Source organism: Camelus dromedarius, chromosome X (genome assembly GCF_036321535.1).
Source record: "Camelus dromedarius isolate mCamDro1 chromosome X, mCamDro1.pat, whole genome shotgun sequence".
In the NCBI taxonomy this organism is placed as follows: Eukaryota; Metazoa; Chordata; class Mammalia; order Artiodactyla; family Camelidae; genus Camelus; species Camelus dromedarius.
In genome coordinates, this window is record NC_087472.1 from 38,759,846 (window position 1) to 39,048,203 (window position 288,358).

Here is a 288,358-nt window from a genome sequence, read left to right on the forward strand (position 1 = left end):
CTAGATACAAATTTCTTCTTAGGCATATGATTTGTAAATACTTTCTACCATTCTATGGGTGGCCTTATTATTTATTGATAATGTCCTTTGATGCACAAAAGTTTTAATTTTGATGAATTCCAACTTATATTTTTGTTGTTGCTGATGCTTTTTGTGTCATATCTAAGACTCCATTGCCAAATCCAAGGTCATGAAGATTTATCCCTATGTTTTTTTCTAAAAGTTTTATAGTTTTAGCTCTTGCATTTAGGCCTTTGATCCATTTTGAGTTAATTTTTTTATGTGGTATGAGGTTGAGATCTAAATTCATTCTTTTGCATGTGGATATCCAATTTTTACAGTATCATTTGTTTAAAAGGCTATCCTTTCCCATTGAATGGTCTTGCACCCTTGTCAAAAACCAATTGATCATAGAGGTTTGGGTTTGTTGCTGGACTCCCAATTCTATTCCATTGATCTATATGTCTATCCTTATGCCAGTATCACATTGTTTTGATTACTGTAGTTTTTGTAATAAGTTTTTAAATCAGAAAGTGTGACTCCTTCAACTTTGTTCTTGTTTTTCAAGATTGTTTTGGCTATTATGTGTCTCTCACATTTCAATATAAATTTTAAGATAAGCCTTTCAATTCCTGCAAAAGAGGAAGTTGGAACTTTGATGGGGATTTCTTTGACTCTGTAGAACAATGTGGGGAGTATTGCCTTCTTAGCAATATCATGTCTTCGAATCCATGAACGTAGGATGATGTCTTTTCATTTATTTAGGTCTTCTTTAATGTCTTTAAATTATGTTTTTGGGTTTTCAGTGTACAAGTCTTACACTTCTTGGGTTAAATGTTATCCTAAGATTTTATTCTTTTTGATACTATTGTAAGTGGAATTGTTTTCTTAATTTCACTTTGGGTCAGTCATTGCTAGTGTATAAGCATACAAGTAGCTTTTGTATATTGATCTTGTATCCTGAAACCTTGCTGAACTTGTTTATTGGCTCCAATAGTTTTTCAGTGGATTATGTAGTTTATTCCATTATAGGATCATGTCATTTGAAATAGATAGTTTTAATTCTTTCTTTCCAATTCTGATGATTTTTATTTCTTTTCTTTACCTGATTTTCATGGCTAGATCCTCTAGTAGATCTATTGGATTTTGCAAATTCAGTTTTGGACACACCAAGGTAGAGGTGTTTGGGCATCATTCTAGTGGAGAAGTCAAGGAGATGATTGACTATTCAGGTCAGGAGAGAGATGTGGTCTAGAGATTCAGATTTAGTAGATGTTAACTTAGAGATGTTAGTTGAAGCTCCTTGAAAAGATAACCCTGCCCAAGAAGAATGCTTAAAATGAGAAGAGGGTCTGAAACAGAGATCACTATCCCATAGGAATGGGGATAGGAGGAAGATACCACAAAGGAAACTAAGTAGTCATGACCAGAAAATTAACAGTTAAATCTTGAGAACCTGGTGTCATGGAAGTCAAGGGAAGAAAGAGTTTCAAAACAGTGGGAATGGTCATTACTTTAGGGAATATGAAGTGTTTCAAATACTGCTGAAGAATTTAGTAAAATAATGTCCAGGGTAGATCAGAGCATGTTAAAATGCTTAAGGAACAAAATTGATAAAGATGATAGTGAAGATACTAAAGACGGGGGGATAATCACAGCCTATATTTATTTCAGTCAGAAATACTATCGTTGAATTTGGATTATACCTGAATTTTCTACGTATTGCTTATGTCTTTTTGGTGTGATAGAAAACTCACTGTAGGGAACTCTTTGCTTGAAGACCTTATTCTAATGGACCATATAGGAACAGGTGCCTTGTAGAAGAGGCCTGATTTGGTCTCTCTACCCCAGAGTTTCTCAAAGTACACTCCAACTTGCATTAGAATCACCAGCAATACTTTTTAAAGATACAGATTGGTGCATATAATTACAGTCTGCTGATTCACAATCCCAGGAGTCATACTCTGGAATCTGCAGTTTAACAACTTTCCTCAGATAATTTTCATGCATACCTAAATTTGAGAAGCATGGTTCTGGAAGAATCACTTTCTTCCAGTTAGTTAAGCTGACTCATTTACTCCAGTGTAACAGGGAAGAAATCTACCTGCCCCAAAGAGACACTGATTATAGCAACAGGAGTTTATTTGGCTGCCTTCATGTACATGGGTGCGCAGCCTCATAGAATGTTTGCCAAGTGTCAAACATTCTGTTATGTTACCAATGATGCCATCAGTGCTTGGTTAAAATAGTGGTGTCCATTCTCTGTAGATGATTGAAACTTGCATTGGTCAGATTCTATCCTTCTATATTTTTCACCTCTGAAGGTCTTTGCTTTTAGCCCATTCTATATCCCCTTTGATGGGTAACTACATCAACCAACAAGAAAGGACAGCTTGAGGGTTGGAACTGATCATCTAATCCAAGTCTTCGTATTCTCTGTAACATGCCAGACCTATATTAAATGATATCTAAATCCATTTCTAGGTTGCTAAAAGCATCTTACACTTTTCAGCTTCATACCTCTTTGGATTTTCCTTTGTGCATTGTCTTCTGTGCTGAACAACCAGTTAGTCTCTTTTCTTACTTCTGTATTTACCTCATGTGCTCACTCACAAAGTGTTTTCTTTTATTGATTCTAGCTAGCATCGGACAAAATTGGGACTGAAATGATCTTAGCAATTTTCTGCTCCAACCTTTATTTTTACAGATAGGAAAACTGAAGGCCAGAACCATGAAACAACTTGCCCAAAGTAACACAGCTAGTTAGTGATCCACTGAGGACCAGCCCCTGGGTCTCCTGATTCCTTTTCCAGGGCTTTTCTCACTATAGCAGGGATAGTTAGCCCCAGAGAAGACAAATTAATAATTTTTCATATGTTCTTCAAGCAGGACCAAGCCTGGGGCGCAAGAGGAAGAACTGAAGGAAAATAGTGAGTATCTTTTTGAGCTTAGTCTGTTAAAGAGATTTAACTTTCAACCACTATATTAGTTTTCATTTTTCCCCCTTCTCTGCCAGAAACAATAAAATGCTGTGGCACTGAGACCAAGGCAAGGTATTATACTTAAATCTGAGTTTAAATGATTTACAATTGAGTGGGAAGACTGTCTGGTGTACTGAGTTTACCAGGCTATTTCTGAATGCCACAGACAAACCATGTGACCTTCATCAAATCACAACCAGGCTTTGTCCCTCAGTTTCCTCACTTTACAGGTAGGATTCTACTCAGAGTGCTTTGGCAGAGACCAGTGAGAAAGCAGTGACAGAAAAAAGAAAGAAGTTACTTATATTCAAGAGGTATCAGCTTTGGGTAACTTAGTGACTGCCTTTTACAAAGGCTAAGATTGAGGCATAGAAAAGTAAATGGACTCCTCACTGCCTCATGCTGTGGCTTGATTAATATTCACTTCTGAAAACTTAAAAAAATCTCCAAGATGAATAGAATATCATATTTTAAAATGGGAGAAAAATCTGGAGTAAGAGAAGATGTTTTTCTTCCTGCTGATCGTTTTTTTTTTTCTTCCTAAATAAGCCTTTTGGATATTACCAAAAGAGTCATTAGAAGGTGAGCATGAAATAGAGAGACAGGGAAAGGAAGAGATTGTTCAAAGAGAATTTGACAAAAGAGCAATGACCAGAAGGAGAAAAAAAATCTCAGAGAGACATGGTAAAACCAAGCAATTTGGGTGAAAAGAACGCGTGGTGCTGTGCAGTAGTAGGTGCCAAGGAAGAGAGGTGGAAAATAGCACACACCTGACCAAAGAGCAAAATTTTTTATTTTTATTTATTTATTTATTTTTTTACTGAGAACAGTAAGAGATAAACGGGCAGTCTCCAAGGTGCTCTGGAAAATCAATCACAAACCTCATCTAGAAGCAGCTGACTTAATTCATTCTATTCCTATTACAATAAATCTGACTGGCATATAAAATTCGTGTGCCTGGAAATACTAGCCTGAAAAATTACTTCTGGGCTCTTGCTTGAATTTTTACGTGAAGAAAGAAAACTAGGAAACCACCAAAAAACACAGAGAACCCAACTATTTCCTTCTCCAGAGAATAGTTCAAGGCCCAGAGCCAGTGCAGTGTGTGGATAGTAATCGAATATATTAAATAATTAGTACATCTTGGTTATCCAAACTGAGGAGTCTAACTGTTATACATGAACAGGCAGCACTTCCACTAGGACAGGTACTTGGAGTGTTTTTTCTCATACTGGGGATGGTTTCGAATCGACTCATCTGTACTTTTTAACCCTCTTAACCCTGCCTCCCTCATGTTCCATGCTAAGAGGCTGGCCACAGAACAGAATACAATGAATGGCCCACCCAGGGGTTACGCCCATGACTGGGGCCTCATTAGCACCTTGGCTCAGCCAACTGATTCTAATGAAAACTCCACTGAAGTGACTGTAATGGATTCACAAGCCTTAAATTAGAGCTACTGAAAAAGAACAGTACCTTTTATAACATAAGCTTACTACAAACCAGCTCCCCTTCGTGATAAGTGAATCACTTCAGGTTTTTTTTTGGTGCATGTTGCTGATCACTTGGTGGGCTCACCAAGTACTCACCAAGTACTCTAGGGACTTGGTTCCCTCAATTCTGGAAAATTTTCTTGCACTATTAGATAATTTCATCCCTTTCATTCTGTCTCTTTCTGAACTCTAATTAGGTGGCTATTAGACCCCCCCAGATTGGCCCTCAAATTTTATTATCTTTTCTCTCCCATTTTTTATACCTTTACCTTCTGGTTTTGATTTTAAAAAATACATTTTATTTTTTAGAGCAGTTTTAGGTTCACTGCATAAGTGAATGGAAGGTACAGAGATTACCCATATACCTCCATCCCTCACATACCCATGGCCATTCCCACTCTCAAAATCTCCCACTAGAGTAGTACATTTGCTACAATTAATGAACATACATGAACACATCATAATCACCCGAAATCTGTGCTTTACATTAAGGTTCATGTTTGGTGTTGTGCATACTATGCGTTTTGACAAATGTAAAGTAACGTAACCATTATAGTATCGTATAGAGTAGTGTTACAGCCCTAAAAATTCTCTCTACTGTGCCTATTCATCGCTCCCTCCTTGCTAACTCCTGGCAACCACGTTTTACTGACTCTGTAGTTTTGCTTTTTCCAGAATGCTGTATAGTTGGAATCATACAATATGTAGAATTTTCAGATTGGCTTATTTTACTTAATAATATGCATTTAAGATTTCTCCAGGTCTTTTCATGGCTTAATGGCTCATTTCTATTTAGTGCTGAATAATATTCCTTGTCTGGATGTACCACAGTTTATACATTCACCTACTGAAGGACATCTTAGTTGCTTCCAAGCTTTGACAATTTTGAATAAAGCTGCTATAAACATCTGTTTGCAGGTTTTGTGTGGACATAAGTTTTCAACTTCTTTGAGTAAATACCAAGGAGTGCAATTGCTGGATTATATGGCAAGAGTATGTTCAGTTTTGTAAGAAACTCAAAAGCTGTCTTCCAAAGTTGGCTGTGCCATTTTGCATTCCAACCAGCAATGGCTGAGAGTTCCTGTCTGGTCAGCATTTGGTGTTATCAGTGCTCTGGATTTTGGCCATTCTAATAGGTGTGTAATGGTATTTCATTGCTGTTTCAATTATCATTTCCCTGGTATGCAATGATGTGGAGCATCTTTTCATATGCTTACTTCCCATCTGTATATCTTCTTTGGTGAGGTCTGTTAAGGTCTTTGGCCCATTTAAAAATCTTATTTGTTTTCTTATTGTTGTGTTTCAAGAGTCTTTGTGTGTTTTGAATGTCAGAACTTTATCATATATGTATTTTGCAAATATTTAGTCATAGTCTGTGTTTTATCATATTCTCTTGACAATGTCTTTAGTGGAGCAGAAGTTTTTCATTTTAATGAAGTCCAGATTATCAATTATTTCTTTTATGGATTGTGCCTTTGGGGTTGTATCTAAAAAGGCATCCGGGGTGGGGTGTATAGCTCAGTGGTAGAGCACGTGCTTAGCATGCATGACATCCTAGGTTTAATCTCCAGTACCTCCATTAAAAATAAATAAATAAAAAGGCATCACCATACCAAATGTAATTTAAGTTTCTTCCTGTGTTATCTTCTAAGAGTTTTATAGTTTTGCATTTTACAGTTAGGTCTATGATCCATTTTGAGTTACTTTTTGTGAAGAGTGTAAGATCTGTGTCTAGGCTTATTGTAATTATAATTATTACTATTATTATTTTGTATGTGGATGTAGGGGTTATTCTAGCACCATTTGTTAAAGAGACTCTCTCTGCTCTGTTGTATTGCCTTTGCTCCTTTGTCAAAGACCAGTTGACTGTATTTATGTAGGTCTATTTATGGGTTCTCTGTTTTTTTCCATTGATCTATTTGTCTGTTCTTTTGCCAATACCATACTGTCTTGATTACTGCAGCTTTATAGTAATTCTTGAAGTTGGATAATGCCAGTCCTCCAACTTTGTTCTCCTTCAATATTGTGTTGGACATTCCAAGTCTTTGCCCCTCTGTAAAAAATTTAGAGTCAGTTTGTCAATATCCACTAAATAACCTCCTGGGATTTTGATTGGGATTGCATTAAATCTATAAATCAAGTTGAGAAGAACTGATATCTTGACAATATTGAGTCTTCCTATGCATAAACTTGGAGTATTTCTCCATTTATTTAGTTCTTAGTCGATTTCTTTTATCAGAATTTTGTGGTTTTCTTCATATATCCTGTACATATTTTGTTAGATTTATATCTAAGTATTTCATTTTTTTGATTGTCAATGTAAATGGTATTGTATTTTTAATTTCAAATTTCACTTGTTCATTGATCGTATATAGGAAAGTGATTGACTTTTGTATATTACTCTTATGTCTTAAATTCTTCCAATCATTGCTTGTTAAATCCAGGAATTTTTTTGGTCAATTTTTTGCATTTCCTACATAGACAGTCATGTCATCTGCAAACAATGACAGTTTTACTTCTTTCTTCCCAGTCCATCTACTTTTAATATCCTTCTCTTGAAAAGGAATGGTGAGGGGCCATCCTTGCCTTGTTCCTGATTTAGCAGAAAAGGTTCAAGTTTCTCCCCATTAAATATGATATTAACTGTAGTTTTTTTGTAGATGTTCTTTACTGAGTTACTCTCTAGTCCTTTTTTTGCTGAGAGTTTTCATTATGAATGGTTGTTGGAGTTTGTCAGATGCTTTTTTTGCATCTATTGATATGATTTGATTTTTCTTTTTTTTTAGCCTGTTGATGTGATGGATTACATTAATTGATTTTCAAATGTTGAAACGGTCTTGCACATGTGGGATAAATCCCTCTTGGACATTGTGTAAAATCCTTTTTATACATTGTAGATTCAATTTGATGCCATTTTGTTGAGGATTTTTACACCTATGTTTGTAAGAAATATTGGTCTGTAGTTCTCTTTCTTGTAATGTTTTTGGTATTTGTATTGGTGTTTTACTGTCTTCATAGAATGAGCTAAGATGTTTTCTTCTGCTTCTATCTTCTGGAAGATATCATAGAGAACTGGTATAATTTCTTCCTTTAATGTTTGGTAGAATTCAACAGTGAACTCTGGGCCTAGTGTTTGATTGGGAAGGTTATTAATTATTGATTCAATTTCTTTAATAGATATATGGCTATTCAAATTGATTATTTTTTCTTTTGGCTGTTTAGTTTTTTAAATGGAAGATTTCCTCTATCTTATAATGTTTTGATTAAACTTCTTATTTGGTCTTTTTAAATTTCAAAAATATCTTCTTGTTCTTTATTCTTTTCCCATAGAATCCTGCTCTTGAACTATGGATATAATAATTTCTTAATTCTCTGGGGATATTAATTTTAGCTTTTAAAAAGAATTTTTTAATGGAAGAGAATCATTTGGAAAGCAGTCCAAATATGGAGAGAGAGAAAGAGAGAGAGAGAGAGATAGAATGAGAATTCAGTAGAATGGTAGAATATGAAGCTAATTTATAGGAATCAATCAATATCTTTATTACATACAAGCAATCCATTAGAAGATGCAATGAAATAGAAGAACCTTTTTGCAACAGCAACAACAACAAAAAAAACTCTTAGCAAAAAAGTGTGTAAGACATATGAGGAAAACACGACTGAAAGACAAAAGTATATCTGAGGAAATGAAAAGACATGCTCTATTTGTGGACAGGGAAGAGTCGTACTGTAAAGATATTGATTCTCTGAAAGGTAATTTATAAACTTAATGCAATCCCAATAAACTGTCAGTAGTTTTTCTTGAAGAGAATTCAAAAGTTCATATGGAAAATAAATAAACAAAAATAATTAGGATTCTTTGAAATAGAAAAATCAAATATTGAAACATATTATAAAGCCTCAAGTATTAAAGTGTGTAGTATTGGTGAATGAATAGACAGATAAGACAGAAATAGTCCAGAAACAGACCCCAATACATATATAAGAATTTAGTATAGGGCATCTAAGATAGATGTGGTAAAGGTGGAATTTGGAGGAAAGTAAGATGGCACCAAGATGGCAATGTAAATTGTTTTTTTACTTCACTCCCTCTCACAAAAAGAAAAACTTACAACTATTCAAGAACAAATCACCACTGAGAGAATCATAGAACACCGAGGTGAGACTGAAGCATCTCACTGCACCACAGAAGCCAAGACAGACTACATCAGAAGAATAAGAGAAGCAGCTAGACGTTTGCTGCATTGCGTTCCCCCATGCCAGTGCAGCATCATGCAGAGAGGTCTCTTCTGACCGCCGGTTCCTCAAGTGGGGGAAATAAATGCTGACAACTAGCCCACTCCCACAGCAACGTGGGTCATTTTGTGGGAGTCCCTACTCTGATCTCACACCTTGGGGACTGCAGGGGGATCTGTGGGGCTCAAGCTCTGGGAATCTAGTTGTGATAGAGAAGGAGGGAGGGGCTTACAACAAGCAGCACCTGGATCTTGGCATCCCGAGGTGACACCGGTAGTGTAAAGCAGTGATCCCAGCCAGCAGCATGGCTCGTCTGCAGAACCAGGTTCATGGTGCATTCTGACCAGAGAACTTGGCAGGGTGCAGATCTGCCTGATTCACTCCTCAAACAAGAAGTTTTGCTGGCCCTAGAACCTGGTTTGCCCTCGCTCAGGCAAGGAACTGAATCACATCCCCACTTGCCGTGGAGAGTGTCTTCCGGCCCCATCTGACCAGAAAGGCTGATGACAATTCCTGGAAGTTGTGCAGTCCAGTGGCACTTGAGCCTAGATGTGGGTGGGCAGAGGCAGTAGTTTGCAGATCGAAGCCAGTGGCCCTGTTCATTCAGAGAACTTGGGGTGCACGTCATCTGAGTTAAGACAACAAAGGGCTTTATTGGCTTTAGAGCCGCTTCTCTCACCGTGCCCAGGCAGGGAATCTAATTTGTAGCACCTCTCAATTGCTGAATACATCCTTCAGCATGCCTGCCCAGGGAACCTGACCAGAGCACATGGGAAACTGCACAGCCTATTCAACAACACTATATGCAGTGACACTTGTACAGACAGCCCAGCCCATGGACTGGGAGAAAATATTTGCAAACGATGCCACTGACAAGAGATTAATTTCCAAAATATACAAACAGCTCATGTAGCTTAATAACAAAAAACAAATACCCTAATCAAAAAATGGGCAGAAGACCTGAATAGATGTTGTCCAAAGAAGATATATGAAAGGCCAATAGGTACATGAAAAGATGCTCAACATCACTAGTCATTAGGGAAATGCAATTTAAAACCACAGTGAGATATCATCTCATGCCTGTTAGATTGGCTGTCTCAAAAAGACAAAGAATAACAAATACCGCTGTGTATGTGGAGAAAAGAGAACCTTTGTGCACTATTAGTGGGATTGGAAATTAGTATAGTCATTATGGAAAACAATATGGTGGATTCTTAAAAAATTAAAATAGAATTACCATATGATCCAGCAATTCTAATACTGGGAATATATCCAAAGGAAACAAAAACTCTAACTTGAAAGATATCTGTACCCCCATGTTCATAGCAGCATTATGTACAATAGCCAAGATATAAAAACAACCTAAATGTCCATTGATGGATGATATATTTACATATATGTGTAAATATTATTCAACCATAAAAAATGAGGATTTCCTACCATTTGCGGCAATGTGGATGGAACTAAAAGGCATTATGCTAAGTGAAATAAGTCAGATAGTCAAAGACAAATACTGTATGATCTCACTTATATGTAGAATCTAAAAAATAAAACAAGCTAACTAACAAACTCATAGTGAAGAAGATCAGACTTGTGATTATCAAAGACAGAGGGTGACGGGGGCGGAACTGGAGGAAGGTGATCAAAAGGTACAAACTTCCAGTTATAAGGTAAATAAGTACTAGGGATGTAATGTAAAACCTGATGACTACAGCTAACACTGTTGTATGATATATAGGGAAGTTTTTAAGAGAGTAAATCCTAAGAGTTCTTATCACAAGGATTTTTTTGGTGTTGTTTTCTTTCTTTTCTTTTTATTGTGTCTATATGAAAAGGTAGATGTTAGCTGAACCTAATGTGGTAGTCATTTCACAATATATGTAAGTCAAACCATCCTACTGTACACTTTAAATTTATACAGTGTTGTATGCCAATTTTTTCTCAATAAACCTGGAAAAAACATTTAAAAATATAGAATTTTTAATAAATGGTGCTGGAAAAAGATAAAATTTGATTCATATCTCATGCTATTTACCAGGCTAAACTCCAAGTGGATCAATGACTTAAATTTAAAGGGAAATAAAACCACCGAAGTACTAGAGGAAAACATTGATGAATTCCTTTATAATCTTGGAGTAAGAGAAGGCCTTTTTACCTATGACTCAAAATTAAGACACTGTTAAGAAAAAAGATTGACAAATTTGACTATACTAAAAAAGAAAAAGCTTCTTTATGGGAAAAAACATCATAAGCAAAGTGAAAGAAAATAAGACAAACTAAGAAAATATTTGCAATTTATATCACAGGAAAAAGTAGTCTCTCATAGAAGCTGAGGAAGAAAGACCAAGAACATTATAAAAAATCAGCATAGTATGTAAACAAACATTTCAAAGAAATGCAAAGATGCCTTAAAATATAGAAATACACCAAACTTCATTCATAATCAGAGAAAGTCAAATTAAACTTTTCTGAAATACCAAATCTGACCTACTGGTTTGTCAACAATCCAAAAATTTGACAATAATGTCTGTTGATGAGCCTTTGAGGAAGAAGGGCACAAACCCTTGGTGGAGAATCTGGCAATTTATACCATAATTACAGATCTATTTTTTCTTTGACCTAACAATACCACTTTTGGGAATCTATCTTATAGATATCCCATAGATTCATACATAAAACTACGTATGTACAATGACATGCGTACAAAATTTTGCCTTTCAGGCAAAAAACCCCCCACAAATAAACAAACAACAAAAAAACCCCAAATACAGAAATGTCAAAAACAACACTATAACAAAAATGAAGATCTCATGTGCTCATATGAAGAGATCTCCAGAATACATTTTTAGTGAAAACTAAATTTAAATATAAAAAAATTAACATTAAAAAATTTAATATTGCAAGAATCAATATACAGTATACTATGTTTTGTGAAATAAATAGGAAAAATAAAAATATTCATATTTGCTTACATTATCTAAAGAAATATTAAAAAGACAAACAAGAAGCTAATAAAATGATTTCCTGTTGGAGACTAGGAGTGGGAAGGAGGTGGATGGAGGCAAGGTTGAGAGTGAGACCTCTCAGAGAATCCCTATTTATATTGTTTTGACCTTTAAACAGTGTAAATATATTGTTGGTTGAAAAATAAAAATCTTTTACTTGCATTATCTCACTTTCCTCCTGTTTCCTTTTATTGTTTGCTTGTTTGGTCTTTTGGCATGCTGCTTTGATTATACTGAGCAATGTCAAGATTCAGAATCTGAAGAGTATTTTATAGGTCTTTCCATTTCTTAAGAGAAAAATTCATCTTCTTGGGAGCCAGGTGCTTGGCTGCTGGCATTTTTGGGAGCAGGGGAGAGGGGACAGGAATTGAGGGCTCCCTCATTTAGTGTGCAGACTTTCACCTCATCCACGTGTTTTTCAGCTCCACATCCACTCCTGCCCTCCACTAGGTCTTCTTTAGTTCAGTTTCTTCATAAAATGATTCTTTGGTGGTGGGTGTAATTGCCTGGAATCTCAGGTGGTGAGTCAATCACTTCATATATAGCTGTTCAACTAATTACCTTGTATTAGCCCCATGTCTCACCCTAGTTTTCTGAGGTATTTGGAATCTGTAAGCTCTGGTCCTTAATGGTTTTTCAGGATAAGTAAGCTTCTTCCTCCTCCTTCTTCTTATGGCAAATATACATAATATAAAAGTTACTATTTAAACCATCTTTAGGTAGCCACTAAGTGGCATTTTAAGTATATTCACATTGTTACACAACCATCATCACCATTCATCTCCAGAACTTTTTCATCTTCACAAAATGAAACTTTGTACCCACTAAAAAATAACTCACCATTGACCTTTTCCCCCAGATTCTGGCAACCATCATCCTATTTTCTGTTTCTGAATTTGACTACTCTAGCTACCTCATGTAAGTAGAATCATACAATATTTATCCCTTGGTGTTTAATTTATTTCTCTTAACATAATGTCTTCATTCATGCTATAGCATGTACCAGAATTTCCTCCCTCTTTAAGGCTGAATACTATTGCATTGTATGTACAGAGGACATTTTGTTTATCCGTTCATCTGTCGATGGGCATTTGAGTTGTCTCCACCTTTTGGCTATTGTGAATTATGCTACTATAAACATTGGTGTATGTTCAAGTCCCTGTTTTCAATACTTTTGGGTATATTCCCAGTAGTGGAATTGCTGGATCATGAGGTAATTGTATGTTTATTTCTTTGCGTAAATGCCATACTGATTTCTGCAGCAGCTGCACCATTTTACATTCCCACCAACAGTGCACAAGGGATCTGATTTCTTCACATCCTTGCCAACATCTGATATTTTATGTGTTTTTTTTTAATAGTACACATCCTAATGGGTGTAAAGTGGTATCTAACTGTTGTTTTGATTTGCATTTCCTTGATGATTAGTGATGTTGACCTTCTTTTCTTTTGCTTGTTGGCCATGTGTATAACTTCTTTGGAGAAATGTCTAAGCCCTTTGCCTATGTTTAATTGGATGGCTCCTTTATTTTGTTCTTCAGTTGTTGTTTATATATTTAGAATATAAATCACTTACCAGATATATGATTTACAAATATTTTCTCCCATTCTGGATGTTACTTTTCTACTCTGGGATAGTGTTCTTTGATGCACAGAACTTTTAAATTTTGATGTAGTCTAATTTATCTATTTATCTTTTGTGGCTTTGCCTTTAGTGTCATATGTAAGAAATCATTGCCAAATATAAAGTTATGAAGCTTTCCCCCTGTTTTCTTTTAACACTTTTATAGTTTTAGCTCGTATGTTTAGGTCTTTGATCTATTTTGAGTTAATTTTTACATATGATGTAAGATAAGGGTACAACTTCATTCTTTTATATGTGGATATCCAGTTTTCCCAACACCATTTGTTGAAAAGATTGTCCTTTCCCCACTGAATCATCTTGGTATCCTTGTCAAGATCATTTGACTTTGTATGTGAGGATTTATTTCTGGGTTCTTTCTTCTATTCATTTGTCTATATGTTTGTCTTTATGCCAGTATCACATTGTTTTGATTACTGTAGCCTTGTAGTAATTTTTTAAAATCAGGAAGTATGAGACCTCCACCTTCAGGCTTTTTCAAGATTTTTTTTTTAGCTATTTAGGATTACTTGAGATATTATATGAATTTTAGGATGCATTTGCTATTTTTGGAAAATATACCATTGAGATTTTGATAGGGATTGCACTATATCTGTAGATCACTTTGGATAGTATGGACATTTTAACAATATTAAGTCTTCCAACCTATGAAAAGAGATGTCTTTCAATTAACTTGTATATTCTTTAATTTCTTTCAGAATCATTTTGTAGTTTTTAGTATACAAGTCTTTCACTTCCTTGGTTAAGCTTATTCCAAAGATTTTTATTCTTTTTTTTTTTTGCTGTTGTAAATGGAATTGTTTTCCTAAATTACTTTTCAGATTGTTCATTGTTAGTGTATAGAAAAGCAACGGATTTTTTTCTGTGTTGATTTTATATCCCACAACTTTGTTGAATTTATCAGTTCTTACAGAATTCCAGCTATGTGGCTTTGAGCATGTTACTTAATCTTCTGTACCTCAGTTTTCTCATCTCTAAAATGAGAATAAAGATAGTGTCTAATTCATGGGCTTGATGTGAGGATTATATGAAGTAATTTATATAAGCATTTGGAATAGTATCTGTCTCAAAGTACTCATTTGGTAAATGGTGGATATTATATATTTTAAATTGTATACAAAAAATGTAACAAGGACAAAAAACCCTATAATTTCACAAGTATCATTGCTTAAGATGAGGCAAAGTAAGAAAACTGAATTGATTTAAATAAAAATATTAAGTGAACTAGAATACAGATAATTGGACATAGCAAAAGTTGGGAAGGTTGGGTTGGTGAACACGTGGAGGTTCTGGGACAGTGGTGCACCAGAGGAGGGTGTGGAAGCTCTGAGTCCATTCCCTATACATTGCCCTATGCACCTCTTCCATCTAGATGTTTCTGAGTTATATCCTTCTTATAATAAACCAATGATTTAGTAAATTAAAAAAACTAGAAAGGCAGTAGATGACTGAAATTTGGAAAACCAGAGCCCATACCAAAGATCTCTACCCCTTGAAAGCAGTATATTGTAAAGCTTTAAAATTAAGTTTTTTTTTTCCTACCTTTCTTATCAATGCTCGAAGGTCTTAGTGCTTAGTTTTCATCAGAACTTTCCTTTCCTTCATCAATTGATGTAATAACTAACTTACTGGAAAAAACATTTGAACTGAAAAATGAAGATAGAAACTCATGACATGACTGCCTCTGTACTACCTCCCACAACACACACACACACACACACACACACACACACACACTTGCCTGCACTGAGAGGGAGAGGCATTTTGCTTCCCTGATGTTTGGGATGGTCAACTTTGCGGCTTTTAAAGTACTCTGAGCCTCCAGACTGGACTGCTATAAGAAAGTGGGATCAGGCCAAGCCTTCTGTTTAGAAGGGTAAGAATGGGGCAGGAGTGTTCAAACAGTAGAGAAAGATGCAGTGACATACAGAGAGAGGGGATATGAGAGATGAAAAAAAATTATCCTTAATTATTTTTTATTCAACTTTTCTGAACTTGTTTATTAGTTCTTTAAAAAATTTTTTTATTGAAGTATAGTCAGTTTAAAATGTGTTAATTTCTGGTGTGCAGCGTAATGTTTCAGTCATACGTATACATACATATATTCATTTTCATATTCTTTTTCATTATAGGTTATTAAAAGGTATTGAATATAGTTCCATATACTATACAGCAGGACCTTGTACTATTTGTTTCTGGAGAGTTTTACATGTATCTGAATAGTTGGGAGCTGTTCCACAATTATGATGTGAAAGAGCCTGTCCAATCACTAATGGGAGGCTATGCTGTCCTACTCAACACACCCTTGGTCACTGGATGTCATCTTTTTAAGGTGCCTGAAATTTGTGCCTGGTACCTAAAGGCCAGAGCTATGCTTCCTAAAACTGAGTCATTTATGGGCCACAGTTGTAACTTTTGCCATATATGCCTACCATTTACACAAAAATAATACTTAACACTTTCTTTAAGTTAATTTTAAACAATTCACGTTTTAAAATTTAGCTTTGTCTTAAGCCACAACTGTCTATGAAAACTTGGGTTTAATTAATTGGTTATATATTTTCTATTCCATGTTAAAACTAATGCATAAGTATCATTCACAAATCACTTAAAATTATCAGTACTATCAGTAGTATGGGTCCCACTCTTAAGAAATACTGTGCCAGTGGAATATGTACTCCAGGATCAAATGAAGCCTGATACAGTGGTTTGCTAACTAATCACAAAAAGCCCTGATCATCTAGGACTAACTGGCACTGGAAAAAGCCACTTAAAGAGAATGTATGTGAAACAGGAAATGTTCCACGATAAGTAGTGGAAAAATAAAAGATTTGATTGGAATTTTAGTTCTAAAGTGAAACTATTATAAAAAGAAGCTTATCTTACATTTAACTGAATTCAGTTTCAACTTCAATTATTTTCTAATTCTTAGAAACAAATAATGAATTGTTGCTTTTTGGGGGTGTAATTTTATTCAAACTTATGTGACAGCATGATCATAATACCCTTTACTTCACTTTTGACCTTCACTTTTGCAAAGATGTTTGAGAGCTGCATCATTTTTCCCAAGGACCTCTCTTAAGGTTTTACCATTCAAATAATTCTCTATTGAAATGTCAGTGCTATCATCAGCCTTATCCACCGTCTCCTCTTCAGTTGTTAACTGATCTAACTTTGCCAGGTCATCATTTGCCAATGACTTTATGAGTTATTTGGGCAATTTTCCAACATCTTTTATCTGTCTCATATTTCTATATATTTTGCAAATTTTTCAATTTCACTTTGCAGATTTATACTGTGCCTTGTTGAATATTCATAGGAAAGAAAGACCATTGCTACAATGGCCAATGATATACACTAGCATTAGTCAAAGAAGGATGTTTAAATGGGGCCCAATTGTACTGTGGTTAGTTCATTGATGAAGATTTTTTGTGTTATGGCAAAAACATTTTTTTGTTCCCTGCAGGAAATTGCTATTAGATTCCAATAATGAATAGTTGGATAATAAGAACCTCTGCACATCCAATGAATTCCACCTTTATTTAATTAGGATTATTTTACCGTAGGCGTCAATCAATGATTTCAGTGATTTATTCTTTAGTGTTCCAGTGGTAGCAATGACATTTTAAAACCAGTAGAAGTCAATATTATAGGTCTTAATAATCTACGAGAAAGAAAACTTGTAATATCAGTGAACCAGATTGGCCAAAGGCTTTAATTTGAACTGTACAAGACCACGTCCCACTCAGAGCCAGTGCAAAATGAGCTGTGAGTATGTGCCTTACAGGGCATATAAGGTTGCACACAGAATCAGAGTTAACAACCAGGGGCTGTGGGAGGCAAGCTTTGCAGTATCAAGAGGGTGAGGTGCCCCCTGTTATCTGTGGGAAGATGTGATTTGCTTGTTTGAATAATTCTGTAAGGTGGCAAGGAACTGAAACCCACTACTCAGGGATAAGCAGAAACTGTGCCTTGTCCCCTTGATAAAGAGGATTGTTTGGCTAGGGGGCCTTATCTGTAGGCGCAAGAAGGGGAGGAAAAGTTACCGGACTATAAACAAATCTGTACTTTACTGCAGAGGGGGATACTATCTTTATCTTTCATGGATATTTGCTATATAAACATCCTTGAAAATATAGTCAGTGTCTCTGCTTGCAAAATATGCAGAAATGTCAGAGACCCATGCACAACTTTCTGCCAATACAAAGATAAAAGGATTGAAGAACAAACATATTTTGATTATGACAGTAAAGAGACCATAAGATTATGATAGCAATGAGTTTAAAAAATAACTTACCTCGTCAATAAGAGTCAACAATTCTGACAGTCCCTTTTATGGTGGATGAGGTCAAACTATACAAATACATTTACTCATAATGACCTCAATGTAACCCATAATAGACCTAAATGTAAAAACTAAAAATACAAAACTCTTACATGAAGACATAAGAGTAAATCTTCATGACCTTGGGTTAGGCAGTGTTTTCTTAGACATGACATCGAGAGCACCAGCCATAAAAGAAAAAGAAAACCCACAGATTGGAAGAAAATATTTGCAAAGTCATATGCAGCTGACCTTTGAACAAAGTGAGGGTTAGGGGTGCCAACCCTCTCTGTAGTCAGAAATCCACGTATAACTTATCCTTGGTCCTCCTTTTATGTGATTCCTCAGTATCCACAATTCCACATCGGTGGATTCAACCAACTGCATTCATGTAGTTCTGTACTATTTACTATTGAAAAATCCACATGTAAGTGGACCTGCGCAGTTCAAATCTGTGTTGTTCAAGGGTCAACTATATATGACAAGGAAATTGTATCCAGAACATACAAAGAATTCTTAAAACTCAATGATAAAAAACCCCACGATTTTTAAAAAAATGTGCAAAGAATTTAAATAAACATTTCTCCAGAGAAGATATACAAATGGCTAATGAGGACATGAAAGATGCTAAACATCATCAGGCATAAAAGAAATGCAAATCAAAACAATAAAGTAATGTCATTTCATATACCCAGTAGAATGGCTATTGGGTATGAAAATAAAAAAGACAAATAACAACAAGTATTGGTGAGGATGTGGAGAAATCAGAACTCTCTTAAACTGCTGATATGTATATAGAATGGCACAACCTCTATTTAAATTTGGTTCAACAGTTTCTCAAAAATTTAAACATAGTTTAACCATAGGACCCAGCAATTCCACTCCTACTTAGCTACTCAAGAGAAATGAAAACATGTCCACACATAAACGTGCACATGACTATTTATAGCAGCTTTATTTATAATAGCCAAGAAATGGAAAGAAGCCGAATGTCTATCAACTGATGAATGAATAAACAAAATGTGATATATCCATGCAATTGAATATTATTTATAAAAGGAATAAATTACTGATGAAAAAAAAGTACCACAATTAGATTATGGTGATGGTTGCACCACTCTGTAAATATACCAAAAAGCATGAAACTGTACACTTTGAATGGGTGAATTTTATGGTATGTAAATTATATCTCATTAAAGCTGTTAACAATAGCATCATGCAATACATGTTTTCTATAAATGACTTTTTGATTATCAATTTAGTGTTAATATATTTCATGCTAATAAATATATTTCTACAACATTTAAAAATCTTTATTCCCTACTAATTATGGAAGTAATGCACATTCATTGGGGGAAAAAAATCTCAAAGAATATAGAAATATCTAACATGGAGTATTAAAGTTTTCACATAATCTTGTTATTTCCTCAGAATTCTACTAATAGTAAATACAATGATAAATTTAGTGGCAGCTTAGTATTCTGTTGTATGGCTATACCATAATTTACTGAGTTAATTCCATATTATTTTCTATTTAGCAATAAATTGAAAACAATCTTTAATAAATCCTCCTACTATGGACATCTTTGTGCATACATTGTGGTGCAATTGCTCAATTATCTTGTTAGAATAAATTCCTATAAGTACATTTGCTGGTTAAAACGTATGTATATTTTTACATTCAAAATTATGTATTACTAAATTTTATCAAAAAATACTAATTTATACTCTAATTAACAGCATTTGTGGAGTATCTGTTCTCCTTTATCTTTTTCCAGCCTGGTTATAACTTTTCTAATTAAAACATCTTTGCTAGTTTGGTAGGTGAAAATGGTGTCTTATTTTAATTTAAATTTATTTTTGATTATTAGTTAAGTTGAACACTTTTTCATGAACTTTTGGCTGTTTGTATCTATTTATGAATTGCTTGTTTAAACCCTTCTCACTTTCAAAATTAAAGTATTATCTTTTTCTTCAAGACTGTATTCAGTAGAATAATATACAGCCAATAAAAATGTCTTATGAAGAATTTCTAATTCTTATTTTCAATGCTAAATTAAAAAAAAAACAGGATAGAATTCTGTATCTTTTCTACCAGAATACTGTGTCGAGTGTATATTTTCTACCATCTCTTTATGATGGTAGGAAATACTAAAAAAAATGTAATCATCTCTAGATGGTAGGTTTAGATACTTTTATGTTCTTTTTTTTGCATTTAAAAAATTTTTATTGAAGTGTAGTTGATTTACAATGTTAGTTTCAGGTGTACGGCAAAGTAATTCAGTTATACATATACATACGTATATATTTTTTCTTTTCAGATTTTTTTCCATTATATGTTATTACAAGAAATTTAATATAGTTCCCTGTGCTATACAGTAGGTCCTTGTTTTTTATCTTTTTTTTTTTTTGCATTTTATTTGCAGCTTTTCTCTAGATTTAAGATTTATTTTCTTTTTTTATTGAAATATACTCGGTTACAATGTGTCAATTTCTGGTATACAGCATGATAGTTCAGTCATATATATATGCATATATTCATTTTCATGTTCTTTTTCATGATAGGTTACTAGAAGATATTGTATATAGTTCCCTGTGTTATACAGAAACTTCTGTTCTTTAAACTTTGCATTTTCCCTGTTTTCTACAATGAGCTTATATTATAGGGAAAAAGTTTTTTTTCTTTCAAAGCACAGAGCTAGTATGTGACTGAACCAGTACTCTGCTCTTCATGCCCTACTGCCTCTCTGCCTTGCACGTCTGGAAAGGTGTAGTCAGAGGCAGAAGGAGAACCAAGGGAGGGCAAGGACAGCAAAGGATATCAAGAAGAGTGTGTAGCGGGATGATCTTATTCTTAGGAGACACATGCTCAAGAACTTAGGATTCAAGTGTAATGACATCTGCAATTTAGGAAATGTGTGTTGAAGTATTTTGAGTGTTAGGAAGTCTGGAGAGAGAGAAGGGAGCTGGGGGAGGTTGAAAGGGGAGGACGGAAAGGGAGGGTGAGGGCAGGAGAATGGAAGAAGTGTGGTGAAATGTTAACTGGTGAAGCTAAGTGAATGGTATGTGGCTGCTAATTGTAATATTCTTTCAACTTTTGATAGGCTTGAAAATTTTCAAAATAAAGGAGTTGGGAAAATTGTGGAAAAAAAAAGAAGGGGGTAATCAACTTGTAGTTGTTTCGGAGCAATGAATTAGGATGAGCCCTAAGAAGAGGCATTTGGGTCTAGCGATCAGGAGACCACTGGAAATCTTTCAAATAATGTTGATTTCAGAAGGGTCAGGGAGGGAGAGGGGCAAAGTCAGATTGCGAAGGGTTGGCGAGTGAGTGAGTGGTGAGGCCTTCCAGTCAGTGGCATAGACTGTAATTCTGAGAATGTGAACAACGGGGAAAAGAGAGATGGGAAACTGGCTTGAGAAGCAATAGAATTTTGGAAACTTTATATTGTTATTATTTTCACCTCATTATCGAGTCTTATTAATATATAATTTATATTTGACCTTCTCTATCTCCCTTCCACACATGGCTTTCCTGATGTATAAAATGATGAATTAGGAAACCAATATAAAGAAGTAAAAGAATAATATGCACAATGCTACCATCTAGAGCATCCACTGAAAATTACATCTAGTGTTTGCCATCAGTTCAGGTGACTTTTAGGGCCTCCGGCTTTCTGTGTTTGTGTGTTTGTTGCTTTGTATAAGTCATGTAGGAGGGTGAGCAGTATTTTTGGTGAAGTCCAGTGTTTGGGGACCAATACTTTTATCTCTACGTGGAATATTTAAAATTTCCATGAAGTCCTAAAATTTGATTTCAAACTAGGAAAGCCATTTTGGCAATGCTTTACCTCAATAGCGCTTTGGAAATGAAAGAGAAATATTTAGAATGAGAACACGAGGTCAGAGACACCCCTAAGTACAAGAATAAATGGGGTTATTGTGCTTAGCTGGGAGAGAGGTGAAATTACACTTGAAGTTTATTTTTTGTTTCAGAAAGCTTCATCAATCTTTTTTGTTAGTCCAAAGGCAAGTGTTACTGGGTAATGGTGAAGGTGCACATATGTGAATGCACTCTCAGGGAAGGGTAGACAGAGTCATTTAGGGTAGGCAGGAGCTGGCTTTTGATGGGTGAGTAGAATTTCAATGGTCATAGATGTGGGTGGACAGCAAAAGTTCCAGGCACAGGGAACATTAAGAACAAAGGGAGAAAAGCACAAGGCCCATTTGGAGAACATGGATCTGTCCCCATATGGATAGAGTATGAAATTCATTAGAAGAAAGAGTGGGAGAGAAGGTAGGAAAAGGGGATTGGCGCCTACATGCTTCTCTCTTCCCACAAGCAGAAGATTCACTCTTTTGTTTTTAGCATAATGTCCCAGTCATGCATATATATATATACATATATTCATTTTCATAGGATTCACTCTTGGGAATAGAGGGGGCTTGTCTTTTGTTCATCTCTAAGGGCCTGACACTTGACTGGGTGTACAGTAGTGGCTTTATAAATTTTGGTCAATTAGACCATTAGCTAATACCATTGTGCACTTACATCTCCTAGAGTTTGGACATCAAAACTAGGGATGAGAGTGGATGCAGGGATTTAGCTACTAGAGGCATGATTCTGGTGCTTGAAATCAGGCAAGTCCAACTCCCAGCTAACACCCAGAGCAGCACTTCTCAAGCTTTAGTACAAATCACCTAGGGATCTTGGTAACATGAAGATCTTGATCCCATAAGGCTAGCTGGAATAGGGCCTGTGAGTCTGCATTTTAATAACCTTCCAAATGATGCCTGTGTTACTAGTCTGGGGACCAAACATTGAGTAGCAAAGATTTAAAGGCCCCCCACCCCCTACTCCTTGAACTTTGCAGATTCCAGATTCCTAAACGATTGGGCACAGCTAATGGTTCTTCACTTAGTATAGCTGATGAAAAAGCTCAAATTTAAAGCATCTCGTGAAGATGTCCTGCCACTAGAATTGTTGAGGTACATTTGAACTGATGGCATCCAATCTGTGCCATCTTTTTTTTTTTAACTTTTCTTTCTTAGATGAATATGATTCTAGCTGGTGGGACTCAGAGTGTGATCTAGTCTATTTTGAAAGAGGATAAGCCTTTACTCTCCAGATATAGACTTATCCATTGATTGAACATCCTGTTTCTTCAATAATTATAAGCCTGTGTTTTTCAAGCTAATATTTCACACAAGGAACAAACTCCCATCACTGATATTCTGAAAATGACTATTGTTACATGGCTGTGAGGGTCTAGACTGGTGGGAGTAGTCTCCATAATGAAAATGAAAGTGACGGTATATCGTTGCATATATTAGTTGGCTTCTGAGTAATTTCACAATGCCACCTGGCCACATTTTGGCTGCCCTACAGGGAGAAAGAATGGGGTGCTGATGATTATAGTCTTATCAGGGAAGATGCCAGTACTGGCGGTGGCGGGCATGGCTCAGTGGTAAATCCCAGCTTAGCGTGCATGAGGTCCTGGGTTCAATCCCTAGCACCTCCATTAAAGAAAAGGAAAGAAAAAAAGAAAGGAAGATGCCAGTCTTTAGGACAAATTCAGAGGGTTTTTTTTGTTTTTGTTTTTCCAGATATATTTATGGAAACATGGGCCTAACAATGAGATATTCACACAATCTGGAGTCTGGAGGCAAAGAGAGGCTGCCTACTTGACCCTCCATCTGAACCCTTGTCTTTTTTCTCAAGTTTGGGACACCCAAATCTGCTCAGATTCTCAGTTTGAGTCTGTGAGGTCCCTCATCCGCCTAATTTTATAGCCACTGGTAACAGCAAGTTCTGTTCAGCAATTTCTGACCAGCTCGGACTGGAGGAGGGGGCACTTTCATGTGTAGCTGAGAGAAAAGATTTTCTGCTGATATATACAAATATGTAATGTATATCTTAAAATCAAGAATGCAGGAAGAAATGAGGGAATTTTGCCTTTGCATTTAAACCAAGTTTTCTTTCAAAGGCTAGAGCAATTGTCATACTTTCTTTTCTACCTGAAGGGTGTCGGCTATATTAACCACTGCATGGCAACTTAAAAACACACCCGTTTTTTGCAAGGAGGGACTGGATTCTTTATAAGAAGCTTCCCCTTCAATGGTTTGGAGTGCTTTCCCTATAAGCTCAAGTCTAGAAGAGGTCAAATAAAACAAGCCTTCTGATTCTTGGCTATTTTTCAAATGCAATTCTATTTGATTTGAGCAAGGACTCCAAGTGAGTGTTAACCCTCCTTCCTTCTTCTCATCCTTCTTTTTTTCTTTCATTGTTTCCAGATATACATGTTTAAAAATTACAGAAGAGCTACTATGTTGAAAAGAAGTTTAAATATTACAGAAGTGAAGGTTCGCAATCCTGCCCCTTTATTTGGATTACCAATTAGTTTAGTTGGTATCCATCACTTCACAGTTACAATTTTTTCTTGAACTGAGAACTTCTAAGGTCTACTCTCTCAGCAACTTTCAAGTATACAATCCAATATTGTTAACTGTAGTCACCATGCTGTACATGACATCCCCAGAACTTATAACTGAAAGTTTGTATTTTTGACCACCTTCACCCAATTCCCCCACCTCCCACTCCCTACCTCTGGCAACCACCAGTCTGCTTTCTGTTTAATCCCACTCTGCAGAAGTAACCATTATGAACAGATTGGTATAAAATCAAACTTTTAGTATGCATATATAAATACATACATTCAGACATATAAATTATTTTGGTTTACAAAAATTGGATTATACTTATGTACTTTTCTGTATTCTTCATTTACCAATATAAGAAGGACCCTTTCCATGTAAATATGAATAGATTCCCTTTATTACACTGCTCCATAGTAGTCCATTGTCATAATCTATTTAACCATTCCCCCATTAACAGAAATTTCATTCATTCTGGGTTATTTTTTTCTATATGAATTATGCTCCAACAAATGTGCTTGCACAATGCAAGCTGCTTTTTCTGTAGCATAAATTCTTAGAAATTGAAATCCTGGATCAAAATGTCTACATATTTAAATGTTGATAGCTTTTGTCAAATTTCCTTTTTAAAGGCTGTGTCAGTTTAAACTCCTACTACCAATGTATAAGAGAACCTGTTTCCTAGAACCCTTACTAATACTGAGTATTTCCATCCTTTAATTTTTTTTGCCAGTTTGAAAAATGGCATTTTGGTGTTGTTTTAATATATATTTCATTCACAGCTGGTAAGGCTGAGCATCTTTCCATATGTTTGGTGGCCATTTCTGTTCTTTCTTTTGAAGGATCTACTTCCACCAGGAATTTGCAGAGGGCAAACAAGCCAGCTTTCATGTCGAAGCTCTGGTAATGAGAAAGGTGTTTCACCTATACTTACTTAGAAAAATCAAAAGACAAGTGTTTCTTTTTATTAGAAGTACAAGTTTGCTTCTATAAATGGTAAAGGCTGAAAGTAAAGTAGAATGTGTCTTCTCTGTAATGTCTTCATAGTATATTTCAGAGACACTAAGGCAATCAAACAGAAGAAATCACGGAGGAATAAGACTGCTAGGGAAGCTGGCAGTGTAATTCTAACCATCCATCCATTTGTTAATTGCTCGACAAATATTCAACAAATATTTTTGAGCACCTACAATGTGTTAATCACGGAGTATCCAGTGATGAGCAAAGATCTTAGTCTCTGAAATAAGACCGGTTTGAATTTTGACTTCTCTTCAATATGCGTGACCTTGTGCACATGGCTTCATGTCTTTGTGCTGCCGTTTCCTTCTCTGTAAAATGGGCATAATAATAGTATGTACTGCATAGGGTTGTTGAGAGAATTAAATGAGATAATTCAAGCAAGGTTCTATGCACAAGGTAAGCACCTAACAAGAGTTATGTTTGCAATTCTTGACAAATGAGTTGCTGCTTCCTTCCCCAAGTCAACTTAGGAGAAATTATAGAAGACAGAGGGAAACAGATTCCAGGAACAACCACAGCAACCACAGCAACAGCAACACTGTGAGAAAGCCCTGGGGATACTGAAAGCTGCCTTGAACTGGTGTGTGCAGAAGGTGGATGGCTGCAGGGGATGGCCAGAGGCATCAGTGATAGGATAGACGGGCAGAAGAAAACTTACAGAGCTCTACTTGGTACCCTTAGTATAATTACTGCTTGTCTTAGGCATTGCAGAAATCAGCAGCAATTGCCCAAACTGGCTATGTTGGCAGGCTCTTGAGTAGATGGGCAATGCAAAAATTCTGCTGGAGGGAGGAGTAGATGTGCATAGGGGTGGGCCAACCAGCTGCCCTCTGACATTCATTGCTCTGCCTCCCCCCTCCCCCGAAACTCTCAAGATCTGTTGAATTGCAACACGAGGCAACAGACCAGAATAGTTGCCACATGAGGTGCCAAGATAGAGAAGTAACAGTAGTTTTGTGGTGTCTGGGGCTCTTCACTAGGACTAAACTAGGACCTTGCCTTTGACCCCTTCTTGACAGACATTTATTTGATGCAGTAGCTGATACCTGCAGGAAGCAGGAGTTGGCATACCCAGACTTCTGAGAAGGATGGATGACTACTGTAGGAAAAGACAACAAATTGGACAACATGTACCATCCAAGGCAAAATTATTGGAACAGATGGGCGAATAATTTAAAATATGCCAGGTAGAATTATGGTAATACATTAGTAATATGAAATAAAGTAAGGTAATTTTAAAAGGATCAAATGGAAAATATTAGCCATAAAATATATATTTACCTACATATTTGCCATTTCTGACACTCTGCATTCCTTTGTGTAGATCTCAGTTTTCATCTCATATCCTTTTACTTCAGCCTGAAAAAATACCTTTATCATTTCTTTTTAAATTTATTTTTGTTTTAGAATAGATTTAGATTTACCAAAAAACTACAAAGATAGTACAGAGTTTCTATATACCCTGTACTCTATTTCCCTTATTGTTAACCTCTTGTTAGTATGATAAATTTGTCACAACTAACGAACCAATATTGATATATTATTATTAGCTAAAGTCCATACTTTATTTTGATGGCCTTAGTTCTTTTTTTTGTGTGTATATGTATATCTTATTGAAGTATAGTCAGTTTACAATGTTGTGTCAATTTCTGGTGTACAGGGCTATGCCCCAGTCATACATGAAAATATATATATTTATTTTCATATTCTTTTTCACCATAAGTTACTACAAGATACTGAATATAGTTCCCTGTGCTATACAGTATAAACTTGTTGTTTATCTACTTTACATATAGTAGTTAGTATCTGCAAATCTTGTACTCCCAATTTATCCCTTCTCACCCCTCTCTTCCCCTGGTAACCATAAGTTTGCTTTCTATGTCTGTGAGTCTGTTTCTGTTTTATAAATAAGTTCATTTGTCTCATTTTTTTTAGATTCCACATATAAGTGCTATCATATGGTATTTTTCATTCTCTTTCTGGCTTACTTCACTTAGAATGACAATCTCCAGATCCATCCATGTTGCTGCAAATGGCATTATTTTATTCTCTTTTATGGCTGAGTAGTATTCCATTGTATAAATATACCACAACTTCTTTATCCAGTCATCTGTTGATGGACATTTAGGTTGTTTCCATGTCTTGGCTATTGTAAATAATGATGTCCTTAGTTCTTACCTAATGTCTTTTTTCATTCCCAGAAATCTACCCAAGATACCACATAACATTTAGTAATCATGTCTCCTTAGGCTCCTCTTGACTGTGGCAGTTTCTTAGACTTTCTCTGGTTTTGATAACCTTGACAGTGTTGAGGAGTATTGGTCAGGTATTTTGTAGATTATCCACCTATTGGGTTCATGAAATTTTTTTTCTCATGTCGGTCTGGTTTATGTGTTCTTGGGAGAACGATCACAGAGGTAGAGTGCCCTTCTCACCCCATCATACAGATACATACTATCCTCATGCTTTATCAGTGATATGTTAACCTTGATCATCTGGCTGAGGCAGTATTTGTAAGTTTCTCCACCATAGAGTTACTCTTTCTCCTCCTTTTTCACACTATGCTCTTTGGAAGGAAGAGATTACATGCAGCCCACATTTGAGGAGTAGGGAGTTATGCTCCACCTCCTTGAGGGGAGACTGTCTACATAAACTATTTGAAATTATTTTACATAGAAGGTTTGTGTATTATTCTCCATTTATTTATTTACTAAATCATTCATTTATACCAGTATGGACCTATGGATACTTATTTTATACTTTGGGTTATAACCCAACACTATTTTCTTTTTCAAAGCATTCCAACTTTGGCCATCGGAGCTCTTTTGGGTGGTTGCTGTGTCCCTTTGACATGACCCCATCATTTTTTTTTCCTAGAACTTCCTCACTTTATGGTGCTACAAGATGCTCCAGGCTCAGCTTGTGTATTCCCAGCTTCAGCCCTAGAGTCAGCCATTTCTCCAAGGAGCCCTGGTTTCTTTTATTGCAGAATTATATTAGAAACCAAGATCTGTGCACTGGGTATGACATTTCTTTTTATGCAAGCTCGCTGGTGACAAATTCTCTCACTGTTTGTTTGCCTGACAAAGCATTTATTTAGCCTTTATTTTTGAAGTCCCCCCCCTCCTTGAATATAGAATTCTTTTCCAGCTTATATTATTTTAACAAGAAGTCAGTATTCACCCTGATCTTTATTCTCTTATATTTAAGGTTGACTTTTTCTTCCTCTGGCTGCATTTAGGATTTTTTTTTTCTGTATCATTAGTTTTCAGCACTTTGATTATGATATGCCTATTTTGGTTTTCTTTGTGTTTATACTGCTTGGGCTTGTGGAGATTTTTGGTTTGTGAATTCATAGTTCTTATCAAATTGGAAATCTTTCAGCCATTATTTCTTCAAATATTTTCTCTGAACCTCCTTTCCGAGACTCCAGTTACATATAGGTGAGATCACTTTTATTAACCCACATGTCATTGAGGCTCTGCTCAACTTTTTTCACACTCTTCCCCCTCTTTGTTTTTCAATTTGTAGAGTTTCCATTGCTATGGCTTCAAATTTACTCATTTTCTGCAGTGTCTAATTTGCTGTCAATATCATCCAGTGAAATTTCCATTTCAAATATTTCAGCTCTAGTACTTTAATTTGGCTCTTTCTTAGAGTTTCTATTTCTTTCCTCATTATGTCAATGTTTTCCTTTAAATCCATGAATATGTTTTTAATAGATATTCTAAAGTTTTTATCTGCTAATTCTGTTCTCTCTGACATTTCTGTGTCTTTGTCTCCTGTTTGATATTTCTCAGTTTCTTCACTTGTCTAGTAGTTTTTTAAAAATATGCTCGATATTGTGAATGTTTTGTTGTTGAATGCCTGGATTTTGCTGTCTTACTTTAAAGAATGTCAAATTTTGGGGGGCAGGCAATTGTCACTTGCAGATCAGCTTGGAACTTTCAAGGCTTGTTTATAAGCTTCATTAAGGTAGGTAGCCTTCACTGCAAGGCTATGTTAGCTCCATAATTAAGGTGTGATCATTCCAGGATCTCTGCTTAAAATCCTGGGTACTCAAGGATGTCTCTCCACTCTGAATGGTTGAAACTTGAACATTTCCTAGCCTTGGATAAGCTCTGGGAATTGTTCACCTTAGAGCTGCACAGACGTTCTCTGCCCATCCTTCGAGTTTCACTCTATGCATGAACAGCTCAGTATGTTTCAAAGACTCAAGGGAACCTCTTTGCCAATTTCTAGATTTCTTCCTTTGCATAACTCTCTCCTCTTCAGTACTCTGCCCCACTAATTATAGCTGCTCAGTCTCTCTGAACTCTGATCTCTGTCTACTCAAACCAGCAAGATATTGTGTTCTGCTTGGGCTTTTCATCCCTGTACTGTGGTCCAGAAATTGCCTCCAGGCAGCAAACTGAGACAAACACAGAGTTTACTTTATCTGTTTCCCTTCCTTCAAAGATCATAGTCCTGTACTGCCTGTTGTCTACTGTCTGAAAACAATTGTTTCCTATATTTTGTCCAGTTTTCTAGTTATTTATGGTAGGAGAGCAAGCCCAGTGCTAGTTACTCTGTCATGGACGGAAGTAGAAATACTACTCATAAAGATATGATAGCTGAAATTAAAAATATGGTTGATGGAATCAAGAGTAGGAGGAATGTAGCTAAAGAACATATTAGTGAGTTAAAGATAAAATTGGGGCACTTTCCCAGAAGGCAGCAGGGAAGGATGAAGAGAAAGAAAATATAAAAGAAAAACTAAGGAATATGGAAGGCGGAAGTAAAAGTTCCAACATCAAATAAAAGGGGTCCAAGAAATAGAGAAAATAAAAAGTGGAGAAAAGCAACTGCTTTGAGAAATAACAGAAATAAGTTTTCTAGAATTGAAAAATAATAAAAACACTTCATGTTTAAAAGTTATAGAGTGCCAAAGAGGAGAGAGAAAGAAAACCAATACTAGATACACTGTAGTGAATATTAAGAGCATCAAAAAGAAAATCCTAAAAGCATCCTTAAAGAACAAGCAGTACACCTACAAAGGAGCAAGAATCAGCTTGATCTCAGACTTCTCAATAGCAATATTAAGATGCAAGAAGAAAACAGAGCATCCTTGAGGGGATTAAATAGGAGAGCTTCACAGTGAAGAAGCCTGGGAGGGAGGAGAACCCAGAAGATGAACTGAATTGGTAATTGAGCAAAAGCCTCCACAGCCATAGTTTAATAACGCAAAAAGTCATGTGCATATCCTCCAGGACAGAATATTAGGCATGATTTTCCCCCACTGGATCATTTTTCTCCTCTGTAGTTAGAAAGAATAATTCCATCTTGCATTTTGTATCACATTTTAAGTTGGTTTAATATTCATGACCACATTTGAACTTCTGTGTTGCTGTGTTTAAGTGGTGGTGTTTGCCCCATTGTATAGATGAGAAAGCTGAGACTGATTAAAGTCATGCCACTGATCATTGACAGAGCCAGATGTAGACCTCTAAGTATATACCACCTATATTTCTGCTGTTTTTTTTAGCATAGTGAAAGATCATGAAAGCTCAGGTGATCTGGGTGGATTGTGAACTGATTTTTCAAATGGGTCTTGGTTGGAAAGGTCCTTTGGCTAGGGATGGGCATTCACAAGCAAAAAAGGTAACTGTGCTGCCCATGAGAGTCCTGTGTTCTGCCATATTTGGCTTATATATTGTGATTGTCCTCAGTTCTGAGATATGATCCAATAATGAAAAAAAAAATCTCTTTTCCCCCTTGGAGTTCTTGTTAGTCATTTATGTGAATAAGCTTTTATTGGGATAATTATTGTAAATGTGGCACACATGAAGAGTGGCTCCAATTGCATTTTTAGAGCATAAATGTATGATAATGAATTTCATGGCAACTCACACAAATCTTCTTGCCCTGAAAGCTACCAGCAGGAGAGACATTACTGTCTGTCAGAGAAATGACAGAGAGGAAGAAACCCCTCCTTTAATTTTTCCATCTCTAAATATGAAGTGTCTCCTTCCCACGGAGCTCATAAAGACCCTCCATGTTGTCAACTATACACGAGCATTCTTTTTATCAACTACCCTAAGGTTCTTAAAGCCCCAGTGAAGGAACAAAAAGAGCATAATAATTCTAAGAAACTGGCTGAATGCTAGAGTGCCAATATCTCTTGATTAGAAGGGAATGGAATCATGAATGCAGCAGCATGTCAGCCCCATGGCTAGTCTCCCCCTTGGCAGGGTGATGAGCTTCAGATAATCTGCCCTATCAATGTAGAATATGGTTTTCTGCTTTGTGACTGTGCTTTCATTTGTGTCTCCATCTGAAAGACATATTCAGAATCTGGAAACCTCTGTCTCTGCTAGACACACACACACACACACACACACACACTCCTTTCTGGCAGAACCTTCATGCTATAAGAGCACAAGCCTTTGCATAGTCCATTGAAAATGAAAAGAAATAAGAATAGATGGCGTTTGAACTGTATGTTAGGAAATTTCAGGGCCTCATGGATCAAAATTGTAAACAAACCAAATATAAAACAGGATCTGATATTGAAGTCCAAACTGGAGCTCCAAATATAAAAGATGATTAAATTGGGCCAGAGAAAATGAACCATATGTAGAGGTGAGTCTGCAAATCTTTTAGGAATAGCTAATTTATATGTTAATACCCTCTGCAGTTTTAAGATTTGAATTTTATTCTGCTTTACACTTGAAGCAGTTTTTTTTGTTTTTTTTTTTAATTTCAATCAGGACCCTTTGGGTATATCATTTATTACGGAGTCAGAAAAGAAAATGTAAAACTTTTGCAGAGTCTGGCTGGCACCAGCTGCATTTGGCATGATCCTTTTTAAACCCTGTAGTTACTTACTTGAGTTACAGGTTGGATTGCTTTTGGTAAGACGGTGTAGCTGGCACAGCTGTTTCTGAAGCCCCCAGCTTCCGCAATCTGTCTGATTTTCTCTGTGTTATTTGCCCCACCCCCAACATTTCCTGCCCCACCTCGTCCCCTCTCCTTCAGGCTTCCAGTACTGCCAATTCTCTTTCTTCCTTCCTGTTAAAATCTGCTCTGAGGAGTCTCTCTAATATCAGTCATTTATGACTCAGTATGGATTTAAACCAACTTCCTTTGCTCTCACAGGGAGTGTCCCTCTAAGCTTTATCTCCAATTACGGAATTAAAGACTTTGTCCCTTATTAAAGGGATTTCAGGCATCAGTGAGCTTGTGGGGAAGGTAGATTTTTGGCCAAGCAAGACCTTAGGCATCTCGGAAATTGACAGATGATTGTACCACTCGCAATACTTAACACAGTGGCTGACGCACGTAGTAGCAGCTCAGTGAGGATCTGCTAATTGGATTAAGTGGTTATCTATTCCTCCTCCCAATAAGACTTTAGCTGTTAGGCTCTTTCTTTGGCTTTCAATGTCTCCTAGATGGAAATTGAGGGGCCTGGACACATTGTGGATCCTTAAATTACACTAAAGTTTGATAATGAAAAGGTTGCAATATTTGAGAAGATTGAATCTTGACGGATAATACAATGAACAGTCGCAGGACAGAATCAGAAAGTTAAAGAGACATATATGAATCTTCCAGAATTGAAAACTGTTGAAATTGCTGGAAGATTAGATCATATTAGTCATTTGCTATAAACCTGCTCCGCTGTATACCTTCAAAGAAGACTTTATTTCCTGACTGTCAGTCAACCGTGGCCTGATTAGAGGGAGCAGGATCTAAGGAGGTCAGAGTCTGGGCTCTGGAGTCATTTCTGATGAGGTTTTCTTTTGCCTAAAACACAGCAGGAAAAATGAGTGCAAGGTGGAGAAGAGATTTACATTTTGTTCCCCTTATTGCTCACATGAAGCTTATATTTCCATTTAAAATCTTTTCACGGAAAGCTCTTGGAAAAATTGACCCCTGAAGCAAGCATTATTTGGAGAGTTTGGGATGTGGCTTTCTGGCAAGGTGTAGGATTGAATGTGATTAGCAGACAAGCGCACTGCTGGGCCTCTTGGCTTCTGCTGGCTGGCTTTTATCCGTACACCACCCGGCCTCTCCTGCTCCTGCTCTTGCTAGAAATGTCCTTGCTACTGTTCTGACATTCTCCAGTACATTCTCGAACCCTCCTTTATTGTCATCTGGGAGTGGCCCACCCTCTCTGCACATAAGTCAATTATTGTAATTTTCCCTGAGAAATCCTGGGAAGAGGAAGTGATGGTTGAGCTCAGATGAGACTACTTCTGCTCTAATCTCCACGCTTATCTGATTGTTACACGGACAACTTCTAGCAGCTTTGGGAGAAGAAATGGGAAAAAAAACGGGCAATTTGCGCTCCCCTTGACAAAGGTATAACTGCCTTAGCCACTATGCAACTTTTCATCTCCCACCTCTCACACTCTCATTCCTAAGAAACCCCATGGTTGCTCTCTTTTTTGGCCTCATATTATTTTTCAATAGGTTAAGGCTACAACTATTAATAAGCAAGGGCTTTTGCTTCAGGGCTGTCAAACTAGCCCTTTTCAAGCCTGCAAAATTTGTTTAGCAATTAAAAGAAAAGAGATATGAAATCTCATATATTCTTGTAAGTGGCTCTTCCTTTCATGTTTTTGCCTGGCTATAACTTGAGATGCTTTTTAACCACAAGCTTTTCATTAAGTAGAAAATATAATTATTCTCTTCGAGAGGAAGGGCAAAACACTCCCAGTGACCTGTCTAAAGAATCCCTTTAACTAATGACAGCTTCTCTCAAATTAGAGCAAGAATTGTCCTGATTCTGAACAATATGGGGGCAGGACAATAAAATCAGGAAAATTCTAAGAATAAAGTCACTGCCCTGATAAGTAGTTTTCTGCTGTGAAAGGCTTGTAATTTATTACAGGCATATTTAGAAATAGAAAAACCATTGCATTCCAGACAGAATAAAGCAAAATGATAATGGTGAGCAATCTTAAAAGAACTTTCAATAAGAAGAAGGCTTACTGGAATGTCTAAGAAGTTTGGAACATCAGTTGAAATAAAATTTTATTTAATGTAGTTCAAATCTCATTTTAGTGAGTCTCAAACAAGTAATACAACTTTTTAAAATCAGGACTCTTAATTAACCAAACTCTTTTCTGAATTGTATTTTTGCACAAAGAAGTGTACATGTCACAGTTTTTTTCTAAACAGCATTTTCAGTGTATTGTGGGTTCATTATGGGTTAAACACAGTCTCTTAAGCCTTTTACAACTACATCACTAGTCTGAGCTGATGCCATCTATGGTTGGAAAGATGACTCCAAGACCCAGCAATATCTTCAATGTTCACTAATGTAACTTACTATACTGTACTCACTAAGGCAGGAAATTAGACTCATAGGATTTCCAGCCATAAATTAAATTTTGAAAAGTAATAGGGTTTCAGGTTAACCCCCAGTTACCCAGACAAAAAACAATTAACCAAAATCTTCTATTCTCAGACCCAATGAAGAAAGGATTGGCCATGCTGATGTGTCATGGTATTGGAAGTAGCCCAACATAATTATCCACAGTTTGGAAATCATTTTTAATTTATAGAACAGCTTTATCTCACCGTTAAAGCACATGGTAGGTTCTTTAAAATGTTTTTTGTCTAAATCGAAGAATAAGTGTGTGCCTTGTATATTTTTAAAATATCAAACCAATTTTTGTCACTAATTGCTCCTGATAATCTGTTTCCTTGTTGTCTTGTACTCCTCCTACTCACTGAATCAACTGGATTTAGTGCTTCAGGGGAAGACAGATATGATCTGAAACAAATGTATCGTTGCTCTAAGTTTGAAACTATAATTTTTTTAGTGCATTGTGAGATAATGGTTTCAAAATCCAGGCTGTGATGAAGGTAGATTCCCTTTACATACCAAGTGCAAAATACAGTGGTCTGAAAATAGTACTTCAGCATCAGCCATTGTGTAGAGAGAATGCTGGATACCAACATAAGGGAAGTTCCTGCCACTCAGAAAACTGAAAGCTGTTTTGGGTTGAAGATGCTGACCCCACATTCTGGGCCACAAAAGGAGATGATAGTTCCCTTCTTGTTTATAATTCTTGGAGGAGATCACATGGTGCCCGTATCAACACAGAGTAGCCACAGTTGAGTAGCAATGGCACCGTGGCATAATAAAGAGAGGGTTGGAGATATCATGTACCTGGTCCTGGAGGGCTGTAAAGGAGATCTAAAATTCTCATGTGACCTGGTGGGATATGCAAGAGTGAGGAAAAGATAGGTGGAGCAGAAGAAGGCTGGGTTCAGGAAGAGGAGGGAGCTGACTGCAGGAACCTTCCCATCAGAGTAATGGCAATGCTCATGGCATTAGCTCATGGCATTGGATCCCAGCATGATTCTCCAAAGGCCAGGTGGCCCTGAGATACTGTGCTGTGGATACCTGTGCAAAACTCATGAAGATCAAGCAGGATTAGGGACATCTCTGCAGAGATCAGAAGGAAACCAGAGGCCGACATGCATCACAGAGATTGCTTCTCAAGTGCAATGAGGCTATATAAGCTTCCCTCTGCACCCTGATACCATCCTGGGGAAGGAAAAAAGAAAATATTTTAAGAAGATAGAGGCAGTCCTAATAGGAAATTTGAACTCTGAATTGACTGAAATTAACCTGAAAGATACTAGGGGAACTGGGGCTCTAGAGCAAGATGAAATCAGATATAGAAAATTAAATTGCTTTTTTTTGTAACTGAGTCAGAGTGTATACATTTGTACTTCCTCTAACAAATATATCCCCCAATATTTTATAGACTAAGTCAAGGCTTCCTTTTTACTAATTTCTTCCAAGTCTTCCTTTTTATTTTATTTTTTTCCTGCCTTAGTGAGGTGTAATTGACAAATAAAATTGTATATATTTAAGGTGTACAATATGATTTGATATTTGTATGCATTGTGAAATGATTACCACAATCAAGCTAATTAACACATCCATCACCTAACATAGTGACATTTTTGTGTGTGTTTGTGTGGTGAGAACACTTAGGATCTACCCTCTTAGCAAATTTCAAGTATACAATATAATATCATTAACCATGCTGTGTGTGTGTGTGTGTGTGTGTGTGTGTGTGTGTGTATAGTCACCATGTTGTACATTAGATCCCCAGAACTTACTCATCTAAACCTGAAATTTTGTACCCTTCAACAAACGTCTCACCATTTCCCACACTCCCCAGCCCTGGCACCCAACATTCTGCCATCTGCTTCTGTGAATTTAAAAGCCTTCCTTTTTACATATTTACTTTGAGAAAGGTGTGAAAGGGAGTGAGATGACAAGAAGTTCTCTTTTAAAAGACAGATTCCTCTGGAAGTAGTTACACCCTAAGATTGTACCAGTTAATGCTAAATTATTAGTTAACAAAAAGGTTTCCATTAACAACATCTCAGTAGGGGTTTACAGAAAGTGGGGTGGGGGTGATAAAGAGAAGATAGTTAAGGAAGAATTAAGTAGTAGATGTAGTTTTCTTAACATATTTGAGATTTCTTGGATAGTATTTATCCCATGGTTCTTTTCCCTTTTTCCTAATTTGCTGAGACATAGGAAAGGACTGCTCTACACTTCTTATTGTTTTCAAGGCAATAATATGAGAGTTAAGAGCCTGGACTTTGGAGTCAGATAAGCCTGGGTTCAAATACTGTGTGACCTTGAACAAGTGACCTCCCCATTTCAGCTTCAGTTTTCTAATCTGTAAAGGAGGGGAAAGAATATGTACAGCAAAGATCTGTTGTGAGGGATAAATGCAATCTGAAAACATCTAACATCTGAGATGTGATAGGTGCTCCAAACATGCTTGTTCCTTTTCCGTTGTCAGCATCTTCCTTTTGTCTCTCCAGATCCATTCCCCACCCTTTTTCGTCCTCCTCGGTCCTCAGAAAGACTGACTTGTCTTAGTCTCCTTCACTGGGCTTCCTTGTCCTCTGACTTCTGGGTGGATTAGACCAGCGGAGAACACTAGTAGGAGAGCCAGAGGGAGAAGCGTGATGTGGGGATATGTATTGGAATATTTAATGCCTCAGCTTCTTTCCTGCAGGATGCCATAAGTTGATTAGTCCGTCAAGGAAAGGTCACAGGAAGCCCTCTCCCGGGAACCCTCTCTCTCCCCTGGGAGCAGCCTCCTCCCTTTACTCTTTCAAGCCTGAGGCGATAACGCCCCTCTCATCCCTCCCAGCACTTCCTCTCTTCTCATGGTTTACCTCACCTTTGTAAGTAGTCCCTTTATTAAACTCTCCTCAAATTACTCAATTTGAGTGTGCCTGCCTATTTCTTGCTGGGACCCTGATTGGTACTTTTCTAAATATCTATGAGAAATAGAAGGAAGATGCATGCACTCAGTCTCTCTGTCAAGGCTTGAATCAGCTGCCCCTCTTCTTTCTTGGAGACGTTGAGTCCCGGCGAGGGCACAATTTGCTTTAATGAACAGAACACCAAACTAAGGGTCAGAAGACTTGGGGCTTTGCTCTGGTTGTGCCATTAACTCCCTGTGAGCTGGAGGAAGTGACACAGCTCTTCTGTGCGTCTTGATCCTTCTGTAAAATGAAAGCATTGAATTAGATGACTTCCACAGTAGCTTCTAGTGCTTACTCCACAGTGACTAAACTTTTCCCTAGTAGAGTTGTAGCGGACATTCCTCTGATGTTAACTCACTTAGCTTTTCCATACAGGAAAGGAGAATGACGCATCTCCCAATCTTTCTTAAGAGAGTAAGAAAGAAAACAACTCTTAAAAATGACAAGTGAAGCTTTTAAACCTTCTAATCAATCTCTCTGCCTTCAGATTGGCTGATTAAGACTCTTGACATCTGAATGATTTATTATGACTTAAAGTCCATACTTACAGCACTTGAACTTGATTTCTTCACAACAAAAGGAGGCAGTGGAAGGAGACAGATGATAGGCAGGAAGCAACAGACCAGGAGCTTAAATGGTGATTCTCCCACATGGCCTTAGCAGGCGTTAGAAGTTTGGGTTGTTGCTATAGCTGATTGGTTTGGACAGTTTGTGAATGCAGGGAGAAGGGACGGAATATTTGCACACAGATGGACAAAAAGATCAATCAATCAAGGCATACAGAGAGGAATATAAAGCAACGGGGTAGTTTGGGAGGACGGAGTGAGACTGTGCATTGAGACCTATGTCTGAAGACCTATGTCCACTGTATGAGGGTTTTAATTACTCTGTAAGATTTAATCATCATGACAACTATGTAAATTAGAGATTATAATAATTTTAAATAAGAGGAAATGGGCTCAGAGAAGCTGAGAAAATTACCCAAGTTCACCCAGCTTTATTAGTAAGGGGAAAACCCAGCATTTGAACCTGGGCTATAGATTTCAAAGTCTGTACTTTCCAGAGGCTGCTAAGGGAGTGATGTCATGAATTACATCTGGTGACTTCAGGGTATAAGATAGTTTAGGACAATTCACTCATGCACTCATTCCAGAAATATTTATTGCATATCTACTATGTGCCAAGCTTTGTCTCATATAATGGGATAAAGTGTTGAACCAGTCAAATGAAATCCCTGCTCTTACCTCCTAGGTAATCAACAAGTACACAGGTAACAAAATGTAATTTTCTAGTAGTCATTGTTTTGAAGAAAATAAAATGGGGAGAAATTGATTGGGAGGCGATCACAGGTGATTTCTCTGACAAAGTGACATTGAAGCTGAGTCTAGAATGCAAAGATCAGGAATAAAGGGCATTTCAGACAGAAGTACAGCCAGGAAAAGGAGAGAAGCCAGTAAAACTGGGGAGGGAGAGAGAATGAGAGAGAGCACGTGCGCGTGCGCGTGCACAAGAACAAGCAGATAATGTAGATCCCTGTAGGTCATAATGAAGGGTTTGGCTTTTATTCTAAGAATGAATGTACACTACCAGTGTCCTCAACTACTTTCTCCATCCAGGTCTTAAGGGAAGGATTTTCTGAGAATAAACTTGATGACTTATGATCCCAAATGTGAATCTTAGCTCTATCTGAGATGGATGGAGTTTAAGTAATCAATATCCTTCATGACAAAAGCACTTATTAAATGCCAATTTGTACATGGCATAAGGTTCTGGTTCAGCAGTCACCACCACATCTGTGTGTGTGTGTGTGTGTGTGTATGTGTGTATGTGTGTGCACACGCGAGGGTGTAAGTGTGTAGAGTATGGACGTAGGGGTGGTATGCATGATTGCAGGATCTGGAAGGTCACAGAGGTGGGTGGCAGTCCTCACCCATCTCCTCTCCAGCTTAAGGTATCTTAATCACTTTTCCTTAGAGCTTGGAGCTATTTCCTGGTCCACCTGCTGGAGTCACTCTTGAATGAACTGTAGCTTCCAATGAAAATGAAGGGAAGACATTTGCATGGCTTTGAATCTTGCAATGGCAATTCCAGTGAATGCACAGGATATATTTACATGATGCTGGAAGCATTTACATGATGCTCAAATTGCATAGCTTGTGGAGAGGAGATTGTTTATTCAAATGAAGATTGAGAGGACTGATTTGATTTCCTAATTCAACCCAAGACTATGTGATGGTAGGACATGTAAATAATTTGCTCACGGATGGGAGGTTTTATCTTTCTATTAAAAAAAAAAGGAAACAAGGGGAGGGTAGTGCCTGGAGGGAGGCATGAGAGGGCTTCTGATATGATGGTTATTGATCTGGATGCTGGTTACATGGTTGTGTTCAGTTTGTGAAAATTCAGTGAGCTGTATACTTGTGATTTGTGTACTTTTATGTCTGTGTTATACCTTGATAAATTCTACCAAATATGAAGTAAGTGAAATTCAGCCCTGAAGGCATTTTCAAAATAGTAAAGCCAGGATAGTTAATAAGTCCTGGAGAAGGAGTTTGCAGACTTAGTTTCCATTAAAGCTCTTCCACGAACTTATATGAATAAACAATCAGAATGGGGAGGAGGAGTTGAGGCAGCTGAATAAATGGCATCCTTTCTTTTCTTCCTCTAGTTCTGAACTGATTGAGAGAGACAAGGAAGTAAAGCAGGTAGAGATCAAAAGAACTTTATTTCTAAAGGAAGTGCTAGAGAAGGTGGCTTAGATGTGCTTGCCAAGTGGGTTTCTTAATTCTGAACTTCAGAATTAGGTAGAGATACCCATCTAGACCCAAGAAATGCAAGAAGACAGTAGGTCTTGCCCACAAGAGGGATTTTATGGCAGTGGTTAGAACAGAGCTCCTTCCTTCCGAAAGCAGATAGGCCACGCGTGCTCTGGGTCTGCTCCCAGATCTATCAATCAGAATTCCCTTCTCTCTCTGTCTCTGTCTCTGACTCTGTCTCTGTCTCTGTCTCTCTCTCTCGGAGGAAATGAAAGGCTGAAGAGAGGTCAATAGTGTTCTGCTAACTGAGGTTTCTCCACTTGAGAACAGGAAGCCAAGAGAAAGGGTGCCCCCAGACTTCCTCAACTGACAACAAAAACAACCTCAGCCATGAGGATGCTAGGAACTGCCAGTTACTGAGAGCTTAAGATGGTGAGGCACAGAGCTAATGGTTTACCCGTATGTGTTTTTACATATGTTTTCTAACTGCGTTTTCACAATAGCCCCAGGAAATAGGTATAATTATGACCTCCACTTTATAGCTGGAGTAACCCACCCAAGGTCACACAGCTGGGAAATGGTGGAGCCAGACACTTAGAGGTCGAGGTAGCAAAGTGAAGTGCAGACTCTAGCACTGGGCTCCATGATTTAAAAGTCAGTACCACTTACTGGTTGTGTGGCCTTGGGCAACTTACCAAACCACTCGTTAGTTTCCATCTCAGTAAAATGGAAATGTTATTTCCTTTCTCTGGGACTCCTTTTCCTTATCTGTGAAATGTGTATAGTAGCTTAGCTCACCAGTTCTTAAAAGTGTGATCCCTGGACCAGAAGCTTCAGCATCATCAGGGAACTTGTCAAAAATGATCATTGTACTGAATCAGAAACTCTAGGGTGGGGCCCAGAAATCTGTATTTTAATGAGTTCTTCAGGTAATTCTGATATGCTGATGTTTAAGATCCACTGATCTGGATGATCTCAAAATTGTCTTCTAGCTCTGCCATTCTGACCTCTAACCTCAAGATTTCCTATTACCCTTTCTTCTTCTCAGGTGTCCACACACTAGAGGAGACATTGTGTCACCCTCAGGAAGCTCCCACTGTCAGACAGGTGGTGGTGGTATTGGGGTGCACAGAACTTCCTTGAGGAATGCCCCTTCTGGTGGAGCAACCAAACTACTTTAGTGTTTTGGGAAGACCCGGAAGTAGGGCTTTAGTTAGGGCTGCCTCTCTAACCCAGATTATGCCAGTGACAGGTGAGGGGCTGGAGGTTAAAGGCAAGCCCCTTAGCCTGTGAGAGGAGTTGGTATGGGCTGCAGGGGCTGCCAGGAGTGGCTGGGCTCACGGCATTGTCTGAAGTTCAGACTCCTGCAGGATTAGACTGTGGGAGACAGTTAGGAGATCATGTTCTCCGCACTTCTGACTTTCCTGGACTTTTTCTTCTTCTCTCTTCTCTTCCCCTCAACCCCTACACAGCCTGGGCATCCTGACTCCCTATGTCAGTGCGGCAGGATTTGTCAGAGCAAGGCCAAGACCTGAGAAGAAACAGCAGGTCAGGGCCACAATTTGGAGCAATTAAGGAGTACCTTAAAACATGCATTTGTGGATAACTTCGTCATTAACACCTCAACACAGCTGAGGGATCATATTTGGTAATTATGTGAAAGGGCTTTTACAAGCTGTAGAAAGAGAGAGTATTATTATTATAAAGAGGATTAAATTAGACCCTTGGGCAAACATAGACTTCCAATATGGCCAATGCAGGGCTTTACAGATGTCTACATAGTGTGCTTTGAAGGGTGTCATTTAACATCTTAGCACTGATTAATTTATCAGAAAACTAGCTGCTACCTTGGCAATTCAAGCAAGGTCCTGACAGCATGGGACAAGGGGTAGGAAAATTTTGCCTGGATGCTGAGGGTGAGGGCAGGAGGCCAAGAGGGAACTTTGGGGATTAAGTGATATACCATGTGCAAATTACCTAGCACGGTGCCTGGCCTGCAGGAAGTGCTTAATAATGACTGGGGGCATGGGGTACTGGTTAGGGAGAGCAGTTTGGAGGAAGGCAGGGGCGCTGAGCCAGTGGTGGCTTGGGGAATGTTGGAAAGGAAGGGGAAAGAGAACGAGGTACAAAGGGGCGGAGAAAGCAAATCGGTTTGGCTGACTTGTTGAAGAGTGTAAGGACGGTTCAGAGGCCCTTGGCATTCTCACGCTGAAAGGCTTAGGAAGGCAATGAAAAAAAAGGATGGGTTTGTTTTGCAGTTCAGGAGGTTAATTTAAATCTTTTGAATTTTACTCTCGGCAGCCTTCAAAATGTCTGAGCCACACAGAAATCATGCAGGTCAGTAACCTGTTGGCGTGAGAAATTACATTCTTTTTCTCTGGCCCCTCCTGACAGAATAATAATAGATTGCAGCAAAATCAAGAGCATTAACTTGAATCGCATAGCTTCTCTCTTTTGAAAACTGTGCTTAGCTGTATTAAAGAACCAACACGCGGGCCAATGCTTCCATCAGGTGGAACAAAACCCAGGTTGAAACTGGATCGGGGCTCTGTCACTCAGTGTGTGACTTTGGGAACTCACGTGCCCAATCCAGGTGTACCTTTCTTCCCTGGAGAGCAGATGGCATCTAAGATCCTGTTCGGGATTTCCAAGTCTTTCGTACTCAGAGAGCTTGTATGCCTACCTCCTTTCTCCCCACCATGGCTCACAACTCCTCTGGCTGCTTCCAGAAGGCGAGGGAATGTTATAAAGTTTGCCTACAGACTGTAATCACAAACACATAAAAAGCAAGGCAGGCTCCAAACACCAGTTATCATCATCATCAAACCCTGCCACATCCCCGGGAAACAGAACAAGGACTCCAGGAAGGAATTATGTCCTGATGCTAGAAACCAAAATGGCACACTGCGTTGGCCAATTCCTGCAGATGTTGTCAAGCAAGAGGTGTCAAGAGACATTAAAAATTCTCCCTCTCAGCTTCGAACACCAAACATCAGGCTTGCCTCTCTTTAAAGTTACAAACTGGGCTGCACGCTGGTCCCTTCCTTCTCTCCTTCAACTCTCTGATGTGAGCTGAAGCCAAGGGCAAGTATCCTTGGACCCCCAGCAGTCTTTCATCTGGCCCATCCACGGGGCTCTTCCAGAAATGTCTCAACATAAGTTACAACCACAACACAGCCTCGGCGGCTTGCTTGTCTCAGCGGGCTGCCTGCCTGGCAAATGGGATTTAAAGGAACTCTCTAAATGATTGCTAGGACTTTGGGAAACTGCAAAAGGCTGGTTTCATCATGAGTGCCTCCTTTGTGGCATTTTAAATTCACTTTCTATCTGTTCCCCTTCCACCTGTCTTTTCTTCACTGGCCCCAACTGTTTTAACTCAGCAGCAGTTCCCCTCCCTGAAGACCCTGGTTGCCCCTCTGGCTCTCTCCCTGGTGGCTCCCCCTCCTGAGCCACCTTCCTGGCTGCAAGTCACTTGGACAGAGACCAGTGTGTACAGACTCTGCTTCATCATGCCCCGCCTTCCCTCCAGGCCCACTAGCTTATCCAGAGCTCCTGCTGCTGCCTCTCTCTCTTCAGCCTCGTTTTCTACATCTTTGGGATTCTGGGAGCGTCACTACAATCACATGATATACATGAAAGCCATTTTAGCTTAAAGAAAGAACAGGGCTCACAGTGCCAGGTTTCTGAATAAGCTGTGATTGGGCTGATTCTGAAATCAGCTGGCAGGAAAAGGGCCTTTGAATGTTTTCCCCTCCCTGGAATGCCATTCCCAGCCTTCCTCAAACCTGGCTGACCACTGTATCTACCATTTCTACAAAGCTCAGCTCAGACATCTTTACTTCTTCTGGGAAGCTTTCAGTGGTCTCGTCCCCCCTCCTCTGCACCTCTAACAACAGCTAACATTTATGGCGTACTTCTTATATGCCAGGCACTTTACCTGTATTAACTCATTTAATCCTCACAATCATTCTGTAAAATAAGCACTCTATCTCTGATTCCCATTTTACAGAGAAAGAAACTGAAGCCTTGATTAAGCCATAGGTTAAACGATTTGCCAAAAGTTACAAAGTTCGAAAGTGCCAGAGCTGGAATTCAAATCCAGGAATCCAGGCTCCAAAGCCTATCCTCTCCTGCCTCTCCCTTCCCTAGGATAGCTAATGTAGCATTTATTTCCACTTGTGTAACTATCTGGTTACTTATTTGTATCCACAACTAGATTGAAAACTCTGTGCAGGGCAGCGGTGGAGTCTTATTCATTTCTCTATCCCCAGGGCCTGGCACAGAGGTGCAAAATAGATGTTCAATAACTGTTGAGTGAATGAATGAATGAATAAATAAATTTCACTGAAGCAGAAACTACAAAGCTTTTGGAATCAGAAGACTTGGATTTGTATCCTGGCTCTGCCTAGCTATGTGATCCTGATGAATTATATAATTTTTTGAGCCTCAGATTCTTCTTTTGTGCAGTGAGAAATAAAAGATATTTCAAAGTCTTATCTTGAGAATTAAATAAGTTGACGTTTGTGAAGCACCTAGGGCAGTAAATGTGCTCAGTACATGGTTTCATTCATTCATTCATTCATCCATCCATTCATTCATTCATTCAGCAAATAATTACTGAGCACCTGATGTGTACCAGGCATGACAGTATTTGTGGGGTATTTACAGAGAACAAAACAGAATTCCTGCCTCGTGGAGTTACATTCTAGTGGGGGAGGGGAACAAGTTAAAAAGAAATATAAAACACTTATAAGGTAAATAAACAGAGAATAACTGGAGGGCTGCTTTATTTAGAAAGGATGGTCAGGAAATGCCTCCAGGGAGTGATGCTGACATTGAGGCTTGAAGAATAAGGAGGCTAGCCACTTGAAGAGCCTGGGAATAACCATTTCACCCAGAAGGAATAGTCAATATAAGAGCCTTGAGTTTAGTAAGAGATAAAAGCATTCAAAGAAGAGAAAGGGGGCCAAGATGGCTGGCACCTGGTCAGTGAGGAGCAGAATGATAGGAAATGAGGTTGGAGAGACAGATCATTCAAGGGGCCTTGCAGTCCAGTTAATACAAGGGCCATAAGAAGCTATGACTAGGTTGTAAGTGAAGAGGTGGCAGAGCATGATTTCTATTTTTAACAGCCCACTTAGGCTGCTGTGTGATGTGAGGATATTAAGGGGGCAAGAAGAAGGGAAGCCAGTTAACAGCCTATTGAAGTGGTCTAGGTGAGACATTCCAGTAGCTGGGACTAGGGTGGAAGCAATGAGAATGGAGATAAATGGTCATATTTGAAATATCTTTTAGAGGTAGGACAATCGTAACTGGTGAATGAATTGGATATTGGGGATGATGAGAATGGAAGAATCAGAATGATTCCTGACTTTGGGTTTGAACAACCGAGTGGATGGTGGTATGTTTTTTAAAATGGGGATGTCTGGGGGAGGAGCAGGCTTGGGAGGGAAAACAAGAGTTACGTTGAAGGCATGTTACTATGGACTGAATGTTTGTGTCCATCCCCACCCTCACCACCAAATTCTTACATCGAAGCCCAAACCTCCAGTGTGAAAGCATTTGGAAGTGGGGGACTTTGGGATGTGGTTAATCCAGCTGAGGTTATCAGAGTAGGGCCTAAGAAGAGGAAGTGCTCTCTCTGTCTCTGTCATGGGAGAACACAGCAAGAAGGCAGCCATCTGTAACCTATGAAGAAGGCACTTGCCAGGAACCGAATCTGGTGGCACCTTAACATTGGACTTCCCAGCCTGTGGATTTCTCCAGAACTGTGAAAAATAAATGTCTGCTGTTTAAGCTACCCAGTCTGTGGTATTTTGTTATAGCAGCCTGAGCTGACTAAGACATTAAACTTGGAATGCCAGTTAGATATCAGAGGATATGTCAAACTGGCAGATTTATGATACTGGTTGTCATGGGAGAGGTCAGAGTTGGGAGATATAAATTTAGGAGTCATTTGACTGCGGCTGGTATTTAGAGTTATGAAAGTAGAGGATATTACTGAAGAAGTGTATAGATAGAGAAGAGAATAATAATAATAATGATAACAGTAATGGTAATAATAGTAATGTAACAATGATAATAATAATAATAATAGCAAACATGTATACAGTGTTTACTATATGCTAAGTACTGTTCTAAGTACCTTATATATATTAACTCATTTAATCTTTACAACAACACTGGAAGGTAGGTGCTATTATCCCTATTTTATAGATGAAGAATCTGAAGCACTTACAGATTGGGTAAATTGCCCAATTTCACACTAAGTAAGTAGCAGATAGGATTCAAAATTGGAAAGTTTGGCTTCCGAGTCCATTCTCTTAACTCCTATGCTGTCATATCCTCTTAAGAGAAGAGCCCCAGAATTCAGCCCCGGGACTCTATCACAGGGAGTGGGTAGAAAAGGAGACTGCTGAGGAATAAGTAGGAGAGTGTGGTGTCACGGAAGCAAAGGGAGTGAAGATTTATCAATAAGAAGGAAATGTTTAACTGTATAAATATTCTTGAGCAGTTAAGTAAGAAGAGGCTAGAGATGTTTCCATTGGATTCATCAATATGGACGTAACCGACAAGAGCAATTAATAGTATTTGCCATTTTCTGAGTCTGCTCTTCAGTCGCTAGCTTCTTTTCTCAACCTTGATGATAAATTTACGTCTTAGGCCGTGAATTTCATCTGCCACTAGGTATATGCAATCAGACCACTTCATTTCCTATGGGATGTATTCTGAGTAGCATTTTATGTTTGGATTTTTATCCCACTGTCCTCTTTTTGGGTGCCACAGTCTAGTTTCCTTGATTTTGGGGGGTCTTGCTTCATCTAGAGGTATTTTCCTATGTCATCAAAGGAAGTACATAAGAGGCTTTTTCCTTAGTCTTACTATTCCCACTTGCTCAGCTGGTTGACTCAGAGTGGAAAGGGGACAAGATTTCTGGCTGTTTCCGAATGGCAAACTCAAGAGCTATATCACTAGACAATTCTAATGTACAGCACTCCCTCCCTACCATTCCTATGCTTGAGAAATTGAGAGATAGTATCTGAAGGCTAAATCTGCCTCCAGCAAGGATAATGAGTCCTGCTTGATGGTTTAGGGTAAGAACATGTCACATGACTAGTGCCTCTAATTAGCCCCTCAGCAAGCTCTAGTCTAGATTCCTTATTTAGGGCACAGTGGTACTCAGATAGGGTGTGATTCATTTCTACCAGGGTGTCTGAACACATCTGAGTACATCAAAAGGAAACTCAGTTCCAGATGGAGTCCTCTAGATCAGCGCTGCCTGGGGTGGGTGAGCAATGCCACAACTCAGCCTCAACAGGACAAAGCACCCGGAGAGGGAGCTTCCCATTGCTCTATGATGAGGGAAAGCAATGCCCTGGATAGGTTGTCATCACTCCTCGATTTCTCCCTTAAGCTCAGGAAAGCAGATGGCAGGAGCACAGCAGGGGACTGACAAATGCTTATCACTACTTTGCACTAACTTTCTCAAAGCATGTCAACATTGGTTTGCCCTGGAGATCTCTGTAAAGGCATTACTTTAAAGGAGAGCATTTATGGAGCTGAGTTCCTCGTTTCCATTTGCCATTCCACATGGATTTGGCACTCTTAGGGGTCAAGAAGTCAAGGCCCTTGACTTCTCTTCACAAAAAATGTCTTCTTCTTGCAGAAATAGTTCAGGCTAAATAGCTACCCCTACACATTGGGGCATTTAATTTGCATTGTACTTTGACTATTGAAATTTCTTTGTACTTTAATCCTTCAGAATCATGGAAACCCCAGAGCATAGACAGAGGAAGGGTCATCATTGGTGTTAAAAACACCAGAGAAAAGGAATGACTTATAAGAGAATGTGATACTCAAATAGTAGAATGGAACTGTAGACTGGTGGCTAAAGAAGTTGGAGAAGGAGAGATCTTGAAGGCAATCAGAAAAAGGGCAATTAGAATGGTAAGAGGAGATGTGGACCAAAAGTACCTTCTAGGAACAGAGATAAGGGAAGAGATGGCCTGTGAGATGATGAAAGACTACATGAGTAAGAACATAAGAACAAGTAAGACCCTCACTCTCCACTGCTATCCCTCCCCTCTCCTCTTATTCTACCCTTGACTAAAAGCGAAGGAGTGCATGAAGGGAACAGAAAGGAAGGCGGAGGGGCTTTGTCAATAGATCAGAAATAGAAACATCTGAAACTTTCCACTGGAAAAACTTGGCAGGATCAGACTGTCGTGGGACCTTAGCGGAATCTCAGTTTAACTCTTATTGGCCTGCCTTAGCACAAGGGTGTGGTGTGCTTGGAAGAGCTTACAGTCCAGGGAGAGAAATGTGACCGTGAAAAGTCTCTTTCATATGTAAGAGTTGAGAATGGAATAATCTTTTTTTTTTTGTAAACTACTTTAGACTTGCTGGAAATTCGTAATCACAGTGAAACCTGTCTCGAGGTCTGCTCTTCACCTCTACCAAGTCCCACCCTGTCAATGATGACTTTACCTTCTTTTGAGTTTCCAGAGAGAGTATCTTTTGAATGCCAAGCAATCAATTTTTATGGGTCTCTGCCTGGAATTTAAGTTTAGAGTTAGATTCTTTACAATAAGGACAGTTTATTGGCCAAAGTTAGACCCAACTCATAACCAACAGATTAGCCAATGTAACAGTTTCAGACTGATGAACATGAAGGGTAATTGACCATGATTTTCCAGAACTTCATCAGTGAGTTGAGCCTCACCCAAAAGTAAGTGGGAGATGAAGCACTGCTGGAACAATTTATCTGGGCCCCAAGGGCTTTGTGCCTGAAGAATTAGCTGGAACCTCAAAATTTGCTCTAGACAGAAAAGTAGAAGCCCAAGGGTAGGATTTCAGGAGTCACATTCCTAAAAACATATCACTTCTCCTACCTACTGGCAGATGACTAAAATTATTTTAAAAGGTGACAGAGCCTTGCATTTCATAATCCTTTGGCTCTCCCAGTCTTCCTAACAGGGGCCATGGCCACAGTGACACAGAGGTGTTAGATCCTTTTTGAGAGTGGATTTTCTTAGCGGAAATGAAGGATCAAGCACAAGAGTGTTTGCCTGCTTGAAAGCAGGAGTGGTGGGCCCTGGGAGGGTGAGAAAGGAAAGATTGGAAATGTGAAAGCCAAATGACTGACTTTACAGTTTTACGAAGGATGACTCACTCTTTTCAAGTAGGAATTTTAGGAAAATTCACCCCAAGGACGATGGTTAAGATTCTTCTTCAAGCAGCCAATGTTCTCAGCCACTCCCCACCTCAGCACTGTGCCTTTGGGAAGTGTTAGAACTGCTGCAGATAGTTTGCCTGCAAGTTAGAGCATTTCTGACTTAGCAGTTCTTTTGACCTTCCCTACCAGCTCGATGAACCCTAGAATAGTCTTCTTCTTTCAAAAATGCCAATTTCTTATCAGCCGGCTTTGATTAGATGTTCCCCTTTTCCAAATTATTGGATTACTTCAAATAATTCATAGATTATTACAATTAAAACAATCTATTTGGGGTAAATTCTCTTGTGCAGAGTGGAGAGGAGACATCGCTAGGGCTATACACAATGTCACTTTCCAATTAAAGAGACATCATTGCTTTTCCTTCAAGGGGGAAAAGGATTGCAGCCAAGGACAACTGGTCTCCAGCTCCAGGGTCCAGCACAGGCTGAATCTCTTGGGGTGCCATCCATCAGAGCTCGTCAGCCTCGGCGGAGAGGATTTACTGCGGCAGCTGGGCAGTGCCCTTGCTCTGCAGCAGAACAGCAGTCACACAATGAAGATGCAAGCAAGAAAGATGTCCGAAGTTTTTCCTTGTTCCAGTAGACACCAAAGACACTTCCATTATTATCTTTTTAGCTCATTTCACACAAAAAGGTTTTGTTGATTTTCATTTCAGCTAAACTGGGAGGGAACAGTCACCAGAGACAGAGAAGTAGCAGATGGCTGGTCAGAGTTCAAATGGGTGCAGGGGAACCTGGGGCGTGTTTGCAGCATTTTTACCCTGTATGGAGTGATTGTGTGGAGGAACAAGAACAAAAAAAGAGTGAGATGTATGTACTCTCCATAAAACATTCTCAGTCTATAGGGCGTCCCGCCAGCTTTAAGGGCTTTAAGCGGCCAGCATTGCAAGGGGCTGTACCAAAGCCAAAAGCCCATCACCAGCTCCCAGACGACACCCAGCAATCCTGCATCATCTCTTTTATTAACTCATAAACAGCTCTGAACTGTTAGCTGAACAGTAGAAGCAATAAGAAAAGGACATGGAGGCAAATAGCCAAGAAAATACTAGGTTAAATACACACTCATCACGAGGGATGATTCTTGTCCTTCGAGCCAGCAACTCTTCCTTTAATCTGGTGGAATGATTCGGTGAAGGATAAATTGAGTTGAGGAATGAACTCAAAACATTCTAGATTAGAGCCCATTAGGTCGTTGATCCAGAAAACTTCACACAAAGCTGAGGTTCAAACTGGAGTGATTAGTTTAATAAACACGAGGAAGTGTAAATATTTAGGGATAAGGAACCAGGTTAAAAATTACATCATCTTTTTATTGGAATAGAACAATGTTATGATTACATTGAAGGAAAAGTTTTCAAACAAACAAATCATCTGCAAGCCTTCTAACACAGCTGCTGTTTCCACTTTTGAATTTCCTTTTCTAGTCTGCAGCCAGATGCATAGGCATTTTAATTAACTATTTTTAACTTTATTTTTAATAAAATTAGATATACTGAAGGTGAACAGCATGATGATTTGATAAATATACGTATATGTGGTAAAATGATTACTACAGTCAAACCTTTTAATATATCATCTCCTCACAGAGTAACCGCTTTTTTCGTGTGATGAGAACAGCTGAAATGTACTCTCTTAGCAAATTTCCAGTATTCAATACAGTATTATTAACTAGAGTCATCATGCAGTACTTAGGTCTCGACAGACTTATTCTCCAAAACTGCTCACTTGCAAACTCTTTTTTTTTTTTGGTACTTAGTTGCAACCCAAATGAACACAGATTTTTCTCATAGCACTGTATCTTAAACTTTTTCAGTGTCTCCCCCTAATCTTCAGTCTTTTTCAAGTTTTCATTTGAATTGTTGGGCTTATAAGAGTAATGCATGATGACTATAGAAAATTTGGAAAGTACAGGGAGGAATGAATCAGGAAAAGAGTACCCACAATTTCACTATCAAAAGGCAAGTACTAAAAACACATTGGCCTATTTCTTTCTAGTCTTTTTACAATCGATGTACTTTACATAATTGAGATTATATTGTGTGTGTGTGTGTGTGTGTATCCTGCTTTCTTTTATTAACATTATGTAACAAGCATTTCCCTATGCCTTACGAGTTTTATAAACATACTTTGTGAGGATTGCATCATTTTCCATTGTTTACAAGTTTCCCAATGTTAGATTGTTTTGATAGTTCTCTAGTATCAATGATGCTACAATGAGCATTGTATTAGTTAAGATAATGCCAACTGCTGCAACAAATAGACTGCCTAATGTGTAAGGGCTCAAATCAGAGTAATTCGTTTCAAGTAATGGAATGAATTCTGAGTCAGGTCATGGGTCTACTTAGTGCAATCATTCAGGAATGCAGATTTCTTCTTTTTCATTAACTCTGTCACTTGAACATTCATGCGCAGACTCACAGAAAGAGGAAATAGAGCAGGGCGGAGGTATGCCTATTACTTCAGCACTCTGGCCCAGAAGTAGCACACACGTTTGCTTGTGCTTCTTAGTCATACAGCCACACACAATCAAGTGAAGCTTGAAAATCCAGCATAGCTGGGCAATTATGTGCCTGGCAATCTGCTACTACAGAGGAAAGAGAAAAGAGATTTTGGGAGACAGCAGTCTGCCACAAATATACTTGTGTACAAGTTTTTATTTGCACTTCAGTATTTTTCATTTGGATATATTCTTAGAGAGAGATTAAATACTATTCCTTTTAAACACAACCACTTCATTCTTGCTTTCTTATTTTTAATTCATTTCCTGGCCAACCCAAATGTCCTAGTTTCTTTCAAGGATCCATGAGTGATGTATTTCCTGGGTCCTTGCATATTTGAGACATTTTATTTTATACTTTTACATATGAAAGGCAAATTCTCTAAGCATAGAATTCTTGGGTCATAAAATTTTCCCTTTAATACTTCATAGCTATGCTTCTATTGTCTTTTAGCATTCATTCATTCAAAATATTTTAAACATTTTTCCAGTTTTATTGATGTACAATTGACATATAACATTGTGTAAGTTTAGAATGTACAACATAATGATTTGCTATATGTATATACAGTGAAGTGATCACCACAAGTTTAGTTAACATCTATCCCTCACACCGTTACAAAATTTTTTTTTCCCTTTTAAGATCTATTCTCTTAGCAACTTTCAAATATATAATCTGGTATTGTTAACTTAGTCACCATGCTGTACATTATATCCCAGAACTTATTTATTTTGTAACTGGAATTTGTATCTTTTGACCACTTTCCCCCTTTTCCCCCACCCCCCATCCCTTAACTCTGGCAACCACAAATCTGATCTCTGTTTTTATGAGTTTGGTTTTTTAGATTCCGCATATAGATGAGATTATACAATATTTGTCTTTCTCTTCCTGACTTATTTTACTTAGCATAATGCTGCCAAGATCCATCTATGTTATACTAAATAGCAGAATTTCTTTCTTTTTTTTTATGGCAGAATAACATTCCATTGTATAATTCAAAATATTTATTGAGTACTTACATATGCCAAAGATTGCTACAGATGCTGAGACTATAGCTGTAGATAACACAGATAAAAGCACTTGCTCTCACAGAGGGACTAGTGGATTATACTGGATTTTACCTATTTGCTCCGGATCCTGAGCCATTCTTATTCTGCTCTGGGCCTTGAAAGACTGACCCCCTTGTGGATCACTTTTCTGAGACTCTTTTTTTGGCTAATTTCTATTTTTTTTTTCTTCGATGGGAGGTGCTGGGAGGAGATTGGAGGGCACGAGGATAGAGAAGCTGGGGCATTTCTTATTTGTTCCCTTCCTGCTTCTACACCTCATATCTGACAATAGCTGCATCCCTCTAGAAATACAACTCTTTCCAGGAGGCCTCTCTTCCACAGTTTCACTTTTCTCGTTGAAATAATCTGAAGCTACTTCTGCTCTTTTCCCTCATCCTGCCACAGGTGTAATGATCAGGGTTACAGCACAAAAGAGATGGAATATTCAAATGGTTTAACTAGGGGTAGTTTAATGATAAGACTATTTACAGAATTATGGACAAGGTGTAGGATAGTGAAATGTCCAAGTGTAGCAACAACAGGGAGCTGTTACTACTGGTAGGCCTGCCTGAACGCACAAGAGAGAGAGTGGTTACTAGGATCAGGTAAGACCTGTAACTGTGAGAGGCGGGGCTGCCAGAGAGGTGCTGTCATCACAGTGAGAGAAACACAAACATTACCCAATCAATAGCCTGGCTGGCGAGAGGAGACACTTGGAGCAGGATAAGTACCCTGACATCACTCTCCTCTTATCCTCAGATGTCCTGCCATTTCTTCCTATTTCACAAACTTAACTGGAAACTAGAAATCAAGGAATCTCAGGTGATGCAGTCTGTATAGGTCATCCTCCCAGGGCACTGGGGGAAGGCAGGAGATGGATCTGGGGGGACCAATGGAGACCATCAAGCAATTTAATGTTGTAGTTAAGTCTGAGATATGTTCCTTTGAAAAGAACCCATTTTTCTGCTTTGAAACTGATGAGATTTCCTTTTTCTTGAAATTAAAAACTTTGCCAAGGCTTTGCTAAATTTTGAAGTGAGGGTCCGTCAAATACAGCAAACTTTTCTTAGACTTGATTTTTTTCTTTGTTTATTTTTAGTTCAGCCTGATGGGCAGTTAGATAGGCATATTCAGATGTGGAGAGTTTTAAGGAGTACTTTTTAGAATTAGAGCGTGAACTGGAGGCTGAGGCCAGGGATCAGGAAAGTGGATAGTCTGTGGTAGCAGACTGTCTCTCTGGTGTCTGGTGTAAGGAGAGCAATTGTGAACATTTTTGAACACTTAAGAGCCAAGGACTTGGGTAACTGCTTTATATGTATTGGCTTATTTAGTGCTCACAAAACCCCCATGAACTAGGCACTATTAGTTTTCTTATTTCAAAGATTGAGAAACTGGTTTTCAGGGAATTTAAGTAATTTACTCAAGGTCCCACGGGTGGGAAGTGATCGTTGAATTGCTGACTTTCTCAGTGTAGTATTTCTGCCACGTAGGGGTGGCCTCAGTCTATAGCAGTTCCCATTCCCAAGCAAAATAGCTTTGAGAAGAATCTGCAAGAGTGGAGGTAAACTGGCTCTTTCTGGGTCAGGATGGTTCTCATTGTGTTGTTGGAAGGCAGTATACTGGCAAGCAGCAGAAGCTTTTCAATCAGACTGATTAGAAAGAGAAATCTGGCTTTGCTACCTACTAGTTCTATAATCTTGGGAAAGTTACTTAATCTCATTGTCCCTAAGTTTTCTTCTCTGTAAAATTTGGGTTTGCTTTGAGGATTAAAGGAGTATCTGATATGTAGTAAGCATTCAAAAATTATTGTTATTAATGCTGTATGGCTGAGGTGGATCAGGATAAACCATGTGGGAGTGGAATTGAAGTTTTTAAGATTTGGAATGTTGCTGCAACAGCAGATAACCAGATATATCCATTTTTCCCCTAAGGAGATTGACTACTGAAATATCCTGGAAGAAAAAACTGGACATAATTTACTGAGACCCTTCAAGTTCAAGACAATTGTTACCTTGTCTGCTGTCATAGGGATCCCTTGGATGGACAAAATATGACTTGGGTATTTTACCTCTGGGCTCAGAAAACACACTTCTCAAGGTTAGTCCAAAGAACTACTTGGGCCAGGGACTTATTTAAAGAAAGAATTTGATATGAAGAAGTTACTCAAGTAAAGAGTGATGATGTATAGGTCAATTTCACTTAGGAACACAGATGCAAAATCCCAAATGAAGTATTAACAAATTAAATTAAATGCAGCTGTGTATTAAAATAAGACAGCACCATTACTAAGTAAATTTTATTCTGGGAAGGCAAGAACAGTTCAACATTGCAATCTCTATAAATGTAATTCACACCATTAACATATTAAAAGAGAAAAAAAGCGTATAATTGCAATAGGTACTAGAAAAGCTTTAGATAAAATTCAATATTTATTCTAGATTAAAAAAATAACTCTTAGACTAAGGAAAGAAGGATATTACCTTAACTTTCTAAAAGGGTTTCTACTAGAAATCTATAGCACATATGATACTTAATGATGAAATATTTGACGCATTTTTATTAAAGTCAAGAGGAAGCCAGAGTTGCTTGCTTTCAACTCATTATTCTGGAGGACCCATGCAATACTGTTTGAAAAAGAAGGAAAAGGAGGAGAAGGAGGAGAAAGAGAAGGAGGAGGAGAGCAAAGAAAGATAATTAGGAAGTACTAACATTAGAAATAATGAAACAAACTTATTAATCACTGATAATAAAATTATATATCTAGAAAATCTGTAAGAATCAACTGGTAAACTATTAGAAATAATAGGAGAGTTTAGCACAGGGCTAGATATAATATCAATGCATAAATGTCAGTATCTTTCCAGTAAAAACCAATTAGAAAATATCATGAATAAAGGGTCTAATTCACATTAGCAACAAGACTATGAAATAACTCAGAATAAACCTAATGAAACATGTAATAATTTTACATGACAGTATCTATTAAAGGTTACCAAATAATTCAATAACATACATAAATGAGGGAAAATGCCATTGGATCAGAAGGCTCAGAATCTTAAAGGTGTAAATATTCTTCAAATTAATCTAGAAATTCAATGCACCGCAAACAAAATTCCAAGAGGATACTACAAGAAATGATTGAAATTCTTTTGGAAAAGAAAATGGGCAGGGATTGCCAAGGACACTTTGGAAAAAGAAAAAAGAAAAATGAGTGATGACTCTCCTTAATATCAAAATATTGCATAAATTTATAATTAAAACAGTGTGAATATAGTTTAGGAATATAATAACAGGCTAATAAAATTCCAAAATAGGCCATTTTTAAAAATTAGAATTTAGCATATGGTAAATGTGACATTTAAAATCAGTGGAACATGATGGACTGTTTAGTAAAAAATTTTGAGGGACAAAATTAAAATTTAGTACAGTTACTTCTCTACCATAATCTAAATTCCAGATGGATTGATGAAATGAACATAAAATTATCTGTATAAGTCATAGACTAAAATACAAGAGAATAAGGCCTTCATAAGCAAGAAACTAAAGTAAACCTAGAAGCCACAGTGGAAAACATTGTGACAAATTCAACAACATAAAATATATTAAAAAGCAAAACAAAAACGAAAACCTCTCAAAATCTCAATAACTACAACTCATTGAAAACTAGGTCTCAAGCTGCTAGCCCACACATGCAAGATACTTTTTCCTATATGGAGCTTTAAATATTTGGGGGGAAAGTTAACAGCCTTAAGTGGGCATTATTGCCTTATTCCTTAGTGTCTTATAATCATAAGCATCATACAATCATATTACATCATACAATCATATTACCTTCCTGGCCCTTGTAATTGTTCGAGTTTGTGATCCATGAAACAAAATAAAAAGACAAAAACCAGACTGGAAAAAATATTTACAACATATGTAAAAGACAAATGATTAACATCTGTAGTATACTAACTGCTCTACAAATCAATAAGAAAGTGATTAACAACATGTTAGATATAAGAGCAAAACTATGAATAGGCAATTCATTGAAGAAATGTTAATGTAATGGCCAGTAAGCATATGAAAAGATACTATTTCTCACTAGTAATCAGGAGAATTAAAAAATGAAACAAGAATCAGATTTTTTTTGCCCATTATGTTGGCAAAAATTTGAAAAGGATTGATAATGTGTAGTGTTGATTAGGGTGAGGGAAACTGGTATTCTCACACACTGTTGGTGGGAATGTAGATCCATATGGCTATTCTGTTGGGTAATCTGGCACAAATTTAAAATGGAAATGTACTTTGATGCAGCATATTCACTTTTAAAAACACTTGCATATCTACACAAGGAGACATATACAAGGATGTTTCTAGTTCTAAAAAATGGTAAACAATCTAAGGGTCCATCTGTATTGGAAAGATTAAATAAATTATTGTACTTCCTTGCTATGAAACACTACTCTGAAGCTGTAAACAAAATGAGATAGACCTATCTATACTGACACAGAGAGATCTCCAAGGCATATTTTTAGATGAAAAGACTAGGTAGCATAAAAATGTATGTAGTATGATCCAATTTTTGTAAAAAAACCAAATACTATGCATGTGTTTGCATAGGAAAAAATTCTGAAAGGATATACACAAAACTGTTAGCACTGGGGTGATCTCTGGAGGAGGGTATAGTGTGGAGAGTGATGGTGAAGAGAGGCTTTCATTTTCACTTTATATACATCTGTATGGTTGATATTTTGAAAATTTTCATTGAGACACACTTGGTTGACATTTTATGATGAGACTGTGTTCTTGTATTACTTAAGTAATTTTTAAAAAATTAAAGAAAAGTAAAGGTAAGGGAATGGATTTGAAAGCTTTTCATGTTCCTTCCCATTGGGAGATGAGAAAATGCAGATGGAAGAGAAAGGAAGCAAAGGAAATGAGACTGAGTCCAGGGGAGGTATTTCTAAGTACCTGGTACCATGTATATTTTTAAAAGCCAATGATACCTCAAGTCAGAAGTTTATTTAGGATCTTGTAACAGTCAGTGTTCAATTGGAGGAGGGCAGTTTTAAGGTATAAGGCATTTATGATAAGAATTAGACTTCTTACAATTGCAAGAGGAGCATATTGCAGGAGGGAAATTAAAGTCTGAAGAGAAGAGTTCAACGATCACCAGAAAGGTAACTGATCAGCCCTGGAGCAGGGGCAAGTATTGAAACTTATAGGGGAATCTGAAGGTAGGCATGTCTGGCTAGGAGAGTTGGGCTGTGAAGGGGGATGATGTAGAAGGCTATGGAAGGTTGTTGTCTTTGTGTGGTTATTATAGCGCCTTTGTGAGGCTGCAGCGAAGCATCTGGTGGTAAGCCTGGGGTAGGGAAGAAAAGCTGGAGATAGAGCAGAAAAATATGAGGACAAACTGGAACCTACCAATCAATACCTATCTCACACTTGTCAACTGAAAAAAAATCCCCAAAACCTCACATCATGAGAGCTATGAGTTTCTGTTTTATTTGAGGACTTATGACTAAAGCCCAGGAGACAGCCTTTCAGGGAGCTCTGAGGAACTGCTCCAAAGAGGTAAGGGAGGAAGTCAGTATATATGTAATTGTGGAGAAAGGGTACGTGCAATCAAGCATACATCTTAGTAGAAGTTTACTGTTTATTAGATAGCTAATGATTTTAGTGCTTTTCTAACTATGAGAAGCTGCAAGAATTTGGGTTCATAAAATTTTCTCCTGAAAATATCTATCTGACAGCTGGTTCTGCCAGTTTTCCCAGAGCACAGAATGCCTCATTCCTAATCTCCACCCTGAATTCTTTCCAGATTGTATTGTAGGTCAGTGACTGCAGTAGCTAATGACTTAATTCTTATAGAAGTTGGGTGACGGGTGGTGAGTGACATTCCTTATCTGACATACTGCTTCTAACCAAAGATGACATTTTTAGTGTAATGGCTACTGCTTTACTTTTTTTTCTCTGAAATCTTGTACAAACTCACTTTTGGCCAACTCTAAGCAAACATCACTCAGGGAAGAGGAATTTTGGGAAATGTAGTTCCCAGTGTACCCGAGTTAACAAGAGAACAAATTAGTACAGATTCTATTCAGTAATCACTAAAACATAATAGGGGCATTATATAAGCTGAAAGATATTACTGTGTTATTCATACTGAGGTTGAATTGGAAAGAAGTCTACCCTTATTTTTAGCCCCCTTTGAAATGGGCCAGGTTATAAAGCCCTTCTGGTGTTACTTTGTGACTATCTGGGCTTCAAAGATGTTTCCAGAGATCAGGGATTAGCAGGAAGTGATCCATACCGGTAATTCACGCGTGCCATTCACTCAGTGAATACTTATCGGAGTCTCTACTATGTGATTGGTGCTGTGCTGGTGCTGGGGATATAGAGTTAGGAAAACTAGACATGGTCTCTCCCCTTGTATAGTTCCCATTTGTGTGGTTGAATCACAAACTCGTGGGTGTACAATTACAAGCAGATGTAAAATTTGTAAATTTGATAAGTGCTATGAATGAATATGTTATGATAGATTAAGGGGACATTTGAGAAGTCAAGGATGATTTGAGCTATGATTGAAGGACAAGCAAGGGTTAACTAGGTGATAGACAGTCCTGGTGGTCATAGTGGAACATAAAGTACAGGGTGTATGTAACTTGTCATGTAAGAGTGAAAGCATGAAACTTCACTCAACAGAGGCTGAGATGGAGGAGAAACTGGGAGTTTGTGATGACTGTTAACTGCAGCTCAGTGGGAGTTTGTACTCAATGGGTCTCTAGGCTGCCCATTAACTGGGCAGCTAGTTTTGGTTGAGTTGGCAATTGGCCTTTTTGGACAAGGAATTAGCTGGGAGTAAGAGCCTCTTACCTACAGGTTTATGAAAACTCAGAATCTCTCCTTCTTCTATGACTATAGGTTGAGATGTAGGTCAAAGCCCAACAATTTCTACCATTTCAAGTAGACCAAGCACTTTTAGTGGGTATGACACATAGCTGTTTCCCTGGTGGAGCACATACAAAGTGTATGCTAGCAAAACTCTTCCAGTATGAACATGGGGAAGTCTCAGGGGGCAGGTGGAGCAGATCCCTAGCTGCATCTTTAACTTCGCACACAAATCTGTGGGTTCTTGACTCTGAATGGGTAACAAGGGGTTCATAGAAACTGTGGACTCTAGGGAAGATACTACCATATCTGGTGGAGAATCTGGATGAAGTATAGATTGGGAGAGCCAGATTAAGAGTGGAGTTACCAAAACCAAAAATGTGAGCAGAACTAAAAATTGTGAAGGAAAGCTCAGTCTTCAAAGGTAGGAGAGGAAGAGTCTGGAAGGTCACATAGTCCTAGAGTCAGGTATGGAGGTCTGGGCACAAATACAGGAACCTGAGACCTATGCAATGATAGTAAATATCAGAAAAAGTGACTAAGGATAGTAGCAGTGATGGTGGTGTGCATGTCCGCGACACTTATCTAGAAAGACAGAGATTGTATGCTACAGGGTCTTTCCTCGTTGGTGGGGAGGTCAAGTGTTTATGGAACATCCAGTTAGACATGTCCTTGCTACTCTGTGTGCGGCTGCAAAATCTTAATTGCTGGTGTGTGACAAGATAAGGAAATTGAGCTGGACTGTACATCAGTGACTTCACTGTGCCTACTGTTTAGTTCAGGTGATTTTTTTGATAGAAAGACTTTCTCAAGGAAGGAAGTGACATGTTGATATGCATCTTTCTGGCCAAACTGTTTATCTCATAGCTGGCCACCACTTTGAATAGCTCTAGAGATAGCTCTGGGCTAGAGTGAAATTTAGGAGTCATCAACATATTTGCAGTATTTGAAACGATGACGTAGATAAGAGTTCCTAGGGAACATACAAAGAATGACAAGAGGAGACAGCTAAGAACAGTAACCAGAAGGACATCAACCTTTTTTTTTTTAGTTCGTTAACTGAGCATTTACTGTGCAAAGCACTTTACAAACATTATCTCATTCAATCTTCACAGTAACCCTAGGAGGTAGGTATGATTATTCCCATTTTACACAAGAGCAAACCAAGGTTTATGGTTACTAATATTCTGCACCCAATTCCAGTGTGTGTATGTTTCTCCACACAGCCAATCAATTCTGTGACACAAGCTGAGTGTCCTACAATTGAACTAAATTTTGACATTATCTACCTGGAGATAGTATCAGATGCCACAAGTTAAGGGCTCAGTCCCAGAATATTGTCCCTCTCCCATTCAGACGCCAAATCAAAAGTCCAGGTTGACATCTGTGCTTCTGACCTACTGGCTGTCAATTGGAGGTTCTAATGGATCCTTCTTTGGGTACAATTAATTTGCTAGAGTGGGTGACAAAACTCAGAGAAACATTTTACTTAATAGATTATTATCAGTTTATTATAAAAGGATATAACTCAGGAACAACCAGATGGAAGAGATGCATAGGGCAAGGTGTGAGGAAAGGGTGCAGAATTTCCATGACCTCTCTAAGCATATCCCCAAACCACTATATGTTCAGGAAGACTTCATTACATAGGTATTATTGGTTAAATCATTAACCATTGGTGGTTGATTCAACTTCCAGCTCACCTCTACCCACAGGTCAGGGAGTTGGGACTAAAAGTTCCAACTTTCTAATAACTTGGTTGGTTCTTCTGGCAAAGAGCCTCCATCCTTAGGTACGGTCCAAAAGTCACCTATTAACATAACAAAAGACACATTGATCACACTTATCAACTTAGAAAATTCCAAGGGTTTTAGGAGCTTTGTGTCAGAAACTGGATGAACACCAAATCTATATTTCTTATTATAAATCACAGTATTACAATTACAAAGCCAGTAAGTGGCAGAACTGGGAATCTAACCCAAGTTCTCTGACTCCAGAACCTATACTCATAATTGCTAAGATCTACCAGGTTGCCTCTTATCTGCAGCTCCTTCTGAGAGAGAGGGTCCTTAGGGGCAGAATCAGATAGAGGTCTAACATAGCTCACTGGATCTATGAGGTCTGACAACAAAGAAAAGGGAGTTGGATTGTAAACTGACTATACTTCAATTAAAAAATATATACAAAAAAAAAACCCAAAGGAGTTGAAATGAGCTCATGGGAGGCAGTATCCAGGCACACACCAGAGATGGTTGCTAATACCCAACGTGGGCTTTTTTGTTTGTTGCTTTGTTTGATAAGGTGGGTTTGTTTGTTGCATGAAGTCTCTTTATTTGTTTTATGGGTATGGTACATGTTGTATGGCAAAGTGCCCTGGCTTAAAATGTCAGATGTGGAACAAATGCTTCCTGGATGTTGAAAATATTTTGATCATGTCAAACTGGCTAGGTTGGCATATTGTGATATCATCCACTTGGGGCAGGACCCAGAAGAGAGCTTCTGGGATATGGGAAGAGCTAAGAACCTGCTCTGGGAGAGACCTCAGCATTCTGTAGCCTCAGGGTATGTTGTAATCTTTGCTCTGCAAATAACAGAGAAGGATTTGACTCCTATGAAACAGGAACAAGGTGGGCAGACCCCTCAGGGGCTTGGGTTTCTGAAAGAGAACCAGCTGCAGCTTTCTGCTAACTCAGCAGGCAAGAGGGCACGAGATGAGGAAGAAACTATCACAGAAGCCAAGTGCCTTCCTGTGAGCTCAGAACAACAGGCAGCAAAACTGACTTTTTCTAAAAAGGAGAAACTTCCCTAATTAGCAGCTAGTGACTGATTCAAAGTGAATGAGACTCACCGCTACGTTATTTTCTTCAAACATATACAACTACATACTATAAATTTATTCATTGTCTCCCACCACCCCTCACCTCCTGCACCCTACTAGACACTTCATGGTGGCAGGGACTTGATCTTGTTCATTGCTATAGGACTATGCCTAGAAGAGTGCCCGGCACATCACAGGTCTTCAATGACTATTTGTTGCATGAATAAAGAAAAAGACAAATAGGTCTTGGAGGAGGAAGGCCAGGGGCCCATAACCATAGAGATACTTGCAAGAAGCAAAGAGTAGTTGTTAAGAACACAGACTCTGGTATCAGACTGCCTGGTTTCAAATCCCATCTCTACCACTTATTAACTACTTGGGCAACTTATTAACTAACTTGGGCGAATTGTTGAACTTATGCATCAATTTCTTCATCGGGAAATACCTATTTTGCAGGGTTGTCATAGGATTGAATGAGGTAATAGCTGTAAGAGACTTAGAAAAGTGCCTGGTACATAGTAAAAGCAATAGAAGTGCTTACTATAATAGGTATTATTAGTTTGGGAACGTTAGTGCTGGAAAACACAGAATACATGGAAGGAGACAGGCTACCGTTCTCTGAGTAGTTGCTCTATTCCATGTGCTCTGCTCTATAAGTTACTTGTACTACTTCATTGAATCTTTACGACAACCTTGTGAGGTAGGTGACATTATTGTTCCATGTTACAGATGAGGACACTGCGTCTTAAGTCATGCAGAGCTGAAACAGAAACCCAGTACTGCGTTCAAGTTCTTCCCACTCTAGAGTACCGACTCTAAACTCCAGATTGTAAGGAAGGGCTGTGTCTGTTTCTACTTATGTCAACTTAAAACACACACACACACACACACACACACACACACAACCTGAGAGTTTCGGATTTCAGTTTTATCTGGGGACTCACTGAGGACTATAGCCCGGGAGAAAGCTTCTTGCATAGCTCTGAGGAACTCTTCAGAAGAGGTAAGGGGGGTGGTCAGTATGCATGTGATTTTGGAGAAGGGATATGTGCAACCAAGCACACATCTTGGTAGAAGGTTGCTGCTAGTCACAAGGAACAGATATCTTAGCTAATGGTTTTAATGCTTTCCTAAGTATGGGACGATGCAAGAATCCACATTTATTAAACACCTTTCCTGAAAATATCTAACTACCTAAAGACCTGTTCTGCCAGTTTCCTCAGAGCACAGAGTCCCTTGTTTCTGATCTTTGCCCTGAATTCCTTTCAAAATATACTATAGGCAGAAATGGATGGTGGGTAACATTCTTTGTTATACACTTATCATTTTATTCTTAGTCTCTAGCAGATAGTGGGGACTCAAAAATAGTTGATGAATTTGAATGAATGATGAGTAAATGAACACTTTTAAGAGCAGCAGAAAGGGAAATTCCAACCAAAGACTAGGGAAAGACCTAGGGAGGCTGTAGGGGCAGCCAGTCTGAAGCAGGACCAGAGCTGAGCAATCTGAGTCTGCGCGCTGGGATGAGGATGGCCCTGGGCTGTTGCAGCACCCATAGGAAGCCATGCTGAGTTCCTGGTCTATGACTGGAGATTACAATTATGTTTTTAATTAAAAAGAAAAATATAAATATATAAAATACATTCTCATTAAAAAATGCACACGATAAAAACAAAGCAAAAATTCTCTTTGACTTACCTTTGACCATCTATTTGATGTGCACCCTCTCAGAAATTTTTCTATGAACTTAACTGGATGTGTACAAAGAGAATTATATTGTTTGGTTTTGTGCTTTTTCACAGAAGTAATATCCTGCTCTATGTGTTGTTCTACAGCTTGCTTTTTTGTACCCAACAACAGGTGTTAGAACTGTTTCTGTCTTAGTACAAACAGCTCTATCTCCTTTTAAATGGTTGCCCAGTATTCTATATGCTATTGATTGTATAAACTATAGTTGATATAAATGCTCCCCCTTTTCTCTCTCTCTTTCTTTCTTTCCCTTTCTTTCTTTCTCTCTCTCTCTCCCCACTCTCTTTCTCCCTCTCTCCTTCCCTCCCTCCATCCCTTTCTCTCCCTTGCCTTTTTTCTTTCTTCATTACAAACTCTACTGAGCATCCTTGCAAATGCCTGTTTCTGCTCATGTGCAAGAATTTCTCTGGATAGAGAACTGGAAGTGGCATTCTTTGGCTGAAGAATATGCTCATTTAAAATTTAGTGGATAACTGCCAAGTAATGTAATTAGAGTTTATGAAAGGAGAGACAAAAAATTAGTGCTCTCGGAACTCATTGGTCTCTCTGCTTTTGAATTGTTTTTTTCCTAGTTCTGTATTGTTTTACTTTAGCGTCTCTGTGAGGTCATGCTTCAAAAATTTTACCCTACCTCACTCAGCAAAGCTAAGAAAGAAAATTGTTCTGGTTACACTAATCTCCAGGAAATTGGGGACACAGAGAGTGCCCCTAGTGGCCACATGACAGCAATGCAGTCAAGGCTGCTTGGGCTCAGTTGGGGAGAGGGATTCAGAGATAAAAGAATGGGATTTGTTGGGTGGAGAGTCAGGATGTCTGCAGTATTCGTCCGTTACAGCTTAGAATGTATCTTCATACACTTCTTTGGGGTCTTGGTGAACCCTTTACCCTAGGTAATCTTTTATCCTCCTCTGGACCCCAAATCAAGAAAAAGGGAAACCATACATTTTACAAAGTAATAAGACATTCCAAAGAACTAGTGCCATCTACAGTCCTAAAACTTGCCCACATGTTTTCGGAATTTTTCCACAGGCTTCTGTTCCTTCTTTTGCTTCAAATTATGCCTGTGTTTGCTAAAACTTTGGCAGTTAAAATAATAGTAATAATAAATGAGTAATACATGATTTATAATTCAGTGATAGTGTTTTCTGTTAAGAATTTTTAAATGAGTCTTGCAGTAATTTTGATTTTTAGTATTTTTCTTTGCATGTATTTGACTACATTAAGATACCCACCATTAGTGTATCCCCTAGTGTTTGCAAAGCACTTCCAAGCCCAACATTTCATTTACTACTTGCAGCAACCACTGTTATCCTTGATTTTATAGAAAATGTGGCTCAGGGAAGGTAAGGTACTTGACTAAGGTCACACAGTCTGTAAGTGACAGAGCTGTGCTTAAACTCAGATCTACTCTGATCTGTTTTCCTTGGCCATTATATGATATCTATGGTACTCTGGCTTTATGATTTAATTTGGATTTTTCAGCCTGAAAATACAAACATGATTTTGGTCATCTCCTTTGGATCCACTGAAGATGAGGAAACTAAGGCTTGCATTTTGAGTTTCTCAAGCTTGATAAACAAGCTTCAGGTGGATAAGAGAAACAAACTGGAGGTAAAGAGTGTCTGATCTTCGCATTTGGATTTTGAAGGGAAGATACCTCAAGGGTGACAGAGAAGACTGAGTTACTGTCCAGTGGTACATTTCACCCCCACCACTGTCATCAGCACACAAACTGTGCTGTTGGGTGTTGACTGCAGCTGTCTTTTGTTGAGGCTGGCTCTGTAGGTGACTGCTGCCTGGACCTCTTGCTCAAGAGGAGGTTTCCCTCTTGAATGGGGGTGCACTTGGTGGGGCTAGTGCTTGTGTATTTTCCTTGCCACTCAGAGTTATCTCAAACTGAAGCTAAACTCTAGAGTGTCCCTCATATCTTCTTCAGCTGTGTAATATGTATAAGTAAAACTTACTGAGAGCTTGTTAGGTTCTAGGTCCTATAGTAAGCTTTGTACAAATATTAACCCATGTAATCTTCACAACAGCCCCTATGAAGTAGAGATTATGATTATCATATCAGTTACAGATGAGGAAATTGATGCTCAACAATGTTAAGTAACTTGTTGAAATTCACAGTGCTAGTGTGTGGCAGAGTTGGGACAGGATTCCAAGTCTATCTAATTTTAAAGCTTGTGCTCCTAGCCATTATAAGCATCTCAAAAAGCTTCCCCCCTTTAAATAACTTCTAAAAGAGCACCGAAACTATAACATGAAAGCTGAAATGGAATAGTGACAATGACTTTTGGGCATGAATGCTATTTTTTTGGCAATGGACAAATGGCTTCCAAACATGGTTTGGAATAGAAACTTTGGAGTCTCCCAAACTTGGGTCAAATCTCAATTCTGCCTCTTCTCTATCTTTTGGTTTCCTAATCTGTAAAATGCAGATAATAATAGTCCCTACCTTGATAGTGTGATTGTGAAATATAAATGACTTAATATATGTAAAGCATTTTCAACTCTCCCTAGCCTATAGACAGAATTATGTGACAAAGCTCTGTTATGAAGACATAAGAGAAATCTGGATACTTTGTTGTTTCCTTGGGTAAAGATGAATCTTATCTAGATCAAAGGGAGCACTAGAAACGGCAAAACCCTTGTCTATTAGAAAAGTCCTATTATTCACTTGCATCTGTTGAAGCACCATGGAATGTATTTGCAGCTATCCCTTGTCAGTTACGGCCTTGGGCAGATTCGTGGACCAATCACATTTGCTTCCTCAGGTACTCTGTACATAATACTCTCTTCCTCCCCGCCACACCTCATTCATATGCCTTAGAGGGAGCCCAGTACCCCTCACTTTCACTGCTGTGTCTCTGACTAGTAAAAGTTCTTCCTTGCAGTTGCTTGCTTTTGGACTCAGCACTAGATATTTAGTCTAAACCCATGGTGGTATTTCAGGCATTAATCTGTGGGCACAAAAGGATGATTTGAACCTCGAGGCCCTCAGGTGCCCCTCAAGCCATAGCAAATTATCAGTAAGCCAAGTCCTTTCCTACCCCAGGACTCAACATGGTTCAGACTGGGCACATTCTATGAAGCTCCCAAGGGCCCTTTTTTTTCCTGGATAGTTAAGAAGGAGAGATTTCCCCCCTTACTTTTGGATGTGGTTCAGGAGTCAGGTTCTGGAAACACAGCCTAAGCCACATTATCAGTCTGTCAAGAGAATGGGATTCCATTTGGCTTAGTAATTGTTTTCTTTTATTAACTTTTCAGTGAAAATTTTCCCTTCATTGTAATTAGGCCTAGTGATTAGAATCTCTAGAGTTTGCTCTTTAAGCACTAGCAAGTGTTAAAGTGCCTGGGACTGTGAAGAAAGCTGCAGTTTGGGTTGCTGGTGGAAAGGAAAGGTTCAGCAGGCCTTCAGCCTCTAGGTCTGTTGATTTAGAACAGACATTAGGTGCCCAGAGAGACTTGGAAGAAAAGGTGTTTATAGGGGCCATTAATGAATCCACAGGGGAGACTGAATTATTTCTCTAATAACTTGGTCCATTTATTTTTAAGATCATTTGTGGGTTTCTTACATCTTCTAGTTTGTGGGGGAAAGAAAGGAAAAGGAATATTTCTGTCCTTTTTCCTCTTTGGATTTTGGAAAACCGCCCTGATGAAGACATAAAGACTCTAGAGAAGTACAACAGTATTGTAGGTATGGAAATGCCCTTTACAGGGTAAGTATATATGATAGACAAACCCCTGATGTTCTTAATATATAAAGAGCTCTTACTGATTCATAAGAAAAATACAAACATCACAACAGACAAAAAGACAAAGGAGATGAACAGATGGTTTGCACACCCACACATACACAGAAAGACAGAAAGAAATGAAATAAAGATGACCAATAGACATAAAGAACAGCAACTTCTCATGTTCTGTTAATGCCTAACACATTGACAGCAATTAAAAAATTAAAAGCAAATTGTCATAGCCAGCGTTGGACAGTTTAAGGGAGAAACAGTACTAGTGGAGGTATAAACTGCTCTGACCTTGCTGCAGGGCAATTTGAGAATATATACCAAAAGCTTTAATATGTGCGTATCTTTTGACCCAGCATTTTCACTGTTAGCTATTTATCACAAGGAAATAATTAAAAATGTGTAAAAATGATTTAGCTACAAAAACTGTAGCGGCAAAAATTGGAAGCAACTAAATATATAAAAATTGGAAACTGGTTAAATAAATTATGCTATAGGCATAGAACAGAAAATTATGCAGCCATTAAAAATCATGCTTTTGAAATGAGAAAATGCTCATGGTATCATAATATTAAAATAAGAAAATAAGATTTGAAGCTATGTGTACAAAGTGTGACCTCAATTTCATAAACAAAAGTATATTAAAAGACTAGAAGAAAATACACTTAAATGTTAACAATGATTATCTCTGGGTGGTGGGATGACAGATAATCTTTACTTTCTTCTTTTTAGGCTTTTATGTCTTTTCCAAATCTCATACAGTGAGTATGTGCTACTTTTATAATTAGAAAAAACAACAACACAGAAACAGTATTAAAAAGAGAAATTTAAGCTTGTCTCTGAAAGCTAATCTTTGATTTAATTTTTTTCTCTTCTAATTTAAACATAGTCATTTCCTTTAGGAAATGAGGAAAAACATTTTAACTGTCTGGTGGGAGGAATTATATAAAGGCAATTTTCTTTCTGGGGTATGTGGGAAATATCCCAAGATAAAAAGTATTCCAGTGGAGTTTATGTATTCCAGACTGACCCTTCTTTGAAAGGCTTTATATTACTTTTTTAAACTGCTTTATCAACATATAACTCATATACCATAAAATTCATCCTTTTAAAATGTGCAACTTAGTGTTTTTTAGTATCCTGACAGGATTGTGTAGCCATCACCATCTAATTCCAAAACATTTTTATCACTCTAAAAAGAAAATTCATACCTTAGCAGACACTCCCCAACCCCCTACCCCCAACCAACTGGCAACCACTAATCTACTTTCTGTCTCTATGGATTTGCCTATTGTGAATATTTTCTGTAAATAAAATTACAAGTATGTGAGCTTTCTCTTTCCCTTAGTATAATATTTTCAGGGTTCATCTATGTTTTAGGATGACTCAGTAGTTTATTCTTTTTAGGGCTGAATAACATTTAATTGTGTCGGTATACCACATTTTGTTTATCCATTTGTTAGTTGATAGACACTTGAATTGTTTCCAGTCTTGGCTATTATTAATAATGTTGCTGTGAACACTTGTCTACAAGGTTTTGCAAAAAAATATGTTTCCATTTCTCTCGGGTATATAACTAGGAGTGGAATTGCTAAGTCATATGGTAACTATGATTAGCATTTTGAGGAAATACCAAATTATTTACCAAAGCAGTTTCAATGTTTTATATTCCCATATGTTACTTTTCTTCCAACAATTCTTACATGTGCCCTAAGAAATATGTACAAAGATGATTATGTTTAATAGCAAAAACTAGACACAACTGAATATCCATACATAGCAGACCAGTTAAGTCAATTATGGCACACTTAGATTGCAGAATACTAAAAAGGATGAGGTACTATATATGTTCTTATTGGAAAGGATATCCAAGACATACCAAGTTGTAAAAGCAAATTGTAAATCAATATGTGTGGTACTATTTGTGTAAAATTCAACTATTACACATATGCCTGTAAATGCATAGAAGATTCCTGGAAATAGACTTAGGAAATTGCTAACAGTGGTTAGTGCTAGGAGTGGACTAGGGTATGTTGATAGTGATCTGAACTGTGGCAAGGGGAGGGAACTTACTTTTCAATTTAAGGCCTGGTGTACATCAAATTTTTAAGGAATGTGCCTTATTTTATAATAATAAGACCTTTAAGAAAGTCTGCTATTTCGTTGGTGTAGACAGTTTGATTTTCATCATTCAAGCAAGCACAGCAGAAAGGAAGTGCTTATCTGGTAGTCTCAATAGCACCCAATTATATGCAGACTCTCCTGTACATCAGAATTCTTTAATGTCTCATAGGATACTGGGCCAACTTTAAGGAACTAACTCCTTTTTTTTTTCTTATTGCATTCAGTTGGGTAAATTTGTGTTATCATGAAACATGTTTCAAAGCAAAATTTGTGGCTTATATACATTTCAGTAAATGCAGAACCCCTAAGATTAAAGTAGGAAAGATTGGAGAGACAACATTGGGATATATTTGTTGGTAACCAATTTTTTGATAAATTGCATTTTCTGAAAAAAGAGTTCCGCAGAACAGCTTGCTGTGTGACAGAAATTTCTAAAGCAATTTCTGGGTTAGAAAAAATTAGTAGAACAATTTTAGACCATGTGACAACACACAGAATTTGATCATTTAAAATGAGTCCGTTGTTGATGGAAAACACAGATTTCTGCTGTCTAAAAAAGCTTGCATTAAGAGCCCTTCGATATGAACCCCTGTGAAGGGGAAAGGGTAGGCTTAGAGTAGTTGCCTTTTCTATTAATGGGAAAATATGGGAGGCCTTGGTTCTCAAATTAGGAGACCCACGTGAGGTCAACAGCTTGGTGCCCTAGGTGTAGTCAGGATGTAACTTCTCAGTTAAATATCTTTAAAATGGGTTGTGTCTATTAGTTCCTCCCAACTTGGTTTCAACACCCCTTTTCAATTCAGTGTTAAGAAACTCAATCAAGTACCTATGTGTGCTAGGCATTATGTTAATCTCTATGGTGGAGACAATTATGAATGAGACTAGGTTCCCATTCCACAGGAACTCATTTGGGGGCTATTTGCAACTAATTTATTAAAGCTTGCCCTTTTAATTTTAATGCATATTTTATATGCACAATACTAGTTATGTTTTTGTTGAGCTTTTCAAGACTTAAGATGTAACTGGAACACTAATTAAGTGGTCTAATTCATCGCAGGGAAACTGTAGAAGTCACCTGGGGAATGGTCCCATGTGGAGCTGAAGCATCTTCTGTTACGCTGTAAGCAAGAGAATTTCAGGCTGTGTTCCTCTGCCTCTCGCTTTTCCTTTCATAAGACTTGGAATCCGCCACATCTTAAAAGAGCTGTGTTTCAGCAAAGTTTTCTTAAAGTAAATTTTGATGCAAGGAATCTTATGTTCCATTGACCTCTTGTAGCAAAAAAGTGAAATACATGCATTTTGACTGAAGAAAATTGGCCTTCATCTCTAATATAGTGAGAGTGAGGTAAACCAGGGCCAAGAATGACTACTCCTCTCACACCATGTTACTGCTTCTACTAGCTGTACCTAAAATCAATTTCATTTTATCAACAGCAACAACAAAGCCACGGGTAGAGGTAATTCACAGCCAAGGATTTTCGTGTTCCTCTACCCTTCTTTGCTTCATACACTGTTCCTGCTGTAGAGCTATCAATCCCTAAGACTTTAAAACACACACGCTGTTTTTCCCCAGACTGGAACATCGTCAGCATTTCTAAATATATACCCAAGATGATTCTGTTCTTATTTCTGGCATCTTTCACGTCACTTGAATTTATAGACCTGTTTCTAGAGAATTTCTGGTGACACCTGTACAGTTAATTACAGTACACTTGATTGAGGGAAACTAACAGCATTCATGGGGAGGACCTGCAATGTCCCTTCTTTATTTGGCAGAGGTTGCTCAGTTGGAGTTTCTGCTAGGAGACATTTTCACGTTCTGCAGCTAGTAATGCTAACTAGCTGCCATATGCAGAGCTGCAAATGTAGCACGTCCAGGCCACGGTTTATTAAATGGTGTAGTTCAAGAGTCTTCAAGATGGATTTAGTCATTGTACTGGGAACTTGGTTTGTGGGTGATGTGACCAGCCTCGATCAAAATGGAAAAATTACATAAGGTGAGCATATTTGACTCGTAACTTTGAGAAAGTAGCAGTGGTAGCAAGTCTCTGGATTTTGTGTATCTTACGGAGGTCATTTTGGGTCAAGAGTCTTGGCCAATGGCAACACGACTTTTGGTAATGGGATGCATGAAGATAGGCTGGGGAAAGGAGAGGCGAATGGGGGAAGAATTTTCCTGCCAAGAATTGCTTTCTCTGGACATGACTCTTCCTAAGTATGTAAACTTGGGTACATTACCTACCCTCTCTAAGTCCCAGTTTCCTCTCTTGTGCAGTGAAGATAACAATCCTTATCTTGTAGGGTTGTTTTGAGGAAAATATGTAAAGAAGTATGTTACATAGTTAAGCAACTGGAGACAGAGTTTGGGGTGCAAGATGCTTATTAAGGCTCAACACTTGTGAAAAGAAGTAGGGTGGGGAATAGAATTAGGCAGAAGTTAAATTAGATGTTGACAAATCACAGCAGGGCAGATGAAACTTCAGCCCACTCTGCAGGGAAATAAGGAAAGACCATTGCCCATCTGAAGGCTCCAGGGTCCCCTGTCAGTCCCAAATGGTCGCACCTTCTAGTCCTACTTTGACCACACTCCCTGTAGCTGGTCAGCAAGGCCTTCTTTGGAGCAGAATGTAGTCAGCACACCTCTGTGTCTACCACAGAAAAATAGCTGTCATCATAAAACTTCATCTGAATAAGTGTTATGATCTATAGTAGCCCTTACATTGACACCTGACCAGGCTCCTCTGTGTATTTTTCCTCATAAACACTTTATAGTAAGTAGTCATATTCTAACCAAGAACAGGAGGCTTGAGGCCTTAACATTTGCTCTTTCTGCTCTTTCCCTAGGGCTTCCCATGACTGTAATAATAATCGTGAAGAAAATAAAACTAGAATGTGTTTCCATTTTAATCCCCATTTCACTTTCTTTATTATTATTGTTGTTGCTGTTGTTGTTATTTTCATTGCTTTTCTTAGGAAAAGTTTCCTTAAATGCCAAGCTTCTTAATCTGCCGCTCAAGGATCTCCATTATCTGGCCATAACTAACCTGTGTACATTTCCAACTTCTGACCCCACCACCCTTCAGCAGACTGAGCTCACCACTGTTTCTGGGACAAGGTATCTTCACTCCTACAGTCACCCTTTCCTGATGTTACCCCAAAAGGGGAAGGAAAAAGACCCCATTCCTGTCTTACCCAAAAGAGAAGAATTCAAATGGGAGGCAGAAGCATTGTGTAGTGAAAGATTTTAAAGGTTTTATTAGCAAAGGAGTAGTACACCTCCAAGAACGGGAGGTGGGCTGATCCAAGGCAGGATAGCAACGGTCTTTGTTTGGTCCTCTTGTCTTATACCCTTGCTTAGAGGTGGGCCCTTGATTGACTGACAGCTCTTGCCCCTGGAGTACTTAGTCACGCTCTTGCCTTTTGCCCATGTCCTTACCTATGATGCACACAGAAAAACCCACAAGGGGGGTGCCTAAATTGCAATGCCAGTTATATTACAATGAGCATTGGGTCATGTCTGGTTAGGTCCTTGTCACTACCAAGCAGTTGCGGCCATTGGGTTCTAACCGGTTTCTTGCTGGCATTTATTTAGAGAAAGTAAGCCTCTTGTGCTGAAAGCGGGCATACTGCCATCTTCCGGACCATCCTCCCTCTCCTCCACCTTATCTGCCCAGTGCACCCACTTATCTAACTACCTAACACTGACACCATCCATTCTGCCCTCCTGGCTGCCCTTCACACATTTAAACGCTCCCCATTCCTCAAGGAGGAACTCAAGTGCGTGTCCATTTGATGTTGTACTGTTCTATCCTAGCTCAGAGTAATTGCTCCCTCTTTTGGATTTCTAGTTCTTAGGCTCAGACCTACTCATATTATAAAACCTTGCCATGCCTCTTTTTTCATTGCCATGTATTGTTATTACATTTATTACACAATATTTATCGAGCACCTTCTACATTCCTGGCCCTGTTCGAGGAACTGGGGATAGAGGAATGCACAGAGACAGGCAAGTTGCTGCTCTCAGGGGGAATATATTCCAGTGGCTGGTGATCAACAGATAATAAACGGAGGAATAAAGGAGATAATTTCGGATAGTGATAAGTACCCTGAAAAATAAAACAGTGAATTAAGGGGTTTCCATTTTCCATGGTTATTATGACAGGCATGGGAGGCTCTAGGGAAAGACTATTTCAGACAGAGGGAACAGCAAATGTTAAGATCCCAAGCTTCCTGTTTTTGATTAGAGTACGGGGTCTTACTACTAAAGGGTTTATAAGGAAAAACACGTAAGGTTGGCCACCAAAGCATCTGGCTGTTGGAATAGCTGGACGTTGCAGTGATTGTTGCAGTGATTATTGCATGCATTCCTTCCTTTGTTTGCTTTATAGATTGCAAAATGCTGTACAAACAGGTTTCTAAAATATTTCACTTGATAATCACAATCACTCTTCAAGTTTGGTAAGTTGAGTATTTTTTAACTGAAATATAGTTGATTTACAATGTTAATTAGTATCTGGTGTACGCATAGTGATTCAGTTATACATATATATATATATATATATATATATGTATAACTGAATATATATATATTCTTTTTCATACTGTTTTTCATTACAGGTTACTATAAGCCATTGACCATAGTTCCCTATACTATACAGTAGGACTTTGTTGTTTATCTATTCTGCACATAGTAGTTTGTATCTGCCAATGCCAAACTCCCAATGTATCCCTTCCTTCCCCCTTCCCCGCCCCTAGTAACCATAAGTTTGTAAGTTGGGTATTATTATCTTCATTTTTTATGAGGAAATTGTCAGATAACTTGACTACAATCCTATATTCTACATAAACTGTTTGTTGGGTGTGTCTCATTTTCCCCACCACAATGGAAACATCTCAAGTCAGGGACCTTGAAGTGAGGATAATGAAAAGAACTCGGGAGGCAGCCGGACAAGAGTTCCAATCCTGACCCTGCCTCTTACTGTGGAGTTTTGGGCAAGTTATTTTACTCTTTGTGCCCCAGCTTCATTCTTTGTAAAATAAGGATAATAATACCTCATGGGGTGGTTGTGCAGAATGAAAAAGATAATGCTTGGAAAGCCACTGGTGGAGCATTTGGCACATTAATAAATGGTCCCGCCTCTTATTATCAATACAATGAATGCAATAACACAATTATAATAAACAATGGTAAAATAATAATGTTCCCTAAGATCGTACTTCTCAGGGAGCTGTTTATCCACTTATGCTGTATATATGGCACTATTAGCTCTTGGGTGGTATTCTTCCTTGTACCTAAATCAACCTCTGTACATTATTACACAGCAGATCATTTGAGTCCCAGTGATTTTGTGAGTGATGCAAAAGAACATGTAAGTTTATCACAGGGCCTGGTATATAGTAGCTCTTTGATTAGAGGTTGCTGTTATTACAGAAGCCATTATTTCTGTATTCCTTGTTGCCTAGCCTTGTGCTGAGTGCACAGGTGTTCAAATAATGTCAAGTGAGTGCATAAATGAATGAATTAAAAACACAAAGTAGCCTTGTTCAGTTGCAGCTGAAACAAAGCCAAATGAATTAATACTGGACTTGGTCTCTGTTTCCTTGTATCCTCAGTGTCATTTGAACCAACCTGAGAGGAGAAACCATGCCTTCCCTTTCCTTTGTGTCCCACCCCACCCCATTCCCATTGGTCACTGTGCTTAGTTCAATTCTTTCTATAAAGGGAGCGATCAATAAATATATATTGAATAAATGACCAGTTTCCATTGTCTAGAGGCTCATTTCTAATAAATCAAATTCCCTGACGCCTCAGTGACTCACACCAGCATTACTGTCATTGTTCAAAGGGGAAACTGAGTCTGGGGGCTCTGGAAATTTGATGATGGGACTTCACAATTGTGGTTTAAATTTGATACCTGGCACATAGCAGGCACTCAATACAGAGTTGTTTAAAAAAATGAAATATGGAATTAATGTATCTTCACTCTTGTCACTAGAGCTTCTCTTTATTACCTTCTGTCAGAGTGGGGAAGTCCACAATATTCATTTTTTTGTTTTTCAAGTGCTTAGAGCCAAAGGCATTGCTTAGAGGCTCCCTTGGGCAATGGCATCCTAGTTGAATGCCATTAGGCAAGTCCCTCAACAGAAGCAATTTGGCCTTTGGGTCATCTGATGTTTCATTTTCCCATGACTGTTCTGCCCAAGGCAGCAAGAAACAGAATCTGCTCAGTCTTGGCTAAGAGGGCTTTTGTGCCTGTAGGTGAAGCCTAGAAAAGATCCAGCAGGGTGTGGGCCAGGCTTCCACCTCCGGAGACAATAGGTGCTCAAAATGTGTTGTGATTGAAATTGAGATCTTCCTTAGACTAGCACTGGAACCCGGTTAACCCCATTAAATCTGCAGCTTGAGAACTATAAATAGAATTTGGGTCCCTCTATTTAAAAAAAAAAAGCGCTATTTGTTGTCAGGATATCTATGTGTTAGTGGCCTGGGTGAGGAGGAGGCAATTCTGTTTAAGGATGTTAGGCATGATTTAAAGGGCTTTCTATTGCTTATAATAGGTTTTCATTTTTCGCTGATTGAATTTATTTACATCTGTGGCTGGTGTTCCTGCTCCGCGTTGGGAGGGGGTATGTGTGTATGACCTTTTTAACTTTGTAGCACTTTAATGCAAATGAAATTTAAGGGGTGGAGGAGCAAGCAAAACCAACCTAACAACAATGAAATCATTTTCTAAATATGTTTACAATCAAATATCTCTCTCAATAATTTGATTTGTAGGAAATGGCAGAGTGCAGCGTTTTATACAGAAGCTTTTCAATAATTCATCCTCATCTCATTGATGTGCAAGCTTTTGGCTAGGTTGGTGAGTAAAATAGGTGCTCTGGCATGAGGGAGAAATTCATTTGAGCCCTGAAATCGATGTACCCTCTGTCTGACCCACCCATCTAATGCTGCTCTGTCCTGGTGACTAGAGCCTTTTCAACCTTACTAGGCTCCTGGAATTCCCCTCTCAGGTACTAGGGGCATTTGGAGACTGTTCTCTTTCCTCATGTAATTTTTTGGGGGGGATTTCTATTTGTACAGTTCCTATTAAGCTACTCAATTGTTTAAACTCTGTAGAAACTTCTGGAAAATCGACACTCCCAAATGTTAGCTTTGGAGGCTACGGGGAAGGAGAAGTGGCAATTCGGGGGCGGGAGTCCTTCTACTAGCTGAAAAGAGACGCCTCTCACAGGGTCATGAGGTCAGGTGAACTTGAATACACAGGGAGTAAAGAGATCAGGAGGCATTTGAAACCCTCCAAACTTGAGTTAGCTTTGGAAGCTGTCTTTTCCCCAGGAATTTAACACTCTTGTGGTGGCTCCTCACAGAGTCTGTAAGATGGACTCTCTCTGGTTCTTGTGTGGGGGTCAGGGAATCCTTATCAAGCTAGTTCCTGTTTTTTCATGGAGGATGGAGCAGGAGGAGGCAAGGTAGAGGGAGGAGGTGGGTGAGAAGAAAATGGCCTGGCGTGCCCAGTCATCTCACTCAGAGTCCCACAGTCTTCAGGCAGTAGTGTGCTGAGGCTTTGGCACTGAGAGAAGCCAGACAGCGATTACCTCCTCGGTAATGATAGGCAGGAGACATGAAGTTTGCTTTTGTGCTGCTGCTGCTGCTCTGAAACTTTGTGAAGCCATTGATCTGACTTCAGTGAACCCAGATGCTATTGATTCAGTGTCAGATCACTGGTAGGCCCTTGAGTGACAGCCTGAGTGGATGTGATGTTACATTTAAATTGTCCTTTTGTTTGCTTTCTAGTTGTCAAAACCTTTTGATAGAATGTGTCCTGCCAAGTGCTTGTACAGTCCTTATTAGAGTCTAAGTGCCAAGAGCACGTGCTGCATCATTAAACAAAATGAGTGGCTCATGGCCAAATTCTGCTGGTCAAAATTTGGCCAAAAATTTGGTTTTCTCCGATTTTCTCTGACTAGCTCTGAAGGGCACAGGGTTGTGTCCTCTTAAGCTGGAGAGGGTAGAAGCAAATCAGCCTTCACAGCCCCCCACCTCCAATCTCATCGGTAGCTGGGATTCCTGCCATCCCAGCCACAATCTTGGCTGTGCCGAGACCTAGAAAAGGTTTTACTAAGCATAAAAACCATGCAGGTCAAAAAGTATCTTGGGTCATCATAAGGGAAGTGGGGAAAGAATCAATGGAATTAGTCTGACACATTCTCTCCAGGTGATAGCTCCAAACCTGGCCATCTATGGGCACAATATGTGAGGTAGTGCCACAGTGAAGATGTAAGGTGAGAAAAATTGAGATGTGTGAACTGGTGGAGAACATTTCTTGATGGATTTCAATTAGTCATTATTGTTATTCAGTGATTCCATATTGATGCCAGGCATGGTGCTTAGTCCTAGGGATACGTTAGTGAACCAGAATGACATGGTGCTAAAACACAGTTTAGTAGGGAAAGAAGGACCAAATAAGCCTAATGAGAAAAGCTAGATGTAATAATAGAAAAAGGACACAGTGTAGTGCGGTGGAAAAGACATAGACTTTGGAGTCTGGTAGATCTGCAATTGAATTTAAATGAACTATTGTTCTTGAACAAATTAGTTTTCTTTGAGCCTTAGTTTCCTCCTCTGTAAATGGTGACTATAGAATGAAATGGGAATATGCATATAGAGGTCTTGCTCAGTTCCTGACACTGGTAGGTACTTGATGGCAGTGGGAAAGAAGAGTGGAATAGTGGTGGTGGAGGAAAGCACAGTGACAAGTACATGAAGCTCATGAACAAAGGTGAGTATTCATGGCCAGTTAGGAGACTGTTACAATAATAAAAGTAAGAAATAATGACATCCAAGGCTATAGTGGTGGCAATGGGGATGGAGAGGATGATTTGCTACAGAGGTAGAAAGGATGGACATGGGAATGAGGGGGATGCTAACCTCCATGTTTCTGACTATGATAGTTGGATGAATAAAAATGGTTCTTTTTATGGATCAGAGAATAAGAAAAGAGGGGATTTAGGGTAAATTAAATGTCTGTGAGACACCTAAGTGTGTATGAGATGTCCAGTAAGTATGTGGTTGGGTACATAAGCACAGAGCTTTGTGGACAGATCAGGCTAAGATATCAGAATTGGAAATTATCAGCACAGGGATTGAAATTTTAGCTATGATGTATTTCATGAAGAGAGAATGGAGTGAGAAAAGAAGGAAGTCAAAGACAGATTCATGGGGCACAATTTGGCAGCCTCATCCTCCAATGTTCAATACTCTTCCTACTTTTCCAGAGAGGGATTTAGGGGGTTCTTTATGCCTTTTGTAGAATTTTTCTTTTGTGTAACCGACTTATGAGTTTCCCTGAAATGCACAGGTAGCTGACATTTCAATTATGTCTGTATTTTTTTTTTAGCAGATGGGAACACAGAATGTAGGAAACTGTCATGAAATTGTCAAGGTCACCCAGCCAGCACCAAACTCAGTGCTCCTTCCAACCCACCTGCCCATGTCTGTTCTTTCTTTATGGTCCTTTTTGAAATGAAGCTGTCCAGTCCTTTGAGTCTGGATATGGCATTGTGAATCCCTCATGCCTTTGATCTTCTCCTCTATGTTGGCATGGGTTGTTATTTAGTGTTGTTCGTGTTGGGAGGGGAGGGCAAAAGTAGGGAATGCGATAGCTCTATTTTTGAGCATGAATTGTCACTGTAGACAGAGGAAACAAAAAGAAATCGGTGGGAGTTGATGACACAGTTGGGCAGCAAAGAAAGAGGAGTTGAAGAGAGTAGAGCTAAAAGAAGTGAACGTGTTGTTGGAGTAAAAAGACACGAAGGAAAATACTGTTCAAAGAACCCAGTGTGAAGTGAGAATCCCGGGAGGCAACAGATGAAAGTGGAGGAGGCTGTGAGTGCATGTGTGCACCACAAGAGGCTTGTTTATTTCCCCTTCAGTTTATTCAGAGTTTGTTAATGAAAGCCCGGCAGCAGGAGATGTGCAGTCCATTTAGGAACGACAAGGACCGCTAATCTAGGATTTACCTACGCTTGCCTGAGGTGAAAGTCCCTGCTACTAAATTATTTCAAGTGACTGCACAGCTCAAGCAGAGATCTAGTTGTCTGGCTGGGCCAAGTCTTTGAGTTAATGCTTCAGCCCACGACAGTGGAAGTAAAATCCTGAACTGGATTTCCATACTTGTCTAATACGGACTCAGGCAAGAGCCCAGGATGAAGATTGAAGCCTCTGTTTGTTTAAGGAGGCGTGCAGAATTTCAAGGAGCTTCATTTCCATGACTGAGCGGCTGAAATGTGACCTCCTAATCACACTGTGAGGCTGAGTGCGCTTTGGACTGACTGGTTTTGGATGGGGAGCTTTCACCTCTTTGGCATGAGCCTAGATAGAAGTCATGCCTTACTGCTCCAGTACTTTTTTCCGTCATCCTCAGTGAATCAAGAAATCGCAACTGTCAGCAACAGGAGGTTAAATACTGGTTGATGGGACACTTTGTTTGCTTGGTTTCTCTCCTAATCTCAATGCTGGGAGCAGGTGCCTGCTTGGCAGCTCTGGAGCCCTGGACCATCTCAGAACAACTACAGTCATGAGTCTCCAACCCACAGGCTCTCCACAGGGTCTTTCTGCTTGGCAGACCTTCTATGGCCTGGTAAACGGGGCTCACCAGCTAGCATCTGCTCTCTGGAAACTAGTCTGAAAGTCTCCTCTCAGGCCTCCAACTAATCTGCTGCAGACAGACAGGAGGCTTCTGGTAGCCTCTTTGGGTACTCTATGGGTAAGGGCCTTTGTTGGTAGAAAGAATCATTCAACTCCAGATCCCCAGATTTTAGAGCTCATACCTTCTTCCTCAAACATCTTTTAACAATGCTCCCATTGTTAACACGGTAAACAATTTCCTTACCATCTGCTTAGTCCTGTCCATGTTAACACCTGGTAGCTCTACATGCTAAAAAGCTTATGATTCCTCCCATATCCAATTCAAAAGTTAAAATACGCTAAACTCTAAAATAAATGTAGAAAGTCCAAAAATCTTTTGATTTTGAAATAATGACCATTTTGCTTTCTAAATAACAAATATAATATTATTTAAAATTTTGTGGTTGATTTAGATAATCTGGTGTTGGCTCCAGGCTGACGCTAATGGAGTTAGGAGAGAGGCTACTTCTGCAGAGACCACTTAAACTCTATATGCAGAGATTCCATATTTCAAAGTTCACAACCTCCTACCTCAGCTCATTTTTGAGACTGTTCCAAACAAATATCTCCTTGCAAGGTGTTTCAGACTGATCCTAGTGAGCCTATGTTCTCACTCAAATTGGCTGCGTTTCTCTTCTGAGAAGTATCAAAGAAATCCCAATTGCATAGTCCAAATCATCTGAGCTAACTGGTTCTCTCTTAATGCTTGATTAGAAAAATCAATCTGGTTAATCAAATAAGAGGATCATTTTAGCATCCTCAAATCTTCAAATTCACATGTTTCCTTGAAGGTGTGGCTTGACATCTAATTGTTGTTTAAGGGGAAATTCTACCAGAATTTTTACCTGTGTGCCTAATTTTCATATGAAACAATTTTCTCTTTCCTTTGAGTAAAACTGTTAACTCAAGTGCAGGTGGTTTGGGCTGAAAGAAAGAATGGATTTTCTCAGTCCCATAGTGTGGCAGAACAATCCATCATTAAGCACAAAGATGGCCCAAGGGAAACTACTAAAGGATCAGCCCAGAGGGGTATTCCTTGATTTGTTCTCTGTGTGGCTTTTTTTTTTTTTTCATTTTAGTAGAGGTATAAGTATTGCTAATGGGAGCTACACCTTTTCCCACATGAGCACATGGGACACCAACAACTGACTTCACTGAATCAGGTACAGAGATATAAAAGCCTTCAGCAGAAGGAAGCTATAACCAAGAACATTCTGTTTATTCAGCTTAACCTTACAGCTTATTGTTGATTAGCTGTAAATAATGATAAACTCATCGGTATACTTCCACCTATGTAGGATTCAGAGAAATTGAACAGGGCTCACTGTACTGTGTATTCAATTGCTAAATGGTTTTCAATACACAGGGAGCTATTTGAAATAGCCAGAGACTGATCTCATTACCCTGGCCTTGGGCTTATGTTTATGCAATGGGGACCTAGGGGAAGTGTTTGGATGAATTCTTATTCTGGGGAAAAAAAAACACTTCAAACACTGTTTTACTGATTGTGGCTCAGTAGGGTTATTTCTATTTAAAGGACAGAACATTTTATATTTCAAAAGTGATTACTTCTGAAACATCTATTATTTATATTAAATAATGTAATGTATAGGTTGTATTGGTTTGTAGAAACCCACGCTGTAATTTTGTAGCATGCAATCTTTTGCTTCTTTGTAACTGTCTCTCCTGCAGCAAGCAGCCAACCATAAATATTATTAGCGAATTTGACTTGCATTTTGAAAGAGGAAACAAACCACTTCTCCATCTTCCAAACTGGTGCTAGAATCACAAAGATGGATACATAATCCACAAGTACCAATGTTCCCCCCAAAGGATTATCTTATAATTGTGTGATACACATGGCCAGAGAAATGATCACTGATTTACTGATATGGAAACTGAGGCATGGGCAGATTAACTGACATTCCCAGGAGTAGTGCCCCCTCTCCCCAATTAATTTCCACCTGGAACCTGTGAATGTGACCTTATTTGGAAATAGGGTATTTTCAGATGTAATCAAGTTAAAATAAAGTCATACTGGATTAAGGTGAGCCTTAAATCCAATGACTGATGTCCTTGTAAGGAGAAGGAGGTTTGGAGACACAGAGACATAGAGACCATAGGGAAGAAGACTGTGTGATGGCCGAGACAGAGGTTGGATTGATGCAGCTACAAGTCAAAGACTCGAAGGATCGCCAACAACTATCAAAAGATAGAAGAGAAGCATGGAATAGATTCTTCCCTAGAGCCTTCAGAAGGAGCATGGCTCTGCCAACACCTTGATTTCAGACTTCTAGCCTCCGGAACTGTGTGAGAGAATAAATTTCTGTTGTTTTAAGCCCCAGCCTGTGGTAATTCATTACCGCATCCCTAGGAAACTAATAAGCCAGGGTTGCATAGATAGTGAGTAGTAAGTCCATGGATGTGGTTAGGCTTTTCTGAACTCTAGTGCAGTTTTTCCAAGATACCTCAATACCTTGCTAAGCGTGCCCCTGCTCCATCCACTCTCACTATCCTCAGCAAAAATGTTAGATAAATCATTATCTTAGGGATTTATGGCATTTTGTGTTTTAGGGTGTTGTAATTTTGTGTTTTAGGGTGTAGGAAGGTAGGTAACAGATTTGAATTTTAAGAGGACAGCAGTATAAAAATCCCATGGATGCTATCCAGAGGCAAAACTTGCTATACTGGGCAATCCACATCATGTGGAGAACATTTTCCTCCTCTGGTTTCCCCCACTGAGACTATCTCAAAACAGCTGTGATGAGCACTCTCTCTCTCTGACGGTAACCTGTGATACAATTATGATAATGATGATGATAAACACTTATTAAGCACCCACAGTGCGAGGTGTTACTTGTTTAAAACTCATAAATGACCTGGTCCCCACTGTCATAGTGTTTACCATAGTATTGGTGTAGTGGGGGAGGTGACACTTTGTGGTCAGTTAATGCTTTGAGCTGATCTGCTTGGACAACAGACCACAATCTTTCACACTTCTGAATTTTTGTGTGAGCTCTTCTGCTGTTTCAGGGCCCCATAAACACACTGTGCTTGGAGACCATAAAAATTATGGATTCTGGAAAATTTGGACTTGTCATCATCATCAAAATACTTTGAGCCCACTTTTCTCACCCATTTACTGATCACCAATTTACTGATGAGGAAACTGAGGTGTAGGCAGATGAAGTGACATTTCCAAGACTAGTGGGATGAATGATACCCTTTCCCTCAAGTTCATGTCTACCTGGAACCTGTGAATGTGACCTTATTTGGAAGTAAGATGAGGTCATACTGGATTAGGCATGTTGCTTTGGTGGTTGTTCTGAACTATTGGACTTTTCATAGGTTTCACTGATTCTAGATTTCCTTGCTATGGCTCATTTAAGTCAACAGCAGTCCTGTTATGAGGAATAGCTGGTGATGGTCTCAGAATCATATATCTTAGAGTTGGAAGGGACCTCAAGATAACATGGTGAGCCATCAGCTTTAGGGTGACTGAGCTATCATTGTTTCCATTTTACAGATGAAATAATCGAAGAGAATTTTGAAGACCTGATAAATATAACACATTTGGTTTTTCAGTACTTTATACGTGTCAGGCACTGTGCTAAGTATTTTATGTGCACAATCTCACACTTAGTTTCCACAACAATCTTTATGATTTATCTCATTTTAAAGAAGAGAAAACTGAGACACATAATGATTAAGAAATTTGACCAGGGAAGTACTGCTAGCTAGTATCAGAATCAGGTAACTGCATCTGCATAGTGTGGATACCACTGTGACCCCAGAAAGTCTGATTCCAGAGCCTAAGCATTTAATCACCATGTTCTACTGTTTAATGGTCAGAGTGAGACTCACGTCCTCTTGCTTTGGTGGTTTAGTGAAGTGGTTCCAACCATTGTGCAGAGTCTATGAATCTCTCTTTACTCCAAGCATTATCTGTAGACCAAAAAAAGGTGATCATTTAATATTTTTAAATTAATATTGATTTTTTTGGATATACTGTACATTCATTTAAAAGCATTATTGAATTAAGAGTGGCTTCTTGTCCTGCTTCATGTTATTAAATCAGTGACTATTAAAAGAAGAAACTTTTTTTTGGTGGGATGTCTGAAATATTTTGATCTGGGAAGGGGTGTTTATATTCATGAAGAAGATAGTGAACCACAGGCATAGCAGAAGGAGAGCTCAATTTGGAGTCAAGCAGACCTGGATTTAGGGAGGAGGGTATAGCTCAAGTGCTGGAGTATATGCTTAGCTTGCATGAGGTCTTGAATTCAATCCCCAATACCTCCTCTAAGAATAAGTAAATAAACCTAATTACCTACCTCTACCAAAAAGAAAGAGAGAGAGAGAGACCTAGGTTTGAGTCTTGCTTTTGTTTGCTTCCTAGCTGAGTGACTTGGGCAAGACCCTTAACTATCTTAGCTTCTGTTTTCCTCATCTGTAAAATGATATTCTATAATTATTTCACAGTGCTATTGGGAATCTCAGCTGTAGCAGTGTATGTGAACGTGTTTTATAAAAAATAGGGTTCTCTAGGTATATAGGAATATAAGGAGATTATTACTATTCCTCTGTGATACTCAAAGGATCAAGTTTGGTCCTGAATACTTCATTATGTTAATTTTTCCTGTGGTCTTTCTGTATATATTTTTAAAAACTTTAGTCACTATTGTGATGACAAGCTGGGGAACAGGTAAATTCACAAGAAAATAATATCCAGCCCTGGCATGTGCTATCTCCACTTTCTAGTTATGCCTGGACTAGTACATCCTTTGTGACATGAAGAGTTTAGATGGCAGAGAGGAAAAGAAGATGGCATTCTAGCTCTTCTGAGGGCTTGACTTCACCCTTCCTCATAAAGTATGCTGGGTTACTCCAGATCATTTTTCCAAGGCTGAGAACCTAGGAGGGATGGAAGAATGGAGGCCAGCCAAAGAGAGGGGGAACTGTTTCTGTCACTTTCCCCTGTCTCTTCTTTCCCAGATTTCTCATCTCTTCTAGGGACACTATTTATTGAATCATAATTCCAAAAGAAGAGACCAGATTCATCTCTGGCCTTTCTGAGTGACATGAAAACATTGTTGGGTCTACTGAGAGCAGACACCATTGTGAAGTGGCCAGCCAAGATACTCCTATCAATGAATCCAAGGGCCCTGGTGAAATTGTGTCTAGACGAGAGCAGAGACAAGCTTGAAGGAACCTCAGTTACAGCCCTGAATCTATTTAAGGCTGATTTGGTCACTGCTGTGACTATCCATTTCCCCTTCAATCCTAGTCATTTGTAACTGCTGAGATGCTCCAAGGCTTAGCATGACAAGGTTTGTCTCAGCTTCTGGAACTAGAGCTGTGCTGCCACCACCTGGAATTGGGGAGGATTTCAGCAGTAATTGTCTAGCTCACTCCTCGCAGCCAGCCATCCACAGACACAGACGTGTTCAATCTGCTCTCTTCTCCGAGAAGAAATCCTTTTCTCTGCAAGCTTCCTGATTCTTTAGGAGGTGCTTGATTATGGAACGGGATTTAGATTCTAGACTATTGAATGAAATGTACAAGGTTGGAAGTAATGAATCTTTAAACAGGATTCTTATACCCTTTACCAGCTACAGTTATCCATTGTGATTAATAAATGCATTAGTAACCTAGTTCTGACCAGTGCTGTGGCCCAACTGCACCTCAACTCTTCTTGTTAACCTCTTGCCTGAGGACATATAGATATCAAGAGAGACTGAGGTCCTCCTTGTCAATTAGACAAGGAGCCCACAGTCAAGAACTTCCCAGTTCTTGCTTTATAAGAACTGGGGAGTATGGAAAAGCTGCTCTTCTTATCATCAACCTATGCTGAGAGCCTTGCTACTTATCTCCTTAGTTCCATCTTCACTGCTATTTGGGTGCCAGCACAGTCCATCCTCACCGCAGAGTTCAGTTGTGAGTCTTGGCAGAAGATAAAGATGAACTTGAGTGCTTTATTTGCTACATTCTTTGTTGTTAAGGAGAGAGGAGGGATTACTCCTTCGTTGATAGATGAAACCTAGCGCAAGATGGGTAGGTCTTAGAGAAAGGAGGAGTCTTCTCAACTTTGGAGTTGGTCTGCATGTCAGGCCTAAAGCAACTGTGTGGGTAGCACCAAGAGAACTATCATTTGCAGGATCCACTCTCAAAGTCAAGCTTGCTTTATGTTCACATGGAAGAGACTGATTGTTAGTGTTGGTCATGGCTGCTCTTAGACACATTTAATTTTCATTTTGCCAAGGCAAGGCTTAAAGAGAGATGTCATGGGCTTGAGCATACTTCTGATGCAGTCATAAGATCTGACAGAGGTGGCAATTGTGGGAATATGTAGGAGAGGTCCAGGACCTTCTTTCCCCAAGAGTATGCAAACCATAGCAATGCATAGTTTTACAGATACACCAGCAGGGTTCCTGGAATTAATCATTTTCATTTCTACCACTAGGTCTTGTACTAACCTGTCTCCTGGTCTTTTTCTTACACTGTGTGACCTTTTGACAAAGCTCTTACTGCTTTTACTGAAACTTTCCTGGTCTAATAGCTAGCAAATATCTTGAAGAAAATCCAGTTTGTTCAACAGGCTGTCTCTTGGCATTTAGTGAATTCTTATCAATGTAGACTGCCTTAGCTGGTCTTTAGATCTCATACTAAATGTGACTTTTGCAGAGAGGCTTTTCCTGACCATCTGTTTTAAAGTTGGTTTCTCTAACCTTGTCTTTGGTACAGTAGGAAAACCCTCTCTAGAGCCAGATAGATCCATTCCCTGGCTCCGCCCACGACTAGCTATATTACCCAAGGCAAGTTACTTGGCCTCTCTGCATCTCCGTTTCCTACTAAAATAGACATAATAATACATACATACTTCATAGGGTTATTGTGAGGATTAGTTATGGCACATAAAGCATTTAGAACAGTGCCTGGCTATCATCATAATCATCATCATTTCAGTCTATGTTTGTGTCTTTTATATCACTTATTATAACTTTAAATTGTTGAAGGTGTCAGTTTGGTTTTTTTTTTTTCAGTCTTTCTGCCACTGTTCTGAAAGTTGTATGAAGGCAGAAACCATATTTGTGTTTGCTTGTTCATTCTCCTTCCCCAAGTGCTTAGCACACAGTAAGAGCTCAATAAATACTTGCCAAGAAAATTAACCATAATTTAAGGAATATTTTCTAAACAACTCAGATATCTCTTTCCTCCAAGCTCTTGTTATAAAATCTCTTTATAACAAAAAGGCTCTCAGATCTCAATCAATGGAACATTTTATTTCAATCAATCGAACATTTAATTTATTTATTTTATTACAAACAAAATGCCAGGGAAACATGTTCCAGTCTTCCGTGTAAGCCTCTTCCTTTTTATTATTGCCTTTGCCTCCTCCAGCTGGTTACAACTAGATCTACTAATAGGATCCTCATCTAGGTCCAGGCCCATAGTCAATGTCAATTATCCAAGCCATAACTAAGGAAGAGTGATTGAGGATTTAGTCTAGAGTATGAAAATTTTGAAGGTACAAACACATTAAAGAATTTAAATGTACTGTGCAAACTGTAAAGACCCCTTACCTTAACATGAAGTGTGTTAGAGATGTACCTTAGATATCTGTGTAGCCTCCGAGTCATAGATCCTACTCACTGTATACTCTGTCACAAACAGCCAGATCTCCTGGAAGCAGCTCAAGTCTCCACCTGTGCTTTTTACCTGGAATCTTTTGCTGATGGATGTATCTCGTACTCTTCTTCCCTGAAATATTTTGGGACTTCATGAATTCCTTGTACATCCAGCTGCCATTGCTGATACCAGCCTCCTCTGACTTCCAATACCTCAGGTCTCAGTGTTGCCACCCATCCTCAGCGTGGATCCTGAGCTCACGCTAGTTATACTGCCTTGGTATATGATATACTGGAATTTGACTCATGTAATAATTAGTGAATTAACCTAAAATGTGGGCAAACTAGAGGCAGCCAACCTGATATTTCCAAGCAAACCACAAGTCATATAAATGATATTTAGTTACTACCCCATTTAAAAGCCATTGATGACTCCACTGGCCTCCACTATAAAGCTCAAATTCTTCATTCTGGCAATCAAGGCCCTGCACAGTAGCCTCTACCTACCTTTCTAACCTCAGCTCCCATTATTCTGCTATACAAAGCTTCTGTGAGATCCCTGAGGCAGAGGCTTTCTCTTCTTTAGCCATAGTCTGGCACTTTAAATTATATCTGGCATACTGTTCTTAGTAAATATAACAGCTACAAGTTATTGAGTTCTTTACTCTGTGCCAGACGTGTAAAACATTAAGTGCTTTACAAATCTCACCTCACTTTACGGGCATCATCTCCTGTAATCCCCCAACTTTATGAAACAGATACTATGCTCATTTGCCCAAGGTCACTCAGCAAGGGAAATGGTAGGACCAGGACTTGAACCCAGATCTGTTTAGCTCCAGAGCTTGTGCCATTAATAATTATACCACATCACTTCAATGGTGGCTGTAGAACAAATACTTGAGCCAAACGATTTTCTTAATTGTTTGCCCAACATGGTGAACTTACTGCAGCTTATGTGCCTTTACAAACACCCCTTCTCTCACCTGAAGGGCTTTCCCACAGCTTCTAGGTCATCAGTCACTCCTTTGACTACCTTATTTCAATGGAGAGTACTGCCATTTGGACACCTTATAAATTCTTCCTTGTATGTGTATTTCTCCTTTTATGAAACCCAGAGCTAGACCCTGCCCTTGGAGGGGAGGACCCATGCCTTACAATGCTGTGTATTCTCAGCCTTAAGCATCAAGTATAGGAACTTAGGTCAACTAAGTAACATTTCCTGACAGTGATGGCTTAAATGGGGTCAAAGATAAATTGAAATTAGGTTCATGATTAATTACAATTGGCAAGAGACCAATTGTTACATAAAGCTGTATCAAAACATAAAAGTCATTCCATGTGCAAATATTAGTTACTAGGATGAGAAAGTGAAGGAACAGGGAAGAAATAGTTAAATAGTCATCATCATAACCATCATCCTTACAAGTAAATCTGCTTTAGAGGATGAATTATCCTGTTATGTTTACCATCTATTTTAGACCAATCTATGAGAACTTCCAGAAATCAGAAATTAGTTGCTTAGGCTGGACATAATTATTTTGCATTTATGGAGTAATTTACATTTATAAAACTGCTTTACAATAATTATAATGTTCACAGGAGATCAAACAAGACTGAACAGGAAATCTGGGAGGGCCTTCAAAGGCTTCCTGATGACCAGGCACTGCCTATGGTAGGAAATCTTTGGTTAAACTCTATGTAGATCTCTTTTTCTCCAGAGACAGTCAAATTTCATCGATCTCCATGTTCCAAAGCCGTTCATGAACCCTGCTGTTCTGGATGTGTGACAGCTATTTATTTCTCAGGGAAAAGGGAACTAAATTAAGCATCTTTATTTTACTCTCCTTGGCTAGAAAAATCTAATGCTAAGATTGGAACAGGTTAATGGTCCACTAAGTAATATTCAGAGCCCTGAGTTATAAAGGAAGGGAGGCCCATGTGTGAGTCTTTTCTGATGTATAAGAAAATATGTGAAATTCAGAGTTGTGAATTTTCTTCTGACTCTAGTAGATGATTATTTCTGCTGGGGTTTAATCTGGTGGTTTCACAGACTATGCTATCAAGTCTGGTATCCATTAAAAATATCTTTACATTAGGAAGAAGGGTCTGTGGTAGACGTCTTCATATACATTGACATTGAAGAGAGACACTATCTAAACGTTTTTTCCCGGATAGCCCTGATCTCTGCTATGGAGCATGCAATTTGATTACCTTGCTAGTGTTCACTTATATTGCATGACTAACAAAATTATTAATAGCTATAAAATTATTCAGGCCCTTAAAGATGCAGTCACTATGCTTCTCTCAGTGGTCTCCCACAGCAGCAAATTCTAGGCTGATTGGAGGTTGCACAGCGATTTTCATTTTAAATGTATTTTCTGTTAATTTAATTAAGCCCCCACTCTTGCTCTTCCGCAATGGCACCAAGAATCAGATGGGATCTCCTGCCTCTCCCAGCACACATCCATGGATGGAAGAAATCAGACCCGGATTTTCCGACTTCTCATCTTCAGGCTGAGTCGGTCTTTTTCACTTTACGGTTTCTTTCTGAATGACCCTGCTCTTGACCCTGGGCGTGCAATCTGAGAGCTGCATGGGGGTGGAGTGTGGAGAGGATGTTCTGGAGCTCAGCAGATGGATCCCAAGAGCACAATGGCTTACCAGCCCTCCTGTGATTGTTACCAAAACGCCTTCCTGTTTTCAAAAGTGTCTCGCCCCACTGCTCCTTTGTTTTGCTCTGCAAGGAGACTGCAGTTCTGATTTTGCTAGGGACCAAAGCCTGCTGTTTCAAGGAAAGGCAGCTGCTTGCTTTGGTGGGTGGCTTGAGAGAAGGAATTTGTCTACCCTCCCTCCCCAACCTCCTTGCTACCCCACCCCAACGTGAACTCCACTGGCTTGCTCATCAGCTCACGAAGCATTGATTTTAGAAGCTGACTATCTGCTTTTGATTGTTTGGCTGGGGCTGCAGCAAAGTCATTGATGGATCTCATTTTGAGCTATCATCCTGTCCACTCTTCTCGGTCAGCCTTCCAGAACTGATTGCCTTTTCCCCCAAATGAAACTGCACAGCCAGACAGCGAGGCTTTCTCAAGTTGCACTGTTTCCCAGGGCAGAGAACATGCAGCGCCTCCTGGGCCTCAAGCTGGGCCAGCTCCCCTCTAAGACTGTTCTCTTACCAACTCGTCATTAGGCGCAAGACTTAATTTGATCACTGCTGCCTAGGCTGCTATCCCTGAGTGGATATTGCCTGATACTGATGTCGCTGCATTTTGTGATCTTTGCTGAAAGAGACCAGCCCAGCTCAGCCCAGCTGGTGTCTCCTGTGACACAGGACACTCTCTTTCTCTACCCCTCCCAACTCCCAGTTTTTGGAAGAAATATCATTGGTTCTCTATGGCCATTCTGGCCCCCACTGCAAGCAACAGACACAAATAAATATGCTTTCCCTCCCCAAGTCCAGTGCACCAGGATGCAAACTCGACCCCAGATCCGGATGCTTTCCCAGCTGGCAATCCATTATTTTCTTCTCCTTCAAAAAAGGTGCATAATTTCTCTGTTGCTAAAATGATCTTTCTGTCACTTCTGCTCTATCTTTGTGGTGCTCTCTCTGCCTCCTTCTGGGATCTCCCTCTTTCAGTTTACTCTCCATTGCCCCAGGGCTTGTCAACCTGAACAGATACTGTGCGTTGTGCTGTTAGTGGCATACGTGACATGCCTTTGGTACTTACACTCCTGGCCCAGGTAATGTAAGTGCAGCTGTCAAACCCATAGTTTGTCATGTTTGTTAGTTCTCTTTCTTTTCTTCTTAAGTTGATATTAAACCAACTAGTAAGTTTCCTAGTTCAGTGAAAAATCCATCAGTGGAGCAGGTGGAACCCCCAGGGAGCTACACAAGGCCACTCCTGAGTTCTGGGAGAAGCTTTGGAGGAACCAAGAGCAAACCTAGGCCCAACCTGGTCACCTAGGACTAAAGATTGTACAGCAAGTGGTGGTGGTGGAGGGGGGTCCTCACTGAAATCATCTTTTGCCCAAGATAGCTAGAGAAGCCCAGGAAGTTGGCTCATCAGATTGACTTTCGTGCTCCTCTTCTCACCAGCTCTTTGGCTGTTATTATGTATTTGAACTGAATGCAAAGGGATGCTCTAGTATGGCGTTCACACAGTTACCCCAGCTCCATCACCATATATCTCCAAGTCTCAAAAGATCAGGTTTGGTTTTTTCCAGTCCTGTGGGCATCTCTAAAAAGAACTCAACCTCTGATAAAACCAGGCCATTGGATAGTTTGTTTTTTTTTAATTTAGAAAGCTGATTTTCAAGGCCCATTGTAGGCCTGATATTTTAATCAAGGGTCTTTCAGCACTATCAACCACTCCTTTCAGTGATATTTCCACCATTTTTTCTGCTCTGCTTGAAACACTCCAGAAATAGTAGAAGAGGCTATGTGAGAAATCTAGGCTGGAAGTCAAGAGCCAGACCTGTGTGTGGAGCTCTAATCCAAGGGAGTTACACATGGTATAGGGGTCCTTGGGATCTACCTACTAGGTTGCAGAACAAAAATTTGGGGGTAACAGCAAAAAAATGGCTTGGCCTAAAACAGGGCATCTCTAGACTGTACATTTTCAATTACCTCCTCTTTTTAGCATTCAGTTTGGCATTTAAGTTGGTTCTTGAAGTAATTGGTAATGGTTTTTATTTCCAAGTTGTCAAGAAGGCATTTCTTCTGGTGGTGGAAGTGTGTGTGGAATGCCACTCTTTACCCTTCTCTTTGGGATTAGAGATGCAGCAGTGGGAAGGCTGGGCATGATCTGATCAGAGTGCCTTTGAACGGAGAGCTTTCTGTTTTCAAAAGTGGTGGTGGTGGAACGATAACAGTTGGTACGAGTTTGCACCTAGGAAAACAGCGTTTGGGATCCACTTGGAGAGAATTCACATGAAAAGATTTAGGCAATAATGCCGCGAGCCCAAATGGTGCTGTCAAAACATCACAGGTAGTCACTGCAGGGTAGGACAGAAGGTGTTAGAGAGCAGTGTCATTTATTGAAATGTATCTGCTGATTTAGCCTTTGCTAATTAAATGGTCCCCCTGATGTGTGTTTATTTAGGGACAGTTATGAGTTTTGTAGCAGCAGGGGTTTGGCCCTGTGGGAAGTGCCACTCCTAATGAGAGGGGAGAAACATGGAAGGGACTTGGGCATAATCTGTTCAGGGATGCTGGCCTTGTCAGAATGGGAAGACTTGGAGTGATTAATAGCTTTCTGTCTCTTTTTTGCCACTGTCCCCTACCTCTCTTGTGTTTCTTGGAAAAGGCAGACATCAGGGCCATGACGAACAATTTTAGCACTTAAGAAACACTTTCTCTACTCTTTGTTTTTCCTGCTACAGCTCCCTGGCTGTCACTGTTACCCTTTGTCACAGGGTGGGAATGGGGGTGGGGCTTGGGAGGAAGAGAGAGGAAAAAATGCAAGGGACCTCAAAGACTTTTTTTGGCCCCCTTCCTTTGTCTTCCTGGTATTTCAGAAGGGCCAGAAACAGCATCCAGGATGGTGGAAACTGCACTCCACCCCTGCCCAGCAGGCCTACATCCTTGGCTGCTGCTCTTAATGCCTTTCCTTGTGATGTCTGGGACTGTGAGTGTGTGTGTGTGTGTGTGTGTGTGTGTGTCTGTGTTGGGAGTGGCTAACTAGAAACTGGGCAATCACTTTGGGCAGAAGGGACAGAATTTCAGGAAGCTGTCAACATGATATACCTCACTGTCATTCCCCCTCTAGCAAAATCTATAGTACATAGAATTACATGCTGCTATTAAGTTAATCAGCTAAATTTAAAACTTCACAAGGGCAAGGACCATCTTTTAAAAAAATTCTCAAAAAAAAATTCTCAAAAAAAAAAAAATTCTCAGTCCCTAACACAATGCTGGGCACACATTTGTTGATTTTACAAAGGAAATGATTGTGTCATGAGGTCATCTTGGCAAGTCATCAAACTGCTCTGGAACTCTGCTTCAATGTCTGCAAAGTCCTTTTATATCCCAGGGATATTGTAAAAATTAAAAAAGGTGATGACTTTAATAATGACACTTTGCGGTTTTGTGCTCTTTCTTCCATTTTCATTGTTTTATTCTCTTTACCCTAGGCACTGTAACCTAGGTAAAAAGATCAGATACGCAGACTGGAAAAGTTTGACTTTGGCTATTTTGTAAATCAAGCTTTTCTTTCTAAGAGAACTTCATTAGGCAGCTGATTGGTTGAGTAGAATGGGATGCCCACGAAATGCAACAGAAGTCAAGCTAGATGATGATCCACTTTTCAGGAACAAAGGCAGAGGGATGGAGTTGGGGGATGGAGGAGAGAGTGAGAATGAAGTTATTTGATTGGCTAACCTCTTCAGAGCTTGAAGCAAACATTAAAAAAAAACACACATCTCATAAATCTCCCTTAAACTTGTCAGTGCTACAGCCCTCATATGCTGCTATCTTAGTTTCTATCATCTATTTTAACCTTTTTGAACAAAACCTTTTACCCTATCCTTATCAATGCTGGGACACCAAGAGTTATTATCCTCATACACTGGCTTGATTTAAATGTAAGGATTCCCCCACTTTGGTCTTCTTCCATTGCCATCCAGCATTATTTCAGTGGCATGGCTGAAATTTTAAAGATAAAAAAAATCTTCTTACCAATTTTGATTCTGGCCTCAGTGACCCAAAGAGTTGCCCTGGCCCAGAGAATTGGCCAGCACTACACAGCACTGTAGTTGGTACCCAGGCCTAGTGTTCCTTAGCAAAGGTTGGATCAAAAATACTGGAGACGGTCACTAGATGTCCCTCTTGTGTCTCTAAAGAGGCTGAGGAGGTGGGGCTCCCTTCAGGATTGAAGTAAAGGGAAGCTAAGACTAAGAGAACTTTCTTTTTGTTTTTCTTTTTACACCCAGAACGGTTTTATTCAGTTAATGTATAAATTCTTGATCATGAAGGTGTTTTCAGTCATTCATTTAGTCAATAGCATTGGTGAAGTATAATGATCAAGTGTGTCTATTTGTGAACCTTGTTGGAGTATAATGGTGAAATGTGTCTATTAAAATACATTCGGAGAGCAAACGGCGGCATTGGGGTTATCTGTAGAAATAGACTGGGGGGATGGAAGAACTATGTTTTGGAGGAGAGTTGTCACTATCTCTTTGAGCTTGGGGCTGACGGGATGGAAGGAAGCCGAGGCACACACCCCTGCCTTCCTCGGCACCTGGCTTCCATAAAAGCGGTTTGGTATTGCTGGAATACTTGGGGTGCTCTACTAGGAGGGGAGGGGTTGCATTGAGTGTGAACAGCGAGCAGGACTCAGGGAACTTGGTGCCACCTCCTTAGCGAAGAACGCATTTGTCTTTGCAAACAGAACATGTCTTTACAATGTGATTGCAATTACAAAGGTAATGACATTGTACATGAATTGAATTCTCCTATTTATCTTTAAAAGACAGCAGAATATAGACATTCTATTAGCACTCCCCAAGGTAAGAGGTCCTCAGCCCTCATATCTTGTTGTGTGCAACTTTTCAGATGCCACGGCAATGTTAATCATTTTACCTGAGTAATTCTTCCATTTCTCGTTACCTGGGGGATTGTTAATGGCCGAGACTACTTCTCAGACTCTTAGCTCCCGCTCAATCAAGCCGTGGAGGCGCCAGTTTACTTTTATTGATCAGCGGGTTCCTGACAGCCTTCGCCACAAGGAAGCAGCATCATCCTTTTTTAACTTAAAGGGGAACAGATCGCCTTAAAGTTTACAGCTAAAAGCTTCTAAGCATAGCATGCAAACATTTTAGCATGCTGCTAATTGTTCTGTTTAAATAGTCCAAGCAATATTTTAGAAGGCTGCCAAACGCCGAACTCACATCCCGTGATCAGATTGCAAACCCATTTCAAATGCCTTTTTAGGCCTTTTTAATTAGACCAAGATGCACTTCATTCCCACTCGCTGACATCAAAGGTAAGTAATTGATAAATCAAATGAAGCCCTTCTCTTTGCGGAGCCCGCGAGGAGCGCCCGCGCTGCCTGCCATGTTGTCACTCTCCTCCAGCAGGGTCTGCAGAAGACTGGGAGGGCCACAGTGCTCCCTCGAGTCACAACTCTGCTGTCCACCCGCACCTCTAAATGACCAAATTAAATGATACTCATTGCACATGCTTCGATTTTCTCCCTGATGTTCTGGGCTGACTGGTTTCCTAATGTGAAAGAGTGAAATGACCCCCATGCGGAAAGCGGATCAGGCTCCCCGTTCCCTCCCCTTGGTCTCAGATGCACGTTCACTCCTGAAATAATTCCTTTCTGTAGGAAGAAGCTGTCTTCTTTCCCCCTGCCAAAGTAAAGACTACTAAACTAGCGTCTCTTAGAAGGAGAAATATTTTTAAAGAGCAGCTGGGTTGCTCTCTGCAAGAAGATGGCAGTTTTGAGAAAATCTATTATGTGTTCAAAAGCTCCTTTTCCTTTTCTTGTTTAATGTTTTTTAAAAGGCAAAAGGGAGTCTCATTTTAAGCACACAGGCTTAGGCCATTGTCGCTGAGCTAATTATGAGTTTGCTCACCCAAGACTCCCAAATATCCGAGACGACTCAGAAGGAAGGTTTACTCTTCTAAGAATTGTGAATTCAGAAGCCAGTCCCCTCCACCCCCAATGCGTGATGAAAAAAAAAAACCAAAAAACAAAAAACACTTGTCCAGTGAATTGCTTTTGATTCTTCCCGCCGGTGACCTTAATTAAGAGACTCAGAACAGGGAGGGGTGGAGTACCCTCTGTCCCCAGGGCGCCTACAGTCCGGAAAGCAAGCCGAGTTTGATATCAGCCCCAGCCACGCCGGCCTTCAGCTTCTCAGCATTGGCACACGCTGCCACCGCCGCCGCCGCCGCCACCGCGCGAGCAAAGCTGGAAGCCCCCTGGGACCGAGGCCCCGCAGGAAGACTGGGACGCCCCGCACACCGGCGCCGGCTCCAGCTGCCAGCGACCTACGTGGACTGCGCGCCAGCCCCACAGCTCCCGCTGGGCTCGGGGCTCTCCCGGCTTGGCGCGGCGCGGCGGCGTCCGCTCCACCCTCTCTTCTCAAACGTACAGTTTATTTATAGGGAGCTAAATTCTCCAACAGGGTGGGGTGAGGGGCAACGAAATGTGTCCAGCCGTCTCCGCGGCTCAGTCCCTGCGCCACAGATCCCACTTGATTAACAAGCAACAGACAAGAGCGAACCGAACCGGCCCAGGGGCCCTCCTCGGGCTATGGGGGCAGGGGGCGGGGGCGTAGTGCCGGGGAAGGAGGGTTGCGGGTGACGGTCAGGGAGGATGGCTGCTGCGGCTCTCAGCTGAAGTGAAGACTCACCGGCCAAGAGCCGGATGAATGACCACCTCTGGGGCGCTTTCTCCTTCCCTTTCTTCCTTGCACTTCCCGAGAAGAAAAGAGGAAAACAGAGAAACAGACAGACAGACAAATTCAGGGCGAAGAGACAAAGAGGGAGGGGGAGGGGAAGAGAGAATATGAATATGAATATTATATTCAAGATATGAAGATATGTGAGGGAGATAAACACCCCGAGAGAATCAAATCTTCTTTCCTGCAATCTCTACAAACACGAGAGGCGTGCAGTTCCCGGAGAGGCTCAGCTGCAGCGCCAGCACGCCCCTCTCCCCGCTCCACCCTGCCCTCTTGCCCTTGCTGGGCCTGCCGCCTGGCCTCCCCTGACTCCTGCCCGGGCTTCGCGGGCCGGGGTACCACTTGGTCCCGCCAGTGTGTAAGTTTCTGGCTCGCCCCGCCCCGCCCCGCCCCGCCCCGCCCCCTCCCGTTCCTTGGCCCCGCCCCAAGCCCGGAGCCCGCTGGGCGGCGCGCTGATTGGCCAGTGCCTGGCGTAGCCGGGCTCGGCAGCTCAGGCTCTCTCCGGCTCTCTCCAGACTCCACGGCCAGTAGTTTGCGGCATCAGGAGGAGCAGCAGCAGCAGTAGCGGCGGCGGGCGCAGTAAGGAGACGGACGAGCGGGCATAGACGGCAGCAAAGCTCCCGAGCACCATGCCCGGCTTGCCCGGGGGGCACGGGCACCCGCGTCCCTAGCCTGGCGCCGGCCTTTGGCGCGTTGCGCTTCGCGGCACTTCGGCTGAGCAGATTCATCGGAGATCGAAACCTCCCACCCTTGCTCGCTCACACTCCCCACTCACACTCCCCACACCACACACTCACTCTTCCTTTCTCTCACACATTCATATACAGCCCGAGACAGAAAGAGAGAGCGAGACAGACCTCCCGAGTGCTCGAGCGCCCGGGAGGGAGAGAGCCCAACGCAGCGCGGCCAGCGCCTCTCCGGGAGGATGGAATCAAGACGCTCCCGCAAGTAAACTTTGGCGGCGACATAACCGTCGACAGTGGCAGCTGCTGAGGCGGACCCCAGCGACATGCGACTTAACTAGGAGGGCTTACCCCCGCGACGGCGGCAGCGGCGGCCCTCGGAGCGACACTCCAGCCCAGACCGAGGGAGGAGGAGAAGCCCCTGGTACCCGCGGCGGCGGCCCCGCCTCTCCTGGCCGGTACTGTTGTCGCTTCCCCTTCCCTCCTCTCCATTCCCCGCCCCCGGGCTATTGGAAAGACCGGGACTTTTATTTTCTTGGACAAATTGCCATCGCCCCGTTTCCACAAACTTGACGTGGAAGCTCGGGCTGCGTTGGTAACTTTGATTTCCCAGACGCAAACGCCCGCAGTCCAACTGCTCTGTGGGGGTGACTCCGTGCCCACCTCTGATCCTGGACAGACGCGCCCCTCAAGCCTTCTGAAGCCAACCACAGTGCAAGGGAGCGCGCTCTCGCCTCGGCAGCCTGTCTCCCCTCCCCCTTCCTCTACTGGCCCGGGGACCGCCATCCCGTTCAGCCGGATACTCAGGCGGCTGCAGCGTTTGACAGCAACTCAAACTCCCTCTTGTGATCCCCCCTTTTCCCCAACAGGCCTCGAAAAGGCCACCGTGGCCCCCCCGGACCCCGGAGGGCGCGTTCCAGGCGGGTCCTCTCTCCGCAGTGAGCCAGGAGCACTGGGGGGAGGTCCTTGCGCATGCCAGGTGCACAGACTACGCGCCCGCCAGCCCCAGTGCCGGTGCGCCGCGGCCGGCCGGGCAGTGCCTGAGAAGCTGTGTCCCCACCGGCCTCCCCGCCTTCGCCCCAAGTGCCGTCCGGACTCAGCGGCGCGTCGACCCGGCCGTTCGGACGCCGTCCGACCCGCAGCCCTGCGTCGCTGCGGCCAGTTGCGCCCGGCTAACTTTGAAGGGGGAAAACTGAGTAGCCGGGCTGGAGGGAGGGGGCTCGGGGCCGCGCGGCGCTCCCTCGGCCCCCCGGAGCCCCCGGGCCCCCCGCGAGCCCCCGCCGGGTCCACCGCAACCTCAGCATTGGAGCCGGCGCGGGTGTCCCCCCCGCGCCGCCGGGCCGCCCTGGGCGGGACTCCTCCCGCGGCCTCCGGGGCCCCGGGGCGCGCGCAACAGGCGGCCCGAGTCGGCGGGAAGCTGGAGCGCCGGCGGCGTCGACCTCGGAGGGGTGTGGAGAGGCGAGGCCAGGCAGAGCCCCGCGCAGCCATGGAGTCGCTCCTGCTGCCGGTGCTGCTGCTGTTGGCTGTACTGTGGACGCAGGCGGCCGCCCTCATTAACCTCAAGTACTCGGTAGAAGAGGAGCAGCGCGCCGGGACGGTGATCGCCAACGTGGCCAAGGACGCGCGCGAGGCGGGCTTCGCACTGGACCCACGGCAGGCCTCTGCCTTCCGTGTGGTGTCCAACTCGGCTCCGCACCTGGTGGACATCAACCCCAGCTCGGGCCTGTTGGTCACCAAGCAGAAGATCGACCGTGATCTGCTGTGCCGCCAGAGTCCCAAGTGCATCATCTCGCTCGAGGTCATGTCCAGCTCAATGGAGATCTGCGTGATTAAGGTGGAGATCAAGGACCTGAATGACAACGCGCCCAGCTTCCCGGCAGCACAGATTGAGCTGGAGATCTCCGAGGCGGCCAGCCCCGGCACGCGCATCCCTCTGGACAGCGCCTATGACCCGGACTCGGGCAGCTTTGGCGTGCAGACGTACGAGCTCACGCCTAATGAGCTATTCGGCCTGGAGATCAAGACCCGCGGCGATGGCTCACGCTTTGCCGAACTCGTGGTGGAAAAGAGTCTGGACCGGGAGACGCAGTCGCACTACAGCTTTCGCATCACTGCACTCGACGGTGGCGACCCGCCGCATCTGGGTACTGTTGGCCTCAGCATCAAGGTGACCGACTCCAATGACAACAACCCGGTGTTTGGCGAGTCCACCTATTCGGTGAGCGTGCCAGAGAACTCACCTCCCAACACGCCCGTCATTCGTCTCAACGCCAGCGACCCAGACGAAGGCACCAATGGCCAGGTGGTCTACTCCTTCTATGGCTACGTCAATGATCGCACTCGAGAGCTCTTCCAGATCGACCCACACAGCGGCCTGGTCACGGTCACTGGTGCCCTAGACTACGAAGAGGGCCACGTGTACGAACTGGACGTGCAAGCCAAGGACCTGGGGCCCAACTCCATCCCGGCACACTGCAAGGTCACCGTCAGCGTTTTGGACACCAATGACAACCCACCGGTCATCAACCTGCTGTCGGTCAACAGCGAGCTGGTGGAAGTGAGCGAGAGCGCCCCCCCGGGCTACGTGATTGCACTGGTGCGGGTGTCTGATCGAGACTCCGGCCTCAATGGGCGCGTGCAGTGCCGTTTACTGGGCAACGTGCCCTTTCGGCTGCAGGAGTACGAGAGCTTCTCCACTATCCTGGTGGACGGACGGCTGGACCGCGAGCAGCACGACCAGTACAACCTCACGATCCAGGCGCGCGACGGTGGCGTGCCCATGCTGCAGAGTGCCAAGTCCTTTACCGTGCGCATCACCGACGAGAACGACAACCACCCACATTTCTCCAAGCCCTACTACCAGGTCATTGTGCAGGAGAACAACACGCCCGGTGCCTATCTGCTCTCTGTGTCTGCTCGAGACCCCGACCTGGGTCTTAATGGCAGTGTTTCCTACCAGATCGTGCCGTCGCAGGTGCGGGACATGCCTGTCTTCACCTATGTCTCCATCAACCCTAACTCCGGGGACATCTACGCGCTGCGATCCTTCAACCACGAGCAGACCAAGGCTTTTGAATTCAAGGTGCTGGCTAAGGACGGCGGCCTGCCCTCGCTGCAGAGCAATGCCACTGTTCGGGTCATCATCCTCGACGTCAATGACAATACCCCAGTCATCACCGCCCCGCCCCTGATCAATGGCACTGCGGAGGTCTACATACCCCGCAACTCCGGCATAGGCTACCTGGTGACCGTTGTCAAAGCAGACGACTACGATGAGGGCGAGAACGGCCGGGTCACCTATGACATGACAGAGGGCGACCGCGGCTTCTTTGAAATAGACCAGGTCAATGGCGAGGTCAGAACCACTCGCACCTTCAGCGAGAGTTCCAAGGCTTCCTACGAGCTTATTGTGGTGGCTCACGACCACGGCAAGACGTCTCTCTCTGCCTCGGCGCTCGTCCTGATTTACCTGTCCCCTGCTCTCGACGCCCAAGAGTCGATGGGCTCGGTGAACTTGTCACTGATTTTCATTATCGCCCTGGGCTCCATTGCCGGCATCCTCTTTGTCACTATGATCTTCGTGGCGATCAAGTGCAAGCGAGACAACAAAGAGATCCGGACCTACAACTGCAGGTAGAGCCAACTTTTCTTTCTTTCCTTCTTTGTCTTGGGTGAATAAGATGTATCTGTCTCTGTGTGAAAAATCCCAGTGCTTTTGTTCCCTACTTCAATGCATGCACCCACTTACAGCGCTTCTTTTTGGAGGCGGGAGGAGGGGTGAGTTTGTGGCAGCCCAAGTTGATCAATTCTTTTGATCTGACAATTTGCTGGAAGACAATCATTTACTGTTTGAATGGATTCTGTCACATAATGATGATGAGCAGAAAAGCAATTATCATTTTAAAATTTGCACAGCTGTCTCTATGAGGTAGTTATGGCAGAAAAAATAAATGAGAGAAAGAGGAGAGGGAGAGAGAGAGAAAGATTGATTTTCAGCAGAGCCATGAAGTACTACAACTTGATTTGGGGGCTGTACTGTTTTGGGGACAGGTACTGAAAGGAAAGGGGGTGCTGACAGCTACCCTGTTCTGTGTAGAGAGAAACTCTGAAGAGAGCCTGTGAGTGGGAGTCTAAGGTAGAAAACAGAGTTGGGGGGAGAGAGAACAGGAGCGGTGAGGGGAAGCAGGTGATTAGTGTTTTTTAGTGTGTTCTTGGCTTGTTTTATATCCAGTCCCCAAACATCTGGCTATGTGAAGTGAAATTCTTCCAGTCATCTATGTGTTTTCAAATATCTGGTTGTTGGGCATAGAGCCCAAACATCCCAACGAGGGACTGGGCTTTTGCATCCACATGTTTCACTAGAAATTGCAATCTTCTGGAGTTGATGGTGCTTTCCTCTAACGTGGGACTCTGCTGTGGCACTAAGAGCTGGTCCCTACCAGTGGATGTCACTATGGGCTATTGTGTTACAGCTTTCCTTGAAATGTGTGCAGGATGTGTGTGTGTGTGTGTGTGTGTGTGTGTATGAGAGAGAGAGAGAGAGAGAGAGAGAGAGAGGTGGAGGGTGAAGAGAGAGGTGAGAGGGGAGAGAGAGGAGGGAGAGAGAGGACAGCAGAATAGAAATGTGGAAACTGGAATGACAGGTAGTAACTTTTTTGAAAAAAGATTTCCTGAGAAGCACTTTGGAGGGTCTTGCTGAAGCCCTTCCTTACAATTAGATAGAACAAATAAGTCTAAGTATTTCTAGAATCCAATATCCAATTTAGGATAATACGTGTAGCGTTTTTATTATTTTTCCAGCAGTGTCTCATCGAAACGGTTGAAAAAAAAGTTTCTTTAATTTGCTGAAAATGAATGATGCTATTTCCAACCAAGGTGTGTGTGTGCTTTCAATACACCTACACACCCAGTGTGTCTTTCATGCCATCTGTGCTTGCATGTTAATCAGTCAAAATATGTTCCTGTAAGTCCGATTTGTATTTGACACCAACTGAAATGCACACTTCTGTGAATCAGAGCCCCCTGAATATGTAACAGCCATGCAATTATTGTTTCCCTTTTACTATTCTCTGCGTTACACAAGTTAGTAGACAAATGCTAACCACACATGAATATCAATCAGGTGCCATAAAAGAGCAGCTGCAATGCCTCATAAATGCTTTAATCCTGTTACTAGTGAAATGGCCATGACTTTTCTTTCCTTCAGCTCCGAGTCATTTCAGATGGGAGAAATGGAAATTAATATTGCTCTTACCTTTGAAACCTGTGACTGCCAGTGGCGATTTTTATAGGAGAAAAATGCGAGGTCTATAAAATTTTATTTATATGGAGATAATGATGGAGGGGACTCTTTTTAGGACATTTCCTCAGCATCAAGTAAATTCGTAAGACCCTTTCCCTGATAAAAAGGAAACCAACTTGAAATAAAGATATTGAAGGCTTTGCCACCTCTTGGTGATGTATGACTGGAAGTGAGAGCTCTTTCCGAGAGCTTGCCAGGGAGATCATTAAACAGGGAGGAGAGCATTCTAATTGGGGGGGAAAAAAAGCAAATCTCAGTGCTCTCCAACTTCACTCGTATGTGTATTTTGTAAAGAGCTCTGTTTCCTGTGCTGGTTTGGGATTAATGAAGTACAGTTTAATTAAATAATTGGTCAATACAGAAAAGGCTGCGCAATGAATGCCTCAGCTGAATAATTGGACGGGGCATCGCCAAACTTACCCTTCATGGGGAAACAAAATGATTAGAACTTCCCATTGATTCTGTAAACAGATTAGAAAAGAAAATCAAGCCCCAGACCTGGGGTCTTTGGGAATTTATCTGCTCCCAAGTCCGATAGGTAGGTAGGTAGCAGCAGCTTGCCCTCACTGCAAGTCTGCCTGGGTACCAAGCCAAGGGTGAGGGGAACACAACTGCTCAGCTGTAGGAAGATCCTGGGGCTGGGGGAAGAATGTGCCTGGGGAGATTGCTCAGACTTTTTAGAAACCTAAAGTTCAGGAGCTTGTCTTTCCATGTATTAAGCAGAGGTGTCTTGTTCTCAGCCTTTGCAGAGCCTCTTCCTCACATGCATTCATTCTGAGACTTGCGAGATGATCTGCACTTGCTGCTTGAATTGGGCTCCCTTTTTGTATTCAGACAATTAGCTTTGTCGAATGAGAATACAGGCACCGTCTTTCCCTCGTAAAGATCAGCCTGTATTATTTATTAACCCTATTGTTTTGCTGATTATTGCTCAGAAATTGAATTTCCAAACAATAAGGTGAATCATTATGTGCGAAGTAATAAATGACTTTGAGAACCTGGCTATGTATTTAAATGTATTTTTTTTTGACAAGTCTCTTAATGCTTGGTCTTTGGTGCACGTTACTGGGTCTGTGTCAGTGTTAATTAAATTGAGCTCTTTATGTTCCAGTTGCAGCACAGCTGCTTATAGGTACACCTGAATGGAGAAGGATGCTGAATGCACTAACCTTTAAATTCCTTTGCAGTAATTGTTTAACCATCACTTGTCTCCTCGGCTGTTTTATAAAAGGACAAAACAGCAAGTGTCTGCATTGCATCTCGGTTTCTCCCATTAGCGAGGAGCAAGACAAAAAGGCAGAGGAGAAAGTGAGCCTAAGGGGAAAGAGGTAAAAAGGCATTTCCCCTCATTCAAATGGGTTTGGCTATCTGATTTCTCGAGGAGAGGCGGGGGTGGGGTGGGGAGGAGAAGGGAGCAGGGCTAGGGCAGGGGGAAGGAGGGTGTGGAGGAGAGGAGCTGAGGATTTGGCAAAGGACGGGGTCTGGTCTACTCCAGCTCAAAAACTGATCAGGTCAGTCACAGAGGAACCTGACTGAGGGTGTTCACCACATGGCAATTGCCTGGAGGAACTGCAAAGGGGCTTACTTTTTTTTATTTCCTTCTATCTCCTCTTCCGTTAAGTTAGGACTTGCTTCTTATTTCACCCAGGAGTTCCTTTGGGTTCCAGGGAAGCTCCAGATTTGAGCATTTTCATGCTTTCTCTCCCATAGGCTCAACTTTCCTCATCCCCACACCCTTGTTAAATGGCCACTCACAATGAGAAATTCCAAATCCAAAGTATAGAAACTTTTTTTGGGTGGGGGGAGTGGGAGGTTACTATGTTTATTATAAAAACTTTATGGCCCTCAGCTTGTTTTCGCATGTGAAAAGAACAGGGAGAAACCCGATGATGTAATGCACCAGAATAAGAAGCTGGAGCGGAGATGGGGTGCAACCCTCTGGGGTGCTTAATGTTGATTAATCAATCGCTGCATGGTTTGGGAGGGCGTTAGCGATACATGCTGCCTTTTCTATCACATAGAATCGCTGAGTACTCCTATGGGCATCAAAAGAAATCAAGCAAGAAGAAAAAAATCAGTAAGAATGACATCCGCCTGGTACCCCGGGATGTGGAGGAGACAGACAAGATGAACGTTGTCAGTTGCTCCTCCCTGACCTCGTCCCTCAACTATTTCGACTACCACCAGCAGACCCTGCCTCTGGGCTGCCGCCGCTCTGAGAGCACTTTCCTGAATGTGGAGAACCAGAATACCCGCAATACCAGCGCCAACCACATCTATCATCACTCTTTCAACAGCCAGGGCCCCCAGCAGCCAGACCTGATCATCAACGGTGTGCCTCTGCCCGAGGTGAGTGCAGCTAAGCAGCTCTGTTAGGTCCTCCCAGACCTTTTTCCCCCCATGCTGCTTGCTGGACCCCATAGGCCTCTATGGTGCCACATTCTGTGGCAGGGGTGGGGAGAACTTCTCTGCCTAAGCCCATTTCCATGATCAGGGTTTGCTACCAGTGGTTCTTGGGGCAAGGGGTAAACCAACATACTGGGCCTTCGTAGGGTGGATGTTGGGAGTGGGAGCTCAAGGTCTGAGCCTTTGGCATACCTGTGTGGTATTCTGGCCTAAGACGGATTTGCTTCACCTGTTGCCAATATGACATGCTTGCCAGCCAGTGGTACCCATACTCCAGTTAAAGTGGCTGAGTAAGAATCAACAAGTAGTCTTAAAGATGGATGAACCCTAGAAGGCTCCAGGGCCAATTTCCTAGTGTGACAGTGATTCAGCCTCCTTAAGCCCCCTGTTTGCTTTTTCTTTGGTCATATACGTGCTTTGCTGAGAATATGGATGGGCTGGTTAAAGGGAAGCAAGGAAAAAAAAAGCCACTTTGCCATTTCTTAGTAGTTCTTATGGGGACATTTGACAAATGAGGAGGTTGAAACTGTCACTATGAAAATTTCAGGAATCAGCTATGCTTTTGAGTTAGCTCTGTTTCTCTTCACTGAGAATGAATGTTTTCAAGTGGAAGCATCTTTTTTTTACACATTATGTGGCCCGATGTTTGCTGGCTATTGAAATATTTCAGGGTAGTAGGGTGATAACATAGATGATGGTGGGTTGGTGGCTGGGTGGAAATAATAGTGCTTAAGTTAATTTCAGTTTTCCTTGAATTACTTAAGTCCCTCTTTGGTTGGAAATTTGATGCTCTGGGAGGCATGTGCCCTCTTTCAGGCCACTAATGAAAGGAATACTGCATACTTGCAGAGCACTTCACAACCATTGTCTCCTTTGATCCTTATAGTGAGGTATCTTGATAGATTGCCCTTCCATAGATGATGAAATGGAGGTCCAGAGATACTAAAGGAATTGTTCACAGACTCACAGAGTGGGGACATCCGGAGCGTACTAGACTACAGGACTCTAACTCTGGCCAGTACTGCTTCAGTGACACCTTCCTGCCTGAGAAATAATTCACCTGACATACCGGGGCTAGAATGCATATAAAATGGCCTCATAGAATTTGTATCAGTTTCATAGGGCAAAGGGTTTTAGGACCACTTTCATTGACTGCTCCTCCTAGTTCCTGAAAAATATGTCTCATCAGAATTAATGGGACCAAATAGCAGAGCTTTTAATGAGAAACTGATGATCTTGCAGCAAGAGAAACACTTCATATTGTCGATCTATAAATCTATAAATAAGGATTTATTGAAAATCCAGTATTATTTGAGGCTGGCTCAGTTATAATGATGAATGTTAGTGAATACTACTAGGAACTAGACCATAGCCTTTTTGGAGGACTACTTGTGGACCGCCAAGAGTTCAGCAATGGAGAGGGAGAGGTAGTGCTATTAGTGGAATCAGATAGACCATGATTTTGAATCTGGGGGATGCATCTTGCTATGGAATCCCTCTGAGACTCTGTTTCCTCATCTACAAAATGGGTACATCTATCAAGCAATGTTGATCCAAGGAATAATATGACATATGTAATGTAAGGGGTCTGACCCATAGGTGCCCCCTGAACTGTAGATCTCTTCACGAGACAGTAATTGAAGAATCACTGTTGCAATGGCCTGCACACCTGAGTGTGACTCCCTAGGCACTTGTAACCAAAGAGGAATTTAAGCTGGTTCTGTATAAACAAGACTTAGAAAGTGGTGTGGTTACAGAATTCATATTGGAATTTTAAACAACGGAGGTAAAAGAGACCAAGGTTGTGGGTTCAGGTGGCGACTGCTGTTGCTTGTGGAGGTGGACAAAAGAATTGAATCCTGAGGGCTTGGTGATTATTTATGCAATGAATTCAAGGCACTGGAGCCCTGGTGTCTATGAGATGCTTGGAGCGGGGAGGAGATATATGAATATGTCTGCATGGTTTACCTAAGATCTTGGTGTTCTTTCTGAGTTTCTCAAAATGGGCAGAATGAAACAAATTATTGCTTCAGTTATTTACAAAAGCCATTGAAAGTCTGAATACTCATCCTATCTCTGACTCACAAAGTTGGATGCTCTCTTTATTTTAACAAAATCACACAGATCTAGTGTCTAGAGTCAGGGCTGAGACAGCATGTATTAGAAACAATGAGGTTAAGTGTGTTATTTCTAATACACAATCCTGGAGAATTCAACTAATAAACCCATTCAGGAAGGGGAGAGACCCACTTACAATAGAGCACAAATCAGGCCATTTAACCTGCATCTGTCACAGAGTCCTGCATGGGGAAAATGACACTTCTCCTTTTCTTCCCATACCAGAGGTCCTTGAACGTGGTCTAGGTAGAATACTTACGTACAGTGAAATATGTCAAAGAGCATGAATGATCGATTTATACATTCACCTAGTATTTGTTGAGTGTCTGTTCTTTGTAAGATTCTGCTCTAAGCTCTGGTGTTAGAGAAGTGAAAAAGATGTTCTCTGATCTCAAGGAATGCACATTCTAATGGAGGAGCTAAGCAAACAGGTGCTTTGCATTATGGAGTGATAAATGCTACTATCAGGTACAATGGCATAGTCTCCATTATTAGGATAGTAATATCCTAATACATTTCCTCCGTTTTCTTTATATTTTCCTGATTAATTAATCCATCCAAGAAATCAACATATATTAAGCAATTATAGCACAGAGTAATAAGTGCTACATCTGATAAATACAAGATTCTGTGGAAATTTCTGTATTAAATCTTATTATGTCATGTACACCTTTCTCTATATTATTTCGCACCAAAGCATACTTTTATTTGTTCATTAATTCAACCCAGGAGCATTTATTGCACAGTTAGAACACGCCAGACATGTTACACCTTGCCGAGGATACAAAAATGAAACACTTGATCCTTGACCCCAGGAAGCTTACAGGGAGACAGACAAGTAAACAGGTCATTTCAATTCAGGCTGACATCTCTTTCCTGAGCAAATGTTACATTCTTACTCTCCAGACTGGGATGGAAGGTCACTCACTATACATTAGGTTCCTCTGCTGGGCTACCTTGTGACAAACTCACTCCTTTCCTTAGCTGCAGAGTCAGTTACAAGGCTTACTGACAGATGCATTATAGAGGAGCCAGAATTGCTTCCCCAGAATTGCTTCCCTCACAGAACCCCGTCAACAATTTGAAGTTTACAACCATGCCCTTAGATCCAATCAGTAAGCATTGTTTGAGTGTCCATTATGTGCTCAGCTGTATGGCAGGTACCACGGGGATCCCAAATAAATGTAAGATGTAACATCTGCCATCAGAGTTCATAGTCTAGTTGGGGAGTTTAGATCACCCAGGTGATTTCCCTGTGAGCAACACAAAGGAGTTTCCAAGCACGGGTCATTTTGTAGCCTCCTTTGTCTTTCCCTGGAAGCCTTGCCATCATTTTATATGTAGATTGACTGTTTGAGCTCTCTCGAGGTTTGGTGCTGATTTGAGGATAACTTTTGTATCAGTGTGCAGACCTAGCCACAGCTGAACATGGTTGGTTCTAGAAACCAAAGGGAACATAACTTTAAATGCAGGTAGGCAGGTAAAGGGCGTGGAGCACTAGTCTAGAGAACTGGAACTCAGCCTTTAGAATTACAGAGACCATCTTGCCTGAAAGTGTATATCATCATTTACCCATCTTCTCATGTTGGTCAGGAAATCAGCTATGTGGATTTTGTGGTTTTGTACACAAATTTGAGGAGGGAACGTGGAGGATGCTTTGCTGTTTACAGAAGACTTTTGTAGAATTAGTGATGTCAGGTATCTCTTAAATATTTTAAATGGAAGGATGAGATTTGTATTCCTTGGCATCTTGGTTTATTTAGTTTACAGACTTAGTGTATGTGTAAGTAAATGTGTATGTATGTGAGTGTGTGTGTGTGTGTGTGTTAGGGTGTGTGTATGGGGTGAAGGGAGAGTGAAGAGAGGGGAAAGGAGCTTAAAAAAGAAATATAGAACTGAGAAGAGAGAAAGATGGTAGTTTTGTCAGTTTGCTAAGATTTTTCTAAAATTATTCTAGTTTCTATAGAGGCTCCTCAGTATGGCAAATAATTTTCTTCCAATCTTATGGAATGGAGGCATGCCTACTGGGTGCCTCTGGATGCTGGAAACTGTTACTCCTTGTCCTTCAGCATCCCTGCGTTACCCTTTTTGTCACCCAGGCCGTGGTCATTGTTGGGAGGAGGAAAATGCAACTCATTTCTTCTGCTGGTAATGAAAACTTGGGTAGGACCTCTTCCTCCTCCTGCATTCAGGAGGGGTGAAATGGCCAAAGATCCAGTCTCTTTGGTGAGGTGTATTTTAATTTTAGTTTTTTAGTATTGAATGTTTTGGAGCTGACAACTCTAAGAGAGCTCCCAGAATTCTCATTGTAGGTACGTAGGGATTTAGATTTAGAGTTCAAACTCAGTCTTGAGTTCTCCCTTTTTATTTTTCCTCCTTTCGCTGGCAAACAGTAGCATCTTTGATATGAGACATCCTCAGGGTATGTGCGTGCTCTGCTAGGGTGGCTCACAGAGCAGTTTCATAAGTAGCAATGGGAGAGTTTGCAGGACGAGGATGTGTGTGGCCGATCAGATTGAATGCTTCCAATTATCCTACCGAAAGTCTCAATGCATTTTATCTTAGTGCAGATAATGAAACTGAAACATCAGTTAGGCTTTGAAGAAAAGTAAGAAAGAAATAGCTCAGCATGCTTTGGTCCCTAAAAAGAGTTTTAAAGTTAGGGATTTGTAGTTATTTGAGTGAAACTCTGAGCTAAGGAGCTGGAAAAGCAGCCACAAACCTATCAGATGTCAGATTCAGAAGTCACTAGAAAATTAATCGGTACGATGAGGCTGGTTTGGACAGCAAGATAATGACACAAATCACCACCTCCAATTAAAACAAACCAACAAACCCTTCAGTGAGCATTTTTTTATTTTACTTTCCTTGTTATGACAGGGTCTTAGAACTATCTAAGTCTTATCCCTAAGGGTCAAAAGTACCCCTCAGGCTGCAGAAGGAAGCAGTGGAAAACAGTGTAGCCTGCATCTTTTCAAGGCTAATGCCAGTTTTCTTAAAAAAAAAAAAAAAAAAAGGCTCCACTTTTACTGAGAGAAACTCTAGGGCCACCTGTTGCCTACACTGCATCTTATTGGCCCGTTTCACACCTAGCCGAGGCAGTGCGTTTCCCAGCGGGGATCCACTTGCAAGATGTGTTCCAGAATAAACTGTTCCTCTGTCGTCTCCATGCAACTGCTGCAGAACTGAGTTAGTTTACATTAGTATTTGCTAATTTATTATTATCATTCCTTATTGGCAATTAACTGGTTATGTTAGAGATCACCGCTCTCCCCATACACCTTCACTAAAGTTGAGCTCAGCCAGAGCGCTTGCTAATGATCCCAAGATTTTTCTCCCTAGGCGACTGGAGGTAAGACATTTTCCATGGAGGGCTCTGAGGCTTTGGAATTCCTCTTATCAGAGGACCACTCGTTTTGGGTCCCAGTAGCCCCACCTGGGTTTTCCCTGGCTGTCAGTCGGATTTATAAGGTGGGAGGAGCTGCAGACCTCTCCCTCCCTAACCTTGCCGTAGTCTTTGCTGTGCCTTTGGTATACTGTGCCCCGGAGGCTGAAGCTAAGAGATTGGGGGATGGCTTGTGAGGAGTTGGAACACTGAAAAAGGATGAAATCACCTCCTGGCAGAGCTGGAGTCTTTCAGTTGTGGCGCTGCAGTGGATCTGAGGCGTCTGCTTGGAGTTTGAGATGTTGACCCCTCTGCATGTGTATCTCAGCTTCCAGGGCTTGGGGGAGGCCAAGCTTGGCTGGCTTGAGCATCTCAGACGTGGGTGAATGAAGGCATTCGTACAAGAGGCCTGTGTGTGAGAGGTGGGAGGCTGGCTCTGGAGCGGCCATTTTCCCCCACTGAGAGGAGGCTTGATTTCTTGATGTGTGACTGGCTGGCCTTTAATGTGAGCCTCATTTACTTCGAACAATTGAGAGGCTTGAAGTGAAAGTCCCAGAGGATCAGTTGTTTATAGAGGGAAATGCTCTTCAAGTTACATTTCCCCTTCGGCTGTTGTGTAGTTACGAGCGGTTTTGTGTGGGCTGTGCAGGGAAGGTCACTCTGCATCTAGTGGGTGTACTCAGGCTGCTCACGCCTCCTCACGTCCCCCAGGGAACCAGGGCAGCAGCCCGGAGCTGCAGAATAGCTCTGTCAGCCCCGGGAACTTGGGCTCCCATGTGGAAACCTCATTTGCTATCATTCAGCATTATTCAGTATTTTGCTTAAAAATACTGGCTAGGACCACACAGCTCCACAGCACTCCTGGAGGAGATGTCAGAAAGGACCAGTATTTCTACTCTATAATCATGAAAAAATGGGGTTGAGGGCAGGCAAATGACTCGCTGAGGCACGCATCATTTGGGACCAGACTGGACTCCATTTTGCTTGATGGCAGTTCCTCTGTTACAGCTTCAAAGTGTTTGCTGTCACAGAACAGACAACCTGATTAGGTTCCACAGGAGGACCTGTGGCCAGTAGTCGTGGTCCTGAAAAGTTGTGCAGCGAGTGTTTCCTTTGTAAATTAAACCCCATGTTAACCACAGCGATGGCACTCCATATACAAACCCTGTGGTGGATTATTTCATAAAGGAAACAGCCCTGGCGTAACATGAGTAATCAACTCCTTACCAATTTCCTTTGTATGGCTGGATTTTTCACGTATTTTGTTTGCTTAAAGTGCAACTCCTCACACTGGCAAGATTTACAAAACCTTTGAAAGGTGGACTAATTCATTATTCCCTTGACTTCTCACAGTTTAGCCTTTCTGGTTGAATCACACTTAATTAAAAAATGTAATTATGTAATATTTAAAATACACGGAGTCCAGAGAAGACATAATATCGCCCAGATTTAACAAATGTTAACATTTCGTATTTGCTCCAGATGTAAAAAAAAAAAAAGTAAAAGCTTACAGCTGCCCTCTTCCCATCCTATTCCTCTCCCTCCATTCTTTGTAAGTCTGTAGCTGGAAGAACAGAAAACCATAGGAGTGCTTTGGTGCTTTTTGTCTTAGCCTCTTGCGTTCACTTCGGAAAGCAGATGACTCTCACTTTGCCACCCCAGGTCTTGAAAGCTCCCCAAGTCAATACGGGTTTGCTGGGTTGAGTAGTGCCTGGCAGTTACTTTGGAAAATGAAAGGGCTCTCTTAGACTTCCTTTAAATCCCGTCTTTTGGGGAGGGAGACAATTACTTTTTGGAAAGAAGAGAAATGAGGGTGAGAGTTAGATTGACAGACAGACAGGTGTTAGGGGCAGCTATCTTGAGTTTTGAGCAGACCATTTGGGATGAAGCAGGCAAGAAGTGGCTGTGAAGCCTGCCTTCTCCTTGAGCTCAGTGTTCATGGACAAGCATCAGGGCTTCTTCATGTCAGATGCTTAAACACTGCCTTGATGTGCATAGTCTTTGGATGCTCCATTAAGTCTCTGAGTGCCAGGGTGGCCAGTTTTCAGCTTCTCCCACCGGGCCCCATCTGGCCACTGTTCTGTGGCAAGCTGCTCTCCCTCACTGCCACCAGCACTGGTCTTGGCAGTCTCTGCTTTCTGGATTATTTTTGCTCCTAAATCTGATTTCCAGAGCATGAAGGGCACCTCGTCTCTGATTGTGTAGTTTGCTCTTCTGAACAAAATGGATTCCCTGTATAAGTTGGCAGGAAGGTAAGTTCAATCCAAAGGCTAGACTTTCCCTGTAGAGATGTGTGTGTGTGGGTGGCGGGGAGAGGGAGAGGGAGATGGGGGGAGAGAGAGAAAACATTATCTGTTTCCCTCATTCACTTATTCTGCCTCTGAGGTGAGGGAGCCTTTGTGAGCTGGCCTGATTGTACACGTATCTGTGAGCTTAGGTTCTCAGAGCCTTCTCCTCACCCCTTGACACTCTGCTGGTTGCCTCCCTGAGGAAATGCTTATAAGCCTAGTCACAGCAGGGTGTGATCCCCCCAAATGTGAGGCCAGGGCACCCCAATTTGATATAGCTCAGAGACGATATCCTGGTGACTATTTTTAATTGAGAACTGGGTAGGCAGCCGCCAAATAGTCATTGCCGTGCAGACAACCTAGCTTAAGAAAACCTTATAGGGAATTGCAATTCCTTGGAAATAATTCTCTGAGGTTCAGTTTCTCTTTTTGTCTTTCTTGGGCATAATTCTGTTTAAAGTCCTCCTCTTCCTCTTTAATTCACTTGGCTCAAGGAAATCTGGTTTGGGCTGCCTATGTGTACAGGTACTTTGCTATAAAACCATATCTTTTCTAAGTGAGATGTATGACTAGGGAGACTGGATCAGACTGCACTCATATGGATTGACTTAACCTTTAAGCAACTTTTTTTTTTTTAATAACTAAACATGCCTGTAATCTAGCATTCATATTTGAAACTTGACATGCTGGAGGGATGCGGGGCTCTGGAAATGTAGGAACAAGCAGAGATGTTGAACAGCTTGTTGGAAGACTGATTTCCTCCTCTGTGCTGCCAGGCACAGAGGCCATGGTGAGGACACAGGCATGCTGCACTCAGAAGACTGGCATTGACTCTGATCTTGCCGTATCGGTCATTTCTTTAATTAGTGCATTTCCATTTTTGCAAGTATAGACTTTCGAGTGATGGAGTATGCTAATGGCAACATTTATTCCTAAGAGCTTAGGGGAGAGAACATGATGGCATTAGTATTAAATAATGGCTTTTTCATAGTGAGATTTTGCCTGATTTTTTAATTGCAAAACAATTTGTGATAGTTATGCTTCTTTAGAAACAAATCTCCAGTGCTATATATGAAACACCAATTTTCTGTGTGGCTTGTGAGCTTGCTAATGGGATGTGTGTCCTTGTACCTCTAGGTCACTCGTTCTAATTTTGCCTCTACTTGTAATTCTTTAGAAACAGAAAAAGGCGTGTGCTTTGTTGCAGTAAGAAATACAATAAGGAAATTCCTGAAATGGAAAGAAAGTTAAAATGCTTTTGCGCAAACTCTACATTGTGTAGTGGCCTGATAAGAGCAAAATTTTATAAAACTGGTAAGCCATACCTACCATGGCACTGAGTGTTGTTGGAATGGCATCGAGGGCTCAGTCTTTGCACATCTGATCATCTGGTGCCCTCAAGAAGCCATCATGGAAGGTGGAGAAAAAAATCTGGAACTGCAAAGGTTTGTGGCTGTGCATGGTGTCATATTTGGAGACATGGGATCAAAAACATGTGTGACACTCGCAGTACCTTCCTTTCCTCACCCTGTGAGCCTACTGAACTCCATTGGGACGGTTATCTCTAATGTCTGTATCACCCTGAATCCCTGTATTCCCAAAGATAATGGTCTAGAAATCTATGATTCTGGAATGGCGAGGGGAGGTCACTTGCAAAACAGACAAAACAGAATTAAAAACTTCATAAAAGAGGAGCTTTAGTTTATTGAAATCTATTATTACAAACGAAACCAGACTCCAAGACACTGAGAATTCTGAAAAATCCAAACAGATGTCTAACAGCACCAATCCAGGAACAGTTACGTGAGACCAGCTCAGGGGATCTCATAGTTCTCTTGCAGCTCTGAGTGTGATTCTGTGAATTCTGCAGCATTAGTTTGAAGGGCCTCATGTAGCTGACCGCGTTAAAGTTTTGGTCCGCGGGATGATGATGGCTGCTCTGTATGTGGTATTGAGAGTAAGGGACTCAGTTATGACAGATGACACAAATAGGTACAGCCTTTTAGTTTTTACATGAGGGTGAGATATTCTGTGTCTAATGTGAATGGTATGTACATCAAAACTCGGTAGCCTCCCTATTCAAATGGGTTTTCTTATCCAATGTGAGTTCTGTCATAAAGGCAGCAAGGAGTACACTAACCTTTCTTCAGTGGGTCTGTTACTTGTTCTAGGGATGAGAAAGAGATGCACTTCTCTGGTCTGGCAAACTAGACCTTTCAGAAGAACACAAATTCACTTAAGTATAACTTATGTTGATTATCACGCTACCTAAAAATTCACTGCGCTGTAAGTCACCAAGACCTCCTTTTTAAGTTAGGTATTCTTGAGAACTGTTTTGTATATCATGATAAATTATCTAACCTTTCATACTGTCGAAGGCCAACATTATGGAAATAAGCAGCTTTTTATTCCATTCTAAGGTCAGTCTAACCAAATTATGCGACTTCTAATGCAATTGCTTGAAGCTTCCACTTTGAAAGTTTTCTCATTTTAATACCTTGCAACAGAGATAAATATTTTAAAGCTACTGTTCATGTTCAACAATATATTTCCACTGATTGTCCTTCTTTCTGCGGCATTTGTTGGCATGAGAGGCAGTTCACCATGGCTTTGCTCATTTTGCTGTTTGCTGTAGATAATCAGCAAAGAGCAGGGATGCAATAAAAACATGTATTTTTGTTGCTGTTGTTCTTTTTAATTTCAGGCCATAGGAGGCTAACTGAGCCCTACAGAATCAATATATACGGGGCACTTGGGGTTTTGCTTGAGGGCCAAAAATGAGGTAGATTTTCTTTTAAAGCAGATTTGATTTCAGAATTATTAAACTCAATGCATGTTGGATGCTGGCGGATTGCATTCAGCAGGATTTGGGGCACTATCTGTAACAAAGCAATCTATTTCTTTCAGGGAGTAAACTGCTGTTTCAGGGGAAGGAGAGGTCAGTTAGGGAGCTTTTGGGAAGCTCTGTTTTACTTTTAAGCCCCCTAAAGAATATTTTTCAGGGGCTCCTTGAAGGCAGGACCAATTCTGTGCAATTCCTTTTGTTCGGTGTCAGGTGTGATTACGTTTTGTTACTGATGAGTTTATACAATTTTTACTGTGGTTATTGTGCCCTGATCTTAAAGGGTGTTTATTCTAGGTAAAGCCTGGTCCTGTACATTGATTGCTTCCAGACTTCAGTGAATGGACTTACTGTTTAGCTAGTTAGACTCCTTTCAAAAAATATTTTGACTTTAAAATGTTCACCCATTCATCCATCCACCAAATATTTGTAGATCATCCTTTATTGACCAGCTCTGTACTCAGTCCTGAGGGATAGAGAGGAAGTATAAGCAGTGCTTACCCTCATAGCTTATATTGTCATTGAGGAGACAAGATGAGAAGTTAAACATATACAAAAAAAATCAATGGGAAAAGTAAGGATTATTCACTAAGTGGTGACATGTAATTTTTAAACAATTGAAAAAAATGTTTTTATTTCTCACTATATGACAAAATAAATTCCATATGGATTAAAGACTGAAAATTTTGAGATGAAAATTTTTATTATTTGAAATAAAATTATTAAAAGAAAATATAAATAAATATCCATCTAATTTTGAAATTGAAAAGGACTTTAGAAGCATACAAGTGATGGAAATGAACACAAAGAAAAATACCAGCAGCTCGTGCTGTGTAAAATTGAGAAATGTCTATGTTCCAAAATGTCAAAAGCTAAATAAAAAAAAAACCATAAGCCAGGAAAATATTTTTAATTTCTATAGTAGACAAATAACCTATATTTATTAGTTCTACAAATATTTATAGAATTCTTACTGTGTGCTAGTCACTATTCAAAGTGCTGGGGATGCAACAGTGAAAAAAACAAAGTCCCTATCTCCACTGAGTTTATATTTTTATGGACACAAACAATAAACAAATAAATATATAATCTATTAGGTGGTGATATGGAAAAAAATAAGGAAGGATAAAGGGCACATGTTTTGCCAGGAATGAGGGTTCTCTAGGGAGGTGAGGAAGACATTTTGGATAAGGGTACATTTAAGCAATGCCCTTAAAATATAAAGAGCTCTTACAAATCAATAAGACAAATAGTGCAATTTAAAAATTATGCAAAGGATGCAAATAGGTAATTCATAAAGGAACTGTACAAGTGACTAGTAGATATAAAAATATTTCAGTCTTGGTAACCAAATAATAGCAATGAAATGCTCATTATTAACTTTAATTATGAACACCATATATACTTATTAGAAAGTCAAGCATTACAAGAGTGTATAAAATAGAAGTCTCCACAACTCTTTTCTCACCAATCTGTTACCTCAGGGGAACCACAGACAATAATTTGATGTGCAAGATGTCATTTTTTACTTATCAAATTAGGAAATATTAAAAAAATATACTCAGCTTTGGCAAGGGTGTGGTTGCATATGGAGTATAATTGATAGGATTGAAATTAATATAATCTTTCTTGGGGTATATTTGTCAATGCACATTAAAAGCCCTAAAATATCTAGTATTCCTTCTTCTGGAAGTTATTCTGAGGAAATAATTTTAGATTTGCTTAGAAATTCATGTTCAAGGGTGTTAATCTCAGTATAATTTATAGAAATAAAATATTGAAAATGTCCTAAATATCATCAATATGTGAATGACTAAATATATTTGGTACCTACATTGCTAGAATACTATGAAGTCGTTAAAATAATATTTTGAGGAATATTTAGCAAATGCTCTTGTTATAACCTACACTAATTGAAAAAAATCAGTAAGCAAAACAGCGTGTATAGATTGATTTCAATTGTTTAAAAATATATACACATAGCAAAAAAGTTGGAATGTAAATTACCAAAGCATTAATAGTTATCTCAGTTTCAGGAAATCAGGTAATTTTTACTTTTTAAATATACTTTTCTAATTTCCCAAATTTTCTACATTGAACGTGTATTATTTTTGAGATCAGAAAGTTAAAAAAGTTAACTACTATACTACACAGTAAATATTAAGGAACAAAGAGATGACATAAACAGGATTGTAAATTATTTTCATTTTTCAATCAGATCATACTTTCTAAATTTTTCTTCCTATTTTCCTTTTTTTGGAAGTCTCTCTGAGATAATAACAGGTATGGAGGTTCACATTTAAAAATAACCCTTTTCTTTACAGTTTACCTTTTAAGTGTGAGAAAAAATGTTATGAAAAATACGTTTTTCCTTCTTCATTCTTCTTGCCCATATGTATACTCTTGCAAAAGTAAATTTATTTCACCAGTGTTAGACATCTGGTTCACAAATTTTATTTTTAGAATGAGCAATTTTAAAATAGTAACATTTAGCTTTAATCTATAGAGATTTTTAATACCATAAAAATGATATAGGCTTTTTCTAAGGGCCAATTTTGGTAAAATGTATTTTTTCAGTGCTCTTTTCAGGACCAAATAGCCAAGTTGATGGAGAATCTTTTTAATATTCCTCAATATTTGATTTCCTGCTTGGACTTCTTGGCTCTGAGGTATAGGGCAGCCCCGACACTTTAGAACAATAAAAAGGAGAGAGTTAATGAGTTGGTGATCATTGAGATACTCAAAATCTCAAACTCAGCCTTGACTAAATGCATTGTTTTTTTTTTTTTTGCCAAAAAAATGGAATGTGTTTGATTCTGTTTAAGAAAGGCACATTTACTTGATTGCCTCCCCATCTATTAGCCTAACTTTAAACAGCATAAATACAACAAAGCCCAGCATCCACTGGGACACTTTTTAAATAATGGCTGGATGAACTTCTCACGTACTAAGTACTGCACTTAAATGTAAAGTGACTATTTGGCGGCCCTGTGTAGATATCAGGACTATTTAGATATTGTAAAGAAAATTCTCACTACAAACAAACAAACAGATGCTTCACCCCCACCCCCATCCCACAGCTAATAGATGAGAATGTCATCTGTACAATGTCATCCTGATTGTAGATGAAGTGTTTGCCTGCTACAGGAAAACATCTGCGGCCTAATTCTGTAGTCTGTCCCTTGGATAAATGGAGACTATGAACCTCAGTAGGACTGTATTTCTTATATGTGTAATCATTTAACTAGATGAGTTTCGATTTGAATTATATGTTTTTCATGTTATAACATGGAGTATTTGATAGAAATAAATAGCAATTTCTTTTTTGTGAGTGTAGACACAGGAAGAAGGGACTAAAAATTAAGGAAAATTAAAGGAAACACCATCACTTTCTTCCCAGCACCCCCCTTTTCTATTTTAGCTCTTTAATATAAAAGTCCTCATTTAAAGAAATATTGAGAATGCTTGAAACTGGATTTTGAAGCGACTTAGGAAAAGATTCACATTTTCCCCTTCATATGGCTTAAAGATGAGATTGTTTGGATTAGAAAGGAATTTCCAGGAAATTGAAATATTTAATTAATTTTAAGCCAGGATTTGAAAGACATTAATGTGATAAAGCAGAGTCTTCTAGCTGAAAAAATAAAATGCAATACTATGTAAATTCATATCACCACTAACGTGAGTCTAAAACTCCAGAAAGGGAAAAGAAGACTGAAAGGAAGGAATTTTGTTTACGGAATTCTGATCCAATTGCATTTGCCTGTTAGTAGGGGTTTGGTCGTGACTCTGAAGAAGGCAGTACTAAACACATGCAGCTGCCTAGTATGTGTGTGAAGGTCTGATTGTGAACTTGTTTATGGGCCTTGGATAGGTCTGAAGACCTTGAAGTTCTCCCTACCCTCCACTCTCCACCGGCTGTAGTTGCCAAGGACCTGAGAAGAGAATTGATTAGACTGTGTGACTGAGAAGTTCTTGTTGACCAGTGCCATTATGAGGGAAATTGAGCCACCTAGGGAGATAGAGACACGCAAAAGCCCCCTGCAACAAATGGTAATCTCATGGGTTAGTATCTTGGACGACACATCTGTTAATGTCTTGAGTGAATATAGTATACTATCTGGCTTTCACTTGACAATTATGAAGAAACCTGTTGCTCTCTGAAGGAAAAGTAGGCTGGGTCTAGTGTCTTATTTTATTATTCACTACAAAATCAATTCATTTTCATTGTAAAAACAATGGAAAAGAACAGAAATACTTAAGGAAGTTGGAAAATCATCCATAATTTCACCAGTTAGGGGAAACCACCATGAACTTTCTGTTGCATGCCAGATACAAAATAAATGCTCAATAAACGTTACCGGATTAGTGAAAAAAAAAACTTACATATTTTTACTGCTTTAAAACTGGAATCACTTTAGTTGAGATCATTCTGATTCTTTTCCCATCTTTATGTTATATCATGAATTTTTTTCTCTATCATTGGAAAACATTTATAAGCAAGATATTTTCCTAGTGGTTGAATTGTATTTTGTTCTATAGATAGGATTTATTTTACTAAAACAAGTTTTAATGTTTTTTTTTAAGTTATTTAAATTTTGTCATATTATAAATAATACTATGTTAGTTATCCTTATATATCCTTACATGGGGATCTCACTGTGATCTCTGATTGTGTCATTAGAATAAATTCCCTAGAAGTGATATTGTTTTATGTGAAGGCTTATGTATTTTTAAGACTTCTGATGTATATTACCCACAGAAAAGTACCAGTGTACAGACCTAACAGTGTGTTAGAGCCCATTTCACTGTACTCACAAAGCATTATTATAATTTTAAATAATATCATCAGTCTGATGAAGGCACAGGGAAACAGGCAGTCTCATACATTGCTATTGGGCGTATAAATTGGTACCAGTCCCATGGAGGACAATTTGACAATGATCTTCAAAATTGTAAATGCATATACCCTTTGACTCAGCAAGTATGTTTTTAGGATATCTTATGGGTATCTTGACCATGTGTAAAATTACTTAAATACAAGGTTATTCATTGATGCATTATTTGATATAACAAAAATTAAAACAATATGTATGTCAAGCAATATAACCTTTTAAAAAATGAATGTTTTCTATATTGATATGGAAAGATTTCTAAATATACTGTTAACTAAACAAAAGGAAGATTCAGGAAAATATGTGGGCATACTACCATTTGTGTGAAAAACGAGAGAAAAATAAAATATAAATTTTATTGTTTTATATGTGCATGAAATTGTGTAGAATGATAAATAGGAAATTAATTAGAATGGGTACAATTGACACAACATTGTCAAATGACTATAACTCAATAAAAATGTAAAAAAAAATAAATTATGAAAGATTTCATACATTCTAAAAAACAAAATTAGAATGGGTACCTGTTGGGAAAATGGCAAATGAGAGGCTAGGGCACAGGGATTGGAGGGAGAATTAGTTCTGTAGATGAAAATGGGTATCTAATTTTAGTTTAAATTTGTATTTCTGTGATTTTTTGGAAAAAAAACTCCCTTGTTTCATTTGTTGAAAAGACTTTTTTGTCAGTGCATAGTACGACTTTTAATTCTGTTTATGCTTATTTTTAATTTACAGAGTCTTGGAATCGCTGTATAGAATATATATCAGTCTTTTAGTCTATGATTTCTTTTGTTGCTTTTAAGCTATGAAACTCTCCCAACCCCGAGATTATATATCTGCACATACATGTATGTATCATCCCTTGGTATCTGTGGGAGATTGTTTCTGTGGATGCTCAAGTCCCTTATATAAAATGTTGTAGTATTTGCATATAACCTACACATCCTCCCATATACTTTTAAGTCATCTCTAGATTACTTACAATACCTAATACAAGAAAATTCTACATAAATAGTTGCCAGCATGTGGCAAATTCAAGGTTTGCTTTTTTTGGACTTTTTGGAAGTTTTTTTGCAAATATTTTTGATCTGTGGTGGGTCAAATCTGCATATATATATATCACATTTTTTCCAGGATTCTTATGAATTCATTTTTTCATTACATCTTCAATTCATGGGAAATTTATTGTGGCATATGGTTGGAGATGACTATAAAAATATTTTTCTAGATGGGTAGTTGGTTCACTTTGTATCATTTATTGTTTATTTCTCCTCCTTCCCCACTGCTTTTTTGGTGCTTCGTAAAAGTATCATATATTAAGTTTTTATATAGACTAGGAACTTTCCTGAGTTATCCATTTTTTTCCCACTGATCTGTTTGTCTACTCTTGTACCAATACTGCACTGATTGAATTACTGATACTTTATAATAAATTTTAATAGATGGTAGTGTTTGTTTCTCCTTAGTCTTTGTCTTTTCAAAAAACTTTTAGTTTTTCTGTATTCTTTCAGATAAATCTTGGAATCACATTGTTTCTCCCACCCCCCCCCCTTTTTAAAATGGAAGTATAGTCAGTTTACAGTGTTGTGTCAATTTCTGATTTACAACATAATGTTTCAGTCATGCATATACATACATATACTCATGCTAAGTTTCAAAATGATTATGTTGGGATTTTGATTGAAAATGTGCAAAATTGATAAATTTAGGAAGAATTAACATGCGTTTAATGTTTAGTATCTTTTTCTGGGAACACGGTTATCTTTATATTTACTCACGTTTCATTCTAACATCATCATTAAATTTACCTAGTTCTCCTTACATTTCTTGTGCACCTTATTTCCAGCTATTTGATAGTTTTGCTGTTATTTTGAGTGGGCTCTTTTTCCATTGCATTTTCTTACTGGATAAAGCTGATGGAGTATATAGGAGAGCTCTTGACATTTGCAGTTGTATTTTGCAGCTAGCGGTTTTTGTTTTCTTAGACATGGTTTTCACATGGATGGCTGGGAGACGAAAAAGGCAGGAGTTGGACTTACGCATCTGGGCATAGAATAGGCAGGACAGTGTGGTAAGACCTTGCATTTTGGATACAGACTATTAGAATTCTAATGCTGCAAGTCTTTAGCCAGTGACTTTAAGGGAAGTTACTCTCTGAGCCTCAGCTTCCTCATCTGAAAATGAAAATAATACTACCTGCCTCATAGATTCTTGTGAGGATTTGATGTGAGTCTTCAAGTACCTGGCACATACTAAGCCTTTCGTAAATATTAAATAGCTATTATTGTTATCATCATCTCTTTATGCCTAAGAAGACATCCAATTTGTACCTCTCAATCTGGAAGGGAGCGATCAGATTCTCATTTCCCCTAACAATGTACTGTAGAGGGCAACACTATCCAATTTTGAAATTAAGGAAGATTCCCATTCGCCTCTATTTAATTATTGCAAATAAATTCCACTTTTTTTTTTGCTTTTAGTTAGAAGTCTCTTTTACATGACAATATTCATTTTTTTCATTAGTGGCTCCTTCAAGGTTTCTCATTGCTCTTGGCTGCGATACTCACCTCTGGTTCAGCTGTGAAGTTGGTGGAGATCCTACATGAATCAGGGTTGGCTAGATGTGCTGGTAGGAGAGCAAAGAGCCCTTCTCTGATGTTATCCCCTTGTATTTTCTTTCCAGAGTGAGTGGATATCAATTTAGGCCTTAATCTGGCATTTTTCAACCTTTCTCCTGCGTGACTCTGTGCTGGGCATCTCCATTAGCTAGGAAGCTCTGGAGATGGCAATTTCATGGACCACTGGCTTGGGGTTGTGACCTGCACTTCAATAAATACTGCCCCAAGCCTTTCTTCTCCTGTGACCTGCTGCTTCCGCAGACCTGGGCTCTCTTTCAGGGCCACTGCTTTTTCTTCTTTCTTTCATGCAAGTGACTTACAAATGAATTTTAAATAGCTGGTTCATGGCGAGGAACTTCTGGGCTCACGTTCCCAGGACTGTGCTCTGTCCCAGACATGCCTTTCTTCCACCCAGGAAACCAGTTCTGGTCTCTCTCATCAGGGGATATTTTATACTCTTTTCTCAATTCGGGGGATGGAATATAGTGGCCTAAGACAGGAGCTCCAATTCCACTTTGGCCACTTGGGGACTAATTTATACTTTGAGGGGTTTTAGGGAAATATCAGGAAGCTGGGTGGGGGGAGTGGTGCAAAGGGAGAACAAAGCTCGATTCTCCATTCTAATATTTAATGTGAACAAAATGTGTGAACCCTGGCAAACATGGTTTTACTGTAAGTGAATATATTTAACCTGAGTGGAGAGTGTGAACCATGGTGAACATGGTCTCACTGTAGGTGAACTGTTGGTGCCAACAAAACAAATGAGTAGCTGGGTGCCACTATTTCCTAATCAGGTCGTATGTAGGACTGATCCACCAGTTTGCTTTTTTAATTGGCTAGATATTGTTCCCCATAATCAGCAGTTGAGTACTAATCACTTTCTGTTCATTTAAGTATAGGCTGATCTTTCTCCCCCCCTTCTTTCTAGCTTATAAAGTTGTAATCCATGCAGGTACAATTAAAATCAGAGCCACACACAGCTCAGGGTTTCCTTTGAATTTGTAGTGGCTTCGGTACGTAAGGAGGGTTGTTGCTTTGCTATAAACCACAGACCCAGAGTAAACCTCAGCTGTGCTGTAGCTATTTTGGACGACAAGTTTCTAGTTGCTTGTGTGTAATTGCCCATATTACATCATCCTAACCATTGTGAAATGTGCAAAAGACAAGGCTTATCTAATGATTCATGTCAGGTGGACAGTTCCCTTTAACGTAATTTTAGAAGCGGTTCCCAGCCCCAAACAGATTCTCCTCCTCTGCTCTTGCTTTCTTGTTCAGGCAAAAGGTAATTTAGTGATTGATAACAATGTAGCAGAGAGAAGTGTATCATATACATTGTGCTCCATAACCCTGACAGTCTACCTAAAGCATTCTATGAGATGTAGTTTCTCTCAGTGCAAGTAAAGAACCAAGGGGAGAAAAATTCCCTCCACATCAAATCAAGCAGGCATTAACCCCAAATGAAATTTAATTTCCCTATCGCTGAGTAGCAGAGGAACAAAAATCTACTTTCAATGACCGCAGAAGCTTGAATACAAATCACTCACTGGTTTTACCGGAGTTTCAGATTGTCAGATTATGCTGTCTTTTGTGATGCTAGATGTATGCTGTACAGAAGACTATAACATGCCTCTGTGGGTGGCTGGCATTAACCCATCTTTAAGTCAGGTATGTGAAATTCCACGAAGCTAAGACCTTCTGGCATTTTCTTACCTATGTTAAACATTTGTAGACTGGGCAATAGGTCATGTTTACTCATCTATTAGTAGGAAGGGGAGTTTTAAAATAATACTTACCTTTGGCCCTGGACTTTATATATTGCATACAGAGTATAGTTTGGTAAAAGGCCTGATAAATAATATTTTGAAGTGGAAAAAAAAGATTTCTTAGAACGTAAAGGTCAGAAATAGATCAAATAATTTTGGGCCTTTTTATTGCTGAATAATGGACTTTGTAAATACCGTATGTATGTGACTATTCGATTAAATGAGAATACGTAGAGTTCAATATTAATTGGTTCAGCATCAGCTGACGGCCTGTTTACAGGATACAATGAAATTATGTTATCAATATAATATTTTATTGATTCCTTGGTTTACAAAATTAAATAAACATAGCATAAGCACTTGGAGTGGGAAGTTGTAGCAGGGAACAGGATTTTGATTTGGAATTTGAAAACAGAATTAAAGGTGATTGAAGCAGAAAGCAGTCTGTGGCATAAGATTTCTGCCAGCATTTTGCGATGTAACTAAGTATATCTGGGTGTTTGGGAGGAATAAGAACCAAAGAACAGAGACTTTGGGGGAAGTGTTCCAAAATGCTTTTTTAAGGCTTATGTCAGTATTAGAAAATCCTTTTCTTGAGTAGTTTAGCTTGTTTTGGTGAGGATATATTCATTTCTTCCCTTCTATACTCCCCCTCCCCATGTTTCCTTGGTATTGTTCTAGATGTTGGTTAAATGGTGGTGAACAAAACTGCCATCGTCCCAGCCTTTGCAGAGCGGGGAGACAAAACCCCAATATAAAATGATAGTGCTGTGAAAGAAAGACCATGTGATTGTGAAAGAAAATGGGAGAAACTGACCTAGTCTGGGGGATAAAAGAAGTCATATTTGAGTAGATCCTTGAAGGGTGGGCAAGAGTTGGTGATGCAAAAAGGTGTAGAGACGGGGCAATTGTTGAAAGCTGAGAAGGAGTGGCTTGTGTGAAGACCCTGAGGTGGGAAAGAGATGGAGTGAGAGAGCCAGGGGAATCAGAGCAGGTGGATGAGTGGGAAAACAGCACATGCTGTGGCTGGTGAGGTGAAATCTGGAATGAAACCTTAGGTCTAATCTCCAGGAGCTGTTCTTCTGCCCAACCCCCCAACCCCAGTGGCTTGAACGTGAGTGCTGAAGTTTTGAATCGCAGACATAGACATTGGTTCAAAAAGTGGAAAGGGGCTGAGACAGGAGGGTGGTGCACAGAGTCTACTGTGAATTCTGCAGGAAGCAAATGCATTTCAGAAAAGCAACCATGGAAAAGATCGATTTTAAAGTAAAGGAAGAAGCAGCCTGCAGCCAGCTTCAGATGGATGGTTTGTGGCTCAAGTGCATTCTGTTTGATGGCCTTTTATGCTCATGCTGCACCCATACGCGTTAGTGAGTGGTGTACTGATGAGCTCTGTGAGATTGTGTCTGTGGTGCACACAAGGCTTATCTAGTCACATTTACTATGTAGTGTCAAGGCATTATTTATGATTTTCTCTTCTTTCTTGGCTGCTCTTGATAGAGAAGACAAGGCATCCCTCCTTTTCATATTCCCTCTGGATAAACAGACAGCAGGTCCCAGATAAGAGAGAACTCTTTACTTCCCTATTTCCTGCTTCCAGGCTCCCTTTCTTTCTCCCCCTTCCCTTTCTGCTCCAACTTTTTTTGTTTTCAGTGAAGTTCGGCTCGATAGTCAGCAGAGGGCGCACAAATGCACTAAAATCCAGCCTTTATTCCTCTGGCCACAGTAATTTCATTGTCTTTATCTCTTCATCTTTACATTCCTCAGAGACAGGGCTGCATCTTGGCCTTTTCGCTTTGTAGTATTTTCATCAAGGGCAACTATTCCCTACCGATTTTGTAAAAGTGGGGAAAAGCTACTGTCTAGATAAAAAAGGGAATGGGAACAGGATTGAGATCTGGGCGCAAATTGTGTGTGTGTGTGTGTGTGTGTGTGTGTGAGTGAGACAGACCTCAGGGTTGCTGGTCCCCTCCACGACTCATTTGAGAAGGACTTATCTTGCTAATAGCAAGGCAGAAAGTCTGCGCTTCTTTTCTTCTTTGCTTTCCCTGGGCTGTTGTCCTAGCAGCTGCCCTGCTTCCTGACATGTCCTAATAATGAGGATGATGTGGCCAGGGGGAGATTCATCTTCTTCCCCAATATGACTTCTTCATTGAATTTGCTCCTTGCTGCAATCCAGAGAGGATTGTCTCCTTTTAACTGTGTGCTCTGTTCACTCTGCCCAAGGTCAGAGAAGCCAGCTGGAGCCTGTCTGCCTCCAACATCACTGGCTGTAGAAAGCCATTCGCATATGTCTGTGATGGTTCTGTGCATGATGTGTGAGAGGCTGAGGAGAGCTAGTTTAAGCTCCTCCAAAGATGTCTTGGCATGGCAGTGCTGACGAAGGTGGAGACTTGTTTGTGTCAATGACATAATCGGAGAAGACATCCAGAGCCCAGCTGCAGGGAGTGAGGAGGTGTGCAGCTTAGTACTGGCTTCTGACAAAAGCCCACACACTTCACATTTCATCTGCCCCTAGTGCCAATCTCCTTCTGATGTCTTAACCTGACTTTTGTTCTGCTTTGCTCAAAGGATTCTGGTGCCACAAAGAAATGCTTGGCTGGGTGTAGTTATCCTGGCTAGCACATTGATGCAAGTGCAGGGCGCTTTATAACTAACTAGTCTCATAGTAACTGCACACGAGGAATGAACAAGGTTTAGTTTAGCATATTCTGCCGATTGGAAGGCATCAGGCACAGTTATAGCTTCTCATAAATAATAGCGATAGCTCCGAAAAGCCATTTTTCATGTAAATTTCCTGACTATTAGTGAGTTTGGAAAACAGCTGTGTTGAAGAGCAGGTTATTTAAAAAGCCGAATGATTTCCCAATAAAATGGTTTTCAGCTTTTCCCTTTGGGGCTCTTGGGGTGCCTCCCCTTGTGTCCAAGATCCACGTGGACAGATTGCATGCTAGCTTGCGAGCCCAGTAGAAGCATTCTTAGTTTCTATGCCAGCAAAACACTAATACTCTAAACACAAAGGATATTTAACACAGTAACTGTTTCCGATGGAGCAAGGGGCGCTGCCAGCTTGCTCTCTCTTCTGTACGATGGGAGCAAGATTGGCAGTTGGGCCCAGGCTCCTCCTTGGTTTGTCGTATAAATGAACAACTTTAAAAAAAAAGTGTTTGTACAGTCAGGGTCATTCCTGCCCTTTCTCAATAGACCTGCAATCCTGCGCTGAATACTTATCCGGCTTGGTTTTGTGTCTTTGGAACGAGGGAAACTTCCAGTGACCAGTCTGGTTAATCACTAATGCTTATTCCTTCTTCCCTACTATCCCGTATTGGGTTTCCTTCCACTCCAGCACATTGGATTTCCAATCACATCAAACCCTATTAGGCTGCCTTCCATTCATAGCAGATTAGATTCCCTTACACCTCACTGCCTAGCAGGATTTTCCTCTCCACAAGGTGTGGAGTATTAGGTTCCCTTACATGGGTTGCTGCTTGTAAAGTTGCGTTTGGCACTGTGTAGTATTAAATTCTCTTTCCTATTGGCAGTCATTGGGTTATGAATTACACACTTGCAGAGTTACTTCTCTTGCACATTTTCTAATGCACAGCTCAGACCTCACTCTTCAGCCCCTCGGGCAGCCGTATCAGCTCACAAGTTCGGTTCCACTCAGCTGTGCCGTATTGAACACCTGTGCATCAGAGTGCACTAGAGACCGCAGGGTTTACGAAAGCAAGTGGGGAATAATCCTTGCCTTCAAGGTGTTTACAGTCTGCTGGGCAGGGACAGGGCAAGGTGGCGCATACGATGAAGAACTATGTGCATGAAGGGCAGGTGTTGGTTTTACTACTTTCCTGGTAACTGTTTATTATTTGGCATAATTAAAGCACCTTGTAAGGCAACTTGTTACGTGTAATGCCATTATTGCCACCACTCTATCCCATAATGAAAAAAAAAAAAAAACCATGGTGAAACACAGTTGAGTGGAAAATGGACATTTTACCGAGTCCCACTGCAGGTATTGGCAGAATTGCAATAAAAGTCTGGGGTCTCATAATATACTCAGTTCTGCTTTCATGTGTACCTAGTTCAAGAGTAGAACTCATGTGATTCTAAGAGATCCCCATCAGGCATAGAGTGATAAACATTCGTATGTACAGGACTTGGATTGCATACAGACTAAGGCCTATGTTGTTTTCTTTTGACACCGAAATCTGTACAATTTTATTCATCCCTGGGAGGGAGGGAACCAAAAGTAATGGGAAATGGAGTCAGTCATGGTTTCCCACAAGCAACAGAAAGGGGATGGTTGCCAATTGTGATCTTAATGCTCAAGAATCTCAACCTGGTGGCAAAATCACAGTCTGTGTCCCATACTAGGGTAAATATTGCCGAATTCCTTCTTCGTCTAGCTCCTCATTCCTTGAACACTCACCACATGCCAGGCACGGTTCCAGGTGCTTCATTGTAGCATCTCAGTAATTGCTCACCAGAAATGAACCTTCTCTGCGTTTGCTGTCGGTAAAAAAATCCAAGTTTACTGGCAACAAAGGGATGTGTTTTGTATCTCTTTCTGCCAACTCAACCAGAGCGCTTCATTAATGCCAAATTTCTAATTTGTTGTGAATAGTGCTTATAGCACAGACTGAAGCTTGAAATGACAAATAATGATCTCAAAAGAAATGTAGTTTAGGATAAGACCTAGCTAATAAAGACAATTCTGTGATATAGGAATGAAATAAAAACCAAAACCTTGGTGTATTTTTTCCCTCTTGACCTGGAAATCTTGTGCCATTTAAAAAACAAAATCTGTGGAAGGGAGGGAACGAAACATATGGCAAAATAGAAAGAGGTGGCAGGACTAATGTTTTTGCAATTGACTCAGTCTTTTCTAACTAGTCAAATTTATTGTACATCTAAAACCCAGAGTATGATATCCGTATTTCCTATTATAATTGTGGAGTGTTAAGAGGTTTTACTAGTATGGAAAAGTGACAATGACATTCAGAACTCATTTTTCAAAGATGTGTTACTCTTCAAACATGTGGACCATAACACTGTTTCATTGGAGTAATAAAACGTTGATCTTTCAACAGAAATGCCCTACCTCCTTACTTGACCAGGGCCATCACCAGATGTCAAGGGGCTTTTGGTCTTCTTTTCAAGGTTTACCCTGACTGCATAGGGCTTAACATGCACACCTGGACACAGATTTTATTATCCCCCAGCACTGTTCCTGAGCCTCAACTGAGCTCTTTCTATGTGTAATGCAGCATCCTCCTACCTTCTCAGATACTCCCACCAGGGTATGTACTTCTCCCTTTTTTTTTTTAAATAAAAGGAATGCAATTTATTTATTTAAAAGGAGGTACTGGGGATTGAACCCAGAACCTCATGCATGCTAATAAGCATGTGCTCTACCACTGAGCTATACCCTTCCTCCCCCACCACCCAGGGTATGTACTTCTATAACTCAACTATTTCATATTTCATCTGCTTTTGAATCCAAAACTTGTGACCATCACGTATGGATTATGGCTTCAGAGAAACCGTCAGTCACAATGTACCCTGCTATTCCTGGGATAGGCCTTCATTCATGATATAGTTGCCACTTTTCCCCATTGCTCATTTTTAGCTACAAAGACCACAGAGTCAGTCACTGCCTCAAATCTGGCCACCCCCTTCCCCATTAATAGCATAATGGTGAACATTCTGTACATTGCCTGTGACTCACATAATCACCATGCAAAATGCATCATTCATAAATTGTTTAGTGCGACCTTTTGCACAGTAGCACTAATTATTATTATCACAGAAGCCCAGTAAACTAGACTGGTAATTATCAGGGATTTATTTGAATGGACAGCTAAGCTATTCTTGGCAAGTTAGTCAAGGCAGTTGTCATGACAGCATACAAATATGTCTTATGAATTGGGTTAATTAGGGTAATTAATAACTGGTATTTGGCCCCCTCTTCCCAAGGTATTGCCTATGCATTATCAAAAGGGGAGAGGTAAAGTTTTTTTTTTTTTTAAGTTTGCATCCCTCTTCTAAGCAAGCTACTTTTTAAATCGATGAAAACCACCCAGCCTCCAAAGGTTGCTCTCCTCGAGAAACCCTTATTTTATAGGATCTTCTCCTACTTTTGGAGGTTTTGGAGCCAGCAAGCACAAGCCACAATGAAAAAAGTTTAGTTGAAAAGAGAAGCTAAAGCGTCAGTTCCCTGAGGCTGCTGTTTTCCTTGTAGTCATCTGTGAGAGCCCCCCGGGGACCATCCCTCTGGCTTCCACTTTTGGCAGAGCCCTACTTTGTTTTTTGTTTTTTTTTCCCTCTCATCTAGAACTTTCTTGCCTTGCTCTCTAGCCTGTTCCTTGTTATCAGTTTTCTTTTCTTATTTTTCCCTCACAAGGAAGTGGTGAATTTTCCTCACCCGAGTTTCTGCCCCTCTGAGGTTTTCCAAGTTTTAATTTTGTTGGAGGCCTTTTTTTTTTATTGAATGCCTTGGGGACTATCTAACATTGCCTGGTGGTGGTTTTGCTCTTTTTTCAAAGAAAGGAAAAGGGGCGAGCTCTGAAGAGCTTTTTCTTTCCCTTCCCTGAAAAAGTAAAGGGGAAAAGTCCTAGTTTTTTCTCCGTGCATCTCGGCATATTAAGTTGCTTTCCTTGTTATAGTGCAAAGAAAAGACAAAGGGGGAGGTTAAAAATGAAACCAGTTTTCCCCAATGAGATTATCCTTTTCGAGATATCATTGTTCACAAAAAGAATTCAAGATTTTTTATAGTGGTTTTGAATAGCAAATCGATTTCCCCGTTTCTTCCATGAAGCCAGGAGATGGGATCCAAGGACAGAAGGGAACTGAGGACATTGATTGGACACCAAATATACATCAGTTCCTGGGCTTGAACCTTTCGTATATTAGCTAACAATGGTCACAACAGCCCTATGAGAGTTAAAGAGTGTTATCCTATTTCTACAGACGAAGAAACTGAAGTACTTAAAGGTTAAGTAATTTTCCCGAGGTCACGTATAAACAGGACTTGAACCCAAGTCTCTCTGAACCAGAGCCCTTTCTTTTTCACCAGCCGGCAGAGTTTTCCAGAGAAGTGAGAGTCTTCTAGTATAAATCCCGATGACTTGTTCACATCCCCAACTCCCCATGACTAGAAATACCTAGGTCAGGGGTCAGCATTCAGGCTGACCCATAAAATTTGAGTTTGGGGACAATTCTAGGAAAAGCTTTTAGTAGAGGGTGTTAGGCTAATACTTTAGAAATGGCCAGAGCACTTTCTTCCCATGTCACACTGGAATCCCATGATCAAAAAAAGGCTGTTTCCTTCTTTATTTTACACACAGTTACCCTGTTAGGCTTTGTGTTGCTTGAAGTGGCTTGGCGATGCTCGGAGGCTACACAGGACAGATGGTACATGGAGGTGGTTGGGATCCTCTGGGTGTCCCTGTCCTAGTAAAATGGGACCAGTTGCTGACATCTGAGGAAGCTGAAAACTGAGAAAAGGGAGCTAGTGTAGGCCCATTCTCTGGTATGCCCTTTTAGCATTTAGAATGAGTATCACACATTTAGGATTTAAATTGTGTGTGTGTGTGTGTGTAGCCATTTGCCTAGTCCAGAAAGAAGATTAATACATTCAACAAATAGCTACTGATTACCTACTTCACGCCAGGCAGTATTTTCAGGGTTCTAGGAAGAGTGGTGAACAAAACAGACAAAAATTCCTAACATCATGGTGTTAACATTCTAGTAGGGGAAGCGAGACAATAAACAAAATAAGTAATTTAAATATATGGTATTTTAGAAGACAAGTGCTACAGAGAAAAGTAAGTCAGAAAAGAAAGATCGTGAGTATTGGAGATATTTTGCAAATTTAAATAGGGTGGTTAGGTAAGGCTTCAGTGAGACTTATTTTTTTATTCCTTCTTCCTTCACACACAGACTTTTCTCCAGCCAGGCTGATAGTCCATTCATTCTTTAGTACCTACCTGACCTACTGCCCTTGTATCCTACCAGGTATGGGATATACACTGAGGAACAAAGCAGACATTTCTCCTACCCTCACGGAGCCCGGAGTATAGTACAGGAGACAGACAGGGAAAAGATGGTTATGCAGACTGTGACTTGCAATCACGACAAGTGAGATGGAAAGCGGTACAGGTTACTAACATGTACCGCACACGGGGACCAGGATGCAGCTACTAACTCTATGGGGCTAAAGGCCACAGACAGACCACTGAACATTTGGTCTCTGTGGATTATAGTAGGAAACACCATGGTGACGTGATTACAAAACAGCAAGTCTCAATTGCTTTCGGTTGTCTAGGGATCCGTGAATTTGTGATTTCAAATGTCTGATTCCTATAATTGCATATAGATACCTTCAGCCTCCACCCCAGCTAATTACTGGCATTTGATTTTAAATGCACACACATATATATGGCTATATTTTTCTGGAAAACAAATTAATGGCTGTGTGATGTGAATTGTGGGGCTGCAAGAAAACTGACTTAAAAGGAAGGAAAGCTTTAATGAAGTAACGGCTGATGTTCAGAGCAGAGTGCCTATTTTTTTTCTTCTCCTTTCATTGTGCCTCCAAAGATTCAAAACCCCCTAAAATGAAAAATTGTAGGATAAAATGTATCCTTTTTATTTTTAAACCATGGAGAGCGAAGTATTTTAATGAGGAAATATATTATATTATTCTCCTATGAACCAAGGGCTAATAGCCTGGAACTGGTACTTTGGCTCTCTAAAAAGTCCAACAAGACAAGCCAATTACGGACTCTGAAACATTTTTATTTTTAGTTCCTTGTAATAGCGATTCATTCTCTGCCATGGTACATTAACTGGGAAACAAGTTGAAATGAGAGTTTGGGCACCTTTAGAATAATTGACCATATTTACCAAATTCTTAATAGCACAGAGAGGCTAGTGGGTGGGGAATAGAGGAACAAAGGGAGAGGTGAGGGGAATAATGTGCATCCAGGGGAGCATGACTTTTAATAAAGTTATGACTTCCAAACTGACATCTGTGGAATATAGTTTAGCTAACTTTTTTTTCTTTCTGTTTATTCTTCAAGTAGACAATAGTTTGGTTATTTACGCTGAGTTCTGCCTTTATGTGCGATGTGGTGTTACTTTGGTGAGCAGGACTAATTAGCTATTTACCCCAAGTGAAGGGTGCAACGGGCACAGCCATGATCTCTGGACCACCATCTCCGGCAGTCTCCAGTTGTCCTCTGTGCCTGGGCGCCTTGCTAGCATCATTAGCTGGCCCTTTTCTCTTTCCTTTTCGGGACCATTTTTTTGGTTTCTTCGGAAGTTCCCTTTCCCTTTTGGTCTACTTTTCCTTTAGTGGCTCTGCTTGGCTATCTGATGGTCTTTTTGGGTGCTCCAACCTGAGGCCAATCTGGAGTGGAGCCGGTAATGCCAGAGTGGAAGGAGTCTTTGGGAAGAATAGACATGTTATGAGGGAAGCAAGTTGAGGTTAAGGAGATTGCTAAAACAAATATGATCTTAGACCTCATTAACGAAGTATAGTTTCCAGATTATAGGAAGGATTAGCCCCCCTGAACTCTGCTGCTCAGATTATATCTGGACTACTTTGTTCAATTCTTTATGCCTTATTTTAAGTAGGACACTGACAGACTAAAGTAAGTTTCAAAGAAGGTTAAGAAACTGGTTAAGGGCCTGGAGACCACATCATTTGTGGAGCAAGATTTATATTGCTTTAATAGAGACAAAAATTCAGTTGCATGAAGCCACCATTATCATTGGTCTGCACCGGGAAAATGGGTCACAGAAGCATAAAACATCCTTCTTCCTAATGTTCGGATTTTGAATTAGTTCCTTTGAGTAAAAATATATACTGTTTGAACCCAGGACCAGCTAATTGTTTGACCAGCACAACAGCTTTCCATACTCAGCCTGGAAAATCAGCTCTCAGGTGTAGGGCCAACACCTGATGGGTCATTGGGTGATCATGGGGATTTCCCTTTCCCTTGTAGCATGCACTGTATTTAATCATCTCATCATTAAACAAACAAACAAAAAAAAAAACCACTGCCAGAGGCAAGATCTTAGAAAGGATGGACTGATGGCTAGTATGCTGTCTTCCATCTTCTTGACACCCTTTGCAGCTTTGTAGTGGTGTGCTTTTAGTGAGGTTAAGAAGGATTTAATATCTTGGAATAGCCTTGGATGTGGCTTGTTTTCCTCCTAGAAATATTGAGAAGGTGAACATGTAGTGGGAAATTTTGAGATTTTCTGGTTTGCAGGCTCTTTTTCTAAAAGGTACTGATCATCATCATCACAAATGACAGAAGAAATATTAACTTGTGAAAATAAGTGTCCAAAAGATGAAATTTATGAAATCATTGACCTCCATAGGCTCTACATTATTTTTAGAACACGTAGGGAGAGGTCATTCCTACTTGTCTTTGTTAATTCTTTATTTCCCATGCCTTATTTATTTATTTTTTAAAGCCCAGGGGAGAAAATTTGTGAGGGAAGAGATAAAAGTCGTCTTTGTTCGCACAGAAACACAATGTGTACATTGCTGGCTTAAGACAACTGTAGTAGACAGTCTGGCCTCAGAGTCATCCAGGCCCTGTTATCCAGGAAGAGAAGACACAGAAATATCATTCTTGGAGCAGAGATGGTCTTTGTGAACAAGCTGAGACTTCCTCTGTTTCTTTTTGTGACCTTCATTTTAAGGTACTGGGTGGGATCCAGCCTGGTGAGTGATGGGGGTGGGGGATGGACTAGGGCTCCAGCAGTACCTGGAACTTTCAGCTTCTTCTGGAGAAAAGGCAGTGTCAGGTGATCAGAAGAGAAAGGGAACATGCATAAAATCCACCTCTTTAGACTCCCTGCTAAGTGTGCAAATTTCATGGTCATCTCTTCTTGTAGGGCTGAGAGCCAGTGGGTCCGCCAGGCTGAGGAAAGTGAAGGGCTCCACCTACAGGCTGTGCAGGAAAGAGCTCTATCTTCTTTCCTACCTCTGACAAGTGGACTTAGGGCATCTTTTAAGAGACTATCCAAGCTAGGGTCGGCTTGTCTCAGGACTCATCTTTATGCAAAGGCTGCAAAAAGAATTTGAAAGTCATGAACATCTGACCACTGGAGAAAACCTTTCCTGGCTCAAAAATAAGTCTCTGTGGTTTAATTAGCTACCACTTCGGACATTGATTTTTTGAGAACTTGTACTGAATGTAACTTGTCTTCCAAACGTTACAGACGAGCCAATCTAAATCCAGCCGGATTTGGGGCTGTAGGGAAGTTGCTTGATTTTATTAAGCATGGCTTATGGTCTTTCTCCCTGACACCTGACACTCACATGGAACTTGCAAAATCAAGAATTCGAGTGAGAGAGAAATAAACTCTTTCCCCCAACAACTTTTTGTCCTAGTCCTGTCCCTCGCTTAGATCACATGTGTCTGTAGGCAGTTCCGATAGCAAGTGTCACCTAGGGGAGCCTTCTTTTCCGTTGCTCTCTTCTCTGTGCTCCCACACATGTAGACTGTTGTCACAGCACTTACAACTCGGCATGATAATTGTCTCTTCGCTTATCTCTTCCTCGCAGTAGAAATGTGAACTCCTTGAGGGCAGGAGTGGAATCTGATTCATCTCCATAGCACTAGCATCTACTCTGGGGCCTGGCACATAGTCTTAATAGTATTTGTTGAATTGAACTGAATGATTTTGAGCCTGAGCTGTGTACTTCTGCCCTTTGTTCTACAACCCACACTCAAGGACAGCCAGGGAGCAGGAAGCAAATCTTTTCAATTGTGGGGAGGGCTCTGAGTGATATCTTTTTGTTTTTCCTTCTACCCTCTTCCCCCACCCCACTGCACCCATCTACCATTTTTCACTGCTGGTTGTGTGTGCAAAGAGGTTTTAAACATAGTGCAGGATTTTCTGTGACTTTTATGTCTTTCGACCCGGGGCTGATGGCTTTGTCATTTTACTCAGTCTTTATATAGTACAGTCAAATCTGATTAATTGAGACTAACTTGGGGGAAGGCCAGTCGGAATTACAGATAGAAAAGAAAGGCAATTTTATTACTTCCAAGTTCATAGAGTAATCAGAAGTAGACTAACAAAGCCCTTGCCAGGAAGTTTTGCCAAGTAGAAGTCCTTGGATCTGCTTTAATGAATAAATAAGAATGATGTGCAGTTAACATATTTATTGTTTGTAAATTGCTTCTAAAGTGCTTAAAAACAATTTATTCTCTTAAGTAGTTTAAACACTTCCCTTATAATCTTGTTTACACCATAATTTGCCCAGCAAACCTTTTAAAAAATAGACACAGCAGCCTAACTCCATCAGAATGATCACCAAATATGAATTCGTGATGTCTGAACCAGGAAGGTATGACCCCAGCACGAGGAAGCTAGTAAGCCTGGGAATGATGTTTTGAGGAAGTGGGCAGAGCAGAGTCCTCCTTTCCTGCTTATTTGTTGCTAGTCACAGAGGCAGAGGCTCAGTCCTATTTAGAGAATAGAAAAGCTCCCTCACCAGGAAGTAACACTTGCCATCAGTCTAGCCCCCCTCAGTGGTCTAATGCCAGTTTCTACTGAGGCAGTAAAAATGAGCAAATTTACCTTTTGGATAATTTCACCATGATCAAACAATCCCCAGTGGGCAAAACTAATAGAAGATACTGTATTTTGATTGCAGTTTATCTCTAGCAATTATAGATGAGCAATTTAAGTGGCAACAAAGCAAGTCATTTGCTAGAATGAGGCTGTATTTCACCAAGCTTTATCATTCGATGTTCTTCGAATCACTCAGCTAAAGACAGTCTGTTTCCTTGGATGGATCATACATCCTCTTTCTACAGTATCCTGAGGAACAATGACTTTTCTTAATGGTAGGATATTGACAAGAAATGATTTACAAACCTCATTTGCACTAAATTTTACTTTTCCGTCCCTCGAGAAATTTTGTTGATGGAATTTACAGCATTAGGTTTTACTCTTTGGGCACTTCTTAGGAGAAATAACAGGAGGGAGTTGGGTAGGTGGAGAGGGATGAGCCCTGGTCTGGATGTCTGATGAGCTGAGTTCTAAACTTACGCCTGGGTTTCTAACAACCAGCTCTGATGCAGTGAGGGTGGTTGTGAGGTTCCCTGGGCCCATTTCCTTGTCTTCAAAATATTGAATGAGTGTGTGTGTGAGAGATAAGAAGAAGAGGGAGAGAGAGGCAGAGAGACAGAGAGAGATTAGATATTCCCTAAGATCTTTTTGAGTCTTATTGCTCTGTGGGTATATGATTCTATGATAGTCATAAGGCCAGAAGGGAATTTTTCAAAGCCTGCGTGGGACAGCATAGCATGATCAGACCGCACTAATGATTTCAAGAACCTTTGCAAATGACCACATTTGGCAGTAAAGCAACTAAATGTGCTATCATGATCTGAAGAGATAATTAATATTGCATAAAAGGATGTATTTAAAAAATTTTTTGAAAGATCTCAGAAGAGACTATAGATTTAAAACAAAAGCATTGTCAGCCAACTGGGCTTCCATTTCTTACTGTCTATAAAGCTGAACTGAGTGGAAGGTCCCCTGGTCTGGGAAGCAAGAGCCTTAGGTTCTTGCTCTGATTCTGCCAATAATTGGCTATTGATCCTGGATTCAAAAATTCTCTGGGTCTCAGTTTTTCCACCTGTTAAAAAGCGAAAATAATACCTTGCCTCTAGATTTTTAAGACTGTTGTGGTTATTGGCAAAGAGTATAGGTCAAAGCTCTGTGAAAAACAAGGTGCCATTTAAGAAAATAATTGTTAAAATTGGGTCATTGGGATACACAGCCCCACGGGTGTTTCTCGCTGTATTAGAGTGTAAAAGCCCTCTTTAAAAGTTTGATTGTATCATGTTCAATATAATGTGTATTATCCACTGGCATCTTAATATTAATAAACATGGGATTCTAATTTTTTACACTCACAAGTGATTTTTTTGATGAATGAAAGACAGGGATTTACAGGAATGGAGAGACAGAAGGGTAGTTTTTGACTTAAGCCAGTCCTTCCTATGGTCTAAATTCTTAGCAATGTTGAAACAAATACAGGTCTAGGAAACACAGTAACCTTTCCTAAAAGAGCTTTGCAAATGTTACATTTTTGACTCAGTTTATAAAAGAGACGAATGAGCTCTTTTGATCTCATGGACGTGTCTAACGTCAGCTGTTAGTCAGTCAACAAACAGTGGGTGAGCACCTGCTCTATGCCAGGAATGATGACAGGCTTTGAAGATACAGACACTAAAGACGTGGTCCTTGCCCTTAAGGAGTTTCCAGCCTAGTGGGGCTGACATATAGGCAATACAGTGCGTTACAGATGTTAGAGGTAAGTTTACTCCTTATATTTCCTTAGGTCACCAAGGGCATTACATCTGAGAATCGGAGAGTCCTAAGTCACAGGCCAACAGTCTTGCTCTGAGGCAGCACTGTCCAATAGAACTTTATGGGATGATGGAAATATTCTACATCCATGCTGTCTAATGTGGTACCAGTAGCCACATTGTCCACTGAGCACTTGAAGGGTGGCTATTGTGACTGAGGAACTAAAAATTTAACTCTATTTTTTGTTAAGTTAAATTTAAATAGCTACATGTGTCTGTGCTATCGGACACAGTATGTATGCTGTTGGACAGCACAGCTCTAAGGAATGGTGGAATGAGCCCACAGTCAGGCTTCAGGGTGGTCCTGAGTTGACATCTCTCATTGCTTGGGCTCTTAGAAGACCCTGGTCAGGCTGCTCGAGTCCTTTAACCGTGTTTTTCTATCCACCCACCGCACTAGGCTTTGAATGGCTCATTTCCAGCTGACGGCTCTGAATTATGCATGCTAATGTGCTTTACTTAACCCTGGGATGAGGTTTTCTTTCTTTCTTCCTTTCTTCCTTTCTTCCTTTCTTTCTTCCCTCCTTCCCTCCTTTCTTTCTTTCTTTCTTTCTTTCTTTCTTTCTTTCTTTCTTTCTTTCTTTCTTTCTTTCTTTCTTTCTTTCTTTCTTTCTTTCTTTTCTTTCCTTTTCTTTCCTTTTCTTTCCTTTTCTTTTCTTTTCTTTTCTTTTTTTCTTCTTTAAGAAAAGAGATTCCGTGACAGTTCAATCATAACAGAGGAAGGAAATGGGGTGAAGGAAAACTAGTTTATAAAGGCTTTTAAAGTGTCTCAAATCTTGCCTTTCACATAATTTCAGATGGTGCGAGGTCATTTCAACTCTCTTTAAACTGAGTTTTCTTCCTCTCTCTACACACACACACACACACACACACACACACTCTAGCTAAGATGTCCAGTCAGCAATTAGAGAAGTTGGGTTCATATATATATGTTTTTTTCTCATGCCAAAAAACATGACTGCCTACCACATTATTTCTTTTTCTGATAGTACAGATAAGGGGAGAACAAGATAAAATATCCTGGTAGGGAACCTCAGAAAGAAAACTGTTCCTAATGTTCAATGGGAATTTAGTTGGAAATAGAAATAAGTATTCAAGAGAAATCACGTTTATGACCTGATAATCAGATGACCTGTCATTTGTCTGACGGTTCAGTTTTAGAATGTACCTGCACATTTATTATTTTATTGGATCCTAATAATAACTCTGTTGGATAAAGACAGATACTATTGCCATTTTCTAGATTGGGAAATTGAGGGTCAGAGAGGTTCAGTGACTTCTGCAAGGTCACACAGCTAGTAAGAACTTTCTCTATTTTTTTCCTTGAGGGCTCTGTGTTTTGAAGGGTTTCTAGGACTTTTCTTTGAATACTCTATGCAGTCTTTTCTAAGCTTAAACCACCTGCAGAAATAATCACCAGGGTGACTTATGGCCCTAACTGAAGCTTGTCTGTCTATCAGGAACAAGAATTTTAAAATATAGAGACACAGGGGTAGGGTGGGGGTGGGAATAGTTTAGTGGCAGAGTGCATGCTTAGCATGCATGAGGTCCTGGATTCAATCCCCAGTAACTCTATCAAAAAACATAGAGACACAAATATACAACCCTTTTTCCTTCATAAAAATTGTATACCATGTGTGTGTGTGTGTGTGTGTGTGTGTGTGTGTGTGTGTATGAATTACGATATGACTTCCCACAACTCTTTGTACTGGTTGAACTGCAAACAAAATCTTTCTTTGTTATCAAGTAGACACAAGTATTGGAGGAGTGAGTGTGCTAGTTTCCTGTGAGAGAAGGATGTGTGTGCACATAAAGTGAATGGAGAAAGAAGTGTCAAAGAATATTTGAAAGACTGACCAGGACAGAGTTGGGGAGGGCAGACACAGAACAATATGGGGAAAAGAAGTTAGAAGTCACTCATACAGGTTGCGGGGTAGGACTGGCAGAGAAAGTACAGTGTTATATTTCTGACAGTGTTCATTTTTTTTTTTAACAGTTAAGTTTGGAATTGTTCCTGGTTTTTGCTGTTGGGAGTCTGATGGCGCGGGGGGCGGTGAGGTGTTCCCCCTCATTATTTCTTAATCTTCCTGCAGGAGGAAATTGCTCTAGTTGTGTTCACCGCCCTTGAACCTGTCAAGTTTAAGCAGGCTAGGGTATTTTTTTTTTTTTCCTCCCAAATAGTACATCCAGTCAGCCAGTCCTAATTACTTCTACTTCATTGCATTTCCCAGAATCCTAATGAGGTGTGGCCTAGTGGTGTGAGCGCAGGACCTGGAGTGAGAAAAGAAAACAAGAAGAAAAGAAATGGCAAGTTTTTGTGTATCATGTCCATTTCCTAAGGTGGATTCTTTCTAGTTGATATTAACAAGAGGCACCTGCTCCATTGCAGTCATTAAGCACCTCCTGGAAGTGTTGCTCGCTGGATGAGGAGGAAAATTCTTCAATTCTGTGCCAGGAGCTCCGTAGAAAATGTAGCTACATCTAGGCCCAGTTGCCAACTTTCGGTGTCTGTTTTCCACCCATCTAAATATTTATCTATCTTCTGGTTTCTCTAAGGTTAAGTAAATTTTTTTCTCCCTCCTGAAACCCTCTTTATATACTGTTACTGGTGCAGAATGCTATTAGACTTCACCTGTGGGGGTAAATGATGCCTTTTCATAACAGCCTGTTAAACATTCTGAAATTCATTGTGATAAAAGGTTCCGTATAAATGCAAGGTGCTTTAGTAATTGGCGTTCTGTTGGTGCATTGCATAACTGCATTACAGATTTCTAATACTTTGACAATTTCAAGCTGCTGAGAATATTAGCCACTTTGCGAGGTGTAATGATGGCTTTACTGTGCATGGTTGCCAGCACTCTGATGTCAGATAGTAGCCTTTTGATTAATCTCTGTTTATAAACTCAGGTCAAATTCCAGCCTGCCTTCACCATCCCTACCCTGGCATAAAATAAGAAAGTCTATTAGGATTTGAGAGGACGGGTAGGGGTTTTTAGAAAACGAGTAAACATTTCCATTACTTCCTTGAGTCAGTCCTCTTCCTATTGCTTCTCATTTACGCCTCATGAAGTGATGCTGAAGTCTGAGCTCTATCTTGCCTCCAACACTGATTTGCTGCCATGCTTGTTTAAGTCACTAGAAACTGGAGGCTACTGTGGACTTCGTTCAGTGCCTAATAATTTCAACTGAACCAAATGCCCTTTATTTAAACTACAGTCATAATTAGAGGGTTGCCAATGTTAAGCAACCATGGAGTCTGATTTTGAGAAATGTTTATTGTGCCTCATTAAATTTGAAATGGGTGCTTAAAAGATCTGAAGTAAATAGTCTGTTTATATTTTGGGGACAGTAAATATAAGTGGATGCTGTGTGTGTGCATCCTTGATTCTGCTTCCCAGTGAACTGAGATACCCCTCAGTCTGCCATGGCAGTAATCAAAAGAGCTACAACAAAAGAGAACTTTGGAGGATTTCATCGACCGCAAACAAGAAAATGATCTATTGTATTGCATCTAATTAGAAAACATCAATATTAGAAGCTAACACATTCACTGTTTCTAAGATGGTATATTTCTCGGTTGTTTTTGGTCGGCGTGATCATATATTACAGGCTTGAGCAACAAGCCGGTACAAGGGAAATGAATTTAGAATGATGTGCCAAAGGCTGTTACTCCTTCCCTCTTAAATAAGCTTGTGGAGGCAACTGGCTTTTAAGTGATGTATAATATAAATAATGAGATTGAGGCTGGAACTGGATTTGGGGGTGTTGTTTTGGCCCACAGGCACAGGGCCACCCACTGCTTTCCCTCCAAATATTTTGAAAGTCTTTTCAGCTGACAAGGCTTGCTCAATGAAATTGCACTCTGCAGGCAGTCAGGGCTCCAAAGCTGCTAAGCAGTAGAAAATTGAGACCAATAAAATAGAATTGAACAGAAATGGACCAGCTCTGGTTCTGAGAGTGCTGGACCTGCTCTAAGCCAGAAAGATGCAAAGGTAGGCTGGATTCAGCAGAGCTCATATTGTGGATCAATCCCTGGGCCATTGCTTGTGGGAGGTCTTATATTGGTTTCTTATTGTCAGTTGGACCAGCTTTACCAAATCATAGCTTCTGAAATGGAAGCTACCCCATAAGTCATCACTAGTCATCTTAGGTCATCTTGTAAAGATGGTTGCCAGTGCCTCTAAAGGACAATTGAAATGGGTACCAAGGTTCCAAGGAAGAAAGTGGCTAATTCCTAGATCCCTTGGGCTGTGTTTCTGGGTCTTCTAGCTAGGTCTGGAGAGCTGTCTCCAGTTAGTGGATGCCAAATTTTCCTTTTGTCTCTCTGCTAGGCTATCCTCTCCTGACCTACTCACTGGAAGTAGCCAAGAAAGTCATTTGGAGAAAAATAGGTATAAAGCAGACTAATCACTTCCCTGATGCTACCATCTTGTGCTTGCTTTCCATCTCAGTAGTAGGTCATGCCAAGAACAGTGTTCCTGGGGATTTTTCTTGTCCTTGTTTTGTGGCTTATTCTAGCTGAGTCAGTATTTAACGTGGCTGTAGCACTTAACCTGTGCGTTTGTTTTCTTGGCTGCTTGAGGGGGGAATCACAGTTGGCAACTACTTGTAAAGTGCTTTGATATTTGGGGATGAAAGGCACTCTGTGCCTGCAATATAGCTTTAATGTGTTATAGTTACATATTTGGGGAAGGTGATTGGACTCCAGGGTTTGTTCCACCGGCAAATGTGGTTGATAGCTATTTACTTCTTAGGTTGAATTTTGTTTATGTGGGATGAGATAGAGTGACTCATGTGATTGGATTAGTCATTTTATTTACTCTTAAACTACTTTTATCCACACTGAAGTCTTGTTGATTTTGCATTCCTCCGTAGAATAGGCATTAATTGTTTCCTCAGAGCTTTTGATAATCAGATATTATTTTAAAGTACACAGTGCCCCACAGAGGACTTAGAAGATGGTCCCAGAACCTTATTCAGAAGCCTGTTCTTATCTATTTTGGTATGATGCTTAGTCTGGGCATTCAGTAGGCTCTTTGCCTCTGAATTGCGTGGATTCCTGCAGAAAGCTGCTAGGTTTCTCAAGGAGACCTTTGTAGTCATATTTTCACTGGGTTGCTCTTCTAAAGGCACACCTCTGACCCAATGAAAGACAAGGGCGGAGAAGAGTGCTTTCCCTAAGCTGCCTTTGTCACCTCTAGGTAGTCTGATCACATCAATGGTGTCAGTGAAATTTTAGGAGTGATGATGAAAGGCCACCAGGAGGGGACCTCTTTCCACTTGACTCTGATGTTAACTACATGACCTGTGTTTCCCACTGATAGCCCTGTCCTGAAAGCTACTGGAATCCAACAGTTCTCTTCCACATGCAGAAAAGTAGCTGCCACACTGTCAGTCTGTGGCTCAGAGGTCTACAGATAAGGCAAAGCCTTATCTTCTTACAGAAATTTTTATCCACCCTAGTTTCCAAACTAGGAACATGTGTCACTACTGCCATTTCCAGAGATATGGCAGGGACAGTGGATGATGGGAAGGAAGCACCTAACTGTGGCATCTTCTCCTTGGCAGTTATATCCAGACTGCGGTGTATTTATAAGGTAATAGTTGGGAGTGGGGACAGAGAACAGATTGTAACTATAGAAGACAGTGTGCAGAATGGATGCTTTCTGAAGAAACAAGACCACTTTGGCCTAATAGAATTGGTCACCTGCTTTAACTGCCATTAGAAGCTTCATTCTTAACCTCTTCGATCTCTTCTCTGGTCATTTGCTGATGGGTTTATTACATGAGTACTTACATGAGTACTTCCTAAATCTCCAGCACTGTGGCAGTGAGTCTTCAAAAGGAAGCTGTCAGTCTAGTTAGAGGAGGAACTGACATGCTACACATGAAATAAACGTAGAGCCCGAGTAAGTGCAAAAGTACATCACACAGTCTGTACACTAAGTGCTGAGAACATGCTAAGCTATGTGGGATGATCAGTGATGTAGCTTTATTAGAAATGAGGGAAATTAGATAAGAGGCAAGTAGAAGACTTGTGTTGGATGACTGCTCCGCTAAAGATTTAATTTAGATTTAATGCTCAATGCGATAGGGAACCACTGTGAGGGTTCTTTGAACCCTTGAAAAGAGAAGTGCTGGGATGAAAATAGTGGGAAAGGAAGATTATGTGTATAGTGTTTTGCAGAATGGGCCAGAGCAAAAGACAGATGGAGATGAAGAAGTAGTGGCACAGGTGACGAAGCCTGTGGAAATGGAGCCAAAGGGATATACACATGTGCTATTTCCAAGAACTTGAAGAATTTTATAACTCATCTGATAGGAGAAAGAGGTTCTCTGAATTTGTGATGTGAGTTTGTACATGTAACACATATAAAGGCTAAATCCTCCTATGTCCATCACCTACTACCATCAAGCCATTAGGGTGCTAATTAGTTTCATCAAGTTGCAGTGTAATTCTCAAAGTTGCACACCATAGCCTGTGCACAAGTACATGCGTGTATCTGCAGGTAAGTATGGGCTTGTGCATGCGTGCGTGTGTTTCATGTTTTTCTGAATGGCAGATAGTTTAACCATCCCTAGTAAGAGGTCTGTCAATTTGTGACCTCCTCACAGGTGCAGCCTATATATATATTTTTTTTCATCTTCAGGCTTTGGTGCATGTTTATTGAATGGATGAATTGATAAGAGCCATTTTGTTTTACGATCCTAGAATTTGGGGCGCTTGAAAGGGAACATTGACATCCTTTGGATTATTCATTTCACAGATAAGTAAATTAAGGCCCCGAGAAGGATAAAATGATTCATTCAAGACCATCAATGAGTCCGTGACAAACATGAAGAGGGAATCCAGGTCCCTCCATTATACCACATTGCTCACCGTGGTCAAACTGTGTGTGTGTGTGCACATGCACATGTGTGCGTGTACATGAGAATTAGTCCTGGTGTGTATATAGGCATGGTTAGTGGAAGCTAACTTAGCTTGTTTTCCAGTTCAGGGTAAATATGAGCTTTCTAGTGATGGCAGCTCTGGGGATGGTGCATTTTATTCCATCTTCACTAATTCTTGCTTCAGCTGCTGCTGTCTGGATGGATGAGTCTTTGAATATACATTCTAGCTGGAGGCATGTTGGCTTTATTTTTATATAGAATTTACATTTTCATTTTTATGTGTCAAGGATAGGAAGGAGGAAAAAGCCATTTGTCAATTCATTTTCTAAAAATGCCTTTGTGAGGAGATACCATTTGAACATCTAAAGCAGCAGTCACTTTCAGAAAAAGGTTATGAGTCTGATCATCTTTGATCAATAGGCACAATTATCACTATTAGACATCAGCAGTGAGAAAAAAGAATCAGCATTTAAAAATCATTCTGCTGCACATCTGATTCGGGATTCCAGTTTTCCTGTTTGCATTGATAAAATGACTAAGAGTGAAAAATTAAAAGGCAATAATTAGCAGATTGCAGTTACAATGCTTTTCAGTTTGATGGGACTTTGAAAGTGTAATTTAAAATGGCTGTTCATTTTCACATGAAAACCTTAAGGTTTGAGGAATCTCTGTTTTCATCTCAGCCTCTGTAACCTTTTGAAATTTTGTATTGTGACCTGGGGATTTATGCTGCTGGGGAAAAATTCTAGCCCTGGATATCTGCATTTACTGGGCTTCCTTTTCTCCTCAGGACTGAAGCCTCTCCTGGTGATAAATGTGCTGAGAGAGTCAGAGTCACTCTTCCAGAGACTAGGGCACAAGTCAGTGAACTGTAAAAGTAATGCAAAATGACAATTAAAGTAGGACATTCTGGTACCTTGGGGGCCTGACAACGTGGAAGTATTTGACTTCTGATGTGCCAGACTTATTAACATAATAACACACCACCCATCCAAAAGTCTCTCTAGAAACCTCCCATATCCAGAAAGGAGCTGGGAATTGAAAGGAGTCAGCAAAGAAGGCTCCTGAGCAGGGGAAAAACCAAACGACAAAACCCAAAACATTACACCGAAGTCCCCATGTTAAAGATCATGTAATTTTCCCCTTAGGAAAACAACATCTCAGCTGTTGACCCAGGACTTAACTCTCATTTTGTAGACTATTCTAACAAATAGAATTATAGTTTCCAAGAACACAGTAGTATCAGTCTTGAAATGGAAGACGAGCTGCTTTTGATGTACTAATAGCACTGAGAAGGAACAATACTGAGTGTTTTATAGCAAGTTGGTGGGAGACATATGTTCAGAATTAAAGGCAAGAACTCAAAAAATATGGTGCTTCGGGGTCAGTGGGTGTGCTGTACAGGTGCATGGTACAGTGATTTATGTTTAGAATGGTGCTCCTAAGTAACCAATAAGCAACTGTGTGATACCTTTTAAAAACAAGGCAGAATGGTTAGGATTTTAAATCAAAGTTTTAGTCCTTAGAGGAGAAAGCCCTAAGCTTTTATTTTATTTTTCTAAATTAAACCTAAACCAAGTGAGAAGTCTGCTCTCAGTGAATCCTAGGATAAAGACTTCTAATTAGAGAAAGGATTTGGGAGAAATATATTAAATGATAGGAAAGTGACTTGTTTTCCATTGAGATTGGAAATAAAAGTTTGCTCTAGACCCATTTTTGAATGTCAAAATTTAGGTTTTTCAGAAACAAATGTTGTTCTTGTCTTTTTGCTGTGTTCCTGTGTTAACTTGGCTGTCTCATTAGAATGGGGACATTTCCTAGTGAAATTAATGTGACATTTAGAGAAAATTTCCCCTCTCAAATGTTTCGTGCTATTTGCCATTTAGAATACTTAGAGAGGGGATTGGAATAATGTCAAGCAAATTTTGATTAAATAAGGCTAACCAGGCGCCAATACATTCATGCAAAACAGAAAAGCTCTTTTATTATTTATTAAAAAGTGTATTTCTGTTGTCATTCGTTAGCCTCTACTGAGATGACCTCAGCAGATAATCTGACAAAAGAGATACCATCTGAGCAGCTGGGCTTGCCTTAGAAAACAGAGCACATCAGATAAAAGCCTGTGGGCAGTCTTTTGCTCAGGAGTTCTCCACTCTGGATGTATGTTAAAATGACCTGGGAAGCTTTTTAAAAAATACCAATGCTTGGGCCCCACTCCAGGCCATTTACCTCAAAATCTCTTGGAGTGGGACCTTCACAACAGTATATATATATTTAAAGTTCCCTAGTTGATTCTAATGTGTAGTTAGGGCTGAGAGTCACTGGCTTAAGACATGCAAACTATTCATTAAGGTTATTTCCTTCTTCAAGGTGGTCTGAGTCTCATTCTTTGCTCTACCTGAAGAGTGAAAATATGTACTCTTTCAGTGCACCGGAGTCGGGTCTGAGCACACACCTTGGATCAGTACGAGTAAGAACACTTGATGTTAGGGTACATGGCCCCATAATAGGTCATCTATGGCCAGTTAGCTCAGTTGTTGGACTGTAACACTGATGAGGCCAGAATAGTGTATCCTATCCAATTAGAATAATTCTGTCAGAGGTTGTTTCCATAACTCCAACCAAACGGCCTCACAGAGAGACCCAAGACTGATTACAAAGGTGAAAGATAATGGATGACTCAGCATAGCTCCATCCACTATGGGAAAGTCAGCTCTAGGAACTTGCCTCATGACTAGTGCTTCTACTTACCTAAGGATGCAGCATGGGTCATCTGCCTGTTACAGTTTGTGCTGGTTTGGGGAACGAAATATTTACATTTGAAGACCAGCACCCACAAGAATGGGGGAAGGTTACTCTGTTAGAGTAAAAAGTGGAGAAGGAAAGATGAGAGGGTGATAAGCTTCAGTGATACTCTCCTACCTACAGCGGCAGGTCATGCCTGGCGTATCTGCCCAGGTTAACCAATCTGTACATCACAGCAAGGGAAAGAGTCTTGTTAAGGTTTCCATAAGCAAGCCTTCTCAACCCGTTTCTTCTTTTAACTCAGTGCCTGTGAGCGGGACTCCTCAAGGTGAGATATATTCTTCCGTTAGAACCAAGAAGTAGTACAGTGACCAGGGATTAAATGTGTCTGGTTTTGCTTATTTGCCCCAGCACAGAGTTCTGGGACCATGCCTGGAGGTCACGTCTCCACAGCGCTTCCATATTTGATGCACAGCGCGCACAGATTGGACACTCTCATATGCAAAGCTATGCCAAATATTCTGCTTGAAAACTGGCTTCTGTAACATGACAGTGTCTTGAGATGTTGCTCATGCTTTCCCTGCAAAGCCAGTATCTTCTTTTCCTTTTTTGCATCTGTGTGTCTATCTTAATTTTCTTGAAAAAATGATTTACTAAGTTTGGAGACTAAGATGGAATATGTGCCCATTACTCTTTTATTGCCTGAATGGGGTCAAATCCCGGATCCTACTCGCAGATCCAGGTTCTGTAGAAAGCAGGGGATAAGGATTTCCACCGTTTTCACCATGAGCCAGGATAAATGCAGTTGAAATCCCCTTTGTATTCATGTTCTATTATGCCTGTTTTACAGAGGAGGAAAGTGAAGCACATAGAAATTAAGTAATTTACCCAAGGTTGCACAAACTAATAATTAGACTCCTGAGTGCTTAATCAATTCCCTGTTTTATCTGGATAGAATGCTTTTGAGGGGGTAGAAGACTTCCACTTATTAAATTATATATTGTACTGAATATCACAGAAGAGCACATTTACCCAACACCATTTTTACCTTTTACGTTGGCATAAGGAATTAATTCAAGAAATGCTTGTTGGTTGACTGACTGATGGATAACCTCTTCTAGTATTGTATTCCCAAGGCAGCTTCAAGTTTGCATCCGCCTCCTCCTGTAATTATGTTTGCAAACATTTTGGCATCCATTTTCTTATGAAAAATTAGAAATGAACTGACCCTTTTGATTTTCACTCTCCCAATCCATTCCTACCAACACCACCAAAACTTACTTATGGTTTTCATCAAAGGGGATTTTACTAGATAAAAGCAGCATGAGTGGATATTACACAGCTTATCTTCAAATGAGGGCCATGTGGAGGGCATGGACATGCCTGAGTAAGTACAGGACAATGGTGGGATTTAGTTTTCTTCTCCGAAGGCTCTCCTTCTTTCTCCCACCTACTCCCCACTCATTCCCACCTACTCTAGATACCTAGGTTCCCTATCCTGACTCTTGGCTGTTTGGTGCTCATGTGGTACTTATGTTACCAAGAGAGCAGGTTCTTGTCTCATCGCAGGAAGAATTCAGAAATGAGACACAGAGGTCAAGAAAGCAAAGCGAGGATTTAGTAAGTGATAGTATGCTTTCAAGGGGAGAGCAGGCAGACTCAGGTGAGTAGTGGTGCTGAGTTTCTTTGGCAAGCTGGTTACATGAGGTGTAAAAATGAATGAGTGGACTATCCGTTGAGGAGGGAGGGGTTTGGGGTCGTATTTCCTGATTTTCATCACAGCTCCACCTTCCTGAAGGGAGGAGGGATTTTTGTCTTTATTTAATCTGGATGGGAAGTGTCATGATGTCACTGCAGTTTAGGTACTTCTAATCTGCAAGGCTGATTTTATTGTAATGAGGGCATAATGAGGAAAAGGTTATATTTGGATGAGAGCATAAAAGGTTACATTTGGACACAGGAGATTCCTGCCTTATCCCACCTTTCTTTATCTGCCTCCAAGACACTTGTCACCACAAAATGTGTGATTTCTTATGAGTCCAGAGGTTCCTGCTTTCCTCTATCGGCCCAAGGACCCCCATTGTTCGCAAGATGTGTGGTTTCCTGCCATTTGGCCCATGCCCCCTTTCTCTGCTCCTAACTAGCTACCTGCCTGCTCTAACAGATCTGCCATCACCTGCCCTGTTCTCTTCTCTACCAAACTCTGATCTTGAAACCAAAAGCTGCATCTAAGAGCCGAGCACAGTTAATGTGTGGCACGTAGTCATCTGAAAGGAATCTGCTATTTTGTTAGCTAGACAGCTATTGTGTTTCCTTTCCCAGGCACTTTCAGTGGATGCGATTTCAGAAGGCCCTAAGGAATGGTGAGAATGGTAAAGATTTCAGGTAGACTGGCAGGAGATGTGTTGGGGCATTTTTTAGTTTATACAATGGTTCATTGAGAGTAGTACTCTAGCGTTGGAGGTAAGATCCCCTTTATTAGGACTTTTGGTTAGTCCAGTGTCGACTTTCCCCTGCGTTCCCACCTTCTAAGTCTGCCCCTCTTCCATCCCCCCAACCACTGGATGCTCCTCAGCTGTTTTCCCATCGCTTTCATCTGGCAGGTATTCTGCACTGGCTTTTGTAAAGCCGTTGCTCAGGCAGTCTGCTGTAACCAGATTACACAGTGGTGTTTTAATGATAGGAGCTGAGACAGGGGGTTGCTTGCAAACTTCATGTTTCACATGAAAGGCTCTGGCACCCCCTGTGGACTGCCCTTCACCCTGTTTTCGGCATCATACTTGTTTGCCTTTACATCTGTGATAAAACGGAGGCCTTTCTGTATAACCAGTGCTGAGCAAAATGTCTTAAAACAAAGGGAAGTGCAGAGTTTAAATCCACAGTGGGGGATTACCTTGCCTGCATTTCCATATCTATGGAATAAACGTTTTAACATGTTAATTATCTACTACTAATAAAAATACCTTTGAACTTCCAGTCAATTTGATGGGCACAGAATTGTGTCCACTGGGGAATGGGAAGCAATTAGTTTCTGTAAAGATTTTGGGTCATGCTGTATCTTCCCTGAGTGGTTGCACGGTCGGTAGCCAGGCATATTCTAGAGGATGTTTGTGTCAAGCTGCCTCCACAGAGCCCCCGGGGCCCCCAGGAGATGGAAGGCACTCCTTAGGCTCTTGCCCTACTATGGCCTCAGTTTCTGATTCATTCATTGCCTCTTGCCCAGTAGAAAAATTCCTCCTAAGTAGGACAGTTTGGCTCTTTTCATGAATCAATTTCGTAACCTTTAAAATTTTTTTCCCCATTGCAGACTGAAAACTACTCTTTTGACTCGAACTACGTGAACAGCCGAGCCCATTTAATCAAAAGGTATGTTGGTTTGCTTCCCTATTTCGACAACTAAGCCTGATTTAATATAAAAAGCAAAAAGATTAATTTTCTCAATGATGTCCTTTTCAGATTATAAAATGAAAATACCTATCTCTTTGTAGTAGAAAATTAGGAAAATTCAGAAAAGCATAAAAAAAAAATCTAAATAAAAATAACTCGTTATTTCACCACCCCAAGACAATCACTGTTGGCATTTTATCATGTTTTTTTAATATAAATGTATACATAAACAATTTAAAAAAATAAAATTGGGATCATTTTAAAATACAGTTGTATGTGATGATTTAGAAATCTAATATTAGAAAACAGATACATTCAAAATCATGTTGATATCAAAATTCTTGTTGCTCTTCACTTAAATAGAGGCCTTAACATTTATCTCACGTGTAACTTCTAGTGAATTTCAAGATTACTGTTATTTTGACAATGTTGAAATCATTTTAAGGATATTTTAATGACAGAGAAGCGAATTCTTTACCTTTAAAAAACTTTGTAGATGAGAGAGGGAAAGAAAAGATATTTGCCTTATTTAATAAATCTTGAAATGTTTAGAAGTGTTTCTTTATTTTTAAATGTTTATTGAAGTATAGTCAGTTTGCAATGTTGTGTCATTCTGGTGTACAGTATAATGTTTCAGTCATACGTATACATACATATATTCCTTTTCATATTCTTTTTCATTATAGGTTACTGTAAGATATTGAATATAGTTCCCTGAGCTATACAGTAGAAACTTGTTTATCTATAGAAGTGTTTCCAATGAAGCATTCAAAGCTGAGATTTGTGTGAATGGTTCGTCATAACTCAGTTATTCATGGAGCCACAATGTATGTGAATACAGAGCAGAATACTGCCAAGGAAGGTTGCATCTGGTGCTGTGGGCACTGACGTGCCCAAGGCAGGCAAGACAAGGGTTTCAGAGAGTCCTCTAAGCAGAGAACTTCTTGCGCAGAAAAACCATTACTGACCATTCAGATGATGCCTTTATTACTTTTCGATGCAAACATCCTCTTGAATGGTCCAGTGGTTATTCTGCAGCTAAAATTGAACTCTGCGTGTGTTTGTTAAAATAATAGAAATGAAATAGAAAGGCAAGCAGGGTATGTTAGAGCTGCAGTAGAGAAGATCAGAAAATTCTATTATTTTGCTGGCTCTAATCCCATAAATTTATATCACCAGAAGGGTAGGATTCAAGGAATAAACAGGTTGGTTGTGCAAACAACTTTAATTCATATCTAATTTAATTCACGATGCTGCAATAACCTCTGAAAACATGTTATATTTATCTGTATTGGTCTGGAACTGCTTGCGACCTTAAGTGATGATTGTTAATTATCTGAAAATGGATAGCTCAGTATTAACAGTCATAGCACTGTTTGCAATTTTTTTGAGGGGTGGGGAGGAATCTATTTTGAATATTTTCTTGGCCCACAGAATAAAAACAAAAAGGTGAGGAATTCAAAATTATCCGACTGATTTGTTTTAGGAGGGAAAAAAAAACCCCTCTTTTTGTGCACTGATTAGAGTAACTTTGCCGCAGAAATCTGCTTTGTTTTCTGCTTCAGAACAGTTATTTCAAAGCTCCTTTGTTTTTTTTTAAACTTCTGCTAAAACAGTGACTTGCCTTATCCTCACAGGTCCCTTGGGCTAGCTCTGGGTACCTGGGAATTCTGTGTCCAGGTTTAACTCAGAGCATGAGCCAGATTTTAATAGCATGGCAGAAAGCTAAGACTCCTGGGGACCCTCACCATCTTGGTCAGACCTGAATATCCCACGCACAAGGCAAACTGATGAGATGAAAACTTACGTTCAAACATTTAGCTTTTGGGATACACGTATTTCCACAGCAGCTTTGGGACTCACTAGAACGTCTGATTTTGATTAATTACTTTATATATTTTTGTCTACACAAACATACACACAAAAGCACAACCTGGATTTAAGAGGCCTTCAGTGGAAAAAAAAAAAGTCCTGATGTTGCCTGAAATCAAAGGGAGTGGCTTTTTACTACCTTGATGAAGAGGAAACATCTGAAAGCTCAGGAACACATGCATTTTTGCCAGGTTCTGTTTTTGGCACCTTGAGGGCTTTGGAAAACCACAAAGGCCTTGGAATTTATGGGATCAATTGAATTTAGACAAAGCACAATACCTGGAAAGACACAGGGAATCTTGTGTGCTATGCTTTTTTTGAGGGGACTAACTGTTTTAAATGTAAAACGTGTGGAAAATGTTAAAAGAGAGTGGTGACTCATGCCAGGTGATAAGACCATGCAAACCGTGTTCAGATAGCTCATAATGATGTTTCAAAGGCATTTTGCTGTATGTGGTTTCTTGCGGATCCATTTACATGCATGGAAGAAGCTCCTGGCCAAAGAATTCTGAATGTAATTATCAGTTTTAATTTTATTATCAAGTCCCTGTTTCTTTAAATGACAAACCAATTTCAGGCCAACTTTGAGAAATTCTTTTCCTATCCATTTTCTCTTTGTCTATTCACTTTCTTCTCATCCAAGGATGCTTCTTGGGCCCTTCTTTTTGGCATTCTCCAGCAATTGTTCACTGTCTTACAGGCAGCCTTTTTTGTTTTTCCCCTCTCTCTCTCACATCTATCTACCTCCAGTAAACCAATGGAAAGCTAGAGGGCAAGGGGGTTCTCCTAGCACAAATCAATGTTGAGAAGGGTGAAGAGTAGATTTGGAAGGCAAACAGGAGATATGTGGCACATTCCTCATAATCTACACTGAGGAATCTAGCGTTATATTTCTGTAGGTTTCTTACATCACCTGTAACCTGCAGGTGCATCCAAGGCTTATGTCAGAGTCCCAGATTAACAAGCCGAGACAGTATGGAATTTTTTCTGGATGGACTTCCTTCCTGCTATGTTTGTTTCCTTGCTATCATCTCAAAGCAAGGAAAGCCAGCAGTGGTACTTGGCCCCTGCTGCAACACTGTCTTTCCTCGTGCCACTTCTCTGTGCTGCTGTCTGATATCCACTCCTGCAGTGCTTTTTGAGCAATATCAAGCAGGGCATGAGGCTGTAGCTCCAAGAAAATAAAACAGGAAATGAATATGATACTGAAGCAGTGTGGGGAAAAAAAATGAGCATTGGCTCCTAAACCATGCATAGCACTTTCCTTTTCCACCCAAATTGTCCTGGGGTTTTTCAGCACCTGGTATGGTGCCTTGTCTATAACAAGTGCTGGCACCTGTTTATTGAATGAATGGATGAAAGATGTTGAAAAAAACCTCAGCATTTTCCCATTGAAAACTAGCATGAACCGCCCCTTTAAGCCAGCAATTTCTGCCCTTTAACATGCATTAGAACACCTGGGAGGCTTGTTAAATGCAGAGTCTCTAGCTCCATCCCTAGAGAATCTCTAGTTTTCACAGGTTCCCAAGGTGACTTGTGATACAGGTGGTCCAAGAACCACTCTGGAATCTTCCTTATGTCTTTAAAATATAGTTACAGTACTCATTTGACTTTCACTCCCTTCCCGTTCTTACTCTCAGAAGGTATTTCCTGGATATGTGGTGTGACCTACTAGCAAATATGACCTTTTGGATAATTCTGTCTTTTGGAAAAGTTTCTGATATTTTAAAGGGTAAAGATGAGTCAGAATGTTATTAACGTTCATTCATCAAGAATTTTCAGAGTAACTATTATGTGCAGAGTTTTGTTCTAAAGTTTTTTCTCTTCAAACAAACTTATCCCTCTGTTGACCACCAGAGCAAGTAATACACAGATCTGTATTTACAATACCACTGAAAAAGAACCCTAATTTACTGTCCCACAAAAGTTGGTTTACAAGTCTTTCATCTCCCAAGAGGTACACAGGTAATAAAGCAAGTGAAATCAGCATTTTTTATGCCTGGCATAAATTGTAATTTGTTTTGGGTGAGTGGCCATTTACCAGGCTGTTTTACAATTTGCAGCATCTTGCTTACTGAGTCTTAAACTGCCTTACAGAAATCCATTCATTAAGCCACTAAATGTCCTTACAAGATGAGAGTAAGTGTACTTAGTTTGTCATATGGGCAAACTGACTTTAAGCAAGTTAACTATTCTAAGGTTTGGGGAAAGGGAGTTAATACCCCTTGCTTTTTCTTTAGAGAATACGTGACTTCTCAAACTCATACTACCAGTCCCTTAAATCCTAGTAGCCAGTTCTTCCCTATTTTATTATTTCTCTTCTTTCTACCTAAAAAATAAAAGCTCTGAGGTGGTTTATAATATTCAGCTGCATATGAAAATGATGATCAAATTTTAAAAAGACAGATCCAAAACCAATTAGAAGAATCTAAAGAGAGATCCCTGGCACTAACTCACTGCAATTAAACATTATATTTACCTTGAAGCATTTGAGTAGCCAAGACAAAATGGTAAGTACACTAGAGCATATTGTTCTCATTTTTCGATAAAGGAAGGATACACATGGGACAGGAGAATTGTTTTCCTGTTCCTGAATTTTACAAGAAATTAACAGTGAACAATGTTTGACTATAGTTTTTCAGAAGATTTAGAAACCTTTATATATGCATTTCCTATATCAATCCTATAAAAAGACTATGGATATAATATTTAATTGTAACTCAAGTAACATATTAACATATATGGGAGAAATGATAAAAAAAGATAAACAATAACCATTTATTGAACATTTGTGTGTACCTGGTACTTCATGGGGAGTGTCTCATTGAGTTTGCAAAATGGCCTTGTGAAGGAGGTTTTAGCAAATACATTTTACAGATGAGGGAATCAAGGCACAAAGACATTAGCCATCAGGCCCAGGGTCCCATAGATGCAGTGGCAGATTATGGATTATCACTTGTACTAATGACTCCCAAGTTCAATGTGCTTTCCATTACAGTCAGGAGATCTAACCTGTTATAGGAATAGAGTTTAAAGAACCTAGAGGAGTGGTTCTCCACTGGGGATGATTTGGCAATGTCTTCAGACCTTTTTGGTTGTAACTTCTGGGAGGGGCTCTACTGGCATCTAGTGTGTAGAGGCCAGGGATGCTGCTAAACACCCTGCAATGCACAGGCCAGCCTCTGACAACAAAGAAGCCCAAAATGTCAGCAGTGCCCAGGTTGAGAAACTTTGCTCTAAGGAATGGTTAATTGCATTGTCCTTATTCGCTACCTCTCACCATCATATATCACAAATAAGTTTTGGCAACTGCTGAACTGCAGTCAATTCAGGGTTGAATTCTCTGGCTTAAGGTAACAATTTTGTATTCTGGATTAAAGAAATATTCATATGCTTCCGATACCAGAAATACACCTTGAATAATTATTCATTATAAAAATGTAGAAGCCAGTAACATCATCTAGGAAGGTCATTTCCTGTCTCCTAAGGTGCCAGGGTGCATGTGGGCAGGACCAAATTTTTTTATAAAAAAACAAGCTTTGAATCTGGTCAAGCTGTGGGATTAGTCTTTACAGGAAGCCTCAAAATCTTTGCCCTCAAGCTAGAGATGGTGACACACTTTAAAGCATGTGTTTCCAATTGGTCTTAATGACCATAAAAGACTCATAGGATGATTGGTGTTTGAATAGAACTGCATCCTGGTGGGTCCCCAGGGCTGAGTAGCTGCATGACATAATTTGGAGGAGCTGAGTGAGTTGGCCTATTGAGTGATTTTAGTTTTAATACAGTTGATGCCCAGTTATTCTTCTTGAAAATAATTAGCAAACAGGTCAGCGCTTCACCCTCTTCTGCCCTTCATTTTCTGATAATTATGGCTTTCCAGTTACTGCCCTTTTGATCTTTTCCTTTTCATATTCAGGGAAGCAAGCGTTCTACATCTAGGTTGGTCATATGTTAAAAATCTGCTGTGATTCCTTTTGACCAAATGTGGAGAATGACAATGTAGCCATTGTGTACACGGCATAGCTCTTCATCATATGTACCGAATGTTCTTATCAAAGCCTCAGAGAGCCAGGCCTGTGGATGTTCAAGGTTGAGCAGATCAAGCGAGTTTGCAGTGTCATCTCCACAGGGCTCCCTTTTCAGAGGTACAGGAGGTCTGTTGGGACTTGTTCTAATTCACAAGTGTGCCATTCTCCCTTGTTGAGACAACAACACATTTTCTTGAGTGTGCCTTTGCTGCTTCCTTGCTGACTAGGGAATGGATTCACCATTCACTAGGTATTTCAGATGCATAATTTATGGTCCATGGTGCAGCACAGCTGCAGACTCTGTCAGGACATACAAAGTATTAGGAAGAGCAGATGGGGCCTCTATGGATGTACCTTATGTATTATTCTCTACCTCATGAGAAATGGTGTGGGGTTCTTGGATCGTGTGCTTACTGGATTGAATGGTGGATTGATTTAATAAGTGCAAGGAAAATTTACCCACAAACTCTTGAGCTGAAAGTGCCACGTTCTTAGCATAACGACACTCACAATTTCGTTCGAGCTTACTCTTTGGTTCTCACTTTTATCCTAGTTTCTATGTGCCAAGGCTCCCCTCTTTTCAGCTCCTGCGTCTCCTCTATTTCTTTGAATCTGGCCCTCAGCCTTTCTCAGTTAAAACAGACTTGAGTACTCTGATCCGGACAACCCTTTCTATTTTAATTGTATTACCTCGATTTCTGCCACTTTCATTTGCATAGCTGATTAGCAGACATAGTGGTTAAGGATCCAGGCTCTGGGGCTAGATGGCCCGGGCTTGGTTTTAGAGCTACAACATTTATACCCACTGTGTGACCTTGGACAAGTTATTTAACTTCCATGTGCCTCTGTTTTTTCATCTGTGAATGTGGATATTCATAGCGCCTTTCTGTTATAGAGTTATGATGAGTAAAAAAGTTAATTCATATCAAGCACTTATTACAGTGCCTCATGCACAGTAATCCCTCAGTGAACATTAGCTATGATTGTTTTACTTTGATTGTGTAAGAAGAGAATAAAAAAAAACCTTCTGAAATGATGATATTTTTTGCAGGTGGTTGTTTCAGAGTTGTAGCTTCTTCCGCCTCGCCTGTAGTGACGCACTGAAGATAAGTGAATGAAAGTATTAGCTGCATCACCATCCAGTAGTGGGAACCTCTCTACAGTGTTGAGTTCCATGGTCTTTAAACAGAAATTTCTCTTCCTTCTACCCTGTTGGACAATCCAGTCACTGTTGGCCTCACCACAGTGCTGACATCATCCCGGCTCTGAAAGGTTTTCGAAAATCAGATCTATCACAGTTACAAATTGTCGTTCTTTTTTCAACCCAGCAGCTCCACCTTCAAGGACTTAGAGGGCAACAGCTTGAAGGATAGCGGCCATGAGGAGAGTGACCAGACCGACAGTGAGCATGATGTCCAGCGGAGCCTGTATTGTGACACTGCCGTCAATGATGTGCTGAACACCAGCGTGACCTCCATGGGATCTCAGATGCCTGACCATGGTAAGGGCTGATTGGATATAAATTGCAACCATAGATTCCAAAGAGCCCAGAGTGCCCGGAGGCTCACTCTACCACTTTAGAATAATGAGTGTACTGTCAAGGTGTGCCTTGTGCTCATGCTTCAGCAGCATCGACACAGTTTTGAGCTGTCCTGACACCTGTCCAGATTCTTCTTCATCCTCCCTGAGTGATCCCCTAGGATTGTATAACATTCAGTCATTAAAAAAACTGACTACCTACACATGTTGCATACAGACTCTTTAATCATAACTGCACTGAGCACATAGGAAATGAGCAGATGCCTTCTCACCAGGAATAAAGGCCTCTTTTTGCTTTAGTACATGAATCCAGCTGATCAGTTGAGTTGCAGAGAACCCAGCGCTAATGACGCCAAAGGGTTCAGTTTTAATTTCCGCATCAGGATGGTTAACTTTACCCAGAAAGAGACTCTGTTCTCTGACCACAGATTGTATACTCTTTACTGAGGAGACAGAATCCAAAACTTCTCTTTTTGTCTATGGGGCTGCAATGCCAAATCCCTTTAGCTACCAGGAAAATGCATGCCATTGGAGACCAGGGTAAGACAAAATGGCTGACTTAATGTCACATTCTGTGCATGTGAAAAATGCCTTAAAGCACCTGTCAGGAGTGGCAGCCTCACGTATGAAGAAGAGTCTATCTTCGTGAATTCAGCCACACATGCTTTGGCAAGAGGAGCGATTTCAAATTGTGCCAGGCGTCAACCAGGGTATAAAAGCATTAGCAGAGTTCAGCTAAGGCAGAATGCTCAGATGGACTTGGGCACAAATGTCATTTTCAATGTTTTACGGATGCAAACATGCTAGGCAAACAGCCTGTCTTTTTCAATTAAGAACTATGAATTCAGCTTGGTGTGTAGGCTCAGTGAAGCTTCAGAATGCTTGGCTATGTCTTGAGAGAAGCTAGACGCAAGCTCAGCTGGAAGCCCCACTGCTAAAAGATTTAAAGATGAGAAAACAAAATCTGGTGATTATGTGCTGGTCTTCAGCTGTTTCATTTCACTGTAAACATCATTAAATGCTTTTGTTTTGGTCTTGTAAATGAATCCAAAGGAAAAAAAAATGCAGGATCCACAAAACAAAATGTTTTCTATGGAAAAAAAAAAGTTAGTCACTGTAGATTATATTAAATTGTTTAATCCATCCCCTCCCCAGCAGACCCAAGTATCAAAGTCTATAATATAGAAGTCACTGCCAGTTGTGCCCTGCTGCCTTCCCTAATTGGTGAGTGGTGACATCCGCAGAGATAATATACTTTCTGGGCAACCTTACTAAGACTAAAGATGAAAAAAATTAAACATTTATATAACTGAAACAGAGACCATTTAGTTCTCAGAGGATTGGCAGCATGTCACAGGATACAGACTGATATGTATCATTTACTAGTCTTGCGTCTCAAAGACATGCTTTTTCATTTATATCAGAAAGGGTTTTAGTTAGATGCTCTCTAAAATGAAATGACTCTAGGAAAAGAAATAGTCATAATTGATTCTCACTTTGTGCCTGGCTAGAACAACATCTGTTTTAGTTTTTTGTCGTATATCTCTAGGAAAACATCGGTGGACTGCAGCTAGTCTTTCTGAGGGAGTGTTTCTTACAAATGGGATGTATTGTGTGTGTGCGTATATATACAATAGATTGTATAATAATGAGATTCTAAAGCAAACGTGTGGCATTATCCTAAGACTCTCCTATGTTTAAGATGAGGATTTCACGTGCACACACACCACACACACACACACACATTTTTTGCTATTCTGTTTTGGCAACATTTTTACATTTTGTTTCTCAATAGTCTGTTTTCATGTATTTATCCTCATTTTTTCCATTATTCTGGAAATGGCTAAACCTTGGACCAACCCTTGGGTTTGTTCTTTACAATTTGGTTGAGCCATTGAAGTTTAGGTACAAAGGGAATTCAGGTCTTGCTTACATCTCTGGCTCCACCTTATGATATGCCAGTACTACTGAGCTTTCCATAGTGGTACTTAATTGTCGTATCCCAAACCAGCTCTAGGCTAGCCCCACAGATGCTGTCGCCCAGTTCACTGGGCTTGAATATTGCTACCTCAAACAACAGCAATGGTTTCAAAAATGAACATTTTATAGCACTTTCCTGTCTCCAACCTGGATTCACATAATAAATGTTTCTCATTTTGTCCTAAGGCGCAGTAGCTGAAAGGCAATCACTGAGTGAATTTATCATGCATGCCTGCCTGATCTTGTAACCATTCTAGTCACATAACTAGTAATCATAACCAGCATGGTTCTAGTTAGATTTGTTCCAAGGCAAGATGGTACTGTCGCTTCTGAGGACTACCGATTTAGGAAGGCAAGGAGGGAAAATGGAATCTCCTCTCAACTTAGACCTGCATTGAAAGTCTCAAAGATTCCTTGAGGGGGAAAAAAAAAAGGTCCCAGGTTTCTTTGGTTCATTGTTACCGTGATAAGCATCTCAAACCCAAGTGCCCTGAAATCCTGAAGGTTCTAGAGCTGAACTATTCTTGAAGTTTGAGTGGATGTCTCTGGAGAAGAGCAAGGGATACAATGACCTTGTCAGATGAACTCTCATCCTGATACGATTTCTTCTGGTCCTGTCAGAATCACTCCAAAGTTGGGCCAGATATACCCAGTAGAGTGCACCTTACACCTTTGCTTTGGGAAGTTTGGGTCACCTTGGATGTGATGTTTCTACTCTGAATATTAGCATCTTTCCTTGCATATGTATGGGCATATGAATGATGGGGAATCTCAGAATTTTCAAAATATACTTTTGTGCATCTGTAAATTTTTTCCTTGAGCAGGAATGAGTTGTTCAGTGAGCTAATATTGTGTTGCCAGTGTTTGAGGAAAAGGTACAAACTGTATTTGCTCCTCGCTTTCTTAGGCACGTCGGGCCCTGGGCGTCTTCACACTGCCAAAAGTTTCTTTGAGCTTTATTCTTGTTAACTATCTGTAGCTGAAGGATGCTCAGCATGATTGTGAAGGGTGCTTTGTGACTCTCAGATCCCTTAATCTTCAGTAACCCTTCTCTGAGAACATTCTAGGAATGGGAACCCAGAATCACCATATTCAACCAAGGAAGGAGACTGTCTGGACGAGTTTTGTACGCAAAGGGCAAAAGCCCAGGTTTAGACAGTTGTCTTTGGATTGTGTTTTGATTGCCCCAACCAGACACATCTGTGAGCTGGGTCAGGGTGGAGGTAAGAGGGACTGGCAGGAATCTCTGCTTTCTGGATTATTATCAATCCTGGTATCACTCTTGACATGCCTAAAACCAGGTCAGTGGGTTGATGGACTGGCTGAGTGGAATTTCCCAGTTGCCAGGTGACTGAATGACATTTATCATCTGCAGTGCCTTTGAATTAATATGTCTCAGCTTGTCCCCAATGCTGTAGCTCTTGTCATGGCTTCCCAGAAAAGAAGGTGATGGAGCATTCTTTATCCTGTACTTTCTACTGGCATATGACACTTAGGGGAGTGCTATCTCTCTATAGCTCTCAGAGGGCCCTGAGAACAAGTAAGTGTTGTCACTCAGCAAATTTTACTACCTGATATGGTTCCTGAGGTGATTCGGTGCTGAGCTTGGGAGTCATGCTCAAATCTTTTAACCAATGCTTTCTCTCCCTGAATTTGAGTGATTTAGTAAAATTACCACCTTCTGGCAGAGACAGAAATTTCACCATAGGCAATTTCTGCAGACAGTCTCTAAGAAGAGGAACCAGAAAGTAGGGTGGTCAGGGGTGTCAGAGGCTCATGGGCTCATGGGTTTGTTGCACAATTGGAGGTCTCTTCTTAGGGTTATTTGTGAGTTGGGTAGTGCTGGGGTTAGTAGGCTTCTGTCCCGTCCTTGCTTCTCTGCATGCCCATTTGTGATGACTTAGGTGTCTCATTATGCATACCTAAATAAGTTGTCCTGATATGAAATTCAAGTTTATTGGTTCATGTCTTAGAACTGTACATACTAGTCCCAAGCCCAAACAATTTGTTTCATATCACACTCGATCTCTCTTACCGTATGATTTTAATTATTGATTATAAATTCATCAGCTGAAAAGATGACTCTAATTACTCTAATATGCACCTAATTTGGAGTTGACTGCAACACTGAATGGGTTTCCCTCCCATGCTAATTGATACCAAACGGAATCAACATGCAGAAATTTGTGATAACATCTATCTGATTTTCACATCTAAAAGCACCCAAATGCAATATAATGATTGCTTTATTTCTGGAAGTGTAGGTTCGTCTGCATTTTACTAAACTTGTTTATTTGCTAGTTTCATCACCCAAATATCACTTAACATATCTGTGGTGTAAACCATGGATTCGAAGAACTTGATCTATGCCTAATGCAACTGCTGTTGCAAATTAGCCATGAAAATATTTTGTAGGCTGCACACTATGCATAGTCTAGTTTCAACCACAGGTGTATTAAGACGTTTATACTTTCAACACTACCAACAATGTGTAATTTCATTTCATTGCCTTTTAATGAAATTATGATTCAGTGACTGAACATCCTTTCCTTATCCTCTTACCTATCCCCCTGACTCACCTCTCACCTCACTAAATTTTCAAACACTCCTTTCAATTAGTCTCTTAGCAAAATAGGGGGTTCTCAATGGAGAATATTTGGTGACATTGCAAAGCAGTGTGCTGCTGGGCTCCAGAAATGGTAGCATGGACCAGATGTTCATAGAGTAATTGAAAATTCCATTTTATCAGAATAGCATTTGCTGTCAAAAAGTTTTATCTTTACTTCAACAAAGAGGTTGATTAGATCCCCCTGGACCCGAATTAGCATCTTTGAGGCTAGATATACTGTTTTGCAATTCATGTGGTTATTTCTCCCCTGGTTTTGCTCATATAGAATCTTTTAAAAATGTCTTCAGCCTCTTGAAAATATACCAGGTAAAATGTTTAATTACTTGAACACAGTAAGGTGTATGTAGGCAGTGTTTCTATATATGTGACTTTCAGGTTATTTTTTTCATCTTGCCTCAGGTATACAGCATTCTAATACTAGGTAGAAATGAACCATGCATGAATATATATTATTCATTCATTCAACAATATTTTTGAGTGCCCACTATTTGTCTCGTTCTGGAGTGTGTCAACTACTTCTGTTATTGACTGTGAAAGTTATCTTTTAGCTTTGATTATCTGGGTTTTACTGGGGTGACCAAGGTCAGCTCAATGATGAAATGAATAATTCTTTTTGATTTTAGAAATCATAAGAATAGAGACTGGGTCTAACAAAAGTTTATTAATATTGTGCCAATAAAGCAAAAGAAACAATAAAAGAAGACTGTAACAGTCAAGATCTTATTTTTAATAAGAGTATCATGAAAGATTCTTCCTTGATGTTCTGATTTGAACATTGTCACAATGGTAAACATTTTCTTTTTAAGTCCATCTGCTCTGAGATTGAACTTCCTCCTTCCTTTTAGTTAATGTCACTGTAAGATTGGTAGGTTTAATCTCTGATGTGCCCAGTTACCTGGCTGGTTTAGAGGTACTCAGTGATGCTCAATGCCCAGTCTGCCTTTTCCTTTGAAAGGTCCAGGACCTTTATGCATTCTCAGTCTCAGCCATGGCTGGGTAGGTGAGCAGATAGGTGATAGGTGGGTGTTTTTGTGTATTTCAACTACATTGCGACATCAGACAATTGGACTCCTTCCAAAAGATTATTTACATTTTATTGGCAAGGTGATCATTAGAATAAAAAGTTGTCCTTAACTGATGGAAACATCCATCCTGTTAGCAGTTGTTTGTTAGCATTATTTTGGCATGGGCCCTTTGCTCAGAGAGTTCATTTAGGACAGATCTGTTCATCTGCTTTGAAACAGAAGCACCATTCCTCGTTTTTAAATAGTGTTTTCCTGATCCACTTGGAACTTTTAGCTGTCTCATAGTCATTGTCTACTTTAAAATTTATTATTATTAATAATTACCTGTAATAAGGGATTCATTATTCATCAAGAGAATAAATGCCAAGGGCTTTCTTGACCGGTTGACACTAAGAATTTCTCTATTTCTGAGCACTTGGAAAGCATTGGAGGATGGAAGCTATATAAAGGGAGCACACTGAACAATTAAGAATTTCATTCTCTAGGAGTTTATGGCCCAATAGCACAAATGGTCCAGTATGGAATAGACTGCATAGGATCAGTGAAGAAATTAATTAAGATTATTTGAGCTGGAAAGCAAAATGCATTTCAAAAGACACTTTGGTGTAATGGGATCCCTTTGGAGGAATAGTGGAAGCCAGGCCCCGACAGAGTATGCAAGATAAAATTGTGCTCTGTTTGGGTGATTTGATAGGTGAATTTTTTTCCAGTTGCTTCATGATAGAGCAAGTTCTGCAGGCCATGATAAGTGGGGACACTGCCAATAGGACAACAGATGAGAAGCAAATCAAGTCGTTTTACAAATGGGTGGTTTCATACACTCAAAAAGTCCATTGAAATATCAAGATCATTGTCTTCTTTGGGTCTTTCAATCTATTTAACATTATTTCTGTCCTATCATAAGATGGTTAAGAACCATAAATAAACTCCATCAGGATGGGAAAACATGAATCTGAACTTTCCATTGAAATGTTTATGAAATATTTTTTTCTGTTCATTTTCCCTTCAACCCTTTTATTATGAAATAAATATGAAGAATTAAGTCTAGTCATAATATAGAAAGAAATTTCAAGCATACCAAAATCAGGTATTATTTCTTTATTGTATGGGCAAAATACTTGTGAGATGGCTTTCCTGTCTTATTATAGATGCTTTTTGTCATCCAGGGCCAGGTCTTTGCCCCAGGTATTTTTGGTCTCTGTCTTCACCAGATGGCTCATTGCCTGTTTGTTCATTTTGAGCCAAGGAAAGCTAATTTGACACATCCACTTTGGAGATGTGGCTTTTTGGCAATAAAATCTTTTAAATTTCTCTTCCTATAAGGCTTACCCCACATAAAACTCCAGACATGGGAAAATCACCAAGCACCAGATTGGAAAAGGTTTGAACTAGCCTTTAGAGCCATCAGCAAAGTTGCTTTTTAGACTTACAGAAGTTGGCAGAATGGAGCCCCCAAAACCGATTATTCTGCCATGTAGTGAGGATATAAAGCCATTCCCTATGGCTTGGGCTAAAGAGATTATCAATGAGCTGCCAGTCTCTAGAGTTGTTTTGGAGCAAATCCTTTGAGGCTGGACATTTGTGTGCAGGTGACAAAGTAAAAGTGGGATTTTAGGTTTTATGGTGAACACTGGACTTCACCTCAAAACATGCAGGTCAAAGATCTACTGTTGTAGTTGGGGGAATAGGTGAGGCGGTAGGTAGCAGAGGTGATTTGAAAGGCACAGAATTCAGAGGGAGCCAAAGGAGTTTATCAGAAAATGAACTCTGGCTGAATTCATTCAAAGTTTTATCTCACTGAGGTGGCCTCGTGAGAGACACTTTGTCTTCTAAGGATTCCTGATAATCAGAAATTATAGTTCTGCTCCATTATTCTTCACAACAGTATAGACAGCAAACTTGTAAGTTGTTAAATCTGAAATAATAGCTGACACCATTTTATGGTTAGTTCCTTTTAATCTTCATAATATTGACTTTATTGAAAAATGAGTCTCTCCAGGTTCTTGTTTTAGTTTAACAAGAAGATTTTCAATTTGGTAGAAGTTAGAACCTTCAAAACACATTCATCTCCCCGGCTCCAGTGAGCTAAGCCTTGGGTTCTAATTCATGGTCTAGTACCTAGACTGTAAGTCATGCAGGAGTGCAACTGTAACCTGCTCTAAACAGAAGCATAACTTATTACACTGCTTCCCTCTTAAATAGATGTAGGTAAACAAACACTGCTGTAATTACCTGGAGAAACCTGGTAACCTTAGTTGATTGCAGCAAGAGAGCTTCCCAGGCATGAGTTTGCAAATTCAAATCCAGTGCAGAGATACATTTTCCCATTTCTGTGTGATTGCTTTCTCCACCTCTAACCTCTCCTTTCTGTCCTTAGCATGGATAATAATAGATGTTCGACCACTTGCTTTCTTCCCTCCTCTTTCACTCTGTGGAGTTTCCAACGTATGTGAACAATGGAATCTTTCCTTTTTAACACATGGAAAAGGGGGAAAAGAGGGATGGTATAGGTTCCAAGATACTCAGACTGGTCAGACCGTTCCAAGACATCACCACCTGCTGTTTTTAATCATTAATGAGGCTGTCAGTTGCTCTAATCTGGGAGGTGAACCAAAAGAATGGTTTTGATTTTAATTTAATTTAAAAATCAGCTTATTGGAAAAAAATGCCTCCAGCTTATAAGTCAGGTTGCCTACTGTTGATAAACTAAAGCAAGTCAGATGCAGACGCTAAACCATTATTCATGTGCAAATGTAAAGTACGTTAAATTTGCAGAACTATTATTATTATCACCACTAGCTAGAAAATTTAGTCCTTTTAATTCAAGGAGCCATTTTATTTCAGAGGCATGCTTCGTATAAAACTCTGTTCCATTGTTTTGTTTTTTTTTTTCTGGAAGAAAACTGATGCACCAAAAATTCAGAACACAAATCAATGTTCAGAGTGAAGCCCAAAGTGCAAATTCTTTTGCTTGACTCCCAGCCCATCAAACTATACATTTTAGAAGTTGAGTGATTATCTGTGAGTAGCCTTTTAAGTTTGGGTTTTCTTACACTGGATGATTTTGCTTAGTGGCAAAATGAGAATTCAGAAGTACAGTGTCTATGCACAAAGTGGATTTTAAAGACCTGGAGCCAGACCTTTGTTTGTGCCAACTGTCAACTTAGAAGGTTTCATTATGCCTCTCAGAGCTTCACCAAACAGATTTATAATAGATGTCAACTGAAGTTGAAGGAAAGAAAACCTGCCTTCTTGGACTGCAGAAAACATTACCTTACTGTTGGGCCCTAGTTAGCTGTAGGGTAGGTGTATCGAATCACACTAGCCTTCTGCTAACACAGCAAGTGAGCACTTCCTGAATTCAGCTGATAATCAATCTATGCAGCTAATGAGTCTGCAAACAGACTGAACTGCTGGAGCTGGCACCAGGAAACCACCATTCCAAACTAACCATCTCTGATTAACCTTTTGGTGTTTCCTTTGTGACGCTAATTAGAGACCTATAAAACTATCTGCTTGGGCTCTTTGGTTTAAAACACAATTTTCAAAGAAACACAGTCTACTCTAAAGCTTCCATTAGTTTGGTGTTTCCCCTCATAGAGGAAAATGACCGACTTGCCATTTAAGTATGGTTTGCTTGATTAATCTGTAATGTTCCAGTAATTAAAATGCCAGAAGAAGTTGCTTCCGTAGTTGGTATAATTTATAATGCTCTCCAGATTCCAGTGGTACTGAAGTGGGCGGCAGATGTTTCTACCAACATTATATGTTGACGGTCTGAAGGTACCCATTCCTGGATTGTAGCGCTGTCTGCCAGACTCCCTGTCTGCATTCTGCTTTGGACAGAATTTCTCTTGATTGCCTAAGGGGGTTAGAGGTGTGTTTTGCTTCCTTTCTGCAGGATGATGAGCCAAGGAATGAGTATTGTACTGTTGCAGGGGGGAGTCTTGTATATTAAAGAGCTGTTTAACTCAAAATGATAGGTTACAAATGGACCTACCCAACATTCAAGCTATTATATTTGCATGATGAAGATGAAGGAGCAGCATTCCTTTCTGCTATTGTCCCCCATCCCACTCCCTCTTTGACAGTTTCCACACCCAGGAGTAAGTGCCATTGAGCAAAGAGCATTGTGAGATAAGTGTTTGAAGCTTGTTGGACTCACGTCTTTACCCTGTGCCTTTGTTTATTCATCTACAGCACCTGTACAGGTCTCATTTCTCTCTCATTTGTCCTAAATAAAAACTATCTAAAATAAATGACTTACATAATCCTAGGGGACAGAATCTCTAGATGAGGAATTGGCTCTCTATTTAAAAAAATGAGATTTGCAAAGTTAGACCTTTTTGAATTTAATTTAGAAAATGGTACTTCTTCCAGAAGCCTAATGTTAATCATCTAGGCTCCTTTAGAGATTAATATACCTATACCAGAAATGTAGACACAGAACCTAACATTCTACTTGCAGCATTACTTAGAGCCCCTTTGGTATCTTGAGTTTCCACTTAATATAGAATGTTTAAAGTCCTGAAAAGTCCCCAGAATCATTGTGAAAGGGCATTCATGTTATATCATTTATCCATCACAGCAACCCTGAGAGGGAGACAGGCACAGAATTTTAAAAAGTTAACAGAGGAGTGACAGCTATTTAAACTGAGACTCAAAGTCAGACTCTTAGCTGACTGAGAAAAGTAGAGAAAGTTAGAATGAGGAGTTGAAGAAATGAAATAAGATACAAACATTGGTGGTTGAAAGTAAGGTAGGCAGGGACAGGAGAGGCATCGTCCATACTATCCAGCTAATCCTCATATGCAAACCTGAGAATTCTAATTGTCCTTAGAGTCTGCCAGACAGACTGTCCCATCAATTCAGGCTCCAACTAATATAAGCAAGTCCTATTGAGTCAGTACAACTGCTTCTACCCTACTTCATTCTCAAGATTGACACCACTAATCTGCCTGTAAATTCAAAGGCAAGCATAGCATCACAGTGACTAAGAGTACAGATTTTGAAACAAGACAGATCTAAGTTCCATGCTTATCTTTGCCACTTAATAGCTATTAACCTTACTCAAATTACTAATTTTTTGAACCCTCAATATTCTCATCTACAAAATGGGAGTAAACGTAGAAATTACTTATCAGAGTGGTTTTGAGCTGTTATCACTTAGAGATTCAGTCAGCGAAATAATCCACTTAGCGTGATTTCAGGGACACCACTGCCCAAAGCTTCTCATCTGCTTGCAGCTGTCTATGATACCTTTAAACAGAGGGTCAGACATTTCATTTTACAATTATAGTTCAAACTTCAAGCAGCCCTTGGGAAGAGGGAATGCATTTATTCAAATTCACACTAAGTTGTAAATGACTGCTATTAGATTGTTTTTAAGTTTGAATTTCATGGCAGTGGGGACATGGTTTCTACAGTATTGAAGACTAAGAGTCTTGGCAGGTGGAGGAAAGCACACACACAAAAAAGGAGTGGCAAAGGTGACAACCTCATGAGTTTGCCCAGAGCTATCAATGTCCAAATGAATGCTGGATAATTATTTGATTTCTCACTGTGAAACATCTGAATGATGAAAAGCTGCCTTTGCTATCAAATCATTTTTTTTCCTGAATTAGAAGAGACTCTGGTTTGAGAAATTATAGGATGTGTATAGGAATTTGGAAGAGAGATCCATGTTAATCTACAGGACAAAATGCACATCTTCTTGAGCCTTGTGGTGAAACAAGCAAAATTCTAGTTCATTTCTGTCGGCGTTGACTCCGCTTTGCTTTCCCAATGCAGAAATGTACATGCCCCGACTCCCAGGGTCCCTGTCCTTGCCTGCTCTCCCTCTCTTGCCTCACTGCTCTTAAAGGGCTAATGGGACACCATTTTGATTATTTTTATTTGTTTGTATCTGCCTCATGCCCAGACTTTCATTAAAAAATAAATGGAAGAGATACATTTTTCATTTCTACTTTTCCTGTAAAGAAGCCACCCTGCAAAGGATCCTTTCTATTCTATTTTTCTGCCAATGGACTGAAAAATGCCCAGCTCCTACCTGAAAGGTCACATCTCCTTGTCATATGAATGAGCTCACAGCAGGTCTATGGGGACAATGTCATCTGAGCAATGATAGGAATTTATGTGCCTTTGGCTTTCTGCCTCTTTTAGTAGTGGAAAAAATGAATTTCTTAATGATAGAAAAAAAAACTCAACCAAAGCCCCTTATAAAATCCTCTCTATAATAAATGCCAGGGGAGAGCCATTTAAATACACAGTTGATAAAGGAATTTTCTTTTCTTTTCTTTTCTTTTTAACTCTTGCCTTACTTAGAGCTCTTTGTCTTATATTCATATGAGTCCGGTGGCTCATCTTCACTGGTTATAGTGTTATAGTGTGTTGAATTTAGCTGGCAGGCTGTGGTTTTGTGGCATAAAATGCTTCGGCTTGTAAGGGACCTTATGACATATTTGTGTTTGCCAATAAATAGAAATGGTGAGAGAGAGGAAGACAGAAAGAATGAGGGAGGGGGAGAGTGAAGACACAGACAGAATAGTGTGGAATTAGGGCTATGCAAAAAGAACTCAGGGGCAAGCACTGTTTTTGTTTTGTTTTGTTTTTTAAAGATTCTGGAAAAGAACTTCCATTGCTTGAACATAACATTCTATGATCAATGTAACTGGAAGGGCCTAATTTTTGCCTTTCTAAAAATCGAAATCCACATGCTACATGCAAAATGCTAAAAAGATCATTATAGCCCTAAAATGATTTAATGCCATGTTGCCCAGGGGAAAGAGAATTGTAGTTTTCGCTCTATTATTTATTTATCATAGAGCCCTGGGTAAGTCACTCACCTCTCAAAATCTTAATTCATATGTTTATAGAGGGTCTGATGAGCAATAATGTTGCTAGGATCAATAATCAAAGTGCTGTTTATGTGTGTATAACACCTTTTCTTGGTACAATAGAATTGTGAGCCAGATAATTATTTTTTCCCTCTGCCCTTCTCCTCCTTGACTTTTTGACCTGAGCACTTTACTATCAGTACAATCTAGTTTAGCAGACAAACACTGACCTGAGAGTCAGGGGCTATCAGTTCTCATCGTAGTCCACGAATTCATAGCTGTGTGACTGTATGAAAGTTACTTGTCCTGTCCAATCTTTGGGTTTCTCGTCTGTAGAACAGAGGATATTGGTAGTACCTGCCTTATGGGGTGGCTGTAAGGATTAAATGAGATACTGCGCATAAAATACTTAGGAAAGTACTCTGGAGTTATCTCCTTCTTGCTTTACTTTCCCTCTTCATTTACCCGTATCTCTTTCTTTCTTTCAAATCTTGGACAAAATTTAAATCCTTTAAGAAGCCTTTCTTGACCAATCTCTCCTTTCCTCGGCACCTCTTCAACAACCATATACATATTTTATATCACACTAATTTGCATTTTGCCTCTTTTTTGAAAATCTGTGAGGGCGTTGATAATTGTTAGGACCTTTCAAGTTCTAAGCTCGTTTATTCTGCATTTTAGGTTCTGAGCACAATCTTCTCAGATTCCTGAGCACACAGCCATTTGCCGGTGGATCTGTAATGAGTGCCCTACTCGGGTTAACAGATGGTATGGTGTGCTTGCTTTGAGGGGTAATTGCTCTTTCATCTTCATTTCCTCCCTTTGGCGTTCTTTTCTTGGAAACTGCTCAATGGCAATGTCATGAAACATGGGGTGAAAATCAAACTGAAGTAGCAGGTCACGTTTCCATTTTAGAAAAAAAAAATTACAGTTCAAAACTGAGGACCAGTGATGGCCTCCCAAGGGAGGAGCTTTTCACCCTAGTATTAGAGGCCAGATAAGTTTAAGGGCACAGTGGACTTAGATTGTCTGTTCATTCCTCTTTTCCTAAACAAATTGGCTATTCCTAGTTGGTAACTGTCTCCATTTTCCTGAAACAAAGTTTAAGACTCCTCCTCCTGCTCGATCAACATGTGACACCTCTCACAGCCAGTCTATTCTTCTTAAAATCTAACACTTTAAGCCAAATCTGGCATCCTTTTTTCTATGGAGTCGGTTGTAAACTGCTAACTTTACTACAGACTTTCCCTCCCCCTCTTCCTCCTCTCCCCTGCCCTTGTCCAGCTTTTTTCCTTAGTGTTTCTTATTTAGTTATCTCTCCAACCCTCCCCCCTTTTAAGCTCAATTGAATTCCGTTCTCTTTTCTTGTAGGGACAACTTCTCTTTCATCATTATATTTTTACAAAAAAAAAAAAAAAAACCACAGATATTTTCAATGACACTGAGGAAGAACTTTTTTTGCAGTGGCTCCAGTGGTTCAGTGTCCCCTTATGGAAGATTTGTATGGCTCCTTTTCATTGGGTACAGTTGCCTTCTTTATTACTTTTCCCCTCCTCCCACACAGCTCATAGTATACTCCCAAGAATGGAGAAGACCCTCAGTGAACAAAAGTGGATCAATTTGTTGCTCTGAATGCTACCAAACAACAGATACCAGCCACCCATGTCTGATCCCCAGGCAGCTCTCATCCACCCCATTCTACCAATGCCAGAGGTGAAATGATTTATTCTAAGATGGGGCAAGGATCAGATGAGACTTTGTATTTCCTGGATTTGTTATGTGACTCCAGGGCATTGTTCTGTTTTTCCATTTGAAATCTCAGAGGCTACTGACCTGGCAGGAAGTTTTCATTCCTGTTAGGAAAGGGCTACCCCTTCCAGTTTATAAGAGATCTTGCTTAGGGAAACTGCAGCACAGTATAGGAGTGAAGCCAGAAAGATTCAGAGAGTCAGAAGCATGACTATGAGATGGAAGGAAAGAACTGGTCTGTCTAACTAGCCCAAGGGGCATGTTTGATAAGTGCCCAGGTCTGTCTACAGTGTTGGCATCTGTAAAGATATTGGCCTTTCACTTTGTTTTTGACTCTTTGAGTTGGCCTGTCGTGCTGTCTGTGTCACTCACAATTCCGTTGACCACAACGCTTCAATTGAATTACAGCTTGTCTTCCTGAAGTTTCCTTTCCTCTAACCGTGATGGTTTCTTGGTTATGTTGGGGCTTAACACTTTTTCTTTCAAAGAATGCCTGATGAAATTCAAGTCTTTGGCTTCTGTTCCCCTCTTCTTTTCCTCTGATCTGGGCTATTTGGGGTCGAATGCTTTCATTAAGATAAATGGCATAAATTTTAAAAGATGGCTCCATTCTTTTTCACTTATTGGACTGCAGGTTTGCTGAAGCCCACTCATTCTAGATGGGCTTGCTCTTTGTGGTACTGTATGGGCATTTTGGTGATAGACATTTCTCAAAAATGACCCGAAAAAAATTTTCCACATTGTTAAAACACCCTGTGATCACTCTTCACTTCCCAGTGTTTATTGAGGTGTTTCCTAATTTTTTTTCTTTTTATTGGGTTTTTTGTTATATAGAGGGGAAAGCCCTGGTTCAGGTATCTGGATTCAAGTCCTGGATCTGTTACTAACTCCATTTGTGATCTTAAGCAACTTACTTCCTCATTTGGGGCCCCAGTTTCCTCATCTGTAAATGAAGAGTTTGGACTGGAATGATTTATAGGGGCTAATTCTTGCTGATACTTTATGACTCTTCATTTTTCATTTAGTATGAAGAGATTATTGAGGAAGCAGAAGGAATTTTGGCTGGGTTTTCCTCTTTATTCCTAAAGACCAAGGCAGGATGGGAAATAGGACTCAATCCTGGGGCTTTGGGTTGTAAAACTCCTTCCATCATGGCAAGTGAAATTAGGGTGAAACTGGTGAAGATAGCTTGTATTAAACATTCTGAGTTTCTTCCTCCTCTTTGACTTTTGTTTGCATATGTTTAGCTTAACTCTGTTTTCAAGTGTGTGTATTTTTGTGAAAATGGTCCTCCTTTCCTTTTACACCCAATTCATGTTCTTGTCTTCCTTCTCCCTTACTGAATCATCGATTTCTGAATAGTTTGCAATTTTCAACTTAATTAGGTCTTTCCCCTAAGTGAAGAACACAGCTGTTCCCTCTCTGATGCTTTGGCAGCTGCCTCTGCCTTTCCCCAAATGGAATGATGAGCTCTTTCTTTCGGTTTCTTAGTTTGTTATTAGTTCAGGACTGCTAGCCCATGTCCTAGTGATGGAACTCCCAAATCCAATGGCCAGAGTTGTGCCCATTGCCTTTGGTGCCTTTCAGTCTTTTGGGGGGCTTAATTCATGTGAAATGGGGGAATTAACAATCTTTCGGAGCTCCATTTGCCTCGTTGTGATTCCATTGTTCAGCCTTTTGAGATGCTGATTCATCTATGGAGAGAACCTCGGCCAATGTCCCTGATGTGGTTTGGATGGAAAAACAGAGGATAAGAAAGATCCTAAATGCACTTTGTCTCTGAATTAAATGGCCCTTATTTGTCCACTTCACAGATTCTCCACTTCAATTCCTAAGAAACCCGTTGCTCTTTTTTGTTTTACTTTTACGTACCTGTGTTTCAGAAGGCGATTGCTGTTTTTCCCTAGGTGCTTTGATGTTATCTGCCCCTCTGGTCTTTAATTTTATGATGACTCACTTCCATTGTTAATTTTTGGGATTTGTGCTTACCATTGCTTGCTCTTACATCTAAGATACCAAGTCAGCTTCTCCGCTCCACTCCATCTTCCCTCTCACATTATGCTCCCTGTTAATCAACCGAAAGCCTTCTGTATTGTCAGTTTAGTACTGTCGTTCCAAATGTGTGTGGTGCAGCCTGTTTTTGCTTCCCTGCCCCAAGTGCCTCATTTAACTTAATTCCTCATACTTAGCATATTAGGCATCTTGTCAATATTTCCTTTCTGAGGTCTATTTTTTAAATTTGAATGCATTCTGCGTGTGTGTGTGTGTGTGTGTGTGTTTTCTTTCTTCTTAAGTGATGAGATTTACTGCAGCAGAGAGTCAGAATTAGCTCTGTGCCTAGGAGGAAAGAAAGCACAGAAGGAAAGAGCATTCCTCACATTCTCAGGAGTATGCAAGGGTGAGCCGTGGCGAAACTGTATCTGTCTGCCTGCTCCTTCCCCTCCATTTGGGAGCATTGGCATCTAAAACTCCCCTTGGGTTTTCTTGGTTTCCGGCACCATTAGCCCTTCTACTCGGGGGCCCCGCATTCTCAGGCTCTCTTTGCTTGTTTCCTACTTCCCACCTATAAACTTACCTGTTTCCTGTTCCATTTCCCCAAGGTCCCAATTATTCCAAGAGATCTGTTAAACTCATTGGTCTCTCTTTCCAAATAGCATTTGATATCCTACTGTGATGGTAATCCAAAGGAATAATTAATAGTGGCATTTGGGTCACCAAGGCAGCCTGATGAGGGTGATGTCTTTAACATGGGGTCTTTCCCAGCATCCCTCTGTTCATATCCCACCAGTAGCTGGCTACATGGCCTAAGGATAAGGCCAGCTTGGTCTCCATCTATCCCAAGGAGCTAGAGCTTCCTGGTCTAACCATGTACTGAGTTCTTCTTTAGTGCCAGGCACTCTTTTGCTTGGTTTATATGCATTTATACTTTTAATCATCCCAACAACCCCAAGAGGTCAGTGCTATTATTCCTAGCTTAGAGATGGAAGAAAAGAAAACCAAGGCACAGAGAATTATTTTAAGTAATTTCCAGATAGGGCTGTTAAGTGGACTTGAACCGGGCAGTCTTGCTCCAGAGCCCACAGTCTTACACCCTGCCTCTGGGAGAGGGGGATGGTGCCTTTTTCGAACGCACACTTTACTAAGAGAAGCTGGCTTCAGATGTGCAGCAGGGGTAGTAAGCTTTCCTTTGGCAAGAAACAGATTAAGTCTTTTTTTTTTTTAAATTTTGGGGGGAGGTAATTAGATTTATTTATTTAATGGAGGTACTGGGGATTGAACCCAGGACCTTGTGCATGCTTAAGCACACACTCTGTCACTGAGTTATACCCTCCCCCTTAAAACAGATTAAGTCTTGAATTGCCCCAGTAGATCTGACTTACGCATGCCTCATTCTTTCTGGAGAGAAGCTTGCTTTTGAACACAGTGCTGTATCAGAAAGGTTTGCCTTTGCTTTTATGCACCCAAAAAGTCAGCAATGTTAAAAATCTTCTTCACCAGTCTCTATGGCTTTAGGCCCTCAGCAGGGATGGTTGTCAGATGCCTAGGACTAAACTTACAGTCTATCTTTTCTCTATTTTTGGAGCAGATGGAGCTGTGGGGAGGAGTCTCCTTGTTGTTGGCCAGCAGGAACATGACAAACGCAGGGCAGGGGCTCTGTGAAGGGAAGAGCAGACTCACCCATCCTCTCAAGGGCCAGAGTGGCTAGAAATCCTCCCTCGCTAAGATCGTGCCAGTCTCTTCACTAGAAGTAGTTTTTCAATGTAGTCATACAAAGAATTGTATGAAAAAAAAACCAACAAAAAGCAAGGTACAGAGAATGATTTTAAGTAACTTCTGGATAGGGCTGTGAAGTGGTAGAGCTGGGACTTGAACCAGGTAACCTTGCTCCAGGGCCCAAAGTCTTACGCCCTGCGCCACACCACCTCTTGGGGGGTGGGGTGGGGAGCTGCTTCCTGTTATGCTGCTTTTCCTTCTGGGCTGCGTGCTTTTATTGTCTGCTGATTACTCACAAGTGGACAGAAAGCGTCACACCTGTGGGCTGCTGCGATCATGATAATTAATACACATTGTGCTCAGGAAGGGGAGCTTTCTCTCCCTTTCCCGGTAGCCGTTATCCCAACGCTGGGAATTTAATATATTCATTGATTCCTCTTTAGGTAAACAGGATTAAATCCCGAATGAAGCAGGGAGCAGTCTTAGGCGGTTTGCGCTTTGCCCGATTTTCGGGGTCTGCATAGTTCCAGCTGTGTAAACATGATCGGAGAACTGAGGTATTGTCTAATGGAGGAGGATTGCAATTTGGGAGAGGCCCACCGTGGCTGGGCTGGAGCCAGACATTCTTCCACCCACTCTAGTCCACACCCTGCGAGGTTGCCTTGCTCAGCTGCTAGAGTCAGAAGCGAAGATGGGGCAGCTGGTGTTAATTATACTGTCATAGCTTCTTATCAGTAGGGGATGAAAACTAGACAAAGGTTAGGAAAATTGAAAGCCACATCCTCAACTATGCCTCAGTATGGCTCTAGGAAACAAAGAAATGGAAGACGCTGGACAAAATAAGGAAGCCCTAAAGATTAAATATGGCAGTAAAAAGAAAATGTCTAGTGAAACTGTAGCTGCATTTATATTCAGTTTGATTCTCTCCATGTTCACTGGAAGCAAGGGCACAGACATATTGCCTTTGAAAAGGGCTGATTTGTTCTGATACCTGGACTCCGTTTTGTTCTTGAGATTTGTGGAAATAACGACTAGCTCAATAATGCTAAAGACTGTTAATATATGAACACTATTATTGTGGAAGGAACTGTGGTTTCTCCATAACAAATACAAATATTATGGATTATCCAATTTTTCCATCCCCACCGTCCACCCACGATTATGTACAAAGTTGGCTCTGCTTAGTTCAGTAGAGTCTGGATCTAGTAATTGTTCTGTCCCTCTAAAGAGGCACATGGGCTTGCATATTCCTGAGATTTTGATGAGATAGCAGGTTTCCATGTCTTGGATTCTCCAGTTTATTCTTGGGGGAGGGTCAGTGATAGTTAACACAAAGGCACTTGGCTTTCCACTGGATGTGAATGTCAGGATATGGTCCTGATCAAGGAAGAAAAGAAAGCATTGCCTTTTAAGTGCTTTGGGTTGCTGTTGCATTTAGGGATAACACAGTCAGTTAGATTCACTCCTGATACAACTAGCTATTGAAAAACACTTTTCCTGAGATGCTCACTTCAAAGTCGTGTTGCTGAGATGGAATATTCTTTTATAGGATGAGAAGCCTCTGGTTTGAGTAGAAAAGCTAGTTCAATAGAGCACTGAGTTTGAATCATATGGGGAGTGTTGAGGAATAGAAAGGAGAGGGAAATTCAATAAATTACCATTTGATGCCATATTGGGATGTTGGAGAAATAAGACTCACTAGAGAGTCCTAGGCTAAAATGTTTACACATGCATCCTTTGTTCACTAGCTGTGGGAGTCCGAAGAGGCAGAAACAGGTCTCCAGACTAGCAGTAGGGCATATGGGAACCCCTACATCTTCCATCATATTTAACTGGGGAGGGGGGCACGCCTGTCAATGCTGTGCATGTGGTGCCCTTGGAACTCGAGACTGGGACGTCTATTAGTGCTATGCTGAATGCTGTAATTGTAGCATGTGCAGAGCATCCCATAACACTAAGCTCCTGGATGCTTGTCTGAATCATTAGGTATGAGCATTATGGGTGCCATAATAGCACTGGGATTCCTGCAACTAAAAAGGAAACACATTTGGCTTGTACTTCACTTACAATCATTTACGCTTAAGCTATTGATAGTTGATCAGGATCTGTAGACTGCTGGGCTTGTGCCATGGGACTTCTAAGCATATTTGATGGGTGGAACAGACAGGGAGGCTGTAGATTTTGGCAAGCTGTAGTTCGCATTAGTCAGGCTGACTGTATCTGACACTAGAGATTCCAATTCACCAAGATGAAGCTTACTACGTCTCTAGGCTTTGGCTGATGGCCCAATGATATTAACATGAAGGACAGGAGAGGACCAGTGTTAGTCTGTGAATTTCCAATGAACAAATAGTTGAGTAGTTTATTGAATACCTTTTTGATTTTCTTTTTGGCAGACATAAAATTCATGGCAACTTTTTCCAAATTTGAGGGGATTGTGAGTTTTAAAATTCTACTTTACAATAAATGTTAACCATTCACTTTCCTAATATGGAAATGTGGGCTGTTTTATAGAGTGTGCAGACTATGTAGCTGTACAGATAATAGTCCTCTCCTCAAGTTTTTCTTGTGAGGGGTGCTGGTAACATACCCGGCTAAGGAAGTTCCAGATGCAACTGTTTCTAATATTCAGAGGGGCCCCCACAGAACCATCAGGCTTCCTCAGAAGATTCCTTGGTGGGAAGGGGGAAGCATCTCAGAGAGTAGGCCTTTTTCATATTGGTAGATTTTCTGTCAGAGTCTTGGCCACTGCTATTGTTCTTGATTGCCTCCCTGTAGCTTCCCTGGTGGTGTGAGTTTCTAGGCAGAAACATTTGATGTGATGAGGGAAGGCTACAAAGCCAAAGGAGGAGAAACAAAGTCTGAACAGAATGGTAAGACAAGAGACTATTTCGGGCAGGGCAGAGATGGATTGAATACTATGGAATGGAGATGAGGGAAATGAGATGCGAAAAGAAGAATGAAAATTAATTCATGAGAGCACTTATTATTTATAGGTGGGCATAAAAGGTCCATTGAACTTCAGGGGAACCTTCCTTTATGCAATACCTGTGAATGTGTTGAAATTTTGTGAAGGCAATTCCATCTCAGATGCATTAGCGGAGCTGACAGCCTGCAGTTTGTGGATTATTCAATCTGGTGCGTAATCAATCTACTCTTCCCCTGCCCTGGACAGTCTTTGGGGTGTGGTCAGGAGAAAGTAAATAGAACAGATGAAGGATTTCCTCCCAGGGGAGTTCAAGAGCTTCCTTAAACAAAGGCGGGATGTCAACATCCCGTTTTATTCTCCGAACATCTTTCTGAGCACTCTCTAGGCAATTCTCTGGCTTCCTCACAGTTCTTTAAGTAATTTTTGAAACATTTAGGTACTCTGGCTAGTTTTGCTTTTGAAAATAAAAGTTGGTTTTTGTTTTAAAAAAAATCATCAGGACAGTCTGTGTCTTGTTGGGTGGTGCAGGAAAAAGGGGAGCTCTTGTATCAATCTTTATTCCCTCTGTAAACACAGATGACCAGAAGGGAAGGCTGTTATTAATGGTAATGCAGACCAGAAAAAAGGCTATTATTTTCAGTCTGTTGAACAGTGCAAAAATGCTTCTCAAGCACTGTGTTCAGATGTTTCTTTTTATTAGCCGTCACACAAGGAATTAGACTCATTTCAAACAGTTCGTTTTCCCACTCTTGTCTCCGTAAAAATCATTCCTCATGAGTGGTTTCTTTGTTGAAATACCGCTGACCTCCCATATTGGAATGGATAACAGGGTGTTAAACATATAAACTTTTCAGCTTGCATAAACTCTGGAAGAAGGGGGACAAAGATTCCCCAGGAGAGTAAAACTATGCATCAATGTCTTTGTTACTGTCCTCTAAGTATCTTATCCAGGAAGCTATGTCAGCATGACAATTCTGTGTTGTGTGTGTATGTGTGTGTGATTAGTAAGAGCAGAGAGCTCGTTGAATGTCAGCAGGAGGTCTTAAAATATAATTCTGCATCTGCCCCCTTCTTTTCTCCTTTCCAACCCTTTTCTACCCCCTACCCCCAATCCAAGACCATTAAGAGAGTTAAAGGAATGGTACCACATCTTAATATGTAAGCAGATGATGATCCTTAGCTCTTCAGTTCATTGCCGTTTGCATTTTGCCAAAGCTGATTATTTTATCTGCAATTTTAATAACAAGCTAAATTATTTGCCATTCACTAACTGATAGAAGCAAATAAAAAAAGATTGCAAAGTGGAATTAAGGGGATAAGGAAGCTCTAGGGCCAAAGAAGGCTTTTTCTTTAATTAATAATTTCAGTTTACTCTTAGAATATTGTTTATGCTAGAGTCCAACATCTTAGATTAAACAAGCCTGCACCCTCCCTCTCTGGAACTGCCAAATTGAAATCTTCGAGAATAGAAATCATGCAGGCTGAATGAAGCGTCAAATTCTCTACTCCCAGTGCTGTCTTGTTTTCTGCACATAGAACTAGATTCCTCAGGGCTTCTCCAGCCACAGCGTGGCATTCCTTCATTAGCCTCATGTTTTACAGACCCAGTCATGAAAGATTGGCATTTTAACCAACAAGGGGCAAATGCAATAAAACTGGAGTTCAGGAGATGCAATGTTTTGGAAAAACAGATTATTCCAAGGGTGTAAAGGTACATGATCTGTACTAAATGGACGGAGCATTTAAATTTACCAGACTGGTTTTTAGTAATCTTTTGATTTGTTCCATGGCTTTTTTTCCAGCTTTATTGAGATGTGATTGATGTCTAATGCTCCATTGTTTCAACTTGTGAATGGAGATAAGTATTCAGGATGATGAGGACTGGTAGTGGTGAGTGTGTGTGTGTGTGTGTACACATGTGTGTATCTGTGATAGTTTTTTTGTGGCCATAATTCAGACTTACTATGCATCAGCTCTTACATAGATTTTTCCAGAGCTGTGTCAGAATATCTTAACTCAGGTCATCTTAACCGAAAAGCCTTCTGCTTCTCCTGTATTCAGAATTCAAGCCAGCTCAGAAAAAGTCCTCACAGCTGTGGCCAAAAGAGATTCCAAGACTTCCTTGATGCTTCAGATGGAGCGGCCATTCTTTCTTTCAAAGTAGACTTGGACAAGCTGAAGGTCAGGGGCTCATCCTGGAACCACCATGTGCTAAAGCTGTAAAGGACTTTAAGCGTATGGTGCATTCAAATTATCAAGCTTCCTCAAAGAACAAATTAATTGGCCTTGCTTCTCGATTTGTCTAATTGCTTTTGAGGCAACACCCAAGAAAATACAGCTGGCTTTCTCCCACTAGTATGATTAAGTGGACAACTGGAAAAAGAATAATTCTAAGTAACTGTAAGGAAAAGAGCAAAAGAATAAAATTGAGCATTGTCCATGAAAGATGGATGATGACAAGTAAACATAGAAGGTGGCGTTTGCTCCCTTCAATTTTGGTATTCATTATTCATAGTTATTATTCATAAATTCCAGCACAAATGTTAGGCCTGCACCCCAGTGGCATATTTGCATTTTATTTTAAGTTGATTTCTACCTGGTTTTGCAAACAAGGATTTAATGGTTTTGGCCTCTGCTGCTATTTTGTCTTTTTCATACAGTGGCTTCTGTCCCTTTCCCACTCGCTATCTCCATCATCCATCTCACACCCCCATCCAAGATTCATTCTCTCTCTCTCTCTCTCTCTCTTTAATGTTTTAGGAAAAAAGATTTCTAACATGGAAAAGTGATATTTGAATAGATTCCCCTAAGGCAATCAATTTACTTTTAATTTGTCTGGAACTAAGCTTTTCTTTGTTGCAATGAGGAAGGATTGAAACGGCTGTAAAATTTATTAGCTTCCAGGAAGATATTTGAAATGAATTTTTTTTAATGATTGTGCTGTTTGCTGTACCCAGAAGCAGTGTCATCGCAATTACAGTATTCCAGATGGTTGCTGAAGTTACACTGAAATATCAAGATAATGCTAGACTTTTCTATGAGGCTTTTGTTAGTAATGAATAGTCCAACCTAGGTAGTTAACAGATATTAATCCCTCTGACACTCCTGTTTGCTTCCAGTGACTATTTCTAGTGATTCCTGCTTAGCCAGCTGATGACATGACACATGGTATCTTTTTTTTGAATCACTGCAAGGAACAGTGATTGGTTTACCAAGCGCTTTATTTTTCAAATGGGAAGGAAGTGATTGGAGTAACAGGAACATTTTGGCAGTCAAGAATCTGTAAAGAATTTAGAAGTTACCATTGCAACATTTTTCATTGACTCATGTATAGCATTGCCTGTTCTACAAAACTGAATGTCCTGGGACTTGATTGAAGGAAGTGTCAGTTCCTGTTAAGAAGAACACCAACTGCTGGATGCCTTTTTTTTTTTCCCACCAACAGTAAATTTTCACTGAAAAAGGGGAGCTTTTTCTCTTTTTGATCATGCCTTGTTCCTCTTGCTTTCTGTACCAGCCTTATTTGTGCCATCCTTGCTACACATTGTGTTCAATACCCAGAAACTTACGACTAGCCTAAAAGTGGCCTTGTTCTCATGCTAATGACACATCAGCAATTTCCTTATTCTCGAGGAAAAAGTGAAACCAAGTTGGTGATAACATTAGGTTCAGTGCTACTTATAAGCACCATCTAAAGGCTCTGTCTTTGCAGCATAACTACCTGTAGAACGTGTGAAACGATCTATCTGTTTTTCAACTACACAAAGTCAAACAACGGGTTCGAACTCTTCACAGAAGTGACTGGGTGTTAGAGGTGTCTGATGGATGTAGGCTAAGGGACTTCATTCTGTGCACATGTTAGAATGAAACTCTCAAAAAATGGTCCCACTTTGCTCCAAGCTGCAGTATCTCAGTGTTCCTCTTTTGGGGGAATAGCTCAGTGGCCTTCTGTGACACCTCATATTTTACTTGTGAAGCTTTTTCAAATGGTTTCTAAGCACCTCGATGAAGTCCAGCACTTTGTCAGATAATTTGCTCCACCATAGAAGCCAAAATACAAAGGTTCCACTCTAGTCAATCTCTGCTTATCTCAGTCACTGTCAGCACCTCTTATTTCTCAGTCTCAATTTTCCAGGCAGCCTTCTGCTTCATTTCCTTGCTCCCCATGCATCAGCACAAATGATTTATACTTATACACATCTTGAAATCTCTTCTTTACGGATCGAATTGAATTCGGCCCCAGTACAAAAATGGAAACTCCAGGAACTATTGTGATTGCCCAAATTGCAACTTAGATTGTATGACTGTACATGCCACACTCTCATCTATCATAAATATTAAATTCTCAAGCACTTATACTTCAGTATGTTTTAACTTTGTCTCTTCGACGAGCTCAGCACTGAAGATTCCGTTGAAGATAATGCAGTTGCTTTGCATTCTGAGAGGGGCATCTTTTTAATCTCTTTTAATGTTGCACCGGGAGTAAGTGAATTTCAGGTGCATAGACTGTGAATGAGGGGAGATGCCAATGTGCCAGTTGGCATCACAGAGGCCAAATACTGGGTGGCACTTGCTAACTGATGCTGATCTGTCTAATGGTCTAGGACAAGGTCGGGGTTCCTCAGTCTTTTCAGCCATCCTCTCCATCCTAAGCTGAAACTAAATGTCACAGAATTCCTGCTGTTTAAATAGCTGTCTTGAAAATGCTAGTCTTTGCTGATCAGAATGGGCTTTTCTCTCTGCCTGTCTTCTCCCTTTTGGCAACATCCCTTTGCTAGTCTCAGAATCTTTGTTCCCATACCCTATCCCCCACCTTACCTTTCCTGAGGTATCTGCCTCCAGACATTTCTAGCTTTTCTTACTCCAGAACTCTCCTATCCTTCCCTTCACCCAGGGCTTTGCTATATGACCAAAGAAAATCTGATGACCTCAGTTTGGTAGTGGATCCTTTATTTCAACAGGGCCTTTAATGCCTCTACCCAGATGAATAAAAAATGTGGGCATTTCTCGCCATGTTACAAGGGCTGGTTTTGGCATAACTCTTCTTTGTCATCTGTCAAATAATACCACGTGGATATTTTGAATGCCAGTCACAGTTCTGGCATCCGCCTGCTGTCCGTCAGGCCATAGTGCTGTAGGAAGGGCTGCTAACTGGCAGGAGGCTAGGGAACAGAAGAACAGAAAGGAAATGTTAGGGAGGAACCAAAATGGCAGCAAAAGCTGAAAGAAAGAGAAGAAAGGAGTGAGTAAGAGACAAGTAGTGGTTTGTAGTGTATGTACTTTGTGAGTTACTTCTTGTCACACTGGAATGGCTGCAGGATAGCTTGATGTCATTGGTTCATGAGCCTCTAAAAATGTCTCTGCTCTCACTGGTGCACCCTTAAATATTTTAGAGATGGAGCTCCATCTTTTCTTGTTGAAACTTTGGGTCCTTTAGGAAGTGAGTGTAAACTCCTCCCAGAATTACAATGTGAGAGGGCTTTGGGAAGTTGTCATTTTGCAAAGTCCTAAGCCCTTATTGGATTTTTGCTATCTGCTCAGCTGGTATCTGTATACCCAAAAGAAGCCTAGCCCTTAAGATGTCAACCAGTTCAAAGCCATGATGGAATGTCTGAAGCCTAGATCGTGTTTCCTGCTCCCCTTCCTTCCTTTCCTCCCCCTCCCTCCCTTTTCCACTGAGCCCATTGCTGAACCCATTTGCCTTGTTAAGTTACAGATAAAGGATAGATGTTCTTTCTCCTGACTCTTTGCAGGCCTTAAGATGCTTTTAAGAATTCTTTCTAGGGTAATTCTTTCCTTTGTGATTCCCAGGCATATTTGACTGGAGCATTAGTTTTTCAATGGGCATTTAAATTAGTTTTGTGAAAAAGAATCAGCATCTGCAGTGGATCTAAAAGGCTCACCATAGGTCCCATTTTTGGTTTTTATTTTTTATAGGAATGAACAATTCTATCTGATGTCAAGAAACAATGCTTGCTATTTGAACAAGTTAATTTCATAAAGCAGATGCTCTACTTGTTGTGCTGTTAACTATTATAGTACAAGACCAATTAAATATTGTTAGGATTAAAAACTCCAAGGCACATGGCAAATGTATTTTCAACTGGACAGCCAAGCATAATAGACCTCTTTAAGATCTGCATATAGTATGCAGCAAACCATTCAGAGACTTGAGATGACACTTGACTTTCTCAAGCTTTCATTCACTTTATTGCCTCTGGCTAAGCTACATAGTTTTCTTTGTAGGTTTCCATAGTGTTTCTACTAAACACAATGTAACAGTTATTTCCACTTTTAGGAGTTGTATTAGTGGCACAATATCTGGTGTGTTGACCAAGATGCTTTGTTCTGTTGCTAACACTCTTTTTTTTGTACCTTTTTCATTCAGTTAAATTAAACTGTTGTTGAGTATCTGGTTTGTACTGGGCCCTTTGCTAGGCTCTGTGGACGTGGGAGGGAACAAAACAGATATAATCTTTGCTCATTTAGAATTTACAAGTTGGCATTAAATATAGATATTAAACAAGTAATTACATGTATGATGAGTGCTATAAAAGGAGGTAGTATGGGACCTACCTTAATCTAAGGAATCAGGGAAGGATTCCCTGAGGAAGTCACATTTAAGTTGAGACTTCAGGGATAATATATCAGTTATGAATAGTGTTCAGCTGCTGGTAATAAAGATCCCTTTCTCCCACTGAAGGAAATAAATCAGTGAATTAAGCAAGAGGAGGGCTTATTTTTCCTTTTATTTGAAAGAAGTTCAGTTCTAGTAAGACAGGTCAACAACATCTTCAATATCCCGAAGTCCTTATATCCTTTTTTTTTTTTTTTAATGGTGGTACTGGGGATTGAACCCAGGACCTCATGCATGCTAAGCTTGTGCTCTACTACTGAGCTATACCCTCCCCCAAAGTCCTTATATCCTTTTACTCTGCTATGCATAGGCACATGGCTTCCATCCTCAGAGTTGCCTCATGGTAGTAAGATGGATGCTGTAGCTCCAGCTATTATGTCTCCATTCCAGACAGGACAAAGCAGGAAGGAATAAAAACTAAAGAGTCTGTCAGCTAAGTCAGCTTCCCTCTTTTAAGGAACTTTCTTGACATCCTGCCTCCATAACATTGGGCCACTCTTAGTCACATGGCCACCCTTATCTACAAAGAAGACTAGGAAATACCGTTTTTTAGCTGGCACACTACCAATCCTAACAGAAGTGGGCTTCTGTTTCTAAATACTAAAAATAGATACGGCTGTTTGGTAGACAGTTTGTTATGTCTGCTTCAGATGAGTAAGAGTTAAGTCAAGAGGGGACACCTCAACATTTATGTTTTCTTGATTAGGTACACGTGATTAATTTTAATAGCACTTACCCTTTTCATAATCAATGCCACAATCCCTTCCATTATATCTCACAAAAAATGGCCGCACTTTGGTCATAGATTATTTTGTTTATGGAGTGATGCAGATTAAGCCAAGTGGATATTATGAGTACAATCCAGGAAGCTTTTCTGATTTACACATCACTTGGTTGTAGGTTATATTACTGTTGCTATTTAGAAGTAGCTAACTACTTGAACTCTTAGGAACTGGAACTCACTTTAACTTTCCCTTTCTGCCTCATTGATTGCAGATCACCTCTGAGGAGGTAACACATTGCTCTTGTAACTCTTACCTTGAACTATTTTAGTGTTGGAGTTTTGTCTCTGATCATTGGGATCTTTGAGTTAATACACCCAAACTCTGAATCATGAGAAAGGACTGCCAGTGTTATTGAACACATCCATTGTGGCTGGACATCTATACAAACCCAATAGAGCCTCTCAGCCCTTCTATTCCACCAGGACTTTGAAAGTTTTAGCAAAGCCTGAGATGGTGTTTTCATCATTTTCCTTTTTTTACTTTGGTTAGGACCCTGGGTAGGCTTTTTCTAGTGTGGAACCGCACTGTTTGCCCACATCTGAAGAGACAGCAGTTTCATGTCCTGAGGAGGGTAGTAATTGCTGTAAAAGGTTTGTTATTATCTACACAAAATAACATATTCTGTTCTTTTTCTGTTGAATTACTTCCTTATCCATCATGACTTAGTCATCACTGCCTCTTATGCCTCCCATGCTCTCACAAGACTGATGCTTTAAGATTTACTTCTTTCTTTCTTTTTTTGCCAGAGGTTTTGGGAGTCTCTCATGAAAGCCCTAATGACAAATTGTAACCAAAATATGTATTTATTACTACTTAAATTTAAGAAACTTTATTCTTCTATTTTTAATTTTTTTTGTCCAAAATAATCTGATCTATTTTGAACTAAGGAATTCTATGGCCTCGAGATTTGAGATTTGTGTCCCTCTTCCAAACTATGCACACTCTTCATTCATTTAAAATATGTGTGTGTGTGTATAAAATATTTTTTGTAAATGCTAAGGACAAGTTCACAAGCAGGGAAGACCAGTTTGCAAGTTCATCATTCACCCCTAATCATGTCTACATCTGCTTTCATTCATCTGTACATGTTAATGTGTTTAAATTTCCACAACTGTGTGTGGATTTTAAAGTCTTACATGTTGCTTTGCCTAAGCTCAGGGTAATACTTTCAGAGAAAGATCTAGCAAGGTATAGAGTCGCAAATAGGCTCATAAGAGGACTCTTAGCTGGAAATTAGTGAATTGTTAGCTTACCTCTGTTTCAGCTGGAGCCAGCATCTTGACAGTTAATTTGTGATGATACAAAATGGTTCCTGTCTATTCTCACATCTCCACCCCTAGCCACAGTACTACATGATGGCAGGCACATAATCTCTACCAGTCTTAGGAATTCCAGAAGTAGTCTCTGCTTTTTTACATCTGATTTGTCATCATTGGTATTTTTAAGGGGCTTTGTATTGTAACTTTCTCACTTCTTAAACACACTTAATTTCCTTACTGACTTGAAGTTTTGATTTTTGAAAGGTAATTCCTTTGCATTACATTTATGAAGGTAGGTTACCTTGGGCTGGTAAGACATTCTTTATGCCAGTCTATATTCTCCATGGTTTCTTTCATATTTCATATGGGTAGAAACACTAAAGCTGGGTTAGATTTTGTTTCAATAGTATTGACACAAATGTCACTAAGTGTGGTTTGGTACTAAAAATGAGAAGCAGCAAGTCACTGCTCTTGGTAAGGATTTAAGCAACTAAAGATATCGGATCTAAGCCAGGAGTGAGACATTGTGAGTAAATGAGTCCTTCAGAGTCAAGTCTTCACTTGCATGAGGTAAGCACAGTGCACATAATACATTCACATACTTAATCCAAGAGAATAACATATTATTCTAGCTGCAATAGGGCTAAGGTGGGCTTGGTGAGATTGGAGGGTAGGACTAGACTGATTGCATTCCTAGGGGCGCTGAGTGAGTTTAACTTTTCCTTTTCCCAAAGTAGTGATTTATTTATTCACTTAGGCACTGGGTAAGCTGAGAGCAAGTACTGTCTTTGCAGAGAAGCTTCTGAGATAACTGAGTTCCCCGCTCTGGTCTTCCTGAGTTCATAAGATCTTAGAGGTGTCTGCCTCTGGAGTCTCTGCCCTCCGGGTATGCTGGGGATCCAGGTCTTCTCATGCTGTTCACTTGAAGCCACCTACTCTAGGGAAGGAGCAGGTACTTAGATCTGGGGTGCCACGTGGATGCCATTCTCACACTGAGTTGTGTTGAAAAGGAACTGCATCTTCAAATTTGAAGACAGCCACTTGAAACTAGAACCTTAAAAGAAACGAGAGCTTTATGTTGAGTGCATTGGGAAGATTCTACTGTATTGTAGTTTACCACTGTTCTGCTTGAGGAATGTGAGCAAATGGCCTATAATATGAGTCTGAAGGTCAGCTGAGATTTCCTCTTCACAGCTGGTCATATGGCTGTGGTTCCAGGGCTCATAGGCTAAGGCCTCTAGGCCTTTGTGTGCTAAACTGTGGACAAAGAGGACAGGGATCCCACAGCCTTCTGGAGATACTATATTTAGACTAGGTCAAGGGCCATTTCCAGAGCTGTGTTGAAATCTGGACTCAGCCTGGATTAGGTCTTGACATTTAGCTGCTTCTAACACCTTTTCTTCAAATTATGAAGTATACAGCCAATTCAACCGGTATTTCTTGAGCCCCCTCCCAAGTGCCCCTTTACCAAAATAACTCTAGATAAATGAGGGAGAGCAGTGCCTCTTTGCTATGTCATTTACAAGTGTATATGGAAGATGTGCTATATATAGATTAATATCAGGCAAGACCTTGAATTGCAGGCTTCTGCTTCCTGCAAAAAAGCAGTCACAGCACATATTTCCAACTTTTTTTGTCATGTATTTTTTGTCTTTACAATCTCTCCTTGTTTCTCCACCTCCTCCGATCCTGCCCCAAGGATTTCTATAAATGTTACGCCGCTCATATTTTGATGCATTGTGCGATGGGATGAAAATTTTCATTAGGTCATCCTCATGCAAGAATGTAATATAAATATAAGTTGACCTGGAAAACTAGGGCTATAAACCAGACATTAACAGTTTTTCAATAGACAGGCAGAAGTTAACCCTGGGCCTGTGCTTTAGAGAAGCCCATGTAGAAAGACTTTCTGAGAGCCAAATTAAAACTTTTAACTCTAAATGAACCTGACCTGAAAAGAAAAACATGTCTTGCCAGTAATTCTAAATTCTGTCTGGTGAGATCTTCTTTGATAGGATTAAAGTAATCCATGAAAGAATTATTTTAATAAATTTGACCCTAATGAAACTTCAGATATGAAAGATAAGGAGGGATGGCTAGTTGGGTATAATTAAACGATGTTTAGCCTATGAGTGATACATGCATAGGGCCAGTTGAAGCTTCTGGGTCAGAAAGAAGGAAGAGATTTCAGTGTATTCCTCCTAATGGGAAATAAAGTCATGTCAATGGTTTAGTGAGGAGATTGGCTGGTGGGACTGGTGGTCAAAAAGAAGTGACATGATTGGGTTTTCAAAGACAGCATGAGACCAATCTAAATATTAAGCACCATAATCACTGACAGGTAAGGTGGGAAAGTGTGACAGTGCTATTACTCGAGAACATGATCAAGACTTCTCAGATATACTGACTGTTGGATTCTCTCCTCTGCCTCCACTCCCTCTTCTGCTGGAACCAGTTTCAAACCCGGTTGATTTTTAGTAGGAGTTGTTGATAAAAATGCTGACTCTCAGTACCTTGACGGTTAGGATAAAGTTTTTTTTTAAATATATTTTTTCATCATAACGTGTTTCCCTTTAGGTTTTTAGTTTTGTCAGCAGTGGGAGCAGCAACAAAAATAATAATAAAAAAGTTGGGGAGAGTATACAGGGGGAGACCTACAGCTTTCAAAAAATCCAGTTCTTCACACTTGTCCCAAAAGGCAATAAAGGACTATCTAGAGGTATCATTTCCCAAAAGGGCTTGTGGGCACCTAAGAAACCAACACTGGAGAGTAACAGTGATTCCTGGGAAAAGCTGATGAAATTGACATTTTATTTTCTCCAAACAGATCAGAATGAAGGATTTCATTGCAGGGAAGAGTGCCGGATTCTTGGCCACTCTGACAGGTGCTGGATGCCTCGGAACCCCATGCCCACCCGCTCCAAGTCTCCCGAGCACGTGAGGAACATCATTGCACTGTCCATTGAAGCTACTGCGGCTGATGTTGAAGCTTATGACGACTGCGGCCCCACCAAGCGGACTTTTGCAACCTTTGGAAAAGATGTCAGCGACCACCCGGCTGAGGAGAGGCCCACCCTGAAAGGCAGGAGGACTGTCGATGTGACCATCTGCAGCCCCAAGGTCAATGGCGCTATTCGGGAGGCGGGCAATGGCTGTGAGGCTATTAGCCCCGTCACCTCCCCTCTGCACCTCAAGAGCCCTCTGCCTACCAAGCCTTCTATGTCTTACACCGTTGCCCTGGCGCCCCCGGCCCGCGATCTGGAGCAGTATGTCAACAATGCCCCTTCTCGTCCCTCTGAAGCTGAGCCCCGTGGAGCTGATGGCGAGAAAGTCGTGCACGAGGTCAACCCCATTCTGAAGGAGGGTCGCGACAAAGAGTCTCCCGGCATGAAGCGTCTGAAGGATATCGTTCTCTAAACCAGGCTTGGGGAAGAAGAGAGAGAAACCACGCTGGCTAGCGAAGAGGCAGGAGCTGATCATTTTAATTGCTCATCAATGGTTGGTTTTTGAGTGGCTGTATTTCAGAGCTTTCCCTAAATGTATTGTTTATAAATGACTATCATTCTGTGACAATCCCTCTCGTTTCAACAGACAGCAGGGGTGTTCCGTTGGAGCAAATTAGCTTTGGCTTTAGTTGTTTATGGGGCCTTGATATTGGGGAAACAGAGACAAATTCAGTTGTGAAAAAGTATTATGTATTAAGTGTTTGAATTTATATATTTTTCTATGTCGAAATTATAATAAAAAGTACCATTGTTTGTGGAGGATTACATTTAAAAAAGCAAAAAAAAAAAAAAAAAAGAAGCTCTGGACACCTTTAATAAGCTCGCCACTGTTTTGTAGTATAGACAAGTTAATGGTCATTTATTGTGTACTCTTCATTGATTCAGTGATGTGAAATTGAGCCCCTAAAAGGTTGTTTCTGAAGCTCGAGTACTTTCCAATGCCACTACTTTGCTGTGGACACCCCTGCTTTAAGAACCCTTTTGCTAGCTGTGCTATTGTTGTATTTGATATTGCAAATTGCTACGTGTGTGGTGATGGCAAAAGGCTTTTAGAGGTTGGTGTTTTTTTTCTTAAAAAAATAAAATAAAACTACAGACAAAAACAAAGCTCAAACAACTGAGACGGCAAGTGAATGAGTAAGACCACACATGAAGATTGAGTACTTGGAGGAGACTCACGTGGAGGAGACCCACGGAGTGGTTGCTCACCACCTTGCAGAATAGTTTTCCTGCCTTTCAGTCTTCTGCCCAGATCCATGATAGATCATTGCAGAAAGTCATTTTTGGATATTCTGCTATCTAATTTGCAGTTGTCAGAAATACTGTGCTGAAAGTTTTATGAGATCAATTTTTCTCATTTTCAGGCCCTGAACAGGAAAGTTGCTCCTGAAGTGATCAGTTTCCAGTCTTAGAAATTCCCCATCTCCAATCATCTCAAACTCAAAAAGACTAAATCTATTTTGAGTTCTAAATTAGCATCTTTTCAGGCATACACTTCCTGATTCAGTGTTTCCCAATCACGATTGGAATTTTAGACTGCAAAGCACGTCATGGGCTGGAATTGAGAACTCCATGTAGGATTATAAATAGGGGTAGAGTAAGCAGTACAAAGTGTACATTTAGGAAAAGACAGGTAACATGTAACAGCATCACTGATCCAATTACCATGCCTTCTAAATGGAGACACTTGGACACTTGAACTTGTCTTTTTATGATTAGTACTTTTTTTAAATTAAAAATGTGAACAAGAAACTATTAAAATAAATATCCATTAGATTTAGCTAACTCTTTGCTGTAGGCTAGGAATACACCTTTTTTTTTTAATTAGCAAGTTTGTTACACACATTCTTCCCACTCCCCCATTACTAATTGTCTATTAAATTCACTAGCCAACATAGTATTCTTGCAGCCTAAGAGTTCATTGTTTAAAAATGAACAAATATGTCACCTTTGCTCTGCCTTGGTCTTAAAAGAGCTGTTTCTGGAGAAACAAGTTTTGTGGTTATGTTCTCATTTGTTTCATTTTTTGAAATTCAAGAGTACCCAGAAAAAAAAGGCTTAAAGGTTAGAGCGCTAGAATGCAAAAGAGGATTTATTTTCTTAAGTTTAGGTAGATAAGTCAGCTCTTTTAAATGTTTTAGTTATTTTTGCCTGAGTTCCTGGCTTTATACATTACTAGGAACATTTTCTTTTGTGGAGGGGGGAGGGCTTTGAGGGAGGGAGTGGGTAAGGCAGTGGGGATGGGGTTAGGTAGGGGAGAATATTTCTGAAAAAGAACTTATAATGAAGCTACAAATTCATCCTTATTCCTTATTCAGTGCTGAATACTACCTCATGCAAAATATTGGTGTGGCTGCAAATTTCCCTCTGAAACTGACACAATTAGAAATCGATTACTGTACCATCTTCATTTTGGTTCATTTAATTCTCTCTCTCTTTTTCCCCTTTGATTCATTTCATTTTAGTAGTAGATTTTGAATTAGGTATTTATTTCTGTTTGCAAGTGAATAAACTATTTGATCAACACATTAAAATTTAATTTTTTTCATTCAATTTATAATGGCTGCCTGTAGAATTTAGACTGTTCCTTGCCTGATCCATCCTGATATTATGTTGTTAGGTGCCACCCCAAGGTCGCTTTCAAGTCAGATTTGACAGTTTTTGTACAGGTGTATTTCTTACCATGCTCAGCAGGAAGGAGGGAGCTGAAAAGATTGTGGCAAGTGGGAACATTCAATGTTAGATGGCTGTTGAGCCAGAGAGGCCACTGGCTGGCATGTCTCTTACCGGCTAAGTTTAAACTGGTTAGAGTAGCAGTGACATTGATGCTGCTTTTCTCTTGTGTTTTTTTCTTCCTTTTTCTTTTTTTCAGAATTCAGTTTCAAGCTATAGACCAATCCTTTTTCCTTCTCAAAATACTTTGTTCGCAGTGGGCAGTCAGACATTTTTTGGCTTCCAAACCCTTTATTGAGCATGTTCAGAGAATTCCCCTCATTAAGAAAATATCTTTTTTTTTTCCTTTCCAGTTGTCTGATGTATACATCCTCCCAGAAGCACAAGTGCATCCTAGGAGGGCTTTGTAAGCTGGTTTTATAGGCAGGCTGTGCCTGCGAATAGGAATTTTGTGCAAGGATCCTAAATTTCCCTTTGGTTCATGTTTCCCCACCCCTTCTTTTCAACATGTCTGATAAAAAGCCACAAAGGCCAGAGGGCCAGATATTCTTCCTTTTCCCTCTCTAAACATGTTATGCATTTAAATATGAGGGAGCAGTTTCAGTTCCTAAATCCTAGGGAGTTCCATTCCATTTATTCTGATGTCCCTTTTAGGGAGGAGTCGGTATTGAGGCATGACTTACTTTACTAACAACTGCTTTGGGCATGTCCCTGAGCAGGTGAACGTCTTCATGCACTAGAAAGGGTTCAGTTTGCATTGATTGATTGCTTTCCCCCAAATATGGGGATATACTACTTACAAGGAATAGGAAGAAGAGAACCATGCCATGTGGAATCTCTTTTTTCTTCTTTTTACTGACTAATCTATGAACCTGTTCAGAAGGAAACTTACCATCCTTTGAGTCTCTAAAAGCCAGTAAAGGAAATTATGGCCCACCTTATTGCCCAAATAGGTAATGGGCCAAGGGACCCTGCAGTTCCTGAATGGCAGTGGTTCTCAAAGTGTGGTCTCTGGACCGACAGCACCAGCAGCCCTTGGATAATGGTAATTCCCTGTCCTCACCCAGACCAACTGAAGCAGAAATTCTGGCTGTGGGACCTGGCAATCCATATGGATCAGATCCCCACTAAAGGTTGAGGACTTGTTAAAGCACAGGTTGAGGGGACCCACACTTAGAGTTTCTGGTTCAGTAGGTCTGGGTTGGGGCCTGAGTCTTTGCTGATTTAAAAATTCCCAGGTGATGCTGATGCTGCTGGCCCAGGAACCACACTTTGAGTATCACTGCTCCAGTGTAAACCTGTCTCATAGAGCTAATTGCACCTAAGATGCCTGTTTAAACTCGTTCATTGACACAGTGTCCCACGGATCACTAAGCAAAAATGTTAATGGAGTACAACTTAAAACTCTGAAAATTGGAACCACCCAGAGTATCATCCCAATAGTGTTACTTCAGCATACAACTGATTGTATGAAGGGAATTCAGTTGAACTTTTCATATAGCTCTGTCATATCAACAGGCAAAACAAAAGCTGTGCACTTGAAGCAGCAAGGACAAAGGGCAGTTTGGGGAGAGGCAGGGTTTTAGAGGATAGCTCAATCGGGCATCCAAGGCGGGAAAAGGATTATTATTGTACATAATAGAAGTTCTGACTGGAATTCCAATTCACTTTATGGGGATCATTTCGATGTTGAATGTTCCCCAAAGCATCCTGACAAGTCTGGTCCACTTGGCTCTTTACCCGGGGTAATAAGACCCTAACTGACTTTGAAAAACTGGCATAAATGAGCTTATGAAGTCCATTGTATACAGTCCTAGTGTTTGCCTTCTCAGTAAAATTACATTTAAGGATGTCATTTCATGAGTCAAATTGTATCTGCTGACACTGAAGTGTATTGAGGTGTTGTTCTTTAGTTTAAGTATGTAACAAAGTAATATTCAAAGGGGATGTGTGGGGGTGGGGCTGGGACCGGGTGGCTTTATATTGATAATGAAATATTCCAGAGCAAAACACATTGTCCTAATGAAGCTGTTGCAGCTCTCTTTGTTTTCTTGTGAGGCTGGAATTGGCCTGTGGGTCACATGTTGTGCAAAAGTGAATTAATTTCCAATAGAACTCATATCGCTTCTGTAACACAAAGAAAATCAAACCACCTTGTCGGAAATATACATTGTAAGGCGCTCTTGGTAAGGAACAACGCACGAAAACCTGATCTTGATTGGAAAGCACTGTAGGTCATTAGGGACAACTGATGATGCTGATTGTTGCTCCAGCTGTGTTGGCAATTAAAGATGACCTTGTTACTAACTGCAAGTTGCTGTCAACCTTAGCAAACAAACCAGCTAACACCATTACAGCACTGGTTAAGTAGATTTTTACTGGCACTGGCTGGCGTTCAGCTGAGGAAGGCTAGGATACAGACTTTAATGACCAAGAGCCAGACTAGCTCGAGCTAGAAATTCAGCAACAAATACCTCCTTGTGCTATTTGAATGCTAAGGTATTAGTTGCAAAAGGCTTTCGCCTTCTCTCCTCTAGTGAGGGGAATGAGCCTGATGACACTATTACTGTTTACCTGTCAAACCAGGGTGGAAATTTAGAGGGATGCAAGTACAGTATGTCTCATTAAGCAGTCTCTGTTGCTGACTATATGAAGATGAAATTGTTGTATATGCTGATCTGTATGTTATGTACATTTTCACAGTGATTGAATCATTGTAAAAAGACAAAAAAAAAAAGACAAAAAAGAATCACCACTCTGTCTATTTTATGAAAATGATAAAGCAGCTTTATTAAATTATTACAGTTATGTTTTAAATGGTGTTATCTGCCACATTGTTTCCTTTTCTCTGGTGGTTCTCTGTTTTCCCCTTAAATGTGTTTTCTCTGCTTCAAAAATTTAATGCATTTTAGTATTAAAGGCTATTATGGAAAAATTATTGAGTGTTTGGTGAACTGTGTCTCGGAGGGTGTCGGTTGGCATGGGGGTGGGGGTGACTATTAGGAGGGAACCAGCCCTCAGTGGGGTCACTGCTGTTCCAACCCAAATGATTTCTCTTGCCATTTTCATTTCACACAATCACCAACTCTTCCAACTAAGAGGGGCCACTTCCTTCAGCCAGGCTCCCATCATTTCCTGAGTACCTCCACTCCTCCCCACCCCAGTCAATACCTTTTTCTGAGAAGGGAGACCCATTCACATCTAGAGTGGTAAAGACTTTCCTGGGTGGCACCTTACACAAGAGCACTAAAACCATTCTTTAAAATAAACCATTTCAGGCAGCCAACTTCACAGTGGGACTTCTCTGAAGAATTAATTTTAAAAAAGGTGAGAAATAGTAGAGGCTGACAGCAGGGGAAAAGAGAATTTAAAACAAAGATGACCTGGCTGCTCCTTTGATGCCTTCAGGTTTGAAAGCAAAGCAACAGGAAAGGCTCTGACTTTGCACGTAACAAGGCTGCAGCGAAAGCCCTGACAAGCTTTCTTTATCCCAACTATTATTCTCTGGGACTTAGCGCTGGCGCTATAAGTATTCATTCTGGCTGCAACTGGCAGAAAAAGAAATCAGAGTAGAGAAGAAAAAGGAGCACGGAAGAACATTTTCAAGTAGTGCCTTTAATGGTTAAAGACTAACTTGCTTCAGCCTGACGTATTCTTTCTGGACAATTAAAAAGAAATGATCTCAAGGAAATCCATGGCTTCTCTGGATTGCCATCTTCCTGTTGTCTCCACCCACCTGTATTAAATGGCGATTGCATCTTATTCCCCAGAATTAGCCCGAAAGCCATAGCAATAGGCAGCTATTTGGTGCTGCAAGTTAGCAGGTGTTACATCGGCAAGCAAACACAGACATGCTGGGACACACAAGTCACATACACGGATACGTGTGCAGATGTTCATACAGACTCACAGATGTTCACAAAGGTGTATCAGAGGGAGGCTGGTCTCTCACTTGTTTGGAGGCCATTAAGTCATAGGAGGCTATTAGGAGTGCTTCTGAGTCTACACCGAAAGTACAAAGAAAAGTTTTTGGCTCTCCTCCATCTACCTTTTTGTTTGAGAGGGGAGGGGAGGACCAAAAAAAAAAAAAAAAAAAAAAAAAAAACCCAAAAACCTTCTCCTTTAAAATAAGATCCTTCAAAGAATAAGAGAAAGTAAATTCTCATGTAATGAAGGGCATTCACATATGCAATATACATACATCCAAGGTCATGGAACATTACTGTGACCTCTACCTAATGCAGGAGAGTGGCCAGGTTGGAGGCAACATCTCAAAGCTATTCAAATTTATGAAACAAAACAAAACAAATCATTAAAATAATCCCCTTCCTCAGTTTGGTATCAAAGTGTTTGTGACTCTTCTCAAATGTGTCACTGATTTGCTGTGTGTGGGGCTCAAGAAACCCTGGTGGGAACTGATGTGAAGAGGGCAGTTTCTGATACGAGGGTGACAGCTGCTCCAGGGTGAAAGACAGGACTAACCATGTTTTATAATTTGAGTTTGGGAGTAGAAACATGCCTGAGAGAAGACCATCTTGGATGCACTGCCACCACTTGTAAAGGGATGGGACCCTTAACCTCCCCCAAACAAAATTCTCCAGGATGGGAGCAGTGAGGTGTTCTCTTAGAGTTTTAGGTCTTAAGCTTCCTTCATGTTGCTAATTACTTAGTTGCACATGTCTGACGCCTCATCCATGTGCTGCTTTTGATGCGGAGCAGAACAGGTAGAAAGTGGCACAAGATTCTCTCAGCTACGTGCAATTCCTGGCTCACTGGCTGTGACCCCACCCCACTCTCCCAAGGATCGGTGTACTGTCTATCTACTTAAATTCATTACCATTCTCAACTACTCTTAAGGGACAAATAATCAACCCAGTAAGTTCTTCCTTACCAGGTTATTAACAATGGATGCTAAAGTCTTAAGGCATTTATTTATCTGAAAAACATATTGACATTTTAGCTGAGATCTTTGAGACCTCAGTGTCATGGTCCAAGGAAGTGTTTGTAGCAGTGAGATTTTTAAGCCAGGGGGCTTTTGATCAGCCTCACAGGCAACTCCCTACTCCTTCTATACCCAGTGCCTGCTTTCAAGTCATATTAGTCATGCACGACAGAACTATGGCTCCTTTTAGAGTCTGTGCACTCTAGCTAGTCAACAGCCCTTGAAATCAAGGTCTGGTAACCCTATATTCATCTGTCCCTCTGGGTTTCAAGTAATCTGTCAAGGATGTATTCATGTGTGTTACAGGTCAGTGCAGCTGGAGTCCATCCCAATACATGTTCACAACAGGCCTTGGTGACTTTTTTAGATCCAGGAAGTTGGTGGAGGGTGAGGGAAGTTGAAGGCTAAAACAGAGTGGTAGTGGGTGGTGGTAGGGAGGGGAGGCACATGTGAAAAAGAAATTGAAATCAAGGCAATTGCAAAGAAAGATATCAGGGAGTCAAAAAAATTAGCTGGGAAAAGGGGCTGAATCAGTGATGAGCACTTGGCCATCAGAGGCCCAGGAACTGGTTCCCATGGCTGCTTCATAGTTCAGGTGGAGTTGAAAAGGCCCCAAAAGGCCCTCTATCTGGTCCTTCTCAGTCAACAGGGGCCCTGACTCGGAGCTAAACAACAAAGTGATGTTAGACAAAGAAAAAGGAGAAGGAAGGAGAGGAATGATCCCAATTACGTGCATAAAGTCTTTGGTAATGAATATACCAGGTTCCCCTAAAGGAGGCCTTGCTATAAAGAATGTAAAGACCAACCCATTTTAAAATTCCTGTCACTGATGTCACCTTGTCCAGTTTGCCTCACTGGTCCAAAATGTTTTCAGTCTGGGATGTAGTTCTTCAGGGTTTGGGATGTCAGAACTGAGTTACAGGAAATGCTAAGCACTGAGATGTTTTACCAACACTATTCTAGCATTCTTTTTTTTTTTTTCTTTTTAGCAGAAAAATACAGAATGTCAGAGACCAACACACAGGCATTTTATGTCCCCAAATTAACATAAAGGAGCTTTCCCCAAACTGTTTGATAAGCTTTCCTCTGCCGGCACTGTGATGCAGGCCACAGCATCCCTCATCTGGATGACTGAACTAGTCTCCTGATTTGCCTGGACTTACCCACCCTGCCTCTATCATTCTTCACACTGCAGCCAGAAGGACCTTGCTAAAATACAATGCTGGTTAAATCACAACTCTGCTTAAAACCTGTCAGTGGTTTCTCTTAAGATGAAGTTCTAACTCCTTAACACGGACTACAAGAGTGCTTTTCAATTTTTGTGAATTGCTCCCTATAGTAAGAAGTGCATTTTGCATCATGACTCAGTAGCCACACATGTACATAACTGAAACAAACAGTTTGCAAGCAACACTTATCCTCATTACCTGCAGTGCACTCTGAGATTTCCTATTCAACTCCGTGTGCCTATGGTCAGCAAACTTTTTCTGGAAAGGACCAGATGGTAAATATTTTAGGCTTTGTGGTCCGGATGATCTCTGTTGTCACGACTAAACTTTACCACTATCACGGTGTACACAAATACTTTGTTTAGAGTTCCCAGGACTTTGTGCGTTCCCCGAAGACCCCCCAGTTTTTACATGCAGAACAACTCACCCCCAACCCTGGGTAGTAAGTGCTCTGACTAGAGACATTTCAGGATCACACAGTGCCTTACTCACAGGCCCAGATCTTGATGGGCACCACACCAACATTACCTTTATATGCCATACTTATTAAACAAAGTAGTTACCTAAACTTAATTAGCAGGCAATGAGCCAAAAAATAATTTTCATGATTACTACAGAGAGAGAGAAAAAAATCCAATCAATCACAAAACAAGTTCTCTTTCTCTGTTATTCTTTCTCAATGTATATAATGCTCACAAGTATGTAAGTAAATAAGTACATGCATATACGTGACAAGTAAAGCACCATTTAACATAAATTCAATCTCCAACCCAGCGTCACAAAATGAATCTTTTCAAAGAACACAACTCAGAGAAAGAAAGAGATACCCTCGTTTCATAGCACATTAGCTTGAATTTTCAGATGGCTTCACCTACAGACTTTACAAATTGTGAAGGAGAATGCTGAAGCTTGTAGTTAGCGGCGTAGTTATTTCTTACTGCATTTTCTCTCTTGATTCTTCTCATTCTAGTGTTTACCCTTGTGTCTGAGAAACTGGGTTCATTATTTACATTTTCAGCCTGTCTCTGTGTTTCTTCTTTCTTGAAGGATTAATGCATGTCGGAACTTCACAAGACATCTAGCTGTAGCCACCCTCCTTCTACTCTGAGCCTCACGTACCATAACCCTACCTCTACAAACCTGGGCCCACTGAGCATGGCACAAGCTTTGAGGGGCCTCAGAAAGCATCACTTGTGAGTGCTGGCTGAGTATCAGACTTTTTGAAGAATGGATTGGCAGTGGGATGAATATTAAGGGAGAATAAGTGGAAAACTCTTGCTGTAATTTAGGCACAAGCTATGAGGACCTGAATGGCATCGGACCACAGTGGCAGTGGTACTAGAAAGAAAACTTGGCAGAGTTTATGTGATTGGGGGTTAAAAGGCAAAAAATGAGAGAAAACAGTTGGTAAACGCAAGAATTTATAATGGTCTGATTGGAGGAAGATGATCATATATTCGTTTAGTCAACAAATACTAATTGAGCACTTACTAGATGATAGTTAGTCTGTTAGGTGCTAGGGATATAGCAGTGAACAACATAGACAGAAAATTTTGCCCTCAAGGAGTTTACATTCTGTAGGGGAAGATAGATGATAAATAAGATTCATGAATATAGTATCTGTTATGTCGGATTGTGCTAAATGCTAAGGAGAGGAAAACAATCAGTCACAGAAAGCAAATAGTTAGGGCAGCCAAGGAAGGCCTCCCTGAGAAGGTAATTTGTGAATAAAGGCCTAAAGAAATTGGATTAGTAGCTGTCTGGGTATCTGGTCCAGAGATAGGAGGCTTGAGCAGAGCAGTAATCTGACTCAGAATTTAGCAGTGTCACTCTGGCAGATGGACTGCAGTGGGACAAAGCCAGAGGAAGAGGGACAAATTAGGAGGCGTGTGCAATAATCCAGGCCAGAGAGGATGGTAGCTTGAACCTGGGTGAAGGCCATGGAGAGGGTGACAAGTGATCCAGCCTGGATATATTCTTACTGTCTCTTTGTAGTTGAAAATGGGGATATTGATATCAATAGAAAGTTAAAGAATGGAAAGTGACAAGAACAACTGTAAAATGCTGGGAAAATATGAGGTCCTGGTAGGTGAGACAAAATAGGCAATAGGGAGGGGAGGAAAGATAATCATGAGAAATGAAAATAGAGCCATGTGGGAGAGAAAAAGGCAATTAGAATGTGTTTGAAATCAGTTTTCAAATCTCAAGTGTTTCTGGTTATACAGACTGCACAGTACCCATGCCTTTCACAGGCACCTTGTAAGGTAACATGATTTGCAGCATTTTGAAATAATGAACTTGTTCTCTTTTATATGTATAGATTAAGAAGATATTTGTTCTCCTCTAAGCTAAATGAGGCAAAAGGAAATTCTAATTGACCCTGGAAAAAGTAATTAATGGGTCAGAACAGCCCTATCTTTTTTTTCTTTTGAGCAGTACTTCCTGAATGAATGGGCTATAGGCAAAATCCGTTCTCTTGTCTGCTCTCCAGTCAGCAAATCTGTGATGCCACTTCTGGGGTTCAGAACCATTGCGACAACTTAGAATTCCTTCCTGTTGGTAGAAGGCTGCAAGCAGAGTAAGTAGTACCTGGAAATTGTTTGGGCCTTGAATTTTTGAACTTCATTATGAAAAATGTCAAACATACATAGTAGTTGAGAAAATAGTGTAATAAATGTGATAGCCCCATCATCCAGCTTTAATAATTGTCAATACACGTAGGCTTTGTATTTCATAGAGAATAAAGGGAAATGAGGACCCTGGGTAGATTCTGTGTTTTGGAATTCTGACATTTTATTTCTTGGCAATCAGAAGACTCAGAGTATAGTCTGGTCCAGAAATAGGAGGCTTCTTCAGGTTTTGTAGATGGAAGAACATCTGGGGGCACAGAGGAGGAGAATGATAACTTTTAGAATTGGGAAAAATCTACGAAGGAAAAGTATAAAACCCTGAGTGGCTGGGGAGCACAACCCTCCAGAAGTTATAGGGTAGGCATATTATGGTTAGCTTTACTCTCCCAAAGTTTTCAGCTCAATTGACTCATTCTACTGGAGCTGTTTCCTCTTTTCTTTTTGATGAGACACTAGTTTACTGTTCTATTTCAGCATTAAAAATCCATGGGAAAAGTAATTTACTTTGCCAATAGTTTTTCACTCACCGGGTTTTTTTCTTCTGTAGCACATTGACTTTTTAAAGTTCAAGGTCTATGTTTCTTGAAAGATGTAAGGTCTTTACAGTTTACTGTAGTGTTTTCTCATAGAATAAATGTCAAGCTTAACTTTGCACCATCTTACTTTTCTTATCCCTGAACCTTGATTGCCTTGGAGACAAAAAAGTGTGTGTGTATTTGTGTGTGTGTGTGTGTGCGTGTGTGTGAGTGTGTATATGTGGGTGTGTGTATGTCTATGGGGAAGGATGCTTAGAAGATTCTCGGACTGGGTGAGTGTGAAGGGGGAGTACCTACAAAGGTTTCCACTCTTTTGATCAGTAATTGTTGCCAATAAGGGAGACAACTGATGGCCACTGGTATAATTTTCCTTAGGAAATAGCTAGTTTGACACAAAGAACTCTCTAGTGAGGTTATATCAGGGAGGGTCATGCTCGTTGGCCATTGACTGACCCCCCAGGGGAGTGGTGTGGAGGACTGGGCTGGGCTCCAGCAACTGCGCCTGGGTGGAGCTTGAGTTGAGCACATGGTAGTTTTTCGCTTACTTATTTTCAGATGACAGTTCAAATATTTGGCCTAGATCAGTCCCTTCTGAGGTCTCCAAAGGCAGCTGAAGATGTTTTAAATCCCTCCCAATACTTTGTCAGGGAGCTGCATCTGGCTTTGATAAACCAAAGAGAAATGTGATTAGAATAGCAGTCAGAAGGCAGTGAACACAAGAAGGCCTTCCTTTCCAGGACACTTTAAGAAAGAGAATCCTCCCATTTGGAAACCTCAAGGACATAAACACACATTTTTGGGTTGCCACTTAATGGTGGTGGCACTTCTCAGGGAGGCCTTCCCTGGCTGCCCTAACTAAAGTTTCAGTGACACCCTAGACATTTACTATTCCCTTTCCCTGTCCGATTTTTCTTTGTTTCTTTAAATTTTTTTTTATTGAAGTATAGTTGATTTACAATGTTGTGTTAATTTCTGGTGCACAGCATAGCGATTCATTTATGCACACACACACATGTATTCCTTTTCATATTCTTTTTCATTATAGGTTATTATAAGGTATTGAATATAGTTCCCTGTGCTATACAGCCAATTCTTCTTATAATTTATCACAATCTGACACTCTATAGAGATGCTACCTAGCAATGTGGCACAGGTAAGAAAGCATTGCAGGGACTGAGGACTTTCATTTTTTCATCTAACAACTTGGGCCAAATCAAAAGGAGATGAAATCCGAAGGCATTTCAGAAAAATAGTTCTGATATGCATATTGGTCCTATTTGACCCAGCTGGCCCATAGGGAGCAGCTTCCCACGTGGGGCCTCAGGGATTGCACATTATAGAACGACAGAGCTTGAATAACGTTAGCCACCATTTGTTGATCATTAAGTATGTGCCAGTCACCATCAAAGTGAAATCTACATATTCTCATTTAGTCCACCCTACGTGATGGCAAGATCATTCCTATTATCATCATTCCCATTTTGCAGATGAGGAAACCGAGGCTTCCTTTACTTGATTCAGGTTCAAACAGCTATCAAGTACCAGAAATGGGGTTCAAATACAAGGAGCTTTATCTGAAAATTCGTGATTTTAACCAGCATGTTACATTTCCTTTCTAAGTTGAAAGGTACCTTAGTGATCATTCAAGTCGCTAATTTGACAGATGAGGAAAATGAGCTGCAGAGAAGGTAAATGATGGGGCTGTAAGAGCCATAGCTCCAATGAGGGCAGAGATCATAACTATTTTGCCTGCCATTGTAGGCCCCACTCCTAATTGCAGGATCAAGCCTATAGTAGTTGCTCAGTAAGAAAACATACAATGAATAGAGAATAAATCAGCAAAATGGAAGTCTTGAATTATGGATCCATGAGATCCCTTACATGTCTGACATTCTATTTCATTTGCTCCTCAGATATATATATTTTTTAAATTACTAAAGGTATTTACACACTATGTGACGTAGGTGAGGGAGGCCATGGGCATGAAAGGTCAAACTTCAATAACTTCATGGTTTTTCATGAGCGAGTGCTGGCCCAGATAACAGGGACAACATTCATTTATTCACTCTGCAAATATTTCTCGAGGTCTTAATCTGTGCTAAGCACTCTACAAGGCTCTGATGGTAGAGATGTAAATCATAGCTAATTCTGTATATCTGTACAGGATCTGTTCTAGGTGACTTTTGTCTAACCCTTTAGCATGTTTGTATTGAGCACTTGTTGTGTGCCAGGTCCGTTCCAGGCACTGGGGTTACATGGTTGAACAAAACAGACAAAAATTCATGTCCTCATGGAGCTTATACTCTAATCCTTCTGACACATTTATGAGGTTTCTGATATCTTTGAGCCCATTTTATAGATGAGGAGACTAAGACACAGAGAGATTAATAAACTGTTCAGGATCTCATTGGCAGGAAGTGGCAAAGTCGGGCTTATGCCCAGGTAGTATGGTGCCCAAGACTGCTTTTAACTATTGCATTCTACTGCCTTTCAAAGAGGAATCAGAGTGTTTGCACTCAAAGGGCTCATGGACTATTTAGGGAGACAGGCAAGAAAATGATCAACTCTTAAACAACATAAATAGCAGGAGCTGACCCCCCCTGTGTGCTTACCCTGCTTCAGCCTTTTGTGTTAAGAACTTGACATATTTTCTTTCATTTCATCCTTCTAACAATCTGAAGGGATAGATTACATTATGAACCCCATTTTCCAGCTGAAACAGCTGTTGGGCTCCACATCACATGTCCTTAACTAATAAATATTTAAAATACATTACCCCAATACATGAACACAGTCTATCTTACAGAATAGCACAGTTGTAGCCTCCCCGCCCCCAGCCTTTGCTTTTACTTACTTTCAAACCACTAGGATTATTTTTTTGATCTTTCGTAGCTTGTTCACACTGTAGGACCTATGTGCTTTGCTTTGATGGTCTCTGAAAGGCCACCTAAGTTAGGCCTGATGTCTCCAGAAGGTCTGCTAAGTTTGTGCTGGTGCTGCAAGCTGCTTTCTTAATAGCATCTTGTAGGGCCTTTCAAAAATGATACTCTCACCTGGCTGAAGAAGCAGCGTGATGAAGTGGCTAAACTTGTCATCTTTAGACTTACACAGTCTGAAGTTCAAGTCCAGTGTGCTGCCTCTCTCCAGCTTGGCAAGTTACTTAACGTTTCTGTACCTCGGTTTCCAAGCACTGAAAGCAAATTCTTCTAGAGGCTTTAAGAGGAGGGGAAAGTCTATATTGAAAAAGGATTAGGAGAAGTACTTATTTTTCAGTGCCCTGTGTATGTGTGTGTGTGCATGTGTGTATGTACCTGTGAGTGTGAAAGTACACTGTCCTCAATCTCGCCAGCCCAACTGACTACAATATAATAATGTATATTTGCCATTCATTCAGACATCCTTTACAATTTTCCCTTTAGGAAGTGCTGTATAATAGAATCACCCATAAAACTGTATTTCATGCCTATCTTATTAATGAGTTCATTTGTGACCACACTTGTTAAAGTGAATTTCAAATAATGACTTGCCACTTATTGTCAAATGTTAGCCAACTTTACATCCACCTCTAGTTGTCATGTAACAGTTGAGCATTAATATTTATTGCTAGATGTTAGCGATTTTACAGAGCTTTGCTTTAAATGTTTGGTGCCTCACAATCTGTTGGCACAAAAAGTGTAACAAAGCAAATGACAGGAGAGCAGATTATAATGGAGTCTGATGGTTCATCTTTAAAAGGGAAACCTATTTCCAGGGAGAACATCTGCTCTTAATGCGGAGTGCGGGGGCCATAGCTGGGGCTGCTTATACTTTCAGCAGATGGAAGTGGCGTGGACTGGAAATTCACAGAGCATCGGAGACTGAAGTTTGTCACCTCACCAGATTGCTTCCTGGATAGTTCCTTGTCTAGCAGCTTTGAACCTGCAAATGCCAAATGGGTACACATTGTCTTCCGAGTAAAAAGACAGTCCCATGTGTCAATTTCAACATCACTCTTTTGTTGAGAGACCCAAGGCTCAGAAAGTTACATGCTTCCATGTACAATACACCTGGAAAGATCACAGTCCATTTGTCTGTGGATGCATTCATAAGAATTACGTGATAAAGTCACGGCTCTCATATATGGAAAGAACCTATCAGGTCAATTAACTCACTTCCTTCTAACCACGGCAGCATTGTTCTCTCAACAATCAGTCTGGCCTTTGTCCAATTTCACTTTAAAGGAAAAGCATTTGCAAAATTCCCTTTAACATAAGGCCATTAGCCTCCTGATTGTAATATGCTTGCTTTCTTCCCTCTCCCCACCTTTTTTTGGTCAATAGTTCTCTTAAGATAATGAAATCCATACTGTGTTAAATTGCTTAAAGATCTAAAAGTAAAACCTTATTATAACAGGGCTGTGCTAAAAGAATATTGTGCGTTAGTAACTTTCCATTATGTTAACTTCTTATCCTGCCCTGGAGTGGAAAAAGCAGAGTCTTTTAACAGTACAACTAGTTTCTTCAACAGCTTCACTTGAAGACTGGTCACGGCATTCTGAGGGTTAAACTTAACACAATATATTTATATCTTGAAAATGACAGTCAAGACTTGATTTGGGGCCTCTTAAACTTTGTGCCAAAGTGTCATTTCTATCTCTAACAGGAAAGGATAATAGATTTGATATATTTAGCTTAGTACCTGTGGCTGATGGGCTAATGGACACTAGAAATATGTAGAGGGATAGACTGAGATAAGAGAGGCTAGTGATTCATGCTCGCTTATCAAATGATGTTTCATTCAGAGTTATGAATAAACCATAATAAATACAGTGCTATGATTTGTAGTTGAGCATCAATAAAAGAAGATGAATATGAGTGGTGGAAAAAATAAGCAATAACCAGAAGAGATCCAAAAATTACTGTAAGTAAAAGACTTTTCATCATTCTCCCTTTCATGTCTCTGGAAAGAAGACATTTTTCACTCTTTTCTTTTTAAGCAGTAAAAATTAAAACAAAGGGACTGACAATAATACTACACATTGCACCTTAAATACATGTCAGCCCTCCTAGAAGTACAGAGCATTTCATGGTAGTCAACAGCCACAAAATCTTGATTGACTACCTACTCTGTGGAAAGCACTGTGCTAGGTGCTAAAAGAAGAAAAAAAAAGGGCTTATCATAAACTCATTCACATGTAAAATGACAGCCCTCAGAGCCCTGTCCAATACACTTTCTTCTTCTTCACATCCTCTTTGTATTTTTGACAATTCATCAACATGTGGCAGTCTGCAATATCCAGGCAGACTAAAGAGACTGCTTAACAGCAACATGCTTGCCAACTAAAGAGCCATGTAATGGTGCATATATTCACGAAGCCCAAAGGACATGTTTCAAGGCAACAGCACTCCGGTAAATCTAACTCATCCTACAGCGCTAAGTAAGACTAGAAGACATCAGAAGTGCAATGCGTGTGTTTCCAGATGCATAATAACCAGAGTTATCATATTTGGGTTTGAATATAAGAAGGGATACTATGATGTTGGCTGTATTTCTCAGGTGCCTTTGTCTACATAACCTCATACTCTAATCATTTGGATGATAGACTCTTTTTTTCTTCCACTTGACACATGATCTTTTAGTAATGTGTATATGGTAAAAAAATAATTAGACTTAAAATTTGGAATATCAAATCATTTTGGCATTGTGTGTATATTAAAATTTTTTGAATGGAGAGCATCAGGTTTCTTCGAAGGGTTCTTTTCACTCATTTTGACATTTCTGATTCTAAGTAAAACAAAAGATGCAATCTGCCTTGCACTGGGTCGACTTTGAAACTGGTTCTGGGCTTCTGGGCTATTCCCTCTCTTCTGTAGAATGTGTGTGTGTGTGTGTGTGTGTATGTGAAACATCTGGGAGTCAGTTAATAGCTGGGGAAAAACTCAGTGGGTAAGAGCAACTTACAGGAGGATAAATTCTAGCTTTCTTACTGGAGGTTAAGGAAAGCGATGCTCATCAGTAAAGGACATAGGCAACATTAACAGGTACTTCCGGTGAACCAGGCTTTGCTTTAATTACTTTACATGAATTCTCTCAGCATAACTCTTTGATTTGGATAATATGATTTGGATAATATTATTACCTCCATTTTGCATTTGAGGCAACTGAGGCCCAGAGACACTAAATAATGTGCCTACCAACTCATCGTCTTAAGTGGCAAAGCTGGGCGTCACACCCAAGCAATGTGGCTGTAGAGCTCAAGAGAGTAACCACTTCCCTAAACTGCCCCACCCCCGTGACAGATCTCAGAGTGGTGTGGCCAGATCATTGGTATTAAAAAAAACAAAAACAAAAACAAACAAACAAACAAAACAAAACCTCTGAGGATTCCGATGAGCTTGCAGGGTTTAGAAACTCTATCTGAGAGAAAGCTGACCTCGCTTCTTTGAAAAAGAAGTGCCCAGGTCTGAGGGGGAAAAGGGAGGCAGACAGCAGTGATGCTCATAAGCCATTGGATGATAAATTCTCACCATATGGTCAAAATGATTCCCACTGCCTCCCAGTGAGGGAAGCAGATACTTTGCGTATGAAATGCACTGTTTATTTTCCTGTGCCATGGTTTCCATTCAAATTAAATGTTTCACATCAGACAAGGAACTAATAACAAATGATCTCCTCCCTCAGTGGTGCAGTAACAAATATGTAGTCATTTGAAAACTAGAAAGAAAATTATTACTCCCAAAGATGCAATAAATATACGATATGTTTAGAAAGTCCTTTGATGAAATGAATGCTGAAGGTGCTGCTAGCAGTACTCCTGCTTAAGAAAAAAAAAAAACCTACTTGAAAAAAAAGAAGCAGCAGCATTTAAAAATGCTGTCTGATCTGTCAACATTTTGTTAACATGTAATACCTTAAGGACACAACTTAGAAGTAGAATCTTCAGTGAAGCAAAAACTCATTCCTTCTTCACATCACAGGAGAGGAAACGAGCAAGCAGAACAACCAGGCATAAAATTTTGCAGTTTAAAAGCAACTCAGGAAGATAGGCTGCTTTCTGCCCCCTTTCTTATTGTGATTGGTCTTTGAAAAGGGCAATGGCCAAACGTTATGCTTCTCTTCAGGAAGGCACCCTGATGCCTGTCCCCAAGATCCATTTTCATTCTCATCTCTTAGCACTCACAGTATTCTGGGGGATCTGCTATTTTTCTTCTCACAGCCAGGCTCCCTGTTTCAAGGACTCCAAGGAAATCAGTCTCAGCCTTCTATATTCAATTGCCTCTGGCCCTGATCTAAAACATTAACAGAGACAAGAAAGAAATCCAAGGCCAGGACTAGCTGCTGATGCTAGAGTCCACCCCTAGGGAGAGGTCAGGGTCAGGTCTCTGCAAAGGGAGTTGCCTGCTTAATGTTTGCCATAGCCAGCCTTCTATTTCCTGGAGCTTAGAAGGCAGGACACCACACTGGAAGGCAGCAGCACCCCATGTTGGAATTGGGGTTTCACCTTACATTTAAAAAAATTGAAATATGTATAGATTCTCAAGAAGCTGCAAAAAATATACAGAGGGGTTCCATGCATTATTCACTCCTCTTTCCCCAGTGTTATCATCTTTCATAATTATAGTATGATATTAACACCATGAAATTGACATTGGTACAGTCCACGGAGCTTTTTTCAGATTTTACCAGTTATAGACGTATTCATTTCTTGTATACTAGTGTGTATGTTTTTGTGTGTGTATATAGTTTTATGCAATTTCATTACCTAGGTAGCCATCGTGATTGTTGTAGCTATGTAGTAGGCCTTAAGAGCAGTAAGAGTGATTTCTCCCTTGCTATTTATTTTAAGAAAAAAAGTCCTCCCTTTGTTTTTTTCCATTCTTTTTCTTATGCCATGCTCATTCCATTCAAAAGTGCACTCAACAGCAACTTTTCCTACCCTCAAATTGGCTAGTTTGAATGGAGCTAGTGCCTTCTGGGAGTGGACAAAGGAACCAATTTACACTAGGGGGTTGCCAGGTGCACAGCTTAGATTTTCCTTGGGGAAGAGAATGAGGCAACCGAAGTATATATTTGGTTTGCTTTACTACTAACATCTCAGCCCACAGGCATCACCAAGAAAAGTTGTCTGATTACTGCCTGTGTGTTTTTTTATTTGTTGTTGTTTTTTTTTTTTCTGTTATGGGGAAGCTGAAGACCACAGGGGTTAAACCATTGGCCTAATTAAAAAGCAAATCAGAGCAAAACAAAAGAAAACCAAAACCACCTCTAACTTTCTAATTGGGTCAAGTGACAATTTGAGGAAAAATGACTTCCTAGTGATGTGGTATGATTTGGGGAGGACACCAAGGTGTCCTCGATCCCCACTGTTTCTCTCCAATAGCCGAGTATCGACACACTGCTCCATCCCTTTTACTGGAAGCTTTCAAGTCCCTATAACATGCAGGCATCTTCAGGAGGGCTGATGCTTTCAACACTTTTTGATAATTTACATCTTAGTATAAGTCTGTGCATTCCATCCTTTCTTGCGACTGGCTTTTTGTAAGGGAAAGCCTGTGAACGTGCTGGGCACTAGAAGCTTGAGAGGGCCAGAGAAGGGCCCAGAATAAAGAGGTCAGTGGTTCGGAGGACAAACTCTGTTCTGATTACAGCACTTTCCAAAGCTGACTTTTCCTTAGACTCTCATCTTTCTGAGCCAACTGTGCAAGTATCCTTCTCTTTTAGTTGGATAGTTATCATTATAAAAACAAAACAAGTCAAAAGGTACAGACTTCCAGTTATAAGATAAATAAATTCTAGGGCTGTAATGTACAACATGATGAATTATAATTAAAACTGTTGTATGTTACATATGGAAGTTGTGAAGAGTAAATCCTAAGAGTTCTCATTACAAGGAGAACAATTTTCTTTCTATTTCCTTGATTTTGTATACATATGAGATGAATGTTCATTAAACTTGCTCTGGTGATCATTTCATGATGCATATAAGTCAAATCATTATGCTGTACACCTTAAACTTATACAGTGCTGTACGTCAATTGTATCACAATGTAACTGGAAGAAAATCAATCAATCAATCAATGAATAAAGCTACAGAATTACCAAAAAAAAAAAAAAAAGACAAAACAAAAACAGAAACTGAGTTCTATCTTTGTTTTTCCTCTGCTGTATATTCTATTGATCATTTGGTTATTCTCAGATTATTTGAGGAAGTTTGAAATAGGACACTTGGAAGGCTGCCATATATGTGAAAAGAAAGACCCCATTTAATATACCCAAACCAATTGAATTCTATTTAATTCAACTTGATTATGTGTGGTTCAGTTCAACTCTCTTCAATTCAACATTTATTGCATGTTAAGCAAATATCAGGCATTGAGCTCTGGTGCCAAATGTGTATGTTAAGCCAATAGAGAATCATTTCCGTGACATAGTACCGACACCCAAGCCGGTCACTCCATTCTCACCAGGACAGAAAGTGGTCTTTAAAAAAAAAGACAAAAGGCAGCTAGATTATCAACTGAGGATAAAAAAGGGATTTCTGAATGTAACTCACATCTCTTTGAGTCAAACGGCAACATGTTCCCTGGAGGCTGAGGTCCATCATTTCCTGGCTTTGCCTCATCTGACATGTCAGCAGTGGATCAGAGGGCTGCTGAGAGAAGTGGGCTGGGACATGACAGTCAGACCAAGATAGTAATGATAACGGTACATTCAGCCTCAGAACAAGCATCTATTATTGGGATTTATTCTTGAAAATGGATGTAGGTTGATGCCTCCGCTACAAGCCTCACACTCTTGATTTCAGTGAGCTGCATAACAGAATGCCCATTATGCTTTAAAAGAGATGCAAGCTTGTGCTGACTTTATGTCAAGCTGGGTAAGTGCAAATGGGTTTGAATCTTAAAACACCTTCAGAGGCTCCTTTTGTCACCTTGATCTATTGTGTTGCCCAGCTAACACAACAGTGGCCTTGCTTCAGAAAATGATGCTAGCTAGTTCTTGGATTCAATTAAACTTTGGAAGCTGAGAAAGGAATCTGGATTAAGCAGAAGCAAATTCCTACATCACATGCCAAACAGCTTTAAGTTTTTTCTCAGGCCGGTTTGCTGAAAACAAACACCCTCAAATGCAGAGGCTTTTGAGGCTAAGTCATCTCCTTCATTCAGGAAAGTCACGTAGCTGGGCCCAGATGGATGACCACTGTGACAATCCTGGCTAGTAGGCGTCAACGACTTGTTAGGCAACTGTGAAGTAGTTCTCATGCTATGCAGGCAGAACTGATGGAGGGGGTGTCCAGGTCCCCGTCCAGACACGGAGACACAGACAGTCACCCGAGAGAAGCACTCATGGTGAAGTTGCACATTTTTCCCTCCCGGCAAACTCTTCTGACATCGAGTGGTGAGCCAGTGAGGTCAGTCTAAATCACACTTCAGGACGTGCCACTGACAACTGCGTAGGTGTGAGAGAGGTAGGGTGAGAGGCAGGTGTGAGAAATATGTCAGATCTTGATGTACAAAGACTTATAGCCTGAATTGCACTCCTTGTAAATTAAGAGGTATCTTAGTGGTAAGGAAAGTTAAAAGCAGGCATGATGACTGATTTAACTGCCTATTAAGCAAGACCTTCTATGTTGAGGTTTCCAAAGCAGGCATTTCTTGCTTGCTCTCTAATAAGCTGCTTACAGGTTAAGTTTATGAACCCCAGAGGCAGTGGGAAAGTGCTTCACTTCTTGCCCACCTCAGATGTAGCTCACTGACTGGAATGTTTGTGGCGGACAGACCTGGAGGCAAGAATCATCGTGGGAAGGAGAACCTCTAGCCAACTATTCGTACAATCAAATCAGATTATTTAGGATCCATCTTGAACTTTTGAGGCTTTTCTAGTTGATTTTTTTTTTCCCTCCTCCTCTTTTCTGAGGATTGCTTCCAGGGTAGGAATAAAGGAAGTGTGGATCAGTAAGATCTGTAACATGGCAGCATCACTGACCAAAAAGGTTTATAGCGGGAACATGTGGGAAAAGAGTGGCTTCACTGGTAATCAAAGAAATGCAAATGAGAACATTAAGATTTTTGTCCTCATCAAAATATGAAGGCAGGAAAGATGAAAATAGTAGAGCCAAAGAAGGTATGGTGAAATAGTTACCCTCAAATGGGGCTGGTAGGAATCGAAATTGGTACAACTCTTTTGGAAAACAATCTGACCGAGTTTATACTTTTGAAGCAATAATTTAACTTTTCGGAATCTTGATCTCCTAAGTGAGTGACATTAAGTAGGTGAAGTTTCAAGCACAGATATGCTCATTGTGACTTACTTATTTTAGCGAATGTAGGATACAACCAAAACATATGAGAGTGTGGGAATAAATTTAAGTACATCATAGCATATCCACATGATGCGCTATTAGGCAGTCATTAAAAAATGTGCTTACAAGGAGCTTTTAATAACATGGGAAAACACTTATGTTGTAATGTTAACTGGAGAAAAAAGAACACAAGCCTTTATATAGAGAGTGAACACAACTGTATTTTAAAATATGCTTATAAATGCACAATAAAAATGATGGAAGGAAATGCAACTAGATGGTAACAATGATTGAATTTGGGTGGTGGTGCTATGACTGATTTTTTCCTGATTTTTCTTTTTAATGATTTTGCATTTTTTCCCAATTTTGTACAAGGAACATGCTGTACTACTATAATTGGGAAAATTTTTATTCAAAAAATATTGAGTGGGGTTGGGGTGGGAATTGAAAATATTGACAAAAATGAACTTGGAAGATTATCCAAGGGTATGATTTAGCTTGTTCTTCCTATTTCTGTTTAGCTCAGAGAGTTGAAAAGTAGTTATACTTAAGTCTCAGGCTACACGACCCTCCCTGCACAGCTCATTTTACACATTCTTCTGACTCTGTAAATGTCTTTGTCCTAGGCCTTATATGGGAGAAAAAATACTGATAGTTATCCTTTATTGGATGCTATGTGCTGGGCATTAGGGTAAGTTCTTGACAACTATTATTTTATTTAATCTTCACAGAAACTCTCTGGGTAGATTATTACTATACCCATTTTATAGACATGAAAACTAAGGTTTAGAGAAGGTGGATAATGATCTAAAACATAGAGTGAGCCAACAGCAGACTAAGAATTCAAACCCATATCTGTCTTAATTATTATATTTGACACAGTTCTTGCTTTCAGAATGTGGATGGATAATAAGAACTATGAAAAACATTTCAGGTTGTGCATTTTTGCCTGGAGTTACAGAAAACTCTACTAACAGTGGTTTAAGCCATAAGGCCACTATATAGTTACTTGCCATCAAGCCTGAAAGTAGGTGGTTCCAGGGGTGTTTCTGAACAATATGATCTGTGGGCACTGGGTGGCCATCCCTGGGATTCTTTTGGCCTCTCCTCAGAGTTTCAAGATGGCTGCAGAACTATTAAAGATCAGGTCCTCAAATGCAAGTGTTCTAGGCAGGGAGAAGTGGAAGGGGCTCTAATTTTTGCAGATTTTTCTTTTTATCATGAAGAAAAATCTTTCATAAAACCTCTACATCAAATTTCTACTTATATCTGTGTTGGGAAACACTTCTCCCACGGTCATTTGCATTTCAGCTCATCTTATGAGCAGAGACAGTGACTGCCAATGAAAAAAATAGTGTTTCAAGGATGTTTGTGTAGTAAACAGCCTTGGAAGGTAGAGATAATGCCTTCTTCCAGGGCAAAGGACAAGCCTGCTTACTGCCTATTATAAATGATTTGTGCTTCCTAAACTCACAGTTCCTTTCCTGTAACCTAACCCACTGAGTCTGCAGTTGTCATGTGACTTTCTTTTGATTGTCCTGTGGGAGCTGGGGATTAGAGAACAAGCTCAAGAGAAAGCTGAAGCACTGATCACTAATGCTCTTGTGATACAGTCCTTGTCTCTCTGGCTCAGGGTTTGTATGCTTCTGGCAGCATCCACAACAGCATGGCAAGTTAAGTTGTTAGCTTGGAAGTAGGGGAAAATCTCAAATCCTTCACAGTTCTTGAAGGTCTCATTGGTCAGAATTTTTTTCATATGGACACCCCTAGTTGTGAGAGCAACAAAGCTAGAGATTATATGGCAAAGGAAAGTGGAATAATAATATTTGGCTTAGCTAAATTAGAGTTCATTCCCTGGGGCTGAGCCCATTGCTCCTCCAACCAAGGTTTCTTTTGGTAAGAAAGTAAGGAAAGTGGTTGTTGAGTAGGCAACAGTGTTTACCATAAAAATGACCATCATAAAGAGAGAATGTGATGTGTGTTTCGGGGCAGTATAAACTGAGGACTCGGTAGCTTCAGAGAAAAGAAGATATTTACTTTGAGAGCTCGGTTTTAGAGAAGGCTTCATAAAGGAGATAATGCTTTATATGTGCCATGAAAGATAGTCATAATTTTGATAGACCGTGATGAGGATGGCTAGGCTGGTAAGAAGATGTTCCAGGCAAAGGAATAGCACGAGTCAAGATATACTGTGAAGAAAACACGGGGTATTCAGGGAACAGTAGAGATGAGTTCATTCTTATCCTAAAGTCCAATCTTCTAAGTGGCCCACAGAGTAAAGATGGAATACTGGGATATATCATGAGCTCTGTGAATTTAGAAAAATCATTTAGTTGTTGTCCATCACTGTTGCCATATGGGTGTTTAATTTGCAGAGTCATGACACATAATAATATGAATCGTGGCTCTGGAGTTCCATGGAGGTAAAATGGCCAAAAAGATATCATTACTATAGTTTATACAGTTAAAATGGCAATTCAGTTGAGATGTGCCATTAAGTAGCCTACCATACAGTGAGCGGACAGATACATACTAGGAATCAGAGGCCCGATCTGAGACCTAATTTGCTCCCTCTCTTGATTCATTTTCCTCATCTATAGAATAAAGGCTTTGAATTAGGGTTTTTTAGGTTTGATATTTTACATATTTCTAGACCAGGATAATTAACCCCAATTATATGCAAAGAGTCTACTCTTGATCATGTGCCCACTTCTACTTAGCACACAGACATATTACATGCTGGCACTATGATGCATAGACATGCTAAGACGTGAAATTTGATCCCACTAAAGAGCTTCATGTCAAACTCATTTTGAAGCTCTGCTGCCTTTGTAGGGTTAATTTTTAGTTTACCCCTGTATATGTCAAACCGTTCTGCAGTGAATGAGGTCAAGATGGAACTAGAAACTGAAAGACACTTAGCTTCAGAAGTGGCATTTCAGTGAACATCTGTTGGGTTGGTTCCTTATTCTATGAGTTCCATTAGAGTGAAAGCTTATTTCTAGAATTTTCCTATCTGCTATTTTTAATACCCTATCAAATGCATTACCAGTTTGTGTGACCTGTGATGGCTCCATAACTCAGCTCACTGAGGAGTTAGGGTGAGATCGACCTCATGCAGAGAAATCTCCAAGTTATCAGCTTTCATTTTGGGACTTCTCTTTGTCATCTCCTTCAAAAACCTGTCACTGTGAAGTGTTCCTTCAGTGAGAAAGAGGGGGAAGAAACTCAGTCTGTTTGGAGCCTGTCATTCTTTATGCACTCCTTTGTGATAGAAAAAGGCAGTAGGCAAGGAATCTTGTTCTGAGAGCATAGGACAGGAAGGCAGTGAGAAATGCCTCTGGTACAGAAGTCAGAGCTGCCGTGGCGATTCTTGTGTCTTGCTGGTCAGTGCGCTCTGGTTCTCATGGGAAATTGACAACCTCAACTAGCAATGCCACTCAAGGCACCATCTGAGCTCCCACTGTGTGCACACCACTCTTCTAGGCACAGCTGAGGGGGAAGGATAGAACACATGATTGCAAGGAGCTGGCTATCCAGCTGACGAAAGAAGGTTCCTATTTTCTGACAGCAAACGATTTATAGTTACATTTGCAAAACAGCATACAAATGAGTGCAAGTCAATACGACCCAACTAGAAGAGGGATGCGCAGAGGAAGCCCAGAATGAAGAGGTGACCACAGTGAAGGAGGATTAAAAAGAAAAGTCTTCCCTGAGGAGGAGAATTTTAAACTGAGTTTTGAGTAAAGGAAGCCCATAACACACACACACACACACACACACACACACACACGCTCCTGGCACCATTCCTTTATGCAGTAAGTATTTATTTGGCATCTGTTGTAGCATGGCACTGTGCAGGGTGCTTTGGGAGATACACGGAGGTACAAAGCTCTAGATCTGACTTCCCCCAGGAGCTTCAAATCTGTTAAGGAGGTTCACTTCTTCCCCAGTCCTGATGTTTCCTTCCATATGGAGTGACATCCCATTAGCAGAACATTGTGGCCTCTCTCTACCCCCTCATCCCCTTCTCTCCTGGGGAGAGGATGTGACCGCTCTGATTGGTGAGTTTGAGAGAAGGTGCTGGGCAGGTGTAGATCAGCTGAGCCCTCCTGTTTTGTTTGAGAGCCCTGTGTTTATGTCTTAGTTTGAGACACTTTCTGGTTTGCTCTTGCCTGCCTTTAAGGTGCAGGTCCCCATGGAGAGAGGCCTATGGAATTCCAGGGCCACTTGGGACGGGATTAACTATCAAGTTCTGGGGTTCAGAATTAGAAAGCCCACCTAAGCTATACCCTTGACTCTAGACTTTAGCAGTACAAAGGTGGCATTTTGATTTCTATCAGTTAGAATTCATGGTCTAGCTGGCAAATGACTCAGAATTCAAAGGAGTGCTGCTTATTTGGGCCTCCATTCCCCACCCTGACCAAATCTGCTCAGTCTAATAGGAGGTATGAGATAAGTCCATATATTATCATAAGAAAAGGCGAATGTGATACGTACCGTAAGTGTGGCTTGGCTCCTTTAAGATTTTTCTCTTGACTCTGCAAAACCTGTCACCAGTACAGAAAAGGAGTACCTTTTGTGATGCTCAAGGTTTACAGAATTGGTTGCAGGCTGGCCAATTTTCACTTACTTTCAACTTTCTTTTCACTTCCCAGTTGGTGACTTTCAACACTTCCTCTCATTTATAGTCCTGGCTTCTTTTCTGAGTCCTTGATTAGTATACCCAGTTGCCGACTTGACAATGCCACTTGGATGTCGTGCAGGTTACACCAAATTTAAAGTGTCCAGAACTGAACTCTTGAGTCCCCAGTGCTCCACCCCAACCTGTACCTCTCCCAGTTTTTCTCATCTCCGAAAATGGTCCCAACATCCATCCAGTTGTTCAAGCAAAAGATCTTTGGGTGATCTATGTTGGCATGTTGGATCGCTAAATGTCTGCCTTTCTTGAGTATCATGTCTCTCCTTTATTTCTGTACTGTTATTACTGTGCCTCTCAGGGTGTCAGGCACATAATGGGTACTCAGTAGACATTTGTTGAATAAGTATATTTTATTAACTGCAATTTTAGCCATTTCAACTTGCTGCAGCACTTTGGCTTTAAATCTTTGTTTTTACCCCCGTGGAATTCTAGCATCATCTTGCCCCTCTCTCAATAAGACTAAGACATGCGTTGGTCCTAGGCTAGTATAGATAGATTACTTTGGGAATTCAGAGGAGGGGGCTAGGATGGGAGAATTATGGCAGTTCCATAGAGGAAGAATAATTTGAGATGGGCCTTGAAAGAAACAGGATTTTGCTATGGGGAAGAATGGAGGCAAGGGAATAAGACATTTTGGGTGGAGAAAGTCACTAAGGGAAATATGTAGATGTGGACAAGCATTGAGTGTTTTCGGAATGTGGCCAATAGAATGACCTGTGAAGGAATAAAATGGAGGCTACCATTGGAAATGTAGGTTACAGCTAGTTCGTGAAGAGAATGTGCCTAAAATCATGTAGGAAACATGAATCTGCTCAGTGAAAGCATGCAATATGAACTCTTTGCTAAAACTGTTAAACTATAAATGAAAGCTGCATAGACAGAGTATGAAATTAAAATCTGTTCCATTAGGTTATGACCAATTTCCTTGTGAGATGAGTGTGGCTGAATTTTAGAGAATTTCACAGAAATATGCTACTTTTGACAATGTTCATATTTCTTGTAAAAGCCTTCACATCCTCAACATTCTCTCGGATTTGCTGTGAAATTCTGCAAGTGCAATCATTCCCCTTGTCATCTCATGAAAACACATGTTTCAGGCTCATCTGTGCTGCAGGCAATCCAGTTCTCTCCTAGATTCCAAGGACAAATAAGACCTGGCCTGAGACAGAGAAAGTGAGGCGGCGAGAGGGAGGGGCTTATTCCTTCTCTGGGACTTTTCAGTTAAAGAGCCTTCACTGGCCTCAGCATCAGGGAATAATTAGTGTGTAATGTAGAACAGTGTGAGAAATTGTTCAATTTCAGGAAGAACAATTGCGGAAGAGAAAGTGGATCCATTTTCCCAGTTTCTCACTCGAATACATTTGTGCTGGCTGCTTGCTTTTGTGAATTGGAGGCTACCCAGCAAGTTGCTGTTTTTAGCAGTGATTATTTCACCAGACTCATTTACATCTCTATTTTATTTTTTTCAGAACTGCTTTCCCCTTTGGGTGGTCTCCACTAGGACTGGGGATATTCCTGAGACTCCTGAGCCTGGGCGTGTTGTATACGAGTGCAAGGAAGGAATGTCTTCCTCACTTTAGCCTGATTTAGGAAGATTGAAGAGCTGCCTTCTAAAATGTGAAACGTTGTCAATGTGGGAAACTGCGTAGACATTCTTTGGAGCTCAGAGGACAAATCTAGGACTAATACGCAGAAGTTATTAAGAGGCAGATTTGGTTTGACACAGGAGCTCTGTCACAATCAGAGCTGCTCAGAAAGGATGGGCTGACTAGTGTAATGACCTTTGTGTTCCTGAAAGTGTTGAAATAGTGGTCAGATGGCAAACTGTTAGGGGTGGGGTAAAAAGAATTCCTACATTGGGTGGTGGGAGGCTGGATAACCTCAAAGATCCCTTTTCAAATTCTGCTCATCTGTGAATCCTACTACCTGAGTATCTAATTCAATCCATGTTTTAAGACCAAGCCCTATTCCCATTTTTCTGCACAAAGCCTTATATAGCATTATCCGTTCTCCACACTTGACATCAACCATTTATGGACTTACGTTATTAGTCTAAGGTGTCAAAACAGATGTATAGAACAGATGTCCCCAGATGTATAGAACACACATACAAACAAAATCTCCATATTTCTTACCGATGATATGTTCAGCAGCCTTCTTTACTTTTAGCCCATTCCTGAATTTTAACCTAACCTAACTCCACATCCCCATTCATTTGGTAATCCAGGATAGAAGAGATACAGAGAAGGGATAAAGACATCTATTTCACACATTATTATTTTGCACTTACCTCGTTCAAGATCTTGTCCTGGGCATCAGTGAACAAAATAGAAAAAGATTCCTTCCCTTGTGGATTTTACATGTATGTAAAGTACCAGTGCATAGGGACCACTCAATATATATTAACTTCCTTTCTTTTCAAATCTCCTCAGCTAGTATGGAATTACAGAAGTCATATTTATTAAACATCTATTATGTTTTGTGTGCTTAAACATGTGATCTTAGTCAATCCTTCAAACAACCCCAAATGTTAATTCTCTCATCTACCTTCTAATCAGAGGGTCACAAAATTAAGCATTTTATCTGAGACCAAATTTTAAGTAGCACAAATGTAATTTGAACATAGGTCTGATTTCAGACTCATGCTCTTTCGTTATGTTGCTTCCAAGAAGAGCACAATGTTTCTTGGTTAGTCTACGGCTGGTAACTTACAACACAGCTGAGGTTCATCGTTTGTAAAATGAAATTGTGGTCTCTAAAGACATGACTCTCTGAAGGCAGACTCTCATACATTAAGCTGCATAAGAATTACATAGGAAGCTTGATAAATATGAAGTTATCAGAATTCAAATGAGCCCAGGAACCTGCATTTTAACAAGTACCTACCCACAAGTAATTTGATGCCCACAGGCTATGCACCATGCTTTGAAGGATTTAATGTCGTTTATAGCTCTAACACTTTATGCTTCTATGAGATTTTGACTAGTCCCGGTTTTATTTATAATGCGTAAGAGCACTTCTCAGATTCATTAGCAGTCAGTGTAGTCATTATCATCAACTCCACCACCACCTCCAGCACCATCAGTTACAGTTGTCTTTCATTTGTAAGCCACGTGATTGACGTATTGTTCTTTCTGGAGAACACCTGTGGAAAGGGTGGCCTTTCCTCCTCTGCTGAGACTTTATGGCTGACTGGCTGGCTGGCTAGTCCATACAAAATCAACAAAATCAAAGAGTTCTAGAGTGGGCTTTTTAAGGCCATTAAGGTACAATTAGTGACTTATTTTAGATCATATACTTTAAGAATAATCAGTGTCGTGGATTTGGACTATTCAGCTCCACTGAAGGTCTGGTTTTTCCCATTCACTGAATTTCCTTTTCTTTTCATGACCATGATGGTACCTCCTGCTATCTTTTGAAAATGTTGCCTCAGTTGGACCCACTATTGACAAGAGAAGCTTTGTGATTTGGGGCTTAACTGATAACCCTGTTCATTTTGAGGGTAAGGTTAATTGGGTACTGGCAATGGGAAATATAGGGTTTCAATAGCTTTATCTTGGAATTTACATGCTCTTCACGTCAACAAACAACATTATAAGAGGTTAGTGTATCTCTCATGTCATCTTAGCATGGTTCTGGGCCCTCAATACATGATTGACTGATTATTCACAATAATCATAGCTAACATTTATGGATTATTTAAGCATGTGCCAGTCACTATACTGTTTCACATGCTAATCACCCTGTTTAATTCTCCTAGCAACCCCTGTGGGCACTTTCATGGTCTCCATTTTACAAATGAGGAAACTGGCTGGAACTCAGAGAGCTTAAACAACTTTCTCAAGTGCACGCAGCTAGGAAGTGGTAGAGTCAGGATCTGGATCCAGTCTGACGACAGAGCTTTCCTCTCTGTGCACTATACACTTTATGAAAATGGAAGGGCAATCTCTTAGGGGAGCTTGAACATTTGGATCTTCTTCAGTTAAGGGCTGACAGGTTAAGCTGGAAGGGAAAGCTTCAATCATGTTTGAATTTCTCAAAACAGAATTCTTGCTGTCAGTCTGTTTTCTTTTCTTCCTTTTTATATTAATAAATCTTTTATATATGTCTGTGCACTTGGTAAATAGCTAATGATAATGGCTGCCACCTGTATTCCTCAAAAAAGGATTGAAAGTTAGAATGCAATTACAATTAATGTGCACGAAAATGAAAATTGTCAAATTAACGCAGAGTATTACAGTGCAGAATGTAATGCGGCAACACTTACAGCATAGAAATAAGCATCCCTGGTCTCCATTGAAGAGCCTGCAGCCTCACAACCACTTGGTCCCTCATCCCTATAAGGACAGTATCTCTAGAAGTAGACAGAAAACACAATAGCTCAGTGCTTGCTTGGATCTCAGCCTTGCCTCCTTCTCTCCTCTTTGCTTCCCTGTACTTATGCTATGGAGCACTCTTCCTTTTGGCGTTCATTAGGCTTGCTGTCATGCTTACTATCATTTTTGTTTTCATTGAAAAAAATAATTCCTGTTCATGTAACAATTCATATTGCAAAGAAAAAGTAAAAGGTGAAAAATAAAATCCTCTTCCTTCCCCACCTCTACTCATTCTGTAGCAGTCAGTAGTCACTTCAGTTTTTCATAAATCTTTTCAGAAACTTTCTGTGCAGATATAATATTTATGCACATATGTAAACCCATATATAGCTTTCAAAATGTTGATATTATAATAGTCTTTGTCAATCTGAATGGGTAGAAAAAATGATGTCTTGTTTTATTTTGTATTTCTTTAATTACAAGTGAGGTTGAATATGTATTTGTATGTTTATTGGTGATTTGTATTTTTAATTTTGTGAACTGCTCGTTTTCTATTTATTTCTTTTTCTCATTGAATTTTAATAGCTCTTTGAATATGACAGAAATTAGCCTTTTTTCCCCTGTTGAATATATACTAAATACTTGTTCTTAGTTTGTCATTGGTCTCTTTTTTTAATGGTAAATTTTTTGTCACACAGAAGGTTTTAATTTTTATATAACCAGATTTATCAAATATTTTCTTTACAGATTCCAGGTCTTATATCTTCACTTAAGAAGTCTTTCTCATTTCATTATTAATTCAAAATGTCCTTCATGATTCCATCTACCACTTAAAAACATTTTTTTTTTAATTTTTAAAATTTTATTTATTTATTTATTTATTTTTTTCACTGTTACCTGGTTACCCTGCTAGCATCCCCAGGATGATTCTTTAAACACCTTTATTGTGGTATGATTCCTGTACAGTAAACTACACATATTTCAGATGTACAATTTGATGAATTTTGATGAATTTTGAGAGACGCACACACCAATGAAACCACCGCTACAATCAAGATAGCTAACATTTCCATCACTCCCCAGGAGGTGCAAATTTTGAATTCCCAGTTTATCCCTTCTCACCTCCTTTACCCCCTAGTAACCATAAGATTGTTCTCTATGTCTGTGAGTCGGTTTCTGTTTTGTAGATAAGTTCATTTGTGTACCATGAGAACCCTCCAGGAGGATTTTGGAAATATTAGATAAATTATAACAAGTGTTCTATTAAGTACATAAATCAGCTATCAAGAAATACAGAATATTGGTAGGATTCAGAAACAGAGGGAAAATCTGAGAGGTAAGCATATATTTTATGTTATGGATGCCCTAAAGGGAGTTGGGGGGGAGTATCATGCTTAGTTGCCTAAAGGCTTGTGTTTTAACACCTATATGGGACATAAGATAAAATCTTCAGTTTGTGCAAAGTGCCTCACACAAAAAATACACACCTGAAGGACTACAACGTCAATGAAAAGGTAGACTAGAAAAAATCGTATGCAATAATACAGAGAAATGACAAGGAAGTCCATCATTGTCTGGGACATGCATGAGGAAAAAGTCTCTCCTGAAAATTTGCAACAGTGGGTGATGTTCCTCAAAAGTTTGGAGTTTTTATTTATACTACCTGCAGGGTTCGGGAACCCCAAACCAAGGATTTAACATAAAATTGTTTCCAGGTAAAACTGGGTCCACTGATAAAATCAGGTTGCAAAATATTTTCACATATAAGGTCCTGCTGAAGAAGCGCTCACAACCCAACTCACATGAAAAAGAACAACAACATATCACTGTGAATGAGAAGTGCAAATACAACAGAAAGCAGAATCAGAATCCCAACATCACCATATAGCAAAATATGATAGAGATCATAGAATTAGAATGTTTAAAATCATTACAAAAATAAGGGAAAAGACTGAAAACATAAAAGAGTAATAAAAAAAAAAACTATGCAAGCAGACAGGTTGTAAGTAATAATTGGGATTTCCAAAAAGAACAGAGACTGAGACAGAGGCAAAATTCAAGGAAATAGTGGCTAAGAATTTTTCAGCATTGATGTGAGTCTTAAATTCACATTCTGGAAGTGAAATGGATCCTTAGCAGGAAAAACAGAAATAAATCTATAGTTAGTTTCATCACAATGAAACTACAGAACTCCAAGGACAAAGGGAAGATCTTAAAAGGTAGCAGAAAGAAAGGACAGTTTGTCTGCAGGGAATGACAATCAATCTGACGGCAGAATTCTCAATAGCAACAATATAAGTCAGAAGAAAGTAGAATAATGGCTTCAAAATGAGGGTGAAATAATGAGCAACACTGAATTCAGAAAAAGGAAGTGAGATGTAAGAAGAGCTGACAAATAAATTAGTAAACATGAATAAATTTAACAATCATTTACTCACTGTAGAAAGTATCAATACCTAAAATGACTAATTTGGGGGATATAAAAAGAAGAATTAAAAATATTGGCATTAGTAACATATAAGATGGGAGGGAGGTATTTGAATTTAAAGGTTTCAGCAAGGTTACAAAGATCAACTGGGAACATTCATTTGTTGTATTATTTTTTAGATTCCACATGTAAGTAATAACACGCTGTATTTGTCTTTCTCTGTCTGACATATTTCGCTAAGCATAATATTACTCAAAAAAAAAAAAATCAACTGGGAACAGCACTGCATTGAGGAGACGGCAATTCCTCCTAAACTAATTGTATTAATCCAATACAATTTGAATCAAACTTGACAGAGGATTTGTGTGTGTGTATGTGTAAATTAGTAAGTTGGTCCTAAAATTTATATGCAAGAGTAAAAGAGTAAGAATTTCCAAGAAAGTTTTAAAGAACAAGATGGTAAAAAAAAATGTGTGAAATTCATCCTATAAGATACCAAATTTTACTATAAAATTCTCTATTAAAGCAATGTACCTATATCACAATAGACAAATCCCAGTAACAACACATACATGGAAACTTGATACACATCCATGGGGAAACAATGGTCTCTTCAATAAATGGTTATGGGACAGTTAACAATTCACATAGCAAAATAAAATTAGTTCCCTGATACCATACCTCCAAGCTAGTTCTAAATAGACTGTAAAGAGCATGAACAATAAAGAAACATAATCATATCTTTTCATTAAACTTGACAACATTTCTACAACAAAAACAGCCACAGTGTATGTAACCAAAAAGAGATTTTTCTCCAGAATATATAAGGAACACCTACTAATCAGTAAGTAGAAGTCAAACAACTCAACAGAAAACTGGTCAAAGGCTAGGAAGAGACAAATCACGGAAGAGGCTACTTGAATAGTCAATAAGCATATGAAAATGTGCACAACTTCACTAATTATCAGTGATATTTAAAATAAAAACTAATCAGATTCCGTTTCGCAGCTATCGAATTGGTAAAAATTTTAAAGTCTCACATTATAAATGCTAGTGAGGATGTAGAGCAATAAGAACTCTCATACATTGCTGGTGGGAATGTAAACTGGTACAAACACTCTGGAAAACAATTTGGCAGTACTTAGGAAAGATTCCCATGCTCCATGACAATAGCAAGCCCACACGTAGGTGTATATCCTAAAGAAACTTCTTTAGATAAACACAAGGAGGTCTGTTTAAGAAGCATTGTTTTAATAGTAAAAGAAACATCCTAAATATACATGAACAAGAGAACAGTTAAATAAATTCTGGTATAGTTTACACAATGGTGGAGTGTGGTCACTGAACCAGAAACTGAAACTTCACTGCAACTGAATACTCTACAACTATATGTACAACATCAATAAATCTAGAAAAAGACAAGTTTGAATTTAAAAAATAGCAGGGATGATGTCAACATAAGGCAAAATAAAAAGCCCTGGACCCTCTTTCCTTCTACAAATACACCGAATCAACAATCAAATTCCTTTAGGAGAAATCCGGAAACTAGTTGAGAGGCTCCTATACTCCCAGATAAGTACAAAACCAGCCACATTGAAGCTGGTAGGTAAATTCAAAACACCTTCTCACCATAATCCTACCCTTGGCACAGAACCGTATGAGTGGAAGGAAATCCACAGCCTCTAGCCTCTCCTTGGGGAGGGAAAGAGTTGGACCACATGTCTAACATTCCGATTTTTCCAAGGGTACCTGTGGGACTAGCTTCTGTCTCATCTGTCTCAGGGCACTGACAGGACCTGGCGTACTCTAAACACGTGGGAGTCAGTGAGAACAAAGTTGGGGAATGGTGATCTGTTTAATGAGTATAAGTTTTCAATTATGCTAAATGAATAAGTCCTAGAGATCTGTTGTACAACATAATCTCTATAGTTAACAATATGGAATTGTGCACCTAAAAATTTTAAGAGGGAACATCTCATGTTCAGTGCTATTACACAAACTCACATACACCCACAACAAAAACAAAAGGACAGAAGGAAACTTTGGGAAGTGTGAGTATGTCTATTACTTTGATTGTTTTGATGACATCACTGTGTTTATGTCTAAACAAATTATACAGCTTAAATATATGCAGTTCTTTGTTTATCAACTATATCTCCATAAAGCTATTAAAAACTGAATTAAATACTTAAATGTAAGATTTGGTACTGTCAAACTCTTAGAAGAAAACATAAGGGAAAATCTTCATGGCATTTTTCTTGGTAATGATTTTTTGAATCTGGCATCAAAAGCAAAAACTACAAAAGAAAAAAAATAGACAAATGGGACTACCAAGCTAAAAAGCTTCTGAACAGTAAAGGAAACAATCAACAGAATGAAAATGCAATTTACAGAATGAGAGAAAATATTTGCAAACCATATATTTTATGTGGGATTTATATCCAAAATATATAAGGAACATACATCTCACTAGCAAAAACTCAAATAACTTGATTTAAAAATGGGTAAAGACTTGAATAGACATTTCTTTGAAGAGGACATACACATGGCTAATAGTTATATTTAAAAATATGCAATATCACTAATCATCAGGGAAATGAAAATCAAAACCACAATGAGATCTCATCTCACATCTGTTAGGATGACTATTATAAAAAAAAATCAAAAGAGAAAAACTACTGGTGAGGGTATAGAAAAATTGGAACTCTTGTAGCCTATTAGTGGGAATTTAGAATGATGTAGCTGCTATGGAAAACAAGAAAGTTACTCAAAAAATTAAAAATAGAGCTCCCATGTGGTCCAGCAATTCCATCTCTCAGTATATATCCAAAAGAATTGAAATCAGGGTCTCAAATAAATATTTGCACTCCTTTCCATTGGCAGCATTATTTAAAGCAGTCAAGAGGTGGAAACAACTTAACTTGTCCATCAACAGATAAATGGATTAAAAAATGTGATATATACATACAAGGGAATATTATTCAGCTTTAAAAAAGGAAACCCTGTCATATGTGACAACATAGATGAACCTTAAGGACATTATCCTTAGTAAAATAAGCCATTCATAGAAGGATAAATATTGCATGATCCCGCTTATATGCAATATCTATAATAGTTGAACTCATAGAATCAAACAGTTAAATGTGCTTGCAAGGGGCTTGGGGGAGGGGGAAATGTGGAGTTGCTATTCAACGGGTGTAAAATTTCATTTATGCAAGATGAATAAGTTCTAGAGATCTGCTATACAGCATCATGCCTATAGATAACAATACTGTGTTGTGTACTTAAAAAGTTGTGAAGGAGGTAGATCTCATGTTAAATGTTCTTATAAGGGGGAGGGTATAGCTAAAAGTGGTAGAGCTCATGCCTAGTATGCATGAGGTTCCAGGTTCAATCCCTAGTACTTCCTCTAAAAAAAGTAAATAAACAAATAAACCTAATTACCTCCCTCCCCCCACAAAAAACTAAATGTTCTTACAAAAATAAAAAGTCTTTCAATTTCTGTGCTAATACCATTCTGCCTAAATTATGTGTTAAATTATTTGTAAATATTTTTATTTCTGGATTCTAATATAATTCATATTGTTTTTCTTAATTTCTAAGTTTATCAATGATATGTGTAAAAATTAAGTTGATTTTTTTTGTATTGCTCTTATATCCTGCAATAATGTTGAAATAGTTCTGGGAATATTTAAAAAATCTTTAGGATTGTCTACATTAATGACTATTCCAGAAATGAATAATGATGATCATTTTTCTTCCAAAATAAAAAAAGTAATCAGCAAAATAATTAGAGTATAACACCATGTATATTTAAAAACATGAAAGATACTAGATATATTCATAGATATTCCTACGTGGCTAAATTGTAAACATTTAAAAACAGACATAAAATATTAAACACCAAATTAAAGAGATACTAGATGGCTCAGAATTGGGGGTGTGAGGAGGAGGGCAATGGGATAGGGAAATGTATACAGATGCTGTGAATAAAACTGGAGGTCTATCTACCTATCAACTATCTATCCACACACACAGTGTCTGTATCTCTATCTATTCTGTATACCTGAAATATTTCATAATTGAAAAAAATAAACAACAAAGTACATATCTATAACCACACCAAACAGAGATAACTTGTTATTACATTTTGGTGAATATGCTTCCAACATGTCTGTGTGTGTGTGTGTGTGTGTGTGTGCATGTGTATGTGTGTATAGCTGCAGTAACAAATTACCATAAATGTAGTGGCTTAATACAAATTTATTATCTTAAAATTCTGTAGGTCAGAAATCTGAAACAAATGGGTCTTATTGGGCTAAGATCAAGATGCAGCAGGACTGTGTTCCTATATGAGGCTCTAGGGAAGAATCCATTTCCTTGCTTTTTCCAGCTTTTACTGGCTGCCTGCATTCCTTGGCTCATGACCCTCTTCCTCCAACTTTCAAGACAGAAAGGTTGCATCTCACTGACAATTCTTTTGTAGTCACATCTCCATGAGGACTGATGTGATTTGATTGGACTCACATGGATAATCCATGATAGTCTCTCCATGTTAAATTGCTTAACCATATGTGCTTAAATCACATCTACAAAGTTTCTTTTGCCATGTAAGGTAACATATTTACAGATTCTAGGGATAAGGAAGTGGACATCTTTGGGAGCCCATTATTGTGCCATTATATATCTATATCTATCTCTCTATCTGTATGTATACACATGCACACACACACATACACATATATATACACATTTATATATATATACACACTTATATATGCATTTCTTCTTTACAACTAACAAATGATCATGAAAATTTTATAATGTTAAATATTATTTGAAAACATACTTTTTAGTGACTACATAGTGCTCAATTATATGGATTATAATACTCTATTAATTTCCGTATTTGAACATTTATATTGTTTTAATAGATAATTTTGGCAAGATATCCTTTTGCTTATATCTATGAGTCTCTATTTCTTCAAGAATTACTCGATCAAATGTGTCAAATGTCTTACTCATTTTGAATGCTAAGGCTTATTTTCAAAGCACTTTCCTGAAAGGATTTATCAATACGTACTCTCACCAACTTAAATGAGCATATCCATTTTCTAATCCCTTCACCAATACATTTTGCTATTTATAAACAAACAAACAAACAAAATCTTTATCATTTTTCTGATACCTCCAACCTTTCTACTATCAACTGCTACGTTTAGAAGTTTGCTCAGGGGTTATGTAACTACAGCCATTGGCTTGGTCCATAGATAATGAAAGTAAAAGTGCAAGTCCCAGAGATGAAGGGGAGCTGATTTTTGGCCTTGGAGGAGTCAACCAATTCACACCGAAGTGCTTCCTGTTAAATCTACTAGACAGGTTTCCTATCTCTTCTTTCTTTATTTCAGTGAGTTGCAAAATGTATGTAAATATGAAGGTAGGACTTTATGATGTTTGTTGTATTTAACAATTGTTTGACAAAGGATCATTTAGGTTGGGCAAAAGAAGAATTTTCTGCTTAGAAAATTGATTTGGACCTGTATTATATTTTGGGATGGTTATTCCTGGATTAAAAAAAAACATAAAAAACAGCATATTGAGAAATATGTATTCAGAAGGATAGGGTAATGAATATTTACTTAGCATCTCTGTGTTTGTCAGGGTTCTAATAGGAAACAGATGGCACACTCAAAGGGCAACTGAAGAGATATTGATGAAGGGAGTATTTACAAAGGTGTAAACAGGGTTAAGAGAATTAACAAGGGACAGTGAAGTGCCCTGAGACTAACAAGAGTAGGAATTGATTATCACTCTAGACTTGAAGGGAGAAGAAGAGAAAATGTGCTACTGAAAACTGGAGAGGGGATCCATAATGAGAGGGCCACTTGGTAGTAACTTCCAAATCACAGCCGGGCAGGGAGGGAGTGGGTGCCTTTAACAACACAGTTGTTCACGTCTGATTTTCTCTTTAGTACTATGGGCTTCATAAAAGAAATCAGCGAACTATGGTCTATGGTCAAAATTTGGCCCACGACCTGCTTTTATTCGACCCACAAACTAAAAATGTTTTTTGCATTTTAAAATCATTGGGAGAAAAACAGAAGAAGAATACTATTTTGTGACACATGAAGATTTCATAAAATTCAAATTTTTATTGGAACACAGCCACCCATGACCAGTCATTTACATATAGTCCATTGAGGCTGCTTTCACACTACAATGGCAGGTTTGAGTCGTAGTGACAGACACTAAATGGCATACAAAGCCTAAAATATTTACTATCTGGCCTTTCCAAGAAAAAGTTGGCTGACACCTCATTTAAAACCACAGAATCAGTCATTTAACAAATAAATGCTCTCTATAAAACAGAACTCAGGGAGAAACTTAGTCTTATGGTTTTCAAATATTCTTTCATTTGTTGAACCCCCTTTGCAAGTGAAGTAGTAAGTACCTAACTCCCAAAGTAACATAGAGTAAAAACAGAGCTGTTCTGATTGGTGTTGTAATAGGGGTAGGTATCCAAGAGTCTCACATGACTGGCTTTCCCCTTGGTTTTCCCTCTTGCCTTCTCTCATGGCAGTTCTTGAGCTACTCATAGCTCTACATGTACGTAAAATCTAAGGCCTCCATATATCATTTGAAAATTACTGATCCTTTTCATCTCTTTACTTTTACAGAAAAACAGAAAGACCCAGAGAAATTAAATGATTTACCCAAGATGATCCAGTGGTATAACCGAGACTATCACCCAAGTATGTGGATTTGAGTGGGTATGGGGCAGGGTGGTCCTGATGTTCATATAAATAAAATTTGTGTGTAAATAAACTATACTTCAATTTTTTAAAACCTCAGTAAACACCACTGCTATTAAAAAAAAACCAAAATTTGTAAACAGGGTCAGCCTTCTCGGTAGATGAAATTTCTTCTGACCAAAGCTTATGTAGACTGTCAATACTGGAGGTGCAGTTACAGCTCATCTAGTTCAAAGCTTCCATCACACAGAAGAGAAAATATGGGGATAAAGTAATTTTGTCAAGATAAACCAGAGAGTTGCTGAAAAAGCTAGAATTCTGGCTTCTATTTCAGTGACATTTACTCTAAACCAGGCTGTCTTCTACCTCACTCTAGGTATGCATATCTTTGAAGGCAAGTTGTCTGCTTAAACCCTCTTTCAAAATATAAATAAGCAGAGAAGTAACATATTAGCATTTCACTTAATAGAAATCAGCAAGTTTTTTTTTTTTATCATCTTTGGTATAGTGTGAGGTGACTTGGTAAGGGGCTGGCTAGAAGGGGAAAATTAGAAAGCTGCTTAGAGTTAGTCAGAAGCTTGCCTTACATGTAAGGTTATGAACTAAGAATGTTTAAGCCAGCTGTTAATTACTCAGGAATAGCAAACTAGACTTCTGACAAGCTAGACCACACCTCCCTTCTGCTGCTTCACTTCTGGGTGTTTTTCTGATAGTTTGATAGCTGCTTGATACACGGTAAAAGCATTGGTGGGAAAGATTATAATAATTGGCTCAATATATGTCTTGTTGCCATCTGTGGATGTATCTTTTCTCCATTAGTTTGGCCATTGAAGAAAGAGCCATTTGGTGCTTTGCCAAGTAGACACATGCTATAGGTAATTTTAAGATGGTCTTTGTGAATAATCCTCTTTGCAGCACAGAAATGAGGATGTTTACTGGTCCTTCAGATCTAGGTGCATTTTTCTATATCCTCAGAGTTGTGTTGACTTTGAGCAACATGATTTCTTAATGTTAACAAAATGTTAAAAATTAACAGGGTTAATTTCTTCTTCCTAAAGGATCTAAATAACCAACTCCAATTTTGTCAGAACTGTTGGGATTCCCTGATTTTAGAATTCAGGAATTGCATTGCTTCTAGCAGTTCTGGAGCCAGCCTTGAATGGTTGCCAAGTGGCTGCTGGTTGGTCAAGTGGCCTTTGATGGCACAGTAGAGACTTTGATCAACTGGGCAATTTTTTTTTTCTGAGGATGTGGAAAAGATTACTAGGAAAATGGCTATTGCATGGCTGGATGGTAGGCTGCCTCTTGATTCAGAAAGATTTCTGTGGCAAATATGCTGAGAGAGGGCCTGATGTTATGGAGGCTGCATTGTAGATCCATTGAACTTTTCAGTTTCTTATAAGAAGGATTGGAAGGGCTGGTCCTCCAACTCTAGCAATCAGGTTGGGCCTGAAAACTTGGTTCACGGACATTCAGTAGGAACCATTTGCACTTTGGTGTAAGTTAGCTTACTGGCAGTGGAGTGAGCTGTTAGGGAAAGTTCCTGGGGGAGAAACAATTTTCTTGTTCTCTTGAGATCACTGGATCTTCAATGGAAAGTTTTTGCCTGTTATATACTCTTGGTAATATGATAATGCAGTCCAATTGTTGACATACTTTTTTATTCTGTGCTGTGACAGTTGTCTTTCTTAATCAGTAGTTTTACATAATTAAAAACATCATAAACCTAAAATTAGAGACAAGCTCAGACAGACTTGAGTTCTCTTTGGAGAACATCTGGCTGTCTTTGAACAATCACCTGACTTCTCCTGAAGCCCAAATTGACTCTGTTCTGTCTGAAATCAGATATCACAGCCCTTATTTAGTCAGCAATGTCTGGAACTAAATTCATCATCTGAATTCTATTTTTTATGACTAGAGTGATCAGGTGTACTGGTTTGCCTAGGGACATTTATAGTTTATACCTGCTGTCTTAGTATAATTATTAATAACTGCCACTTCTACCCTAAAAATATCTCAGTTTGAATGATCAAGTATATGTTAGCCTCTGACCATGACCAAATAACCAAATTTTGAATAGTCCCCATATGTCAAGTCCTGTGCTGGCTATTGTTCTCTGGGGCCACCTTATAAGAGAATACATTGTTGATTCTGGTCATCCACAATCTTTCCTTCACTGTATAGCAGAAAGGAGCAAAGAATGACAAGTTGACAGGTTGCAGAGTCACTGGCAAGAAACCTTACTACTCACTAGACTTTTGGATAATCTTCACTGCCTTGGAACAGGGTAATTCATGGAGGTTCTTTTGCTTCCATCCTGAAGTGTAACTTTGGTTTCAAAGGCTCTGCATTGAGAAGGAGACTCCTGATCATTTCAAACATCTTTGAAACATGACATCAAAGAGTTCCTTTCCTGCCTATTTCACTCCCAGTACTTCCTCATTCCAGGTTTCTGATATTCTTTTTTTCATTTTGAAAACTCCCTGGTCAAGCCATGAGACTAATGTCCTACAACTTTCTAGAAAATCTCTTTAGGAGAGATGTTCTCAAAAACAAAAGAAACAGGCTTGATTTGTCACCAATACAGCCAGGGAAATCTTGACTTGGAGCTGCGTTTTTAAAAATATGCTATCACACACACACACACCCCCCAAAGAAACAAACAAACAAATGATAAAAGCTTATTTCTCTTTTGGGCCACCAAGAGTAAACTGGGACATTTTTACAAAAACTACTTTAAATTAGGATAATATAGGCTCTTCTTGTGTTAATGGTAAATATTTTTTGATTTTATGTAATACATTTCATGCCAATGACCTGTCTTCCTCAGGTGGCAAGCCCAGCTTATACAGGACAGCCCCAACAAGATAAAGTATAGAAAAGGTTTTTGAAAAGCATAAACCTCTGCACCTATGTGAGGTAGTGGTATCGCTGTGGATTAACAAGGATCTGTGACTACTGCAGTAAGGGCAAGCTGGGTAAACTCTCTAGTGTGGTACTGAGAAAGGCAAGACCTCATGTTGAGGGCAGTGATATTTAAGGCAGACAAGCCTGGGATCCCCAAATCCTTCGGGTAGAGGGAATGTGAAGTTTTGATCTCTCTCTCCCTCTCCGTCTCTGTCTCGTGTGTGTGTGTGTGTGTGTGTGTGTGTGTGTGTGTGTGTGTGTGTGTGTCTGTGTGCATTTAAAATATCAGCCATAATCAAATCATTTGGGTATTGGGATTGGAATTGACGGGGTAAAGAGACCCACCCAGTTTTAACAGATTCCTTCAACATCTCTTGGAGATGCTTCTAAAATGGCTGCTCAATACTTTATTTCTTAAGACAAAACTTTTGAATGTGGTTCTAGAGATAAGGCAAAGCCTGGACAAGAAAGGGTTATAGAACACATCATTCTAGGAATTTTAAGGTTAGAAGGGATCTTAGATACCATGGAATTGACTTTTGATTGTAATCCATGATTAATATTTAAAAAATCAAAACATGAGGAGTGATACAAGCTTGTTAACTTTGAACTTTGCTAAGTAGAGACACTGTTAAAGAAAAATATTACCATTTCTTTTATCACTATATCATAAAATAATGGTCTTTTGGTCCAATACCAATAAGTCCATAGGTTCGGATTTTTAAAGAATTGAAAACATTTAGCTTAATCAAAAACTTGCTACATTATCTTTATCTCATTCTTGCTCAGGAATGATTGACTGATAAATATTTTGTCACTGACTGTCTGTGGACTACTACTTGGGAACAATTGATTTAGTCCAACTACATTCATTTCACAATTGAATAAAATGAAGTCCAGAGAGGGAAAGTTGTGTCTTAGGGACCCACAACTGGTTAGTGATAGAGTGGGGCTAGAATATGGATCTTATGAGTTTGGTCAATGATTCTCTGCAGTCCTGGCATAGAACACGAAGTCAGGAGAATTTTTTTTCCCATATGAGATACCATATATTATGCCAATTTTTTTTAAAACATGATTTTTTCTTATAGCAGATGCTACTGCAAATTCTACCTTAATAAATTTGTCTGGAGCAACTTATATAAGTTTGGGGCTGTGCCTGTCTAAATAAAGAGATGAATGTGATTTGAGATACACAGCTGGTTGCATTGATTTAATTTATTCGTCCATTATCCAGTTGACTTTACGAGAGTAAGCAGAGGGAGAAGTTAAATACAAAGCATGATTTCTTAAGTCAAAAGGTTGTGAAAATTGTTTAAATTGTATTAGTGTCTAAATATGAAGCCTTGCCAGGGGCTTTAGCACACTTTTTTTTTTCCAAATCTACAATTGTTGGCGAGGCTGCCTCTTCACATTGCTTTAAATATCTGTGTTGCTTTGGAGTCAATCAGTGAATCCAAATGCTGTGTGGAGACTCAAATGCACACATTTACATTGCATAACAAGTGACTCTATGTGTGCCACCTTTACCTGAGAAAGTCATGAAGAAGAATTGAAGGGGCACATGCCCTCACTTTAGTATCAATATTAACACCACAACCTATAGATTGCTGGGGTCTCAGTGCTGACAGTTACCTAGTTTTTCAAACAAATGACTAGATTATGTGGCCAACTATGTACACCTAGATGCAGATTAGAAGGGGACTGGGCTCAGAGAGTAGAGATGGACTCAGGGAGGCATTTCTTTTCAGAGTCATATGTTGCATATGTGATAATATGTGAAGGATTCCAGGAAGGGTTCTGCGTTCTCATATAATGGTATTCCTGTCCCCTAGTGGCTCTTTCCTTTGGGATAGGAGGGTATTTGTTCCCTATCGATGGATAGCTCTCCCAGAAGGGAGGGAAAAAGATACAGTATCAGCTTGTAGCACTTTAATCTGGAAATTTTTTCATAGCCTTTCTAAGGAAGAGAGCCAAAGAAAGTAAGTTATCAAAGTAAAGAGGAAGGGGAGGGAGGGAGGCCCAAGCGGGCTGTCTGAAAAGGAGACTGTAGGATGCTGCTACAGCTCTCGTCGTCAGCACAGGGACAGGAGGAAGAAATTGGGAGCCTGGTTAGGGGTTATGAGGGTAGAGGAGAGAGTTCTTCAAAGACAGGCTACAAAGGCTGTGTGGCTACCATCCATCTTCCATTACTAAATGGTTTCCATTATCTCAACATACCGTTTGAAAGTTCCTTGTACTCAGTCATATTTACCAGCAGGGAGAAGAATAGGGCCTCATAAGAAGGGCCAAATAGCTTGAGCCATAAGAAGGGTTATGTGTTCTTAGCGTGAGAGTGAAGGTGTGGGGAGTAATATTGATATTGATAACAATAGAAATCTGCCAAAGAGGTAGTCAACCACTTATTCATAGGCCAGTGGTTGAATGATGCCTGGTGCTTTATAGTTTGTGAAATACTTTTATACCTTAGAGTTTATGATACACAATCTCATTTAATTATTACTTCCTGTGATAGCCAAAGCAGGCATTATTATTCTTATCTTATAGATGAGAAAGCAGAGGTTAATTAATTTCAAATGACTTGACTAAGGTCAAAAGGCAAATTTGATCTAGAATCAAGGTATTGTAAATCCAAACCCAATGTTTTTCTAAGAAACATTGCTGACATTTGGTTTTCTGAAACCTCTTAATACTTTTTTTGTTTTACAATTCAAGGATTCGTTTATTCACTAAACATTTGACAGTCTACTCTGCGTAAAATTCTGTGCATAGAATCCACCCTCACAAAGGTCTCTTATAAATACTGTCTGAAAAACTGAATAGCAATTACAAGAAGAGTAAGGTAAGCTAGATGATTTAGGAATTCAGAGAAGTGGAAGGATATAGAATCATAGCATCTTTACAACATGGAGGCATTATTCAGGCCACCTCTTCCAACAACTGACTCCAAAAGTAATTTTCTCTTTAATATCCCTGACAGTGAAGGTCCAGTGTCTGTTTCAGTATTTCCAGTAATGGTGGGTGGTGCTCTCTCCCTCATAAGGCAGTCTGTTGCGTTGTTAGATTGCCTCAACTATAACATTATAATATTGTTTCTAGAATTGTCCTCCCGTAATATTCAGCTGGGTGGTTTAATTTATTTCAAGAACAGTGGTTCACAATCATGCATGTGGGGTGGACATGGTGGATTGTGTGTGTACTAGACTCATCAGTGGGACTTTTTCAAATTACATATGCCTCTCACCACTCCTTATCTCTTGTTCCTTTCCCCTGGCACACAGATGCTGCTACATTCCCTGACCCCAGATTTCCTGTTCTGGGTACAAATGTCCCAGGTCCTTCAACTACTTATCATATACTATGTTTTCTATGCTTTTTCATCATTCTAGTTTATCTATTCTGAACTTAACCAAGTATGTAAATGTTTCTCTCAAAGTATTGAAAACAATAGCACAGATGTGGTTGGACTGGAACAGGAGACTGTGGGACCATTGCTTTTAGTGAACTAGACAAAATACTTCTCCTGGTGTACTTTTTTAGATTGCACTCACATCTTTAGCAGTCACATCTCACTGCTGGCTCATATTGATCTTGAGGCCAACTAAAATCCCCAGGCCTATTTTGCACAAACTGCTGTCAAGACTGGTCTCATCCTATGCTGTACTTGTGCAATTGATATTTTGAACCTGAATGCTGGACTTAGCACATATTTCAGTTAAATTGGATCTTTTTGGTGTTAGGCATTTTATTCTGGTTTATTGAGATCATTTTGAATCCTGATTTGGTTATCCATCCTATTGACTATTCCTTCTAAGCTTTACATAATGCTCACATTTTACAGGCTTGGCTTCTGTATTCATTCAGGTTGGTATAAGCTTTCTTCATGGAGGAGGTAGATTTTGTGTTAGGGTCCTAGTGGGGATTCCCTTACTCTCCAAGGACGTGAACTTTTCCTGATTGGGAGAAAGTCTAATAACATAAGAGATATTTGTCTGTTCATTAATTTACTCATTCATTCATTCACTTATTGATTATTTACTGAGTTCCCACCATATCCTCAACACCACTCATTGTGCTGAGGATTACAGTAGTGAACATGACAGACATGGTAACTGCGCTTAAAAGCTTAACAATTTGGTTGAGTGACTCTAAAATCTAGCTCATAACTGCTACAGTACATTGCCAGAGAAGGTTAAATTTTCAAATCATAAATTTACTCTTTTGGTGGCTTTCATATCTGTGGCTGTTTAAATACATTTCTATTCAATTTGATTCAATTCAACACATATTTATTTACTAGGCACTGTGCTAGAGAAAAAGAATGGAGAAAAAGAAACACGTTGCCTCTGCTTTATTGAGCTTACATTTTAATACAGATGATTAGGTAAGAAGCAAATAAGCAATTATAATACACTGTGATGTGGTATGTTCTCTGACAGGAATAGTATGTGGTATTCTGATCGCGTAGAGCAGTATCAAGTAACCCAGACTTGTGGAGGGGGTGGCCACAGAAAGCTTTTTGACAAAATGACATTTTTAGATAAGATCAGAAAGATGAGTGTAAAACAAGTGAAGTAGCAGGGTAAGAATAAACTAGGCAGAATAGCTGACGTGAAAGTTTGGGGGTATGAAAGAGTACAGTACATTGGGACAATTGGAAGTTGTTCCTCAGGCTGGAACCGAGTGAGGGCTGGAGATTGCCTATCATATCAGTTTGGTCTTCCTACTGAGTTTGGGGTACTAACTTGTTATTAGACACCCCATATTTATTTCTAGGGAGCTGCTATAGAAGCCAGATTGCTACCTATACACCGTGAGATAGCTCTGAGGGGTGGAATCAAAATGACTTGTTTTCCTGAAGGCTTATTGTCTATGGTTGCAGCTGTAATAAAATTAGGGAAATCCCTCACATTTCCAAGTACTTCATACTTTTCTTCTAATGTTTCTTTTAACACATGGGATATTTTTTAAACTTAGTTTTATAAATTGGCCATTTGAGAACTTATTTACAAAACAGAAAGAAACTCACAGATACAGAAAACAAACTTATGGTTACCAAAGGGGAAGTGAGGGGGATGGATAAATTGGGAGTGTGGGATTAAGAGATGCACACTACCATGTATAATATAGGTAAACAACAAGGATTTACTGTACAGCACAGGTAACTATATTCAATATCTTGTAATATAATATAGTGGAAAATAATTGAAAAAATAGACATATTCATATATATGTATAACTGAATCACTTTGCTGTACACCTGAAACTAGCACAATATTGTAAACCAACTACACTTCAATTAAAAAATAATAAAACAAAATAAATTTTTACTTAAAGAAAGCAGAACAAATTGGGGGATTGTCTTCATCTGAAACCGCTGTGTCAAAATATCACTTTGGATCATGTACTTACTTCCTGTGTATTCAAAAGGACTGCACTTGAAAAAGGGGAAAAATTAAAAAATAAATTGGCCATTTGACTCAATCTTGCTAAGATGTTTGACCCTGGGGATGAAGCTCATTGTTTATAAGCACTACTTCTGCTTACCTTGTTGAAATAAAAACTGTGCAATTGCTTTATGGCAAAAAATAGCCTACTGCAATTAAAAATAAATGATAGGTGTGACTGTGCACTACATGCACACTAAATATTTCAGTGTAGGGGGTAGGAACTTAGGTTTTCATACTGTATGAGGTAAGTTAACCTAATAATTTAATCCTTTGCAAAGTGTTTGAAAAGAAACAGATTTTTTTTTTTAAAGGCTACTATGAAGGCGACTTATAAAGTCTAAGATGTCACTCAATGAAGAGGTTCTCAGGGAGCATGGCTACAGGAAAGGGTTCTGAAATTTGGGTAGATGTCTAAGGTAGATAAATTGAAGGGCTGATTAGGTGAATTTGGGATTTGTGGAGAAAATCTTACGTTCAGTTAAAAAAAATCCAAGAGTCTATTATGGTTATCAGGGGGAAAAGCAGGTGGGAAGGGATAATTTGGGAATTTGAAAATTGCACCTCTTGAGGAGTGATGGAAATGTTAGCTATCTTGATTGTGGTGATGGTTTCATTGGTGGATATAGCTATCAAAATTCATCAAATTGTACATCTGAAATATGTGTAGTTTACTGTTCAGGAAACATACCACAATAAAGGTGTTTAAAAATAATTCAAGACCCTAGTTTCTCTGAGGATTCTTTCTCCCTAGCATGGCACTTTTGAGGGTCTTTGAGAATCTGAGGCCATATTATAGCTGGTAAGTCTTATAGCTGGAACATAGCTTGGGCAGTACTAGGGAACAGAGGCCACAGTTGCCTTTGTGTTGGAATGCTAAGTTAGACGTAATCCCAAGTGGAGGAGAGAGAATTCCTTTACTTTATACATGAAAGTATTAAATAATATACTAATAATGATAGGAAAGTTTTATTGAAAACTTAGTATATGTCAGGCACTATTTCAGATACTTTACATACATGATCTAATTTAACACATACTACAATTTTGTGAGGTATTTACCATAGCATTATTACCTTCATTTTACAGGTGAGAAAACAAGGACCTAGAGATAAGCATATTATCCAAGATCCCACAACCAGTAAGTGGTTGAATTGGGCACATTTTCAGGCCTTTCCAGTGTTAAAACTCATTTTTGTAACCATTGTGTTATCCTCTCATCACCAAATTGCAGCGAGGTGATCCTGAGATGGTGTAGAACATTCTCTTAGTCAATAGATCAATAGTACTGGTGAAAGTCATCCATTCATTTCTCTGTCTCTCACGTAGCTGAGAGACAGCACTTCGTATTGGAAAGGGCATAGGCTTTGGACTCAGACCTGGTCCAATCCTTTCTGTACAACTTAAAGCGTGAGCATGGGTGAGTGATTTAACCTGCGCAACTCTCATCATCAGTTGCCGAATCTATAATATAAAGATCATGATGTCTATTTTGCATGGTTGTTGTAAGGAGTAAATGCAACATGATAAGCAAAATGTCTAACACAGAGCCTGGTGGATCACAGGTACCCAGTAATGGTGGCTGTTTCAGTAATTAGAAGTGGTCCAATTAGATTACTGAGTTGTGGTGATGGGCACTTAACATCTTTGTCCAGAGCCAAGGGGATAAAAACAGCACCTGCAGGTAGCTCTTTAAAGAGATCTAGCTCAATTTGTGACTTCCAATCTATCCTACCTCTAACTGCTACATCCAATAGATTAGCTTTATTGTAGGTAATAGAAATTGATATTCCTAAGTTGTGGTATTAACCTAAACTCAATTAAAGCGCCACATTGCATTACTGCACTCCTCCACCCATTTGTGATTGCACACCGCTGGACTAGATGCCAGTTTCCATGGCTTTGTTTCAAAGCAATGCATTCCACACATGGAAGGAAAACTGCAGTGCAGAAGGAGGCATGATGAGAAGTTACTTGTAGGTTCAGGAAAAACCAGAGTATCCTTAATTTATATCCCATTCACAATACACAACCATTTGTTCAGCAAAACCCCCTGCTACATTTATACTTTAAATTATTTGCTGGAAACTTGAACTACAGAAAGAAGCTGAGTTTAATTGCTTTCAATTCAATAGCAGCAAACCCACTTATTTTCACTCTTTTATCTGGGAAAGTAAATCCTTTAGTACAGTGCATTTCCCACACAGTCAGGGTTTGTTGGTTATTTATGTTTCGATGTTGGATTTTCATCTCCCTGCTTTTCATCAGAAGCAATTATAAAGCCACAATCATGAAAATAATGAGCACAGATACGTGGTTCAACATGTTTGCATTATGACTCTTTGGCCCATTCAAATAAAGCTCCAGGGTTAATTTCTTTACAAACGGAGATTTTTCCTCTTCGGTCCTACATATGCTAAAAATCAGTATTGTCACACAGCCCTGCCTTCTGTGTCCTCTGAGATTTGAATACAATGAATAAAACAAAAGAGAGGGAAAAAATGCTGAGGGTAAAGGTCCCAGGAAAAAGAATCTCAAAGTGATTCACATAGTTGAGCCCTAGAGGAAGAACCTGGTTCCCACCTGCACAAACACTGACAATTATTTGGAAAATGTCATCAAGTTGAGGGTATTTAGAAAGGAGGATGAGGGAAAGTTTATTTCTATCAGCCAACAAAAGGGCTTGGAGGATTCTGAAATTACTCTCACTCACTGAAATTAGTTCCAAAGAAAAGGACATGTTTCATTTTCCAGTGGAGATTTTATGCCAGGAAGTATAACATCTATCAACAAACAGGAAATAGTTATGAGGTTTCAAGTGAATAATGCATTTGAACACCTAGCATAGTGCTTGGCCAAGTACAGCTCAACAAAGGTTAAGAATCCAATTAATGAAGATTTTGTATGGGCACAGCATTATACTAAGGGTTATCAAGAGGCCTAGGGTAACATCTTAGTCCTCAAAGCTTAGAAACTTAGCAGGACAGGACCCACAAATGAAGAGAGAAGCAGCAATATGAGGCAGTGGAGGTAAGTATCAAATGATGGATGCGAACAATGAAGAAGTAAGTTAGCATTTGCTGAGCATCTATTACATGCCATTGATTCCTCATGGTAATCATGAGGTTGGTGCTATGATTATTTCCATTTTACAGATGAGTAAGCTGAAGTTTATAGCAATAGAGTGGTTTTGTCTTGGTCACATAGGTAGTAACTGACATATCTGAGATTTTTGATCCCTGCTCCAAATTTTATACAGATCTTCCTCAACTTATGATGAGGTTATGTCCCCATAAACCCACTGTAAGTTGAAAATATCGTAAATCAAAAATGCATTGCTGTACACCGGAAATTGACACAACATTGTAACGAATTGTACTTCAATAAAAATACATTAAAAATACATTTAATGCACCTAACTTACTGAGTGTGATAGCTTAGCCTAGCCTACCTTAAGCCTGCTCAAAACACTTATACTAGCCTGCAGTTGGGCAAAATCTTCTAACACAAAGCTTACTTTATAATAAAGTGCTGAACTTCTCGGGTAATTTATTGAATATTGTTCTGAAAGTGGGAAACAGAATGGTTGCCTGGGTACAGAATGGTTGTAAATGCATTGGTTGTTTAACCTCGTGATCGCATAGCTGAGTGGGAGCTGTGGCATGCTGCTGCTGTCCAGCATCATGACGAGGTATCATACCACACATCACTAGCTCAGGCAAAAATCAAAATTCAAAATTCGAAGTACAGTTTCTACTATATGCATATCACTTTCACACTGTCATAAAGTCTAAAAATCAATAATGAAATTAAATAATAAATAATAATAATAACTACAACAATAGATACTATAATAACACATATTAATATATTAAATTATAAAATATATTTTATTCATCATCATAATAAAATATGATAATTAATAATAATAAATAATATAAATAAGTAATAAAGTTGAGAAATCAAGCCATTTTAAGTTAGGTGCCATCTATATTCTTTCTATGATATGTACCATGCTCTTTCCTGTGGAGAAACAGAGAGAGGCCGCTTCATCCTTCTTGTTCACCTAGAACACCTATTTGCTAGACTCCTTGTTAAATCTTGTACATATAGTATATCATTGTAGTATAGAAGTTAAGGTTATGGACTCCCTAGGTTCAACTTGTCTCTCCACCCCCCAGCTGTGTGACCTTGGACAAGTTACTCAACCTCTGTGTGCCTCAAAAGGAAACGCAACATACTTAAAAAAGAGTTTGGCACATTTTAAGTCAAATATAAGTGATGGTTGTTATGATTTGTATTATTTAATCGTTATAAATCTCTATGAAGTAGGGACTATGGTTATGTTCACTTTACAGATGAGGAAACTGAGCCTTCGAGACATGAAATGACTTTCTAAAAAAGCAAGTGTAGGCCTGCTCAAAGGAGCTTATCCTCCAGGTGAGTCACAAGGGAGGCCCTGAGGTCAGGAAGCAACCCTCACCTTCCCAAGAGAAATAAATCCCAAGAGGAAAGCTGTCAATGAATTTGTAAGTAATGGCCTGGAAGGGTGTGCCAGGAATCCTAAACTTGAGTTTACAGCAGCCCTGTCTGCCTCCAGATGGCTCCCACAGTCACAACCCCGGCAGACAATCAAAGGGCAGAGGAATTTCCAGAGCAGAAACTAGCCCTGGAAGCATCAAATTAGGGAGAAAAGAATCCGATTGCTTAATTGAAAATTTATAAAAATATGTACAATTATGAGTCCATTACGTGGTGAGGCACAACCCCCCACTGGAGAGTGATTTAACTGCTGCTAGCTTTCCGCTCTGCATAGCTGAGTCTCCGGGGGGCCATTGCTCTAGCAGTTTGGCTACCTCAGCTGCTACTGCGCCTCCTCATTTTCTTCCACTCCCGAGTCTCGAGTGGTGTGACTTGGGAAGCCAACCCTGTCTTTTGTAAAGCCTGCCAGTTCGCCTATGTAGCTGGTAAGTGCTGGTGATTTATGTCAGGGAGTCTGTTTAACTGGGGTTTCTGCCTTCCTGAAGCTTCCAGTGGTAATAGCCCTCCTAATTAACTCTGTTATTCTTTATTCCTCGCCCTTTGAGCTTCCTTTGAAACTCTCCCAACTTTTGATGACTCAGAGTTTTAGAGAAGCATTTTCCTGTGTAGGAATTTCACCTAGGCTCCATCCAATCCTTCAAGTGTCACATCAGCACCTGCGCCCACATGCACTTTGTGCTGAACCCCAGTGTTCCAGTAGAGAATTGTCTCCATGTATCACAATTACACAGGCTTGAGCTAAACGACTCTGTGGCAATCCACTGGGAAAATTCATCGGCTCAAGAGCTTATAAATGGACTTAATTTACCCTGCTTAAAGAAAGTGTACCTGTGCCCGTTGACTCCTAAATGGATGGTGTGCTGAGCTAAAGCAATGAGATTCTGAATGAAAAAGTCCCCAAGAGCAAAAAGGGAAAGCTCTGAGCTAGCTTTGCAAACAAAGTGCCTCCCTGTACCTCTGAGATGCAGTTAGGAGCTGGTTTGACATAGATTTAGAGAGGAGACATGCCGTACCATTCCCAGGCATGATTTCCTGACTATGGGGGTTTGGATCATTTACATATGGAATAGATGCTGCTGTAACTTTAGAGTGCTCTAGGCTGATGTGGCAGACAGCAAGGGAACCTTCATGGAAGCTATTCCAAGATACTTTCCCATGATTCATGGTGGGTGAATGGATGGAGTGAGATAACTCTATTTCAACAATATGATCAAGGGAAGCCTGGAGGTCATGCTGCCTTATTGGGATCTTGGTAACATGAGTAAGTGAAGCAAAATCGATTTCCAAGTAGATAAGACACATATATCTCTGATTCATTAGGGCTCCATACCCATGGCATGCTTATATTTTTTTAACCTGGCTCTGGTTACTCCCACTAGGTTTTTGCAGCACAAACTAAGAAGTATAAGACCCTTTTCAGTGTTTTATTCTCCTTACTTTATCATCTTTAATCTGTTGTTCTGAATCATTGATATATGTGCTGAAGCTCATGGAAGGTTCACACACTCTGGTAAAGTCACCTCACTTCTCTTGGTCTCCATACACTACTCAGCAAAATGGGGGTGATGCCCATTGATATTACTATGCTATACTCTGAGGGACAAAGAAACCTTGGTTCTTGCCTCTGAGTATGATGAGCAAAACAGACAAAAACTGTTTTAGGGGACAAAGTCAGATTGTAACAGGATGAAGGGTTAAATAGGATGTGAAAATGTATAGGGGAATTGGGAAACAGGGACATTTGGAAGGATTGTTGGGTACCTGTGGGGATATCTATTAGGGCCTAACTTAGTTTGGAGGGTGATTTTTCAGAGCACCAGAACATTTGTTTGATTTTTAAAAATCCAATCATGGTCAGTGGCCCAAATGTAGGAATAGAGGAGTGGGTGATTGGATTGACTAAAGGCTAAAGATTTTCAAGACGATTTTGGTAGAATTGCCTAAGGAGCCGATGGATTTAAAGGTATTGGCAAAAGAGTGTTTAAAGATTGAATTGCAAACTTGAGGCAGGAGAGGGAAGAAAGTGAAGCCAGAAATGGACCGATAGGCTGATGAAAATGGAAGTCTCACAGCCTGAGGAACTTAATGAAAATGGAGAACAGGAGAAGTGGGAGTAATGGAGTGAGTTTAACAAACAAGAGATAGTACTGAAAGAAGGAGCTCTTGGCGTTCAACGGTTCTGAAGTGGAGCAGTTCTGGTGGGAGATGACATCCACCATGTGGCCCTGGGAGTAGCTTTCTGAAATAGAATGGAGGATGAAATCCTCATGGTAGAAGAGGTCAAAGAACCGTGCACAGCATTAGTAGGCTTGCAGCATAAATAAGACCCACAGGTTGATGGATGGAGTTGAGCTAGAGAGACCCACTGAGACTGTGGTGCCAAAGACCACAGAGAACATCGGTGAGTGGTCTAGGGGCCAAGAGAAGACAGTGATGAAGAAAGAGAGAAAAACATATATCCTGATCCCTGAGGAGAGTCTTCTGTAAGGGAGTGGAAGGCAGCACTGTGAGGTTAGAGTAATTCATTGTTAAAATATTTTAGCCACTCTAGTGCCCAGAACAGAAACTTCTAAATTAAGCGAGGGTGAAGTAAGGAAATGATGTGGTGGTTTGTGAGAGCCTCCTTGGAAAAACACTAGGTTCAATGTTCACACTATAAACCAACGCAATCATTACCCTTGCAACCTATTGATGTAGAATGTAAGAGTAGAGTGGCTTGCAGTGGGTCCTCATGCTTGTCCTGTGGGATAAGGGAGTTCAATCATCCCATTTGCAAAGGAGAGAATAGACAAGGGTTCTGTGGTCAGATTTTAAAGCAAAGCTATTGATTGAACTCCCTTTAATTGGCTATCACTTTCTAATTGGCTGATGATGTACAGGCCCCTTGAAACTCCCAAGAGAATTTCCAGGAATCTGGGCTGCACAGTAGTGATAAATGATAACTTCAATAACCTTGTTTCTTTGCTAAGGGCAGCCCCTGGTCAACTTTATAGGACTGTTTTGTGGGGCTTTTTCCATTACTTTCAGTTAAGGACTTTGAGATATTGCACCATCAGTGATTTTGATCATTAGAACACAATTGACTTACTATTTGTATTTATTTTTTTTACTTATTTATAGCTAAGGATACTGAGATTTTAGATGCTTGGATAATAAGCATTTATATTTGTTATCCCTACTGTATTTGTCTATTTACCACCTTCAAAAATATCATGTCCCTTACTTTGTTGAATTTATCAACATTGCCCTATGCTGTTAAGGAAAATTTTTCCATTTCCAGATTTCACAATGGATTTTGCATCCAGTCATGGATTTGGGCACTGGCAAGATCAAGCTATTTTGGAAAAATAGTGTCCTGGACAATTAACAAGGTTGTATAGTTTTGATAGTGAGATGTGTGTAGAAAATGCTGGAATGGACTCTAGAGTTTTCTCTGTAGACAGCCATACTTAAAGGTTATTTTCTTCTTCTCTAAGAGAGGGCATTGTTTGGATCTGTTTCTCAGAATTCCTTTGTCTTTTTCTCTTGTCTTTCTTCTGTTGTCCTTCAGATCAGACAAATAAACTATTGGAAATATATCATCATCTCATTTGCAGGCAAATGACTCCGACTCAAAATTGTTATGAGTGAGTATGTATTTTTAAAAAGATTCTTAGCTTGCTCTGAGATGGGAGGTTTTGTTTTCTGTACAGACTGCCCATAGAGCAAGCGCCGCCTTGCATTAGTGACTTTGGAGTGCTTGGCTGAATGAGAACATGGCTGCTCCGCACTGTATTCACTGTAGTGTTTTCTATTGATATAAATTGCTAGAATTCAGGCTTTGCCTGCACTCAGGCACTATGTAGTTCTATTTGGCAGATGCATCTGAAGCCCTTAATATTTTGGAGAACTTCAGAGTTGAAGGGAGCCAACAAATTCCATTAAATCACCTCTTAATTGGTTTCTCTTTCCACTCTCTCCCAATCCATGCCCTGGGTGTTTGTGGGATTCTTCCTGATTTGATTCTCTGCATTTTTCTCTAGTAGCAGCAGGACTCCCTCAGGTGCCCTCTGAGAGTTTTACTCCCTCAGTATTTCCTCAGTGTATTCTCAGATGAGACCGTGACAGATGCCCACAGGAGTCCTCAGACAGGGGGAGACGAGGTGCCTTTTCACACCTCTCTGCAGTTTCACACTTGCACACGGATGCTTCCTTGAACACCCGCAGCCCATCTGTTCTTACATCGGCCCTATAAAACTAGATATCATTATTAATAGCATATTTCCCCTAAATTTTCTTTATTGGAAAATTACTTGCAAGTTGCTGCCTCTTCTTTCTCAGGTAGGTCGGGTGAGTACTAGAGAAAATAATTCAGATAGTGGTACCTCTGAAATTCGATCTCTGAGATGCATTCAGATATAATCACACTCTTCCCATTATACTGGTCTTCCAAGAAGGTGATAAACTTGCCAGATAGAGAACAGCACTGAAGGATCTTGTGCTGTTTGCACTCAGGGGCGTCTGCTTTTACCTTGGTGCATATTTGATGCAACAGAGCTCTTGTTACAAAGTTCCCTTGGTGGGGCAGAGTCATCATGAAATGTTTAGGTGCAGTGGGGGCCTCAGAGGCTGATGGGCTGATTCAGAGTGTTTGTCTGACATTCAGTTCTTCCCGTGGTCCTGAGGCTTAATGGGTTTATATTTGGATTGGTTGCTTGGACCCTTTACCAGCATCAAAACAAATGCAGGCAATATTAAGTGCTGTGTGCTGAATTTGGCCATTATATTCCAGTTTGAATCAACCTATACTTCTGGGTCAAGTTTCTATAGTATTGCTTTCGGTGCCTTTTGACCCTTCAGAGAGAGCTACTGTTTTGTTTTCTCTGTCTTTAGTCTGTTCTAAGCTCCGTCCCCATCCCCACAATTATCCCCATTTCATCAGGTCTCTGGGAGTTTCACTTTTCCTCTGCAGCATCTTTAAACACTCTTCTCCTCAATTTACTATTTTTGACTTAAAAAAATACAAAATACTTTAAATATGATAATTCTAATAGAAATATTTACTTTGATGCAGTGATGTTCTACTCAACCACCCATTGCTATATTTTGTTGGACAACTATATTACAAACTATAAAACTGGAAGTGTTCTCGTTTATCGCCTCCTTTTCTCATTTTAGATTCCTTTCTTCCCTTTTGCTCTCTTTCTCCCCACCCCCATCCCCATTCTCCCTTTCTTTTAACCTTTAGCTGGCTCTTTTCCATATTTCTCTTTGTTGCAAAAAGATTAAACTTGCTTGACTAGGTTCTGAGTCAGCAAAGCTGTGAAGCAAAAGATAAAGCATCTTTTTTTTAACCTCCATTTTTCTTCTAATGTTCCTTTATCGAGAGGTCTTTAAAAACCTTTCTCAATGTCTGTTATTTTACACTGGTAGTTTCTTTGGTGTCATCATATCTTGATGCCTTCTCCATGACGGGATCTTGGCTGCACTACTGCCCTCTCCTCAGAGCCCTTATGTTTCCTCCCTGCATTTCTTTCTTTCTTTTTTCCCTACACTTTAACAGAAGACCTGAATAAGACACCAAACCTAAGAACTCAGAAAACTTTATGTTTTCTTCATGTCTTCAATATTTCTCCTTGGATTACCATGGAAATCTAGATTTTTTTTCAACTAAACAGAAAGCCAGACTTCAAATGACAGTCTTAAGGGAATGATCAGCCTCTAATAGGAAGCACTGACCAATCTCCTACATTTTATAAGCTTAGCTTTGCTATAATGTTTTGTGTATCCAACGTTGAGGGTGGGCTGAAGAGACATCATCTGCTTTCAACATTAAAAAATAAACTTAATGAGCAGAGAAGAAAATCCTCCAGTTCTAACTTAAATGGTAGTCCAGTGGTTTTTAAACCTGTTTTAACTTCTGGCCAGCTGTTTTTTGAATATGTCTGGCTTGACAATAAAGAATAGAGTATATCATAGGGTGTGGAGAAAAGGGAACCTTCCTATACTGTTGGTAGGAATGTAGTTTGGTGCAGCCATTATGGAAAACGGTATGGAGATCCCTTAAAAAAACTAAAAATAGACTTACCCTATGATCCAGCAATTCCACTCCTGGGCATACATCTGGAGGAAATTTTAATTCAAAAAGATACATGTACCCCAGTGTTCACAGTGGCACTATTTACAGTAGCCAAGACATGGAAACAACCAAAATGTCCATTGACAGATGACTGGATAAAGAAGTTGTAGTATATTTATAAAATGGAATACTATTCAGCCATAAAAATGAATAAATAATGCCATTTGCAGCAACATGGATGGATCTGGAGATTGTCATACTAGATGAAGTAAGTCAGGAAGAGGAAAAAATGCCACATGATATCACTTATATGTGGAATCTAAAAAAATGACACAAATGAACTTATTTACAAAACAGAAACAGACTCATAGACATAGAAAACTTATTGTTTCTGGGGAGTGGGGATTGGGATGGGAAGAGATAAATTGGGAGTTTAGGATTTGTAGATACTAACTACTATATATAAAATAGACAAAAAACAAGGTTCTACTGTATAGCATGGGGAGCTATATTCAATATCTTATAATAACTTATAATGAAAAAGAATATAAAAGAATATATGTATATATTTATATGACTGAAACATTATTTTGTACACCAGAAATTGACACACATTGTAAACCTACTGTATCTCAATCAAAAAAAGAAAAAAAAGGAATAGATCATCTCATAATGAGATAGAAGAGCCTTGGGGATCAGAGTGTGAGTTCTGGCATCACCATAGGTCTATATTCAAATCCTAACTCTGCAACTTTCTAGTTATGTGATCTTGTGCAAGTGAGTTACTATCTTCTCTTAGTCACAGTTTCTTCATCTGTAAAATGGGAATTAATTATAGTACCTCATCTCACAAGATTGAGAATTATATAGATGAAATATATATAAGTGCATATGTGTGGCACATGTTAAATTTCATGTTTATGATAATTTTATAGATTTCTCATGAGGTAATAGTGCATTATAATGCAATTAAAATGTGCTGAAATTTGTAATTGAAGTTACAATTCAGATTTCAGTAGGATCTCTTTCTTGTGAACATAAAAATAAAAATTCTCAGATAGGTGGATGGTTGCCTGTGTAGTTTTCTCCATCTGAAGCTTCTTATTCTGTGATCTTGGCCTTTTAAACTCAATATACTTTCCAGATGTGAATTTCCAGCCCTCAGTCTCTCTTAGACTGTGTTAACTTTCTATGGGTGAGATGGGCCTTCTTTCCCACCCCAACTTTCCTTGTATGTATGTGGAGGACTGAGCATTGACAATGATTTCTGGATGGTCTGTAGCACGGTCCTTTGAGGGACTGTTTTAGGGGTTTACAGAGCTTTACAATGTCCACCACTGCTTCAGATTTTATAGTCCAGTCAACATTTTCTCATTATGATGCATTTTCTAGTATCTTTAATGAGAAAATGGATCAGATTTGGATTGGAATAACCATCACCATGGAAACAGCAGTATATTGAGAATCACCTACTATAATGTTCCTGACTGGTTTTTCTGCTGGGAGATTCCAAGGTGCTAAAGCTCTAGACAGCCTTTATGCAATTTCCTTATACCCTCCAGGTATAAAGGCCATAGGAGCCTTATCTTAAAAGTGTCTGGGTTGGGAGGAGCACTTTCTTATTTTGTTGATGTTTGTCTTTGAAATTTCAGATTTTTTGGCTTTGAGTAAGCATCTTAATGGACAACTGAGAAGGGGTTCCTTTGTTAGAATTCTGTATGACTCTTTTTCCTTTCAGCTGAAAGTAATGCCTAGATATCCTCCATTCTATTTTGAGAGGTTTGCATCTATCTCCTCTCTCTCTCTCCCCCTTTCATATATTGTACCATAGCTCTTCTCAAATTTTAATATACATAGGTCTGAGGTAGGGACTGAGATTCTGCATTTCTAATAAGCTCCTAGGGTATTTTGATATTGCTGCTTAATGGACCACCCTCTGGTGAGTAAGAAAGGGTGTAAGAGATGATGGTGGTACCCCACCCATGCTTATTGACACTCACTTCTACACACTAGAGGTTGCTTACTGCTGACACCTTTGATTCTCTGATGATGTTTTGCTCTTGCCTGTGGGAGCACTTGTTCTGTATGCAGGGCAAGCTTGAAGTGATTAGAGCGCCAGAGAGCTGATAGCCTTAGAAACAACCCTTAACCAATGTCTGATGGGAGTTTTGTGAATAAATATTCCAGTTTCTTTGTCTCTCAGCAGGGACAAATTTCTCCAGATTTCCACATCAAGACTGAGCACCTTTTGTCATCATTTATTGACTTCTCTTCCTTCCCTACTTCACCTCCCCATTCTCTATGAGTGGGAATCATTTGAGTTTTATCTTAGGATCTGCTCCTGGGGGAACTCTAACCAGTAACTTTGCTAAATATATATTTACATATATAATATGTATACTTGACCTTTACCTTAAACACTACCGTATTTGGCTTGATAAATCAAATTATGTTAACTAATAATTCATAGGTTTGACCTTCAAGTGTCTGGTGATAAGAATCCATATTAAGGAAAGTAAGAAATCTCTGAGTTGGAGTTCACTAGTCTTAGAAATTTCATAGAAACATGATAATGTTACTGGGAAAAAGAAAATAAGGATTACCTTGGTTCTTCGTCACCCGAAAAAAAAGAATTTTTGATGAGAGACAAAAACCGTGATATAAACAAGATTTTTATTAGTGAAGTAAAAAAAATAGTAAAAGATAGTACACTCCCAAGAATTGGGAGTTGGCCAATCCAAGAGAGGAAAAATGGCCCATTCCCTCGTTTTTCCTGTTTTTATATCCTGGTTTTGTGATTGAATTGATTGATTGATTGACAACTCAGGTTCCCTGAACTCTGGTTGACTGACAGCTCAGGTTCCTCGTGCTCTGGACTGTTCCTTTCCCCTTGCTTTCCCCCTGCCCAGTGCTCATTTCTATCTAAACTACCTAACATTAATACTGGCTTTCAGTACCTGGTACAACCCCAGTCAGCTTCAAAATATCAGGGGAGAATTATTTGGAAAAATGTTTAAATGCAAGGGAATGATTAATTTTATGTATCTAAACGCAGTGTATTTCATGTCAACAAGGATACTCATGAATTGAGTACACTGCACACATTGGAAAAATAAAATCCTAAATGAGTCTTTAAGGGTAACCTTTGGCCAGCTGGACTGTCACTCACAAAGGTGACTTTTGTACTAAAAATCCCATTTGAGTCCCAATTTAGTATTCAATTGTCACTAAAGTCGCTAACAGTGTAACTGCATAGCATCTTCCCAGAACAACTTCTTTAGTCTAATGGGAGTTTGATAATTAAACATTAACGTTCTGCAGAGGTGGCCTCCCACATTGCCCATATTAGGAGCTCACTGATATTTTACACTGCAGTAGGAGTTGTGGGTGGTAGATTACCAAGCTTTGGATGCATAACTAGCCTTATTTTACCAAGGGTTGCCTGGAGAAGTAAGTGCTCAAATGCCTGTTTTGACTATCAGTGCTAACATGCAGTTGAAATTGTGTGGACCTCTTAAAACATTGTTTATGGCAAAGCTATAGCTAAAGTTGTAAAGATAGACCTTTAGCTTCATATAACACTTTCCCACTTTTAAAGAGCAGTTTCCCATATTATCTGATGCAAAATACCTCGATATTTTAGATAGACAATTAAAAATTCTTTGAATGTTGACATTAACAAGGAATGAATGGCCAGATTGAAACAGTACTCCTCCCCTCTCCCTCCACAAGACTAATGAGGCATCAGGGAGAAAGTTAAGGGTCATGCCTCAACTTTGGTTTAGGCTTCTCTCCTTCTCATTCATCTAATTTTATGCAGACCAGGTTCATCACACCCTAGTAACTTTAATGAGAGCCTATCCCTAACCCTACCCTACCCTCTAGCTCTCAACTCCTGTGGTGGCTCCAAAATTTCTCTACAGGAAGAGCTAAGGAGATATTATCTATTGGTTGTGGGTCTAGGGGACTCGCCTTAAAATTGTGTTTAGCAGTATCCTCTTTTAACTTAGGTTGTATATTGCATATTAATTTAAAAAATTTCCAAGTCTTCCAAAGGCATTTTTATTCAAATAACATGAGATTTTCTTCTTATTCTTTTCTAACTTTATTTGGAGTGCCCTGGGGAAGGGCTAGCCCAAGCCATCTCTTTTGTGACATCATGAGCAACCTCAAGCCCTAATTAGTTTTCCAGAATCTGTTTTGCATTATAGATCCATGTATGGATAGACAAGGTTGTTAATCCTTTGATTTCTGTTTCCTGTGAAGTCTGCTGCTGCTGTTTGCTGAGTGATTGTGTAACACTCTACCAGGCATATATCCCTCCATTACTCTTTTTCATCAATTTTGGCTTTTTGGTTGAAGGGAGCAGCTTTCAAAAGACCATTCAGATCCTCTGTGTTTCTTGTGTTCTTAGGCTGGCCTTCTGTTAAACTTTTATAAAAGTGCTTTCTGGAGAGCCCATAAAGGAGCCTCTTCCACATCCATGTGCAGGTCTTCCTTACATCACCAACTCCAGATTTTTTAAAATTTATTTTTTAATTAAAAAAATTTTAGTATTCATTTTCATTAAAGGTTATTATCACAAGATATTGAATTAGTTCCCTGTGCTATACAGAAGAATTTTTTAATCTATTTTTATATATAGTAGTTAATATTTGCAAATTTCGAATTCCCAAATTTATCCATCCTAACCCCCTTTCCCCAGGTAACCATAAGATTGTTTACTATGTCTGCAAGTCTGTTTCTGCTCTGTAGATGAGTTCATTAGTGTCTTCTTTTTTCTCTTTTTAGATTCCACATATGAGTGATATCATATGGTATTTTTCTTTCTCTTTCTGACTTACTTCACTTAGAATGATGATCTCCAGGTCTATCCATGTTGCTGCAAATGGGATTATTTTATTCTTTTTAATGGCTGGATAGTATTCCATTGTATAAGTATACCACAACTTCTTTATCCATTCATTTGTCGATGGACATTTAGGTTGTTTCCATGTCTTGGCTATTGTAAATAGTGCTGCTATGAACATTAGGGTACAAGTATCTTTTCGAATTTGAGTTCCCTCTGGATATATGCCCAGGAGTGGGATTGCTGGATCATATGGTAAGTCTGTTTTTCATTTTTTACCAACTCCAGATTTTGATGACTGTTATATAAATTGAAATGAGAAACATATCTTTCACTGATTCTTAGGACACATTAAACAGGATCTGATTACACAAAAAGAGGTGCTGCCCAGTTGGCTTGCTTGATAGGACAGATGCTTATAATTATTTGGAATATAAATATAGAAGCAAATAGACCTATTTACCAGTATATTGCATACAGTGCTCTCTCTCTAACCAATGATACTGTTAAAGAAGTGCTGTAGAATCTTTGGCTTTTGTATTTTCATGATATACATTGATCCCAATGGATGGTTTATGTAAGAATTATGATTTCGACTTGCTTTCAGTATCAATCGACTATATAGGAATTTGGTACACTGTAGGGCAATGGTGCTGGGGATTTCCCCCACTTTTTCATGTAGGTAAATGAACAAAGATTAAGAAAGATTCTTAAGAACACATTATGAAAAGACCAATTTACTAAGCACACAGCTGGAGCTTAATAGTTCTTTACTGAAATGTCAGAAATTGCTGTGCAGTGTAGATATCCCATTCATAAACCTATTTCTTTTGTACCTGTCCCATCACTGAGAGAGATCCTTATCTGTTGCCAGACATATTCTGAAGACTGTTGCTTTGTTTCAATCACTTTTTAAATACCCACCACAATCAAAGGGAAAAAGAGTCTCAAAAAATATTACTGGAGTTATCAATTTAGAACTCATCCATGTGGAAATTAAGCATTACTCTGGCTATCCTTTCCAAATCATTTTGCAGAGGGGTAGGAAAGAGTATGCCCTGACAACAACATTTCTTGGATTCTCCCTGATTGTGTACTATTTTCAGTACCTCAACAGTCAGTGGAGGTATATAAAAAAACAACAAGAACCAAATATATAGCACAGGGAGCTATATTCAATTTCTTATAATAACATATAATGGAAAATAATCTATAAAGGAAAAATATATATGTATGTACATGTATAACTGAATCACTTTGCTGTACACTTGAAACTAACATTGTTAATCAACTACACTTCATAAAAAAATTAAAAAAGAATCAGTGGAGGGGCATTTCAAATTTTTTTATTGAAGTGTAGTTGGTTTACAATGTTGTGTTAATTTCTGGTGTACAGCAGTGATTCAATCATGCATATCAATACAGATATATATATTCCTTTTCATATTCTTTTTCATTATAGGCTATTAAAAAGTTTTGAATATAGTTCTATCTTATGCCAGTTTCCCTGGCCCTCCCTATAGGTCACTGCAGCTTCCTCCAATAAGAGGATACTGATCTGATATGGTATAAAGGATAGAAACAACAAACTAGTTTGAGAGAGGGTTCGGATGTGAAGAATGAAGGGAAACTGTACCTTCCTGGAACGATGGTAATAAACAATATGGTCCCTGTTTTTTGACAGAGTTCAGAGGAGATCAGAGGAGGGCTTGGTCGGGGGCAGTGACCCTGTGTGAGTGCCAGGAAATGTGCCCCAAGTTGATAAATTGCCATGGTTTTATATAACATCATAGATTTGTCAGAATTTGATCATTTTGCTGCTCCAAGAATCAAACAAACCACTACCACAACAAACAGTCCTTTTGAAAGCAAGGATGTTCTTGGCAATATAAACAGGTGCAACAAGGGCAAGATCTTTCAACAGCTTCACTCCTTACAGCAGCCAAACAGATGCATTACCTACCCGAGATTTCCTCTGTTCCTTTTTGCTGCTCTGGCCAGATCTGGGACTGTTTAATAACATGAATGATTACACTCTAACATTTTTGTAGAATCTTGTCAGCAGGGCAATAAAGAGTCCTGTGCTGCAAAAGTTGAGGTAACAGCTCAGAATGCTTTATTTCATGTTCAACATTCCTTCCAAAAAAGAGAATATATTAAAAAACAAAGCCCAGCAATAGAAATGATTAGGCAAATGAGAAATATCTGGAAGAGAGAAGATTTAAACACTCGAGGCTGTTTCCATTTTGAAAAGAGAGGAAGGATTGGGGGAGACATGAGGGAACATGATTAACGATAGAAGGATGACAGAGTGGTACCTTTATTTCTGCTTTCCTATGATGTGGGAATAAGAGAATGTTTTGTGAAATTAAACAGCAACCATCCTGGAAGAAAAGCTCAAAGCCATTTCTTTTCCATGTGTCACATGAAATAAATGAGGGCATTTATGTTACTTAGCATGTCAACACATTTTTTTTTCCTTTTGCTAGGTTTTCTTTAGGTAAATTAAATGCCATAAGTAGGTACAGTAGCAGGGCTCAACTTACCAGGGCCATTAATCTTCATGCCTCAGGTTGGACAATTCATCCTGGAAAGTGGTCAAACAGGAAAATTTCCCCAGTGGACTCAGTCCTTTCCAGGAACATTTCATCTCCCTTAGGAACTTGGTAACGATAGGCCCCTATCGTTATGAAGGCTATATTGTCTTCATAGCATTATTCTCAGCTTGGAATTACTATATTTATTCATTTACTTGTTTGCTATTCATGTTTACTAGACTATAAGCTCTATGAGGTTATGGGTCACATCACTGAGGTCCCCTGCTGATTCTCCAGCACATAGTAGGCCCTCAGTAAATATTCACAGAAAGATTGAATAAATAATGAGTGACCACTACACACGGCAGCGTAAGACTGCTGTTGCATCATATTGTAGTAAAACGCAGGTATGTTTCTTTATCACCTCTTAGATGTACATGCTCAAAATATCCTGAAATCTTTTAGTAAGAGGCACAAAAAAGTACTTAACACCTGCACAAGTGTATCTGGGAATTAATAAAAAATATAGTGAGGGAGCTGTCATCACACCTCTTACAATCATATTTTCACGTGTCTTGTGTGTTGGCAACTGGTAGGTAGTATTTACCAATGAAGAAAACTCATCAGCGCCAAACTTACTTTGGACAATCTGTTTTGCGCTTCTAAAAATATTTTAAAAAGAGGCGCACATCTGCATTGGTTCATTCAGCTGTAATTCTCTTTCACTAGGCCAGGTTCAACAAAAGGGTGACGGGGAGATGTTTTTTGTTCTTTGAATTTCAATGATTTAAGCAACCATTTCTATTGTCTGCTTTCGAGTCTTAACAAATATTGTAGCTACAGCCATAATTACTAGATTTTGTTTTTGTTCTGCTGAGCCATTTTTATTGAAGAATGCCAAGCACAGGCAAGATTACATATAAACATTGAATTTAAATAATATAACCCCAGAATTCAATAGACATGAAGAAAACATTAATAATGAAAAAAAGAAGGCAACTGATTTCCCCCTTGTCAGTTACATTTTGCCACTCACGCTCTCATTCTAAAATCATGCCAAAGTTATCACTGTTTCACATGTGTTAATATGAGAGCTACTTGATTTCCCAATGAAAGATTTTAATGATCCACTTTCATTCTGTTTCATTACAAGGAAAATTAAGAGCATTTGTTTTGCGCGTTCACTCTCGTAATTTTCTCCTCCTGCTTTTTATTCCAAATGCCAAAAATGTGTGCTTATCTGTTCTGACATCAATCAGAATGAGACTGGGCCTCACAGTAAACATTATGGCTTCAGTTTCTCCCTTCACCTTAAGAGAGTCCTAAGATTGTCTTTGGAGCTAATGGTGGCATAAAAGTTGCCCTCTGCCCCATCTCTGCCCCTTTTCCTGGATTTTCAAGGTAGACTACTTCTGCAGAACTGGCAGGCTATATGGTGCTGGGAGCTCCTACTTACTAGCTGCTTACTTACTATTGCATGAGTGCTTTTCATATAACATCTCATTTAAAGCTCACAGTGAACTTACGGGGTAGATACTGTTACTATCTCCATGTACAGATGAGAAAACCAAAGTCTAGGGACGTACAGTGACTTGTCCAAGGTCACAGTCAATAAGTGGTGGAGCAGGGATTACAATTCAAATTTGTTGCCAAAGCTTGTGGCCCTAACCACTATGATATGCTGCAAGCATGGCTTTTATATGCCCTGGGAAGTCAATGCCTAGAGGCATGTTTTAGGAACAGCTTCATAAAAGGAGTTTACAAATGTAGATTTTAAATAGGAGGACCTCTCATCATCATCTCTAGCTGCCTGCCCAAGTGGGGGTTATTCACCTGTACAAAGATATGGATTCATATTTTGACTTGGAGCTCTTTTGGTAATTCAGCCAAGAAATTCCCTCCATGGCTTTACAAAATTGCATTCACCAACTACGAAGGGAAGAATCAGGCCCGATATGACTCTTATTGATTAGGCACTCGATACAAACAGAGATGTGGTACAGAATATGGAGTGTTAACGTTTACGTTTAGATACCTAAAATAAGTGTTTGAGTGCACGATTGCCTATTTCAGTGCCTTGTGAGAGACTGTCACTGGACCTGCATGGCTGAAGTTGCAAAAGATTATGGATAATGTGTTCATAGTGTCACCTGTAAGAAACACTATATGGTGCTAGGTAGGAAGAAGAAATACAAAAGAAAATGAGGAGGACTAATTTTAGAAAACACATCAAAAACACACAAGAAGGGGGAGGGTTTAGCTCAGTGGTAGAATGCGTGCTTAGCAAGCACAAGGTCCTGGGTTCAATCTCCAGTGCCTCCACTAAAAATAAAATTAAAAAGTTAATTAAAAAATACATAAAGAAGCCTGATTCCCACCCTGACTCCCCCCCAAAACACACACACATAAACGAGAAGCACTGATCAGCTTTTATACAACACATTGATACCATGAGGGCATTGAGACATTAAGAAGGTTCAATACAAGAGTTCAAGTTCAGGGACAGAAAGCAGAAAGAAGCTCTTGTATGAAGACAGGGAGTCAAGATAACAAGAGGAAACTGGAAAGGGAAAGTATCCTCTGGCAGGAGAAAAGAGAACAAGGTAGGAGTGAAGCATTAAACTAGTTTTCCTCAATTTAAGTGGGAAAGGGGCTATAAGTTTACCTATTAGTGTATGTGCTGTACTGTCTTGATGCCTCTGTAGTTGAGAATTGAGCGAGGCACATACCATGTAAATAAGAATGTGGGGTGGGGAGTTGGGGGAGAATCTGGGATCTAGAAGCAGAGTCCCTCGGAGCAAATCCTAGTTCTGTCATTGACTAGCTGTGTGACCTTGGGCAAATTACTTTACATTTCTGTGTCTCATTTTTCTAATTTGTAAAATGAGACCATCCATAGTATTTATCTTGTCAGGTTGTTACAAGAATTACGAGAAATAATGTGATTAAGGATTAATCATTTAACACAGTGTCCAGCACACAGCAAGAGCTTAATAATTGCCAGCTATTTTTGTTTTACAGTTTTAGCACGATGCGGTCCATGTGTCTGTATCATTGTTAACCACAGTAGTGTATTTTGATGATGAATGCAGTGGGGGCTGGGCCTGGATGAGTTGCCTATTATTGCAAAATGCCCTTTTCATGAACTTTCCTTTGAACTTTGGTGAATGGGATTTATTTGCCAAGATTGTGAGGACAGAGTTGACTGTGTTTGGAAAAGGGTTTTACTATTAATATGGAGACTTTCAGGTCACAAAGCCCTGGGGTTCTTTTGTGGTTGTTTACTCTTTTCAGTACCTCAAAAAAAAATCCCTACTTCCTTTCCTCCCCTTAACCTTGATCCCAGTCCAGGGTGTATTTCCCTTATACATCTACAGGCATTGAGAAGGGATTTGAGAAGTGGGCAAGAAGGAGACAAGAGAGGCAAGCCAAACTAAGCCTACAATGCTGGCTGAGAGCCATGATGGCATTGATGACTTCAGCACTAGAGGAAAGCTCCAGTTTCCCTCACTGTTTGATGGCTTTTTGCGTGGTTGAAAAATAAAACCCAATCTGTCATATAACTAACTGAATTCTTTTTAATGGCTTACTTCTACACTCTGTGCAAACCAAATTCCTTATGGTAAGTTTAATGTTCATTCCAGATGTTAGTCCTGAAAGCAAATCATTTTCTCTGGAGGGGCAGTCCAATCAGGAAAATTGAAATAAAATATTGGTTTGATATGGTGCTAATGAGTCAGCCTAGAGACCTTGATTGTACTTGGTATTTAGCAATTATCATGATCAGAATATGTAGTAAGTAGTGTCTAGAGTTGTTTGAGTCAGCTGAATGAGAGACAAAGCGCAGGGTGAATTGTTCCGTTTTAAGGATGGAGATGTTGACAATTAAAGCCCATAGGTCCAAAGCTGACTTAGCCTGATAAGTGTACATTTCTTTACCTGAATCCAAAGATAACATCATAAGGTAGTTTGGAGTTTCTTGTGGCCTAAGTTTGCAGGGGTTACAGATACGGTCGGGTGACTCTCTTGAGACTTGTTTCCAAGATTCAAATGTTCCTTTTTGCATCCCAGTTCACTTGAAAGTGAATTAAACAATGGCTTCCCATTATTGACTGGCTACAGAATAGCTGTCAGCAACAAACTGGCAGGGTTAGATAAGAAAGGGAAAAAATATTTATGTGACAATATTGTGATTTATAAAAAAACCCTCCTCAGCTACTACATGACATCGGGGCTCATGCTTACCTTAATGTCTTTGGATTGTTTAACATGGAATGTCAATGAAGATTTAAAAATACATTTGTGCTTTGTTTTTTCAATAAAATTTGATATTAAATTGTCTTCCAAACCCAACATACTTTGTTTTTCTAAAATATTTGCAAGGCTTATGAAACAATTTGTGTAGGTGGTTTAAAAAGCACCGACAATAACAACATAAACCCACATTCATGTTGATAAAAGCCCCACTCCTATACCAGTTTTTGGAAGATAAGAGTGCTATGTGCTTATGAGTCAAAAGTTGGTGACAATACTCCACCTATGTGGGTGTAACTAGAGGTTAGAGGCACTAAGTGTGTCGATGGGGATGTCTGGTTGATCCAAGAATCACCGGGTTTCATAATTGCATTAGTCCCAGAAACCATACTTTTTATAACTAGGCTGAATATATGTTCTATCCTGGAAAAATGATTATGCCCTTAGTATCCTGTATACCTATGACACCGGTGCTTTACACAGTGGTAACAAAGTATTTGGAATGTATGTAAATGGTAGCTTGTCATGGACAAAATGCTGATCATCCAGTCTAATGTAGATCTCTGTTATTTTCTAAGGAAGATACATTTATCTTATAGCTCTTAATATTGTCTGATGCCGTATTATATATTTATGGATTCATCATCTTTCTTGCCCACTAGTCTTTAAGTCACACAAGGGAAAAGGATCCGGTATGTTTTGTTTTCCATTTTCTATTTAGTACCTAGCATGGTGCCTAGCACATAGTAGGTACTTGATGAATATTTGTAAAATGAGTAATGAATGAACTGCTTTATAGTGAAGGTTCCCTACGGTGCTGCCTCACCAAACATCTTTGGACCATATTCTACATTCAAATCAATGTTTATCCAAAATATGAGCTCATTTACAATTTAGTCCCTGATTTCAGCTCCTATCAGCTTGGGGTGGGTCTCATAAGACTGAATTGTACTCCTGTCTGTTGAATATACAGAACAGAATATGTATCACTAATAGTCATATGAATTGGAAATCTCTTTTAGAGCATCACCTTCAGAGAGTCACAAATCAAAGGGAATATTATTTCTTCAGGTCCCCACCATATACTTGACCTTAGCTATATGCTGTAGCTTGATCACACATGTGATTCAAGCATGGCTCTAAAGACTTGTGACTGTCCTCACAGGACAAAGGTTTTCTATCAGTAAGATTGCTCAGTCATTTGTTCCACTATTTACATTAATTAATTAATTATCTATTGTGTTATTTAAATATTTAAAAAAACTTTTTTTTCCACTTTGTTACCAGAGTGATTTGACTAAAGCAGAAATCGGATTCTCACTTCTTTCAAAACACTGTCATTTTGGCTCCCCATCATCTATAAAATAAAGCTTAAACTTCTTAGCATGTCATATGTGCTGGAAAATTTTCATTTGCTTCTGCAGACTTATGCAGATGCCACCCTTCTCTCATGCTCTGTGCCTGTGGAGGCTGACCCCATATGGACTGCATAAATAGACTTTCTTGTTCTCTGGCTTCCAACTGGATTTGGTCAATGGGAGTCTTCAGAAGGATGTTAAAGAGGGTGCTGAGAGTGTGGTTGTGATATTTATTTACTAGGCTTCTTCCTTGCCAGGTTGCTGGGGTTGGCTTCATCCTTTTACTGAATGTTGTAACTCCGGGTAGGCCTTCTCTGTACTCTGCCCCTTCAAAGCTTCATGGTTGTAACCGCCTTCTGTTAATTGCACCAGAGTTCTGTACCCCTTGCTGCTTGTCCTAAATCCTGCACAACACCTTTGTAAGTAGTCCCTTTATTGAAATCTTCTCAAATTACCCCATTTGAGTGTGCCATCATGATATGGCATATAAGGTCCCTTTTAATCCACTCCTTACCTACCTTTCTTCTCCAGCCACTACTCCTTTTACACCTTATATTCCAGCAATGACAATCTACCTGCAGTTCCTAGAAGGCTGTTACATACCCTTGTCCTTTTGCACACTCTGATCCCTGTGCCTGGAATGTTCATCCATCTGCTAGTCTACCTAGGATTCTCCAAATCAACATGAAAGACTTAACTTAAAAGTTTCTCTGGTGCCTGAGTCCCAAGTCATGCATGGCTTATCACTGTGACACTACTTGTAACAATATACCTATTATTATTATTATCTGTCTTCATGTATAGCCATTGCTAGATGATGAACTGCTTGGGCATATGAATTGCACATTATTCATCTCTGCAACCCCAGAGCTTGACATGGTGTCTAGTGTTATGTCTGTTCAATCAGAGAGCATTGACTACTGAATGAGTACTATATCCTACATTGGTTCCTCCTGACAGTCCCAGATAATAAAATAGAAGAAAATTCAGAAAATAATGGAAGTGGGAAATTAAAGCATTTGGTGAGGTGCTTTTACATATTATATTTGTTTGTACATATATGCACTGCCATCTTCTTTGGATAGGGAGGACCTATACTCTTTTTACTCTATGTATCCCATTGTGACCACTGTGACCCTACCACTGAAGTTTTGCTGCTTTGACCTTCAAAAAATAAAATGAAAAATCCAATTTTAATTTCTCATAAAATAGTTCTTATTACATTAAGCATAGAATGTAAATGGAAATCATACCAATTGTTAAGGGTATCTATTTAACTCAAGAACTGGAGAAATAAACTCAAGATAGCATTAAGATTTCACTAAATGGACCATGACACAGACCCAGGTCAATACCATATTTATCACTGAAAGTCTGTAAGACCCCACTCTAATTGATGGCTCATCAAAAATTACTGTTAACTGAAACTCAGTGTCCAGTAATCCCTAAAATATTTGCATATTTAACATTTCCAGTGTACAGTTCTCCATTAATGGCCAGCCTTCCTTTAAAGAATAATTCAAGTAAGTATTTGTGTTACTATTTCTATTGTAGAATTGTGTATTCAGCAAGACTATCATTCAAAAGCAAAGACAAAGAGGATCTACACTCTTTATTCCATGTGTCCCATTGTGACCTTTGTAACCTTATTAATAGGGCTTTGCTGCTTTGACAGTGAAAAATTAAAGCAAAACAATTAAACCTTTTAAAATGAACTTTATCTGCTTAAAGAAGTGGAATAGACATCTCATAAGGAGTATCTTTCATTCACATTTGTCCAAAGTGGATATATTCTTTCTTACTGTGTTTTGCCTTGGAATGGGGTTGAGAAGGGTGATGAGGCCATGAGGCTTGATTCAATGGTCTATAAGTTTGCTATTCATCCAAAGTACCAGAAGAGTTTGTTAAAGTGTACACTCCCAGATCTTACTTTATCTTCTTCCCCAACTGAAATTCTGAACAGTAATGCTGGGGTCAGGATTGAGAACCTGCATATTTAACATGCACTTCAGATGATTCTGATAAAAGTGATACTAGGGCCATATTGCCAAAAACAGTGATTAGGTAAAAAGCAGAAAAGGATAGGTAGGAAAGTCCAAAGCAGCCTTTTGGCAAGTGAGTATCTGCTGGTTTTTTGGGGTCCAGACACATCTAGTTCTGTAGTGGAATCTTTTGTCATAATACGTCTTCATTCCTTTTATGCTATAATGGATTTGTTTTTATCATCCCTTATCTGTCCATTGCCCCTCCCCCTCAGGACTGTTTTCTCTGGTTCCTTAAATGGTGACTAGCCAATATATGATGGAGTAATACTTGTTGGAAGAATCCTGAAAGGAAGAGATTACCTAAGTTATGCAAATTTCTCCAGGACTCACCATCTTGAATCTAAAAATGAGATGGTAGTGGTGATCACATATCATAAGCTTCAAATTCTTTTGGCTTGTGCTTCTATTAAATTTAAAAAAAAATATGTCCTTAAAACCTAAGTTTGTGGAGTTGAGAACCAAGATGGTTATAAAGGAGGCTCCTGAATTTCCCTCTTCCCTTGGACACACAAAATATACAATTACACATGCAAAATTTTCCGCTGAAAGAAATTCAGAAACTAGCTGAGAGACTCCTGCACATAAAGCAAAGGAAAAAAATACCCATATCAAAGTTTGTTAGGGAAGGCTGAGACACACTATCACCACAAGCCCTACTCCTGGCATAGCACCATACAATCAGGAAGGAACCCCTAACTCCTGGCTTCTTCCTGAGGAGTGAATGGTTTGGACCACATATCTAGTGCCTCAAATTTAAGGCTGCTATATGATGGATAGTCTCCCAAAACACCTAACTCTGAAAGCCAGTCGGGCTTGCATTCGTGATTGCCACAAGACTATAGCAAATGAAGAAGCAGATCTTAATGGTTATGTGAGCACTCTCCTTGGCTATCCTTCCAGAGCTCAGTGTAGAGAGAGCATGCAAAAACACCCATCTCCTAGTCTTTCCCTAGATGGAGTTTGACTGCATACTTTACAAACTGCTGTCTGAGAGTCTGGCCTCTAATTACTATGCATTTATGTGCGGACTGCTATCTTCCACAGAGCCCAAAAGAGCTGGTGGGCATTTTACCCACCTTCTCCTCCTAGCTAGCTCCAATGATAAAACCAGGTTACCAGCACTTCACTGGGAGTAGCCTGTATACACATCTGGTGTCCCAGCCTTTGCAGCTGCCACCCAAGGAAAGGGCCCTCAGAAAGCCTGTCTCCCATAGTCAATGGGGTTTGCATTCACAAGTTCCCCAAACAGTAGGATAAAAAGATGAAGTTTTTAAATGAATACAGGAGCATCACCCCTCTCCATGGCTATACACCCAGGCTCAGCATAGAGAGAGCAGGAAAACTCTTCCATCTCTCAGTTGCTTGCTGGAAGGGATTTGAGTGCAACTTTTACAGCTGTCACTTAACGATCTGGCTTCTAATTAGCCTTCATCTGGTTGCTAACAGTGATCCTCCCTTTTGGGACACTAATAGGTCTTGACACACCCTCAACTACTGGGAGCCACTAGGAGCAAAGACAGAGGCTTCAACAACCATAAAAGTTTGAGAGGCAACCAGGAGTTCAGGCCAGGTTGATTAACAAGGTTCACCTTCTACGTGAGACCAATCTGTCAAGACTAGAAGAGGAGGTTATTTTATCTAATATACAGAATCCAACACAGAGGGTCAAGAAAAATGAAGAAACAAGAAAATATGTTCCAAACAAAAGAACAAGATAAATCACCAGAAATCAATCTTAATGAAACAGAGATAAGTGATTTACCCAATAAAGAGTTCAAAACAATGGTCATAAAGCTGTTTACTGAGGTGAGAAGAGCAATGCATGAACAAAATGAAAACATCAACAAAGAAATAGAAAAAATTTTAAAAAGTACCAAACAGAAATCATAGCACTGAAGAATAAAATTAAAATTCAATGGAGGAGTTCAACAATGTATTATTAGATGAAGAGGAAAGAATCCGTGAACTCAAAGACAGGGAGATGGGGCATTGGAATTCATCTAAGCAGAGGAAGAAAAAGCAAAAAGAATGAAAACAAGTTGAGGATAGCTTAATGGACTTATGGGACACCATCAAGTGGACCCATATACACATTACAAGGGTCCCAGAAAGAGAAGAAAGAGAGAAGGGGGCAGAATGTTTATTTAAAGAAATAATGGCTGAAAACTTCTCTAACCTGGGGAAAGAAACAAATATTCAGATCCAAGAAGCCCCAAAAGTACCAAACAAAATGAATCTAAAGAGATCCATACACCTGAGCATATATCTGTAGAAAACTCTAACTTGAAAAGGCATATGCACCCCAGTGTTCATAGCAGCACTATTTACAATAGCCAAGACATGGAAGCAAGCTGCATGTCCATTGACAGGTGAATGTGTTAGAGCAGGCAGATAGCTAGATACGAGCAGAGAAAGGGGGACATAAGCCAAATGGCAGAAATTTGGGCAAAAAAAGAGAGGGGCATGAACCAAATTCAGGAAACCCTATATTATGTAAACACCAGGGGTCCCTGGGCAGAGAAAATAAGCAGGAACCTCTGGGCTGATAAGCAATCACACATTTTGGGGTGGCCTAGATGCCTACAAAAAGTGGGAAAAGACAAGAATCTTCAGTGTCCAAATGTAACCTTTTGCTCATTATGCCCTCATTTCAATAAATATATTAGCCTTGCAGATTAGAAGTACCCATCATGCAACGACGCCATGACACTTCTGATACAGACTAAATAAGGACAAAAATCCCTCCTCCCTTCAGGAAGGTGGAGTTGAGATGAAAATCAGGGAATATGACCCCAAACCTTTCCCTCTCCAATGAATATTCCACCCATTCATTTTTACACTATATAACCAACTTACCAAAGCTCACCTGAGCCTGCCCACGTTCCCCTTGAGAGTATACTACCTATCCCTTAATAAATCCTCACTTTATTTTCTTAACCTCTGTGTCTCATCTCTGAATTCTTTCTGTGATGAGACAAGAACCTGGTCACTGGCAACAAATGGATAAAGAAAATGTAGTATTATTCAGCCTTAAAAGAGAAGATAATCCTTCCATTTGTGACAACATGGATGAACCTGGTTGGACTTATGCTAAATGAAGTAAGCCAGAGAGAGACAAATACTACATGATGTCACTTAGAGTTCGTGGAATTTAAAAAAAAATGTTGAGCACATAGAAACAGAGAGTAGAATCATTGATTGTTTCCAGGGTCTGATGGTGAGGGGTAAGGAAAATAGGGGGAGGTTGGTAAGAGGGTACAAAGTTAAATATAAGATGAATGAAATCTGAGGAGCTAATGTATAACATGGTGACTATGGTTGATAACACTGTACTGTGTTATTTTATAAAATTATATTGAAATTTATTAAGAGTAAAACTTAGTTGTTTTCACCAAAAAAAGATAGATATGGGGAGTAACGGATGTGTTAATTAACTCAGTGGTGGGAATTCACAATGTATTCATATATCAAATCATCACATCAATACTTTAAATATATTACAATTTTGTCCATTTATACATCAATAAAGCTTAAAAAACCCAAAATGCCTAAATTTGTGACTGTAAAGTGAAGTATTTAAAGGCATGAAAATCAATAAATACTGAATTAAATACTTGTGATAGGTTGAATAATGGCCTCCCAAAAGATATCCATATCCTAATCCCTGAGGGCTGTGAATATGTTAACCTACATGGCAAAAGGAATTTTGCAGTTTTGATTAATTTAATAATCTTGAGATGGGGAGATTATCTTGGATTAGGTCCAAAGTAATCACAAGGGTGATTATAAGAGGGAAGCAGGAGATCAGAATGAGTACTAGGGGATGTGAGGACAGAAGGTGGGAGGGCAGGTGACCTCTAGAAAGCTGAAAAGGCAACAAAACAGATTGTCTCCTAGATCCTCCAGAAGGAACACAGGCCTGTTGATACCTTGATTTTAGCACAGAGAGACCTATTGTAGAATTCTGACCTTCAGAACTATAAGATAATAAATTTGTTTTATTTTAAACCACTAAGTTTGTGGTAAATTGTTACAGCAGCAATAGGTAACCAATACAATACTCATTGTGTGTTCAGCACAGTGAAACATGGTATGTAATAAAAGTGCTCTTTCTCCTTATCTCCACATGTTCAAGATCTACCTATTCATTATTGCATCTCCAATTCAAATAACACCTTCTTTAGGAAGTCTTCCTTATATCTTATAAGATATATCTTCTCTTCCTTTGCAAGAGTTATTTTCTCTGTTTCTAAAAAGCTCCATCACACCAGTCCATCCTGTAGGATTCCATGTTAAAGTGTCACTTCCTCTGTGAAATTTTCTCTAGCCATCTATTCCACTAATAACCCCTGCCCCGCCATCATCACCGTCACAAAACCAGGAAAAAAGTAGTCACTCTCTTCCTATTGCACTTAAACTAATTTGCATGAACATATATATCACACATTTCTACAATTTCTTAACTTAGCTAGCACTTTATCTAAAGATTTTTATGGTTCTGATTGCTTCTTACTTTGTATTATAGTTATTTTGTATATGTTTTCATTTCTCAATTAGACTGTAAATTTTCTGAGAACAGAAGTGACATTTTATATTTTTTGTATCCCATAATTTCCTCCCCTCTATCCAGGCATTGTGCCTTGCTTATAGGAAATGCCTGGAAATATTAGCTGAATGATTGTTTGCTTAGAAGGAAAATTAACCAAGAGCATAATGAGAATAGGCATCCTGAAATGGGCAATATAGTCATTGTTTGCATCTTAATTATGAGTTTTGAACTTGCATCTTGATTATGAGTTTTTCACATAGATTTGATATCTGCTTGGAGGGCTTCTGCATTTTACAATGAGCTTCATCTTGTCTGTTTACACAGACAAGTGCTCATGGATGGATCAGCCCTCCTGACTTCTTGGGAAATCCAGTTATGCGCCAGAAAGAAGTGGTTGCTAGGGGAGATTATGTAGAAATAAGCTGATGAATATTAAGTGATTCATATATTTGAGGCAAAATATTATGAACATTTTTATAGATTGGTTAAGCAGAAAAGGAAAGCACAGAACTTGTCATTAAGGAACTGACAGTTCTAATAAGACAAAGTTTTGTAAACTTCACCTCAATGTTTATATCTTGATTAATGTACTTCTCTACAGCAGGATCATTTAGCAACCCTTCTTTCTCTTGCTTTCTGTAGTTGGAGGCAAATACATTTTCTATGTTTCCAAATTTTTTTACCCTCAAATCAGTACCACCATGAGTACTCAGATGTTTTAATAAAAACTTGTTTCCTTTAAAATAGATGAAAGCTCTAGACCTACATAATAAAATCTTTATTTACTAAAACTGGCTTCTGTTATGTTTTGGTTTGTTTGGGCACTATAAGTGAGACAAAAGGGAGGGGCTATTTTACTTCTAAATTGTATTTCACAACAGAGCAATTCTAAAAGGAAGATGGTAATCAAGTATATGGAAGTTTTGGGATGGGGTTTTTTTCTATTAGCTTTGGTTTTACACTAAACCACCCTATTTGGGAATTTAAGTTCTTCCTAAGGCTAATTATAATATTGCAAGGTAGAGAATTTTAGTTCACAGAGCCAAGAGAGATCGTCTCCATCCCATGAGATGGGTTTCTGTCTACTCAAAGGCAATTGGTTACTATATTTTGGGTATTGATGAGATGTCTGCCCTGTGACATTGATAGAATAGTCAAATTTAAGTGATGTCCAAGTACAAGGGGAAAAAATAAGGAAGAAAAAGCCTGGAGAGTATGTGAAAATTCTGTGACAAAGATGATGATGATAATCATCATCATCATCATTATTTTTACTTAAACATTTTTGTGTGATATTATATATAAGGCACTCGGTTGGGCACAATGGCTAATGTAAAGGTGAAGAGGCCCCAGTGTGTAAGAAAGACCTGGATCCCAAAGGAATAAAACAATAAATGACAATGCAAAGAATCATCTGCTAAGGGCCAAATGAAAAATTTCCTTCTATATTGCAAGCTTAAATCTATAGCTACATACTTGACTTTTGGTCTTATATGTATCCAAGACTTTCTTTCTTAGCTTTCAACATAATTATATTTCTGTTTCTGAGGTCAGCTTCATTTGAATGTCCTGGATATGGAAAAGATGTACTAAGTCAACTTCATAGGATGGAGATAAAGAAAACAAGAAGTAGGTGTTTTAGTCAGGGTCCATAAGAGAAAAACAGAACCAATAGGATATCTATCTATCTATACATATATCTAGATAGATAGATATAAGAGGAGATTTATCAAAGGACTTGGTGTATGCAGTTATGGAAACCTAGAAGTCTCACAATCTGCCATCTGCAAGCTGGAGAACCAGGAAACCCAGTGGTAGAATTCAGTCTGAGTCCCATGGCCTGAGAACCACAGGAGCCAGTGGTATAACTCCCAGTTTGAAGCAGAAGTCCTGAGAACTAGGAGTGCTGATGTCTGAGGGCAGAAGATGAGTCTCCCAGCTCAAGAAAAAAGCAAATTTGCCTTTCCTCTAATTTTTGTTCCATTTGGGCCCCCAAAGGATTGGATGATGCCCACCCTCCATGAGGGCAGATCTTTCTACTAATGCTATTGAATCAAATGCTAATCTCTTCCAGAAACACCCTAATAGACACATCCAGAAATAATGTTTTATCAGCTATCTGAGCATCCCTTAGCCCAATCAAGTTGCTACATAAATTTAACAATCACAGTAGGTAAATGTACTCCTGGAAACCAAGCTGTAAGGAAGTGTTCAGGTTTTTAGGGATAAGTACACTGTGTAGGATAGTCCAGTGTGAATCTGTGGACAATCCACTTGCCTCCCCCACCTCAGAGTATCCTGGGTGGCATTCTCTTTTGTGCCTTTGCCTTTTCTAGTCATTATTTCACTATGGTTGCCAGATATAAAGGCACTGAGTTAGAAATCCTGTCTAATTCACGACCTTCTTTTATTGTCAATCATTTAATAATTTCTGTTGTAGAATTTCAAAAGGTATCAGTGGCTATTCATTAATTTATTCTCAACACATATTTACCTATATCTAATGTGTAGTAGGCAATGCTCTAGGAGCTGAGTATAAGATGAATAGAACAGGTACTAGCCTTGCCCTGGGGGAGCTTACAATCTAATAAGGGAAAGATATATTTTTAAATTGATTTACAAATAAATGCATAATTACAAATTGTGATAACTGTTATGAAGGACAAGTAAGCTCTGAAAGAGTGTAATGATGGGGGTTGTGGTACCACTTTAGGTAGACTGACTGGGAAAGGCTGCTCTGGGGAAGTGATATTTCAGCTGAGATCTGCTACAGAGGAGGATGGGCCTAGGGGTGTTCCAGGCAGGGAAAGCAACATGTGTGAAGTATCTGAGATGGGAAAAATTTGTCAGATGTAGGACCTGCACTGTGAGTGGGCCAAGTCAGTGAGGTTTTGTAAAAGGGCTAGAGTAATAGGCAAGGATTAGATCACTTAAGGCTGGTAAATATAAACATCTGAATTTTTTCCCTAAATACAAAGAAAAAACATTGAAATGCTTTAAGCAAGGGGTAACATGATTTATGTTTTAAAAACAACAGTCTGTTCTATAGAGAATGTACTATGGAAAGGAAAAAAAAGAAAACAGAGATAGATCATTTAAGAGCCTGTTTGAGTAGTGTAATAATAGAGAGGAAAGATGGGAACTTGAACCAGAACGGTGTTAGGGAAGGAAAGGAAAAAAGAGGTCTAATTATGACATCTTTGTGAAAAAGGATTATATTCTATTCTCACTTACTTGGGAAGCTGAGACAGAGAAAGTCTGAGGATAGAAGATCAGCTTGATGTATCTTTCTTTACCATGCTGCATAAATATTCCCATGTATTTAGTGCAGGGGCCATATTGGGTAAGACTCCAGGACATTCAACCAGGTTATTGGACTTGAATTGTTGGGTAGATGTATTAATATAGACTGGTATATCTTCTGAGAAGCCACTGACCTCTGAGGATTTTGAAAGTATTTAATGGATGATGTTAAATAGTGGTTAAAAAAGGAGTTAATTATTTTTAATTTGGGTAGATTTCTTTTAAATATTTACCTAAAATCTTGATTTACTGAAGAATTATTAATATTTGATTAACGATTTACCTATTAAGTGCCTACAAGTACTCAGATTACACTAAGCACCACTGGGACATCAAAAAGGTGTAAGATATTGTTCTGGCTGTATAACAAACCATTTCCCAAAGCAGGGGCTTAAAACTGTAACAATAATTTATTTTGCTCATAGATTATGAGGATTGACAGGACTCAGCTAGGCATTTCTTGTCAGGTCTCTGGTTGTATCAGAGATGTGGTTATAGTCAGGTGGTAGTTGGAGTTGGAGTTATCTAAAAGACTTCATTCTATGTCCTGTGCTATGGTGGGGAGCCTGAAACAGCTGGAGTTGGAACAGCTGGAGTGCTTTGGATGTCTCTATTTCTGTGTAGTCTCTCCATGTGGTCTCTCCACATGGTGGTCTAAGAGTAGCTGGACTTCTTACACGGTAGGTAAAGGATCCTATAGTGAATGTCCCAAGAGGAAACAGCAGAAACCTGGCCTCAGAAGTCACCTCTGCTGCTTTATGTTTGTTGAGGCAGTCACAAAGGCCACCCATGTTCAAGTGTAGGGAACTTAGAACCCATCTCTTAATGGGAGGAGTGACAAAGCATTTGCAAACATGTTCTGTTATTACCAAAGCCATGGTACCTTATTAAAAAAAAACAAAACAAAATAAAACTCCTCAGGTATTAGTTGGGCATGACCAAAAGATGGGAGCACTGAAGAGAATTGTGCATATTTTATAAACATATAATATGTACACTTAGTAATGCTTTATTTTTGGAAGGTGTGTGCTATACATTTCAGGCAATGATTTAGTCAGGCTCAAATGCAGCTCCATAAGAAAACAGGGTTATCTAGTTATTGTATTTAGCAAACTAATTAGAACAGTTACTTGTGAAGCTAAGTGGAAGTGAAACATCTCCAATTCAGTGAGTTAATCATACATATTTTGACGATAATTTTGTTTTTCACAGTCTATTAGGAGGATAGCCACCATCACCAAATACCACACACGCTTACATTGTTTTATTTAGCTAAAGTACGAAGGTGTAGTGTTCTGGATATTTTTCTTTAGTAACAAATCTGTAATGGTATTAAAAATAAGCACAAACACTTCAAACTTTTGAATTGTTTTAATTCTGTGAAATGAGTTTTAATAAACAAAGCGAAACAATTTCATCCAGGTCCATAAAAGAAACTGTTATTTAACTCGGAATTCTTCCTCCTGTTCCTGGTTATTTATGGTGTGGAAATGAATAGAGAGTTTTTCTTCTTTTTCAATTTATGATAAATTGAATAACTGAGAATAAATCAAGCCAAGAGGTGGGGGATGTTCTTTCTATTTTTTCTGTACTGGTGACTATTGTTTAATGCAAAACAAAATAAAACAAACAAATAACAAATGCTTGGAATTTTTTGTAGTTTCTGATAATTCTAGGTACAGAGAGGGTATCTGCTATTGGATGACTTAAAAGCCTCAATGAAAAGAATATTTTTGAAAGGTTCTGTACTAGTTTTGAATTTTTATGGTACTATCAAGGGATGATTGCTCAATATTCTGTTAGAATAAGTTTCTATTTGACAAGTAAGCATTGACCTTAGTAAAGAAAACTGAGAATGTTATTAAAATTGATCTAGATACAGTGTATGTTCTGTTGTGATGTCTAAAATGTTTCATTAAAATTTTATATGAATTTCTTATTTTGAAAGTTATTTGAAGTTTTCTTCATTATTCCAATGGAATATTTTTGAGCCAAACATGCCTTAACTTAAGACTTATCTATAAATATTTTATAAAAATAAACTAATAAAACTACAAGAATCATTTTAGGTTTTAAATTTTTAAGTATTTTTTAAATTGACATATAGTTGATTTACAAAATTATTAGTTTCAGGTGTACAACATACTGATTCAAAATTTTTTATGTTATACTCCACTTAAAGTCATTACAAAATAATGACTGTATTTCCCTGTGCTGTGCAATAATACATCCTTGTTGCTTGCTTATTTACTTATTTATTTATTTTTATTGAGGTATAGTTGATTTACAACATTATATTAGTTTCAGGAGTAAAACATCGTGATTCAGAGTTTTTATAAATTTTGCTCCATTCATAGTTATTTTACAGTTGTTATGAAATATTGGTTATATTCCCTGTGCTGTACAATATGTCCTTCTAGCTTATTTATTTCACTCATATAGTAGTTTATACCTGTTAATCCCCTACCTCTAACAATCATTTTAAAGTCATCTTTTTGAAATGCCTTGTTTTGAATATCCAAAGAGTAGGCCAGATGTAGCTACTACATTGGTAATGGTAATAATGCATAACAGAAGCTCATCTGTGCAGAACTTTACTTGTTGGAATCTAATTTTTATTGCCCCTCCATCCAGATGTAGGAAAGAAATTTACTTACCCCTTAAGGGAGGTTGACAATCTCATGAGAGAGTTTCATTAGAGGTCATTATAGGATGGCAGACTGTATTTAAATCTACATAGAATGTTATATGGGTATGCCAAATATATTTATTATTGCTCAATGACAGTTGGACTTCATTTCTCAGAACTGACTCTTGCTGATAGTAAGATAATGTTGGGGGCTACTGCATTACAGAGAATGCAAGCTTATGCCTCTTACTTCTTATATTGAAATTTCCAACTCATTTTTTTCAAAACTAAGAAACAAATTCATATTAACATATTAAATATAAAATATGCTAGAACATGAGGAAGTTGATTCATTATGCTGGATTTTGAGATCTGGAGGAAGTCATTTGTTATTTGGCATTCAGAATAAAACAAATGAAAATGCTGGCAGTTACTTTATCTTCTGAATATTTAATCTGATTCAAAATTTGGCCTATTTGTATATAATTTCCAGGTATATAACACAGCTTTAACCTTAAACAGTAGTCTAAACAGTATTGTAAATCAAAAAGATAAAGCCCAAGAAGAATAAAATCCATAAATAACTGTTTATATATAACTTTCTGTGAGTCTCAACAAATATGAATTTTATCCATAAGACTTCTTTAGTTTCAGTCACCAAAGAATTACAGCTACCTCCGTGACAGAGACATTGTAACAAAAGCTGATGCAATTTTAGAGTGAGGCATTTCAAGTAGAGTATAGAAGCTATGCAGTTAAATGAACATGGATTCCAGCTTCTGCCCTGTTTCTCAGCCTGGAAGTTAGCCAGGGCATTATCCCTCTGCTTCTTTTCCTGAAAAGCTTCCAGGAGACTTTTAAGTGACCCATAAAGTTCAGCATCTTTTGTTCTACATCTTATTGAAAACCAGTACCACGGCCCCCAATGGGTTGACGTTTCCTAGGCTGTGTATGCTGAGATGAGCACTGTCATCTTGATCTTGGTGGTGTGAAGACCTAATTTGCATTGGAGGTAGGGAAGGTTGGAAACCGACTCCCTTGGGCCTTGAATGTAAGGAGGTAGAGAGCCTATCACTCCATTTTACTTCTGAGCTGTGATTTATTCAATATGTCCAGAGACTTTCTAAAATGAACTGGAAGTTTCAATAAAGGCCTTGCCTTTAAGATACATAACCTGTGATTAAAAATAACCCCAGCTCAAAGCAGGAGAGTGACCTTTGCAAAAGCAGTAATGGGATATTTTGGTTCTTTTACCATACTGAAATAGGTCTATTTAATTCTGCAAATGGAATGGAGGGAAAAATGGATAGCAATTAAAGACACCTGAATCAGTACTAGACGTGGTTTAGGTGAAGGGACACTACATCTTTGAAATGAATACATGCAACTACCTGGACCTTTTATGCCAATTGCACAGGTATGGCTTACAATGGTCTTATGTGAGGACATGTTTATCCATGTAAATCTCAATGTACACCATGTATGGACGGAAAAAATGTTGCTAGATTCTCCCAGGGTGTATTCTAATGTCTGAGACATGAATATCATTTCCCCAGATGATTTTATTTCTATTGGTACTAGCTTTAACATTAGAAACTCTTGGCCCTTTACCTTCCAGTGAGTCAGATTTTAGGTTTGAGCTCCCTTTAAAAAAAAAAAAAAACAAAACCTAGGAATTCCCTTTATTCTTCTAGGATTCTAGGGCAGTTTGGAGCTTTAACATATTCCTACAGGTCTGACCTGAAAGAGTTAAAGGACCAAGTGCCATTTTATTAGAACTGCTTACTTACTGCAGCAGGGAATATGGTCAGTTCAATAGCTGATTGTTGTTGGAATTTTATTCCTTCTCCTGTAATTGAGGATTGAAAAAGAGAGGTAAGGTGTATATACTTTATGCAATATTTATTTCGTTTCTTTCTGAAAATGCTTACCTCTTCATACTTGCCTTTCCCTAGATGGAGTTAAGTGTTTTGATGAAGGGTAGACTGAGGTGAAACTGTAGCTCTCATTATCTGCTTGACATAAATTATGTGTCTAACTACTTAAAAAGGGGAAAAAATGGAAAGGGCTATGAAGGACCCTGGGGGTCAGGTAAGTGCACTTGAAACAGATGTGTTAGAGAAGTTGCTTCAAAGACACAAATCCATCCTTAGTAATTGCCTAGTGGTAGGGTAAGGTGTGGGCTTGTTTCTCTCTGCAGTGAGGTGTCAGGGACGAGTTGCCAGGCAGGAAACTCACTGTTGCACTGAGTTTAGAATGGTGTGCTATGTTTGTTAATGCCACTGTTTCCTTTTCAACTGCCTGCCCACCTTTCTTGAGTGGGAGCCTCTGACTGCTGCTGGAATGCCAAGCGACACGACAAATGATCTGCCAGTGTTTTCCTGTTAGTCCTGTGTAGTGAGAATTTTCCTGATGGATTAGGCCCCAGGAAGTATTAGAAAAGCAGCTCTTTTTCTTCTTCTGAATTCTCGTTGCACTTTGTACTTCTCTCCAGTAGAGCAATCACCGTGCTGTACTGTAATTATTTGTGTCTGTCTTTCCCAGTAGACCGTGAGTTCCTTGATGGAAAGAAGTTTGTCTTATTTATCTTTGTATACCCAGGGTCTAGCACAGTTTCCGGCACATACTAAAAACTCAATTAAATGCTTGTGGACCAAATGAAGGAATGAGTGAGAAAAATGTTACTCAAGGCTCTGAGGCCAGACAGAGACCAATACTCGTAAGACTACTTGTTGTTTCGATAATTGACTTCCTAGGGCCTAAGGGAGGGCTTCTATGCCTGGGCATTAATTTTTTGTTCTGTGAGACATGGAGGTATCAGTGTTCTATCTCTTTGGAGAAGATGGCTATTTTGGGGCATTTTCTCCAAACTTCTCCCAGAGTGCAAGCATAGCACCGTGAATCTCTCATTCACTGGAACCATCACAATTGTAATTAGTCATTTTTTCCTGTATTTGTGTGATTTCTTGATTAAGATCTGTACCTTCCACTAGACTGACTCCAGTGATGGAGGGTAATTTCTTGATTAAGATCTGCACCCTCCACTAGACTGTGAGTCCAATTGTGGAGGGTAAATACCTCTGATTTTGCTCCCCATCACCCTCCCCCCCCCCAGGATCTAGTATAGCACCTGGCATAGAGTAGGTACTCCATAAATGAGGGGATGGCTGGAGACACTAAGATGGCTTCCTTTATTCATGGTTTTTCTTTTTGTTTTTGCTTTTTCTTGAATAGGAAAATATGTATTTTTATCAGTCTTCTCAGCATTACCCTGAGAAACTTGCTTCAGGTTCTCATTTAACATTTGAGCATCCAGGCTCTTTTCAGAAAGCTTTAATAAAATTTCTTCTAATTTTTGGACCAGATTATTGATTTTCTTAGAAAAGAATGCCTATTGCCAAAGGTGACATGCTAACTTTTAAAGTGCCCAAGTTTGGAAAACTCTGAAGTTTTAATTTCAGTGAAGACTTTCTGTTAGGTTTAAAGTACTGTTTGGCGGCTGCACAGGATTCTCTCAAGGCGAAAGGCCTTTCGAGTGACACTCGGTAATTTAGCCATTAAGGTTAATGTTCATCTTCTCCCTGTCTATTGAAACTTCTAGGGTAGGCAGTGCAAATAGCTTATCAGGTAGTTTTAAAGGTCATGTGCAAAGGAAAAAAAATCCTGCACCGCTCATGAAAATGTCCTTAGTAATCAGTGCCTGCTTATGGGAGGAGGGGGCTGAGGGACTCTCTCAGCTCATCTATCTTGTCTTTTCCTCCAGGTCACTTTGTGACAGATTCTGAGTTGGTAGCTGCCCAGCCTGGAAGGTAGCTAGCTATGCACATCTCTGCTTTCTACATTAGTAAAGTCAGTAAGTTTTTTTAAAAAAGCTTCAACTTTTTCTTTTGCTTTTCAGCCTCTGCGCTCTACCTCTGGGGTAAGTCTGACAGAGATAGGAGCAAAGAACAGACTTCTCTGTTGACAGTCGGTAGGTTTGGTCAAAACCACCTTTCATAGAAGGAGTCAGAATGAGGATGGTGAAATGCTGAGGCTTTCCCCCTGCTATTACTTTTCATTTCAGCCTGTGACAAAACTATGCCGCTGCCATCTCTCTGGCCTGCCTCAACCCTCTGTGGAATGCATGAATTGAGCCCTGCCCAGTCAGGTCTGACCACATCATGAATCCCTCATAAGTAGATCTCGAGCTTCTCAAGGGAAATGAAAACTTAATTCGCCACTCCAGATCCCAGCTGAGAGCACTGCCTCGGCTTCCTTTGAGACTTCACTGAGTTATTGGCCTTTTTCTTTCTCCTCCTTCTTTCTCCAAGCAGTAAAAAGTATGGGTTGTAGCTGCTTGGAGGATGAAGAAAAACCTAGAGTTTTTAAAAATGGTTGCTCTGAGGCAGGCATTTAGGAGTGACTCTAATAGTTCTTTCAGAAGAGTGAACTGTACCTTCGGGCTTACTGCGGTCACCCATTGAGAGGGGAATCATAGAATGAGTCTGCAGTAATGATAAAATGAAGAATGCATTCTTCTGCAGTTCAGTGCATCAATAGCTGTTTTGCATATGGATGCAGTAGTAAGATAAGAGTCATCTACGTTGCATTCTGTTTTATTATCTGCTTCTGAGAATACAGCAGCAGGTTTGGGGGATTATATTTGAGAGGAAAAGTTGTATTTTCAAAATCCTATTGATGGCTGCATCCTCTCCAGCCACTCCCTCTCTCCCTGCCTTGCCCCTCCCTTCTTCCCTGAGTCATTGCTGGGAAGACTTTCAAATAAGGGAGATGTTGTTGTTCCCATATTCAACTTATTTTTGTTTTCTAGAACTCTGTGGTCTTCCATTTTTAATTTTGAATGGGAAAATATTGGCAGGCACTTATGAGAGACAACAGAAAAGTGCTAGGTATGGCTGAGCAGATTTATTTCCAAAGATTCAGCTCAGAGAAGAATGCAGTTTTGTTTGAATTCTTATTTCATCTTGAAAAAATTAATTCCACATCTCATGGCTACAGATTTGTTTCTGAGATAGTGACCAACCTGGATACACCAGGCCCTCTTTCATGACAGTTAATTTTGAACATCAAACAGAGAAGAAAGACCTGAAGATTGGAAATAGCTAAAAAAAAAAAAAAGAAACAATTGAAGTGTTTCTTAGACTTTTGAGCCCAAAGTTAGTTTTTATTAACAACATGAATTTTATCTTTGAAAATAGAGGAGAGTAAGTCCTTTATTTCTGCAGATTCTTGCAAATTGCATTTTCAAGTATGCCAGGCATAATTGTAATAACAGCTACCATGTGGTAGGCATTACATATACATACATATATGAATATTCTAATTTTAGTAATCACAAGAACAGGATATATATTATCTCCATTTTGCAGATGAGGAGACTGAGGCTTAGCAAGGTTAAGTGACTCAAGTAATGTTATCGACTTAATAAGTGGTTGAATTGTTGCACTCCAAGTTCATGACTTTTCCACTATCCCTTACTGCCTTTCATGTGGTCGAGTGAGAGTATCCAAAAGGTCACTTTGTCCTTCAGTTGCCAATGTCCTCTCCACATATGCCATGCAGAGCTGGCTTCAGGGAAACTGAAAATAGCTCCATGAATGCAGTATTTGTTCCAGAGCTTCTATATTCCTGGGGAAAAAATGGATAATTTTCTAAGGTATGTCATCTTTTGGAATCAAAATTTAGCATCAAATTTGGATCCCATATCACAAAGAGACTCTTGAGTATCTAAAGAACAAGCGTAACTACAAGGTGGTGATATAAAGACCAGCTCTTGCAGGATCTTTAATACAAGGAGAGTCTCCTAACATCCCCCCAAATATAGGCTATGGGCTCCTGCATTTCTACCCAAGGAGCAGAACACTATCGGTCTTTCAGAATAAGTTATAGAAGAAAGCTAAAGACTATAAAGCCAAAAACATCCCTCTGAAATTACTAAAGTGACCAGTTTTAATATGAACATTGTCATGTGTTCTGTACAATAAAGGTAACTTTAAATGCTATCACAAATATCAAATCAGTGTATATACAACTTTAAATTGAGTTTCTTTTTGTTTTTTTTAAAAAACAAATGTTGACATAGAAAGCACGTAGTTTAAGTCTCAAACTAGGAAGTGGTGGCCAGTTGATTGAATTTACCTCTGATATTTCAGGGATGATGTTGATCCTGAAATACATAGTGAAGAAAAACAAATTAGAGAATACAACACAATACATTGAACCCCTGGTAGGAGCTCCAAAAAGCTGAAATGATCCAGCTCAAGTTTTTCTAGGTATGTAATTAAAATGTCATGACTTCATAAAAAATGGTGCCCTTTACTATGGCTACAGTATATAAAGAATAAGCTAAGTTGTATTGCATCAGTTTTAGTTAATCAACTTTATTGAGGTATAATTTACAGTAGTAAAATTCACCAATTTTAAGTGTACCATTTGATTTTTGACAAATGTATGCTGTTGTGTAACTAACACCATGATCAAAATGTAGAAATTTTTATCAACCCAAAAAGTACCATCATGTCACTTTGTAGTAAATCCCCTATCCTCAACATGGGCCAATGCTTTCCATCACTATAAATTTGTTTATTCCAGAATTGCACATAAATAGAATCATACAGTATATACGTATAGTCTTTTGTCTGTGATTTCTATCATCTGTGTTGTTACATGTATCAGTAGTCCATTCTTTTTTACTGCTGCATAGTATTCCATTGAATAAATATAATACATTTATCTATTTATTTACCAGTTGAAGAGCATTTGGATTCTTTCTACTTTTTGGCTGAATTTATGACTCATGCTGCTATGAACATTCATGTATAACTTTTGGTGTGTGCATATGTTCTCATTTCTTTTGATTATTAACTGGCAGTGGAAAACCTAGAACAAAGGATAAGCATATATTTAACATTATGAGAAACTATTTCTGAAAGTTGTTGTGTGATTTTTACATCAACACAGATCATTTGAGAGTTCCAGCTGTGCCACACCTTAACAAACCCTTAGTATTGTCAGTCTTTCGTTTTAGCCTTTCTAGTGGGTGTGTCCTGGTATGTCACAATGATTTTTAATTTGCACTTCTCATATAACTAACAACATTGAGCATCTTTTCATGTGCTTCTTTTGCCATTTTTATATGTTCTTTGGGGACATGTTTATTCAAATCTTTTTTCCATCCTTTTGAGGTAAGTTGTTAATTTATGTGTGTAGAGTTTTTTTATATTTCCTTATATCCTTTTTATATCTGTGCATCTTATTGTGATATTCCATTTTCTATTCCCGATATTGGTAATTTGTGTCTTCTCACTTTTTTATTTATCAGTATTGCTAGGAGTTTATCAATTTTATTAATCTTTTCAAAGAAACAGATTTTGGGTTAACTGCAATTTTCTATTATTTTCTGTATTGATTTGAGTGATTTCAGCTCTTAGTTATTTCTTTCCTTATACTTGCTTTGGTTTTATTTTGCTCTTCCTTTTCGTTTCTTTAGGTGGAATCTTAGTTTATAATCTCTTTCTTTTCTATTAAAATCACTTAAAGATATTAATTTTCTTCTAAGCCTTGCTTTAGCTGTGTCTCACAAAATTTGATATATTGTATTTTAATTTATATTAAGTTCAAATATTTAAAAATTTCTCTTGCAATTTCCTCTTTGAACCATGTATTATTTAGCAGTATGTTAATTAATTTTGAATTGATTGGAGATTTTAACTTTATATTTCTGTTTTAGATCTAGTTTAATCACACCATAGTTAGAGAGGACAAACTTTGCATGATTTCAAATTTTTTAAATTTGTTAAGGTTTGTTTTATGTTGTAAAATATGGTCTATCTTGGTGAATGTTCTATGTACTCTTTAAATGAACATGTATTCTGCTGTGGTTGAGTGGAGTGTTGTATAATTGTTAACTAGATTCAACTATTTGTGTCATTCAGTTCTTTATTCTTGCTGAGTTTATATCTACTAGTTCTACCACTAATAGAGGTGTGTTGAAGTCTTCAGCTATAATTGTGGGTTTGTCTGTTCTTTTTTTTTGGTTATTTATTTTTACTTCATGTATTTTAAATTTCTTAGATGTATATGTATTTAGGATTATTATAACTCCTTGGTGAACTGACCCATTTATCAATATGTGATGTCTGTTTTTACCTTTTAATTTTGTTTGTTCTAAAGTCTACTTTCATATGAATATAAGCACATCAACTTTCTTTTGATTTGTGTTTGTGTGATATATCTTTTTCCTTTAACATACCTATATCATTATATTTGAAATTGTTGTAGGCAGCATTTAATTGAATCATGTTTTTTCATCTTTTCAAATAAGTTCTGTCTTTTAATTGCTGTTTTTAGATCATTTACATTTGATGTAATTTTTGATATGTTTGTATTTAAGTCCATACTCTTTCTCATTTTCAGCCCTCTTTTTGATTATTCATACATTTTTAGTGTTCCACTTCGACTTATATTTGTGATTTTAACTATATATTTTGTATAATATTTTTACTGGTTGATCTAGGAATTACAAAATACATACTTAACTTTGCACAGTCTATTTAGAATCATATGTTATCACCTCAGTTGGAATAGAGAAACCTATCGACATCCATTCCCTTTTTCTTCTCCCCTCTACACTATAGGTGTCTTTTTATTTTT

The 288,358-nt window shown here is 39.5% G+C and overlaps 1 protein-coding gene and 1 non-coding gene across 4 annotated transcripts; one reads left to right on the plus strand and one right to left on the minus strand.

Moving 5' to 3' along the window:
• Positions 1-100,042: 100,042 nt before the first annotated feature.
• Positions 100,043-199,563, plus strand: PCDH19 (protocadherin 19). Of its 3 annotated transcripts, XM_064482972.1 has the most exons (6): positions 100,043-102,331; positions 105,188-105,328; positions 106,022-106,349; positions 153,670-153,728; positions 160,981-161,153; positions 193,562-199,563. In XM_064482972.1, exons 1-6 carry the CDS (start codon positions 100,185-100,187, stop codon positions 194,149-194,151), a joined length of 3,438 nt encoding a protein of 1,145 aa, XP_064339042.1. In that variant the 5' UTR covers positions 100,043-100,184; the 3' UTR covers positions 194,152-199,563. The 3 variants fall into 3 exon arrangements, with proteins under 3 accessions (XP_064339042.1, XP_031301979.2, XP_064339041.1); XM_031446119.2 differs by lacking the exon at positions 105,188-105,328; XM_064482971.1 differs by lacking the exon at positions 105,188-105,328 and having other exon boundaries at positions 160,984-161,153.
• Positions 131,673-131,749, minus strand: TRNAN-AUU (transfer RNA asparagine (anticodon AUU)). Its single transcript is given in 2 exon segments — positions 131,673-131,708; positions 131,712-131,749. It is a non-coding gene; the product is annotated as a tRNA-Asn (tRNA).
• Positions 199,564-288,358: the final 88,795 nt, after the last annotated feature.

Coding starts and splice junctions, on each gene's coding strand:
- PCDH19 (XM_064482972.1), top strand. CDS start 100,185: ATGGAGTCGCTCCTGCTGCCGGTGCTGCTGCTGTTGGCTGTACTGTGG. Junction 105,329..106,021: donor GTGAGCCTAAGGGGAAAGAG/GTAAAAAGGCAT, acceptor TCTATCACATAG/AATCGCTGAGTACTCCTATG. Junction 106,350..153,669: donor ACGGTGTGCCTCTGCCCGAG/GTGAGTGCAGCT, acceptor TCCCCATTGCAG/ACTGAAAACTACTCTTTTGA.